The 250,699-nt window shown below is 40.6% G+C and overlaps 1 protein-coding gene and 1 pseudogene across 2 annotated transcripts; one reads left to right on the forward strand and one right to left on the reverse strand.

Annotated features, from left to right (window-relative positions):
- Positions 1–23,740: 23,740 nt before the first annotated feature.
- Positions 23,741–189,366, reverse strand: TNRC6A (trinucleotide repeat containing adaptor 6A). Of its 2 annotated transcripts, XM_065891795.1 has the most exons (23): positions 189,287–189,366; positions 98,370–98,457; positions 90,622–90,643; positions 73,274–73,657; positions 60,721–63,294; positions 59,202–59,378; positions 58,139–58,314; positions 56,978–57,010; positions 55,088–55,168; positions 54,663–54,714; positions 49,667–49,809; positions 48,826–48,963; positions 48,224–48,352; positions 47,697–47,774; positions 47,225–47,435; positions 43,605–43,736; positions 32,497–32,655; positions 31,713–31,853; positions 30,190–30,297; positions 28,743–28,964; positions 26,534–26,604; positions 25,619–25,758; positions 23,741–25,102 (listed from the first exon to the last, which is right to left on the reverse strand). In XM_065891795.1, the coding sequence occupies exons 1-23, from the start codon at positions 189,364–189,366 to the stop codon at positions 24,727–24,729; spliced, it is 5,715 nt and encodes a 1,904-aa protein (XP_065747867.1). In that variant the 3' UTR covers positions 23,741–24,726. The 2 variants fall into 2 exon arrangements, with proteins under 2 accessions (XP_065747867.1, XP_065747866.1); XM_065891794.1 differs by lacking the exons at positions 90,622–90,643; positions 98,370–98,457; positions 189,287–189,366 and adding an exon at positions 49,127–49,273 and having other exon boundaries at positions 73,274–73,724.
- A 9,446-nt stretch (positions 189,367–198,812) lies between these two features.
- On the forward strand, positions 198,813–211,972 carry LOC136135292 (5'-AMP-activated protein kinase subunit gamma-1 pseudogene; annotated as a pseudogene).
- The last annotated feature ends 38,727 nt before the right edge of the window (positions 211,973–250,699 follow it).

Below are 250,699 nucleotides of genomic sequence, written 5' to 3' on the forward strand. Positions count from 1 at the left end.
TACTTGGTCTGACTCCATCCTTCTCGGAGGAAAAAAGAAAAAGAGCATGGACTTTGTGGTCACGCAGACCCTGGCCCCTACGTGTGTGAATCTCACTTTAAGCACACCGCACCCCTAAGAGGTCAGGTCTCTGGTTAACCCCACTGAACAGGTGGGGAAAACAAAGCCCAAGCTGGGGCCCCAAGGTCATGCCACTGGTAAATGACTGAACCGGGGCTTCCAACCGGGGCTTGACCTGCAAGTTCCTAACCACTGCTCGGCACGTTCGCCCTTGGCAGGGAAAATTCCAGAGGTAACAACAAGGGCCTGCACAGGGCCGGCAGACACTCACACCCTTTCCTTCCACTCCTTTGTGGAGGTAACTGCCTCCTTCCTCAGCCACAAGCCTGGCCTTTGGCTCAAGTCCAAGATGCCCAGAGAGGCTGGTGGTAGACGGAGCCCAATCAGAGGGAGGGGGTCAGTTCTGTCAGGCTGAGCGGAGCTGTCAGAGCCTAAAACTGCAGAAGCGAGGGCCACAGGAGGACCACCTCTGGTCTGCTCAACCGGCTGATGTTATGTGGTTCATTAGGAATGGGTCTCTAGAAAAAAGGGCCAGAGGACAGATTCCAGGGGTCTACTGTGCTGAAGCAGAGGCTGGGACTCTCCCAAGCCTGTTAGAAGGAGCCACCTCTCCGGTCACTAGGAAGGAAACAATGGGCACGGTAGGGTCTGGCTCAGGAGGTTAGCGGGTGTGAGTACCAGGGAGCCAGGTGAGGTTTCTCCTCCACCTGCCTCCCCCTTTCAGTGACGACCTTGTCTCTTGATTCCTAGAGAGAATAGATGTCACAAGAACACCTTCTGAGCCCCAGGCCTGTCCATCCAAATGCCGGCGTGGAATCTCTCACGGATGCCCAGTCGGCATCTCAAACGTAATACATCCAACTCGGAGACCACAATCTTCAAGAGCAGCCAGTCTTTCCCTTCTCACTAAATGGCTACCTCATCTACCCTGCTGCTCAGGCCAGAAACCCGAGAGTCATCCTTAGGTCTTGCATTCATGCATTCATTCATTCACTCATGCAGTGGTCTGTGAGCACCTCCTACGTGCTGGCCACCATGTCTAAGCACCAAGGATGCCGGGGCTCGCAAACATACCATCAAAGACATTATGGTGTCTCTTGCTCAACTCCCAGAATCTATTGACCTCTAATCCCGTTCTGTTCTACTTCTAAAGCAGAGCTGCAGTCTATGCATTTCCCCTCACCTTTACTTTTATTGCTTTCATTCAAGCCACCGTCACTGGAAGAATCTCCCATCTTGCCTTCCCAATGACACTCTTGCTTCCTTGGAATCCACTCCCCTTACGTGGAAGTCAGAGAGATCTTTGAACATAAATCAGATCAGTTCCTTTTCCTGCTCAAAGAATCAGGGCCTGCTGATGTGCTCTGCTGTGGCCCCAGCCCCATCTCACCCTGCTCTTATTTCTATCCCTGAGCACTAGTTCTGCCTCAGGGTCTTTGCCATTCCGCCCACCCCACCCGCCTTTGCCTGCAACGCTCTTCCCTGCACTCTTGGCTAGACGAACTCGTACTCACCCTTCAGATGGCACCCTACTGTCACAGCCCCAGAGGAGTCTTCCCTTGGCTTCAATCTAAATTGGATCCCTAAATGATTTGCCATCATAGCAAACATGACTTCCCATAACCGTTGAATCAAGCAGGACATTTGATTTGTACGATTCTCTCATTACCTCCCGTTCCCACTCTACCGTAAGCTCCGCGAAGGCAGGGACCCTGTCCGTCTCGCTCACGTTGTGTCCTCAAAGCAGGCACTCAATAAACCCTTGTATAGCAAACGAATGTGGAATTTTCTCAGCCTGCAATTGTGACACACACCCCCAAACCCCACCACAGCCAAAGTCATATCCTCAGGTTGCCCTTTTGGAGGAGGGCGTCTCTCTTGGTCGTTTCCCCGGAATCGGTTATCAAGACATCATTTGAAAAGCAGACCTTGTGTATAAGGTCACGGCCGGCCGTGGGAGTTGGGCCTCAGCTTTGCCTCCCCGCTACCTGTGCAAGCTTGGGCACGTTTCTTAACGGCTCTCAGCCTCCGTCTGTGAGTTACAGTGGCTGGGCCAGCCAGACCAGGCCCAGGATGTGAGGCTCTCAGCACGTGTCTGGCATATTTGCTTTGCTTGGCAGTCACACATCCCCCAGGCTTTTGTTGTTCTTTGTAGGTATTTTTCACCTGCTTATCGTGAGTCCACCACACCTGTGGGCTGGGCTGTGCTGAGGTTCACGTTCTCATTTGACAGATAAGGAACCGGAGGCTAAGTGAGGTGAAATGATAGCTCCACGTCTGTGAACTCAGTTAAGTGGAGGCGCTGCGAGCCTCGCATGCCTGGTGCGCTGGCTGTACCCACACCGCCAAACACACTCCGTTTGCCTCGACAAGCCCTCTCCCGAGGAGAGGAGCTGTGCACCCCTCACCCCGTCCTTCCTGCCAGCACTGCCTCCGGTCCCCAGACCGGCTTCCGCAGTTTGCAGAATGGATATCAGTTTGCGGGGCTGGGAGTAGGGAGTCTTACCTTCCACTGGATGCAGGGCCCACCTGCCCTGGTTCCTGTCGGTGGCGTCTGAGGCAGAAGGAGAGAGAGGTGGCTGTGAGGAGGGAGAAACTAGGCTCCTTTTCCCTCGCGGCCAGAGTTTGGAAGAATGGCAGTGGCCCTCCCTCCGGCACCGCCTGCTAAGAGAGGCTCCTTGCAGGTCAAAATCCAAATTCCAGCCTGGGCTACAGCAGGGCTTAGAGAAAGCGTAATGATCTCCTTGGGGCAGAGGAGAGGTCCCGGGCCAGCCCTGAACCCTGAACTTGAACTTGAACTCTGAGCAGGCCCCTGCAGGGAAGATGGGCTGACCTGAGCCCCGCCCACATGGCCTCCCTCCTCACCTGGTGGGGGGCCCATGGCTGGGAAGGGGAGGGGAGCTGTTGCAGCCCAGGGCACCGTCCTGCTCCACTCACCCACTGTGCCACTGGCCCGCCTCCGCGCTGGGGACGGGCGGGCTTGGGACGAGCTGGAGGGCGGGGGAGGGGAGACGCTGGCAGGGGAGGACGGGGACAGAGGAAAGTCCCAGGAGGGCACTTGCTGCGGCCCTACCGCTGCTGCAGCAGCAACAGTGACCACCTTTGTTCGGCTCCTTTTCCGTGCGCTCTCCAGACCAAGGCAGGACAAAGACAGGCGCCTGGAGCCCAGAGGAGTTGTCAGGAGTGACCGAGCCGTGGCCGGGGGCCCACGTCCAGCCCACAACACCAGGACAGGCAGTGGGGGACAGCAGAAGACTTGCACTGGATGCTCAGAGCATTCAAAATTTTAAAAAAGGAAAAAAAAAAAAAAACAGCTACTAGCCTTTGCAAAACAAGAGACTGAATAACGCTCTGAATTTCCCACTTTACTAGAACAATCTGAAGATCTGGCCAGACCAGGCCCACATGGACACAGGACGGCCACTGGCTAGAGCAGAGGCGTGGCCATCCCTCCCCCGTCCACCACAGACCCCACCTCCAGCCCACCTCTCTCCTTCCCTTGACCTGTCCTGGCCCTGGGCGGGGGCAGCCCCTGGCACCGAGTAGATCAGAAAGCATGGTGAGAATCAATATACTCCTGGTTCTATTCTAAATGTTTCCATGTCTCCGCTCACTTGGTCTTTCCAACAAGCCTCCGGGACAGATCTTATTATTATGTCCACTTTACTGATGAAAAGACAGAGGTAGAGAAGGGTGAGTAACTTGCCCAAGTCACCAGCTGTGAGTGGCAGAACCAGGATTTGAACTCTGGGAGTTTCATTCTAGAACGCTACAGGGCCAGTGGGTGTGGCTTAGAGACACGTCCCACTGGACAGAGGGCACCCTGGATACACAGATACTCAGCAGTTGGACTGATGTCAGCATGAACTGGGGCCTGCAAGGTGGTGGCCTGCCTGGGGGGACAGATGGACAGAAGGAACAGCTAGAATTTGGAGAAAGGGGATGGGTGGACAGAGAGCCAGGGAATGCACGGCCTGAGCCTGTGATCTGGTGCGGAGGACTCAACACCAGGAAGGCAGAAGATGCATTGCTCTACCAACCTGGGGTCCAGTCCTGATTTCTTGGGGGCATGTCTGGGGGACCACGGGCACGTTCCACGGTCACGGTGCTACAGACAACGCACACAGATGAGAGAGGTGGGCCAGATACGGCTGTGGCAGACAGGAGAGCTACATCCCAGCCATGACTCAGCTCCAGCGGGGGGAACACAGGCCCAGTGGGCCAGACCTTCCAGTTGTCCTAGAAAAACGGGAAGTCCAGAATTCTTGAGCCTCATGGTTATTCATCTGTGAGGGCTGACTGTGGCCCACTGGTCACTGGCATGTCACCTCCCACACTTTCTCTGATTGTCAGGCCTTCTTGGCCCTCTCCTAGTGCTGTAAAGAATAGGAGAGAAGATGGTGCAACCACTCTGGAGAATGTTTTGGAAGTTTCTTATAAAGTTAACATACCCCTACCTTATGGGCCAGCAATTCCACTCTTAGGTATTTATCAAAAGAAATGAAAACATAGGTTCCACAAAGACTTTACACACATGTTCCTAGCAGCTTTGCTCACAATAGCCCCAAGGGGGAAACAACCCAATGTCCATGAACAGATAAATGGACAAACCGTGATGCCTTCATACTGTAAGCAGATGGGTTAGGGGGTCCCTGGAGAAAGAGAACCAGGCATGGCTTTCTTGACGTAAGAGAACCCATTTTGGCCGAGGACGTTTTTGTGATCTACACCTGGCCACAATGCTTACCCTTGAACACAGTATTTAATGATCTTAAGGGAACAAAGGAATGCAGGAAGAGAAAAAAGGCAGTCAAACAATGGCGCTGTGATAAGGCAGGGTCCTGGTTCCTCAAGGAATATACATAATAATATACCTTTGAGTTCTGCAGGAACTGAGGCCCCCAGACTGTTGGAGGATGGAAGGATGATGCGACCCTCTTAACTTCAATCAACTAAAGCTTGGACTCTGTTGACCTTTGTCCCAATTCTATGCTGAATTCTCCTCTGTTCAAGTCCCCTCATGAAGATGCATGTACCCTTCCCTTAAAACTTCCCCAATTTTGCTGTTCTGGGAAACACCGCTTTGGGAAGGATCCCCGGTGTTCTCCCTACTTGCTTCAAGAAATAATAAATCCTTCCTTCTTCCGATCTTAGGCTTGGTTGTGTCTACTGACACCATTAAGCTGCAAACCCGTTAGGGGAATGAGTGACTGAAACAGCCCGCCCTGGCCAGGCCTGATAGTAGCCACTTGCATGTGTTATCTTACAACAGGAGGTCCCGGTAAGGAACGCAGAACTAACAAGCTACCACCAACTGGAAGAATTTGGGAAAGGTCAAAAGGAGAGAGGAGACACCAGTCCATATGTCCTACCAACCTCCCAGAATCCTTCTCGCTGGAATCCAGCTTGGCTGAGCGATGCTCGTGTCACCAGGAAGGACCCTGAGTCAGAATGATTGGCCAGAGACCACCCAGCAACTAACCCCATCACCATAAAACCCGAGACTGTGAGCCACATGGCAGAGCAGTTCTCCCGGGTTCCCTTAGCCTCCTGCTCTCCACCCGGGGGCCCCTTCCCAATAAAAAGTCTCTTGCTCTGTCAGCACATGTGTCTCCTTGGACAATTCATTTCTGAGTCTTAGACTAGAGCCCACTCTCAGGCCCTGGAAGGGGTCCCCCTTCCTGCAACAAGCCCAGTTTTGGGGTAGCCAAACTCCATGGAAAACCACATTTGTTTTCAGTAGGACAAACTAGTGACACATAACGCCATGCATGAATCTCAGAATTATGCCAGATGCAAGGAAGTACACACCTTATGATCCATTTATGTGAAGTTCAAGAATAGGAAAGATGAATCTGTGGTGATAGAAGTCAAGAGAGTTGAAAGCATTTTCTGGAGAGAGGAAAATTTCCATATCTTAACTTAGGTGGTAACTATATGGGTATATACCACTGTTCAGATCCATTGGACTGAATAAGATTTGTGTGTTTGATTACATGCAAATTACACCTGAAAAAATAAACAGGGCAGAAAGTGTGAATGACGAGTTTGGCAAATGCGGCTCTTGCTTCTCTGATGGTAGAGACTGTGGTCTTTACTCAAATCTTACCTCCCAGGATTTAGTTCCAGCCCATTGTCTCCACGTAAGAACGTGGGTCCCATGTTGTCGAAGTGCCTGAGTTTTCAAGAGAAATCCCAAAGTCTGAGTTTTTATATGAATGCTCCTGTTTATAAGGTTTGGCAAGTAATTTGGAATGAACAAAAACCGTTGAAATGCTGTACAGTCAACCCTCTGTATCTGCAGTTCTGCATCCTGGAATTCAACCACCCACAGATCAAAAATATTCAGGGAAAAAAAATCTGGAAAGTTCCAAAGAGCAAAACTTGAATTTGCCACGTGCCGGCAACTAGTTATATAGCATTTACATTGTATTAGGCAGTATAAACAATTTAATGATGATTTAAAGTATACAGGAGGATGCGATACATGTAGGTTATATACAAATACTACACCATTTTAAATAAGGGACATGAGCATCTTCAAATTTGGGTATCCATGGGGGTCCTGGAACAAACCACCTGTGGATTCCAAGGGACCACTGTGTGTATCAAGTGATGCATGTGTGATTCATAGGAAGAAATATACATTGGTCTTCAATCCCATTTCTGGCACAGAGCTCCTAAAACTTTTGGAATTTTCTAATTGACCAGAGTGAGTAAGGTGTCTTTCGTTTTGTTAATGAGGCTACATTGGGACCTCACCTATGGTTGGGGCCTGGTTACCAGAACAACTAACCAGATGTTTAGAGGGTTGGAACTTTCAGTCCCACCCTCTGGCCACTGGGGGAGGGAGAGGGGCTAGAGGTTGAATCAGTGACCAATGGCCCATGACTTAATCAATTGTGATTCTGTAGTAAAGCCTCCATAAAAAATCCCAAAGGACAGGGTTCTGAGAGCTTCTGGGTTGATGAGCACATGGAGCTTTGGGGAGAGTGGTGCTTTGGGAGAGGACATGGAAGCTCCTGGCCCCTTCCCCATGCCTTGCCCTGGGCATCTCTTCCATCTGTCTGATCCTGAGTTATATTTTTTATAACAAACTGGTTATCTAATAAGTAACATGTTCCTCTGAGTTCTGTGAGCCACTCTAGCCAATTAATCAAACCTGAGAGGGGCTTCCCTAGTGGTGCAGTGGTTAAGAATCTGCCTGCCAATGCATGAGACACAGGTTCAATCCCTGGCCCAGGAAGGTCCCACATGCCACGGAGCAACTAAGCCCGTGCGCCACATCTACTGAGCCTGCGCTCTAAAGCCCGCGAGCCACAACTACTGAGCCTGCGCTCTAGAGTCCATGAGCCACAACTACTGAGTCTGCGTGCTGCAACTACTGAAGCTCGCGTGCCTAGAGCCCGTGCTCCACAACAAGAGAAGCCACTGCAATGAGAAGCCTGCGCACCACAACGAAGAGTAGCCCCCGCTCGCCGCAACCAGAGAAAGCCCCGCACACAGCAACGGAGATCCAACACAGCCAAAAATAAAAACAAATAAATTTATATGTAAAACAACCAAACCTGAGGAGGGGGTCTTCGAAACCACTGATCTAGAGCCGGTGAGTCAGAAGCACATGAAGACCTGGATTTGCAATTGGCGTCTGAAATGGGGTAGGAGGTGGAGGGGGGCAGTCTTGTAGGACTCAGCCCTTAACCTTTGGTATCTGATGCTACCTCCAGCTAGGTAGAGTCAGAATTGAGTTGAATTGGACACCGTGCTGGTATCAGAGCATTGCTTGGTGGCCTGGGGAGGGGGTGCTGGGGAGAGGGACCCACACGCTGATATTGGTCCCAGAATCTTACCCAGTATCCCCAGGGCACACCCTCTGCTAGACTGGAATCCAGGCTGAGCTCCGCAGGAGGTCATGATTCCTTCCTGTATTTTCTACAGCCTTTTAGAAACACACTTTCATCCACCCACACACTATATAGTCCGGTGTTGCTATTTATAGCAACAACTGAAAAGAGCAAACCCTAAAAACACTGAAATAGGTGAGTTTTCCTGACCAGCAGGCAAGGGTGGTGCAGTGAGCCCAGTTGGGGATAAAACGGGATACATTTTTTTAACTTAGTAGCTGTGAGACCTGGGTGCAAACTGACGTTCACATGCCTGCTTGGCAGGAGATGAAACGAGGATGAAACAAACGAGATGCTACAGAGAAACACCTCTAGTAGAAGGTGCTTGGTCAATGCTGGCTCCTTCCCTCTGCCTGAACATAAGCCCCAGTTACCTGTGTGCTGCCTGCCTTACGTTTAGTTGCCACTGGAAATCTCAAGCCTTATTCTTTCTCTTTATGATGGCTTCAACCAGGAAACACTGAGCATTCTCCCTCCGTTTCAGGTTATGTTTGTTCTCTGCTCCCAGAGTCACGTTTCCCACAAATCTGTGACTTGGGTGGCCTTCCATCCGCAGCGGCTGCAGAACAGTGAGCAGCTTAGGAGCCCAGAGACGGGGGCAGGCAGACCCCAGCCTCCTTCTGGTTCCTCTGCTGCCAGCTGTGTGTCCTTGTGTAAATGACTTAAGTGCTCTGAACCCAGGTTTTCTCATCTGAAAAAGGGGATGTCATAAGAATAGTCCCAAGCCGTTTTACCAGGAAGACTCAATGATTTAATCCATATAACATTCTCCATAGTACTAAGATGCTATTTATTTCTTTTTTCCTCTCATTATTTCATGAATGCCCAGCTGAGTTTCTGGAAAACTACAAGACCTGAGGCGTCACGACAGACTGAATGCAGAAGCAGATGTCGGCATCCAGCTGTCTTCTATTCAACCAGTCATTAAAGAGATTTTCAAATGTGTAGAACAATGCCACTCTTCTCACTAAATCTTTTGGAAAAATATGGTTGTTTTTCATAAAGATGTTATTTACTTAACATGCAAAGGGTTTGTTATTGTTCTTCTAAAATTAATTAATATTTTAAATTGTTTCTTCATTTAAACACCTAATTTGGTAAATATCTCTACCTATAACCCACATCAATGAAATGAAGGTGTTCTTCCTTATAATGGGATCCTGAGACAAAAAGTTTGAGAATCCCTGCGCTGTGACAAACTTGATAGGAGCCTGTGGATCTGGGAAAACTCTTGGGAATGGTCTGTCTAAACCCAAATCCGTATAATTCATTAAAAGGTGTGTTCTGATCAAGTGGACCCTACATGGGAAGCCTATTCGTGGCCATAGGGTCTGTGGGAGAAAGTTGTTTGTAACTCAGGAGACCTTGCCGGTCAGTGTATAGTGTGGATCGTTAATGAATCAACAAGGATTCTCCTTAATCACTAAACACTTTAACAGCAGGTCATCTGTGACAGCGAGGTTGAAGTTTGGTGTGTGACATGGACACACTTGGAGATTATTGGAGTGGAACAGGATCCCAGGAAAGCCAGCCTGACCAACACTGCCCCCACTGCCCCACCAGACACTGCACGAGTCTGGGTTACAAGAGGTGGTTGTAGTGACAGCCCATGGTCATTGCCATCATGTGAGTTCCAGCCTGGGGCCAGCCATATGGCTTGTACTTGAGTCCCTGGGCTCTGCCTCCAGTGTTTGTTTAAATCCTCGTTCTAACTTGGTGGCTTACAGCCGCCTCTCTGCTTTCCGGTGCTGCGCCTCAGTCTCCCTCATTTGTCAAATAGTTCGGGTTGTTGTAGGGATTAAATAAAAGAATTATTTGAAGTAGTGACTGGCCAGCAAAATCTGCCCTTCTCCCTCCCTGCATGACATGTGAGAGGGGGTGGAACGAGAGGGGGTGTGATCTAGGTGATTTCTGTCTCCCTTGCTTAAGAGAGAGCCATTCTTTCCTGCCTTCCTGCTGGTCAGGGTGGGGATGAACCGGAGTGACGCTGGAGGCACATGTGGAAGCCAGAACTGCTGCCAGCAGCCTGGATTCCTGGTGAAGCAGAGAAGCCGCCAACGTGGAGCCTCCCGTGGATGGAGAAATGAAACAGACAGTGTTGCAGGAAGGGGGACCCCTTCCAGGGCCTGAGAGTGGACTCTTTTCTAACACTCGGAAATGAATAGTGCTGAATAAGCACAGACTTTATTGGGAAGGGGTGCCTGGGTGGAGGGCAGGAGGGTAAGGGAACCCAGGAGAACTGTTCTGCCACGTGGCTCACAGTCTCGGGTTTTATGGTGATGGGGTTAGTTTCCAGGTGGTCTCTGGCCAGTCATTCTGACTCAGGGTCCTCCCTGGTGCCATGTGCATGCAACCGCTCATCAACCAAGATGGATTCCAGCAAGAAGGATTCTGGGAGGTTGGTAGGACATATGGACTGGCATCTCCTCTCTCCTTTTGACCTTTCCCGTATTCTTCCTGTTGGTGGTGGCTTGTTACTTCTGTGTTCCTTACCAGGATCTCCTGTCGTAAAATAACTCATGTAAATTGTTACTGTCTTTGCCTGGCCATGGCGGGCTGTTTCAGTGTTTCCGCTAACAAGAGTTTAGAGCAGAGAAAGGTTTATTGCAGGGCCAAGCAAGGAAAATGGGTGGCTCGAGCTCAAGAAACCCGAACTGCCCAATTTTTTTTTTTGGCCTGGCAGTGCAGCATGTGAGATCTTAATTCCCCAACCAGGGATCGAACCCATGCCCCTTGCAATGGAAGCACAGAGTCTTAACTTCTGGACTGCCAGATAAGTCCTCCCCAGTGGTTTTGGGGTAAAGTTTTTATAGGCAAAATTTGGGGTGAGGGCTGCAGGGTGTGTGACTTTCTTCTGATTGGTTGGTGGTGAGGTAACAGGGAGGTGCTCCAGAGATCTTGCTCTCAGCCTAAAATTGCCATCCTCCACCAGGGTGGGGGCCTTAGTTCTGCAGAAGAACTCGAAGATATTGTTATGTATGTTCCTTGCTGAGGAACCAGGACCCTGCCCCACGGCTGCACTATTGTTTCTTGACTGCTCCCTCCTTTGTTTCTGCATTATTTCCCTTCCCTGATTAGCAAGTTTTGCCCTTGCTCTCTGCCCTTTGGAACTCAGGGAAGGTCATGGAGGCAAAATGAAGCCTATTCCTACAAACAAGAAACGGAACACACAGAAAGGATTTGTACCCGGGAGCCCCACAGGGTCCTGCTCAGTTCCACCCACCAAATATGGCCCCCTGCTTGCTTTTGTAAATAAAGTTTTATGGGAACACAGTCATGCCCATTTATTTGCATATTGTTTCTGACGGCTTTTGTGCTACAGTGGTAGAGTTGAGTATTTGTGACAGAGACCATATGGGCTGTAAAGCCTAAAATATTTACCATCTGGCTCTTTACAGAAAACTTTTGCTGCCCCCTGACCTACAGCACCACTCAGTGAGTTAGTGTCCCCAGAGTTTAGGGCACTAACAGGAAAGATTTTCATCCCCAACTTTCCCTCTCAGAAGATAGTACAACCCTCCGGTTGGGGAAATGTGAGTGGAAAGAAATGTAATCCAAAGCAACTCTCTGGTAAGAAAGATAAGCCATTCTCAGAAACCCTTCAGGGGACTTCCCTGGTGGTCCAGTGGTTTGAACTCTGCCCTTCCACTGCAAGTTCTATCCCTGCTTGGGGAACAAAGATCCCACAAGCTGCTTGGTGTAGCCAAAAAAAAAAAGGCCCTCCAGTCTGGCTAACAAGCCATGAACATCAGTATGGTTATTTTGAGGCTTTTAATGTAAATATAATCCTTCTATATCTTTATCAGATCCATTGAGAAAGGCAACAAACAGGACAGGATTGTGACCAAAGCAATCTCTAGAGACTTCTCTGTTACATGCTTTCATACTTAAAATCTCAAAATAGTATGCTGAGGGGAAGAAGCCAGACAAAAAAAGAGTACATACTGAATGATTCGGTTTACACAAGGTTCTAGAAAATGTAAATGAATCTGTTGTGACAATAGATTAACATTTGCCTGGGGGTGGGGATGGCAGGACAGAGGGATACTACAAAGGGGAACAAGCAAATTTTGGAGGTGATGGGTCTGTTTATTAGCTGGATTGTTGTAATTGTTTTATCAGTTACACCTTTGTCAAAACTCTTCCCATTGTACATTTAAATATGTGTCCTTTATCTTAAGCCATTTATACTTCAACAAAGTTGTTTTTAAAAAGTATGAGTCTTAAATATCATATCACTTATATGTGGAATCTAAAATATGGTACAGATGAATCTATATATAAAACAGAAACAGACTCACAGATATAAAAAAAACCTTACGGTTACCCAAGGGGAAAGTGGGGGAGGGATAAATTAGGAGTTTGGGATTAACAGATATACACTACTATATATAAAATAGATAAACAACAAGGTCCTAGTGTATAGCACAGGAAACCATATTCAATATCCTGTGATAAACCATAATGGAAAAGAATACGAAAAAGTATGTGTATATATATATAACTGAATCACTTTGCTGTATACTTGAAACTAACACAGCATTTTAAATCAACTATACTTTAATTTAAAAAAACAAAGAGAACTCAGATTGAAAAAAAAGTGTGTCTTAAAAGTAGAATAAAACAAAATAAAAAGTATAAGTCTTCTGTAAATGGGTTCTTATGGAGAAACACAGACCAATGCAACATAAAAGGGAAGCAGTGAGGATCTCTTTCCAGTTCTTCCTCTACAAACTTCCAGAAGGAGATGGTTAATCTCCACTGTTCAACCACATCGTCCAGCCAGGATTCCTTTTCTATGCTTCCCACTGTGCTCTGTGTCCCAGAAGGCTGACTTCAACGAGCTGTATCTCCTGGCCTCCTTTGCTTTCTGGCCTCCAGTTAGATTTGACCAATGGGAGGCACCAGCAGGAGATCAGAGGGTAGAGAAGAGTGGCCGGGGTAATTTGTCCCTTCCCCTGGGCCACACTACCCCTGATCCCTTGCTGCATCCCTGCGGTCCTGGCAGTGGCTTCGTTCTTCCATGGCCACTGCTCCGCAGAAGCTGTGTAACATTATTCCCTCCTTCTTTCCAGTCTAGGAATAACTGTTCCCCACAGTGACTATACCACTATACCAACCCTTGTTGGTACCCCTAACCCCGCCTAAATCTCAATAAACAGTCCCTTTAATACGATATCTTTGGTTAAATTCTTTAGACTCTGATATCTCTTTCATGCCGGAACCCTGACTCACAAGGCTTCCCGCTGTCTGTAGGATAAATTCCTATGACACACCCTGTTGGGATTATTCTCCTCTCCTCAGTTCCTGGGACCTTGGGTGTGAAATTCTACCTTTTACTTACTTGTTTATTTATTTATTTATTTTGGCATAAGTTTAGTAGATTTTCCAGGAGAAAGGCTTTCCTGGGTCTAACTGTCTGCTCTTCTAAACAAAGGTTAAAAAAAAATTTTTTTTTCCTGAAGGCCATGGGAAGTGGTATCTTTAAACACCCTCTTGAGTGTGAGCTACAGAAACCCAACTCAAACTAGCTTATGCAAAAATGTTGGTTCATACAACTGGAATATCCCAAGCTTCAGGTCTGGTAGGATCCAGTGTCTCACATCATGTCATCGGGCCCTGATTTCAGCGGCTGTGATTTCTGGTCTTGTCTTTGCTCTCAAGCAGCCTTCTTCTCCACCATGGTCTTGAGAGGCTCCAGCTAACATCCACTCAGGTTCAAGTCCAGTAGGAAATGAAGATTCCCCAACAGATTTGACAACAGTCCTAATGGTCCTTGGCCTGACTCTTATTGGTCCACACTGGATCACATGCCTATTCTTGAACCAATCACCTGAGCCACAGAACACAAGATATTTTTCCCTGCCGTCCTTGAGCTGTTGCCAAAGAAAATCAAGGTTGGTATTTCTAGAAGAAGGGGAAAGGTGTGCTGAACAGACAAAACCAACGCACATCCACCCCCTTTGCTCATTGGTTCATTATGAGGATTGAGTGAAAAGTGCTTGGCTGGGGCATTGTTTATGACGGGCTCTCCCACAGACATGTGGCTATATCCTTTCCCTCACAGAAACTGAATGCCCCAAATCCCTTCCGTGAGAGGGTAGATGTGCCCAAGAATGCAGACAGTCCTATGTCACCTTTCTGTAACTCCTTTCTATCACATAATCCCCTGAGGAGCCATATTCTCCTGTGAACCATTCCAGACTCTTTCTAAAACTAAGCGATGTAGACATAGAATGCATGTGTGACCCATCAACTTTATTTTCGCCCCAATAAAAATGAGATAATCCTAATAGGGTTTTCTGTAACTGTACTTTTTTTCACTTAACTATGTCAGAGATGCCTTCCCATAGTGGCTTATCCATATCTATCTCATTGTCTTAGTGGCTGAATATTCCAGCTTCTGGATAAACTATAGTTTATTTAACCAGTCCTTTCTTGGAGCAAATACTGCTGATGTCACCCAATATCGAGTTTCCACTTTTTCACTAATAACAGAACACTCACATTGTCTATGGGGACATGACATTCCAAATAAAGACTACAAGTCACAGTCCCCCAGCTCGGCGTGATTAAGTTCTGCCTCGTGGGAGGTGAGCATAATTGAGGCATCGACATGGGGGTCCTGCCCTTAAAGAGAAGGGGCATGTACTCTCCATGCCACTGTATCTCTTCTTGCTGGCTGGGATGTGGCCAAGGGAAGGAGATATCTTAGGCCATGCAGATGAGAGAAACACTGCAAGCATGGAGGGAACCTGGAGTACCAGCCCTGACTCCTGGCAGCCAGACTGCTCAGTGACAGAGAAGCCACAGCAACATGGTCCTGTTAGTGAAGCCACTGCTCTTTGGGGTCTCTGGTCCAGCGGGTGAGCCAATACCTGAATATGTGGTCCTCCGACCAGCATCAGCATCACCTGGCTACACCTCAGACCTCGGGACTCTGACTCTGCCTTTTTTTTTTTTTTTTTTTTTTTTTGCGGTACGCGGGCCTCTCACTGTCGTGGCCTCTCCCGTTGCGGAGCACAGGCTCGGGACGCGCAGGCTCAGCGGCCATGGCTCACGGGCCCAGTCGCTCCGCGGCATGTGGGATCCTCCCGGACCGGAGCACGAACCCGTGTCCCCTGCATCGGCAGGCGGACTCTCAACCACTGCGCCACCAGGGAAGCCCTCTGACTCTGCCTTCGAACAAAATCTCCAGGCGAGTCCAAGCACTTTAAAGTTTTAGAACAGATCTGATATCCTTAATGAAGGGCGCTTCCACTGTCCGCAGTTTCCTATTACAAGCAAGGTTGCTGGGACAATTGTTGTCAACGTCCTTTCCTAGACTGGAATCTCTCTAGGTCAGATCCTAGGCGTGGGATTGCTGGTCCATGGAAGACGGACCTTTACAAAAGGTTTTCAGAGTATTTGTTTGGCTGTTTTTGATTTGGTTTTGTTTTGTTGTTTTTTTTAAGATTTAAGAAGTTTCTAGTGGGAAAGCCTGCTAATCTCAGAAAACCTTACTTCTCATACCTTCTTCTAGAAAAAGGGAAATCACAGTATGCCCCCTGGTGGCTGTCTTCTTCATTTACAGGCAAGTGGGTCCAGGGCTAAAAGACCTTGCAACCCCAAACCCACCAAGGGTTAGTAAACCCAGAGCAAATGAGGATTATGCTCTCACCAGGGCTGACTGGGTGCCTTCAAGGCTACTCCCCACAAGAACCGCTGCAGTGGTCATGCAAGCAAAGGGCTGTATGCAAGAGGACTGACACGCCAGTACAAGACTGACAAAAGGAGTCCGAAAAGAATGGCTAGATGGGGCTTGGGGTCGATCCCTGGTCGGGAACCAGATCTCGCATGCCGCAACTAAGAGACCTGGCGCAGCCAAAATAAATAAATAAATACTTTTTTTTTTTTAAGTCCAATGGATGAGTATTTTTAAACTTAAGTATAGTTGATGTAAATATTATATGTTTCAGGTGTACAACACAGTGATTCACAATTTTAAAGGTTACACTCCATTTACAATTATTATAAAATATTGACTATATTCCCTGAGACGTACAATATATCCTTGTAGCTTATATATTTTATACATAGCAGTTTGCACCTCTTAATCTCTTACCTCTACCTTGCCCCTTCTTTCTCCCCACTGGTAACCACTAGTTTGTCCTCTGTATCTGTGAGTCTGTTTCTTTTTTGTTATATTCACTAGTTTTATTTTTTTATACTCCACAGGTAAGTGATACCATGTGGTATCTGTCTTTCCCTGTCTGACTTATTTCACTAAGCACAATACCCCTCAAGTTCATCCACCCATTTTTTACAAATGGCAGCATTTTATTCTTCCTTATGGCTGAGTAGTATTCTACTGTATCAATATATATATCCCACATCTTCTTTATCCATTCATCTGTTGGCGGACACTTAGGTTGCTTCCATATCTTGGCTAGCGTAAGGGACGAAATAAAATTTATATTTTAAGCAAGACAAGAAAAATTAAACAAAGCATTCTCTGTGTTTGCTTGGGCCTCTTCCCTCCCTCCCTCCCTAAGATGCAGTGTGCATCTGTGTTACACATTAACCAGAGCTCCTCAAAGATGGGAGTGCCTGCTCAACCATAAAAATCAATTTTTTTCTTTCTTCTGACACTAGCAATGTAAATTCTTAAAACAATAGTGTTCTGTCCCAACTCTGCAGGGGGTCATGATGACCTGCTTCTCGCCTTGTACATGCTTACTTGGACTATGTATCCTTGGTGAACTTTATGTAAAATGATCAGTATGTCATTTTGATGTATGGTCCTTAGTCTCGAAAATGTGTACGACTGCGTTTGGCTTCTAACAGGCAAGTTAGCTCTTAGAGCTTTCTAAGAGTCTGTTTCCTGGGTTATAATCCTCAATTTGGCTCAAATAAAATTTTTTTCTCCTTAACTTGATTGTTAATTGAATTTTCGTCGAAATAAGTAATGCTGCTATGAACATTGAGGTGCACGTATCTTTTCAAATTAGTGTTTCTGTTTTCTTTGGGTATATACCCAGGAGTGGAATTGCTAGGTCACGTGGTAGCTCTGTTCTTAGTTTTTTGAGAAACCTCCATACTGTCTTCCACAGTGGCTGCACTAAGTTACGTTCCCTCCAACAGTGTACAAGGGTTCCCTTTTCTCCACAACCTCGCCAACATTTGTTATTTACAAATAACTTTTCTTTTTTTTGCGGTACACGGGCCTCTCACTGTTGTGGCCTCTCCCATTGCAGAGCACAGGCTCTGGACGCGCAGGCTCAGTGGCCATGGCTCACGGGCCCAGCCGCTCCACGGCATGTGGGATCCTCCCGGACTGGGCACGAACCCGTGTCCCCTGCATCTGCAGGTGGACTCTCAACCACTGCGCCACCAGGGAAACCCACAAATAACTTTTTGATGATAGCCATTCTGAGAGATGTGAGGTGATATCTCACTGTGATTTTGATTTGCATTTCTCTCATGATTGGCGATGTTGATCATTTTTCATGTGCCTGTTGGCCATCTGTATGGCTTCTTTGGAAAAATGTCTATTCAGGACTTATGCCCATTTTTAAATTAGGTTGTTTGTTTTTCTGATGTTAAGTTGTATGAGCTGCTTATATATTTTGGATATTTACCCTTTGTCAGTCATATCATTTGCAAATATGGTTGTCTTTTCATTTTGTCGATGCTTTCCTTTGCAATGCAAAAGCTTTTAAGTTTAATTAGGTCCCATTTGTTTGTTTTTGCTTTTATTTCCTTTGCCTTAGGAGACAGATCCAAAAAAATATTGCTACGGTTTACGTCAAAGACAACCAATAGGTTTTGACATATGCATGCACCTATGAAACCATTGACACAAGAAAATATCCAACATCCCCTGAAGTTTCCTAGCACCCACCCCATCCCCAGACAGTCAATGATCTGTTTTTTGTCTCTATAGATTAACTTGCATGTTCTAGAATTTTATATAAATGGCATTATGTAGCATGCACTCTTTTTTGTTTGGAGTTTCTCACTAGCATCATTATTTTGAGATTCATCCATGTTGTTGGGTTTATCTATAGTTATAGTTCCATTGTATTGATTGATCGATTGATTTTTTAATTTTTTTAATTAAAACATTTTAATTGAAGTATAGTTGATTTACAATGTTAATTTCTGCTGTACAGCTAAGTGATTCAGTCATACATATATATACATTATATATACATTCTTTTCCATGACAGTTCTCTTGTATGGATATACCACAATTTGGTTTTTTATAAATTTATTTATTTATATTTTATTTTTGGCTGCGTTGGGTCTTCATTGCTGCACATGGGCTTTCTCTAGTTGTGGTGAGAGGGGGCTACTCTTCGTTGTGGTGTGTGGGCTTCTCATTGCAGTAGCTTCTCTTGTTGCGGACCACGGGCTCTAGGCGCACAGGCTTCAGCAGTTGTAGCACGCAGGCTCAGTAGCTGTGGCTGGTGGGCTCTAGAGCGCAGGCTCAGTAGTTGTGGTGCACGGGCTTAGTTGCTCCACAGCATGTGGGATCTTCCCGGACCAGGGATCGAACCTGTGTCCCCTGCATTGGCAAATGGATTCTTAACCACTGCACCACCAAGAGAAGTCCAAAATTTATGTTGGTTTTTAAAAGGGTAAAAAGCAAAGCTCGCCCTAGCTGTTGTGAGGAGGGTGGACTGTGGGGCAGGAGCAGAAGCTGGGAGACGAGAGAAGTGGCTCCAGCAGATGTCCGGGCTGAGGTCGTGGGGCTGAGGATGGAGAGATGGTCAGATTAAGGCTCTCTTTTGGAGGAAAAGCAGATGGATTTTGGATGTTGGGGGTCAGGGACTGAGCTAGTAGGTGGTCTGATGAGAATTTCAACCCAGAGTGGTCTAATTCCAAAAGCCATGCCCTTAACCGATAAAGGTTATTTTACATACTCTCCCCCTCTCTTTTTTTTTTTTTTGGCCACACGGCATGCTGGATCTTAATTCTCCAGCGAGGGATGGAACCCATGCCCCCTGCAGTGGAAGCACGGATGGAGTCTTAATCACTGGACCACCAGGGAAGTCCAAATGGTACCTACTCTCAAGGGCATGGGTGGGCCCATGGGAAGAGCTTTCCCTCTGCCATGTTCCCTGGGCCTTAGGCACTCAGGAAATCCCACTTCTGCCCATCACCTGAACAGCTACTTATGTAACTAAGATGGTCTTTATTTTTTATTATTTTTTTAAAAATAAATTTATTTATTTATTTTTGTGTTGGGTCTTTGTCGCAGTGTGCGGGCTTCTCATTACAGTGGCTTCTCTTACTGTGGAGCACGGGCTCTAGGCGCGCGGGCTTCAGTCGATGCAGCACACGAGCTCAGTAGTTGTGGCTCGTGGGCTCTAGAGCACAGGCCCAGTAGTTGTGGCGCACGGGGTGTGTTGTTCGGTGGCATGTGGGATCTTCCTGGATCAGGGATCGAACCCGTGTCCCCTGCATTGGCAGGCGGATTCTTAACCACTGCACCACCAGGGAAGCCCCAGGGGGTTGATTTCTAAAACTATGAAATCAGCGAAAACCCAGGTGGTTCAGTGATATGGTGAAACTGAGCAGGACCCTGTGGGACTCCTGGGCACAAAAGCCTTTCTGGGTCCCCCATTTCTTGTTTGCAGGAAAAAGGCTTCATTCAGCCTCCAGGCCCTTCCCTGAGTTCCAAAGGGCAGGTTCAAGGAGTTGCTAATCAGGGAAGGGAGGGGATGCAGAGACAAGGGAGGAGCAGCCTAGAAACAATAGTGCAGCCTTGGGGCAGCGTCCTGGTTCCCCCTCAAAGGATACACGTAACAATGTTTTTGAGCTGTGTTGCAGATACTGAAACACCCACCAGGTGGGAGAAGTTAACTGTGTGCTGTCCACAAGCACAGACCCCAGACTGGATGGATCAGAAGGTTGATGATGCTGACTCCCAATTGCCTCACCATCAACCAATCAGAAGAATGTCCACAAGCTGACCACACCCTCTTGGAACCATTACTATAAATCTCCTCACTGACCCCTCCAGGTCAGGACACACAGTTTTGAGGGCACTAGCCCGCTGTGGCCCCTTTTGCCTGGCAAAGCAATAAAGCTATTCTTTTCTACTTCACCCAAAACTCTGTCTCTGAGACTCAATTCGGTACCGGGTACAGAGGCCAGATTTTGGCTACAACGGTAACATGGTAATGGGGTCCATGAATTGGATTCAGGCTTGCAGACTGTTTAGATCCTGGGATCCAAGTCTGTCCTCTTCTGGAAGTTGCTGGACTGTGGATACAGCTTCCCTCACTATTCAAAGCCCAGCCCTGCTGTACCAGCAGGTTGGGGTGCTTCCCCACCTAGTGAGTCAATGGCTGGCCAGGACAGGGGCACACTGGTCCCTGAGGGCTGAGACAGGGCCTAGAGACTCAGTGTAACCTAGCAGGACCCTATGGGGACCTTCCCCCAGATACTCTGCTTTAGCTCCTCCATGAAGTACCTAGATAATGGTATTTGATGCAAATTTCCTGGGTTGTTCTGCAGACGTGAAACTGCCCCCCACCAAATGGAAGATGTTAACTACTTGATGACCATGAGCACATAGCCCCAGGCCTCCTGGGGCCTAAGAACTGATAAAGTTAACCCCTGTGACACCGCCCTGTTCCCTCACCATCAGCCAATCAGAGAATTGTACACGAGCTGATCGGTACCCTTGGACCCCCGCTCCCTCACCTGGCTTTTAAAAATGCTCTGCTGAAACCCCTGGAGCTTGAGGCTTTTTAAGGCATGAGCCACCTTGTCTCCTTGCATGGCCTTGCAATAAACCTTTCTCTGCTCCAAACTGACGTTTCAATTTGTTTGGCCTCACTGTGTGTCGGGCACGTGAACTCGTGTTAACATCAGGACTGGGAAGTCACTCTGATGCCCCTTTACCAGAGCAATCTCTGCCACTCGTCATCCGGAGCTGGAGCTCTCCAGCCCTGCGTCTTCAATTCAAGTAGGGTTCGTGGGCCTTATCATGGCCCATCTTTCTGAAGCAGCAGAGACTTTTTGAAGAACAGCAATTTAACTGGCTATCTGAAACATTATTTCTAGGTGAAAATGGGTATCACGGAGCCAAATGCAACATTCATATGCAGCTTTAACCTGAAGTGAAGAGTTCAAAACTCTGCCCCCAGATCCCAGAGAGATCCACATCTTCTATCCTCTCCTTAACTTTGGGAGTGTGTTGGGGGACAATTTGAGCCACACTGTACTAGGACTTTGTGTTTCCTGTTCTAGGGCCAGGCTGGGGTGCTCTGAAAATGAGAAAACACGTACAAACACTAGGTATGTAGAGAAGCCTTTAACGTACTGTTACTGTTATCCCCTCCCAGCCCCAGGACCCTGCAAACACCTACTCAGAGGCAGGGCCAAAGCCCTGGTCTCTGTAAGGGGCTCTCAAGTTTCACCTGGGTGGTTTCTGGCTCTCGTCTGGGGACCCCGCCGCTCGCATGTGAAATCAAAGGATCGACTGGAAAAGATCTCCTAAGTTTTGAAGAGGGAAATTCAGTCCAGTCCCAATGCATGCAAATTCTCTCTCAGCCAAACACTAAGCCAGCTTGCTCAGTGCAACCTCCTTGTGGCTCCCGTTTTCGATTGAGCGATCTCCTCCTTCGGCTCAGTCGTTACCTTAACACTACTTAGACCCTGCCTGTCAAGAACTTCACCTCCACCTTCCCTGGTTCATCCACACTCACAGTTCGACAGCACGGCACTACCACAATTTTTGGTCCTCAAATGTCAACCGGCAACAGCTGTTATCCCTTCAATATCTACTCAGCAACTACTGTGCGTGTGACCACGTGGATTACAAAGACTAGCGAGAGATTATACATTGGCTGCAGGTCATTCATCGACAGCAATGATCGGAAAGGGGGCCATGGTTTTGAAGCACCAACGGGAGGACGCACCTAAATTTGACCCGGGTAAGCTGAACCCAGTGATTACTGTCTTTGAGGGGAAGGCAGGGTTGGGCAGGCCTACAGGGGAAGGAGAGTGGAGTCACAGCAGCTCAGGATGTCTAGAGCTAAGACACATCCAGGGGCACGGAAGCTGTGCGGCCCTTGCGAGCTATATTTGGAGATGCATGACTGGACGTGTTACAATGTTTAGATCAACTCTTAACAGGCTGTTAGTGACTTGAGGTCACAGAGCCAGGGGAATGTCACGGTCAAACTAATGGCCTGGACTAAGGACCAAGGGACGGGCAGTTGGGAGAGATTAAGAAAGATTTAGGAGTAACACAGTCACTTAGGGACCAGAGCTGTTGTCTTTAAGGACTAGGCAAACACCAAACCACCTTTTAATTTTTTAAATCAAACACTTTATTTTCACATAACAAGCGCAAAAAACTCCCAAACACTTTAACGATACAATTAACGCAGTTATGAAGTCAATTATATACTACTCAAAGCCCCAAAAGGTCCATCAGCTTAACGTTCCAAACATTTCCAGACGTGGTTTTTCAAAGCTACCTTTGGTTTTTGGAAAAACCAGTATGGAAGTCAATATACATTGAATGCATTGAACAACATTTGCTTATATTAAGGTGTCCACCAACATTAGCTTACACCTGGCAAGTTGGAGCATGATCTGAAGTCATACACTGAAATACGTACACAGGTTCTGCCCCGGAGCTCCTGCAGTGAGGAGGGAGGAGGGCCGTGAAGGGGGAAGAAAAAGGCCAGTCCAGGCTGTGGCATTTCTCGTTGTGTAACAGAGGTATGAGAGTTTAACACTAGAACACTGTCAAGTCATTAAGCTTCATGTTCCAAATGGTCTCTTGCTGAGGCTTGAGATGGGCACAAATGGTGGGGAAGATGAGTCACAGAAGAGTTGTGAGCGACAAGATCCCAAAGATGCTCAGAGGGCTGGAAGGAGCAAGCGACAGTTTCCCACTGTTCTCACATTATTTCAGGGTGAAATTGTGTACGAGTTCGGATAAAATATTCAAATATTTGCTTAGATTTTTACCAGTTGCTCTATGAGAACCCTCATACATAGCAACTTTGAAACTTTCATTATAAAAAAGAGCGTACAAATAAATTCACAAAAAAGAGACAATTAATGTTGAGCAGCCAAAAAGTCATGGTTTATTATATCTGAAGAAATTTCATAATTCAAACACAACCAAACTGTACATTTTACAATCACATTCTATTTGTAAACAGTTAAAAGCCACTGACTTCTTTTGCATCTTAGGACACAAACAGTTAGAATCAAGGCAATGAAATGATGGCAAATTCTGTACTGTTAAAATTTTTACCCTTGTTTAGTCTCTCTTCTTTGACTAAGCAAGCATTATAATACCATTTGTGGGCAAAAGAGGGGAAAGGAGAGAAAGAAATTTTAAAAATGGTGTAACTCGTTAGTTTGCAACAACATTTAAAATTTTCTTTATACAACGAACAATTCTGTAAGCCCAATACCTTGGTTACAGTATGCATAGTTACTGATTTCGGCTTTAAGGTACAACAGTTAAACATTAACACAGTCACAAGAGAGCAGAAACATATAGAGCCACTTGATGGGATTACAAAAAAATTATTACCTACTGATTATTAGCAAACCATCATCACTCACTAATAAAAAGACAGCATCTGAAAGCAGAATCTCAAACTCCAGCTTTAAGCGTTTTTTTGTTTTTTTTTCTTTTTGGCAGAGAAGATTCTTTAACAGAGCAATATGTAGTATCAGTGCTAAAAGTTGGGGTTTTTCTTTTTTTCCTATAAGAAACTACAAGGAGGTTTTTTTTTGTTGTTTTTTTTTTGTTTTTTTTTTTTTTTAAACTGGGGAACTGGTTTTCCTGAGAACCATGCTCTTTGATTTAGGACAGGAATAGAAAAACAAAAGAACATGGCCAAATGCTGCTCCTTTTTCCCAGAGATAGAAAGCATCTTTTAAATCATCCTCCATTTTTTTTTTTGTCTTTTAATTTTTTTTTTAAATGATGGAAGAGTAAACATTTTTTTCTCAAAAAACAAACAAAAAAATCTGTAAACAAGAAGGTTCAACGTGGGAACCTTCAAAACAAAATGGAAAGCCTATTCAAAGTGCAGGGCCCGTCCTGGGTGGCAGGTGGGCTGCAAGTCACAGCTGTGGCCACAGTTTTTCAAACTGCAGAGCGAAATTCTTTAGTTTTATAACATGAAAAAACTGGTGCAATACTTTCATTTATAGTCCTAAGTCAGTATCATAACTTGATCTTTTAAACTCCACGATACCACAATAAGGTAGGCAAACATCAAGGCATAGTAGAGAGCGCACACCTTTTAAGAACATCCTTGAGTAAACATTTACACTGGAACAGCTGCCCCCCCCATATTGCCGATTAGACGGAGAGAACATCATTCAGTGCAAAGTTAAAAGCTCATACATTATCAGCCCAAAAAAATGGTTTTGCAAAAAGAAAGAAAGAAGAGAAAAAGAATGAATGGGGGGGGAGGGGTAGAAAGGGGAAAATTAAAAAAAAGAACCCAAAGGCTAAACATGATGAATATACACAAGTGAGCTCATTCTATACGGTGTAGCATGTATGGCGCTATTTGGGAGTGTAAATAGATAGATACCTTTTCACATTATAATATTGGCCTGCATGATTCAAGTATTCAAACTGATATGTTTCAGGGAAAACAAAGTGGAAAATGTGCAGAGAATAGCTGTTCCCACAGGTGGCCCTGGCTGCAGGCGGCGAGCCCAACTTAGTGCTCCTTTCTTTCGCGTCTTGAGGTCGCAGTTCTGAGTCGAGTCTACACTGTTACATGGACTCTCCACCCCCACCCAGGTGGTCAACAGAAAGAAAAGCGTTAATGGGGGACGGGCTGCTAATTCCCCGGGGGTCGCTGCTGCTTGGAGGACCCCACAAGCTTGTGGAATAATGTGGGGTCCCCCAGAGGGAAGTGCCATGAAGGTCTCCACAGTTAGTTCCCGACAGCCCAGCACCATTCCAGTGATTGAGATCGGTCCGGCTGGAGAATGAGTGGGAACAGTCGAGGGAGCCCAGCCGGCTCTGGCTGGACCCGAGAGACTGCCAGCTGGGAGAAGGGGTCAGAGACTGACTTTGTGCAAAGAAACGACTGATCTCCTCTTCACTGGCAAGCTCAGCAAGAATAGTAGTGTTCCCCAGTACACACCTGGAGGAGAGAGACACAAGCGGGCTAGCTGAGGGGTCTGGGTCAAAGTCATGGTGACACTGTCTCTGCTACAAAAGCAGTGGAGGGCGAGAGGGAGAGGGCGGGGCACACAAGGACCCAGCGTGCCCTCCCTTAGAGCCAGCGTGTGCCCCGGAGGCTGCACACGGCGGGGGCACAGCGCCCAGGGCTCTCCGGGCCCAGCCGTGCCACCCAGTGCTGTTGTGGCACCAAGATCATGTCTTCTTGTCTCCTAACAAGCAATTTAAGGGATTTTCTAGGGCCATTTGGATCTGGTGTGATGCATCCCTTCCTGAGTACTGCCCCTGGAGCCCAAGACACAGTGAGGCTGCAGCTTTTATGAAGCGCTCACTGCGGGACCCCAAGTGCTGGCCCAGAGATGGCACACAGAGTCACCAGCTGCACTTTCATACACACAAGGGAGCCCTAACGAGAGAATTCCAAACTTGCAATCCCAAGGGCATTTTCCAGGCGCCATGCGCAGAATGGCCAACTTACATGTGCAGAGACTTTTGTGCCTTCACTACCTCTTCTTTTGAACTGTAGCGGACCAAAGCATTTCCATGCGGGAGGTTCAGGTGGAATGTGATCAGTGGGCCATGCTGCATGCACAGAGTGCGCAGAGTTGAGCCGTCAATCTAGGAAACAGAGCGCGGGGACTGCCAGTCAGACGCACCGCCACCAAGACTGTCCACGAGGGTTGTCCCAGGCTGGGACTCTGGTCCTTTCTCTCTTGCCCAAGGTTCTTCACTCCTGGTGCCGCTCTTCGCTGGGACTCACTGCTGTGGCAGGGTACAGTGCCCCCCTCCCCACCTCCACTGGTCCCAGAGCCATACCTCTGTGGCCTCTAGACTCCTGGACATTCCCCAGATCCCCAATTCCTTAGTTAGTCACTGCCCCTGCTGTGGCTTCATGTCTTCTCTCTTCCCTGCCCTGAGGACAGGATGCATCAAGGCACTGCTCCCTGGGGAGGAGGGGGGTGGGCTCTTAACACCCAGCCTCCAGAGGAGGGGGCAGTCCAGGGACTAAGAAAATGTTCTAATCTAAGAGGGCAGACAAGTTTTCTCAAAGTGCAGTACAAGGACCACCTGCATCAAATCCATCTGAATGCCCTTATAGAAATGCAGATCCCTGACCCTAGCCCAGATGTATACTAAATGAGAGTCTGTGGGGTGAGGCCTAGGACTCTATTTTCGGTCAGCCCCCGTGCATTTTACAGTGTGAAAACCACTGGGTCAGACCACCAGCCTGCCTGAGGCATCTAAAGACCATTCTCTGCCCGGCCTTGACATCTACTCAGCACCACTTTGGAAGGCCTGGGTGGTCCCCATCTCAGACTTAAACCAGAATGCAAACCTTTGCTTCCATGCTACCTGGCGTATCCACATAAGCCAGGACACCTGATGTTCTTACCTGAGGTGTAAGGTTTTTCAGAACAAGCCAATTTGTTATTCTCCCTGAGCTGCTCTCACCCCAGCTGGAACCTAAACAAGGAAGAAAAAGGACAAGTCAGTTTTCCAAGACTGTGGCCTGAATGACTGTTCAGGACAAACATACTCCAGTCAAACCGCAGACATTCAGGAGGATCATCTGGGCTCGTGGCGTCCTTCTCTTCCTTCTTACTTACCTGTGCGTCTACATGAGGTATTTTCTCTGTGGGCCCAAGATGCCAGCTCACTCCAGCTCGGACCAGGTGTTAATTTCTGGGGCACGTGGCTCTGCCTCTGGGTGGAGGGGGCTCAGAGGGCTGCCAGCTCATCACATGGTGGGCTAGTGAACCAAAGGCCAGATGCCTTTGGGGTCTTCCCATTTATAAAGCTAGAACTATCGCAAATGGTAGCCTTTGGGGAATCGCCTCAGCTCACAATGATCTCAGGTTATCAACTGATGACTGCATGCACGTCCCACAGGGTGTGAAGTTCGAGGGGATTTAAGAGCTTGCAGTCGTCCAGACACTCCTCGTTTCAGTCGGGGCTACCACAGGGGCTCCACACCTGGCTCTCCTGCCTGGCCCTACAGCATCGTCTCTCCCTCCCAGCAGCAGAGCTTTAAGACGTGATCAAGTCACTTCTGTCTACAACTACTTAAAAGTGCCTCAGATCTGATGAGGATGATTCTAATTTTTGTGACTTTCTGTTTGAATATTAAAAAAAAATCCCACAAGGACTCAGAGGCAAAAAATATACAAATCAATTTTCACTGCAAAGTAAAGGAGCTGTTGCAGTGGAGGATTCCTGGACTGAACGTCAACATTATGACATAGTGTGCGTGTGTGGTAATTGCAGTCATTGTAGCTTTTGTTGTGGTCATCCGTTTACAATGCTTGCTGTCAGTTTACTTATCTCTTGTAAAAATAAAATGCAGTGTGTGTGTGTTAAAAAAAAAAGAACTTAAAAACAAAAAAAAACAGTGCCTCAGAAACACTCCGGGTGGCTTAGGAAGATGGCTGCATGACACAGCTCGTGCCCACTCAGCTCGCCCTGAACACCACCCCTTGCCAAGCTCCAACTCCAGCAGGAAACCCTTGTGCTTTCCCAGGTCTCTGCGCCTGGCACATGCTGCGCCCTCTGCTGGCCTGGCTGACTCTTACAGGCTTCCTGAGCCCATTCAACTCCACCAACCGCCTGAGGGTGAGGGCGCCACCAGGCACTTAGCTGGCATCCAAAACACATCTGTGGCCTGAAAGAACCACTTACACACAACACCAATTACACTAACTTGCATTCAGTAGCTTAGAACAGACTCATGTGCTTTTTTCACATAATTAAAACTTTCCCCCAAAGGAAACACTGCAAGTTTTATTTCAGCCACTCACCTGTCCAAAGATAAGAAATTATTAATGAGGGTTTACTACAATTTTCAGCCTGGAGATGAGAAAGTTTGGTGCATTTGAGGGGCGGGGTAGAATGGATGAACTGGTAGACGAGCTCTGAGTTGTATTTGTGGCTGTGTGTGTTGTGTATGTTGGGGCGAGGCGGGTGGGGACGTGATGCCAGTACAAATCCGGTGCTAGTCATTTACGGAAGGAGTAGAGAGGTAAGGGAACCATCTGTCCCAGTTTTCCTGGGACAGTCTGGCTTAGGCCTGTACAGTTAATTAACAGCACCCCTTTTCACTCTCAAACGTCCCTGTTTAATCAATAAATCTCATGATCATCCGAAGTACAGGCCAAGCTTTCACCCAAACAGACCCCATTCTTCAAGGCCCAGATGGGCTGCTCCCACCTCCCAAGGCTTGTCAGATGACACTTCTGCTCCATGTGACATGGTATTATGACAAGCCTGCCATGAGCAGGAAGTTACTATACCTAATAAGATGAGCCCTTGAGGAACTTCTGAAAGAAAGGAGATCCCCATTCCATTAACTTTATCACCGACAGGTGTGTGTCTTTGGGGACATGTAAGTAAACTGGGCAAAATTTAAAATAAAATTTAAGACTCTCCAAAGCATGGCAATTGCAGAAGACAGCAATGAACCAGGAATCTTACGTTAAGTTCTAATCTTACTTTACAGAGGATAACGCAACGGGCTGCTGTTTAGGTCTCTGTCAAACTAGGCTGTTGGTACTGACTAGCGTTCAGCAAATAAGCCACATGAAACCACCTTATGCATGTCGTCTTACCTGGGGTATACCTGGCGTCAGAATTTCCCCATCCTCCACCTACACGAAGGGGAGAATTATCCCACGTAGACAAGGGTGGCTTCTGACCAGTCAGTCCCGGAGGTGGGCGGGACGGAGCAGTGATGTTTTTAGGTGGCAAAGGGACCTTCCACAGCTCATGAGCCAGAGAGGTGTTTGTAACTGAACCAGGAGACCATGTCAATTTGGAATCACTATTTCTGGCTACTCAAAGGAAAAAAACAAAAGTGGGAAAGAGGGGAGATAAATGCTTTCAGAAAAGAGAAAATTTAAATAATGACAACACTCATTCCCCCACTAAAAGCAAATCAAACAAATAAAAAAACTTAAAAAAAACCCAAATCAAACTAAACTGCAGAAGAAACAAAAAGCCAAAAGGAAACTGCTCCCTTGCCTCAAAACAGACTGCCCGTCTCATTAATAGTTTTAAGACCTGTGAGACCCTTAGTCCAGCGTATACAACTACACTGAACACTGCTTTGAGCTGCTCTAAAGTAGCAAGTGGGAACTCCATACCTTAACAACCATAATGAGCTGCTCAGGACCAACAATTAGGCCATTCGATTTTAGCACTGTGCTATTCATTCATGAAAAAAGGACTACAAAAGCAGCCCTAACTCAGGGAGTCTTCACAGCAGACATTCGCTGGGGGCTACTCTACGCCGAGCGCTGGGCTGCTGGGCGCTTGGTGTACGCTACCTCTAATCCTCACACACATTTTACTGAGGTTCAGAGAGGTTAAGCAACTTGCCTATGGGTCCAGTGCACAGCCAGGAACACAGAAAACTAAACCGAAATAATACCAAAAAAAATGAGAGAGCAGAAGGGGATAGAAAATTTTATAACTTCTGTCACCATCAATTATTTTTTCTACCTGCTCATAAGGAGCATGTCTTTAAGTCAGCACGTCTAAAAGTGTGATGGGAAGACTGGTCACAACACAGTTTATTACTGGTCTGTGACAGTACAAATACAGAAATTCAGAGTGAGCGTTTGTAAACTCTTAACAGCAATCTGATGCTGCTGTAACTCCCAAGTGTGTACTCCAGCAACTCGAAGTTCAGGTTTACTGTATTTTACAAAAGTTACCAGTCTGCAAAGGATTGGGCATTAAAAGAATAAAAGGTCCTTCACTACAGATTGTTGAGGACTACTGCTTCGAACTAAATTACATTTAATCTGAGACAGCTCTCAGATGAGAGTGGCTAGTCAGTGAAACCTGATAATTTTAGTAAATGACTACTGGATACAGTAAATTTTAAAAGGGAGCAAGTGGTATTAAAAATATCTTCCCAGGCTCAGAAATATACTCTCCCAGCTCCCTGAAAAGAAGACTCTGAATCAAAAGGAGAGGTAAACACAACGGCCCTGGCCCCAGGTTCTGCCCCTTCCTCTGCCAGAGCCTTGGCAAACTCAGGACAAGGCCCACCTGAAGTGCTTTGTGCTGTACTGCTGAGGGGAACGTTGTAGTTGGAGGCACGAATGGATGACCAGGCACTAGTTGAAGGCAGCGTGGTGTTCAAGGATGAGGATGACCCTACACAGGAAAAGAGCACAACTAGTCATCCCCTGAGCAGGGGACATGGCATTAGAGAAGAAGCAAAAGCACTCTGTGGACCTGCACCTTAACAGTATGCCAGAGAAAGGAAACAGCCATGTTCAGGGCCATGGGAACGGCGCCCATGACTGTAGCTTCCTTCCTGCCTTCAAAACAGCATGTGGACAGCTTGCTCACTGTTTCCACTGTGGCTCAAGAGGTATCCCTCCCATTCCGGTCTTCTAATAACTGTCTGTGAGAACGCACCCCAACAATGGGATCCAGCAAGAGACAACAGCAGCCCTGCTTCTCAGCAGTGGGCTCCACCAGGGCTCCCAGTCTGTCTCTGAGCTCTAATGACTTCTTATTGGGCAGCTCACCAAGGTGCCCTGGCACTGGCACTACCAGTGAGCCAGGCCTTTGTCCTCTCCCATCGTGCCCCACATTCAGTCTCGAAAACCTAGCCTTTCTTCCTATTTTTAAAAAAATCCCCTTGACCACTACCCTACTTTAGCTCCAGACCCGACCATTATGTGGATCACTGCAACAGCTCCTGCTGCCAGATTCTTTCATTAACCACCAGGCTGTGAGGTTTTATTGCTGGCTCTGTCCCCACGCTCTCCTGTGAAGGCAGTGGCTTTAACTATTTCTATACATAGTCGGCTGCTAAACTCAGTCATTTTAGAATGATGAGGATTCTTATCTTACCACTGTGATCTGGCAAACACCTGTTAACATTCTGTATTTAACAGAAAGTGCTGTTTTACATTTTCTTTATTACAAACTGTTTAAGGGGACAGCTGTGAGGCTGTACGTTACAGAAAGAGAAGAGACCGTCACTCATTTCATTCACCTTTCTTCTACTGCATGCATGGAGTACTTACATATGCCTGGGGTGAAAGACAACCACGGGGTAGGTGGGAGGAGGATTTCATTGGATAACCTACTAAAAGTGCATCTGGACTGCAGCGACCCTTAAATTTTTCTTATTTTCACTCTCTGGGAGACAAAGAAAGCCAATTCCTTCTCCAGATGAAAGTTCTTTAACATCCAGAGTGTATAAACAAATAATAACATAACATCTTCCATAAGAAACACCCATTTCTTAATAACCACAATACGGAAACCTGGTATAAAATGGGTAACAACCTTCAGTTGTTAACACAGTTACTGGAAAGCAAGTGCCTGCTGGTCCTTTGCGTTTACCACATCAAGTGATAATAAATCCTCATCATTTTAAAAGTGGCTAAAAGTCACCTACGGGAAATCGAGAATTCTGTTATCACTGTCACGAGCCCCTTGGAGGTCAGGTGCTGTACTGTGCTGGAGTGACTCTCGCTGCTCAAACTTTCACATCTACTTTGAGCCACTGTCCTGCATCATTCAGAAATCCTGAGTCGTACCCGCCTACATACCACTGTTCCTGTCCCTGAGGTGGTCGACTTCCCGCACAGTATTAATTGAAAGATTGTTTATGACACTGCCAGGAGTGACATAAGGGTCAGTTTCAGGGTCAATGTTTGGATAACCTTTCCATGGTTCACCAGGGCGAAATTCTGGAAATAAAAATTTAAAATCAGTTCAGGCTTAATCATCAGCTGAAAATCCGTCAGTAACTACCCAAAAGTTTTATTCCTAAAGTCTATGCAATTATCAAATACCTCCCAATACTCTCAAATTATTTTCCAATATCCTAACAGGCTGACTCAATATCACAATTAATATACTGTTTTTTATGAATAACTTGCAACTTTTTTCTGGGTTTATATATCCTTAAAAGTAACACTTTAAAGTGCTTTATTACAAATCACAAAGCCACAGCAAGTTGGAGAGGACGAAACAGGTCATAGGTGCATTTCTGGTGATTCCGCAGTAAATGCAAATGCTGTCACCTCTGTCCCCAGACACAGCTAGAGAAGAACAATGAATGAAGGTTTATATCATTCTTCGCGCTGGCCTAATCCCTTTGTGGGACTAACCCCACCTTCACAGACTGGAGCATAAAGGCGCTGGCAATGGGCCAGGTCACTCATCAGCCCGAGACCTGGGCTCAACTTCCCTTTCGCATTTCTGTGTTCTTCCTCATCCTTCGCGTAGTTCAGTCCAATCACAGATACAGGGCCAAATCATTAGTATATCTAGAGGTATCGAAACCTTAATGGACACAAACTCTCATAAAAGAAGATGTTGGCATTTTACCTGGTGGCCAATTAACACTGCTAGAGCCGTTAGGCGATTTGGCACGTGGCCAGCCATCTCCTACTGAACCCGGAGGACTGGCTGGTGAAGTACTGCTGTTCATAAAGTCATAGGGAACAAATGGAGACTCTTCCAGCCTGAAACCACTTGAAATAGCACCTAAAGAGAGAAAATGGAAGGGAAATGTGAGCAAAATATAGTATCACATGTATTTCTTGTAGTTTATCAAATATAGTAAGAAAACTTTGTATTAGATCTGTGGGTTCCAAACTGTTCTGTAGATTATGTGAAGATGTGAGGAGAAAAGAAAGCCCTGTGCTTTCTTCCAGATTTCAATCACTTCTAGCCTCTGATATGAATGAGGTCCTTGCCCACGACGACAGTATATTTTCACAAAAAGCCATGTAAATGGACAGAGGGCAGAAGGAGAGAATGTGTGTCAAGGAGCGGGCAGGGACAGCATGGCGAGTCTGGGGAAAAAGGTTCTAGCCAGTGGGTGCGGCCTGCACAAAGACTTGAGGAGAAAAACTGTTCGGCACATTTGAGGAACTGAAAGATCATTCTGCCTGAAAAACAGTAAACGGGAGAGAGAACAACATGAAGGAGTGGGGCCCTGATCTTGAAGGGCACGGATGACCAAGTACATTTTGTTTTAAATGCTTGGAATTCAAAGATCCTGAGGTGGGGTGTGCACACTCTAGCTGTCCCAGGCCCTACCACTCCAGACTGGCCTATGCCCTGCCTGTTCCCTGAAAGCATCAGAATTTACAACACCCTCAGACAGGGTTTAGTAGGACTTGGCAAGGAGTTCTTTATGCCGAGGGGTTTTAGGAAGGGAAGTAATACAATCCCATTTGTTTTGAGGTCACATTTGCTGCAGTGTGGAAAATGGAAGGAAGGCTAGCATAGAAGCAGGGAGACCATTAGGAGACACAACAGATGCATAAACTATGTATTTTGGAAGCAGAATGGGTACTATTCACAGATGGACTCAATGTGCAGATTGGAGAAAGGAAGAAATCAAGAATATCTCTTAGGCCCAAATATCCATCAACAGATGAATGCACAAACATAATGTGGTATATATTATCCAATCCAACTATAAAAAGGAGTGAAATACATGTGCATGCTACAACACGGACGAACCTCGAAAACATTACGCTAAGTCAAAAATACGAGTCATAAAAGACCAGATATTATATGCTTCCATTTATATGAAATGTCCAATACAGACAAATCTATAGAAAACAAAAATATTAGTTTTTACTTATGGCTAGAGAGATGGGAAAATGGAGGTGGGAGAAATGACACCTAAGGGGTTCTTCTAGGGTAAGGAAAATGTTCAAAAGTTGATTGTGTGGGGCTTCCCTGGTGGCGCAGTGGTTAAGAATCCACCTGCCAATGCAGGGGACAGATTCGAGCCCTGGTCTGGGAAGATCCCACATGCCGCGGAGCAACGAAGCCTGTGCACCACAACTACTGAGCCTGCGCTCTAGAGCATGCGAGCCACAACTACTGAGCCTGCGTGCCGCAACTACTGAAGCCCGCGCCTAGAGCCTGTGCTCCGCAACAAGAAGCCACTGCAATAAGAAGTCCACGCACCGCAATGAAGAGTAGCCCCTGCTCACCGCAACTAGAGAAAGCCCACGTGCAGCAACGAAGACCCAACGCAGCCAAAAACAAGAAAAAAAAGGTAAAAAAAAAAAGTTGATTGTTCGATGGATACCCAACTGAGAATGTTACTGAAAGCCACAAAATTTTATACTTTAAAAGGAGAAATTGTATTATATGTAAATTATCTCAAGCTTTTTGAAAAAGAGAATGCCTCTTAAACTTCTAGCTTCAATAACTTGATTGAAGGAGGTACAATTTCTGGAATGGGGAGGAACAAGGGTGAAGAAAGTGAAACTGAGCAGGTCCCTGTGTGGCCCTCCCGTGTACAAAAGCCATTCCATGTCCCCCATTTCTTGTTTGTAGAAAAAAGGTTTCAGCCTCCTAGATCTTCCCTGAGCCCCAAAGGGCAGATTCAAACAGTTACTAATCTGGGGAGTGAGGGAACGCAGAAACAAAGGAAAGGCAGTCAAGAAACAATAGTGTAGCCACCGGCCGGATCCTGGTTCCTCCTGAAAATCAAAAGATATACATCACAACCTGATAGAAATCTGATTTCTTCTACAGGAACTGAGGCCCCCAACCCAGGTGGAGGATGGTAACTTCAGGCTGATCACAAACACTGGACCACAGACTGGATGGGACCAGAGGGCTAACGACTGAGACTCCTGGAACACCACCGTGTTATTTTCCCACCAATCAACCAGAGGAAGGTTACACCTCCTGTAGTCCCCCCAACCCCATTTCGCCTATAAAAATTCTTCCCCCCCTGAAAAGCATTGGGGAGTTTGCACTTTTTGAGCACAAGCTGTCCATTCTCCTTGTTTGGCCTTGCAATACTCCTTTCTCTATTCCAAACTCTGACATTTCAGTTTGTTTGGCCTCACTGCGCATCAGATGAACTTGGATTTGACAACAGAAGGAAAACCAAGCGTCTTGTCCATTCATGTAGAGTTTGAAACAGATGTAAGGAAAGTCCTGGTTCATGGACTCAAGGCTGCTCCAGCTATGAGCTTCTGGTAAAATACAGGACCTCATGCCACTCACTGGTGGGCACTAACGTATCCGTGACTCGATTCAGTTATTCCACCAATTCCATTTCCCTCTCTTCTCTGGCTTCCTCATCTAGTTATTACTTTTATCGTAGTGAACTATGTATCTTAACCTAATTAAAACCACTTGGAAATAAAGTGGGATATATAAAGTAGTAGTTGCAAGTAATACAGTAAGTAAGCATAACTGCCAAATTTGAAGTGATTAATTCTTACACAAGAGCCAGCAATGATGAAAGCATCCACCTCCCTTTTTATATAAAAAAGAAATAATATCTACTTATTCAAACTTCATTTTATTTAAAAGGACAATAGACATAACTTAAGCGGCAGCCATGATCCAATTACATTCTATTAGACACTGCATGGGAGAGCATCAGAAAAATGAAATGTAAAATTTATGTGGTAGGTTTAGTTTAAGCGAATAGAGCTGGATTTACACTGGAGAAATGGTGCTGTCTTAGAGGTAGGGCACTCATGAGATGACAATGATGGCAGTAACAATAATGATGAAAGCTGAGACCCACTGGCCACCTACGTGTCTAACCCCGTTCTAGTGCTTAGGTGCTTCAGAGTTATTGCCTTATCAATCCTCAAAACATCATAAGGGGTACTATTATTACTCCCATTTAGCAGATGAGGGACCAAAGTTCAGAAAGGTTAAGCTACTTGCCAGCAGCTAATAAACAGCAGAGCTAATTAGTAGCAGAGGTAGGTGTCAATTCTAGGGTCCATATTTATTTTGACATTTTGCCATTGTCTCAGCTCCCACTCCCTCTCTGAAGGAAAATTCCAAATGTGATATACCACTGTGTGGCAAATTAGCTTAGAATTCAGGGCTGCTTGATTTCATGTTTCAGTGTTCCTTCAGTTACATGACAATTTCACATTTAATTTCTGATAATCATCAGTCCAATGTGTACAAACCAGCAAACTGACCTTTAAGCCAAGTTTAGTCCAAGTTTCAAGATAAAATCCAATGAAAAGGGAAGGAATGAATGTAACAAAATATCCTTTTAATACTAATCAGAGGAACAATGATTTGGTGTTACTTAAGTCAGAAAACAAGAGTCTCTCCTGGCTCTTCCCTATTATTTTAAAATCACTAAGTCCTGTCAATCCTGCTGCCTACCTAGCTCTTTTTTCTCCTCCTGTGGTTGCAAAGATTTCTGAATTACTTTGTTCTGGGTCCCCCTGTATACAGCATAGAGCCAGATTTTGCTTTATGATCCAGTATGAATTTCTTTTAATTTCTTTACAGATTCTTTAAAAACTCTTTGAAAATGTTGATTTATCTTTTCTGAAACTGTGGAAGGTTTATAGTTTTTGTTTAGTGGGTATCTTTATAACTTACACATTTAATCTTCATTTCTTTTTAAAATATTTTGATTGAGATATAATTGACATACAACATACTAGTTTCAAGTGTACAACATAATGATTTGCTATTTGTGTATATTGTTAAATGATCATATAGCTTTTGAATAATGACACATGAGATCAGACTACTGTCATCTCTTGTTTGACCACGCTCTGGATTAGGCAGAAGTTTCCTAACTAATCTCTCTGTCCACTTCTACTCCCCAGTTCTTCACACTGCCTCTTCAAAAATGCCAATCTGATCATGTCACTTTCCAGCTTAAAACTCTTCAACAGTTCTCCATTACAGAGAAGTAAAATTCAAACTCTTCAGTAGTTTGTAAGGCTCTTAAAACTCTAGCCTCTACTAACGCTTTATGGATTTCCCTCCTTCCACCTCTGCCTGGCTAATGCCTTTTATCCTTCATATCTCAGCTTAAGGGATCACAGGCCTCCTGGAAACCATTCCCAATTGCCCTCAACTAACTCTAAGACTAAAATAAATGTATTCCAGCTCCTGAACATTGTACTTTTCTCTGGCAATGAGGAGGGGAAAGGGATTTTCTAAACTCTGGTAAGTCACAGAATCTTAGGACCATAAAGTGTCACAAATACCCCAGTCCAAACCTCACTTGACCCACAATTCCCCTGTTACGCAGCCTTGCCTCCACTCTACTCTACTTCCCTTAATGAATCTCGTTTTTTGACTCTGGAAGGTGTGTAGTAAAGGGTTAGCACAGGGCTACACTGCACATGGCAAAGAGCTTCAGGGACTAGTCCTTGATGGCTCCTGGGTTCCTGTAACTCACAGAATAGCATGCCAGATTAAGAGTTCCTCTGCATACATTGGGCCATGGCCATGCCAGAGAGTTTATGATAACAATGTGATTTATGGTGAACATCTGTTTTTGTTTGCATGGGGCCTGGGTCATGCTGTTTTGGTCTGAACTCTGAAGGGTCTGCAGGGGATTGGAGATTGACAAGCAGGTGTGCTCCATGTCTACACAACTGACCCCTGACAAAAAACTGAGGACACTAAGGCTTGGCTGAGCTTCTCTGGCTGGCAATACTTTGTACATGTTGTCACACATTGTTGCTGGGAGAATTAAGTCCGAGAAACTGTACTGAGAGAGGACAACAAAAGGCTTCTTCTGGTTTCTCCTGGACTCTTTTCTATGTGCCTTTTTCCTTTGTGGATTTTAATCTGTATTCTTTTGCTGTAATAAACCATAACGGTGAGTATTACCGTTTTTCTGAGTTCTTCTAGGAAACCAGCGTACTTGGGGATCTCTGACACGGAAGATTCTCTTGAATTTGCCCTTTCTTCTCTGCTCCACAACTATCTTACTAGCCCTCTAAGCTTCACTAGATGGGGATAAAAATAGAACCCACGTAAGACTGTGATGCAAAAGATCAGAGCCAGCCAGGCGTCCCCACAGGCCTCTCCTGTTTCCAGGCTCAGCCCATCTCAGCCCAGCCTGACTACTGCTATCGGATCATTCCTGCTTAAAAAATGATCTCTACACTACTCTGGTACTATGAAAAAACAACCCCCGTTTTCTACAACATGGAAATACAAATGCCAATAAGGCCAATCAGGTTTTATATACAAGTGAAGCAACTTGCCTACAGAAAAAAAATCCCATGGTCCCTCCCCTCCTCAGACAGAAACATGACTACAGGGAAATATTTCTCTGGTTAGGGAGTACAGAAAAATATTTCTCCACCAATGGGGGGGAAGGTACAGGTGTGAGGCGAATGGGAAGAATGAGCCATGGGCAGTAGCCACTCAACTCTGGGTGGTGACTGCTCTGGAGCTTGGTGCTGGCAGACCTTCACATTTCTCCAGAGATGCCAGAAATCTGAATCTGTACATGAAATTTCCTGAGTGTTTAACCAGATGTTGGTTCAAAAAAAATATTTTCAAAATAGTGTGTAACAAAGCATAACACTCAGACCAGTTTTGGGATCTCTTCTAGAATACAAAGTTAGATGCCAATTTTATTTTTATAAGGACAAAAGAACAAACTGCACCAATATAATAATGGAAATAAGATGATGAACATTTCTCTATTTTTTTAATATAAGGAAAACTGAAAACAAAGCAAACAAATAAAAAGAGTGTGCCTGAGAAGAAGATTCTAAGTCTCTACCAGGAGAAAGAGAGATAGTAAGAGAAGGAAAAGAACCACAGAGCCAAGAGGAGCACTTCCGGGAGAAAATGATAGTATAAACAATTAGAGAATTATTATGGTAAGAAAAAGCACTTTCTTTAAACAGACTGAAAAGCTTAAAAAAAAAAAAAACCCAAAAAACAAAACCCCAACCTTTTAAGACTTGAAATTTAGAGGGTTCTTATATACAGATATAAAACCAACCTGGTCTTTCTTTCTAGACATGAAGACCAAAACCACACCAGGTCAAGGTATATTTCTGAAGTCATTTTTACAAGGAAGGAAAAAATACAACAATGAAGAAAGAATAAAAGCAACCACAGAGAAGAAATTCTATCAAACACTCTTGATTTTTAAGGGGATAAAGTAAAAGCCTGGAGATCTCAAAATAATATCCATGAAGGGAAGACTACTAGTCGTGGGCTGCTTCAGATTAGTTACAGGGCCTGCTAAAGTAAAGAAAATGAGAACATTTTGGGGGTGGGGAAGCATATAAAAATTTTGTAATTTGTATTAACAATACAAAAATAATTTTAAAAAAGAAAAAATGACAATTTCAAGATGTCAAGTTAAGTAAATAAAGAATAGTAGAATAAACTCACACTTATGGTCAATTAATCTACGACAAAGGAGGCAAGAACATACAATGGAGAAAAAGACAGTCTCTTCAATAAGTGGTGCTGGGAAGACTGGACAGCTGCATGTAAAAAAATGAAACTAGAACATTCTCTAACACCATATACAAAAATAAATTAAAAATTGACTAAAGACCTAAATGTAAGACCAGAAACCATAAAACTCCTAGAGGAAAACATAGTCAAACACTCTTTGAGATAAATCGTAACAGTATTTTTTTGGATCTGTCTCCTAAAGCAAAGGAAATAAAAGCAAAAATTAAAAAATGGGGCTTCCTTGGTGGTGCAGTGGTTAAGAATCCTCCTGCCAATGCAGGGGAGATGGGTTCGAGCCCTGGTCCAGGAGATCCCACATGCCGCAGAGCAACTAAGCCTGTGCGCCACAACTGAGCCTGCGCTCTAGAGCCCACGAGCCACAACTACTGAGCCCGTGTGCCACAACTACTGAAGCCCACGCACCTAGAGCTTGTGCTCCGCAACAAGAGAAGCCACTGCAATGAGAAACCTGCGCACCGCAACGAAGAGTAGACCCTGCTTGCTGCAACTAGAGAAAAGCCCGTGTGCAGCAACAAAGGCCGGATGCAGCCACAAATAAATAAAATAAATTTATTTTTAAAAAATAAACAAATGGGACCGAATTAAACTTAAAAGCTTTTGCCCAGCAAAGGAAACCATTGACAATGAAAAGACAACCTAATGAATGTGAAAAAATACTTGCAAATGGTATGACTGATAAGGGGTTAATATCCAGAATATATAACAGTTCATACAACTCAACATATAAAAAAAAAACAACACCCAATTTAAAAATGAGCAGAAGACCTGAACAGTTTTGCAAAGAGGACATGCAGATGGCCAAAAGGCACATGAAAAGATGCTCAACATCGCTAATCATCAGGGAAATGCAAATCAAAACCACAATGAGATATCAGCTCTCACTGTCAGAATGGCTATCATCAAAAAGACCACAAACAATAAATATTGATGAGGATGTGGAGAAACGGGAACACTGTGCACTGTTGGTGGGAATGTAAATTGGCACAGCCGCTGTGGAAAACAGTATGTAGGTTTCTCAAAAAATTAAAAATACAACTACTAATGACCCAGCAATCCCACTTCTGGGTATATATCCAAGAGAAATGAAAATAGGATATCAAAAAGACATCTGCACGTTTATTGCATCATTATTCACAATAACCAAGATATGGAAACAACCTGAGTGTCCATCAATGAATGAAGAAGGTGTTGTATACACATACAAAGGAATAATATTCAGCCTGGAGAAAGAAGAAAATTCTGCCATTTACAACAACACGGATGAACCTTAAGGGTATTATGCTGAGTAAAATAAGTCAGACAGAGAAGGACAAATACTGTATATCACCTATACGTGGATTCTAAAAAAATACAACAAACTAGTGAATATAACAAAAAGGAAACAGATTCAGATATAGAGAATTAGTAGTTACCAGTGGGGAGAGGGGCAAGATAAGGACAGGGGATTAAGAGGCACAAACTATTAGGTATAAAATAAGCTACAAGGATATACTGTACAACACAAGGAACTTAGCCAATATTTTGCAATAACTACAAATGGAGTATAACCTTTAAAAATTGTGAATCACTATATTGTACACCTGTAACTTATATAACATTGTACATCAACTATATTTTAATTTAAAAAAAGAATAACAGGAACCTACACTGAAGGAGAAAGAGCATCAACCTCCTTATTCTGAAGAAGAGAACGTTACTAGAATATGTTCATTAGATTGCTATGTATACAGGAATAAAACTATTTATTGTTTAAGCTAATTACTAAAAAACAAAAACTCACTGCTCACATTCCAGGTTTATGCAAAATCAAACAATAAAATGCATAATGAAAAAATATAGAACAGATACTAAGTTTAAATAAAGAGAGAAGATAAAATACAAAATTAAAATATAAAATCACTAATTGAATTGATTGAAAAACAAACTTATGATAGTAGGCTGCTTATAAGAAGACACCACCACCCACTACCTGCATGTCACATGCCGGCAATGAGGCAGGAGCTTAATAGTTATTATCTCATTCAATCCTCAACAGTTCTATGATGCATCATTTCCACTTTACAGATGCAAACACTGTGGCTTAGAGGTTAAGAACTGGGATCAAATCCCAGGTCTATCTGCCTTCAAAACCTATGCTGCGGGCTTCCCTGGTGGCGCAGTGGTTGAGAGTCTGCCTGCCGATGCGGGGGACATGGGTTCGTGCCCTGGTCCGGGAGGATCCCACAAGCCGTGGAGCGGCTGGGCCCGTGAGCCATGGCCGCTGGGCCTGCGCGTCCGGAGCCTGTGCTCCGCAACCGGAGAGGCCACAACAGTGAGAGGCCCGCGTACCGCAAAAAAAAAACACACAAAAAAACCTATGCTGCGTGATGACACGCCATTTATATAACGCATACTATATACATACCAGCATGCCCTAGGTAAGTATGCCGAGCACTTGAGAATATATGATATACGTTACACCTAAAACAGCAGTGAGAGGAAGGAAACATTTTTACAAAGAAACTGAGGGTCAGACTTGCAAAACAGACATGGAAAAATTCATTTTAATCAGAGTAGACAGAAAACCATATGGCAGAGACATTTTTCTGGGTCTCCACGTCCTACCTCTCTACCCATTCTTCTCCAGGTTTCTTGTACTACCACTGGCTCTAGGATTGTGTGTCCTTATTCCCTTCTATGCACCGTCTCTCTGGGCAACCTCATCCATGTCGACGACATCAACATTCTGATGAACACAAAATCTTACTCTCACCCAGATTTTTCTTCTGAGTACCAGGCCTCTAATTCTAATTTCTTACTGGGCTTTTCCACGTTGAGCTATCCCTAAAATACCACACTCAACAAGTCTAAAATCCATCCATTATCTGTCCCAGCAGGCCTGCTTCAATTCCTACATTTACTCTACCATTAACTGCATTACTGTCCACTCATCCTTTCACCTAGCAAATGTCCCCCGAGTGCTGCAATGTGCTCAGTGGGGCTACAGGTAAGCAAAGCATGGACTCTCTCCTCCAGGAATTTATGTCCTGTTACGGAAAAAGGCCTAAATGGATACTTACACAAGACAGATACACATAAGAGGTGCTATTCGAACACAAAGCCTGGAGGAGGCTTCTTGGAAATGACTCTTGAGCCCAGGGTAAGGTACAGGGTTGGACTGAGGAAGGCAAGCAGCACAGGAGGCACATCACAGATAATCATATATTTGCAGAATGAATTAACTTAGTTACGAAGCCCTTTTGTCCTTAATTCTAACACTCTCTTCAATGCATTCCGTCTTCTCATGTCCGTTGCCCTCTGTCTCACTTAGACTTCTTTAAGCCTTAGGTGCCTTTAGATATCCACCATTTTCATGTTTAAAGTGATTTTTTTGGCACAAAAGTTTTCCATGATTGCTCAATACCTACTATTGCAGCTACACCTTCCTCCTTTCTCTCACTTGCACCTTCACCCCCAGACATGCCCACCTAGCAGAACTCCCCAGGAGGTCCTGCCTTTGAACATTTCACATGCTATCCTCTCCATGGTGTTCTCTCTCCACTCCTCTGGTAAACGTGAAGACTCAGTTCAGACCCATGGTTTGTTATTCCTGACTCACTTCTCCATTAGATTTCACTTTCTTATACTATTTATCCTATTGTATGTATTAACTTTTATAGCACCTATCACAGTGTAGTAAAGCTGTTTACATGTTTATTTTTGCTACCAAACAATGAGCTTCTTCAGGGCAAGTTATTTTTACTTGTTTACATAGTCAATTGTGCGCATGTATGTACATATGTATCTATGTATTCCAGGTGGCCTAGCACAGTTCTTGGAAGGCAGAAAATACTCCATTAACAATTACTAGATGAATGGAAAGGCACTGTTAGAAGTCAAATTATGGTGGAAGTTTTTAATCCCTTGTATCAGATTAAATTGAGTAAATGTTAAGTAGAACACTAAAACAATAAAATAGCAAAAAACTAAATGATCATCTAGAGAGGGAATAATTAAAAAATAAATGTGGAATCTGATCTGTTTTTCACAATAGCACAATAAAGGTCATTTTTTTTAGTTTTAACTAAGACTTAATAACTAATAAAGCACTTTTTAATAATGAGAAAAGGTCCTTAAGAGAATTTAGCTATGAAAATATATATATAAAATAAAATAAAGCCTAAATTTAATATTCTACAGTTATCTTTTTAAAAGTCAAAATATAAGAATGTATTTTATACCATGTTTGCTGGAGTTTTGATCCAAAGATGTGTTCACAGAAATGCTGTCCACTGTAGTCCACTTCCTTAGTCTTGACTGTGGCTCTTTAATACTGTTCATATCCATATTTACATTCAAGTTTGAGTTCAAGCCTAAAAATAAGATAATAATTTAAAAAAACCACTTTATAAAATATAGCATATTTTCCGTCTGGTACCACTTTCATTTTCTAGAAAAACGTATGTAGCTAATCTAATGTTTTCAATGCTAATGTTCCTTAATAAATATCATCCTGCAAATGTGGCACAGCCAAAAGATTATACAAAGGCAAGGCAGGCAGGACAGACACTCTGGACTCCTGGCCGATGCCACGCAGATACAACGTCAGAAGAGCGAGCCATGGCTAGATTATCAAAGAAAGCAACACACAGAAATCCTAAATAGCTTGTCTAACACTCATTAATATAACATTTTCAAAACTGTTAGTACCATAAAACTTAGTACTATAATTGCATTAACTGTGGGAAACTACTCCATATATTATTATTTTTAAATTCCTTGGCAAAATTACAGAAAATTCTACGACAGCCAAATATTAAAGTTTATCTCTCTATTAAAATATACCTCTTTAGGTACTTCCCAAGAGAAGAATTACACATGATCACTTTCAGTTGCTAACTTTTGCTTATAAACAACTTTCAACTGCCTGACCCGCCAAAGGATATTATCATTTAAAAGTAAAAAGGTCCTGCTCTAACAATTGTACCTTAGGGCGAGACTCCCATACCCCAAGGTGCAACTTACTTAAACTTTGCTGATGACACACATCAGACTTAGATATTCTCTTGGAACAAAGATGGAAATTTCTATCTGAGATACTATAGTCAGAAAACTGACCATTAAGCCAGTGTTTCTTAAAGTGTGATCCTGGGGACCATCATCAACAGCATAATCTGAGATGCTTGTTAAAAATGGAAACTTTTCGGAACTCCCTGCTTCCACTGGGCACGGAATCGATACCTGGTCGGGGAACTAAGATCCCAAAGGCCGTGCATTGTGTCCCCGCCCACCCCCACTCCCACAAAAAGAATTGATGATAGATGTTTTCTTAAGCTTAAGTATGCACAGGGTAAGAAATTACAAATATAGGGACTTCCCTGGTGGTGCAATGGTTAAGAATCCACCTGCCAATGCAGGGGACACAGGTTCAATCCCTGGTCCAGGAAGATCCCACGTGCCACAACTACTGAGCCTGCGCTCTAGAGCCCATGAGCCACAATTACTGAGCCCTTGTGCCACAACTACTGAAGCATGCGCGCCTAGAGCCCGTGCTCCATAACAAGAGAAGCCACCGCAACGAGAAGCCTGCACACCACAACTAGAGAGAGCCTGCACACCACAACTAGAGAGAGCCCGGGAGCAGCAATGAAGACCCAACGTAGCCAAAAATAAATAAGTAAATTTAAAAAATACAGTTTAAAAAGTAATAATTTAAAAAAGTATATAAATGGGCACACAACGAAAAGTAAGTCAGGGTGAGTTCTTAAAAAGTCAGTCAGGTTCTATTACTTTCTTGCTTCAATATTCCCAGTGCTGAAACTCACACTAAGATCCTGCATGCCATGTGGCACGACCAAAAAAAAAGAAAAACACTTTTCAGTGGGAGCCAGAATCTTTATTTAACACACATCGAGGTGGTTCTTAATCTAAAGTTTTCAAAACAAATGGTTTTTAGATACTTGGGTCTGATGAGTCCCTGTGATACCAGGTCAAGCTTAAAACTTTAATAATATAAATTCTCTAATACCACCCCTATTTGGAGAGAGTAATTAAATTTGCTGCTCTCTGGACTCATTAATTAGACCCAATACTTGGCAAGTTTTTTCTGTGAAGGTTTAGACGGAAATATCTTGGGCTCTATGGGTCACATGGTCTCAGTGTCTCTATGCAACTCTTTTGTTACAGCACAAAAGCAGCCACAGGAAATACATTAACAAAAGAGCATGGCTGTGTTCCAATAAAACTTTATTTATAAAGTCAGGCAGCTGGCCAAATTTGACCAATGGGCTGTAGTTTGCCAATGCCTGATTCAGACAACCATACTGGTGCTTGCCTGGGTTAAGCAGACTTCCTTTTTTTTTTTTTAAATAAATGTAGGTATATATGTACGTATTTATTTATTTATGGCTGTGCTGGGTCTTCGATGCTGTGCGCGGGCTTTCTCTAGTTGAGGCGAGCGGGGGCTACTCTTCGTTGCGGTGCGCAGGCTTCTCACTGCGGTGGCTTCTCTTGTTGTGGAGCACGGGCTCTAGGCGCGCAGGCTTCAGTAGTTGTGGCACATGGGCTCAGTAGTTGTGGCTCGCGGGCTCTAGAGTGCAGGCTCAGTAGTTGTGGCACAGAGGCTTAGTTGCTCCGTGGCATGTGGGATCTTCCCGGACCAGGGCTCGAACCCATGTCCCCATGTCCCCTGCACTGGCAGGTGGATTCTTAACCACTGCACCACCAGGGAAGCCGCTAAGCAGACTTTCTTAATCAAGAAGAAGTCTCTTGCTGTAAGGGTAGTGAGGCTAGGAAATCCCTTATTTAGAAACTTATCTCCTCATTGGCCCAATTTATATGTCCAGTATGTAATCAGTGAGGGTCACTTCCTTTCACTAGTGAGACCAAAACCTCTTAGTGTACACTTGGGTATTCTTTTACCACTATACTGTTGTCTCTGGGATGACCCGGCTTCTCTGGTATTCACCTACAGTGGTAACTGACAAGGGAATGTAAAGAGATTGCTAACAACTCCTAAAACTCAAAGGTCCACCTGTGTCCTAGCTGAGAGTCCATGGCAATACCAGGGAGAGCCAAATCATGTATCAGGTTCAGCCAAAGTGAAACGGCACCAGGGCAACAGCAGGCCCAACTCCTGCCCACAGCCCAGAACGTGCTAGTTAACTGACTTGTCTTCAACAAAACTGGGCCTGCTAACCAACAAAGCTGGTTTACAAGAGAGAAAGAAAAAGTTAAATGAATAGGGTGTGAACAACCAAAGGTCAAAATATATTCAAAGGCACAAGAAGAAAAGGGGCCTAAGGAAGGAGAAGACATATAAGCCTGAAATTCCCAGAGGGAATAAAAAGCCTGGAGACGTCATAAAAAAAGAGAAGGGGGGGGGTGCTACGGCAAAAGGAATAAAGGCAATCCCTTCTCTCACCCCTATTTTCTACATTTATGCCAGTAATCATTTATAAATATTTAAATAGTAATTAAAATTTCAGATGTGACTGTTCCCAGTTGTTTCCTCAAAGCAGCACTGCTCAAAATTTCCCTGGCGTGCTCTAATAATTTCAGTCCTCCCCTCTAACTCATATCCTACAATTAAGATATCTGAGTGTTAAAAAGAAATAATATCTTTACACTAAGTCATTTCAAAAGAGCATGGGATTTTTAAATAGTGTGATTTTCTTGAATGGAGAGGCGCTGCTGAAGCATGAAGAGGCTAGCGCTAGAAGAGGCGTGGCCACCCTCTGAGAGGGAACAGCTAAAGATCAGCGTGGCACTCACAAGAGAACATCTGGACAGGTAAGACAGCAGGATGTTAACTTGTGATCATGAAGCACCAGCCGAAAGCTTTGGCCAAGGAGAAACCCACCTATGGGGAAGTTGCTGAAAGCATTTATTGGTGATGGCCCTTTCTGCAGCTCAGGTGTAGTGTGGGGCATGACATTTTCAAGGAAAGACTTCATGGCTGGCTGATGGAGTGACTGCTGCTGAGATGGCGGAGTCTGTTGCTTCACCAGCAGGTTTGGGTCAAGTTGACGCGACGGCTGCATCATCTGCTGCTGCACACTCAGAGGTCGACCCTTAAAACGACAAGACGCCTGTGAAAAACCGGAGGAAAGTCTCTACAGACACCTTCACGCCCCTTCACTTCTGAACTCACTTCCTTCTCGGTAGGAAGGTGAAGAATCACTAGGCACCAGTTAATAAGACTTCTGGGCAGACAGAAGACTCAATGACCAACCTTTTCCATTATAGTTTAATGAAGGCATTTCGACTGTCTTCTTACAATGGAGTTGATATAAGTTGAGTACAAGCAAAGCAAGGGGAAGGATCAGATCTACCTGCTGGTCTTGCTGCTGCCGGTTCCCAGAAGGCACGCTTCTCTGACTCTGCGCCCTTTGCTGCTGCGCTAACAATCGCTGGAGGGAAGATTGCAAAAAGGTCATCAGTATCACGTCATCACAGACTAGCGTGCCCTAGAGTGACGGTGGCAGAGGGACCTACAAAGGCATGGTTTCATCTAGTCAATGCCCACATGCCCTGCCTCATCTAATATCTCGTTTGGACTCTCTGGCCTCCAGCCATTCTATTGAATTCAGTCTTTTGCTCCATCTAAACTTCCACTTCATCAGGGAAATTTTTCCTCCTCATCATACCCCGACCACCAGCTCAGACCTGGCTGGCCTTGCTCACAGAGCACCCTGCCCTTCGAGTTCACCATCTGTCTTCACACATGGACTGTTAGCTCCCTGAAGGCCATGACTATGCCCGTTTTGTTTACTGCAACACTTCCTGTGCACATTCTAGCGTTTAGCACACAGTAGACACTCAATAAATGTATACTGAATAAGGCTATTATTCTACTTACCTGTAACTGGGAGATCTGAGAAAGCTGGTTTAGTTGGGATAGCTGGTTCAGCATGGCTACCTGCTGAGGGCCAAAGAGCGGATTCAGGCCACCGTTGTTTGGTGCATACTTCAGCAATGAAACTGGAACCTTAGGAGCACAATGGTAGGTTAATAACAAAAGTAACCCAAGCTAACAAAATGTACTGTGTATTTTAAATGATCAGTAGAGCAATTAAAATTTGTGGACTATTACTGGCGGGGGGGGATTGTGTTCTAACTGTCTTTCTTGACTTCACTAATTTACTGTTCACATATGTTTTCACATGTTAAGTATAAAGTGACAGAGATGAATCTTAAGCCAGTCAAATTTACTTTGCTATTGTCCTCCTCCCCTCAAGGTATTTTATGAAAGAGAATGATAAATTTTAGATTTAAATTATCTTTGACTCATTTTCTTCACCCTACCACATCCCTCTGTAATAATAACTAATTCAGAATTAGTTTCATCTCAAAGTTGCCAATAAATACTATGATGATCAACTAGTCATCTCATTCAAATATAAATTTATTCAAGGTTCTTTTCCAGGTAAAGAGTAGAGAATATAGTGGAAATTTATTCACCTGAGGGGAGAGTAATGGAGGAGGCACTTGAGCACGGAGATTAGGCTGAGATGAACTGAGAGGTTGTGCTGGAGGCTGCTGCATGCCCCGGGGTTGTGCTGCTGTGTTTCCAACACCAAACATACTGGGATTGCCATTCTACAAAAACAAACAACCACCACCAAATAACACTGGGATTCTTTAGGGACAAACACCTCATTACCACACTGAAACATTGATTTAAACACAGCAACTACATGTAAGAGAGATCTTATTACTTATACAAATCAACAGAGAGCCTAAAATACACATGTGGACTTACCTGTCTAACAGAATTCAAGTTTTGCATACCCAGCCCTGCTATGGAGCCAAGGGCCTGGTTAGGTAGTGCACTATTTGAAGGGGGAAGCTTCATGCTTTGACTGGACATAAACTGCATGTTTTGGGATTCATCTGCTACAATGCCATCCTGATTGGACAGACAGAAAGATGTGCAACACCAGCCAAGCAAACAAGTGGAAGGGAGAAATCATTGCAGGAACAGAAGAGAAGTCATATGACATTCCAGCATCAACAGGAAACAGGTAGAAAACAGAAGAGAGCGGATTAGTGTTAATTCTAGAGTACATAAAAAGAACCAAACATACTTTATGGGATTAAGAGGAAAATATAAATGCAACCCCTATGATAAATCGAGACATAAAAGGACAATGAACTACAAGTCCAGTAATATTTGGCACTGGGTTATAACACTTTATATTATATTAAATGTTCTAAGCTGTTAATGAGAAAATTATGCTATTAAGTGTATTGCTTTCTTAGCCACAGGGTAAAACAAACAAAAAACAAACAAACAACTTACCTTATCAAAATAAGGACTGCGCTCCATGGAAGACTCTTTGGAAATCTGAGGCCGAGACCCAGGGCCTTTCCCGACCGTTCGATTGTAATCACCAATATTTAGGCTATGTTTATCTATCTCCATTCGTTTGTCTTGTAACATTCCTGATAAATGCAGGAGACTACGTTATCAAGTAGGAAGATAACTAACCTAGATGGTTTCAGATAAATGTACAGCAGAAAGAAAAGTACTCACTTCCAAACCAAAATGAATTCTGCCTTGACCAGGACCATGTGAAGAATGCACTTAATAAATCTTGCATTCCTCACAAGTTGGGTTTAGCGAATACTGTTATTTTATTGAACCAAATTAACTTGAAAATAGACTAGGAAATAGATGGTTAAGACATCTATTGGTCATCTATAATCTGCTTAACTTTAAAATAACAACACAGTTTCCAACGACAAACAACAGAAATAGCACTAAGACAAACCACCATCTAGCATATGCTTACAAAGTGCCAGGCACCGTTCTGAACGTGCATTCTCATTTAATGCTAATAATTCTACTACCATCACCCCCATTTAGCAGACAGGGAAAGGTCTTCCTCTTTTCTCAGGGCTTGCTCCGCTCTCCTCATTCTGACTAAGCTGCAATAAATACGACCTCCTCTCATGGAAAGCCCGTCTGGCAAAAAATCTTCACTCAAAATAGCCAGCTCCCAGGCTACAATCCTACTTAAACAAATCTCTAACTCCACGCCCTTATCATATTATACCCGTTCTGGGTTCTCTTTCTCCTCCTCTTTCCATAGCTGAGCCCACTTCTTTGTGCTTCTTCAATGCTGGGATGTACTCAGTATGTTTAAGGTCTCACTCTTTCAACTCTCTCTCTCAAACTGGCCTCCCCCAGGCTTATTCACTACCAAGGTGACCCTCAAATACTAATGCCTACTCTGAATTCACTCCTGTTCTCAGTCGCACATCTTTAACTGCCTGCTGAGCATAGCCACTTGAGTGCCCCTTTGTCACTTTTAACAGGTGAAACCAAGCACATGATATCGCCTCTAGATCTTCATGGGGCTCAAAAGTGGCATCTTCATTCTCCTAGTCACACAGCCTTGAAACCCTGGTTTTTACCTTGCGAGAATACCTTTTCCTCCCATTTCCCTGTTCCTCAGGCTCCACATTTTCTCAGTCCTCAGATCTCACCCATAATTTCTTTGCAACTGCTGTCCTTCTTTGAGATGCCTGCTGCTGCAGCCACCACAACACTCACCCCTACTACCCTCATCCTAGGCAAGTGGAAAAGAAAAATTTTAACAAAAGGATTCTTAAAATAGGTACAATTTTCAAATGCTGCTGCTTTCCAGAAGTACTGGTCCAGATATGTGAATAACCCACCCTTCAGCACTTGTAATTAAGAGCTCTCCCTTAAATGGCAACGAACTTTTTTTTTTTTGGCAACGAACTTGTGCAACAACCTCTCCTCTGTTCTCTTTCCACCGTTAATGGTGTCACCATTCACTGACGCACCCAAGCTAGCCATCTTGAACTCTTTTCCTCACTCTCCACATCTAACCTTGTAACCAAACCCAACCAACTCTTTTTCCAAGTCTCTCTCCAAGCTGTTCTTTCCTAACAATCCACATTATTTTTGCCTACCTAAATAAACTCTTTTCAAAAAGTGGCATGATACATCCTTTCTCCAAACCATTCCGCATCACTTTATTCATTCCTTCATTTTTGGCTGCGTTGGGTCTTTGTTGCTGCGCGCAGGCTCTTCTCTAGTTGCGGAGAGCAGGGGCTACTCTTCGTTGCAGTGCGTGGGCTTCTCATCGCAGTGGCTTCCCTTGTTGCGGAGCACGGGCTCTAGGCACACGGGCTTCAGCAGTTGTGGCACACAGGCTCAGAAGCTGTGGCTCGCGGGCTCTAGAGCGCAGGCTCAGTAATTGTGGCACACAAGCTTAGTCGCTCCACGGCATGTGGGATCTTCCCGGACCAGGGCTTGAACTCGTGTCCCGTGAACTGGCAGGCAGATTCTTAACCACTGCGCCACCAGGGAAGTCCCCGCATCACTTTAAAAACCATCTGAGTGCCAAATGTGGCAGCCACCCCTTGACCAATCCTTTAAGAAGGCCCTTGGCTAAAGTTACCAATGACTCGTCCTAACCTCCAGGATCAAATCTGTTCCATGACAATCACTTTCCTCTTCTCAAATGTCTATTCTCATCTGACGACTGAAAAATTACTCTATTCTACTCTAACTTGTTCCATTTCTCCTCAGATCTCCCTTAAATGTCATTATTCCCCCTGGAGTTTGTCTTTGGTCCATTACTCTATAAGCCTCTAGCCAACCTTCTTTTTTTGTTCAACTTTTTAACCTTTTTCTTCCTTCCTGGCCGTGCTGGAGCAGCCTGTAGGATCTTAGCTCCCTGGCCGTGAACGCTTGGAGTCCTAACCACTGGGCGACCGGGGAGTTCCCTAGCCAGCCTGCTTTGAGGCTGTACTACCATCAGTGTCTACTTACACTCACTATCTCCAGCCCTAGCTCTTCTAGCCTGCACTCCCAGATTTCCTACTGCTTACTGGACATCACCACATGCAACATCACCACATGCAACATCACCACAGCAACTTTAAACTCAGTAACCTTGTCTATCAAACCTGTTTCCCCTACTGTATTTCCTATCTCAAATAATGGCCAGTTATTGATTTATTGTCTCTCAGCTCCAAATTCACACTTTTTGACTGCTCTGTGAAAATATCTGGGCTCTACATTTTTTTCCTTCACCAGTTGGCACCGAGGCTTTGTCAATAGAGGGCGCTGGAGAGACACTGCAGGCGGAAGTTTTGCCTACGTGCCCTTGGCGACTTTGGCAGTGCTTCCAGCTTCTCCTGTGCCCTACACTTGCAGTACAGGGTGATCAGCCTCACTCGGAGGCCAGCTTCTCCCAGCATTCCCACATACCTCCAGGCAGCTTTGTAGCAGAGTGTCTAAGGTGAGACATCTCTCCGTGAACAGCTTTTCCCAGCACCCTAGAAGGGTAGATTTCCAGCAAGTTCCAACAGCACAGCAGCACAGCAACTTCTCTGCCATTCAGTGAGCCATGGAGGAGGCAGAGCCTTGTCATCAGAGGAATAGATGCATATTCTGGATACGGACTTCCCCCCCTGCCATCCATGGTCTCACAGAAGGCCTTATCCATCACTCCTCACAGCACTGTGTCTGACCAAGGAACTCATTTCATAGTAAAGGAAGTAGAGTAACGGGCTTAACTAACTGGTCTTACCACATATATCATCACCCAAAAGTAGCTAGCCAAATTGATAGGTACAAGTGGTTCCTGAAGACCCAGTTACAAAGCAAGCTGAAAGACAACATTCTAAAAGGATGGGCTTCTGTCCTACAGGATACAGTTAAGAACCGATGCCACTGAACCAGCTGGCAAGGGGGCGGGGGGCTCACCTGCTGGCTGGAGTGACTGACTCTGATTACCAAGGGGGACCTGGCTTCTTGCTACAAAACGAAGGCAGCAAAGACTCTGGAATCCGGGCAGGTGGGCAGGGGGTGGGTGTGTGCGTCTGGGGGTGCTTCTTAGTAATTCCATGCCCAGTAGTAAAGGTTAATGAAAAAACTATAACAACCGAAAAAGCAAAGATGACTGAGGGCTCAGACCCTGCAGGAATGAAGGTTTGGGTCGCTCCACCAGCAAAAGAACCCAGAGCAGCTGAGGTGCTGGCTGACAGTGGGGAAGTATGGAATGGGTAGTAAAAGAAGTAAGCCAAAGATACCAACGAGAGCTTGTGACCAATTACAGAAGTAAGGATGGCAGTAGTTTTGCATGTTATCGGTTGCTTATCTGTATAGGCCATCTTCTTTTCTCTTCCCTTTTTTCACTTTTTAAGCTGCTGAAGGGCTGTTGAAGCTGTTGAGTTTATAATTTAGTCTTCAGGTTACTCCTAATATCTGCTATTCATATATTCACATATTCTTCAGGAGTCTCGTTATTATCTCGTCCTAGCCAATCCCTCATTAGTCTAATAGTGATTCTTTACATTTGTATTAAACTTTCCCTGTTCAAACTACTATGCAGTTTCTCTCTTCTGCCTGGACTCAGACTAATACAACAACAACAGTACCACATATTAAACTGCCCAGGCAAGAAAGCTGAGAATTATCTTTTACCACACCCTCACCCTCATCCTCCGGAGCAAATCGATTCAAGCCAGTTATCAACTTTTATTGATTCTAATTCCTATATCTACACTGAATTAAGATTCTTCCCACCAACTGTCTTAGTTTAGAGCTCTGAAAATTCTCACTGGCTATAGCAACAAATCTCTAACTGGTTTTGCTATGTTTAGTATCTTTTAGTCTTCCTCTGCTGCCAATGTTTTCTGTCCCAAGATATTTTCGATCTACAGCCATGATTATTTTTGTAAAACATAAGACCAAATCATTTCATTCTCCTGGCTTAAAGTTCTTTAATCCCATACTTTCAGAATAAAGCTCAGACACCCAAGCTCCTCATGATTTAGCACCTACCTAGTTTTCTGGCAACCTCACCTAAGTAAAGCTTTTACCGTCACCACACTCCCACCACCACAACCAATTTATATTTCTTCTTCCATTACATAGAACGACTTGCCATTTCCCCAGTATGGTTTAAGATATCTCTATCATGTAGCTGGGTCTTTGTACACATTGCTCCCTAAATTGAGAAGACTGTATCACTCAACCTGGATAACTTATTCTTGACAGGACTAAATTTGAGGTAATCAAAGGCTAACAGTATCACGACCTTAGATCTGCACAGTGATTTACACTTTAAAAGGCATACTAACTCATAAAACCCCCACATTCTAATGTATGCTAGACAGAATAGGAACACTGAAACAGAAACCCAGGTCTCCCTCTCCTGGTCAAGGTCAGTGCTCTTTCAGTAGGATCATGTCAGGTAAGTTTCTCCATCAATGATGAATATAAAACTCAAACTGATTTAACTTTTTCTTACCTCCAGAAAGGTCCATCTTATTGCTCTGTACATTTTCTTCTGGTGAGTCTCTCTGAAGAAGGAAAAAGTAGCATGTTAGTAGACCTTAATTTATCAATGAAAATAAATTAAAAGTAAAGAATTTTACTTTATTTCCTTATTTGTGAAATTTAAGTGGATCATAAAACTTCATTTTTCACTGCCTAATATGATAAAAAATATTGTTAAAAATAAGATGTAAAAAAAAAAGATACGTGATCAATGTTTTTAGCTAAAACTGTAAAAATAAAGAAGACGTCATGGAAAATTTTATTCTAACCTCAGCATATTCATAAGGACTCAAAATAATTATTTGTTAAGAAAACAAAAAAATGAAATTAGGGTATTAGGGTAAGTTTATGGATCACCATTAAAAGGGAAGGAGGTTGCCAAGAAAACATACTTACCGAAAAACTGATATTTGAAAACTGTTTAACAAATGGATTTATCCATGCTTCTTCTTGTTTGTTTCCACCTTTCATCATTCCCTTTGTAAAATAAAAGAGTAGAAAGATGCCATGGCCATCTCTATTTATCTGGGTATAGTGATGGATTAATAAAACTTCAAGACAATTCCCAACTCTCATTTTTAGCCAATAAATTTCTCCTCCAACCAACTCTTCTCACAGAGTTGTTCATAATTAAAAATAAACTTATTTGATTTTCAACTTCCTTTGCTCCAGTCCTCTGGTATAGCTGTAATGCACAGAGAAATCTCTAAAGGCAAGCAGTCAGAAGGAAAAGACAGAAGCAAAGGGCCTTGATGACCCACAAAAAGTTAAAAAGTCCTCTGGATAATAGAGAACTGTTCATCAGACAGTTTCCAATTTATAAATGAACTGTGTCCTAAAAGATTAATTATAATTTGGATTTGTAGAATTCTCACACAAAACCAAAGTAAGAAGAGTCACCAGGTTTCAGGTTAGTCCAAAGAAACCAATTAAACCCATAATTTAATTATGCTATGGGCACTGTACTGAAAAAACACCATATGTTTCCGTATGAAAGAGTATTTTAAAATTCCAATTTATGCTGCCAAGAACACAATATCCCCAGCAGCAACTAAAGCTGGGATTCCTCCTACTTGGTGTTGGCTTTCTGTGGCTGCTTAGGGTATGGGAGGTACGGAAACTACTTGGAGACATGACTTCAGAGAAAAAATGGTCCGTGATTAGCAGTTTGGTAGACAGGGAGGCTGGAAGCCATAGAGACCAAGGCCTCCCATTAACATGAGGATCACAGAACAATTCTCAGTTTGTTGCCTTCATTTCCCTTTCCCATTGCTACTACCTATTCCTTCTGACTGTGGAACAGAACACAGCTTCGTAATTTCCCCCTAACTGCAGGTCTCTGAAGCAAGCATCTAACCCTTTCCAAGGTTTCTGAAGTGGGCTTTGATTCCTTTTCCTTTTTCACCCCCACCCCATGCCTAACTGGTTGCCAATACCTGTCTCTTTTATTCCAAATGTCTCTCACAACAATGCCTTCTACTAAACATTTATTCTTTTTTTTTTTTTTTTTTTGCGGTACGTGGGCCTCTCACTGTTGTGGCCTCTCCCGCTGTGGAGCACAGGTTCCGGATGCACAGGCTCATTGGCCATGGCTCACGGGCCCAGCCGCTCCGCGGCATGTGGGATCTTCCCGGACCGGGGCACGAACCCGTGTCCCCTGCATCGGCAGGCAGACCCTCAACGAACTGCGCCACCAGGGAAGCCCTAAACATTTATTCTTGCTTCCCAATTCAGGCTGTCCTTTCTAACCAGAATGAATGCAGAAGCTTCCGAACTAAGATCACTAACTCTGGTCTCTCCTCTGTTCCAATTTATCTTTCATACTATCACTGGTTAGCTTTCTTTAAAGAAATTAATTTTAAAAACCAAACTGATGTTGCCTTCTATTCAATTTGATTGGCTCCATATTTTATACAAAATAAAGCTCAAATTCTCTGGCATGTTACTGAAAACACTTTGGTATCTGCCCCTAATCTAACTACAGATTAGATTGTCACCTCTTCTCTAAAATTCTGTTATTTTAGTAACATCAGGCTAACACTTTCCCTAACACACCCCACCCCGAGGCATCTTCCAAATTCAAGCTAACACTCCTTAGAGCAACTCTTAATGCCCCATACCAGACCCTGAGCTCCTTGAAGGTATGCTCTTATCCTAGTGTTTCTGAACCCCCAGCACCAAGCACAGTACCTGGCACACAGCAGAGGCTAAATAAATATTTGCAGTTGCTTTCTAAAAGATTTTTACTAGTAGAAACAAAGGAGAAAGAGTAAAAAGGCTACACACCCTTTCCCTTCTCCTTTTTTTGCCACTCAGACCCTGTAAGGAAAGACAAAGTCACAAAACAGCATGGTCCAGTGGGAAGAACACAGGGTTTGGAATTGGAAGACCTAAACTTAAGTCCTTGCTCTGTCACTTACTAGTTATGCAACTTTGGGCAAGTCACCACTTTTTCCAGTCTCAAATTCCTCATTAGTATTCTATCTCAGAAGGTTATGAGGATCAAATGATTTATGTAAAATATGGGAAAGCACTTCATAAGCTATATGGTGAGGCAATAGGCAAATTCAGCCAAATGAAAGATTTTTTTAATGAAAATGGCAGGTCCTAGACTTAGAATCCCAGGATCAAAAGGGAGGGACCCTGGCAGTGAGCTACTAGGTATCTGACTTCTAAGGTCCCTCAAAAACAAACTGTTCTCAAATAGGACGGAGAGGATATATTAGAATCACCTGGGGGACTAGGCACATATTTTCAAAATGGTCCCCAAGAAAATCTGACACCAGTGTTCTCAAACCTGGCTCTGCATCAGAAACATTCAGAGAGCTTGTTTAGGACAAGAAACTTGGTCCAATTTCCAAAACAACAGTAGCCTAGGGTATAGGAAATTATACTTTTTAAACAAATGTCATACAATTCTGATGAAGAGCCAGGTTTGGGATAAGATTTGTCCACATTTAAAAGCAAAACAAAACTCTACTCATTCCTAGGGATTTTTGTCACAGGACCTTTCAGGGTGGAGAAGGGACAAAGATGGGGGATGAGTAAGGAGGATGGTAACTCTGGGTAATGCAGAGGTCGGGGACTCCAGGTGAGGAGGTGGAATGGGAGACGAACTGGCAGTGGGATGGAAAGAGTCGACATGGAGATTTGCCCTTCTCTTCATCCTCAGCACTGCAGGTACCACCCTGGGGTGAGGGGTTGTCCCAGGCAGCACTGGTGGAGGGGGAGGAGGAGAGAAATCCCAAGCTGTAGCAGTGGGGAGAAAGGAAGTTCCTGTAGTCTTATGTTTTTCTAGGTGGCTGCCCATACAAGAGGTTCTACCTAAGTTGGGGACTGCATGGACTATACTGGATGCATTAAACGGGTAGGCAGAACATTAATTTTCTGTGGGTAAACTACCTTTGGAATTTAAAGTTTCAAGGGCTTTGCCCTTGAAATGTTTACCTTCGATGACATTTTCTTTGTATATGGTGGCCAATTTAAAGATGAATTAAGCTCTTGAGATGAATTACTATTCCACATTCCAATCTCTACATCCTCTTCCTCTTCCCAGCCAGTGGGGCGATTTCCAGGCAATGGCATATCATCACCACACCAGCCATCTTGCATAGATTTTGGCCCTGATTGTGGATTTGTGATAAAGAGAAACATACTTTAATCAAACAATTCTTTTTGGAGGCTGAGCATTCATTAAGCAGGCAGAGCAGGGGGAGAACCTAAAAAACCCTCTTTTATCTCCCTAACCAGATCTGCATGGCAAAAATGTATGTTATATGCTGAGCTAAAAGCTACATTAAACAAGAATTTATTTTTATTAAAATTTTCAATAAAACACCTGCCATGCTTTTACAAATCAGAGGGTTCCTAAACATGGGACATCAGTGGCATTCTTGTTCGTACTTGCTTAGCAAGCTGCATGGTGACGCACAGGGCCAAGAGGACGAACAGAATTTTAAAAAATTAATTTTAATACATATTTTTAAGGAGAATGGCCCAAAAGCATAGCAAGTCAAAAGCAGAAAGTATTTCTTTCATCTCTATACTCGGCCTTTGGAATTCCTATGGGAATATGACAATGTTCATCTGAATACTGAGGGTCCTTCCTGAACTCTGTTCATTTTCTGTGTAATATTCAGGGAATTATCTGGAACCTGAGCCAGACAGTTTGGACATGTGTCCCCATAACTATTATACTCAGTCTCTCGTGCTGGATAGCATGAAAGTTGCTTGACTATTTCTAAATAATCCAATTTGATAAAATATAATTTAGATTTGGTGAAGTACATGCAAATCATTAATAGTTATACACTTCTAAGAAAAAGAAAAGATAGGAAAATTCAGAAAGGTAAAAAAGCAAACCACATTAACAAGTTCAAAGAGCCAAACAGTGATATCATCCAGTATGATAATATATGGATACATTATCAATGACATAAGCATTATCCAATTACTTAATTATAGTCAATGAGATCACCACTGCTACAACCAGGAATTATCAATAACTTACCAGATTTGCTTAATGCTTGTGGACCAACAGAGCTGGAGCCCCACGTGGATGTGCTGGATGCCGCAGCAATGGGTTCGCCCCAGCTGGGACCACTGTCTATGGGTTTACCCCATGCTGAAGTACCATTATCCACAGTTGTGGCTGGAGTAGAAGTCTCACCCCAGGGCTCACCCCAGCCTTTAGAAAGTGTGGGAAAAGAAGTCATCAGCACACGGTAAAGGCAATAAGGAATACTTAGGGAACAAAAGAAGACGACCTTCACATTTATGTATTAAATAATAAAGTTGTGATAGGCAGAAAGGATGGCATCTGTTTTATGTAAAGAAGACAAATAATTTCCCATTATTATAATTTAACTATATGGTATGAATTTTTTTTTCACCTCTTCTTTCAGAATTGCCCTCTGGGTGTACAGCAGATTCTTTTGAATAACCTTAATTATGGCAAGTCATCCTCCTTTGAAGATGAATTTAACTCCTGGAAAAGTCAAGTCATTCTGAGTCAAACCTAGTGAATTAAAGCAGGTGATCAAGCTGGGTACAGTATGTGTATAAAATTTTTACTATACGTACAACCTTTCAACATCACTGTTCTGGAAAAAGCAATTTACTGTAAGACTAATAATAGGTAGGCATCCTACTTTTATACATGCTGAACAATGCTTCTTAAAAAATTTATTAGGTTGTCCGAAGCAAGGCAAAGCCAAGCCATAAGCATGTTGTTTAAAAGAACCGAAACAGCCTTCCCCTTAGATACATACCTGTTTTTTCTAAGAATTATATCTAAATTAATAATACTCAGAAAAAAAGTTAGGTGCTGAAGGGTTAGTTCATGAAAACACTTCTGTCTCTACATCCAATGGATTATTCAATAAAACCTCCATTAACAAAGGCAACACATCTCAATGACAACTAATGAAAAATGTCATTGTCAAGATAATTTGCAGAGGATAGGAATTAGTTCCTTGCTATAAGACGAAAGTGGAATATACTAGAAAGATATTATTAAATGTTTTAAGCAAACATACATACATGCTATATCCAATAGACTTAGATTTCATGCCTACTTAAGTAAATTCCTTCTAAGGCCAAATATAGTACCTAGTTTCTTAAGAGAGCACTGTGCTTATGAGATACTTGTTTTATTTCTGGGGATCTTTTAGTCAAATAATAAAACCAAAACGTGATGGCTTGACTCAGAAGAACTGAAAAAAAGTGTACAGCATTCCAGCTTGACATCACTTTTCCAATTCTGCCTTCTACAGCATTCCTAACGGAGAATGGAGTATGTGGGATTCACAGCCAACACTGCCAAAGGCAGAGAGCTCTGTTCCCTGATGGTAAACACCTTCCCCATAATTTTCTTCCCTATAAACTTCTCCTGGATTAGAGTTAAAAAAAGCTTTGTGTGCACATCCAAATACTTGGTTAAACGAGTTTTATAATGACAGTAACTTGAAACAAGGTTCACAATACCGTGAAGTACTTTATAACACAGGCTCCATAAAATAAAAACTTACCAGAGCCACTGCTTGCCTCCTTGTTTGAGATGGCACTTGCAGATGGTAGCAATTGATGTACCTGTGCTTGCTGGTCTGAACGGCTGCTGCCATTTGGGACATTTTTGTTCCACATGTTCACATTTTTGTAGTTGTATTTGCTTGGATCTCCCCAAGCTGAAGTTCCATCATCGATCTCCATTTTGCGACGTATGGATTCTGGGGATGGTTCCTCCCAGCCTGTAGGCTCTTCTTCTTTTGTTGGGGCTGGTATAGGTCCTCCCAGCCAGCCTGTACCAGGAGGTTTGCCTGTAGCTGATGGGATTCCCCAAGATCCGACATCTTGTTGCTTGTTCCAGTCTGGAGAACTGACTGGCTTTGACGAATCTCCCCAACCTAGAGACTGATTAGACTTTGGAGGATCTCCCCATCCCTGGGAAGGATTCGGTTTAGAAGATTCATCCCATCCTGATGAATTATTTGGATTTATGTTATTTCCCCAAGTAAAAGAACTAGTTTTACCAAGTTCGTTCCAACCAGAAACGGACCTATCACTGTCACTACCTCCTGAGCTAGATTTCTTATTAGCCTCACCCCAATGGTTACTCCTTGAAGTTTCTCCCCAGTTATCACTGGCAGAAACGGACCAACCTTGGTTTGATTTTTGTCCATCACCCCATCCCTGTTTGTTCTTTTGCGAATCATTCCATGCAGACTTCTCTTCTTTGCAATTCCCCCACTGATTGCTCTTGGCCATTCCTGTAGCAGCAGAATCATCTTCCCATCCCCCCTGGCAGTTTGAGCCTTTGGAATCTCCCCACCTCAGAGTAGGTTTGGGATCTCCCCACCCCGATACAGATGAGGTATCATTACTACTAGGGCTAGTCTTATCTGTACATGCCCCTGAGTTAAAAGTCTGTGTTGCAGAGCTTCCCCAGGCCTCTGTCCCATTGTCAGTCTTTCTTTCCCCTCTAGGTGATGTTTCGGTATCCCAGGCAGTATTCTGCTTAATAGGAGTCTGTCCCCAACCAGAGTTGGATAGGACACGTGGATCTAAGTCAGTTCTGTTTACAATGCTTTGGAGTAATGTGTGCTGATCAATTTTTCTTCTATCTCTACTCTGATTTTCCCCAGTTACTTTTTCCTCAAGGCGTCCAGTGCTTTCTGTACTACCTTCACTCTCCACTGTACCTCCCGTTTTGGCCCACACACTGTTTTGCTCATTTGTCTGAGATGTGGCAGAACCCTGATCCTCTTCCTCAGTAGATTTCCATCCGTTTGTAAACTTCTTACCATTGCCATTTGCACTGTCACTGGAATGCTGATTGCTAGGCAGTTTGCTCCATTCCACGCTGGGTATATTAGTGCCAGTGTTTTGTGCAGGAGTTCCCCATCCTCTTCGACTTCCTCCAGAATTTGCACCATTTCCCCATGATGCACTCTGGGAATTCACTGCCCCAGACTCCCACACACCTCCTCCTTTATTTGTGTTAACTTGAAAGTTAGTGCCCATAGGCCCATTTACGCCAGGCTGCATTAGAGTTGCATTCACAGTGTCACCATTAGCTTGGCCATTAGGGCTTGAACATTTGTCTCCAGAGTAATTAGAACCATAGGCACCCCATGTAGTACCATAAGAGCCTCCACTTTTTGACTCTCCATTGCTAAGGTGAGAAAGGGAAGTGCCATTTACAACCGACGGAGCCTGTATCTGAGGATGGTTCATTGTGCTCACACGCCAGGCCCCTGTATTACTAGGCAGTTCATTATTCTGTACTGAACCGGAGTTTGGTAAACTAGAGGTCACAAAGTTAGTAGTGTTATTTGGTCCAGTCATTTCAGTGGTAATATTTTGAGGTTGACCACTGAATGAAACCTTCTGTGTACCACTTACTTCAGATTCACAAGTTTCCTGAAGGCTTCCCCAGGTACCATGGGTAGAAGAACCACCCACTTTAGAGTTAATACTCTGATTGTTAGGCATCTGGCCTAAGGTACTGCACTGAATATTGATGCCAGAACTACCACTCCCTACAGGCCCTTTTAGGGCAAGTCCGTTGTTCTCTAACACTGGCCAGGCACCATGGTTGCTAGCTGAATTCAAAGTGCTTGGATTTAACCCTCCATTTGATGAAGAACTTACAGTGCCCCAAGCATTCATTCTACTGTTGCTGCTTTCTGATTTGCCTTCAGGAGCATCCACAGAGACCTGACATGTGCTTATTATGGCTCCATGGGAAAAACCCCATGGCCCAGTACTACTTCCATGGCCCACATTATTGCTGCTGCTACCAACCACAAACTTGTTTTGGGATCCAAGTCCAGTGCTATTCCGAAGGCCATCATTTTCACCACCTGTGCTCCCTGAAGCCATGATAGTGATGTTTCTCTCTGATTCAGAACTGGAGGCAGAATCAGCACCCACACATTCTGAAGCCAACTCTAGATCACTGCCAGGGACTGAGGGCCATGCTTCTTTTTCAGGCGAGTCGTTTACAACAGCATTCTTACAGTTTGTGCTAGAGTCACTTGTAGAAGACACAGGTCCCCGCTGCGAATTTTCATAATGGGATCCTGAAGTATTGTGGTTTATATCTAGAATAAAGAAGCACAAAAATGTATGAAATGTTTGGAAAACTGATGAATATATTATAAACGTACATGGCCCCTCAACATCAACAAGCTATAATACTTGGCAGTATAATTACAAAGGCATTCGTTATATCTCAGCCACCAATTTTCCATATCCAATAATTAATTCCACATAGGCAGGGAATTTTGCTGCTTTCTTCACTGATGTTATTCCAAGAGCCTAGAGCAGTAGCTGGAACATAAGAGTTCCTCAATAAATATTTGAATGAGTGAACTGTTAACATATCAGCAAGTAAAGAATTTGGAGTCAGGAAGGACAAGGTAGTAATGAAGTATCAGGATAATGGAGCAACCCAGGCTTGGAGGCCCAACATGGGAAAGAAGGGGCTGGGATATAAACGGTTAAAGACAAGTGAACAGGCCAAACTTGATAAAATGTATTAGAAATATATTAGGAATCCTTTTCTATCCACACTTTTTTAGAATAGCTTTTTCACAAGTGTTTTGGGTATTACAACAAGTTTATAAGAATTATAAAGCCTTTTCCATTATATTTCCATTTCATCAGTGTTCATATTCAATCTGAAAAATACCACATGCAAGTAAAAATAATTTTAGTTCTACTCTCCTTCATAAAAATGTCTTAATAGCCATGTTTATTAGAAGACAACAGAAAAATGGTTGATATGCTGAAGATCAAAGTTATGATTAAAAAATCAACTGCTGACATTTGAAGACATTAATGACTGGTCACGTAATCCTGTCGCAGACTTACTGCTACGTACTGATGTTATCATCTAGTTATTGTACTGCATGTAGGGCAGGCAGTTTTAGTGCTTCTAATGCTTTCCCAAATTCATTACTTTCATTCAGTTTCAGGATCTGGTAGATGGAAATCCTCAGAAATATTAACCTGCATAAGATGTTTGCATTTAGACTGTCCCTAGCGGGTTGCTCGTATTGTAGTTCTCTACTACAGTAGTAATCAGAATCATATGTAGTGTTTCTCAGTAATACATATGCTCGAGTCACGTCCCAGATGCAATGAACCAACCGCCAGGCATTGTAAGCCCAGAAAGTTGAGTGTCACTCACTGTAAGGGCATTGCTAATATGGAAAATCGGGTTCATCTTGCATCGTTTTCTCTCAAAGCACAATTGCTAAGCAGCAAAAGGTGCTGAGCTAGACAGAGGAGCACAAAAAAGGACTAGACAGAGGCCAGGAATATATACATAATTCACCAAATACAGATCTACAGATATAGCTAGATACAAAGTTCTGTGACTGTGACTTCTGCTCTCTGATTCAGAATCATTTGGCGGTTTTAAGCTGCCAGGTAAAGCTTTTCATCTTTCAGTGCCCATGAGGAGGATTTTTCTCATGAAATAAAGGATACTAACATGTCGCTCAGTCTCACCGGGTAAAGGCAAATCTACAGACCAGCACTGCACTGTCAGCAACGCCATTTGGCACTCTGGAGCACATGCTTTATGTGCAATGTTGTCACTGAATCCCTGAAACAACTGTAGAGCACAGGCATTACCTTCACTTTACAGATGAGGAAATCGAGGCTCAAAGGTTGTAGAAAATAAGGAAAGAAAGGCAAGATTCATCATTAGGTAAGAAAGCAAGGTGGCTCAGAACATGGCTGGAACTCTAGAGATACCCAGGTTCAAGTCTGGACTCTATGTAGTAGCTGTATGACCAAACCTGCAAAATGGGGATACAAATAGTACGTACGTACTTCTTTACCTGGTTGTTTAGTTAACCTACTGTCATATGCCAAGTATGTAGCTCAGTGCCGGTTTCAAATAAGTGCTCCATGAAGGGCAGTTTGGTGTAGTAATTAAGAGCAAAACTCTGAAGCCAGTCTGCTTGGGTTTAAAAGCCGCTCTGCCATTTACCAGCTATGTGACCACAGGTAAGATCCTCAATCTTTCTGTGCCTTAGTTTCTTCATCTGTAAAGTGGGAATAGTAACAGTACCTATCTCATACAGTTGTGAGGATTAAATGATTAATAATTAAAAGTGCTTTGAACCATATCTGATCCAGATTAGGTACTTAATAAATGAGGACCATTATTTTCATTAATTAATGTGTATCAGTGATTTTCAGTCCTATCTCTAAAGCACGTCATTCCACCATGCCTCCCTCAAGAAGAACAAAATTAGAAATCATATACGAAATTGCTTACTTTAAATCTCCATTTAGATATCTCAAAAAGGATGCCAGCTCCTAGATTATACCCCTACAGGTGCCTCCTCCCAAAGGTAAAAACAATCCTGCTTCTTTACTAGTTTTCCTCATCTCAGTAAGTTTCCTAAAACCTAACATTTATCCTTGATTCCCTCCTGTGCATAGCAAAACCAAAACATCACGAAGTCCCAAATCCATCCACTTTTCTCCAAATCTAAAACAATCACGCCATCATCATCATCATCTCATGGACTATAGCAAAATGGGATGAAAAAAGATCCTAATTGTAATGGCCACAAAAACTATAAAGGAAGTTGGGGGGCTTCCCTGGTGGCGCAGTGGTTAAAAATCCACCTGCCAATGCAGGGGACACAGGTTCAAGCCCTGGTCCCGGAAGATCCCACATGCCACGGAGCAACTAAGCCCGTGCGCCACAACTAGAGCTCACGTGGAGCAACTACTGAAGCCCGCGTGCTCTAGGGCTCGCGTGCCACAACTACTGAGCCTGCGTGCTGCAACTACTGAAGCCCGTGCGCCTAGAGCCCACGATCCTCAACAAGAGAAGTCACCACAATGAGAAATCCGCACACCACAACGAAGAGTAGCCCCGCTTGCCGCAACTAGAGAAAGCCCGCACGCAGTAATGAAGATCCAACACAGCCAAAAAATAGAAAACTATAAAGGAAGTTGGAATAAAGCTAACATAAATACTTTAAAAAGTCATATATGATTAAACTTTACTGCAGACCATAGCAGACAACTTAAGTATAGAAACTTGTTCCTCAATAGGAATATATAACAATGTTCCTTTTAAGTTTAATTCAATTATAAAAGAATACTAACAAGAGTCTGTAATTTGATTAAAGAGATTTAAAAGTTCACGTAAAACAAATAAGGGGATTAAACAAACTCTTGTTATCATGTAACAGTTAAACAGCACTGTACTACCGGAGTACATACGAACTTCAACTGAACGGAGAAAGTAATCCAGAAACAGCCCCAAGTATATTATCTAAGGTTATGTGCCAACAGCTAGCATTTTAAATCAGTAAAAGGAATATTCAATACTTTATGAAGATTTTTTTAAATGGACAACCTATCAAAAACAATACCAAATAATTCAGTGTTAAGACGAAACCAAGAAGTTACTTGTGAATGAGAATTTTTTATACATAAAAGCAAAGAAAGAAACCATTAAAAAAACAGAGATTGGACTACTTAAAGTTTTTCTTTCTTTTTTTTTTTTAATGCCCAAATACATCAAAAGCAAAAAGCCCCAGAAAACAGCAGAATACACTTGGCAAACCAATTCTATCGCCTTTAATGTTAGTGAAACTTTCTCTCACAATCTGGTCATGACCTAGTTTGGAGGTGGTAATGTTCTAAATTTGCCTTTTGCTGTGTACTCCCATGCATTTTAGGAAAATAAGAGATGCCATCAGTAATTATTAGCTAAAATTCCATTTTTAATCTGGAACCTACTTGACAATTTCCCCAAAACCGAAATTAAAAGGCTATCTCAAAAGCTGCATTTACCAAGGCTGGATCACAAAGCCATTTTTGTTATGAAAAACACTGCAGCTTAGATAGAAAAATAAAAATCTAAGAGTAGGGGAGTGGGATAGGGAGTCAGGGTGGGGGTGGGGAGATTACTAGCCTGTCTAAAATTATAAAAAGTGCAGGACTCCTCAGCAATCATGACTAAAACATTTCAGAGTCAGAGACTACTTAAGAATTGGAAGAAGTCAAATAATATATTTCCCTTACACATAAGGAAGCCAAAAGCCATCATTACAAATGATCTGGAAGACAAACATATAGAAACATCATTGAGTAGAAGATGATAATTACACTTTTCCAGGAAAGGGGACAGTTCAGTATTACTGAGTGTAATGCAAAATACAAATTTTAAACTAAGATTTGGAAGACTGAACTTAACTGAGAAACATCTGAAGTCCAAAATATCATCAGCATACGAGTACTCTCATACAAAATTGCCTTAGGAAGACTGAGGGCAGCTCTAGTACCATACCTCAAAAAGAATATATAAAAAAAAAAAAGGAATTCCCTGGCGGTCCAGTGGTTAGGACTCTGCGCTTTCACTGCTGAAGGCCCTGGTTCAATTCCTGGTTGGGGAACTAAGATCCCGCAAGCCATGAGGCATGGCCAAAGGGGGAAAAAAAAAAAGGACATAGCAGTGCATTATGTAGCACCTATTCAGAAAGAAGATATGTGGGGTAGAGCAAAGACTGGTGATAATTCAAGGGAATTGCATAATTCATTCAGGAAGAATTTAGATCCAGGAAAATTCATACAATTTCCTAATTAAATATGTATCATGTAACAAAATGGCTAAATATGTGCTTTCTGCCTTAAAGACTTCCAATCTCACCAAAAATAAGGAACTTCAGAAGTTAACAGTATTTAGGTTTTATAGTATTTCCAGGAAGTATGAACTGTTATCATTGGGAATATGAGAGAACCTTAGATGCACAATTTCAAACAGTACTTGAGTGAGAAAGTTAAAAATGTTTCCTTAGGGACTTCCCTGGTGGCGCAGTGGTTAAGAATCCGCCTGCCTGGGCTTCCCTGGCGGCGCAGTGGTTGAGAGCCCACCTGCCGATGCAGGGGACATGGGTTCGTGCCCCGGTCCGGGAAGATCCCACATGCCGTGGAGCGGCTGGGCCCGTGAGCCATGGCCGCTGAGCCTGTGCATCCGGAGCCTGTGTTCCGCAACGGGAGGGGCCGCAACAGTGAGAGGCCTGTGTACCGCAAAAAAAAAAAAAAAAAAAAAAAAAAGAATCCGCCTGCCAATGCAGGGTACATGGGTTTGAGCCCTGGTCCGGGAAGATCTCACATGCCGCAGAGCAAGTAAACCTGTGCGCCACAACTACTGAGCCTGTGCTCTAGAGCCCGCGAGCCACAACTACTGAAGCTCACGTGCCTAGAGTCCGCACTCCACAACAAAAGAGAAGCCACCACAATGAGAAGCCCGCACACCACAGTGAAGAGTAGCCCCTGCTCACCGCAAGTAGAGAAAGCCTGTGTGCAGCAACGAAGACCCAATGCAGCCAAAAAAACTTAAAAAGAAGTATCCTTAGTTATTCTAGCCTCTAGTCCAAGGGCTGGCAAACGTTTTCTGTAAAGGTCCAATTAGCAAAGATTTTAGGTTTTGCCAGCCAGATGGCCTCTGTGGCAACTACTTACCATAGTAGCTGGAAAGCAGCCATAGATAACATGTAAATGAACGGGCATGGCAGGTTAAAGACGACAAATGCAATACCACAACCAAATGCAGTGTAGGGATCATGACTGGTTTCGGGGGTAGGGACTGTGGGGAGACGACTATAGAAGACATTCATAGGGTTGTTGCTCTAGACCAGGTGGTGAGTGCCTGAACCAGGTCAATGGTGGCAGCAGTGCAGAGGAGAGAGGAAAGCTGAGAGATGTTCTGGAGTTAAGATCAGCAGGGCATGATAAACCAGTGGCCTGTAGACATGAAGAAGAAGGAGAGTTAAGCATGATTTTAAGAGTTCTAGATGGGTGACTGGATGAATGGGGTTGCCGACCTTTTGAGCAATGGGATCCAGAAGGAGAAACTGGTATGTGGCAAGATAATGAATTCGATTCTGGACATGTTGAGTTTGAAGGGCCCAACATCAGCTGAAGAAATCCAGAAGACATGGAACCTAAAACTGGGGAGAGAGATGAAACAAAGACTTGGGAGGGAGTAACATCTGAAAACTGGTCAAAGAAAAATGAAAGAATGAAAGAGCTTTAAAAAGGAGGAAGTGGTCAATGATAAAAAATGTAGATATATGTTAAGAATGGAAAAGTCTATTTTGTAACCACAATTAAAAATAAAAAAAGTCTGGATTTGGCACACAGAAGATCAGTGCCCTTAGTAAGAGCTACTTTAGTCAAGTGAGCAGGAGCCAGACTCCAGAGGAATGAAGTGATGTATCAGAGATTCCAAGTCTAAGAGTATTTCTGTAAGAACTCTAAAAGTAGAGAGAAATTCTACAATAGCCCCAAGAGAATGGGAGTTTAAAGGAATTTATTTTAAAGATTATAAAGACTTGAATATGTTTACAGACCAAGGGACAAGTTGAGAGCAAGAAGTGGAAGTTACAGGACAGCGAGGATGTGTACTACACCGAAAAGACAGTGACGAGCACAGCTGGATGGACAGTATTTTAATCTTTAAACATCTCTGGAAACTTTAAGTTTCTTAAAAAAATTGAAACGTAGGAAAATCTATAGTGTAATATAAAAAACACTCACACACCCCTCACCTTAAGGTATATATTACTAATATAATAGAAAACTCCTGTGTACCCCTCTCGATTACATCTCCTTTCTTCTACAGTAGGTAACTGAGTGGTAACCACACAAAATGCTATATTTGAGTTTACTCATAAGCAAAATATGTTGCTTTGCAAGCTTTATATTTTATATAAATGATATCACACTATAAACAAAGACTTTTTGGTACCATCTGCAAAAATGTGAACATGAACTACATATCACAGGATATTGCTGAAAATATCCCTCTTCTGCTTAATGGTGACTGTGGTATCATGGTTGTATAGAAGACTATCCTTATTCTTTAAGAAATTACCTGTGGAAGTATTAAGGGTGAAGTGCAATGAACATTCGTGCACACGTGTGCATATGTATGTATATATAATGTACTAATAACGGATGGATCTGAATCTATTTGTTTAACTTTTCTGCATGTGTCATGTCAGTTGGATGATAAATATGTGGGTTGGAACACTCTGCCCCATAAGAACAATACTGCTGCCAGCCCTGTTAAGCATAAGTCCCCCCAAATCCTTTATCACACAGCCTTTGGGCCCCCCCAATTCAAGGGTTTTTTGGGGGGAGGAGCAAGGCCTGATACCTTAAGGCTCTAAGAAATCAACTGCAAAAGAGAGGTCCTTCAGTGATGACTGAAACCATCACTAAGTGTCTGAGGCACAGCCACCAACTGGCAGCTCAGCCTGCAGCGTCGTGCGGTTTGACCAGCACAGGTTCTAAAAACTTAAAATGAGAATGTAAAGGTAGTCAGGCAGGGTACAAAATTAGTACATTTACCACAGTTCCCATTACTTCTTTTCATCCTTTACTCCACTTACCTGCTAGCCTATGAAGGCATTTAGTTTGTGTGACCTCTAATTCAGAAAATACCTAATGTCATCTAGGTACTATCCCTCTTCCTTGACTGCAGTGAACAAACGAGAAATGCATTCTGTGAGGACCAGGGAAGTGTATCCAGAACTCATCTTTACCATGCAAACTTGTAAGTAAATTTCTATGTATGTATTGCATGTATTAATTTAAATGTCAAACCTATTCCATTACCTATCTCTGTTCAGGAAACAAAAAAACCAAACACAAGTACAAAGAGACAAAACAGTTAAGATTATGTTCCCACATTTCTGAACTACATGTAATTCACAACATGCAATTTTGGGGTTTCTGGGCTATTGTTCGTGCCGTTTGTACTGTCCAGTACGCTGCTCTTGATTGACTGCTAAGCTATTCTCTAATCTGCAAAATGAAAATTAAACATGTTAATACAGTGTGTGGGTCATAAGCACCCCATAAGGGTTAGTCACTATATTATTATTATTGTTGTTGTTATATTATTATTAGCCCTTCAGGAGCCAGGAGAGACCTAAGAAGTCCTCCCTAATTCACAGACACCCAATGCCCTATTATGTGACTAGTGTTTCTATTATCATTTCTAGTAGCACCTACAAAAATACTTTAAGGTAAATACGTGGCTATGCTGTTAAAGGGGGAGTCATAAATGTTTAAAACAAGACAAAAGCACAAGTCTAGTTCTTCTGCAGAATGCTTTGCCTTCATCCTCTGCGTTCTCTAGCTGCGTGGGGATTTAATTTTAAACCTCAGGCAGATTGCTGCACCCTCCTTATTTCCATCGTAACCTCCACATTAACGCAGTCCACCTTTGTAAAGTTGTTTTAGAAACAGGTGGGATATTTTCCCTTCTTAGCCTTTTTTTGAAGACTTCTTCCTATGCCCACATCGTAGGCTTTCTTTTCATCTGAATGTATACCCATAACACTTTTGGGTTTCTTGACCCATACCAATTTTTGAGAAATAAGATTCTTATACTCCCATTGTTTCCATTTCAAAAACGGCTTTGCTCTTTCATTTCCCAAATTGAAAAAGCATATTCAACATGTATTTTCTAAATGTACTATCCCACTTTCCTGTTTGTTAATTATCATACCACTATTACTTAGCTTGCAGTAGGTACTCAAGCATTTGTTGTATAAATAACCTCTCCTAGGTTTTAACCACAATGATGCTGATGACTCAGTACATCTGCTTTGCTTCCAACCTGACTTCCCAGAGGAACTTCAAACCAAATTATTAATTGCTTGGCATTAGATCTAACATATCTAAACCAGACTCTTCCTCCTGAAAAGTGCAGGTCCTTCGGTAAAAGTTTCAGGGAAGATAAGTCATTCAGTGCCTAAATATTAGGCACTCAACTAGCTGCTTTAACATGTCACATAATATCATCCTCAAAGCAACCTTACAGATTGGGTACTACACTTTACAGATTAGCAAAGACAGTCAGATAAGTTAAGTGATTTGGCCAAGCTTATGCAAGCAAGTGTGTAGGGGAGTAGAAGTAAGTATTAACTTGGGCTGATAATTTAAGTTTGCATCCTTTCCAATAATGCGCTTCTCTAATTACCTATGCTCGAAAAATCCCATCTGTGTCCTCTTCCTCCTTACCTATCACTACCAATATGCTGCCAAAGCAAAGCACGGTTGTTATGAACATAGCTTTGGAGTCAGACAGATCTCGATGTGAGTGCAGGCTCTGCTACTTATTAGCTGTGAAATACCATATTACAATGTAGAGTAGCTCCTGGTATATATAAGAGAGCATAGAGGTAGAAAGTGAATATTCTACCTGAGATAGGAAAGGCTGCTCAAACGAGACTCGAACACACGTAACAATTAAGTAACCTGCCAAGGTCACACATGCTGGTATATGGTGGAACTAGGACTTCAAAACCAGGTCCATCTGGCTCTAGAGACTCTGTTCATTACCAGTCTGCTACTGTTTTCATGTGTGGGAACCTTGATTATCCTCAATTCTCTATATGACTTGTGGTAAAAGTGCCAAAATAGTTCAATAAGTGAATGGACAAACCAGTCGTCAGAACATATCAAAACAAACTGGGCTTTGAGAAAACTGTAATCACATACTGGATTTATCTTCTGCCTCACAATCATTACTGAGCTGAGAAAAGCCATTCTGAGGCAATAACTGAAATGCATGTGCTCTGAACAGAATTTTCATGGGTGGTAGTCTCTTTACGGCACGTGGTAACTGATCTCAAGCCATTTTTGTCTTGGTGCCTCAGTTTCTTCTACTGAAAAGTGGAGATAAGAACAGCTTACACCTCTCAGGGTTGTTGAGGATTAAATGCAGTAACGCGCACAGCTGCTCAGCATGTGACTTGGTGGGGGGTGCTCAATTTTAGCGATAGTCTTATAATCAATTTTAGCTATAAGCTGTATATTAAAATGGGTAAGATCCGGAGGGAGAGCTCTAGTTAACCTACAGGAAACATTTTCAGATTCCCCATTCATAACTTCTGTATAGAATTCTTATTTTTACAACACAGATACTGATGAATACAAATACATCACCGAACAGGCATGAGTTTATAAACTTGCTACACTGCTAATGACGACAGTTGGAGTCTCGTAAGAAGTGCCTTCTCTCACCTGACTGGGTTTTGCTGATCTGCACCTCTCCGTTATTTTGTGGCTGTTGATTTGTTAAAGCACTGCTCTCTGACTGGGTGCTTAACACTTTAACAGCAGATCCCAGGTTTGCTGCTATGACAGGAAAATGCTGGCCCCTCTTTAGAAGCTGCTTATGTTCCTGGTGGCGAAATCGAGGTGGAACTTCGCGCGGATACCGAGGCAAGGCCTGTGGTGGCTGCGGCTGCGGCGGCTGCTGGGGCTGTGGCGGCGGCTGCGGCGGCGGCTGCTGATTGTTGGCTGTGGCTCGCTTGGCATTATTATTAGTGCTGGTTGCTGTGGAAGTGCCGTTATTAGAGTTGGCAGGCTGAGGCTGGCTTACACTGGGCTTTATCTGTTCTGGCACTAATCCCAACAAAAGAAAAGGGGTGGAAAAGATTAGCCAGTAAAGTGCACCTCCATTGCAAGCCATCTAAGTAAAAAGGCACTAAGAAAAACAATCCTAAAGGAACAGAAGCTTTACGTGTGCAGGGATATCCTTCCTCATTCACGGGCTCCAGTTTTCTTGAGAAGGATCACTGCCAAGCGTCAAATTTTACTTCTGCTAACTACCTATCTGATAAGGGAATGGACACCAGTCAGCATTCCCTGTCCTGGATGACAGTTCATGCTCACCATCTCCTTCCCATATTATCTCCAATTAGAGAACAAGCACTGTTTATACAACTCTGGAACTCACAATAACTAAAATAACAAAGGTGACAAGTCAAGTTTCCGTAATCCCGAAAGAATCCTCAATTCCCCAGTAACTGTTCTTAATCTGCCTCATGTTTAATGTGCTTGGTCCCTATTTTTCATCTTTGAAAGACAACACAGAGTAAGGGTAGAAAATAATCCTGCTAGTTCCCTTACAAAACAGCAAAGTTAACACTGTTTTTTGTTATTAAAATGTAAAGCCTGAATCAAATAAGACAAATTCAGAATTGGGATGTATATACAAAGATCACAGACTGAAATCTATGAGACTAACCAAAATTGGAGAAATAACTTGGATACCCTGTCTTAAACAAGTCTGAAAAACAGCTATCTGTCTACTGTATGAACAATCAGAGACTACAGTGAATTTCTGGACTCCTAAAGGAGATTAAATAAGTAAATAAACTGAGGGAAATGCTCTAAACCAGTGAAAATATACCCCATCTCTAAAACTACAGGGAGGCAGAGTGGTATATGAACTTTTGGTGCCAGATGGACCCAGGTTTCAATCCCAGCTCTGCCTTTAGTAAGCTTTGTGTCTTTGGACAAGTTGTAAAAACCCAAGCCTGTGGTCTCCTCTGTAAAAGAGGGATAACACCTATTGCTTGCAGAGCTATCCTAAGGTTAAATCTATTAATGTTTACAGAGCACCAAACACAAGGCTATACACGCATACTCTGGTTTATCGTGCTTCGCTTTATTGCACTTAGAAGATATGGTGGTGGGTTGTTTTTGTTTGTTTGTTTGTTTGTTTTTTACAAATGGAAGGTCGGTGGCAACCCTGCATCGAGCAAGTCTATCGGCGCCGTTTTTTCCAACACCACCTGCTCACTCTCTGTCTCTGTTTCACATTTTGGAAATTCTCGCCGTGTTTCAAACTTTTTCATTATTATTAGTTATGGTGGTCTATGATTGGTGACCTTTGATGTTATCGCTGCAAAAAGATTATGACCCACAGAAGGCTCAGATAATGGTTAGCATTTTTTAGCAATAAAGTATTTTTAAACTAAGGTATGTACATTTTTTAAGACATAATTCTATTAAACAATAGACTACAGGATAGTGCAAACATAACTTTTACATGAACTGGGAAACAAAAAAATTTGTGACTTGCTTTATTGTGACGTTCACTTTATCATTTTGTGTGTGGCAGTTTTAAGTTATTAGTTTTTAAAATAAAAATATATATTCACTTTACTCCGGTGGCCTGGAACTGAACCCACAATATCTCTGAGGTATGCCTGTAGAGTGCCTATTTTTTAATGATTGGCATAATACCACTTTATACTTTTGTAGCAGTTTAATGTTTCTCTGAGATTTTGATTCATCTTCACAGATGCCACTGTCAGATAAATAAAGTGATGCGTCTCCATGTGATCAGTGAGGACACTCAGAGAAAACTGTTCAAGAGTTAAGAGCTCCAACCCCACCACTCACTAGCTACGCTATTTCTCTGTCTTTTTCCTTGTCTATATGGTATAGACAGTCTTGATCTAGTACCCAGAATAATGTAAACACTCAGTGAACAAAAGGTATTACTGTGGCCCAAATAAAAGAAATATTTATCAAATGCCTAAAATGTATACGATTCTGTGATAAAGTGCTGGTCACATGGGTTGTTTCCAATAGCCACCCAACTTCTTCTTACAAACCCTCAGATCTAGAGCCACCTTTCATTTAACAGTTTAGCCTCACTATTGTCTTCTTTCTCTGAAATGGTGGACTTAGTCTATATCACTAATCCTGATACTTTTAATTCCCGTATATAATCTTGACCTCTTATTTTTTAAAATCTGATTTTGATTTTTCTAAAGTAATACAAAAAAATTGTATTCCAGGAGGAATTACATTGAAAAATCACAAACATTCCATCTATTGCTTGGAATTCCTTCCATTCTTGAAGGCAAACCGAAAAGCCTCTTATTAGCATTTGGGCCAAGTACATTCTAGGTCTAATTACTTTATGTAGAAAATTCTGTCTCCTAGACAATTTCATGTTCCCAGAATGTAACAATAATGTATATTCCTCTGTCATGAGGAAAATAAGGAACTAGAATATTCTAAAGTACCTCTGAAACCAAAAGAAGATCAAGTATATGTAACTGAAATTATAAGGCACATAAAAACTCTGACTCAGCTTTTACATGCCTAGTATTGGGCTCAGTATGGTATTTGGCAATTGAATGTAACCTTAAAGTGGTGCAGTTACCCACTGCTAAAATACAAGTTTGTCCGCCACTTTATTACTAAAGAGAAAAGATTGTGACAACAATTTAATACCCAAACAAGATGTTATTTATGTGAGACAGCAACAGGAAAGTGTTGTTTAATACATTCAAGGAATTAGAAGATATCCTACATGCAAACACTGTGAATAACCTACATGAAGACATGTATAAGAACCCTAACACTACTTCAGAAGTGACTAGGAACTCAGAAGCAGTATTTACATAGGTCACCCAGCAATCCCACACCTACCTCAAAAATTCAAAGAACTCCTGTATTTCTTATCAATAAAGCGCCATGGGGAAAATAATGCTGAAAGAGATACTAGTTTCTAGGGCCAGAAAACTTCACTGACACCAGTAAAGACATTAAGACACGTAACTACTGACTATAATACTAAATAATCTAAGGTAAAATCTCAGATGCAAACATGGGATGTAGTAGTAAAGAGTAAAGGAGAAGCTAACAGTGCACGTAGGTGTGCCAGGGTAAGGGTGGAGTTGCTGGGTAACAGATATAAATACTGAATAATTTTCGCTGCTGTATATGTGTAGTTAAAATTTAGGTTTATTATGTCAGTAAATATCTAAACCATTGGAAGGGGGAAAAATGACAAAACGATCCATTCAACAGACACAGAATATGCCATAAAGAGAATTACTTTTAAATTGTGGTTAACATGAAATACAAAACGAAATGTCAAGCATAAAACTCAAAATATCTGTAATCAATAAAAATGTGAGTGGGTTAAATTAACTAGTTAATAAAAGATCTTAAACAGGGTTAAGAAAAGAAAAAACAAACTTAAGGAATATACTTATCAAAAATCACTCCTGAAACAAAATACAGGAAAATTGGTGGAAAAAAGTACAGAGACAGATATACTAACAAGAAATGCTAACAAAACTTAGATGAAATATCAGACTTTTAAAATCCAAAGAGAAAGCATTATAAAGATTTTGCATACTGATAAAAGAAACAAACTAAAAAGAAATAAACAGCTAAGAACCTTTATATACCAAATCTTAGTATCAAAACATGTAAACCAAGTGGGGACAGAAAAGAAAAACTGAGAAAAAGCAAAACCATATATCTTGAAATGAGGTAACACCTTTTTTGACAAGTACCCGAGAAACAGTCATGAAGTGCACACACAAACCATCCAGCACGAAAGAAAACATCAATAAATTACAAAAAGTAGGAATAATACAGATGGTATTTCTGGATTACAATGGCATCACACTAGAAACACAGGCAAATACAACTGCCTTATTTAAATAAATTTTGAGTTGAAGAGGAAATAAATACCAAAACTGTAGAATTATATTAAAAAAATAGTGAAAACAATACACATAATAAATTTTAAGGTATCATAGACTTAATTATCTTCAACAAATGAGAATGAATGTGAAGCAACCAACTCAAGTTAAAAATCAAACTAAAGGAAGCAGTAAGAAGGAATCAGTAAAAATAAAAGTAGAAATCAATGACTTTAAAAGTGAACCAATAGCAAATAAAGATTTGAATAAATATATGACACAGATATAAAAAAGGAGTATAAACAAAATATGCTATAATTTTACATTTTAATCTCCGGAATATTTTACATTGTTGATTCAATAAAAGTTTTTTGGAATGCAAATAAGTGAACCAATAAATCCAAGGCATGGTTCTATGAAAAAAGCAAACTACCAATTAACCTAATTTTTAAAAAAGAAAACGGAAAAAAATAAGAGATGATTTTCTAAAATTAAGATATTCCTTAACGCTTAACTCATTAAATAATTGGAAAAACTGGAGGAGGGAATTATTTAACACTGATCCCAGAAGAAGCAGAAAAAAACAGATTAATTAGCATAGAAGTGGAGAAATTTATGAAATCATCAATCAGGATCACATAGTTTGATCAACATTACCATGCATACTTCTTCATTTTTTTTTTAACTAGCATACTTTTAAGAGATATTTATCTCTAAATTAAATGCTATTTAAATTGTTGTAGGGCACAGCATAAGATGGAATACCAACATTAACACTGTTACAAATAAATCAGACAAAATTTTCGTAATCCCAAACAATGGGGGAAATAAAAGAAGCAATATAAATAGTACTGGGGAAGAAAGGACATAACTTCAAATATAGAGATTCTGTAAAGACAAGAAAATACTATAATCTATACCAATAAAACAGAAAACCCAGCTAAACTGAGTGTTCTACAACATGGCTTGGCAAATCTTTCCTGTAAAGGGCCAGATAGTAAACATTTTAGGTTTTGCAGGCCATACAGTCTCTGTTGCAACTACTCAACTTGCTGCTGTGGCACAAAAAAACAGCCACAGACAGCACGCAAATGAATGGATATGATTGTGTTCCAACAAAACTTCACATAAAAAAAAACAGGCAGTGGGCCAGATCTGGCCTGCAGGCTGTAGTTTTCCAGCCTCTGCTCTGTAAAATATAATTTACCAAAATGAGCTCACAGAGGAGTAGACGATCCTATGGAATAATAACAGCAGAGGACACTGAAAGATCCTGCAAGATTTACCTCCCTAAAAAGCACCTGGCTCAGATGACTTTACAGGGAGTATGTAAAGAAAATCCTCAAGAAGCATATATAATATCGATCTTACATAAACTGTTCCAGAACAAAGAAGTAAAGGTTCAAAAGACTGGCTGGATTCAAATTTTGGCTCTCCAACTTACTAGCTACATGACCATGGGCAAAGTACTTATCCCCTCTGTACCTGTTTCCTCATCTGTAAAACAGAGTCAAGTATTAATACCTACACCCATTGGGTTTTTGTGAGGTTTTAACAAGATAATAGATGTAAAGAACTAAAAACAGTACCTGGCACATGGTTAGACTCAATGAATGTTAGTGATTACTATTACCATCTGGGTAAAAAAAGGTAGGAGGAATTAGGATGAACCCCAGGTTTCTGGCCTGGAATCCAAGTAGACAGTAGTACCATTTACCAAGATATGAAATAGAAGACAAAAATTAAATTCGGGAAGTATGTGAAAATGAGTTTAGTTTTTTTTAATTGTTAGGTTTGTTATTACTATAGGACAGCCTCTCAAACATTTTGGTCTCAAGACCCCTTTACACTTAAAAAAATTACTGAGAACACCAAAAATTTTTTGTTTATGTGGGTTACATCTATAGATATTTACCATACTAGGAATTTAAACAAAGAAAATTTTAAAATATTTATTGACTCATTAAGACTCATTTTATATATTAAAAATAAATGTTTTTTGAAAAAAATTTCCAAAACAAAAAAAGAAAAGTATGCATTGTTTTACATTTTTGCAAATCCCTTTAACATCTGGCTTAACAGAAGGCAGGTGGATTCTCACATCTACTTCTGCATCCAATTTGTTGTGACTTGCACATTATGTACCCTCTAGAAAACTCCACTATATACTCATGAGAGAATAAGTGGCTAGACAAAGCCTTTCTACTGTTATTATGAAAATAGTTTTAACCTTGTGGATCTCATGAAAGCTTCAGGAAGCCTCTCAGGTGCCCTTGGGTAAACTATGAAAACCACTGCTATAAGAATGCTACTGAGGGCTTCCCTGGTGGCGCAGTGGTTGAGAGTCCGCCTATCAATGCAGGGGACTCGGGTTCGTGCCCCGGTCTGGGAGGATCCCACGTGCCGCGGAGCGGCTGGGCCCGTGAGCCATGGCCACTGAGCCTGCGCGTCCGGAGCCTGTGCTCCGCAAGCGGGAGAGGCCACAACAGTGAGAGGCCTGTGTACCGCAAAAAAAAAAAAAAAAAAAAAAAAAGAATGCTACTGAATATATGGTTCTAGAATTTAGTAAAAGTTTGAACTAAAAATATGGATTTAGGATTCAGCATACAGGTAGAAAAAGAAGTTATGAAGTTGTAAAATAAGAAATGGCAAGACCTAAAGAATAGGTTTAAATAGCAGACAGAAGAAGAGAAGTTATGGCAAGAATAAGTTACCACTGCCAGAGAAGTAGGAGCGCTGTTGTTATTTTAGTAAACGGCCTCACTATCTATCTAATTACTAAAGCAGGGACATCTTTCTCAAATTCTCCCTATCCCTTTAGGTCCAGTCAGTCTAAAGGTCCAATAGATTAATTATCTCCTTGATACAATCCAAATGCATCCTTGTATCTCCAATGTCACTGCTGTGATTTAGGCCCTTATCAATTTCATCTTGCAAAAACCTAATTGGTCTCCTTGGCTTAAGTGTTGATCTCATCCCACGCCCTTTTCATTCTCCCCAAATCTATCATCTCTCTGCCCCACATTATCTATATTATTAAAGTGCTCTCAGAATTAATGCAAAGTCCTTAGCACAGCCCCTATCTACCACTTTTCCAGATTCATATCCTGCTACATCCACACACATCTCCTCTTCTGCATCAAATACCTCCAATTCTCTGAAAGGCATCATGCTCTTTCATGACATTCCTTTCTTGAAAATCTTTGTCTACCACCTTTCCTAGGAAACAACTCATCACCCCCCACTACCCCTCTATTCAGCTAATCTTAGAAGTATTTTATGACAACATCCCCTCCCCACTCCCATAAAACCCTTAGGCATTCCTTACACCAGAAGTCCCCAACCTTTTTGGCACCAGGGACCAGTTTTGTGGAAGACAATTTTCCACAGACGAGGGTGGGGCGGTGTGGTTCAGGCAGTAACGCGAGCGATGGGGAGCCGCACATGAAGCTCCCCTCTCTGGCCTGCCACTCACCTCCTGCTGTGCGGCCTGGTTCCTAACAGGCCCGGGGGTTGGGGACCCCTGCCTTACACTACATGTGCTCTCTAAGTGCAGGTTTCTTACTTCTTCTTCCTTTTTCCACGTGGTGGTCCCAGCACCAAGAACAGCAAATGGCATGTTCAAAAATCCTAGAGAAATCAGAAATATACCTTTTCCTGGGTCTTAGCTCTGCTTCTTCAAGGAACTCTTACCTTCCTACCCAAAATTTCCCATCTTAAATTACCAACACAAAGAGGAACATAGCTGGTTTGTCCTTCTACAATCCTCTAGGTTTAGCTGAGTAAATTCTTCCACCGAGCTTCACTAATAAATTTCTGGATGAAACCACCCTATTAACCAATTCTGCTCTTCAGCAAAACACATTAGGCAAGGTACATCTGTTCTAACGTACAGATCTTCTTTAAGAGCTAGAGGATACCCATACAATACTCACAATATGGTATTCCCAAGATCTTGGTTCATCTGCCCATCAAATTTTGTCCAAATATGTGAGATGCAGAAAAGGGGGATGATGAAAGATTTTTCAGGCAGAGGCACGTGCTTTAAAAAAAAAAAGTCATCTACTGTATAGCACAGGGAACTCTACTCAATATTCTGTAATAACCTATATGGGAAAAGAATCTGAAAAAGAATGGATACATGTATATGTATAACTGTATCACTTTGCTGTACACCTGAAACTAACACAACACTGTAAATCAACTATACTCCAATATAAAATAAAAATCAAATTAAAAAAGGAAAAAAAAGTCAGATTGCCCTCACGTCTCTCTTTCATAACTAACAATTCTAGAAGTGATCCCCAAATTTATTTAATTAAAAGTGCTATGGGGCATGTGTTTAAAACAAAAACAGGTTCTTCAAGCCTCACAGATTTACTAAATCAGAATCTGTATTTTTAAAAGCACATATCACGTGATTCTCATTTCTGAGTAAATTCTGAAAACTAGATACTGTAGCAGCATCTACAGAGCTTCTGACTTCCATTTTTGAGTCCAAAACAAAAGATAATACCTAACAATTACCTAACAGCAACAACAAAAAACGTCCCAAACACACTGGGGGGAAAAAAAAGTTTGCAAAAGTTATATAATAAAGGAATTTTTAAATTTAATTTTTGATTAATTTGATTTTTTAATTAGAAAAAATGGTCCCAAATATATATAAAAATGAAGTTCAGATAAATTAAACAGTTAGACTATACAATGCTAAAATTTTTTAAAGCTTTCAGAAAGCACAGGCAAAACTTTTTCTAAAATCTGAATAAACGGTAGGTTTTCTCAGCATAAAAATGAGTCAAGAAATCAAAGAGTAAAAATTGTTAAGTTTGAGCAAATAAAATTATGCAGTATATTTTATTTTTTCAAAGGTGTCTGTGTGTATATATTTATTCCAATTTAAAAGGCAAACTGGAAAATATTTGTCCTTTGGAACAAGTTCAAGGGATCCATTCCCTACCCCCCTCCCACTGCCCACCCCAATTTTCCCTAACCAAAGGGGGAAAGGTACTGTTTTGGTTTAAGGCTGCTAAACCTAACATAGGAAAGCATTCAACAGAGTCACTAGAGTTTAGGACCGGAGTCTTAAACTAAGAATATAAATGTTATTTAATTTTGCTTTCCTTCTTCTAAACATATATTTGCGTCTTCTGCATATGTACCCCCTATGGGGTCTGATATTTAGATATTTCTACCTGGTATCTCATCCTCAGAACAACCTCAAACATATAATACAGTTCATAATCTTAGAAATTTTTTCATCGAACACATTAAATGGAATATTAATGAGCTTCTTATACAGAGAGCTCATGTAAATAGATAACAAAAACTCTAGGCCCAAGAGGAAAATGGGTAGAGAATAATGGGCAATTCATAAGAGCAAAAAAGTACAATTAAACATATGATACTCCATTTTATCAATAAACAAATTGATTTATATTTAAAGCAATAAAATACCAATTTTGGCCTGACAGATTTTATAAAGATAATATATCCCATTCTTATGTTGTAAGACATATTCCTTGCACTGTGGCAGAGACACTGCACTGTGATTCACCCATGCTGGGTTGGGTTCTACTTTAATGAGAGGAAAAAGCCAGTCATCGTCTGGGTGAGGAGGAACTCTGAAATGACTGCGGAAACTGCTAATATGATGTTTCAATGGACTAAAAGGTTGCTAGGATACTGCAAAACCACAGTTGTGGGAGTTACAATTTACCAAGTTATCAGTTGGATGCCACACAATTTATCTAATATCTCTTTATCCTCACCATGATTCTATGCATCTGAATTATTACTTCCATTTTACCAATAAGGCAACTAAGGGCAGAAGAAGGCTGCCCATGACTAAACATCTAGTAAATGGCAAAGCTAAAATTTAAAACCAAATCTGACCCCCAAACTAATGTTCCTCCTAGTATACACTTTCATCTTACTTATAAGAGCAAAATCAAACTCTCCAAAAATAAAGGAATGACAAATTCTGGCTTAATGTCTTTGAAAGCTACAAATCAAAATTTTCTAACCAGCGTTTATAAGTTATCTATCACATACTCAGCATTAACTACCCTCCAGTGACTTATGTTCTATATTATATATCATTTCATTCCCACATTAAGTAACCTGGATTATCTCCTTTTAACAGAGTCAAACCGAAGTTTAGAGGTTACAGTACTTGCTCAAGGTCACAGAGATAAGAACTACAAAGGCAGTATCCAAATCCAAGTTTATCTGACTCAGAAGACTGGACTTTTAACCACTATGCCTGGTTTACACAAAAATTCCAGGATTATCTTATTAGATGAATCAATGCTTTTCGCTTCTGGCAAAATGCTGCCTTTAAGTAACATTTTATCAGGCGAACTTTCACTAAGGCTACTGGCACTGAGAAAGAGAGCTCTTAGTAAGCATTCTGAAGCACAGCTACTATTCTAATTAGAACTACAAGTATATAAAAGTGAAAAAGATGATATATCATGTGTTTTTTCCTAGTCTGGAGCTTTCTTTTACCTGGTTATAACTGATAAAGCTATTCTTGCGAATCCATCCTGACTTCTACTCCAAAATTTAAACCAGAAGACTCCTGATTTGTTTTCTTTGAAATTGAAGACCTAATTGTTGCCCAAGTAGAGTATCTCAGGGCTCAGGACACAACCATACGATGCCTCCAACAACTATAGGCTCATTAGTCTCTGAATCTAGTTTCTGACAATAGTTTACTTTGTTAACTGCAGTAATCTCTGCTTTTCTCATATCTATTTCCTGTCTCCTTTGTCCTGCTCCAGTCTCATCAGACATCTGAATTCACCAAAATCTTTAATTTCTACTTATTTTAATAATTTATTAGTATTTATAAGCAAAACACATCTACATTTGGTAGAAACAAAATGGTTCTTACCTAAACAAAAAGAGGTCCGTAGCATTCTTCATAACCTCCTGAGTACATAAATCTAGATTTACATGTATAAATCTATATAAATCATTTTTCTTTCTCAGTAGGAGAAAAGGAAAAATGGTGACTCTGATATACCTAAAAACAGTACTTTTTATTGACTCCCATGGAAGTAGAAGCCCATTTCCCCCTTCCCGTTAGTGCATAGTTAGAAATCTTTTTGTTACACAGCTCAAAGACATCTTCATAGAAACACATTCACCATTAGTAAATTCTTAATCAGTAACAACCTCCTCTTCTTCAAAGAGGTCAGTACCCATTTGCCTTCAAAATCTCTCATAAAGCCGAAGTTCTATCATGGCACATTTGGAATCAGAACCTGGTCTTCCAAATATTACCTAATACCTGCCTGTGGTACAAAAGTCATGTTTCTACCATGCATACTGTGGAGAAAAACACTGAACTGAACCCCGGTTCTAACAGCAGACCTTTTCCAACCTGTGTGCCAGGAATCGGTTAGAGGGATGCTGAGGGGAGCAGCACTTCAGAGTCCAGGTGGCCAGACTCTCTAGATCGTCATCCTCAGCTGAGAGCAGCCTCTTCTGTTTACAATAGCCCCACAAACGTCATTTTCTACATGTGCCATTATGTGAATAAGGTCAGGCAATGTGCTTCAAGTCACAATCTATTTGCGCCTCAATTTTCTCCTGTATGCAGTACAGTGATCCTTTGTCAGGCCACCAAAGTTCCTGAATTTCATTATTGTAGGAGGCTTTGTGATTGAGAAACTTATGATCTCATGGAGAAAACAGAGTGCTAAGCTGAGATCACAGGTAAAAACATTTAAAACAAAGATGAGAATGGAAACACATTGGGGACAAGGACTTGGAGTTTGTTTTGTTCATGTACAGCAGTGACCACAACAGTGCATGAAACAGGGTGGGCACACAATAAATATTTCATGAATGTTAAATGGTTCCTGAAAAGTCAACCACTTCACACATCACAAAATTGTCGAAACCTCTCTGATTCAAAAAATGTTGCTGGTAATACAATTTTTAATTTATTTCTTTGTGCTCAGTCAACAGGGAAATACTATAAAATCTGTTAGAAGATCTTTCTGTAATATTTTTAAAAGATGCATTGTTTTAGTTCATTCATTGCATGTTATTAAACCATGGGCAATAGTGTAGCTCTCCTGCTCTGTCTTCCATGTAACTAACTACAGGGATATTTTCAAAGAAAAAGAAGCAGTAGAGCCCAGTAGGGTTAGTAGTCCAACCCTTACTCAGACACCAATCAGCTGCATAACCAATAGGAAAGTTACTTAACCTTTCTTAATCTTGATTTTACCTGTAAATGGTGATAATACTATCCACTCTCATAGGGCTGTTGAAACGATTAAATGCAGGCTTATATTGTGCTAGTACACACTGATGAAGCCCTACTCCTGTATTAGTTTTTAAATATCCACTGTGTTAAGTCTCACAGTTCCCAGGCTGCTGCCCTGGTGCCTTCGCTGGGTCCCACACATTTCCCAAAATTCAATAGCTAAGAGTTACTCTTAGCACATTAAGATCTTAGGTCTGCTCCAGTACAGTGTTATGAATCACTGGTGCCCATTCACTATTAGTAATTAAATATTTAGAATCTCACCTGGACTAATGAAATATAATCAAGCACAATATAAATATAAAGCACAGTCCATGCTACAGAGTAGGTGCTCAGAGTTAGCTATCTTGACGCCTCCAATATGATGTGACATGCAGCTGATTTAACAGCTCTTGAATATTTTGATCACTCCCTAGATCAATGGACTTAAGTAATGAAATTGTGTTTGATAGAAAAACAGAAAGGCTAGAATTGAATACAAATAATGGTTTCCAACTATGGCAGGAACAAAAATGTGTTTTAAATGTTGATTCAATTCTCATGAGTTTTTAATTAATCCAGAAAGAGAATAGCCACAATTAACTATGCTTCCCTATGTGATCACCAGAAAACAAAAAATCTGTATCAAATTTTCTCTATTCCTGCTTCCATCCCAGGCTCCCCTCATCTCCTTTAGGAGCTCTAGGGTTTGCTATTCTCTGTAATTAGCTTGCTTATGAAACCACTTGAAGAAAGCACTGGCATGATATAGACAGACGGAAAAATAAATATTAGCTGTCAAAAATTAACAGTGCTTATTCTTTTGCAAGGAACGTACAATCAGTATGCTTCCAAAACAAGCCAGTGTCAGAGCTGGAAAGCTGTTTTTAAAAAATGACGTTTATTCTTGATAGAGTTCCCAGTCCTTCCCTGTCTTTACAATGTATAGGTCCACAGGATACCCATCCGTTCCTATACCTCACCGTAATTTTTTTAGCGCTTCGTTCCCCTGCTGTTTCAAAGAGATACTCATCATATACATATTTTAGAAAGGAATTTCAAATATTCAAACATTCAAATAGCTATGCTCCTTACAGTTTTTCCAAGTTCAAGTCACAGGTAAGAATAAAATTTTCAGAAATTTCATTATGTCACTCATTATAATGGTCCACATTTTTATGAGATGACGCATGAGTCCACTGCACCGAGAAATAAACATCGTATTGTTTTCATACAAGAAAGCTGGTCAAGAATTTAATTTATGATACCTTACAAAAATCCAGCTTTTATACAGTTTCACCACTGAATGAGAGCAACATCAGCAGGTATTATTTAATCGGGAATGGCAGTAGCCTTAGAAAAAGAAATAGCTCATTAAGGCAGAATTCTACAGGGAGTGCCAGGCCTCACCAGTTATGCAGTCTGAGCACTACAATCTTGACTCTTAACGACCAAGAAGGCTCTAGAACTATACGGTCCAATAAAACTTAGAATTCAGTTCCTCAGTCACATTAGCCACATTTCAAGTACTTAAGAGCCACATGTGACTAAACCTGGGCTTTATACAGACCCTATAATACAGAAAGACAAAAATGATGCTGACAGTATAAACTATAATCCTGAATGAATTAGGTGAATTCTCCTAATTTTTAAATGTTGGCAATCAATTAAAAATGTAAAGGATAACAATAAAAACACTGTGGAGACCACAGGAGATGAGGGAGAAATGACAACTAAACAAATTACCTTGCATTGGATCCTAGAACAGAAAAGTTAATGGAAGAATTGGTGAAATCTAAATACAGTCTGGAGTTCAGTAATACCAACGTATGTCAGTTTCTCAGTTTTGACAAATGTACCACAGAAACGTAAGATGTTAATAATGGGGAACTGGGTGAGGTCTATATGGAAACTCTCTGTTCTATCTTTTCAACTTTTCAGTAAGTCATAAATTATTCCAAAATGACGTTTAGTAAAAAAAAAAACGGTGTGAGCCAAACCCATACCACAAGCCTCCTAAATTTATAATCTAATCACTGCCATAAACACCATATATTGTACACACCACGAAAATAAATACATTTTCATGAATCAGAATAAGCATGACCAAGTATGAAGGGAGCTGCCATCAAAAGAAGGATGAAGTGAGTAAAATAGTTGGCAAAACAACATAAAGCATTTTGAAGTGACTTTCATATACTCAGCCTAATTCTCAGAATTGTGGAAAATCTAAAAAAAAGATTCAAATATGTTCATGTTTTATGTATGGATGTAAAAAGAATGACTTACATTTGGAAAGGATATAAACAGTAGGTACTCAAAGGTCATGTCTGAAGAAACAAATATCCATGGACCAGTCAAAAATCTAAGATAGAATATAAGTGAGTGCCCCAAGCTTAATACACATCACAACATCCTAAGAAAATGGAAAGGGAAGGATCAAGGGCAGTTAGAGAGATCCACTAGAAGATGAGTTCTGAGAGCGTTAGAAAAGCTGAAAGGCATCCTTGGCTAAGAAATGGGATCAAAAAGAAACAAACAGGAATGAACATGAAAAAGATAAGAATGATGTGAAAAGTATAAAGGAGTGATGGGAAACAAGTTGGTTAGATCATGGGAGGTCAGATTAAAGCGGGACTTGAAAGTCAACCAGGAGTTTGGTTTTGAAGCAAAGCAACAAGGAACAACTTAACATTCCTATCCAGGCGAGTGGTGTGAGAAAAGTGGAATTTTAAGAAAATTAATTTGGTCATGTTCTTACTAAAATTTTTGGCGGGGGGGGGGCATGCCACAAGGCTTGCAGGACCTTAGTTCCCCAACCAGTAATGGAACCTGTGGCCCCTGCACTGGAAGCTCAGAGTCCTAACCACTGGACTGCCAGGGAATTCCCCACGTTCCTACTGAATTAATTTGGCAGTGCTACTCCCTACATCATTCCACATCCCTGTAACTTTCTTAGACATCCAAATTCAAAGCCACAATATCACTTTCTGATCTCACCAGTTGCCAATCCTGTCAATTACATCTCAAACATCTGTCATCCATCTCCTACCTCTACTGTCAAGACCTCAGTTCAAATCCTCATTACCCTAGTCCTTCTCTTCTCTCTCTGGTACTGCTCCTTTCTGGTGACACTAGACACAACTGACAAAGAATGTTCTTAAAGCATAGCTTATGACCATGACCTCTAAACGCAAGAACCTTTGCTAGCTCTCCACTCTTTAAGCAGCATGAAGTCCGTCCTCCGGTTCCCCCTACCTCTATGCCTATATTCGGCCCCTTCCCTTTAACACCCCTATACTCATTCTCTGAATATTCCCTCTTCTTGTCCACCTGCCTCTTCTGCCCAGTGTCTTTTTTCTGTTAGCTCCACCTTTCAAATCCCTGCCCATCTTTCAACCAAAACTTTCCATGTAAGTAATTGCTAGATTTAAAAGAATGAAAAAACAAATGATGTCACCATCTTCTTAAGCTCTTCAGTGGCTCCTTGAGTACATTTAGCATATAAGGCCCTCTCTGACCTGGCCCCTGCCTACCTCCTTCAAAAAACCCTTCAACCCTGACCACTTATCACTAGGTATTTAATGCTCTTGGAATACCACCAATGCACATAACATCACATTATGTCTTGTCTCTGTGCCTTCAATCATGCTGATCCCTCTGCCATTTCATTCTTTCTTTGACCGGCTGTCTCATCTTTAAGACTCACAACCTCAAAAAGGTCTTCCTTATCTGTTCTTGTTCACTCTCATACAACTGCACCTAAAAATGTTACCTTAAGCAATGCCTCGGACTTCCCTGGTGGCGCAGTGGTTAAGAATCCACCTGCCAATGCAGGGGACACAGGTTCAAGCCCTGGTCCGGGAAGATCCCACATGCTGCTGAGCAATTAAGCCCATGCGCCACAACTGCTGAGCCTGTGCTCTAGAGCCCGCGAGCCACAACTACCGAGCCTGCACATCACAACTACCAAAGCCCACGCACCTAGAGCCCGTGCTCCGCAACAAGAGAAGCCGCCGCAACGAAGAGTAGCCCACGCACCACAATGAAGAGTAGCCCCTGCTCGCCGCAACTAGAGAAAGCTCGCACGCAGCAACGAAAACCCAACGCATATAATAAATTTATTTTTTTAAAAAAAAGCAATGCCTTACCTTAACCTCTAATAAAAACAAGCAGTTTTGAGTGCAGTATCAGCCAAATGCAGAGATTATACTTTTGGTATAGCTTACGTAAAAATTCAGAATCTTTAGGCCTAACAAGTTCAGTATCAGAGAGCCCTACCCCTTTCATTACAGGTAGTCAACTCCTGGGAAGGTGAAGAACTCCTGATTCAGGATCTGAGAGGAATTAGGTTCCTGTTTCTTTACCACCCTGAAGTCTTTTGCTTGGCATGTACTGGGGGCTGTTCAACCTAATCATAATGATAGCAATCTACTATTCTCAGTGATAATATAGAATGGATGTCAGTCTGCCTATAGGAAGAAGTGGGGGACAATATTATACAGAGAACAAGAAGTCCTAGAGGTAGCTCCAGACAAGAAGACTTTTAGATGGAAGACTGAAGGAAAGGCACATGTGCTCAAAGACTCCAATCAAGGAAGTATGTTAGGAAGTGGTGTTTATTCTAGGAGATAAATGTAAGGTAGGTCTCGAAACAGTATATTTTTAAGGTGGTAATTAATATATACTACAATAAATCATAACCCCCAAAAGATGACTCCACGGTGATGTCACTGAAGAAGTCTGTCCCCACCCCCTGTTCCTTTCATGCTCTTCTCTCTCCCATCCTGGAGGTGAATAAAAATGCATATCAACAACCTTCCTTTAATGAAAAAAAGAATAAAAAATAGCTTTAAACAACGTACCTTTGATTTTTTGTTCAGTGGCCTAAAATAAAAACAAACAAACAAAAAACAATGTAAATATGAAACTGAAAGAAATGGACTGTTATGATAAAATGCTCATATATTACTATTACATAAGACATACACATTTTTATTAAATAAGGAATTTGTCATTTAGATGAACTGCATAGGAAAAGATATGCAAAAAAAGCATGCTTTTCCCACAGATGTGCCCCATTGTCCCTGACACAATGTTTATTAGTAAAAAAAAAAAAATTCTGGAAATGCTTTAGTCACAAAGCAGAAAAGACACCATTGTATGACAGTATAATAATAATAATGATAAATGGAACTTCTCTTCATTTAGTTTTAAAATTATATAACTGTCACCTTTACCTTTAATGGATCTAATGAGTTTTTCAAATGTTTAAAGGGCTTCAAATTTTCTTGTATCACATGATAAAACATGAATTAAGTTTTCTGGAAGAAAAGCTGCATAAAGCTTCTTTGGCCAAATTAGTAATACATTTAACTCCTGGAAGTTAGGCTGCTACAGTTAAGTATGGTGAACTTTTAAGTATTTTTGGGTGGGAAAAATTTTGAAACATTTGTCACTTCTGACACATCTGACAATTCAATTAAAATGACTGTGTTCTGAAGTTAAACTGACATGGGCCCTGCTTCCCATGCCTGCCCCTACTTCCACTGTCTCTGACACAACAGGGAGAGGGGTTTGAAGACAGTAGGACTGCCTCAAGGTGGCTGGCTCAAACTTCAAGGGCCTCAAAAAGAACTGATTACAGACAAAGGCCACAAGTGAAAATCAACTTTTTGATTATGCCCAACTGTGTGGGAATCCTAAAAGAAAAAGATACAAGGATAGGCAGGGAGGTGAGGGAAGACTGAATAATTAGTAACTGAATAACCAGGAATTGCTTCTAAATGAAGATAAAGCTTTTCTTAACTGTCAGAGGGCAGGATAATTCATTTTGCTTAGTCATATTAAATTGTTACCAAAAACACCATTTTTAAAATTATATCATTATAGAACTATGTGGTAAAGAACTATATGGCAATTACCATAATATTGAAGCCACACCAAACATTAATCTTTCCCCGGAGAGCCAGAGAGTCGATCTAGGCACTGAAGTACTTTACCAAGTTTTAGAGCACTAGTGACACATAAAATAATGGAGGCCCATCTTTTACTTTATATGGATCGAAAATTAAAAAAAAAAAAATTGATGGAAGGACAATGGCAAAAGACCAGTCAACTAGCTTGAACACTTCATTTATTTCTGGAAGAAATTGTTTTTAAAATCTGGTAATAGAAAAATAGTCTTATTAGAGAGAACTCAGTATCTGAATACTTCCAAGTATTACAAGCATCATGTCAAACTATAAGATAACATAATTTTCTGAAACCCAAAAAATAAACACGGAAATTATTCTGCATGTTGAAAACAGATTGAGTGTTGTTTTGTGCGTTGTTTTGGGTTTTTTTGTTTAACTCACCTGGTCTCTTCCACAGTTTACTTCCAAAGGAAACTAGGCTACAGTACATAGAAACCATGACCACATTACTAAACCCCAAGATATACAGTGTTGCTCTTCTAGGCCTTACAGCATAAAGGATATCTACTATGCCAACTCCTTTGGGAAAGAAACCTTCATGTTGCTTGAGAACAATGATCCACCTCATTCAGTATTGTGTCATCTACAGAGAACAGCACCACGGGACACTCAAAGGAGTGTCTGAAGGACACCTATCAGAACACCAACTAATATAGTGAAAGAATATAAGTAATAGAACCCAAGAGCTCCCGATTAGGAGGAAATGGAACTGAAAGAGTTCCATTTCGTTCAAATAGGTTTTTTGTTGGTTGGTCCAGGGAACTTGTATATTACTCAAACTATTAAAAAGAGAATTTTCCAAGTGGGGTCAGTGATTTTAAGAATATTTGTCTGCACTGTTCAAAATGGTGGCCACTATCCCATGTGTTTACTGACCACTGAAACAGAGCTAGTGTGAAGTGATATGCACAAAATACATACCAGATTTCTATTATTCAGTATTTTTTAAAAAGGTAAATAATTTCATTGATAATATTTTATACTGACTACATGTTGAAATAGTAATATTTTGGATATACTGGGTTATATAAAATATATTAAAATTAACTTCAACTGTTTTTCTTTGTTTGTTTTGTCTTACTTTTTTTTTTTTTTTTTTTTTTTGTTTTGTCTTACTTTTAAATGACCTTGTCATTTAAACCCTCTGGGTCTCAGTTTCCTAATCCCTCAAATGGAGAAGGAGAAAAAAAAAACTGTTCTGCTTACCTTTTCAGGGCTATTATAGGGCTCAAGTAAAATATAAAAAGATCTTTTCTGGATAAATAATACTATTCAAACGTGAGGTATCATTGTGGATCTTGTACAACAGAATTAAAGGATTCTGGCAAACTGAGAAGCAAAAGTATTTCTATTTTGAATATTTTTTTCTTAAAAACAAAAAACCTGAGCTGTGATTCCACAAGCAATTATCACAGTTGCCTCAGTTTATTAGTGAAGGCATCAGACAAGTGGCAGACACACCTATGCCAGGTCCATGCCAGGTGCTTTGTTTCTGTCAGGCTCTGCACCACTTGTCCCAGCTCCTCGACCCCTAAGTACACCTCAGTGGTTAAGAGCTCAGAGTCTGAAGCCAGACTGCCTGGCTTTGACTCCTGGCCCCACCATTTACAGTGTGACCTTGGTCAGAATTAGTTAACTTCTCTAAAGCTTGGTTTCCTCATCTGTAAGACAGGAACAAAAACACCTACCTCAGAGTTGTTGTGAGGCTAAAAGGACTGAACTCATATAAAGAGCTTAGGGGAAAAAAAAAAAGAGAGCACGCTTAGGACAGTGCCTAGCATACAGAAAGCATTCAACAGATATTCCCTAGTGCCCTACTCACCCATGCTTTGGCTCCTTCCTCTCACAAACTTGACTCAAACTCACTCCCAGCTCCCAGGTCCTACTTTTTTCCTCTTTTTCTAATCATCTAAAATGTCTTAACAGTGCCAGGCATTAGAAACTAAAACAAGGACTAAAGAATTAATAGTCTGATTCACTTATTTTAAATGAGATAATTACTGGTTAGAGATCTTTTCTGTGATTTCTCAGCAAGCAGCACACTGTCTAGAACCCAGGTCTAATGAATTATATTTTTAAAAAAAGAAAAGAGAAGAGTAAGCTTAAATAAGGGCCAGGACTGTAAAGACAATACCTAACTGCCCTTGATGAGTACAATGCTCCAGGCCTGGTTATATTACCACTTAGGTTACTGAGAAAATTTGCTACTTAGACTGATGAATATGGTCTCTAGTCTCAGAACAAAACAGCCTTTGGGAGACATAACTAGTAAATACTAAAATTTCCAAAAAGGAGGAATGAAATTGGAAGTTTTCTACAATGTAAGTCTAATTTAAGCTCGAAATGAGTACATTTAAATCCACAAAGCCTTTTATAAAAATCCCTTCAAGCTTTTAACACAATAACAAAAATATCCATGAACACTGACTTTTAAACATTCTCAACCGAAAGATCCCAATTTGTGTTGGTGCCTCCTTCCAACCCTCAACCATTATATGCTTTCTAGGAACTACAATTACATGTTTAAAGTAAAGTTTATACTAAGTGATCCCTCTATAATTAACCTATTTCTCATCCTTCTTTTTCCTCCTCACTACATTTCCCTCAAGATTCCATCTAGAAATTTCTTCTAAAAACAGAACCTAGAGATAAATCCATGATAACAATCTACTACTACTATTGTTACCCTTTTCTTAAGTACAGAAACTACATTCCTGTGCTATATCAAATTATTTTCTGAGCCTAGAATCAGAAGGTAAGCAAATAGCCATAATTCTTAGATGTGAAATAGAAGGCTTTTCAAAAAATAAAAAATCATCCATTGACTTCTATTATTAACTAGAGATGTATGGAACAGAAATAAAATAAAAACCATGTAATTTTGTGTCAAAACTTTTTTAAGGAATTTAAATATTTAAATTGATATTTAACAGACAAAATCAGAAAAACTATCATAGTACAAATAGTGCAGTGAGCTTTGTTTGGTGTCTAATTGTTTATATAAGGAGTTGTATATCTAGTTTTTTATTTAAAATAGAAATTAACTCTGGTCTGAATTTAAATTTCTTTAAAAGACCACAGTTAGGGACTGTTAAATCTGTTCTCTGTATTCATGGCATAAAGACTTATTAAATGCCTTATAAAAACCACCATACTACCTCCAGCTTTAAAGTTCGCCTTTAGATGGTGAAAAATAAAGTAAAAGTATAAGATAATGTTCTGTACCAAAAGGATAAAGCCATAGCACCGAGTTTTGGAAAACCTAGGGGAATAAGAAGATTTCAATTCTATTCCTGTTCTGTCACCCTGATGGTGACACTTAGCTCATTTTAATGCTTGTGTTCCTTATATATAAAATGAATGGATTAAAACAGCATCTGAAGTCTTTTCAGAAACAAAAATATATAGTTTTTTTCAAAGTGTGCATAGATTACATAAAACAGACAGATTGTTTTTACCATAGTGAATTCATGTTTCAACATTTATATAAATGGGCCTGTCTCCCTAGCTTATGGAGATCTCTGTCACCTACCTGGATACACCTGCTGGCTCCTACTACAGACAAAAGACAAGCTCCAGGAAACTTATCTTAAAACTCCTGTGACTCACAATATATCATATGGGCTATAAGTGTGCCAACTTGGGACATTTTTCCTTTTATTTTGTTTTTAAAGAGCTATTTGGTAACAGCCTACAGAAATACCAGCTGTCCTCATTTCACCAATGGGTTGTATTCAAATTCAGTTGTAAGCTGGTTATCTAGAATTCACAGAACAGTCTCATTTACAGTGGCATTAGTCTACTAAGCTTAACATTTATTAGAGATATTAAATATTCCTTTATATTGTGTTCAATCACTAGATACTACTTTTTCTATAGGATACATAGGAATCCCTATTAATGCTGAAGATCTGACAAAAGAAAGGGGGAAAAAAAAAACCCTCCCCATCTCTCTAATGGTTATGGAACCATATCTCTGATGATGGTTCCAGTGGGACATAGTTGGGGTGAAAGCCTGGAACCCTACAGTGAGTGAGGCAGGGATGGAGTGGTAAACAGTATGAAGAACTCACTTCAGATTTTGTGAGGGGCCAAACGCCACGAAAATCATCATTCATGTGTTAAAGACACTGCCTTGGTGATTTAGATTTGGTTATAAAGAATATAAAGGTAAACTTTAACAATTAGAGTCATTTATTTGTATATGTTACAACTTAAAAATTATACTCACATTACATATTTAAAAATACAATATTTAAAAATTTTAAATTTCTCATTACAAGAAAAAAATTCTCCAATTAGGTATGGATATGATTAACCAGATTTACTGGGGTGATCGTTTCACAATACATACACAAATATTGAATCATTATGTTGTACAAATGAAACTACTAAAATGTTGTATATGCCAATTATACCTCAATAAAAAAAACACTATTTAAAGAAATCATTCGAGGGACTCCTCTTTCTTCGAATTTCCTCAGTATATAGAGTAAATTCCAAATAAACATGCTTCATTATATAATAACTTAAGGCCTCTTCTCTAGTCATTTCACATACATCCTGACTTACCAGCTAAATCTTGAACTCCTTAGAAGCAGGGATCAACATGGACTAATGCATCACTCAGATGCTTGCCAAACTAATGATTCTACACAAAGTATACTCAAGCATCTTCCTCAATATATCTCAAGTTTCTGTGAGGCTCTTTTCATTAAGTAACTGGCCTTCACACACGGAACAAGAGTCTGATAAGCCTTCCCCCAACCTTAGACTTACAGAGGACACAACTTTTTCATAACAAATCCTAAGCAAAGATTGATCAAATTGCAAAGACGATCCTATACCAACAGGCCTGTGACAGAGGCCTAAGGCATTATCAATGCCAAAACTCTATACTAGGAGTCTATTCCAAACCCTACGACAATTACCAATGCATCTCTTCCCATCACTCTTGAGTTAACAAATGGCCGCCAACAAGGGTCACCTATTAAATCAACTCATCCTCATCACTCTTAATCCTCCACAGTGCTCTGTACTCTGCTCTTCCCCAGTTTACTCGCTTCATCACACCCTAAACCCTGCAAGTTCAGAACTGAATTATATTTCTTTTCCCCTTTCTGTGTATCCCCTAACCTGGTTAACTGCTCCCAAAATGTACTCAGCCACTCACTCTGGAACCTAAAAGTCAATCTAGGTTACTCTCCCTTCATATCCTTTCAACAAATTCTATGGATTCTTTTAATAGTCCCTTCACCAATATCTCAGTCTCTAGTTTCTACCCCTTCCAATCCAATTCCACAACTGGCCATGGTTCTAAATACAATTTTAAAATACAAACTTTTATGTCACTCTACTAAAATGTCTTTGGTGTTTTCCCCAACACCCGATGGCCAAAATGGAAGAAGTGCCAACAGCTATGACCAACCCCTCCAGTCTCACTCCGACACTTCTACACTTGGCTCCTTCCCACCACCACCCCCTGCAATCAAAACCCATACTTTAACACATACAGGCTATAGACACTTAATTCTCAGTTTATACTGCTGGAATCATTTTCCATTCTGCTCCTTATTCACTTGGCTAATTTCTATGCTAAGAAAACTTCCCTGTCCCTCTACCCCATTTCAGGCTGAGTTAAGCACTTCTCTCTGGGCTTCAACAGATCCCTACCTGCCATAGTTCTGTATCCTGTTTTTCCCTACTAAATAGTGTGGAGATAACTATGTTGCTCTAGTCTATATCCAGTTCCTAGCACAAAAAAGGTATATATTAAAAATTAAAATCATACCTTTTCATTAGAATACAGAAATGGAACAGTAATGTCACCGGGTCTTTCAGAACATTTTTAAGGTCCCTGAAACGTTGATGTAGCAGGAGATGAGTGCCTAGCTCAGTTAACTGTCATCAGCCTCTAGTATTAATTTGGAAAAATCTTTACAGGCATCTTTTATTTTTCTGCAATTTGTGTTGCTTTGATTACAGTTTTTGATGAATGTACTGGTTAAAGACCTTTTGCAGCAATTATGTCTTAGGCTTATTTTTAAATATCTTAACATAATCTTCAAATTTAAAAAAATCAGCCCAGGTACTAAATAAAAAGAGAAAAGGAAATTGACACTTTGTTTCCTATTATGTTTATTATTTCCTTTATTACTTTATTTTCTATTATGTGTATGTATTACATTATCTTATTTTATTCAACTCTCATTTTACAAAACATAAGGAAACTAAGGCCCAGAGAGGCTAAATAAAGTTGACGGCCACACTGTTCTGTATGCTATGTGGGAGAGCCTGATTTCAAAGCCTCTCTATGCAGCTACAAATTCCACGCTCTTCTCACTATAAAATGATGTATTATGAAAACCTAGGAGCACCTAATCGAAAAATAAAGACCTATGCAAAGCACTTACCTTCGAGAAAAATTATTGGCAAAATCAAATAACTATGCATTAAATTGTACACACTTAACAAGTTACTATTAATGCATATTCAAAGACATTAAATATTAAAATGAATCTCCACTGAAGTTAAAACATTAAATCAAATGCTTTAAATAATCCGGTAAGAGTAATTTTCTTTTTAATCTATGTTTAAACTGCTTAATATAAATAATTAGTTTATACATATACTACCTTCTTTTGAGCAGCTTCCTTCTTTTTCTTGTCGTCTTTTTTCTTTTTCTTTTCTTCCATCAACTGTTCTTCTTCTTGCACTAAATCCCTGAACCACACAGTTGCAATTAACTTTCCCAAAATGAATTAATAACAGTAATGTTGCATACAGATTCATTTTCACTCTTATTAGAAGGCATGGCAAATTATTCTTTTATCATTCATTGAAATAAAACACAACTTGCAACCTCAGTCTAACTATACAGCCACTGCACAGTACTTTTCTTTAGTAAGCCACAAGTAGTAGAGCTTTTATCTTAATGTTATATCAAGGAAGACAACCTAAAGTTAGCAAATTTTACACTGGGAAACAAGCAACTTCCTCTAATTCTAGCATGTAAACAACATCTCATGAGCAGAGTTACCTTGCTTCTGGCCCCAATTATCAATTAGTAGCTAATGGCAATGCCTGGAACCTTCCCCACAATCCTCTCCTGACCAGGTATCTGGGGTATCTTCAGCTCTCCTTGCTCTAAAAAGCTTTATACCTATTTTTAGAACACAACTTATTCATAAATAGATGATTTGTATTTTAGCATTATACTAATTTCATATCCTATAAACATTCTAAACTATTCTCTCAATACTTGGGAAACAATCCATAATGCACTAACGTAAGTAAGTTTGTTTCAATTCTTAAAATCAGAAATGTTCAAATTTGTCAACAGAACCTCTGGCTCGGGATTTCAAAATGAATGGGCAAGTGTATTTGTCTCCTCCTTTCTACTCTCCCTCACTGAAATGATAGGGAAAAGGGTACTAAATCTATTCAGAGCTGATGAATATACAAGAGCAAAGGAAGCTGCAACCTAAGAATAAACACAAGAGAAGTCTTAAACGGCTGTATGTGCCATCCTGTGGTAGAGCTCCAGAGAGGCTCCAAGATTAGAGCTGGTTGAGCAAATAGGCACAGAGCAAAGACTGCATAAGGAATAGAAAGTCCACAACTACTCAGCTCTTTCCATCCCTATATGGCTACATGGCCACAGGTAGCAAATGCATTTAAATCCAAAAAAACAATCAACACCCTTCACATACACAGGGCTCCCCATCAGCATCCCCCCAACCCTTTCAAGGTAGGGGACTACTGGGTAATGAAATCTACACAAAGATGGAGGAAACATACTCAAGTTACCTACATTAATTACCCTAGAGTCTAGAACATAAACCTTCATTCATAATATCAACAGACAATCAAAAATCACGAGATACTTAAAGAAAATCAATACACAAAGAAAAAGTACCTAACTCTGCCCCGAGGAAGCTTTCCAGGGGGGACATTATGAATACCAGGCAGAGAAGGTTCAAGGGACATAAACTAGACACTTGGGAAATTGTAAATAATTCATTAAGGCTGGAATGCATATGGCAGTGGGGATGCAGTGGAAGATAAAATGAGAAACACAGACAAATACATACAAAACTAGAAGGGGTGCTATAGGTGCACTCCATTGAGATTACACAAAACTTAAGTTGGCTTTGCTGATGGAAGAAACTGAGAGAAGACGCAGGGAGACCATGAAAAACAAAATGAGTGACATTATGTAAATTGATGATAATTCAGTAAAGTTAACTATACCACTGCTAAAATCAGAAGTTGGAAAAAGAGGATGATAACTGTTGCTGTATTTCATTCCATTTTGTTCAAAGCAGCACTGTCGTGTGGCTAACAGAGTAGCAAAACAGACTCAAGCCAACTGTAATCATGACTCATTCTCTAGCGTTCCGTGTGAGGGAGGTAATGAGACTGAGCAAGCTCACTCACTGTACTCCTGGAAGCCAAGGCTGAGGTAGCCATAGCATGTGCGAGAAAGAACAAATCGCAAACAAAAGCAAATAAGTTCCATCATCGTCATGTTACTCAACCAAAGCTGTTTACTAGCTCCAAATACTTAAACTCCTTCAGCCTCAGTTTCTTCATTAAAACTGGGGATAAATTACCGTATGCACCTACTTCCTAGCATTTCTGTAAGGTTTAAATGAAGAATGCTTACTTAACACATTTGAGTAAGCAACTCAAATGCCTAGTCAGGAACCCCTCTCACCAATTCTCAGTGGCATCTCTAAGACTGTATTCACTCTACTTTTGTCAAGATATTTAGGGTCACTTATTATGCAGAAACTCAGGAATCTTTAGCATTTGTTCTTTGTGTTTGCCTGTGAATTACAGACGAGTCCTTTTCTAACCTTGTTCTACATCACTATAATTTTACTCTATGGGATGTTCCTTTACTATTTAACCGGAATTTTTTTCTCCCTTCTCAAACTTCATTTTGAAGACTTTTTGATGACATTAGCAAATGTTTTCCTGACCAAAAATGGTCTCTTTAGTACTTAAAAGATGAACCGTATTTCCTCAAGGAAATAATATAGTATCAGTTGATACCAGAAGCATAAGAGAAAAAAGTTCTCTTCTTCAATACTGTCATCACCACCAACTAACCACACTTTTCCCACATCTCCTTCAGAAAGCCAACTGGAAAAATATATATAAATATACCTAAACACTTCGACTTTCAGAATTTAAATGCTAGTAGAGAGTCATATAAGATATTTGATTCTATCTTTCACCACATCTATCAAAAGGAATAAGGGTCGATGGATCTCATAGGTCTAAGTTGTCCGTGTTGTACATGCTAAGTTGCACATGCTCCACAAAGACGACATTCCAGTCAGCAATCATTCGTCCCTTGAAAGTTAGTAGCAAAATATCTCAAATATGCAAGTTCTGGATCTAGGAATGAGAACAAACCTCTGAGTGATTAAAATGTTACAGTGACTATGCTGGGCAGTTTAAATATATTTTCCCATTTGTCACTTTTTTAAAACGATAGGGACAGGTTTCCCTTCTATAGATGAAGAAACTGAAGCTCAGAAAGGTTAAGCGACTTGTCCAAGGTCATACGGCTAGTATACAGTGGAGTAAGGATTCAAATCTTGGTTCTCAAAGTCATGGTCCTTCCTTTCCCCTACACCATAATACCTCCCAAAGTACTAGCTCTCTTTTCAGAAGCCATAGAGAATAATCCTTTTCCTTTAGATAAGTTAAGTGATAGATCTTCTCACTTTTATCTTTTCACCAGACTGTGTGCCTCCACAATCCTTTTCTTATTTCCTTCCACCTTTTATAAGAACACTTAACAATGTACTACAGGAAATACAAAGTATTGGAGTTCCAAAAACCATGGGGTGTATAATCAGGAGCAAGAACTGCAAAAGACTCAAAGACAAAGACTAAACAACCACTGGTTTTAACAAGAGGGGACCAGGCATTGGTGATATTTAAGACAGCAATTTCAGTATTTTTTATTTTGTGAATGTTTGTGGGAGGACAATGTGGGAGAAACAACTAGACCACAACCAGTGAATAGTTGTAAAGTCCATACTTGAGGAGTTCAATCATTTTGTGGGGTTTTTTTGTTTGTTTGTTTTAAGAAGAAAGAGAAGTAGGAGAGTAGCTAAAAAGCTATCAGAAGTGAGCAAAAATGCCTGTCTTTTTAAAAAAAACACTCATGAAAAATGCAAGGTGCATGACAGAGTACATAGTATTCTACCATTTGTGTATAAAGTGAGAGAGCCTATGTATTCATATTCATCTGTATGTGTCTAAAATGACTCTAAAAGAACACCTAAGAAACTAATAGTAATTGTGGGGGAGGAAGCAGAAGGAACTAAGCATTTGGGGCCCGAGAGGAAGGGAGATCTCACTGTATAAACCTTTTCATACAGTATTTTAGTTTCTGAGCTATGTAAGTATTCAAAAACTTAAATATTAAAAATTTTCCAGTATTAATATTAAATTTTACTATTTAAAAAGTAAAAGGCTGTTCTGTTTCTGGTTTGCTCCGAGATCCAGTCATGAATGCATGCTATATTCTCTTAGATTTCTTTTTTGTATCTGTTGAAAAGGTTACAGAATTTCTGTCTTTTGATCACTGATATGATTAACTCTATCGATGGATTTTCTAGTATTGAACCAAGCTTTGCATTTCCTAGTATAAAGCCAATTCAATATATTATTTTTTTAAATAAATTGCTGAGTTTTCTTTCTAATAAAGGCAAAAAACTATAATGCTACACTATTTTTTTATACTAATTTCACTGGCAAAAATGTTCAAGAATAATAATATCCAGTGCTGGCAAAAATGAAAGTTAAGAGGTTCTTGCTTATATTACTGGTAGAAAACTACTATAACCTTTTGGAAAGTATTGTGGTAACAGTTTTAAAAATTAAAGTTACACATAATCTGAGAATTCCCTGGCGGTCCAGTGGGTAAGAATCCGCACTTCCATGACAGGGGCCACTGGTTCAATCCTTGGCTGGGGAACTAAGATACTGCGTGGCGGGGGGGCGGGGGGGAGGCAGGAATGAAGGAAGGAAGGAAGGAAGACATAATCTCTCCAGCCACCCCATGCTTCAGAATGTGTCTTACAGAAATAAAGCACTAGTACACAAGGCCATATGCGTATGAAGGTTCACTGCAAGGTTCACAAGGGCTGAAAAGCTGAATGTCCATCAATAAAGAAATGGCTTTATAATAGCATAGCATATTGGATTGAAAAAAAGTTGATCTGGTTATTGATTTGAAGGAATGTCCCTGACATTGTTAAATGAAAAAAAAGCAATTTGCAGAACTGTGAACAGTGTTAGCCTATATTTTTTTAAAGTTGTCTGTTTGTATATTTGTATAACTTTATACAAATTTAAGGAAAGACATGAGGAAATACCCTCCTGAACTAGGACACTAGAGTAACCTCACAACTGAACCAACTGTTTGGGGAAATTGTTATGTTTTTTAAAAAGCATATCCCCATGGAAAATGTTATGGTGAACATGCATTATTTTTGTAAATTAGTACCAAAAAAATGTTTTTTAAAAACATCATGTCTAGGATTTGCTTTTACTACTCCAGTCCCCACCCCATCTTCCCAAAAAAGGAAAACAGAAAAATGAAACAAGATTGACAAAATGTTGACAATTGCTGAAACTGGGTAATAGGTACGTGAAAGTTCTTTATTCTGTTCTATTTTTGTGTATGTTTGAAATTTTCCATAATAAAAGACAAAAATGATCACAAGCCTCCAACCAAATGATTAAAGGCAACAAGGTGGGAGATCAGAGACAGATGAAGCAGATAACTGTGTGAACCAAGTGTCTTAGGAACAGGAAGAGGATGGGTAAGGCAAGTGTCCATAATGGCAGCAAGATAGATCTGGGATCTAGAAAGCCCATCCTGGAACTGCTCTTCCTGATGCTTGGTCAGTTTTCCCTACATTCCCAACACGAGTATCATTAAAAACAATCACTTCCAAAGGATACTCCTGTAAACTGCTGTTGGATATGGACTAGCAAGGACCTCTGGTGAGCAACTTAGAAATATCTATCAATATTAAACTTTTAAATGTCACTATGTTTATGACCCATCAATTTCAATCTAAGCCTCTACAAAGGGAAATGTACAAAAATAGATACTGCAAAATAATAGCCTAAAAGCCAATCAATAGGGAAAAATTAAACAAATCATAATGTACTCATGCCATGAAATACTACGCATTAGTTTAAAAAAAAAAAGGAGGGGAGTTATAGATTTCCATGGTGTGCAGAAAGGAGTTATTAACACAGCAGGTATAAGACTGTGATCCTAAGAAAGGACTGCAAGGTTGGCCACTGGCTGGTGTCAAGGAACTTGGATTTCAGGGAGGTTCCCACCAATCCCTAACTGATATGGGTAAGCTTAGTACAAACAGTATACTTCTGCTGAAAGCCTACGTTTCTTATGGCAGTTGGGAATTTTGGTACACGTTAGGCAGAGGGTACCTACATAACCGGCCCCTAAAAAAACCCCTAGGCACTGAATTTCTAACCAGCTTTCCTGGTAGACAGGTTTACATATGTTATAATTTGATGCTAGAGAAATTAAGCACATCCTGTGTGACATCACAGGGACAGAAATCTTGGGAGCTTATACCTACCTAGTTTCCTCTGGATTTTGTCCAATGTGCCTTTTCCCTTTACGGATTTTGCTTTGTATACTTTCACTGTAATGATTCACAGCCATGAGTATGACTATATGCAGAATCCTCTGAGCCTTCCTAGTGAATCATCAAACCCGAGGGTGGTCTTGGGGAACCCCCTCAACAAATGTGGCCTTACAGAAAAGATCTCTAAGACACACTGCTGAGCTGAAAAAATGTCATGGTCCAGATTATATCATTTGTTAAAAAAACAAAAACAAAATCCCATTAAAAAAAGTACACATCCACAGGATAGCAAGGAAGCGGACCCTCAAGGTACCTGGATGATCTGACTCTCTGTATCCAAAATCATTTAATAATAACCTACAAAATGTTTAATCAATAAGAATGTGCCTGGGGATTCCTAACGTCAAGCAGTCTGCTGTGTACTGGGAGAACCCAAGTAGAATACATGGTTTTAAACTACAATTTTGTAGGAACAACAACTGAACACACCCGCAATATGGAAACAAGAAATCATTTGGTAGAGGCCATAAGCAAGTTCAGGAAAATAAGACATGCATATGAGCTGTTACAGCTAAGCAAAGCTTCATGGAGCAGTAAGAAGTTGATCTGGGTCTTAAAGAAGAGGCAGGATTTCTAAAGAGAGGTGGGCTTTTTCAAGCAAGGGAGCACACAAAAGGGCATGGACACCAGCAAAGCACAGAGAACTGTTAGCATGGCAATTTCAGGGTCCAGTGTTGACTGGGATAGAAAAGGGAGGAAAAGCACTGGGTAAAAGTAGGAAATAAATTTGCTCAATAGGGTGAGAAGACTGTTGCAGTAATCCAAGTAAAAGTGTTATGTCCTGAACCATGATGGTGGCAAGCGGAAATGAATAGCAAAGAATAAATCCAAGATAATCACAAGAAATTGGAACAGTTGACAGTATTAATAAGAATGGGGCTTCCCTTGTGACGCAGTGGTTGAGAGTCCGCCTGCCAATGCAGGGGGCGCGGGTTCGTGCCCTGGTCTGGGAGGATCCCACGTGCCGCGGAGCGGCTGGGCCCGTGGGCCATGGCTGCTGGGCCTGCGCATCCGGAGCCTGTGCTCCGCAACGGGAGAGGCCACAGCAGTGAGAGGCCCACGTACCACACACACACACACAAAATATATATATATATATATATATATATATATATATATATATATATATATACATATAAATCAGTAAGAATGACAAAAGAGAGACAAGATAATGACAACTCCAGATTATAGAAAGCAAAAATTTTTAAATGGAGGCTCTGTTAGAAATGATTATAGAAAATAGGGGGCTACTTTCCATAGGGCCCAACTAGCCTATCAGTCTCAACCTACCATAAGCCAGCTCACCTTCACACAGAAACCAACTGTATGTTACAAGCTAGTTTTGAAAATAATTTCACATCTTCTGCCAAAAAATGTTGTTCACCTACTTTTTTCTTACAATTTATTGTTTTCTCCCAGCCTTCCTGCTTCTCCTTTTCCTATCTGCTTGTCAGCCTCTTCTGTTTTCCTCCTCCTTGTCCTCCTATGCCTAAATTAATCACCAAAGCCAGTCTAGCACCACAACAGGAAGTCACTGGTAACCTTCAAAGGTATAATTTCACCAGACAGTAAAGATGGAAACCAAACTGCTGCAAAAGAGGTTAAGCATGATCAGATTTTCAAAAATTTAGCCATGATATGAAAAAAAAACCAGGATAAAACTGAAGTTTTTTTTTTTTAAATAAGGAAGACTAGTACTTATTTGGAAGTAGAAAAGGGGTTAAGGAATAAAGGTATCAGAGAGGGTGATAATAGATGGGGTAACACAAGAGAAGCTTGTTTACAGTCACAGGTAGTTTATACCTGCAAATGCTAAAGTAGTTAAATAAAACTGATACATCCATAAAATGGAATAACTATACTGCTGTAAAACAGATAAGGAAGGCCTCCATATTCTGATATGAAAGGATCTGAAAGGTATATAGTTAACTGGGGAAAAAACTAAGGTTCAGTATACTATCTTTTGTGTTAAAAGTGGGGAAGAGATAGGAATATATATCCCCCATGTGCTCGTATTTGCGTAAAGGAATTCTAGAAGCACACACATACAGAAACTAATAAAAATACCTATTTGTGATAGAAATATGTGGAGAAAAGAGGACAAAAGACAGGATGGCGGCAACACTGTGTATTTCTAGACAGCATTTGATTTTGAACCATAAAGCACAGGCAGGTAGTGAAGTCAGCGTATCTTCCTCTTAAGAATGAAGAGAAAATAAGAAAATAGGACATGATGAGGTATCAGTGAAGATACAGATGATACATAGTCTGGATCTCTTCAAAAAGTAGCAGGTTGAGCTTGAAGGGGGCTTCTACTGGCCTCATAAACTACGCAATAAAATAATGCTAGTAAAGGATTACAACCCACTGAATAAATGAAGAATCCATGAGTCCCTACTAATATGAATAAATGAATAAATGGATGAATTAACAGGGTAAAGGGACGGATGGTACAGTAGAATGTCAACTAATGTAGCAAAAATAATGGACTTAGAAAATCACCATTTAGCAATCTACTGACTCAGGCAAGAATCTTGATGAGAAATAATATATTTACATAGTTTCAAAGTACTCCCAACAATATAATTATTAATTACAAAGAGAAAGTACTAACTTTACGGTGGTGAAACCTGACATATACCAGGTAGTTGGTATTCAACTTACCCAAGTAGTTTAAGTTACCATCGCCAATAATGAGATAAATGGACATGATGCACCTCCTTATATGAGGCAATAAGCAAAACAACATCAGTCCTGTGCTGTTCCTGCCAAAAACACATAATGTAAATCTAATCAAGAGGAAACATCAGACAAATATAGATTGAGGGACATTCTACCAAATAACTAACCTGTACTCTTTTAAAAATATCAACGTCTTCAAAAACAAAGACAGACTGAGAAACTGTTCCAGAACACTGGTGACTAAACAAACTTGAAAACTAAATGCAGCCTGTATCCTAGATTGAATCTCTGACCAGAAAGAAGTTTTTTTTTTAATTTGCTCTAAAAGTTATTACTGAGACAATTGGCAAAATCTGAGTAAGATCTGCAGATTTGCTATTAAGATTGTACTGAATAATACTTTTCCAATTTTGATAATGGCACTGTAGTTACTAAGAAAATGTCTTTGAATTTAGGAAATATTTATTTTGTTTTTAAATTGAAATATAGTTGATTTACAATGTTTCAGGTGTCCAGCAGTGATTCAGTTTATACACAAACACACACACACATTCTTTTTCAGATTCTTTTCCATTATAGGTTACTATAAGATATTGAATATAGTTCCCTGTGCTATACAGCAGGTCCTTGTTATTTTATATATAGTAGTGTGTATCTGCTAATCCCAAATCCCTAATTTATCCCTCCCTCCCCTCCCCTTCAGTAACCATAGGTTTGTTTTCTATGTCTGAGTCTGTTTGTTTTGTAAATGACTTGATGTGTATTATTTTTTTAGATTACATATATAAGCGATATCATATAATGTTTGTCTTTCTCTGACTTAACTTCACTTAGTATGATAACCTATGTTTGCAGCAACACAGGTCCACCCATGTTGCTGCAAATGGCATTATTTCATTCTTTTTTTATGGCTGAGTATGTTAGGAAATAAATATTTACGTTTTTAGGGGTAAAGGGACATCACGTCTCTAAGTTACTCTCAAATGGTTCAGGAAAAAACCATTATGCATGTAAAAAGAGAATGAGAAAGCAAAGGTGGTTAAATATCACCGTTTGAGGAACACAGATGGAGGCTATTCAGGAATTTTTTGTCTAGTAAAATTTCTCTCAGACTGAAATTATTTTCAAATAAAAAGCGCAGGTTGGGGATAGTGATATTAGAATTTTAAAAGAACTGAAACCTCCCACCGTAGCAACAGGAGCACTGTACAGTTTACAAGGTGCTCTGAAGAGATCATCCATTTTGAACCACAATGCCAAAACACAGAATTTATGTTATTGCCATTTGACACTAAAAGAAACCAAGGATTGGAAGCTCTAAATGACCTGTACAGTGTAAGACAATGGTAAAGGCTGACCCCAAATCCGGTTTGCTAAACTACGCTCCTAAATCTACTCCTCTTTTGAGGCTTAACAATTACTAGTTCCTTCATAATTCTTTCCAACTCAAATAAAACTCACCCTTGACCTCTAATTAAACAATGCTCATTTTCTAATTATTTCAGATGTTAATCTCACTCTTCCAAATAGAACTAATTACTGTTCTGGGGACAAAAAGCAGTTCTACTTATATTAGTACTCCAATTTAATACCAATTCCTTCTTCCCTGCTGTTACTAACACTCTAACCCCATCCACCACCAAACATGCACTCTTTTCACTCTCTTCTACCCACATTCTACTTCTTTAAGGACCAGTTTAAATCCAATCTATTCAAACAAGCATTTCCTGGGCAGCACAGCATGAGGTTAAGAGCTCTGGCTCTGATCCCAAAGAGATGTGGGCTTAAATCTCAACTCCACTACCGCCTTGTGTAAGCAACTTGTTTAATTTCTCTAAAGCCTCCGTCTCCTTGTTTATAAGAGGTCTTAAACTGTACCTCCCTCAGAGGGTTGTTGTGAAGATTAAATTAGGTAATGCAGACGAAGTGCTTAAGAGATGCACATAAGTGTACACTAAACATTAGCTACAAGAAACTAGGTACAAAATACGGCACTAAACTAAAGTTAGGACACAAAGAAGACTGCGACCAAAGAAAGGAGAGCATACAGTAGAAAACGGAATTGACACACCTCTTAGAATGGCTGTCATCAAGAAGACAGGAGGTAACAAGTGTAGCAAGTGTTGGTGAGGACATGGAGAAAAGGGAACCTTTGTGCACTGCTGGTGGGAATGTAAATTGGTGCAGCCACTATGGAAAACAGTATGGAGGTTCCTTAAAAAACTAAAAATACAACTACTAATGGCCCAGCAATCCCACTTCTGGGTATATATCCAAGAGAAATGAAAACAGGATATCAAAAAGATATCTGCACTCCCAAGTTTATTGCAGCATTATTCACAAGATACAGAAACAACCTAAGTGTCCATCAATGAATGAAGAAGGTGTTGCATACACATACAAAGGAATAATATTCAGCCTGGAGAAAGAAGAAAATTCTGCCATTTGCAACAACACGGACGAACCTTAAGGGCATTATGCTGAGTAAAATAAGTCAGACAGAGAAGGACAAATACTATATGATTATCACTTATATGTGGACTCTAAAAAACCTGAACTTGCAGGGGCTGGGGGATAGGAGAATTGAGGAGATGTTGTTAAATAGTACAAACCTGCAACTCCTGAAACTAAGGAGAATAAGTTCTGGAAATCTAATGTACAGAATAGTGATTACAGTCAACAATACTATGTTGTATGCTTCAAAGTTGCTCAGAGACTGGATTTTAAATGTTCTCACCACGAAAAAGAAATGATAATTATGTGACATGATAGAGATGTTAGCTAATGCTTCAGTGGTAATCATATTGTAATACTGTAGACCCTTGAACAAGGCAGGGGTTAGAGGCACTGACCACATGCAGTCAAAAATCTGCATATAACTTTACAGTTGGCCCTCCAAACCCACAGTTCCACATCTACTGATTCAACCAACCACAGATCATGTAGTACTGTAATATGTATTTAGTGGGGGGGGGGGAATCTACATATAAAAATCCACACAGTTCAAACCCATGTTATTCAAGGGTAAACATGCATATAAATATCTCAAAGCAGCAAGCTGTACACCTTAAACTTGCACAAAGTTAGATGTCAATTATATCTCAATAAAACACACACAAATACACAGGCAATGCACTAACTGCTGGGGGGAAAAGAAAATGGAATTAATTTTGTTAATCATACCTAATAAAGTGGGAAAAAATTAAAAAGAAAAAATGGAACTGGATATATAAAAACAATTATTAATGCACAATGCAGAATGAGGTAGATGCCAAACCAAACAGCTCAAGACCCCAGATTGTAGATTCCAAACCAGACCATACCTGGTACCAAAAGACAAAGATATCACAAGAAAGGAAAACTACAGATCAATAACCCTTGTGACCACAGACTCAAAAATCCTTAACAGAAGACTAATAAATCGAATCTAGCAACATATAATAAGGACTATATGCCTTGCCCAAGAGGGATTTATCCCAGGAATGCAAAGTTGGTTTAACATATGAAAATCAATGTAATACAACATTAACAGAACAAAGCATAAACCAACGTGACCTCAACAGAAACAGAAAAAGCATTTGACAAAATCCAACACCCTTTCATGACAAGATAAAAACATTCAAACTAGGAATAGAAGGAAACTTCCTTAATTTGATAAAGGCCATCTACAGAAAGCCCACAGTTCACATTACATTTAATGGTTAAGACTGAATGCTCTTCCTCTAAGATTAGAAACAAGACAAGAATGTTCACTCTTGCCATTCCTATTCAACATTTTACTATAGGTTCTGGTCAGAAAAATTAGGCAAGAAAAAGAAACAAAAGGCACCAAGATTGGAAAGGAAATTATAAAACTTATCTTTATTCACAGTTAATATGGTCCTATGTATAGAAGTCCTAAGGAATACACACACACACACACACACACACACACACACACACACACACACGGGTTCAGCACAGATGCAGGATACAGGATCAACATACAAAAATCAATTGGCTAATGTTCTAAAACATGTATGAACCTTGAGAATATTATGCTAAGTGAAATAAGCCAATCACAAAAGGACAAATATTACGAGTGGTTCTAGGAACCACTCAAGAGGTTCATATAACAGTCAAATTCATAGACAGAAAGTAGAATGGTGCTTCCCAAAGGTAGAGGGGAGTAGAGAATGGGGAGTCATTGTTTAATAGGTAGAGTCTCAGTTTTGCAAGACGAAAAGAGTCACTGGTAGTGCCAGTTGCACAACACTGTAAAAGTGCTTAATGTCACTGAAACGTACACTCAAAAAATGGTTAAGACAGCAAATCGGCCGTACCAGAATTTAAAATTTTTGTGCTTCAAAGGACATCAAGAAAGTGAAAAGGCAACCCACAGACTAGGAGAAAATATTTGTAAATCATGTATCTAAAAAAGGACTTGTATCTAGAACATATAAAGAACTCTTACAACTCAACAATAAAAATATAACCAACTGTAAAATGGGCAGAGGATGTGAATAGACATTTCTCCACATCAAACACACAAAGGGCCAGTAAGCATGTGACAGGATGCTCAGTATTATCAGTCATTAGGGAAATGCAAATCAAAACCACAATAAGATATCACTTCACATCCACTAAAATGACTATAATCAAAAAGAACAATAACCACATGTATATGTATAGCTGATTCACTTTGTTATAAATCAGAAACTAACACACCATTGTAAAGCAATTATACCCCAATAAAGATGTTAAAAAAAAAAAAAAAAAAAAAAAAAAAAAAAAAAAAAAAGAACAATAACAAGTGTGGGTGAGGATGTGGAGAAAATGGAATACTCATACACCACTGGTGGAAGTGTGAAATGGATGCAGCTGCTTTGGAAATAGTTTGGCAGTTCCTCAAAAAGTTAAACATAGAATTACCATATGCCCAGCAATTCCACCCCAAAGTACATACCCAGGAGACCCGAAAATGTACGTCCACACAAACACGTGCACATGAATGTTCACAGTATCACTATTCATAATAGCCCAAAAGTGAAAGCAACCTTAATGCCCACCAACTGATGAATGGATAAACAAAATGTGGTTCAGCTATACAATGGAATATTTTTTGCCCATAAAAAGAATTAAGTACGTGCTACAACATGTATAAACTGTGAAAACATGCTAAGTGAAACAAGCAAGACAAAAGGCCACATATTATATGATTCTATTTATATGAAATGTCCAGAATAGGCAAATCCATACAGAGTATAGATTAGTGGTTGCCAGGGGATAGAGTGAATGGGGAGTAATTGCTAACGGGTATGGGGTTTTTTTTTTTGGGGGCGGGGGGGATAAAAAATGTTCTGTAATTAGGTAGTTGTGATGATTGCACAATTCTGTAAATATACTAAACCACTGAATCATGTACTTTAAAAGAGTGAACTTTAGGGCTTCCCTGGTGGCGCAGTGGTTGAGAGTCCACCTGCCAATGCAGGGGACACAGGTTTGTGCCCGGGTCCGGGAGGATCCCACATGCTGCAGAGCGGCTGGGCCCGTGAGCCATGGCCGCTGAGCCTGGGCGTCCAGAGCCCATGCTCCGCAACGGGAGAGGCCACAACCGTGAGAGGCCCACGTACCGCAAAAAAAAAAAAAAGACTGAACTTTATGGTATGTGAATTTAATCTCAATAAAGCTGTTAGAAAAAAAAATTGAGGTAGAAATTGAAGGAGACATTCAGAGAAGGAGGAACTGAGGACAGGGCAAAAGGTAGAAGGGATAAAGCTAAACAGATAAGCTTAGCACAGACAAGAGTTTGGGCTTCAATTCCAGAGTCACTAGGGAGGCAGCAGAGGTTTCTAAGAAATAGTGAGCGACAGGCTCAGAACTGTGGCTTGAGCATGATTAACCTGCAGCAGTGTAGAGAATGCACATTTTATGTCCCTTTCTATTTTTACATGGTAAGATTCTCACTTATATGCCTCACATCACCTAGGGATTCACAAGAAGAATATTAAGTAAAACATATTTCTCTGACAGCCTTTGTATGGTCAATTATCAAAGTAATGCTTAAAAATACATTTTAAATTAGTGCATATTTCACACCACACAGCACTATTTCCTTGTGTTTCAGGGGGATCCTCCAAAAGAATAAGAGAAAGAAGGGACCCAAGTCAACAAAACACAGATGTCAAAATTATAAAAATATTCAATATCACTGCAGCAAGCTGTTCAATAAATGCTGGCTGACTCAAAACCACTAGTAAGAATAGCAAAACAAGTGACTTGGTTTAATCTTGTTTGTTATTATACAAAATCCAATCAATTGCTGTTTGCAGAAAATATCTTGTAAGGTTCAAAGTATAAAATTCCTTAACCAAGTTTCAATCTGTTTTGAACATTCCATCTGAAATGGGAAGTCAGCTGAGTCATGGTCACACAACATACTACTGCCTAAAATTCAAAATGCTTTTCCCTAGTTACAAGAGTAGAAATGCTAGGATTTCTGCTTCATAACCAGCTCACACAGAGTATGCAATTCATTTTAAAAGTAAGACCACCTTAATATGACATTTAAACTATACAGTTGGCCCTCCATATCCCGGGTTCCAAATCCACAGATTCAATCAACCAAGGATCAAAAAAAATTCCAGAAAGTTCCAAAAAGCATAACCTGAATTTGCCATACATGGGTAACTGTTCACATAACATTTACATTGTATTTACAACTATTACATAGTATTTACATTGTATCAGGTATTATAAGTAAACTAAAGATGATTTAAAGTACACAGGCGAATGTGTACAGGTTATATGCAAATACTATACCACTTTATATAAGGGATTCGAGCATCCTTGGATTTCGCTATGCGCTGGGGTGCGGGTTCTGGAACCAATCCCCCTCAGATACTGAGGGACAACTGCATTTTCATGTTGGTCTTTTGGGTTTGTTTTTTTTTTTTTGAGAGAAACTATGCCTTAGTTGAATGTTACTTTCTCTCTTTTAAATCTTAAAATCTCCCTTTTACTGACATTATTCAGCTCCTCTAACATCCCCCCTATAACACAATGTTTCTTAATATTTGCAGAGCCATGAGCCTTTGAAATCTGATAAATGCTGAGGATCATCTTTTTCTTTTTTTTTTAAAAGCACACATTCAGTTTTTCAAACTACCTCATACCACCTGTGGTCCCTCTGTGGAATTCAGGATGAGAAACCCTGTTCTGGTGGCACAATGCCACTCTAACTTCATTGGGGTATTCTTTTGAAGAATGCATATCACAAGCCCAGTCCTATGTTTCATTTTCTTACCAGGGTTCAGTTTACTACTGGTGAAAGCCAAAAACACGCAACTTTTATGTCTAACAATGGAAGAGCTACCTTCAGAATAACCCTTCAAAAAAGCTGCAATCATTATAGTTGGCCAATTTAAAAAAGACTTGTAATTATTGTAACTTCAACTATTTAAAATTATACCTCAGTTTCAACTAATTGCTTGTCATATCTTAAAATGAAAGAAGCACTGAGCTAGTGTAAAGGTAAAAGTACTGGTTAAACTTTTAGCTAACTTCCTTCAAAGGGGTCAGGGAGAGAGCCTGATGTGATGCACTAAGAACAAACACATCACCTATGTGATATTCCTGCCAACAAGGTTTAACCTGAATCTAATCATACAGAAACAACCAGACAAATCCAAACTGAAGCCTGCAAAAACAACTAGTCTGGACTATTCCAAAACGCCCATGTCATGAAAGGGGAAGAAATGCATAAGGAACTGCTCCTGATGGAAGGAAATTACAGATGACTAAATGCAACCCTGGATTAAAGAGCTGAGAGAAAAGAACAAACTATATTTTAAAAGATACTATTAGGGGTTTTCCTGGTGGCACAGTGGTTAAGAATCCGCCTGCCAACGCAGGGCACACGGGTTCGAGCCCTGGTCCGGGAAGATCCCACATGCTGCAGAGCAACTAAGCCCGTGTGCCACAACTACTGAGTCCGTGTACCACAACTACTGAAGCCCGCGCGCCTAGAGCCCGTGCTCCACAACAAGAGAAGCCACCGTGATGAGAAGCCCGCGCACCGCAACGAAGAGTAGCCCCGGCTCGCCACAACTAAAGAAAGCCTGCGCGCAACAACCAAGACCCAACGCAGCCAAAAATAAAATAAATTAAAAAAAATTAAATAGCTACCCGACCCCCCCCCCAAAAAAAGTCCAAAAATAAATAAATAAATAAAAGACATTATTAGGACAACTAGAAAAATTTGAATATGGACCAAATAGTACTGTAACAAAGTTAAACTTCCCCGACTGTGATAATTTGATTGCTGTTATGTAGAATGCCCTTGTTCTTGGGAGATACATATTGTCTTATTTAGGGGTGAGAGGGCATGATAAAACAAATTCGGCAAAATATTAGTAACTGGTAAACCTAGGTGGAGATACAGGTGTTCGTTGCACTATTCTTGCTACTTTGCTGAAGATCAGAATGATTTTTTAAATTTTTTAAATGAGGGGACATTTTCTCGATTTTGAGTGAGAGACGTCATAAGTCAGTCTGACAAGAATATATACAGCCATATCTATTTTAGTCTTTCCAATTATGGGCAATACTTCTGAGGTTGTCATAAAACAGAACTGTAAAGGACTGTATTTTATACTTGCACACTTACTTCAGATGCCAAAACTCACAAGAGTTACAGAACGGTACTCTGATTTTTTAATGATGTTTATATTTAAAACTTCCAGAGGGTTGTTACACATTTTAAAATTAAGCTTACAGTTTGTGATTCATTTATTCTACCAATTGATATACCACGTAGCTGCCAAATAAAGCTAGAAAGAAACCTACTAATATGAAATTGCTGGCCTACAAACTACATCACAGGAAAGCAACAGAAAAGCTTAACAAAATCAGAAAATGATTTTTTTTTTTTTTTCCAGATAAAGTTCGGTGAATTCCAAGAGCAGGGTCCACCTTATCTAGGAAGACCTAATGCTCTGGTTTACTCCTGCTGTCCCTAGTCTTTTCTTATTTAGCACGTCCCAAGTAAAGGTGTCTCAGATAAAAACGTTCCAGCTTAGATGCTACATTATATGGTACACAGCATCTTTAATGACTTCTCTTGATGACATTTAATGGTTGGTTTAGGGAGAAAAAAAAAATCAGCATAACATGAAGCATGTAGTTCTACTTTAGACAACACACCCTATATTACAGTCAATTAGTAAAATAGTCACAAAATATATTGAGGGAATTGTTCTCATGTTTTCAGAAAGAAAGGAGAAATCAAAGTTATCTCTTTTCTATTGTGCAATATAAAATAAAATGCTGCCTAGCTGTAAGAACCCTATAGTGAGAGTCAAAAGGCCTGTTTGAATCCCAGCTCTGTCACTTGTTAGAGACTATAACCTTGACCATAGCTTTCTCATCTGTAAAATGAAGGGATCAGAATATTGGCTGGGATCATGGTCCAGATCTAAATATTCAATGATTCTATCACTTTGGATATATATATATATTTTTTAAGTTAGATAAGTTGAGTTACAAGAGACTTTTTACAACTATAAACTGTAACTTACCATCTTATCTCTCCAAACTCCTATTTCTGTTCTCACATCTATTCTGTTCAGAAGCTGGGTCAATCTCCCATTCAGCCAAGATAGAGACCCCGTGTATTTATTCCTCTCACAACTAATCACAGACTAAGTAGCTGCCAAACCCCATATTCCACATCTTTAGTATCTCACACTCTCCCCTCTTTTCTACTACCATTTTAATTCATGTCTTCATCACACCTCTTGCCCAGATCACTAGTTATCATTTTTCTATCCTATCACCACCCTACCTAAAAGCACGTAGTAGCTTCCCACAATGTAAGATTTATGCAAAAAGTCCTCAACCTGATATTCAAGAAACTCTACACCTGCCCCCACCCTTATATGCCAATCCAACTGAACTACTTATTGCTATTTCAAAATTCCCTATACTTTCTGGATTTTGTGCCTTCATTTCTGCTGTTGTTCCTACAGTGCCTTTTTCTCTGCCTTTCAAAACTGATTCCATTCTTAAAAATTTAGTTCCAATGGCGATCTCACACATCTAGACATTACAGTTCTCTTTTGAATGCCCAGGATACCGACAAAAAGTGACAATTTTAATGGCCAACAGTAAATTAGATAGTTTACCTTGTGTGGGCAACTAAACTTATCTATTGTGCCAATTTTGTTTAACTGGCACGGGCTACCTGGCATGCTGTCTTGAGGGTTTGCAGTTTAAGCAGAGGGAAGGGAGAATGGCAATGTAACTCTGTCATTCATTCAGAGACTAGAGTTTCCAAACAGGGGGTCTATACAATGGGAATTTGGAGTTCCATGGTATTAAAAGATATTTAACATTTAAAGATTTAACGTTAAAAATCCAAATGTTTGGTTATCTCCGTGAAACATGAAGATCTACAACAGTGTGCGTGATTTTTCCCTCCAGGGGACCTCTGGCAGTATCTGAAGACATTTTTGATTGTCACATCTGAGTATTTCTGGTAGATGCCGCTGAACATCCCACAATGCACAGGGCAGAATTCACACTAATCAATAATCTGGTCAAAATGTCAACAGTGCCCAGGTTGAGAAATTCTGATCTAGAAGTGTTGCTTGTATGTGTGGGTTGTGCCTCCCCAAAGATTTTTTCAAATTTTTCAAGGTGAAAAACCATGCCTCTTGTGAAGCAACACAATACAGTCCAAAGTATACCAGTGGTGTGGCCTCCTGAAAGCTACTTAACCTCTTTGTGCATCAAAGTCTTCACCTATAAAACAGGAACAGTAGAAGTACCTACCTCACAGTGTTCCAGGATCAGATGAGTCAATATAAGACCTTCAGAAAAGTGTGCCAGGCAGACAGAAAAAACACTCAATAAATTCAGCTACTTCCATTCTTCCCCTCCCTAGTGCCTAGTCTTCCATTTGGAACATATAAGACGCTCAAGAAATGTTTACTGAATGAATATAGGATAATGCCTTCCTGGGGAGAGCACAAATGGGTAAAGACATACTCTCCTTATTTGTGCAAAAGGAAGCACAGAGCTAAGGATGGAGTTGAAAGGAAGCATTTACCCACCTAATCATCTCTCTCCCTCCTCAGGAAACTTTTAACCTTTAGGAAACGTTCCCCTCTCACAAGGTCCTTAGTACACAGTGCCCTGTTGTTTTTCCTTTTCATTCCTTCTGACCAACTGAACAGCCTCAAGTATATGAATGGAATGGTATCTTCTTTCGACTCTTACATCATCTACCTTGTATTAGTTATTTATGTACCCGTGACAGCCCTCCTCTTAGACTGCACATGCTCTCTGTGGCCAGGGCCAACACTTGACTCCTTTTTATAAAACCCTAGGGACCGAACAGACCTTAGCAACTAGCTGGCCCAAACCTCTTGTTTTATAGATTAGGAACAGAGAGGCTAAGTGATTTGCCAAGAGTCAAGGTCATACTGTAAGTGCCAAAGCTGGGATTCAGACTCTCATACATAGATGATACAGAGACTCCAAGTTCTATCCAACTGTAATAGCATATAAAAATTATACCTGTGGTAGAGACAATTTTTAATTTATAGTCCCAGAAAACCTCCATAGGAATTACACTGATATAGTTACCTGACAAAGCAAAAAAAGAGAAACAGACTGATACCTCCAAGCTCCTTTCTGACATTACACCTTAAAAATTCAACCTGTTTTATTTAATGGTTTCATATCTTAACATTTCTTTAATAGCTTTTGACAAAACTTAAATATCCAACAGTTATTTAGTCAATGACATCGGGTTTAATTTCCTTTAAATGATCCTGTAACTATTTTGAATAACAGAAAATCTCGTTTGGTAAGACGATGACGTCCATCCTTCACCGACTGAACAGATTCTTTAATGATCACTTTAACAAATTAATATCTATAAAACTCAAAAGACTAGCAGTTTGAAATGATTCCATATGCTGAAAAATATTCAGATGATTTGAACTGTGAATGTTAATTAAGAACCTCAACACAAACATAAAACTTATAATCACGAAGCACAAACTACATTAAGACCTGAGATAGAGAAATTTTATTTTATTCTGTTCAAGTAAAAGAAAGCTGCTCACTGATCAGGTTAATCTAGAAGTTTCTGAGTGTCCCAATACGATGCAAAAGAAAACGGCGAAGAAGAAAGGAAAAGACTGTAAGACAGAAAATGAATGTGAAAAAGAGTTAAATACGGTGCAATGCCCTGATGCTTAAGCAATTACAGCTCAATAAAGCTCAACATTTCCATAAAGGCATCGTTTAAAAAAACCAAAAAACCCCTTTGTGGTGAAGATTTAAATTACCAGTGCAAAAGCACTCAGGTCCAAGAGGAATGAGAACCACTTACTGGAACAGATTTTTAATTATTTTACCAGCTGATAAAAAGAGCACACATCGAACGTAGATATAAATGTATTTTCAAAAGAAAACAAAACGCAGTTTATGCTTGGTAAAGTTCAAGGGCAACACTGTTTCCAGTGCAACAGAATCCGCCTGACTACAATGTGTTGAAAAAAAAAAAAATGCGAACACATAGTATCTTTTTATAAAGGCAACAATTTGAGTTTCAAATAACGGGGAAGCCAAAACAGTTTGACAGCCCGCCATAAGGGCCGCCTCAATCATGAGTCACACAATGCCTGCAACCATTTACAATAATAATTAATGCACAAGTCCCCTAATTAAATTCTAAAAGGGTGAGAATGCTTTAACTAAGTTTACAAGAATTGCTTTTCGCTGTGTTCCCCCCACCCCCAAAGAGGAACACACGCGTAATTACGCATCTCCCCGCAATCCCTCCATGCAGTATTCCCTCCGGCCTCTTCTCCGTGTCTGCTCCCTGCGTGCGAAAGAAAATGACACCGGGTAACTTCTAAACCCAGCAAAGGCGAGCCAGAGTGGAAATACAAGATTAATAGGTCGAGACGCGGTAAGCTCGCCCATCTTACCTGCTAAGATTTCTTTCTGCGTCTTTGGTAGCTTTAGCTTCCAATTCTCTGGAACAGAAAAGAAAAAGGGAGAGAGAGAGAAATGCGCATGAAAACGGAGCTGCTGCGGCAGAGGCTCGCGCCGGGGCCGGATGGGGAGGGGGAGGGGAGCCCGGGGGGGCTCACAAAGCTGCGGGGCTGCAACCCCGACTGCGGTCAGGCGGCGCGAGCAAGCCGCAGCCCCCGGCCTGGCCCCAGCCGTGCAGCGCCGCCCCTCCGGGCCTCCCGTCCGGCCTCCGCAGCAGCGCAGCCGGTTTCCCTCGCGCCGAGGCCCGAGGTCTCGGGGACGCCCGGCGCCGCCGCTGCAGCCCGCAGTCGTGGGCCCTGCGGCAGCGCCCGAGGCTCCTCCCGCCCTGAGGGAGGCCCCCGCCCCACTCACCTCATGTGTGTAAAGTGCACGAGCAAGTGGGGCGCGGCGAGTGAGGCTCGCGAGCCTCAAGCCCTCCGTAGCGCCGCGGGGAGAAGCCCGAGCCGCTGCACCAGCGCCATTTTCTACACCGACCCGCTGCCGCCGCCGCCGCCGCCGCCACCGCCGCCGCTGCAGGCCCCAAACCGGAAGTGAATGCCCCACTCGGCAACCCCTTCCGGGGGTGCCGCGGCCACCGGCCTCAAGATGGAGGCCCTAGCAACTAGAGCCGCAGACTGGGTAGGCCCTTGGCAACCACCCCGGCGCGGCGCGGCCCCCGGCTGGACCTCCCTGCGAGGGTGGGGGGATCACAGCCTCCGAGGCGCCCCGCGCAGCTGCAGGGGGCCCGCCGAACTCCGAGCCCAGCCTTTTTTGGCACGGCCGCCTCGGATTCTGACTTGAGTCCCTCTCCTCCTTTGCTGCGACACAAGTTTCCTTTCCTGCTGCCCGGCCCCTCCCCCACCAAAACACAGCAGAAAAAAAAAAAAATCGCATAAACCGCAAATTCTACCCCAGCCGCAGCATGATGATTCCTCGCTGCTTTTGAAATCCGCCACTTCTAATTATTTTTGACCTTGGGCCAATTATTTAACCTCTCTGCTTCTCTGTCTCCTCCTCAGATAAGAATGCATACCTGAGGATGACAGGTTTAAAAGCGATTTTTATCCTTCGAATTTTGCAGACCATTTGACTCAGCAATTCCACTTGCATGAACTTCTGTTCAAAAAAATACTCCTAGATAGCTACAGATAACGTCACCATCGTGATATTAAGTCCTGCGTTGATGGTGGTGAAAAATTGTGAACGGCCAAAATGTCCAACATTACGACATGGCTTTAAAAACTGAGCTCCCCTGTAAATAGTGCTGCAATGAACTTTGTGGTAAATGTCTCTTTTTGAATTATGGTTTTTCTCAGGGTATATGTCCAGTAGTGGGATTGCTGGGTCATATGATAGTTCTATTTTTAGTTTTTTAGGGACCCTCCATAGTGTTCTCCAGAGTGGTGGTTCATAGCAGCACTGTTTACAATAGCCAGGACATGGAACCAACCTAAATGTTCATCAACAGATGAATGGATAAAGAAGATGTGGCACATATATACAGTGGAATATTACTCAGCCTTAAAAAGAAACAAAATTGAGTTATTTGTAGTGAGGTGGTTGGACCTAGAGTCTATCATACAGAGTAAGTCAGAAAGAGAAAAACAAATACCGTACGCTAATGCATATATATGGAATCTTAAAAAAAAAATGGTACTGATGAACCTAGTTCAGGATTAAAGAGGTAGACATAGAAAATGGACTTGAGGACATGGGGTGGGAGGGCGAAGCTGGGGTGAAGTGAGAGTAGCATCGACACATTTACACTACCGAATGTAAAATAGTTGGCTGCTGGGAAGCAGCAACATAGCACAGGGAGATCGGCTCTTCGCTTTGCCATGACCTAGAGGGGTGGGATAAAGAGGATGGGAGGGAGGCTCAAGCGGGAGAGGATATGGGGACATGTGTGTGCATATGACTGATTTGCTTTGTTGGGCAACAGAAACTAACACAATATTGTGAAGCAATTACACTCCAGTAAAGATCTATTTAAAAAAAAAAACTGAACTACTGCATGCGTTAGGATACTATAAAAATGCTGGAGAGGAAGGGTAATGGCACAGCGGAAAATGGTTACAATAGAATAACTAAAAAAGCAAGTTCCTAAGTAGCTCACACTGTGAAAGCATGTAGATACAGTAAGATACTTATATATGAAGACAGTAAGGTACATATGTGTACATAAAGTAAAAATATATACCTTCATGTAGATACAAGATACCTACTGGTAGATACAGCAATATACATACCTGTATATACAATAAGATACATATATTCGTGTGCATACGTGTGTATTCTTTCCATCCTCTCAAAACGCTTTTTCTTTTTTTTCTTTTTCTTTTTGGCTGCACTGGATCCTCGTAGCAGCACGGGCTTTCTCTAGTTCTGAGAGCGGGGGCTACTGTTCGTTACCGTGCGCAGGCTTCTCATTGTGGTGGCTTCTCTTGTTGCAGAGCACGGGCTCTAGTCACATGAGCTTCAGTAGTTGTGGCACGCAGGCTCAGTAGTTGTGGTGCATGGGCTTAGTTGCTCCGCGGCATGTGGGATCTTCCCAGACCAGTGCTCAAACCCGTGTCCCCTGCATTGGCAGGAGGATTCTTAACCACTGCGCCACCAGGGAAGTCCCTCACAATGCTTTCTCCCCCCTAATCTAAAGATGATTCCAACTCTGTGCTTGCAATCCATTCCTTCTCAGGAACCTCACTTTACGGATCATCCCATTTTCCTCTTTCTACTGCTTTGATCCTTTCATTGCCTTTAAAACATGCCCAAATCTCTCCCATTAAAAAGAAACAAAACCTCCCTTGACTGCCCAGTTCCTGTCCTCTGTCAGGGAGATGTGTAATAAGTTAATGTATAAGGGAATGAATGGATGCACAGAAAGTCCTAAAGCATATGTACCAAAATGTTAACTGATGATATAGTTAAGTTTTTAATTTCCTTCTTTTAATGTATCTGGCTTTTTTTTTTCATTTTTATACAATGAGCATGTAAAAAAATCTTTTTTAAAATCTGGTTTACAAAGTGTAAAATGTAGGGGGCACAAAATAAATGCTAGTGACTTTCCTTTTCTTGCCATATCCCTAAGTTCGATTCATCCATGCATATATTTGGGTTTGTTTTCTTTTATTGTTCTTTCTACTTAAAGTATTAAAAATTATATTACAGCATTTCTTTAGGAGTTAAAAAAATGAACATGTGTATATAGAACAGTATGCTTTCATACCAGGTTTATGAATAGTTTTCCACAAAAGCATAAAGCAATGTAATATTTATCAACATTTACACATCTGTTAAGATTAACTGATTTTTAAAAAAAAAATTAGACTTTCTTAGGTTTGAATAAATCATTGATTCTCATTTGGGGCAATTTGGCTCCCTAACCCTCACACAAAGATTTAGCAATTTCTGGTTTCTGATGGTCACAACTGGATGCTACTGGTACCTAGTGGGTAGAGGCCAGGGATTCTGCTAAACATCCTACAGTGCACAGCACAGCCCCACTCCCCCCAGCGTGAGAGTATCTGAACCAAAATACCAATAGCACCCAAGGTTGAGAAAAAGAAGGGCTTCCCTGGTGGCGCAGTGGTTGAGAGTCTGCCTGCTGATGCAGGAGACACGGGCTCGTGCCCCAGTCCCGGAAGATCCCACGTGCCGCGGAGTGGCTGGGCCCGTGAGCCATGGCCGCTGAGCCTGCGCGTCCGGAGCCTGTGCTCCGCAACGGGAGAGGCCACAACAGTGAGAGGCCCGCATACCGCAAAAAAAAAAAAAAAAAAAAAAAAGCCTACTAAGGGGTCTTCTCTTATTATTCTTTCTCTTTATTAATAATTAGTCTCTGTATTGAATATTTCCCATCATCATACAAACATATTCTAGTAACTTCCACAATAAGAAAAAAATGCAAACAAAACAAAAAACAACTCCATGGATGCCTCATTCCTCTCCAGCTTCATTTCTTTTCTTTTTTTTCTCTCTTTCCCAGAAAAACTTCTTGGAAAGGTGTTCTATACCAGCTGCTTCCAGTTGCTCACCTCCTTTCCCAGCCCACTCTAACCTGACATCCCCACTCCTCCCCACAAATAGCTCTTATCAAAGTCAGAAATGACCTTGAAGCTCTCAAGCTCAGTAGTAACATTTCTATCCTGCTCTTGATTTACTTCATTTTTTTTTTTTTTTTGGCTGCCTTGGGTCTTCATTGCTGCACACAGGCTTTCTCTAGTTATGGCGAGCGGGGGCTACTCTTCGTTGCAGTGCACAGGCTTCTCATTGTGGTGGCTTCTCTTGCTGCAGAGTACGGGATCTAGGCATGTGGGCTTCAGTAGTTGCAGCATGCAGGCTCAGTAGTTGCAGCACATGGGCTTAGTTGCTCTGTGGCATGTGGGATCTTCCCGGACCAGGGCTGGAACCCGTGTCCCCTGCATTGGCAGGTGGATTCTTAACCACTGCGCCACCAGGGAAGCCCCTGATTTACTTTTTAGCTGTATTTGTCACAGCTGACCAGTCCTGCCTTCTTAAGAGAGCTTCTTTTCCGGAATGTCTTGGCAGCACACTCTCCTGGGCTTCTTTTTACCTCTCTAGCCATTTCTTGTTTTTGTATCCTTTGCCATCATCTCTTGCTTTGTACCAAATAAATGTTGGAGAACCCCAAGGCTTTGTTCCAGACTCTTCCCCTTCTCTGTCTCTCAACTTTCTCCTTCGGATGGGTAATTCCATCCTTTCTCTTGTATTTAAATACCATTTAAATGTAGATGACTCTCAAATTCATATTTTTAGCCCATATCTCACCTGTGTACCCCAGAATGCTAAAATGCCAGTCTCTCTGGGCAACAAATATATGTGCTAGGTACTGTGCTAGGGCCCAGTTCTCAGCAATACAGGAGCAACGACTCCTGTGCATTAAGTCTTAAGAGGCAGACAGATTTTTTCTTTTTAAAGCAAACTATAAAGTGTATAATTATAAACTATGACAAGTGCACAGAAGGAAAGAAATGTTGTGCTAAGCATGAAACAAAGGAACATTACATAGATTGTGTGGTCAAAGAAGGTTTCTTTGAAAATGTAAAGCTTCATCTGAGAGCTGAAAGATAAGGGGCAGCCAACCCAGCACCTAGGGAACAGCAGAGGAAGGGTCTCAGGCTGGAGGCTTTAACTGTGGGTCCTTATTGTGGATGAAAACAGGCTTCGTATTGTATTTAGCTTTAAATCCACTGGTGCCACCATTTTTACTTACTTGTATAAACAATTAGGAACAAAACCAGAAACAAGGTTCTGTACAGAGTAATGGGTTTCACTAACGTAGCTGGTTTAAGTAAGCAAATGCCATTTCCTACAACAAGCATATTCTCTAGATTAAGTGAATGTTATAATATGTTGCATGCCTTATGGTTGAAGTTTCCAGTTTGAGAATTTGTATATAACATTAAATGACTTTCCTACCATAGCTTTTTATGGAATAGCTCTGGAAGAATCTGTAACTATCTCAGGAAGCTTCTTGCTTCTTCTTAGTGAGCATAGTAAGAAACAGAGGCTATACAAAATTAAACGTAAATAAGATCTTTCCTCCATTTGTCTTTCTTCCTTAGGTTTTTTGTTCCTTTGGTTTCTGAGGTTACCAGAGCTTAAGTATTCTTCAACCCTCTCTTGCTTATCTAAGAAGGGTAAATGACTAGCCTAATACTTGAAAAATTGTGTACTTGAAAGGATTATTTTTTCTCCCAAGTCTCTACCAAATAGATCATGAAATCTGTATATATATATTTAGACAAAGCTCACTCAAAATATTTTTAAATTTAGAAAAATTTTCACAATAATGTATAAATGGATATTGAAAACATGAACACAAATGAGATTTCCTGGAAAGAGTATAATTATTTTATTTAACTGAAATCTATTTGGTACTTAATACATGCCAATTATGCATTGTTCTAAGTGCTTTAAAAATATTAACTGATCATTATCATTGTCCTAACACAGCCCAATGATGTTATCCCCATTTTACAGATGAGGATAATTGACTTGCCCAGAGTCACCTAAAATGTGGTAAAAATCAAGCAATTTGGCTTCTGAGCCTAGATCACTAACCACTACATTGTAGATCTTTTTTTCTCAACTCAATTAGACCCCACAGCTCCCTTTGATAAGAAATATTTTGTAACACCACCCTTTCTATCCCTAAATGATCATCATAGATAGTATAAGCTACCTAACATATAATTTTAAAATCACATAAAATGACATGTCTGAAATAAAGAAGTCAAAGAAAAGTAAATAAAATAAAATGTCTTTCACTATGTAAACACTTGGTAATGGTCTACACTGGAAGACTCAGTAAAGTCGGCAGATCCTGGCATCTATGTGTTGAATCACTCCTACAAATGTGCAGCAGTGTTGAAATAACTACTCATACACCAAGAACTGTAGTGATGCTGGAGATGTAACTTATCTGGAAGAGAGGACAACTCTCAATCAAGTTCTGAACAACTAGAGAACAATTCTCTTTCAATTTAGGGGAACATAGAATTACTGAAAATTTAAGTGTATAGTAATGCTGAATAAAGTAAAGAGTTAGGTCCTTGGATAATTACAAACATGCTTTCACTCATGAGAATGTCGGGGGGGGGCTGTCCTACATTTTGTGAGACTGTCCCTGTCCAGCCCCTCTCCACTGAATCCCACCTCTTTGTGACAGCCCAAACCCCTTCAGCAGTTTTCCCCACCTCTCTGAGGAGTGGAGGTGAAATATTACCCTATGGAGAACCACTGCTGTGGACTGAGGAAAGAGCAGAGGAGTGCTACTCCAGTGACAACCTAGCAAGGCACGATTAACAGGATTAAGGGTAGTATAATGGGGACAATTGCTGCTCCTCAGATTGTGTCAGAATTTAGCCTTATTCCAGACTTCCCTGCTGGCGCAGTGGTTAAGAATCCACCTGCCAATGCAGGGGGCAGGGGTTTTGAGCCCTGGTCCGGGAAGATCCCACATACCGTGGAGTAACTAACACTGTGTGCCACAACTACTGAGCCTGCGCTCTACAACCCGTGAGCCACAACTACCGAGCCTGCGTGCTGCAACTACTGAAACCCGCGTGCTTACAGCCCGTGCTCTGCAACACGAGAAGCCACCGCAATGAGAAGCCTGCGCACCACAACGAAGAGTAGCCCCGCTCGCAGCAACGAAAACCCAATGCAGCCAAAAATAAATAAATAAATAAATAAAAGAATTTAGCCTTATTCCTTCTCTGTCCCATTCCCGCCACCACACACAAACCTGTCTCCAAAGACACAGTTTCCCCCAGGTAGCAGTAATACCCGGCACTAAGCTGCCCAAGCCAGAAACCTGAGTCAATTTTGACTCTTCCCTCCCTCTCATCCAATATATCACTGTTACTTTGTTTCCAGACTTCTCTTATTTTTCCCTTCCTGTGTTTCTCCACTGCCAGTCCCCATGGTATACCCTGAAAACGCCACCGATTCACTTTTATTTCCCTTTCTTTTTTGTTGTGGTATAGTTTACATACAATAAAATGCACACCTTTGAAGTCAAAAAAAATTGACGAGTTTTGACACATAAATACACCCGTGTAGTTATTTGTCAAAATAAATACCAAAATTAGTGTAACCAAAATCACTATATAGAACACTTGGTCAGCCCTGTAAATTCCCTTGTGCCCCTTTTCATCACTCACCTGATCCCCCCCGCCCCTGGCCCCCCACACACACCTGACACCAAGAAACCACTTTTCTGATTTATATCACTATGGGTTAGTACTGTCTGTTCTGGAACTTCATATAGATGGAGTCATATAGTATGCATATATATATACTTTTGTGCCTAACTTCTCTTGCTGAACATATCCTAGTCATTCATATTGTTGCATGTGTCACCAGTTCATTCCTTTTTGTTACTGAGAATTATCCCATTAAATGAATGTACCACGGTTTGTTTACCATCCTCTTGTTAACTGACACTTGTTTCCAGTTTGAGGTTATTATGAATAAAGCTGCTATGAATAAAGCTGTATTCTTGTACAAGTCTTTTTTTTCTTTCTTTTTTCTTTTCCTGTGGACAGTAGACATATGTTTCTATCTCTCTTGGATAAATAGCTAGGAATAGAAATACTGAATCACAGAATAAGTTCATCCTTGACTACATGAGAAGCTATACAGTGTTTCTGAAGTGGTTACACCAGGTTACATTTCCAATCGCAGGCGGGGCTCTAATGCACCACATCCTCACCAGCTTTATACATGTTCACATGAAATCATTCACCATTCAGCAGCCTCAGTGATTTTTCTTAGATTGAAAACTTGATCATCGTACTCCTGAACTTAAAAACATTCAAAGGCTTTCCAGGGCTTTCGATTCAAAGCCCAGTAACTTTAACATGGTCTGCAAGGTCGCCCAGTGTTATCTCCAGCCGCCACCACCCCTCTCTCCTTGCTCCAGACAATTCAATCCAAGGGCTTTTGTTTTTTTTCTTGGCCATGTCACATGGCTTGCAGGATCTTAGTTCCCCAGCCAGGGGCTGAACCGGGTACACAGCCATGAAAGTGCCAAGTCCTAACCCCTGGACCACCAGAGAACTCTCCAAAGGGCTTTTCTTTCGTTTTCTAAAACGTGTCCGGTTCTTCACCCAGCCTTACCATCCTTCAGCTCTCAACCACATGTCACTTCCTCAGGATAGACTTTTTGACCACCACCCGCCTTGACTTTATTAGGTCTCCCAATTACATATTCTAAAGGCATCCTCTACTTCTGCATTCTGGCATGATCACATCTGTAATGTAGTACTTCTATCACTATTTGTTTAATTTTTGATTCTCCAGATTCTTTGTAAGCTCCAAGAGAGCAAGGACAATAACTGCCTTGTTCTCACTATATCTTTCGCTTCTAGCATGTTGCCTAGTACATATTAGGCCCTTAATAAAATTTATTGGATGAAGGAATGATTCTTCCATGCTTGCTAACCTCCCTCTATCCAAATATCCACACTGCTGCCAAACTGGTTTCCTAACAAGTAAGTCCCATCAGGTGCCGCTGCTGCTGCTAAAATTTCTTTTTTTTAACACCCTTATTGGAGTATAATTTCTTTACAATGGTGTGTTAGTTGCTCCTTTATAACAAAGTGAATCAGCTATGTGTATATATATATCCCCATATCCCCTCCCTCTTGCTCCCCCCTCCCACCCCTCTAGGTGGACACAAAGCACTGAGCTGATCTCCCCGTGCGATGCAGCTGCGTCCCACTAGCTATTTATTTTACATTTGGTAGTGTATATATGTCCATGTCACTCTCTCACTTCGTCCCAGCTTACCCTTCCCCCTCCCCATGTCCTCAAGTCCATTCTCTACATCTGCATCTTTATTCCTGTCCTGCCTCTAGGTTCTGCATAACCTTTTTTTTTTTTTTTAGATTCCATATATATGTGTTAGCATACTGTATTTGTTTCTCTTTCTGACTTACTTCACTCTGTATGACAGTCTCTAGGTCCAACCACCTCATTACAAATAACCCAAGTTCGTTTCTTTTTATGGCTGAGTAATATTCCATTGTATATATGTGCCACATCTTCTTTATCCATTCATCTGTCGATGGACACTTAGGTTGCTTCCATGTCCTGGCTATTGTAAATAGAACTGCAGTGAACATTGTGGTACATGGCTCTTTTTGAATTACGGTTTTCTCAGGGTATATGCCCAGTAGTGGGATTGCTGGGTTGTATGGTAGTTCTATTTTTAGTTTTATTAAAGAACCTCCATACTGTTCTCCACAGTGGCTGTATCAATTTACATTCCCACCAACAGTGCAAGAGGGTTCCCTTTTCTCCACACCCTCTCCAGCATTTATTGTTTGTAGATTTTTTCATGATGGCCATTCTGAATGGTGTGAGGTAATACCTAATTGTAGTTTTGATTTGCAATTTTCTAATGATTAGCTACATCGAGCACCCTTTCATGTTTCTTTTGGCAATCTGTATATCTTCTTTGGAGAAGTGTCTATTTAGGTCTTCTGCCCATTTTTGGATTGGGTTGTTTGTTGTTTTTGATATTGAGCTGCATGAGCTGCTTATATATTTTGGAAACGAATCCTTTGTCAGTTGCTTCGTTTGAAAGTATTCTCTCCCATTCCGAGGGCTGTCTTTTCGTCTTGTCTATGGTTTTCTTTGCTGTGCAAAAGCTTTTAAGTTTCATTAGGTCTCATTTGTTTATTTTTGTTTTTATTTCCATTTCTGTAGGAGGTGGGTCAAAAAGGATCTTGCTGTGATTTATGTCATAGAGTGTTCTGCCTATGTTTTCCTCTAAGAGTTTTATAGTGTCTGGCCTTACATTTAGATCTTTAATCCAGTTTGAGTTTATTTTTGTGTATGGTGTTAGGGAGTGTTCTAATTTCATTCTTTTACATGTAGCTGTCCAGTTTTCCCAGCACCACTTATTGAAGAGGCTGCCTTTTCTCCACTGTATATTCTTGCCTCCTTTATCAAAGATACGGCGACCATATGTGCATGGGTTTACCTTTGGGCTTTCTATCCTGTTCCATTGATCTATATTTCTGTTTCTTTGCCAGTACCATACTGTCTTGATGACTGTAGCTTTGTAGTATAGTCTGAAGTCCAGGATCCTGATTCCTCCAGCTCCATTTTTCTTTCTCAAGATTGCCTTGGCTATTTGGGGTCTTTTGTGTTTCCATACAAATTGTGAAATTTTTTGTTCTAGTTCTGTGAAAAATGCCATTGGTAGTTTGATAGGGATTGCATTGAATCTGTACATGGCTTTGGGTAGTACAGTCATTTTCACAATGTTGATTCTTCCAATCCAAGAACATGGTATATCTCTCCATCTGCTTGTATCATCTTTAATTTCTTTCATCAGTGTCTTATAGTTTTCTGCATACAGGTCTTTTGACTCCTTAGGTAGGTTTATTCCTAAGTATTTTAATCTTTTTGTTGCAATGGTAAATGGGAGTGTTTCCTTAACTTCTCTTTCAGATTTTTCATTGTTGGTGTATAGGAATGCAAGAGATTTCTGTGCATTAATTTTTTATCCTGCTACTTTACCAAATTCATTGATTAGCTCTAGCAGTTTTCTGGTAGCATCTTTAGGATTCTCTATATATAGTGTCATGTCATCTGCAAACAGTGACAGTTTTACTTCTTCTTTTCCGATTTGGATTCCTTGTATTTTCTTTTTCTTGCTGTGGCTAAAACTTCCAAAACTATGTTGAATAATAGTGGTGAGAATGGGCAACCTTGTCTTGTTCCTGATCTTAGTGGAAACGCTTTCAGCTTTTCACCATTGAGAATGATGTTGGCTGTGGGTTTGTCATACATGGCCTTTATTATGCTGAGGTAAGTTCTCTCTATGCCTACTTTCTGGAGGGATTTTATCATAAATGGGTGTTGAATTTTGTCAAAAGTTTTTTCTGCATCTATTGAGATGATCATATGGTTTTTATTCTTCAATTTGTTAATGTGGTGTATCACATTGATTGATTTGCTTATATTGAAGAATCGTTGAATTCCCGGAATAAACCCCACTTGATCATGGTGTATGATCCTTTTAATGTGCTGTTGGATTCTGTTTGCTAGTATTTTGTTGAGGATTTTTGTAACTATGTTCATCAGTGATATTTGTCTGTAGTTTTCTTTTTTTGTGACATCTTTGGTTTTGGTATCAGGGTGATGGTGGCCTTGTAGAATGAGTTTGGGAGTGTTCCTCCCTCTGCTATATTTTGGAAGAGTTTGAGAAGGATAGGCGTTAGCTCTTCTCTAAATGTTTGATAGAATTCACCTGTGAAGCCATCTAGTCCTGGACTTTTGTTTGTTGGAAGATTTTTAATCACAGTTTCAACTTCAGTGCTTGTGATTGGTCTGTTTATATTTTCTATTTCTTCTCAGTTCAGTCTCGGAAGGTTGTGCTTTTCTAAGAATTTGTCCATTTCTTCCAGGTTGTCCATTTTATTGTCATGGAGTTGCTTGTAGTAATCTCTCATGATCCTTTGTATTTCTGCAGTGTCAGTTGTTACTTCTCCTTTTTCATTTCTAATTCTATTGATTTGATGAGTCTGGCTAATGGTTTATCAATTTTATCTTCTCAAATAACCAGCTTTTAGTTTTACTGATCTTTACTATCATTTCCTGCAATTCATTTTCATTTATTTCTGATATAATCTTTATGATTTCTTTCCTTCTGCTTACTTTGGGGGTCTTCTGTTCTTCTTTTTCTAATTGTAGTAGGTGTAAGGTTAGGTTGTTTATTTGAGATGCTTCTTGTTTCTTGAGGTAGGATTGTATTGTTATAAACTTAGAACTGCTTTTGCTGCATCCCGTAGGTTTTGGGTCGTCATGTTTTCATTATCATTTGTTTCTAGGTACTTTTTGATTTCCTCTTTTAGTTCTTCAGTGATCTCTTGGTTATTTAGTAGTGTATTGTTTATCCTCCATGCGTTTGTATTTTTTACATATTTTTTTTCCTGTAATTGATAACTAGTCTCATAGTGTTGTGGTCCGAAAAGATGCTTGATATGATTTCAATTTTCTTAAATTTACCAAGGCTCGATTTATGACCCAAGATATGATCTATCCTAGAGAATGTTCCATGAGCACTTGAGAAGAAAGTGTATTCTGTTGTTTTTGGATGGAATGTCCTATAAGTATCAATTAGTCCATCTTGTTTAATGTATCATTTAAAGCTTGTGTTTCCTTCTTTATTTTCATTTTGGATGATCTGTCCATTGGTGAAAGTGGGGTGTTAAGAGTCCCCTACTGTGATTGTGTTACTGTCGATTTCCCCTTTTATGGCTGTTAGCATTTGCCTTATATATTGAGGTGCTCCTATGTTGGGTGCATAAATATTTACAATTGTTATATCTTCTTCTTGGATTGATCCCTTGATCATTATGTAGTGTCCTTCTTTGTCTCTTGTAATAGTCTTTATTTTAAAGTCTATTTTGTCTGATATGAGACTTGCTACTCCAGCTTTCTTTTGATTTCCATTTGCATGGAATATCTTTTTCCATCCTCTCACTTTCAGTCTGTATGTGTCCCTAGGTCTGAAGTGGGTCTCTTGTAGACAGCATATATACAGATCTTGTTTTTGTATCCATTCAGCCAGTCTCTGTCTTTTGGTTGGAGCACTTAATCCAGTTACATTTAAGGTAATTATCTATATGTATGTTCCTATTACCATTTTCTTAATTGTTTTAGGTTTGTTATTGTAGGTCTTTTCCTTCTCTTGTGTTTCCTGCCAAGAGAAATTCCTTTAGCATTTGTTGTAAGCTGGTTTGGTGGTGCTGAATTCTATTAGCTTTTGCTTGTCTGTAAAGGTTTTAATTTCTCCATCAAATCTGAATGAGATCCTTGCTGGGTAGAGTAATCTTGGTTGTAGGTTTTTCCCTTTCATCACTTTAAATATGTCCTGTCACTCCCTTCTGGCTTGCAGAGTTTCTGCTGAAAGAGCAGCTGTTAACCTTATGGGGATTCCCTTGTATGTTATTTGTTGTTCTTCCCTTGCTGCTTTTAATATTTTTTCTTTGTATTTAATTTTTGATAGTTTGATTAATACGTGTCTTGGTGTGTTTCTCCTTGGGTTTATCCTGTATGGGACTCTCTGCACTTTCTGGACTTGACTGACTATTTCCTTTCCCATATTAGGGAAGTTTTCAACTATAATCGCTTCAAATATTTTCTCAGTCCCTTTTTCTCTTCTTCTTCTGGGATCCCTATAATTCGAATGTTGGTGCGTTTAATGTTGTCCCAGAGTTCTCTGAGACTGTCCTCAATTCTTTTCATTCTTTTTTTCTTTATTCTGCTCTGCAGTAGTTATTTCCACTATTTTATCTTCCAGGTCCCTTATGCATTCTTCTGCCTCAGTTATTCTGCTATTGATTCCTTCTAGAGAATTTTTAATTTCATTTATTGTGTTGTTCATCAGTTTGTTTGCTCTTTATTTTCTTTTCTCTTTATTAATTTTATTTATTCATTTATTTTGGCTGTGTTGGGTCTTCACTGCTGCATGTGGGCTTTCTCTATTTGCGGCGAGCGGGGACTACCCTTTCTTGTGGTGCATGGGCTTCTCATTGAGGTGGCTTCCCTTGTTGTGGAGCACGGGCTCTAGGAGCATGGGCTTCAATAGTTGCAGCACATGGGCTCAGGAGTTGTGGCTCGTGGGCTCTAGAGCACAGGCTCAGTAGCTGTGGTGCATGGGCTTAGTTGCTCCGCGGCATGTGGGATCTTCCTGGACCAGGGCTCGAACTCATGTCCCCTGCATTGGCAGGCAGATTCTTAACCACTGTGCCACCAGGGAAGCCCTGTTTGCTCTTTAGCTCTTCTAGGTCCTCATTAAATGTTTCTTGTATTTTCTCTATTTCCAAGATTTTGGGTCAACTTTACTATCATTACTCTGTATTCTTTTTCAGGTAGACTGCCTATTTCCTCTTCATTTGTTTGGTCTGGTGGGTTTTTACCTTGCTCCTTCATCTGCTGTGTATTTCTCTGTCTTCTCATTTTGCTTAACTTACTGTGTTTGGGGTCTGCTTTTTGCAGGCTGCAGGTTTGTAGTTCCTGTTGTTTATGGTGTCTGCTCCCAGTGGGTAAGGTTGGTTCAGTGGATTGTGTAGGCTTCCTGGTGGAGGGGACTGGTACCTGTGTTCTGGTGGATGAGGCTGGATCTTGTCTTTCTGGTGGGCAGGACCACATCCAGTGGTGTGTTTTGGGGTGTCTGTGGACTTATTATGATTTTAGGCAGCCTCTCTGCTAATGCATGGGGTTGTGTTCCTGTCTTGCTCGTTGTTTGGCATAGGGTGTCCAGCACTGTAGTTTCCTGTTCATTGAGTGGAGCTGGGTCTTAGCATTGAGATGGAGATCTCTGGGAGAGCTTTTGCTGTTTGATATTATGTGGGACTGGGAGATCTCTGGTGGACCAATGTCCTGAACTTGGCTCTCCCACCTCAGAGGCTCAGGCCTGACACCTGGCTAATTCACCAAGACCCTGTCAGCCACACGGCTGAACCACCCTTCTAATGTATCTGAAACTCACTTTGACTTTACTTGTCTAGTTTTCCACAATTTCTCCCAGAGCCCAGTGGCTGTAATTAAGGATCTTGAGCACAGGTTCCAACAGAGCAGAGGGGTAGTGTACTGGAGCTGAAGGACCTAAAAATTCTTAAAGAGATCTCTTTACTCTATAGAATATTAACTGAAACCCCTTGCTTAGCATAAAAGAACCCTTCTTCAAGAGCTCTTACTACATAACCTACCCTATTTCTTAGAATTCCTATTTTGTGTTCCAGTGACACTGAGTTATTGCTACTTTCTCATGTTTTCCAAAGCCTCTCTGACTTAAACATGTTATTTCTTCTGGGTGGAACATCTCTCCTATTATGTCTACTTAACATAAACTACTTCAAAGCCCAGCTCAAATGCTTCCTACTTTAATAAACCTTCGCTGAGGCTCTCTGGACCTCATACTAATATAGATGGGATTCATGTAACAAAACTAACCTAGACTTTCACTGATTGTTTTCCCCTCCTATTCAGGTGGAAACTCAGCCCCCCTAGAAAGGACCCCTTGAGCATTTAGGGCTGGAATCTTACATGTTCTCATGAGATAATTCATTTTATCCAGTCACTGCTGCCATGTAAGGTCCATAAGAGTGGGGACTTGTCTGTGATGTTCAGAGTTGTATTTCTAGTACCTAGAGTGGTGCCCAGGAGTATCAAACATTGAATTAATATTTGTTGAATGATGAAGAATGAATGTTGTCTTTCTTCCAAGCAGTCCCACCAGGTGTGTCAAGGAGCATCATTGTTCTCCCAGGTACCTGCTTGTGACCATCTTGACTACCAGCAAGAAATTGATTCTCTTAGACATCTGCTTACTTTCTTGGATCTGCTGGGTTTTGCTTTATCTTACAGATGCAAGCAACATTCTTTCATAATGCTTTTGTTTTCCCACCAGATCCACCAGGCACCTTCATTGTTTTGTTGAGGATAAAGTAGGTACATCTACCTCTTACTATGTCCCTCAACATTTACTGCTAAAGTAATCAGTTATTGTTTCCCTTTTTCTCTGAATTGAACAAGGATAATGGCACCTGCTTTGCCTTGAGGGCAAATCTCCTTTACTCTCAGTCCGTTAATTTTGATGAAGAAAGGCTGTATTGAGCATTTTTATATTTAAATTTTTTTATACCCACTGACCAAATTTAGGGTAATTTTAACACTAAAATAAATATAGTAAGGGATTATAACCCTCTGAATAAAATAGGAAACTATACATCTGCATAGACACAAATGTATATCATTCATTCATTCATTAAACATTAGGTGAGGAATAGGCGCTTCCTCATCCACTTCCAACCAAGGTGGAGCAACCAAAACTCTATTTACCCTCCCTTCTGAAAAAGCTAAAAATACAAACAAAATTTATGAAACAACGGTTTTTAAGATATTGAACATCAAGGAGTGAAAGAGAATGATCCCTGAGAGAGGGGAAACAAATGAGGCGAGCCCTATGATTGCCCTAGATTACTGTTTGAGGATAGTTTCCAGGCAATGGTACAGTGGTACAGGGAGGGGGAACCTAAGCAGAGGTTAGGTTGAATTGAGACAATGTAGCTGAGAGTCTGGAGCAGTCAAGGTGGCTAGATTAACAGGTCAGAGGCCCAGAAAGCAGAGAACCACACACATGGAGGGCTCTGGAGATCTGCAGAGGGTCATGTTTGGGTCTTTAGCTGAGAACTGAATAGTGCCTTCATGTCATGAAATAATTCAAGATTAGGAAATATTGGAAGGATTAGAGGAATAGAGTCAGATAACAACAGGCTTCTTGTTAGAAACAATGCAAGCAAGAAGACATGGAACAACATATTTCAATCATTAAAAGAAAAAAATATTGGTCAATCTAGAATCCTATTACCTTCAAAAATACTTTTAAAATTAAAGATGAAATAAAGACAGACTTTTCAAGCTTAGAAAATGTGAAATAACTGTCACCAGCAGATCTGTACTACAAAAAAAAAAAAAAAAGTGGTAAAATGAAGTCCTCAGACAGAAGGAAAATGAGCGAGATAGAAATCCAGATTATATAAATGAATAAAGCGCACTGCAAATGGTACCTACATAGGTAAATCATAGATAACTATGAAAAATATTTTTCTTATTATTTAAATATCATTAAAAGATAATTGTTTAAAACAAAAATGAGAAAAACATATTGTGGGGTTGACAACATATGCTGAAATAAAATGTAAGACAAAGTAACACAAAATCTGGGAGGGGAGAAATGGATGTATTGTTGTAATGTCTGTTTACTAAGGTGTATACTATTGCTTAAAGGTAGACTATGATAAGTTAAGACTGTAAATGTAAACCCTGCAGCAACTGCTAAAATAATACAATAAATAGTTATGGCTAATAAGCCAACAGAGGAGTAAAAAGGTGTAAAGTAAGGGTTCAACTTTATTCTTTTGCAGGTGGATATCCAGTTTTCCCATCAGGTGTGTCATTTGTTAAAAGACTGTCCTCCAACTGCCATTTGTTAAAAGACTGTCCTCCAACCATTAAAAGTTCTTGGCATCCTACAAAGTAGTAAAATGAAGTCATAAAAATTACAGAACTAAAAGTATACAGGAAAAAAAAAAAAAAAGGAAAATGGAAAGAAAGAACGAACAGGACAAACAGAAAACAAATAGCCAAAATGTAAAATTTAAATCTACCAGGTCACATCAGATATAAGTTGTCTAAGCATCTCAATTAAAGGCAGAAATAGAACGGATAAAAATGAAGGATCCAACTGTATGCTGCATACAAGAAACCCCTTTAAATACTAAGACACAAACAAGTTAAATGCAAAAGGATGGAAAAAATAAACTAGGCTAACACCAATCCAAAGAAAGCTGAAGTGGTTATATTAATACCAGACAAAGTAGATTTTAAAGCAATGACTATTACCAGGGAAAAAGATGATTCTTTTGTAATGATAATGGGTCACTTCATCAGGAGGGCACGACAATCCTAAGTGTATGCAGCTGCTAGGAGGGCTTCAAAACAGCAAAAATTGACATAACTGAAAGGAGAAAAAGACAAATCCACAATTGTAGCCAAAGATTTCAACACCTCTCGCTCAATAATTGATAGAACAAGTAGACAGAAAATCAGTTAGAACATAGAACACATGAACGATATTATCAACCACTTGACTTAATTCACATATACAGATTACTCCACACAATAACAGCAGAATACACATCCTTTTCAATTGCATGCAGAATGCTTATGAAGATAAACAATATCCCTAGCCATAAAAAGTCTCAATAAATTAAAGAGAATTCCAATCATACACGGCATATTATCATACTCAACAGAATAAAATTAGAAATTGATAACAGAAAAAGATCTGAGAAATCCCCAAATATTTTGAAACAAAATAACACACTTCTAAATAACCCAAGGGTCAAAGGAGAGATCAAAAAGGAAGTTATAAAGTATGAAAAATGAAAATATACCAAAATTGGTAGAATGTACCTAATGCAGTACTTAGAGGGACATTTATAGCACACTAAATATCTATATTAGAAACTAAGGTCTCAAATCAATGACCTCAGTTTCTACCTTAAGACATTAGAAAAAGAAAAGCAAATGAAACCCAAAATAATAAGAAAGGAAATAATAAAGATCAGGATGGTAATAAGTGAAAGAGAAAAAAAAAGAGAGACAGAGAGACAGAGAGAGAGAGAGAGAGAAATATCAATGAAGCTAAAAACTAGTTCTTTGATAAACTAGTTTTATCAATAAAATTCATAAATGTTTAGCCATGAAAAAAGATAGAAAACACAAAGCAGTAATACCAGAAATGAGTGAGGTGATAACACTACAAATTCAATAGACATTAAAATGATAATAAGGGAATATTGTGAACCAGCTTATGCCAAAAATTCAGCAACTTACATAAAATGGTCAAATTCCTTGAAAGACAAACTAAAAAACTCACTCAAGAAGAAAGAGATGACCTGCATGGTCCTTTATCTATTTAAAAATTTAACTTTATATTTAAAAACTGTCCCATGAAGAAAACTCCAGGTTAAGGTTCTTCATTTATTCTAGCAAATATTTAAGAAATAAATAATGTAAAAATCTACCAAACTCTTTCATAAAATAAAAGAGGAGGAACTATTTCCCAGTTCCTTCTAGGAAGTCAAAATTACTCCAGTAACAAAGGCTAAGATATTACAAGAAAAGAAAACTACAGACCAACATCTCTAATGAACACAAATGCATGAATTTAAAATTTTTTTGCAAAACAAACCCAACCATATATAAAAAGACATATAAGTATTCCACAACCAAGTGGTGTTTATCCCAGAAATGAAATCAATGTAATTCATCATATTATAAAACTATAAAAGAAAAACCACATAGTCATCTCAATAGATGCAGAGAAAACTTTGGACAAAATACAATATTTATTCCTTATTTAAACAAAAAAAACCTCATAGCAAACTAGGAATAGAAGGGAATTTCCTCAACATGATAAAGGGTATCTATAAAAATTCTACAACTAACATTGTACTTAATGATGGAATACTGAATATTTTTCCTCTAATATCAGGAATAAGACAAAGATGCCTGCTCGAACGTCTTGTATTCAACATTGTTCTGGAAGTTCCAGTCAACGCAAAAAAGCGGAAATGAAGAAGTACAACTGTCTTTATTCACTTTCTACGCAGAGTGTTCAATGGAATCTACAAAAATGCTACTAGAATTAATAAGTAGGTTTAGTAAGGCTGTAGGATACAAAAGCAACATACAAAAATCACTTATATTTCTATACAATAGCAATGATCAGTAGGAATTTGGAATTAAAGATCACAACCATTTTCAATGGCATCAAAAATATGAAATGCTTAGGGATAAATCTGACAGAACATGTGCAAAACCTATACCCTGGTAACTACAAAATATCACTGAGAGAAATTAAAGTGTACCTAAATAAACAGAGGTATATGGTGTTTATGAATCGGAAGACTCAGTATTATTAGGATGTCAGTTCTTCCAATTTGATGTATAGATTTAATGTAATGATAATCAAAATCCCATCAGGTTTTTTTTGGGGGGGGGGTGGTTTGGTAAAAATTGACAAGTTGATTCTAAATCTCATCTAGAACTGTAGAGGACATATAATAGCAAAAATAACCTTGAAAAAGACCAAACAACTGGTGGAGGTAGACAACCCAACTTCAAGACTTACTAGAAAGCAGCAGTTATCAAGACAGACAAATGGATCAATGTAACAGAACAGAGAGTCCAGAAATAAACCTATACACATATGGTCAATCTATTTTCAGCAAAGGGTGCAAAGACAATTCAGTGGAGTGAAGATAATCTTTTCAATAAATTTTGCTGGATATTTATGTGCAAAAATAGTACTTCAACCCTTACCTCACATCATGTACAAAAATTAACTCAAAATAGATAATATACCTAAATATGAAAACAAAAACTAAAAAACTTTGAAAAAAAAACTCAACTACTTTTGGAAGTAAATATAGGAGAAATCTTTGTGACCTTGGGTTAGGCAATGATTTCATAGTCACCAAAAACACAGTCCATAAGGTATCAGAATTAAACATTTCCACCCTTTAAAAGATGCTGTTCAGAGAATGAAAAGCCACAGACTGGGAGAAAATATTTGCAAATCACATAAAGAATTTATATCCAGAATACAAAAAGGAGTCACAAAACTCAATAATAAGAAAGCAACCTATTTTTTTTAAATGGGCCAAAGATTTGAACAGACCTTCAGTAAATAAGATACATACATGCTCGAAAGCTTTAGTAATTAGAGAAATGCAAATTAAAACCACAATAAGATACCACTACTCACCTATAAAAAATGTCCAAAATTAAAAAGACTCATTATACTATTGTTGGTAAGGATGTGAAGCAACTGTAGTTCTCATACACTGCTGGTGGGAATGTAAAATTACTCGATTATTTTGGAAAACCATTTTGATAGTTTTTTTGAAAAAGATAAGCACACACCTACCTTTTAACCTTGTGATTACATTCCCAGATTCTTACCCAAGTGATATGAGTGCATTTGTCCATACAAAGACTTGTGCATGAATGTTCGTAGAAGCTTCATTTGTAACACTTCAAAACTAGAAACAACCCAATTGTCCATCAACAGAAGAATGGATAAACAAACTGGTATAAATCTATATGGTGGAATATTCTTCAGCACTTACAAGGAATGAGCTATTGATATATACAACATGGATGAACTCAGACCAAAATTAGTGCAAATCGTATGGTTCAGTTTATATAAAATTCTAGAAAGTGCAACTTATTTTATAGTCATAGAAAGTAGATCAGTGCTTGCCAGGGGATGGGGAAGATTCAGGGAAAGACGAGAGGGAAAGATTACAAAAAGGCAAGAGAAAACTTTTGGAGGTGATGGATATGTTTACTATTTTGATTGTGGTGATGGTTTCACAGCTGTATACATATGTCAAAACTTATCAAATTATACACTTTAAATATGTGAGTCAATAAAGCTGTTCCCCCCCCCAAAAAAAGTTTGGCAAGGGACAGGATATTTACATAATCTCAAAACACCTCCCACAAAATACTCAAAAATGTAAAAGGAAAACGAGTAACTTTACATTGGAGAAGCCTGACAGACACCCCCTTAGTCGAATGATCAAAGTGAACATCATCAAGAGACGGACACTTCTAAATCTAGCACCACCTGGTAGGATGCAATGAGAAGAACACAGCATCATTTTGTGCCGTTCCTGTCAAAGATTCACTACTTGAACCTGATCATGAGGAAACCTCAGACCAACTAAATTGTGGGGCATTCTTCAAAATAACTGGCTTGTAATTTTTTTAAGTGTTAAGGTTATGAAATCAGGGAAAGACTGGCTGAAGGAGTTTAAAGAGATATGGCAAACAAAAACAATGCTTGATTCTGAACTGGATCCCTTCCCTACAAAGACATCATTCCGATAATTATGGACCTGAAAAGGGTTTGAGGATTAGATGATATCAATGTTAATTTCTGGATTTCAATCATTGTATTAAGGTTATGCAAGAGAGTTTCTTAGCTCGTAGGAAATATACACTAATTTATCCCAGGGTGATGTGGCATGGATTTGGGTCTATTTTCAGGTTGTGTCAGCAATTTACTCTCAAATGGTTCAGGGAGAAAAAAGTTCTTTTTCTGTACTTCCAACTTTTCTGTTAATTTGTGATTGTTAAAAAAAAAATTCTTCTATTTACAACTTTGTTAATGTGCGTGAGATATCTGTGGAACAGATTCATAGAAGTGGACTAAGTGGGTCAAAGGTTATGAACATCTTCAAATGCGATAAGTATCACCAAATTGCCTTTCAAAGAGATTGTGCCGATTTATAACCTGGCCAACAGTTTATGAAAGCATTTATTTCCTCTCACTCCTTTTGGACACTATTAAACACTTTTATCTTTGCCAATCTGTTATCTCATTTTAATTTATATTTCTTTAGTCACTAGCAAGGTTGAGAAATTTTTATGTGTTTAAAAGCAATTTGGACTTCTTTTTTGTGAACTACATCTTCATATCCTTTGTCCAATTTTAAAGCTATTCATATTTTCCTTTTTATTTATGAGCTCTTTGTATATTAAAGAAATTGTTTTTTTGTAGTCTGAATTGTAAACACTTTTTTTCTAGCATGTTATCTATCTTTTAACTTAGTCTATGCTGTTTTTATACGATGCAGCTATTTTAATTTTTATGTTGCCGTTTATTCCTGTTCAGCTTCTGAGTTTTGTGGCTTGCTTAGAAAGATTTTCTTCAGTTCAAAATTATATGTGTGTGTACACATGTTCATGTTTTCTTATTTTTTGTGTCACTTATTTACATTTAAATTGTTTATTCGTCTGGAATTTATTTGGTGTAAGAAATCAGATAAGCACCCAGCTTTAAGTTATATTTTCTCAAATGGCTAGCCAATTACCCCAGTACTGATTACTCCATTGTATGATTTTATTTCTTTTCTCCCTGATTTGAAATACAGCTTTACCGTATACTAGCTTCTCAAATGTACTTAGGTCTATTTCTGAATTCTAACCTGTTTCGTTAATCTGCCTTTATTTTCATGTACCAGTACCAAACTTTTTTCATAAAAGCAGCTTTATAATATGCTTCAATGCATACTAGGGTTAATCCTTCTTTATTAGTTTTCTTCTTCAGAATTTTCCTGGCTAGCCTCACTTGTTTATTTTTCCATTTGAACTTTAGACTCAGTGAGTCTACTTCCAAAAAATCCTCATAATGTATTTTTATTGATATAAAGTTAAAAACAAAGGTTAATTTAGGGAGAATATGCATCTTTACACCATTAAATCTTCTTATAGATGAACAGGGTATGTATTTTCATTTGCTTCTTCTTTCATTTTCCTTCATTTTTGTTTTGCCAACATTGTAAAAGTGGGTGTTGGTGCTCTTTTAAGTACAATATTTTTCTTCCTTTTTTTAAATAGCTTTTTTACTGAAACATAAAAATGCTGTTGATTTTGGATATTTGTTTTGCAGCCAACTACTTTTCAGAATTAATTCATTGTGTGTAAGAGACTTTCTTAACTTTTTTAAAGAGATTTTTCAATAGTACTCTTGGATTGTTTAGATATGTAATTATATTAGCTGCGAATAATCATTATATTGTCTCCACTTTGGAATTCTTAAACTTCTTACCTTTAAATCGTGGTACATCTAGAACAATGTTTAAAAATAGCTGTTTTTAAAAAAAAAAGCTGAATGATACTCAATACTCTGTAATGAACTATATGGGAAAAGAATCTAAAAAAGAGTGGATATATGTATATGTATAACTGATTCACTTTACTGTATGCCGGAAACTAACACAACAACGTAAATCAACTATACTCCAGTAAAAAATTTATTAAAAAGTTTACTGAGATGCTTTTATGATTGATAAAACAAAAATTTCAATTAGTGAAAAAAAAAAAGCTGAATGAACTACAAAAGTGAACACACACATGTAACTCCACACATCCCCCTCCCAGTTTCCACCCTGACACCCCTCCCTCCAGGAAACACCACCCTTGTTACAGCAAACAGGTTGCGGTGCATTATGGTTTTGAGATGCTCCTGGATTCTGGTTTGCTTATCAACGATATGCTGGCTTTGCGGAAAAAGTTGACTTTCTTTATATAGTAGGTTGAAAATTACTAAATTGCCAATATTCAACTGTTTTGGAACTACAGAAACAACAATTGCATTGGAGAAGATTTAAACAAATTAAAGGACATCCAGAATGCTTAATATCGTTAAGATGGCAGCACTCCTCAAATTGATTGAGAGATTTAACACAATCTGCATTGGAATACTAGCTGGATTCTTTATAGAAATTGCCAAGCCAGTCCTAAAATTTATATGGAAGTATAAGGGACCCAGAATAGCCAGAGCCATCTAAAAAAAAAGAACAAATTTGGAGGACTCATATTTCTTTTTTTTTTTTTTTTTTTTTTGCGGTACGCGGGCCTCTCACTGTTGTGGCCTCTCCCGTTGCGGAGCACAGGCTCTGGACGCGCAGGCTCAGCGGCCATGGCTCACTGGCCCAGCCGCTCCGCGGCATGTGGGATCTTCCCGGACTGAGGCACGAACCCGTGTCCCCTGCATCGGCAGGCGGACTCCCAACCACTGCGCCACCAGGGAAGCCCGAGGACTCATATTTCTTGACTTCAATATTTACTACAAAACATAGTAAATAAACAGTTTGATACTGACATAAAGATAGACATATAGATAAATGGAATAGAATTGAGAATCTGGAAATAAACCCTCACGTTTATGATCAATTGATTTTCAACAAGGCTATTAAAACAATTCAATGAGAGAAAGAGTAGTTTTTCAACAAATGGTGCTGGGACAACAGGATAGTCAAATGCAAAAGAATGAAGTTTGACTCCTAATTTATGCACATAAAAACATTAACTCAAGATGGATCAAAGCCCTAAATGTAAGAACTAAAACTGTAAAACTCTTAGAAGTGGCTTCCCTGGTGGCGCAGTGGTTGAGAGTCCGCCTGCCGATGCAGGGGACACGGGTTCGTGCCCCGGTCTGGGAAGATCCCACATGCCGTGGAGCGGCTGGGCCCGTGAGCTATGGCCGCTGGGCCTGCGCATCCGGAGCCTGTGCTCTGCAACGGGAGAGGCCACAACAGTGAGAGGCCCGCGTACCGCAAAAAACAAAACAAAACAAAACAAAGAAACCAACCCAGTCAAAAAATGGGCAGAAGACCTAAATAGACATTTCTCCAAGGATGACCAACAGTTAAATGAAAAGATGCTCAACATTGCTAATTACTAGAGAACTGCAAATCAAAACTACCATGAGGTATCACCTCATACCAGTCAGAATGGCCATAAACAAAAAGTCTACAAATAATAAATGCTGGAGAGGGTGTGGAGAAAAGGGAACCCTCCTACACTGTTGGTCGGAATGTAAATTGGTGCAGCCGCTATGGAGAACAGTGTGGAGGTTCCCTGAAAAACTAAAAATAGAATTACCAGATGACCCAGCAATCCCACTACTGGGCATATAGCTAGAAAAGACAGAAACTCTAATTAGAGCGGATACATGCACCCCAATGCTCATGGCAGCCCTATTTACAATAGCCAAGACATGAAAGTAACCTAAGTATCCATTGACAGATGAATGGATAAAGAAGATGTTTCATATATATATATGAATATATATATATGTATATATATAAAAACACACACAATGGAATATTAGCCTACAAAAGAATGAAATAATGCCATTTGTAGCAAAGGGATGGACCTAGAGATTATCATACTAAGTGAAGTAAGTCAGAGAAAGACAAATATCATATGATATCACTTATATGTGGAATCTAAAAATAATGATACAAATGAAGTCATTTACAAAACAGAAACAGAGTCGCAGACATAGAAAATAATCTTATGGTTACCAAAGGGGAAGGGGAGGAGGGATAAATCAGAAGTTTGGGATTAACAGATACAAACTACTATATATAAAATAGAGAAACAACAAGGACCTACTGTAGAGCACAGGGAATTATATTTAATATCTTGTAATAACCGATAATGGAAAAGGATCTGAAAAAGAATATATAAGTACATGTGTGTGTATATGTATATGTATATATATATATAACTGATTCACTTTGCTGTACACCTTTAACACATTGTAAATCATCTATACTTCAATTTTTAAAAAAGGTACATAACAGAAATAAGAAATGTGCAAAGGATCTATATGACATTTCTCCAAGACAAATGGCCAATAAGCACATGAAAATATGTTCAACATCATTAGTTATGTCGGAAATGCAAAAAAAACAAAATGAGAAAAAACCTCAGTGAGATATCACTTCACACACACTAGGATGGCTATAATCAAAAAGATAATAACAGGTGTTTGCAAGGATGTGGAGAAACTGGCACCCTCATGCACTGCTGGTGAGAATGTACAATGGTGCAGCCACTTTGGAAAGCAGTCTATCAGTTCCTCAAAAAATTAAACATATAGTTACCATATATATTGACCCATCAACTCCACTTCTAAGTATACACCTAAGAGAAATAAAAACATGTGTCCGCCCAAAAACTTGCACACAGAAGTTTTTAACAGTTCTATTCATAATAGTGAAAACGTAGAAATAAATGTCTATCGACTGATGAATACGTAAAGAAATGTCGTATATCCATTCAATGGAATATGATTGGGCCATAGAAAGGAATGAAGTACTGATACCAGCTATGACATGAATGAATCCTGAACACATTACCCTAAGTGAAAGAAGTCATTTGGGAAAGATCACATATTATATGATTCCATTTACATGAAATGTCCAAAATAGGTAAATCCATAGAGTCACAAAGTAGATTAGTGGTTGCCTAGGGCTGGGATGGAGAGTTGGGGGAATGGGGTGGGAGATAAAGGGTATTGAGGTTTCTCCTCGGGATGACTGAAATGTTCTAAAATTGGTTATGGCGATGGTTGCATAACTCTGTGAATATACTAAAACCCGTTGAATTGTACACTTTAAATGTGTGAATGTAGAGTATGTGAATTATATCTCAAGAAAGCTGTTGCCAGAAACATGTCAATTTCACATGGTTCAACCCAATATCGTCCAGTATCTTAAATAGCACTGGCTTATATGGTATGGCTTGAAGATGTGATAGAGTTTATGTGTGAATCTGGGAAGAGAAGAGGGAGTAAAAAGACTACCTGCATGAGAAGATAGGAAAGGAGGCAACCAGTGGGGGCAGGGGGAGGTTTGTTTGCTTGTTGAGGATGGGAGAGACTTAGACTTCCCATATAGGAGGAGGAGAAAGAACCAGCAGAGTGGGAGATGTTGAAGAAATAGGAACAAGGTTGATGGATGACCTCCAGAGTCGGGGCGGAAGCAGTCACCTGGGAAGGAGTCCAGTCTCTCTCCCATAAGACCAGAAGGAAGGGGGAGAGGATGAGTTCAGATACTAATTAGTTGATGGTGCAGAGAATTTTTTTTCTTACTGGCCTCAATTTTCTCTGGAAAGAAGGCAAAATCGTTTGTAAAAATAAGAGAAAAGAGATCAAGGTCGTGGGTTTGAGGAGAGGGGAAAGTTAGAACTTAGTAAAGGGAGTGAGCGAGCAACCCAGGGGGGCTTGGGAGCCTGAAGACCCGGCTGCCAGCAGAGGAGTAGATTCTGAAGTGATGCTGAGACAAGACCCCTGCAGTTCTTTCCTGCAGCCTCGTTCAGGAGCCATCGCCTCCTGAGTCATTCCTGCTTCGGGCCAGACAACCCCAATTCTTTCAATATTACTCATACATTTTGGCTTTGAACCTCTTACTCTCTGGATAGTCTCCTCTGAACTGGCTGCCTTTGGCAACCTTCCTCCCAGAACTGAGTGTTCTTTGCTGGTGAGCGCTGATCCAAGTCGACCTCCCTGGTTCTGAGCCCTATGCTTTCATTAATTCAACCTAAGATGACTAGATTCCCCTTGGCAGCCTCATGGCATTGGGTTAGTGACAAACAAATCCAAAGAGCAGACAGAAATCTGTCTGATAATACATCAGCCCCCCTTGTTAGGCACGGGAAAATGTGGGGTGGAAGGAGACCAGTGGTTTGTCAAAGAAGCTAGAAAGATATTTAACATGTTGGCGAATGTCTAAATGTGTGGGATCAGGGAACAGGGTGGAGACACATAGATGGGACATTCCCCAGGGGTGGGTAAGGCCAGCCAGACTGGCACATCACCATCACCTTGAACCTAATTACTGAGCATAGCCAATCAAGCACCTTTACCCTGGAGATCCTCAGCCCATTAGGGTTCAGGAGTATCACAAGAGAAAGGGGAGGGTGCCAGGGAACCCTAAGAAATATCTTTTGACCCCAGCTATTGGAGTTATACTGGAGTTACTGCTGGTCTAAGTCTCTGGGCAAAGAAGATGTGGCACATATATACAATGGAATATTACTCAGCCATAAAAAGAAATGAAATTGAGCTATTTGTAATGAGGTGGATAGACCTAGAGTCTGTCATACAGAGTGAAGTAAGTCAGAAAGAGAAAGACAAATACCGTATGCTAACACATATATATGGAATTTAAGAAAAAAAAATGTCATGAAGAACCTAGGGGTAAGACAGGAATAAAGACGCAGACCTACTAGAGAATGGACTTGAGGATATGGGGAGGGGGAAGGGTAAGATGTGACAAATCGAGAGAGAGGCATGGACATATATACACTACCAACCGTAAGGTAGATAGCTAGTGGGAAGCAGCTGCGTAGCACAGGGAGATCAGCTCGGTGCTTTGTGACCGCCTGGAGGGGTGGGATAGGGAGGGTGGGAGGAGGGAGACGCAAGTAGGAATATATGTATATGTATAACTGATTCACTTTGTTATAAAGCAGAAACTAACACACCATTGTAAAGAAATTATACTCTAATAAAGATGTTAAAAAAAAAAAAGTGTCTCTGGGCACCAGGAGGCATAGGGTTCCTGATTCTAGAAGGGACAGTATAAAGTGTGGTTGAAGGAACGTAGCCTTTGGTGTCAGACGTAGACTTCAAGCCTGTCTCTGCTACTTATTTGCCGTGTAACACTAGAATTTGACACACTGCTTAGCCTCTTGGAGCCTAAGCTTCCACATCTGTAAAATGGAAATTAATTAATATCTCTTCTCTTCAGGGCTGGCTGTTGAGGAGATGATGTCAGTGGCCGTCCAGTGCTACTTTCCTGTTCATTTTTGGGCCTTTGTTTTGGTTGTTCCCTCAGAAGCACATTTTACACAAGCCAGATTTGCCTGAATATCTCCTGGTCATCCTTTGCATCTCATCTGGCTCTCTTCTGTCTCCTGCAAGCCCTTCTTGATTAGGTGTCCCTCTCCTGCCCGCTTTGCTTACCCCCTTCCCAGGACTAACTGCACCACATCAGAACTCTTTACCTGTCCGTCTCCCTGCCAGGTCTGTGAAGGCAGAAGCAGGATCTTGCCACCATCGTACCCCCAGTTCAAGGCACACACTGGGCACTCAACAGATAAATGTTGATGAAATGAAGTTTTGAAGATGAAGTGAGATTATGCAGGTTTAGCTCACGCCTCCCAAAACACACTAGGAACACGAAAGAATACTTACCCACTTTGTACCCTCTCTGTAGGTGCTTTGGCTCCCTTAAAATTCTCCCCAAATCCTGTGGGGAGACTCCAGGGAAGAAAGCACAGACTCTGGAAACAGAATGCATGGGTTCCTATCCTGCCTCTGCCACTCACCAGCTCTATGATTGACCCTATCTGTGCCTCAGTTTCCTCACCCATGAAATGAGTCATAAGGTTGCCATGGAGATTAAATAAGCTACTATTGGCATAACGCTTGTAACAGTGCCTGGAATGTAATAAATACCATGAAAGTATTTAATAAACATCTGGAAAATGCCCCACACCAGTTCCCCTGGCTGTCCCTCCATGCTCCTTCTCTCCCACTTCAGCTGCCTGTGATGATCTCCCACTGTTGTTGCTAACAAAGATGGCGGGACATCTAATCCAATCTTGTGGAGTCTAGGCAACCTCTGTCTCAGTTAGGTTGCAATCAGCCACACTCCTGTGATTACTGAAACCGTGGCTTCTCCCACTTTAATGTGCCTCTGAATCAACTGAGGATCTTGTAGATTCTGATCTGGAAGCTGGGGCAGGCCTAAGATGATGCAGTTCTAACAAGCTCCCAGCTGATGCTGATGTTGTAGGTCCACAGACCACATTCGACTTAACAAGGACCTAAACAATAAGGATTGGTTTTTCTCACAAATAAGTGAGAAACAGGCCTATAAGTTAATATTAGAAAGAGGATTAGAAAGAAAGACCCCAACATAGGTAGTTGCTACCACTGTTTTAAGCATTTTAATGTTGTCAGGGTCTGTGATTCTCTTGGCCACAAAATGGCTGCTTCAGCTCCAGCCATCAGGTCCAAGACCCAGGCAGAAAGAAGGGGGATGGGTCAACAGGAAGGCCAGTTCTGAGCATGCCTTTTTAATACAAAAGCAAAAGCTATCCCCCACACCTCTAACAAAGCTCTGCTTACATCTCATTGGCAAGAATGCTTTCCCATGGCTACCACTAGCTTCAAGGAAGGATGGGAAGGTGTTTGGGCACAGTCCTGCCTAAAACAAAATAGGAAAGAATGAGAGGAATGGATAAGAGATAAGCAACTGGCAATACCAGCCAGTCTGTGCATATGCCCAGACTCATGTACACACCACTTCTTGTCACTCTCAGAAAATTATGGGATTAGTAAAATAATTTTTCTCTGCCTCTATGGTTCAGGGATGGTGCATAATCTCGGAGCTGAACAAGCCTTTCAACCTTTAGCACGAAGCCTTTCCCAGGAAGCTTCTCAAACTGTCATACACATAAGGAGGGCAGTGAAATATTGAAATTCTGCCCACTCCTGCTATCAATTGTTTCCCTTCTTCTATTATTTTTATTTTTTAAATAACAACTTTATTGAGATATAATTCACATACTATAAAGTTCATCCTTTTAAAGTGTATAATTCGACGGTTTTCAGTATAGTGACAGACTTGTACAACCATCACCACTATCAACTTTAGAACATTTTCATCACCCCCAAAAGAAACTTCATATCCACTAGCAGTCCCTCCTCACTTCCCTCCCCCCAGCCTCTGGCAACCACTAATCTATTTTTTGTTTCTATGGATTTACCTATTGTGGATATTTCACACAAATGGGATATTTACCCCTAATTTATCCCTCTCCCCCTCCTCTTTGGTAACCATAACATTGTTTTTTTATTTTTAAAGTTTATTTTATTTATTTTTTAATTAAAAAATTTTTATTGGTGTATAATTGCTTTACAACGTTGTGTTAGTTTCTGCTGTACAATGAAATGAGTCAGCTATACATAACATTGTTTTCTATGTCTGTGAGTCTATTTCTGTTTTGTAAATAAGTTCATTTGTATCATTTTTTTAGATTCCACATATAAGTGATATTACATGGTGTTTGTCTTTCTCTTTCTGACTTACTTCCCTTAATATGATAATCTCTAGGTCCATCCATGTTGCTTCAAATGGCATTATTTCATTCTTTTATATGGCTGAGTAATACTCCATTGTATATATGTACCACATCTTCTTTATCCATTCATCTGTCAATGGACACTTAGATTGTTTCCATGTCTTGGCTATTGTAAACAGTGCTGCTATGAACATTGGGGTCCACATATCTTTAGGGCTGACTATCTTTTAAATAAAGAGTGAAAATTACAGAATTACATGTACAGTATGACACTTTAGTTTTTTAAAAAAGCACATAGACAGCAACAGTATGTGGATTCTATAGAAAAGAAGAAACGTTTAGAAAAACATCCAAGCACACTGGACCGAGGCAGGGGAGGGGAGCCCAGGATTGACAATGACAACTGAAGGGGACTTATCCTTACCTGTTACATTGTAATTGTTTTAAGAAGATATTCATATGTTTTGTGTACAATTAAAATCATTTTCTAACGAGTTAACTTATGATTGAAAAACATGTGGGCCGGAGGGGAGCCAAGTAGCCCCGAGGAAGGGAATGCACAGAGCACCCTTGGCTTTGCTTTTTGGCCCTTGGGTCTCTAACATGGGGTCTCCATAACTACATGGAGTTTTATTTGTTTGTTTGAGAAAGGGACAAGGAACCCATTATCTGAAATCTGGTTGACTCATTGCTCCAAATATCAAAGATCTTCAACTTTCTGGGTCTGTTCCAGACCTCCAAAAACCCTAGGCAGCCCCTGGAGATTATGAATTTGGAAGCAAAAAGGAGGAGATATGTAGGCAGTGGAGCAAGCGGGAATCAGAATATTGGTGAAAAGACTAGCCAGGTCTGGAGGTCAGGCTGACCTATCTTTACTCTCCAGAGACTTTTATATTTCCTCTCACGGAACACATTTGAAAGACCGCATTTATCTAATCAAACATAGCTTTCGTAACAAATTTATTTTCTCTTTGGTTGTCTTATCTAATACTACTAATTGTAGCTGCTGAGAAACATGAATTTGGGATTAAGCGGAGTTACTCCCTAAGTTACCATCATACAGTCAAAAAGCAAAACAAGGGACTCAGTGTTGAACGAACCCAGGTTCAGAGCTCTTGCCACCGTGCCATCTTGGGTGGCATACTTTACATAACTCACTTTTTGTTCCCTTATCTATAAAATGGAGCTTAAGTAAAGTAATATTTGTGAACCGATTGGAACAAAGCTTTTGGTTTTCTTATAGTAGGCACCCAATCAATGTTAGGGTTACTTTATCTAGGAAAGATGTTTCTGTACCTTATCAGCCACAAAATAATACAGAAAGGTACCATTCCTTGAGAGTTTTTGTTGAGAAAAACCTCACTTTTGAAGACCATGGAATGAGAACTTCTGGCTGAATGATTTCCCTTTCTGACACTCCCTATTTCTCTTCCCTTAAAAATTATTTTTCTTCATAGCACGTATCACCACCTAACCAACTTTATCCGTGTATTTATTCTTTTTGTTTATTGCCTGTCCCTCCACTGAGACGTCAGCTCTATAGGGGCGATGATTTATGTCCGTCTTGTTCTCTGCTGAATCTCTGGCAGCTAGCCTAGTGCTGGCACATAAGAGCTCCATGGATGCATGAATGAATATTCCTAAATTTTCTCCAGGTCTGCATAGGGTGCCACCATCTCAGAACGTTTGGAGTCTGAGGAAGGATTCTTGTCAAGGTGTATATTTTAGCCTCCAGTCTTAGGAGTCTCCTTCAGTTGGTCCTTGACCCATGTCCACACCAGGGATCTAACGTGGTCCTGCTTCAGTCTCAAATCCAGCTCACTTTCCTCACTGCCACCAGAGGGCTCTTTTTAAAGCACTGGATCTGGTCATGTAGCTCTTCTCTGGAAGAATCTATGTTGCCTCTTGATGGCTAGATCCCCATGTTACATGTTTATACCAGTTAGGAAGCTCCTGGTTTTTTTTTTAAACCAGAAAACATACCTTCAACTGAAACAATGTGGACATGAATTGAATCCAATAAAGAGTCTGATTTGACCCCATGGGTCCTGCTCCATTGGCCTTGGCTCAGTCCTACGGAGGTTTCATTCACGGGCTCGTAGAGAGAAAACAGCTTCAGTGCTTGGCCTCGCTTCCTAACTCAGCAACGTCCAGAAGAGGAGAGATCAATATACCTTTTAAAAAAATTTTTATTGAAGTATAGTCGATTTACAATGCTGTGTTAATTTCTGCTATACAGCAAAGTGATTCAGTTGTACATATTCTTTTCCATTATGGCTTATCGCAGGATATAGAATATAGTCCCTGGGCTTGTCCATCCATTCTATGTATAACACTTTGCATCTGCTAATCCCAAACTCCCAATCCTTCCCTCCCTTACTCTTTATCCCCTTTGGCAACCACAAGTCTGTTCTCTGTATGTGTGAGTCTGTTTCTGTTTTGTAGGTATGTTCACTTGTGTTGTATTTTGGACTCCACATATAAGTGACAGCACATGGTATTTGTCTGTCTCTGTCTGACTTACTTCGCTTAGTATGATAATCTCTAGGTCCATCCATATTGCTACAAATGGTGTTATTTCATTCTTTTATATGGCTGAGTAATGTTTCATTGTGTGTATATATATATATATATATATATATATATATGTCACAACTTCTTTTTCCATTCATCTGTTGATAGACATTTAGGTTGTTTCCATGGAGAGACCAATGCACCTTATGGCTCTCTCTCAAATGTCATGAGCCCTTGCCTCACTTCCCTCTGGACTAGGTTGGGTCATTTCCCCTTCTTAAATCAGTCCCTGCCTCTAGGAGAAAGCCATGCTCTGGTTGACCTAGGTCTGGATTTCTGAATCAATCACTGACTTGGAGGATGTAATATCATAATTGGTTTTTATCAATCAGGCTCCTCCCTTTTCCTGCTTCCATGGTGCTGAGTGTCAATGCCTCTAGTGGCTTCTGAATGGTGGAGAGGAGGTGGGAAGGGTGTTGAAGGAATAACACAGTTTGCTTCACAATATATCTCACAGCACCCCGTATACTATTCCTTCAATTATCACAATTATTATTTTGAATAAATGCGAGTAAATGAATAAATGAATGAGTAGGGTTTCATCTGCTAGAGATGAAAGATGTTCAAGAACATTGGAACAGCCCATAAAGCCAAGACTTCTTAAGGTTTGTTACGACTAGAGCCTAGGATGATAGGGCTGGGGAGAATTTCCAGGAATTAGGCCAAGTGAGTGTTTCAGAGTTCTCCAGAAAAGCAGAACTAATAGGTTGTATGTAGAAAGAGATTTATTATAAGGAATTGGTTCACAGGATTATGGAGACTGAGAAGTCCAGACCTAGGAGAGCCAATGGTATTGTTTCAGTCTGAGTCCAAAGCCTGAAAACCAGGAGAGCTGATGGTGTAAGTTCTGGCCTAAGTCTGAGTCTGAAGGCAGAAGACTGATGTCCCAGCTCAAAAACAGTCAGAGAGGGCTTCCCTGGTGGCGCAGTGGTTGGGAGTCTGCCTGCCAATGCAGGGGATACGGGTTTGAGCCCTGGTCCGGGAGGATCCCACATGCTGCGGAGCAACTGAGCCTGTGTGCTACAACTGCTGAGCCTGAGCTCTGGAGCCTGCGAGCCACAGCTACTGAGCCCACGTGCCACAACTACTGAAGCCCGTGCGCCTGGAGCCCATGCTCTGCAGCGGGAGAGGCCACCGCGATGAGAAGCCCGCGCACCGCGGTGAGAGGCCCGTGCACCGCAATGAAGGGTAGCCCCCGCTTGCCGCAACTGGAGAAAGCCTGCGCGCAGCGGCGGGGACCCAACGCAGCCAAAAATAAATAAACAAATTAAAAAAAAAAAACAGTCAGAGAGAAAGAATTCTTTCTTTCTCAGCCTTTTATTCCAGTCAGGCCTTCAACAGATTAGATGAGGCCCACCCACACTGGGGAGGGCTGTGCTTTACTCAATCTACTGATTCAAATGTGAATCTTTACATCCAGAAACACCCTCACAGACACACCTCACCCATAAATAATGTTTAATCAAATATCTGGGCACCCTTTGGCCCAGTCAAGTTGACACATAAAATTAACCATCACAGTGGGTCTTAGTCAAATTGTAGAAGGTCTTGAATGCCATGATAAACAGGTTGGATTTATCCTTTAGTCATTCGATCATTCACACATTCTTTTTTTTTTTTTTTTGTGATACGCGGGCCTCTCACTGTTGTGGCCTCTCCCGTTGCAGAGCACAGGCTCCGGACGCGCAGGCTCAGCGGCCATGTCTCACGGGCCCAGCCGCTCCGCGGCATGTGGGATCTTCCCGGATCGGGGCACGAATCCGTGTCCCCTGCATCGGCAGGCAGACTCTCAAACACTGTGCCACCAGGGAAGCCCCCCATACATTCTTTGATTCCCTGCTCCATGAACTGTGCAAGGAGGTAGGGATAAGATGATGAAATAATGCAGATATAATCCCTGACCTCAAGGAAGTATTGGGAGATACATTCGATCCCCAGGTATCTGCAGAGGTTTGGTTCCAGGATCCCCCGCAGATACCAAAACTCATGGATGCTCAAGTCCCTTATATAAAATGCCATTGTATTTGCATATCGCCTATGCATATCCTCCTGTATACTTTAAATCATCTCTAGATGCTTGGCGCGCTTATGCATGTCGGTACCATTGGGCATCTTCTTCCAGAGCAAGTAGAAAACTTGCTCTGGAAGATAGCCTTTCTCATCTATGAGTTTCTTGAACTCTCCTGGGAACACTGATGCTGCTTCAGCATCGGCCAATTGCTGATTCCCCGCTGATTTTTAAGTTTTTGAGGCTGCAGCTTTACAAAGCCAGCCAGCCAACCCCTACCAGCCTGCATCTCCTTCCTCTCTCAAGCCCCTCACGGTAGCGCTCACAGAGACTGGGTGCTTTTCCGCACATAATTTTGCCACCATCGGGGACATCCTTCTGTGCCATGTCTTCTGGCCACGCACTTAATGCTTTCTCAGGCTTTGCAGGTACTCTATCACGAACCAGAGAGACCATTTTTGCTATTGTAGGGCCAGCGCTGACCCTTCCACGAATTTCAGCTTCTTTCTGCTTCCCTGTGTACATGCAACCTTATTCCCACTTCCGCAGGCCACATGCCGCTTTTCAAAAGACTAAGGTTTTTATTTTCTTGTTGAGATGGCACTTTAGGCTCCCTCGTAGCATTTGATGGATCGCTTTGACCACTTAATTGCTCTTTAGAAGTTTTTTTTTTTTCCACAGAAACAAAGGGTGCACACAACACGAGGAGCAGGGGAACGAGAGGTGAGGCAAACCATGCTCAAGTGAGGAGCGCTGGAGAGATACCGAGGACCTGTGCGGGGCCCGAGGCCACAGAAGGGCGTGCCTACACATCACTGCATTCACGTGGATTCAGTACAGTGCTCAGTAGGTGGCAAATTCAAGTGTTGCTTTTTGGAAGTTTCTGGATTTTTTTTTTTTTTCAAATACTTTCGATCTGAAGTTGGTTGAATCCACATAGGTGCAACCCAGATATGGAGGGCCAACTGTATAGGTAATTGGATAGCTAATTATCTACATGCTACCTCCTCTGGGAAGGTCCCTCTCACTGCTCAGCACCCAGTTCTCCAGGGGGACCCGTCTCTCCTTCCTCTGGGCTCCCAGGGTCCCCTGAGGTACTGGTAGTAACACCACAGGTCTAAGAGCCCTGTCCTATGTACATGCACTCACTTACGTAGACCTCACACAGCTCTATGTGATGGGCACCAGGACCGTCCCCATTTAACAGTGAGTGTAAGTAACTTGCCCCGAGACACAGAGCTAGTGAGTGGTAGAGCTGAGACCTGAACCCACCCGTCAGTCCCACTCCAGGAGGCAGACTCCTAAACACCACGCTAAGTAATGTCCTCAAGTGGGTACCAGCATCATCCCCCTTTTACAGATGAGAAGACTGAGGTTCGGGCTAGGATTTGCCTAAGGCCATGGAGTTTAGGAGCTGACCCTGAAAGCAGGCAGGTGGCAGAGACTGAGTTTCTTCCCCGTCACAACTCCACACCACCCCTGAAGAGGGCTCTGTGGAGACACCATACTGTATACGTTTATTTCCACGCCTTTCTCCATTCTCCAGTAGAGAGGCTCCTCAAGACCGAAGACCTGATCTCTTTCCCTCTGTTTCTTCAGCTCTAGCACAGTTTTGGCATTTGACCCAGTACGCAAATGTTTTCTGAATGAATGAAACGGTGAATGAATGAATGACTGTTAGTGAAGTTCCCATACCCAGGGTATGGCCTGTGATCGAGAGGGTTTTGAAATATTCTCTGCAAACTGGCCTGTTTCCTCGGCCTCAGGAGGGAAAAAAAAAAAAAACGGTGAAAAGAAAGAAAATGGGGCGTAACAAGGATTCCGGGCTGGATTCCATGACATCACCCTGAAGTTGGATGTCTGGACTGGTAAACAAAGGCTCTTGTGACAGGGGCCCTGGCTGGCCACTCGGCCGTGTGGGAGAGGCAGGGAAAGCAGCCTGCCTCAGCGCTGGCCTCCACCCCAAGCTTTAGCCCAGGCGCCTCTGCATTCAGCAGGTATCTCATCCAAGGGAAAACCAGGACAGGAAATCACGTTGCCATGGAGACCAGAGAGGCCCTTCCAGACACAGGGGAAAATAAACACACTCTGGTTGGACTTAACCCCCACGAAGCCAGGGTAGCCTCACCTCCTAGTCTAAGAGGTCCTGGTTTTCTTTAGAAATGTCCAGTGGCCTCTCCTCCAAGGGCCCTTAGCACCAAGGGCTGAATGACAACTCCAGCCTGCTCTGGTCCCCAAGGGCAGTGTCACCCCAGGGCTGAAGGAGGAAGCCATTTTTCTGCCTGGACCTGAGACCTCAGTCTCCTTCACGGCTGGAGGCTCCCTGCTGACAAGGACTGACATTTATATGGTGCTTGCTGGGTGCCAGGCAAGATCTATTATCTCCCCCTGTCCTCGCGACAACTCAGTGAGGAAGGCATTGTGTTATTGTCATACCTATTTTACTGACGAGGAAGCTGAAGCACAGAGTCCTTGTGACTCACCCAAGGTCATCAGACTGTTGATGGTGGCATCAGAATTTGAGGTGCTTGGACACTTCTTGGTCAACAGAGTACAGCACTTAAGACAGGACTTTGGGAATTCCCTGGTGGTCCAGTGGTTAGGACTCCGTTGCTTTCACTGCCAAGGGCCCAGGGTTCAATCCCTGGTCGGGGAACTAAAATCCCACAAGCCTCCGCAGCATGGCCAAACAGACAAAGACAGGACTCTGGAGCCTCCAAGACTAGCTGTGTGACCTTGAGCAAGTTAATTAGTATCTCTGAGCCTCAGTTTCCCCAGTGGTATAGAGCACCTGCCTTGAAGTATTGTTTTAGGGTTAAATGCAATGCACGTTTATTGAGCACTTACTGCACGCTGGGCGCTATGTTGGGCCTTGAAAGTACAGCAGGATGGAAGACAAATACAGTCCCAAGATCAAGCAGCTTATAGATGGACAGAGGCACATTCAGGACAGAGGGAAGTGCCCCCCTGGGAGCCCCGAGGCAGGAAGGAGTTGGCCCCTTGGAAGAACTGGAAGCCAGAGGGGCTGCAGTTCCGAGCAGCACGGAGAGTGCCGGAAGCTGGATCACATAGTACGCACGGTAGATTTCTCTCTAATGGGAAGAGGTGGGGTTCCTTCCCAGTCCTGATGCTGTGAGATTACAGAAGAAAGTCAGGTTTCACGGTCACTGTCAGGGGTCAGTCCTACCTGAAGGGGCCTACGCTAGGGGTTCGCTAGCCAATGCCAGACTGAGAGCTAAGTCTGGCCAGCTGCGTGTTTTTGTACGCGCCTGCCAACTAAAAATGGCGTTTATGTTTTTAAGTCATTGAAAAAGAATTTGAAAAAATATTTTGTGACATGTGAAAATTATATGAAATTCAGATTTCCGTGTCCATAAGTAAAGATTTATTGGAACACAGCCACACCCACGTTGGCCAGTGGGCTCTGGCCGCTTTGGCGCCGTGCCAGCGGGTTGAGTCCTTGAGACAGAGATGCACCGCCTACAGAGCCGATAATACTGAATGTTTGACCCCTGACGGAAGGAAGTGGCCAAGCCCTGGACAAGACGCCTCTGGCTTTGCAGAGCAGAGTGTAATTAGGGAGAAATCGTGCATCTGGACCTTTGAAGGGCAGCGACGCCGGGAAGCGGCAGTTCCCTGCGAGTTAGCGGTGACGCGCGTAACAAGGTGCTGGGTACCACGCGTGTTGACTTCTGAGGTCCTCACCACAGTAGGTACAAAGATGATCCTCACTTAACACACGGAGAAACAGGACAGATGTCCTTGGGACCTGCCCAAGGTTACACAGCTGGCAGGTGACAGGCTCAGGATTTGAACACGGGCAGTTTGCGCCCTGCCACCTCTCCAAGGTGGCGTCAGTGATGAGGCCGGCGTCCCCGGGGACGCCGCGCTGGACGTACAGCTGAGAGCGTGACTCCTCACCACACCTCACCTGAGCTACCACCTCACCTGTCCCAGAAGCTGCAGGAGAGTCTTTCGAGACCACCACAACTCCTTGGATCCCGCCCCATGTTGGGGGACTTCATTACTTGACAAAGTGTTTGTGGTGACAACCTCCTACTTGCCCTCAGATCCAAGTTCCACAGCACTTCAGAGCACAGGGCTTGGGAGCCCTCCAAAACTAGCTGTGCAACCTTGGGCAATTAATTAATCTCTCTGAGCCTCGGTTTTCCCATTGGAATGTAAATGCCTACCTTGAAGGATTGTTGTGAGGGTTGAATTCAGGGACACACTTATTGGGCAATTACTGTATACTGTACGCCCTGTGCCTTTGGGAGGCCAAAAACATGGACGATTCACAGGGCTCCCTTGCCCTGTGGCTTCCCATTGGTTTTGACCAATAGGGAGCTAGAGAAGGTGAGTGGGGGAGGAGAAAGCTGGAAGGATTTAACCTCCAGCTTCCTCCCTGCTGGGTGGGTGTGACCTCCTTAGGGTCACAGCTCCTGCCTGGTGGCCCTTTTCACACGGGCTTCTCAGTCTCCAGGCTACGGTAGTCACTCTTCCCCTTGGCCCCTTCAGGTCTAGGGGTGATAACAGAGCCCAATGTAATTAGTCCCTGGGGATACTTATGGTTTTCTGACACCCTGCCCTCCATTGGAAAGAGTTTCTTTATTAAACACCCTTTCCTGCTGGGACCCCGACTGGCACATTCTTCATTTAAATTAATTTCCCAAGCATGGTAGGCTCAGTATATTCTGCCCGGTCTCACAAAGGATCTGCTCTTCAATTCCCCAACACAATATTTGTAGTTGCGAATCCCATCACAACTTTATGTCAGAGATGAATTATATCCCATACTTGTGAGGGTGTAGGGGCTGTAGGTATTTTTATATACTGATGGGTAGGAATGCAATACAGTAAAGACTAAACACACGTGAATTTGACAACATGTTTCAAAATGTTAAGAAATCCCTTTGGGGCTTCCCTGGTGGCGCAGTGGTTGGGAGTCCGCCTGCAGATGTGGGGGACATGGGTTCGTGCCCCGGTCTGGGAGGATCCCGCATGCCGCGGAGCGGCTGGGTCCTTGAGCTATGGCCGCTGGGCTTGCGCGTCCCGAGCCTGTGCTCCGCAGTGGGAGAGGCCACAGCGGTGGGAGGCCCGCGTACCGCAAAAAAAAAAAAAAAGAAAGAAAGAAGAAAAGAAATCCCTTTGACCCAGTAATTTCATCTTCAGGAATTTATCTCAAGAAAATAATCGTACAAGTGTGAAAAGATGTTCTATTATAGTCAAACAAATTGTCTATCAGTAGTTGACTAGATAAATTAATTCACCCAGTGGATTTTTTTGAGTACCTACGGAGAGCTTCAAGCACTGTTCTAGCCCCTAAGGATCTAGCAGTAAACAAGTTTGATGAAGTCTTATTTTCGTGGAGCTTACATTTTAGCAGTTGAATTAATTACAGCACATGTATATAATGAATGACATGCAAAAAGACAAAAAAAATTAGTAGTTCCAGATGCATGAGTATATAAAGATGTCCGTGATAGATCATTAACAGAAAAAAAATCTGGCTACAGAACAGTAAGTAAAATAGGATTCCATTTTTATTTGTTGGATTTAGAAGAAACTATGGATGACTATAAAACAAACGTAATGATTATTAATTGGGGCAATGAGGTAATTATGGACTTTCATTTTGTATTTTATACAGCCTATATTATTTGAGTTTTATTGGAATAAGCTTTGCCAATTGAAAAAGATATTTTCACTTTGAACAATAAAATCTCTAAGCCTGCGTTTTTCCATTTAAAGTAGTATTTACCTTTTTAATTTAAAAAATTATACATAAATACATTCTTTGTGTTAAAGTTTCAAAAAATATAGACAAAGTTTAAGCTCTTCTTGACTACTCCATGGTAACCACGGCTATGAGTTATGTTTACCTCCAGATTTATTTCCATACATACATTTACTTGTAGCTACAGAAAATATATTGTGTATTGAGGGTTTTTTCTTTTACATGAATGATATCCTACAATACGTATTGTTCTTCCCTTGCTTTCTAAAGTCCAGTGTTGTGAACGCCTTACATTAGTACCAAAAGATTGGCTTCGTTTCTCTTAACCACTCCATTGTATTCACAGTATGGGTACACCAAGTTAATTCAGGCCCTTAGAAGGTTTAGCGCTTGTAATTTAAAATTAAGCCTTAGGTTATTTTTACACAATAAATTACCCCACAATTTAGCATCTTAAAACAACAAATATTTACTATCTCACAGATTCTGTGAATCAGGGTCTTTCACAAGCCTGCACTCAATGTGTTGACAAGGACTGTGGTCTCATCTCATGGCTCAGGTGAGAGAGAATCCACTTCCAAGCTCACTCACGTGGTTGTTGTCAGGCCTCCTTGCTGTCTGTTGGCTAGAAGTTCTTCCTCAGTTCCTTGCCACATGGGTCTTTCCAGAGGCTAGCTCACAACATAGTAGCTGTCTTCCCTCAGAGACGGCAAGAGAAGGCATGAAAAATGAAAGCCAGGGTTTCTTTGTCACTGAACCTTGGAAGTGACGTCCTATCACTTTTGCCACGTTCTATTCATTAGAAATGATTCACTAGGTCCAGCCCACATGCAAGGGCGAGAAGATTATACAAAGGCAGGAATATCAGAAGGCAAGAATCATTGGGGACCATCTTGGCCGTTACCTATCCCAGGAAAGACAAGCAACCACACGAACAATGGATATGATGAACGATAACAGAGGAAGCACAGGTAATTCAAGGCGGGAGCTGTGTAAGGAGTTATCCATTCATTCAACAAGTACTGAGCCCAACAATTATGTATTGTGACCAGGCACTAATCTAGGTTCTGAGCAAAAAATGATAAACAAGGCAGACCAAGCTCAGGCTCTCATGGAGTTTACAACATAGCAGAGGCAAGACAAGGCAACCAGAGAGGTAATGAGCCTAAGAAACGAGACAGCGGTCGTGCAATTCGTAAGGGATTTAACAGGTAGACTCACCACAGTCTGTTGGTGACAGGATGTGGTGAGTGAGGGGGAGGGAGGAGTTCAAGATGGTTCCCATGTTTCAAGGCTGGGCAACTGGTGGACTCTGGTACCTTGCCCAAGAGGAAGAAAACTGGAGGGGGAATAGACTTAGAGAAGGATAATAAGCTCAGTGTTGGATGTGTTGAGTCTAAAGAATCTCTGGAACAACGAGGTGATACTCAGGAGGCAATGGACACCAGTCTAGGAGCTCAGCAGCGATGCCTGGACTCAAGACAGAAAACAAGACATCAATGGCGTGGTGGTGATATTTAAGCCACACCAGTGAATGGAGAGAGGAAATAAGGCTAGTGGAACCCTGAGGAATTGGAACATCTATGCCGTAGGGAAAAGGAAAGAGGAGGCAAAAGGAGAGAGAAGATAAAGGAGCAATCAGAGAGTGGGGAGGGAGTGTCATGGATTCCGCAGGAGAGAACTGGAAGCAAAAGGAGTGAGCAGCTCTGTCAAACCCAGTTAAGATGTCTCCCTTGGGGCAGAGAAGTCACCGGTGACCATGATGAGAAGAGCTTCAGAAGTGGGGAGTGGGGAAGGGAGAAGGTTGAGGAGTGATTGAGGGGTGAGGAATTAGAGATAGTGAGAGTAAATCATCCTTGACTTTTCTTAATCCTATTGGCACATATATGAATACCGAGGCATTATCTGAATTAAATGTCCATCCTTGACGTTATTTTAGTGTCTGCGAGGCTGTCAGCTCTTCCTTTCTCATTCAGTCCTAATACTTCGGTTGGGAATGGTTCTATTAGGCACGAAGGATAGGATTGCTTTTGACAAGTGGGGAAAGAGTAGGAAGAAAAGCCGGGGTGGGGGGACACAAATTTCTGGACTGTGATTGTGAAGTTGTGTTGCCTCCAGTCAACAGAGAGGCAGAGGTCTCCAGGAGTGCAAAGGCTGAGGTGCTGTGAAGTCCTAGATCCCTTATGGGTACGCAATATCTCGTATCTAAACTGAATCCTCTTCCAAAGCCGAAATGTGTCCATATTCTTTATTAGCAAGATGGAATCTTTCTTAGAAAATTCAAGCATTTTCTATCTAAGTAGGAAGAATCTCAGCTTTTCTCACGCAAACTATCTTTTTGGACTGCTGCAGTACCAACTTGTTCTTTCTGTCCACCAGAGGCCTTGCTTCTTGAATTTTTTTTCTTCCCCTTGGGATCAGAAAACTGTATGAAATTGGTGGTGTTGATTGGAGAAATTGAGTGGATTGACTGACATGGTTCCTTTGGCAGAGTCTTTTCATAATCTTTCTTGTGATCCTTTTGAAAACATCTACTTCACATAATTGTTCAGATGTAGACCAGCCTGTATATGTGTGTGTAGGGTGAGGGGGGGGCGCGTTTTAAGAGAAATAATGCTTTAAAAGTTTCCTTTACAGGTGTCACCTTCTGTCACAATACACTGAACAATTCATCTGCTTTTGTGTGTCAGTCTGTTGCAATAGAGAGAAAAGGATGTCCCCACCTCCACCTGAAATCCAGGCTCTATTACTTGCAAAGTCCGTTTCTAACTAGTCCCAAATTATCAATCCCACCCAGGAAAACTGGCGCCTTGCTCTTTGTGGACCCACTGATTCATTTAATACTATTGTACTTTTGAATCACTTACAAGTTGGAAATAAAAAGCAGACCATTTCTAAACATTAGCATTCGACCTGAATCGACCTTCTATTGGGAGGTAGCACTTTAGAAAGAGGTGGCCAGGGCTGGGAAATTCTAGAACTAATTTGCCATTGGCATTTTCTTGTTCACTTGCTTCCCAAATAATCATATCCAAACAGCTGGTTTGTTTTTATTTTGTGCCATCCCCCCAGTTTCATTTTATTAATATATGTTCAGATACTGACTTGCATTTAGGACCTGAACACAGGTAAGTTTTGCAAAATGCTGTGGACAATAAAAATGATTTGTAATCTGTAGACAATAAAAATGATTTGTAATCTGTAGACTTTACTCCTTGGGAGAGACTCATCCAGATGTTCCTCAAACAGACTTTTATCATGTGTAACGGTGCACCATGGAGGAGGATTTATGTAGCTCCTTCCATCTTCTCCTCCTTCCCATGATAATGTTTCTGGGGACTGAACCATTGCTGTGTTATATCATTAATTTTAGTGTTAAGTTTCCCAGCCAGTTCTTTCCCACTGCACTGAGTTCAGAAGCTCCATGATCACTTTTTTCTGTTATTTTTTTTTCACTTCTTGACCTATTTCCTCTGCATTCCACAAGTTCTTTTGTTGCATCGATACAACCTCCTCCTGTATCATTTCTGCTTTTCTTGCTTCCAATAAGATTTTTGTTCAGTTGATGTTCTGTGCAGTCTTCCTTTGTATCTGCTTCTTTTTTTTTTCACTCTTGGCCTATTATCTCACTGAGTGTAGATTGTTTTTCAAACATGCTGCCTTCTTTGCAGTAAATCTTTTATCAGGAGAAACATTTTCTTCTGAGCTCTTTCATCTTTGTAATTCATCTCATGCTATTAAATATTTTCATAAGTTCCAACATTTTATTCTTTATTCACTGATAATCTATTATTAGTTTAATTTGTTGATCTGTATATGTGTCCCTGGAATGCATAAGACTGAGTAGATGCTTCAACCAACATTTGGAGCAGGAGGGCAGAAGGAGGTCACTAACTCTATTTCTATAGTGTATTTAAGACTGGAACCCACCATACCTTATTCAGAATCCCCAAAGCTTAGTGCTTGGCTATCAGTTGTCAAAACTTGCCAGGTGATTCCATCGTACAACCAGGATGAGAACCACTGCCTACCTCCTGGCTTCTCAGTGGAAGCTAAAAACACCCAGCAAAGCTAGCCCATAGCGCTAAATTTTGAGCTAAGCACAGATAAAACAATAAAGACATTTATTAAGAAGTTCAAGTCTATTATCACTTCATTTTCTTAAATGAGAAAGTGACAAATCTCAGCAGGAGCCTTTAAGGCTTATTGTTAAGGCTAGTGTTGAAAGTAAATTCTGGACATAGTGCTTTTAAGAAACACTCTTGATATTGTTGCTAATGTCGATGTTGTTATTGATATCACAGATACTTTTTAAATGCTACAAAATTATGGTCTATATTCCTGACTCCCTTTCCGAGGCTGTTTTATGTTTTGATGGTATCTGATGCCAGGCTCTGCTGCTAAGGAGAATGTAGTCTAAAGTGGATGCAGTGTAATTACGACAGACGGAACTTTGGTCCGTTTTCATTCACAGCTGCATTTTGTTAGCTGGTTAAAGTCACATAGTTGTCTCGCAAAAATATTTCTTGAGTGAGTTGCTGGAGGGCTGTTTCACTGCTTGGGCCAGTGCGATTCTCATATGCTGCCACAACCTTCTTCCTTACCTTTGCCTGAGACGTGGCCCTGCAAAGGGAACTCTCTGGCATCCCTAGGTGAGCAAAGCCCTGTCCTCTCTCTCTGGGAAGGCAGTGGAGCCATGCCCCCAGGACATGAGCTTTGAAGCCTGGCGGTTCAGATCTGAGTTCACTTCTGACACCTAACAGCGGTGTGACCTTAGGTCTTGTGAAATTTACTTAAGCTTTCTTTTCTACCCTCTCTCATAATCTTATTAGGAAAATTTTCACAGATACAGAAAAGTTGAAAGAATAGTACTATTATGATATCTATGATAAATACGCAGTAATATATGATGTACTATATTGATAATCCAATGACGAACCGCCTAGATTCAACATTTGTTAACATTTTACTATATTTGCTATGTTTGCCATATATGCTTACGTATAAGGGTGATATAATTAAAAAAACAATCTTTGTCCCAGGTTCCTGGCACACAGCCCCTAAGACCCTTGGGACTCTGGAGTGATGAGTGTCTTTTGTACGCTAATGAGATGATTGGTGTCTGGGGGCCACTATATAGTTTCAGGATGGGGCTGGTCCCCAGAGAGACCAAGGTTTGATGACAGGGTTGGAACGTTCAGTCTCACCCTTCTCCTGGGAAAAGAGAGGTGCTGGAGATATGAGCTAATCATCAATGGCCAATAATCTAATCAATCCTGCCTATGTGATGAAGCTTCCATAGAAACCTCTGAATAACGGTGTTCAGAGAGCTTCTGAGTTGGTGAACACGTAGAGATATTGGTACATGTGGAGAGGGCATGGAAACTCGGCACCCCTTCTCCCACACCCTGCCCTACGCATCTCTTCCATCTGGCTGTTCCTGAGTCGTATCCTTTATAATAAGCCCCCAAATGTAAGTGCTTTCCTCAGTTCTGTGAGTCATTCTAGCAAATTATTGAACCTGGGGAGGGGGTTGTGGGAATCCCCTGAATTTATAGCCTATCAGTGAGAAGTGCAGGTGACAACTGGGGCTCATGACTGGCATTTGAAGTGGGGCAGTCTAGTGGGACTGAGCCCTTGGATTGTAGGACACCCCACTGGTGTCCAGAGAACCAGAGAATTGGTTGCTGGCATTGGACAACATCACAGAGTAAGTATATATACAAGTAAATTACAGGCATCATAACACTTCTCCCCTAAATATTTTGGCCTGTATCACCTAAAAATAAGGCCATTCTCCAACATAAGCACCCTACGTAGCGTTTTCACACTTAGCAAAAATTAACAGTGATTTCCTAATGTCATCTAATATACAGTCCATATTCAAATTTTACCAAATGTCCCTCAAATGTCTTTTTTAAAAAATATTCATTTAGGGCTTCCCTGATGGTGCAGTGGTTGAGAGTCCGCCTGCCGATACAGGGGACACAGGTTTGTGCCCCGGTCCGGGAAGATCCCACATGCCGCGGAGCGGCTGGGCCCGTGAGCCATGGCCGCTGAGCCTGTGCATCCGGAGCCTGTGCTCTGCGATGGGAGAGGCCACAACAGTGAGAGGCCCGCGTACAGCAAAAAAAAAAAAAATTCATTTATTTATTTGGCTGCATCGGGTCTTAGTTGTGGCATTCGGGCCCTCTAGTTGGGGTGTGAGGGCTCAGTTGCCCTGTGGCATGTGGGATCTTATTTCTCTGACCAGGGATCAAACCCGCATCCCCTGCATTGGAAGGTAGATTCTTAACCACTGGACCACCAGGGAAGTCCCTCCCTCAAATATCTTTAATGACTGTTTTTATTTTCCATATCAAGTGCAAGTAGGATCACAAATTGCATTTGGTTTTTATGTCTCTTCACTCTCCTTTTCTTTTCTAGAAAATATCCCTACCCTTTTGTTAATGATATTGTGAAGAATCCAGGCCAATTGTCTTGTAGAATGTCCCACATTCTGGATTTCTGTGATTGTTTCCTTAGGCAGGGTGTGATATTTAACTCTTCTAGGCTTATACACCCATGGGTGCAGTCAGAGTACCTGACAGTTCTTACTAAATACTGCTATATAGTCGATGTGAGGATTGAGTGCAATAATGCTTGGAAAGTACGGTATCTGGCACACAATCAATGGTACTATTGTCACATCACGATCAGCAGCTTCCCCATCACCACCGCCATCCCCAGCACCGCAGGCTCCCAGCTGCAGCCGTACACAAACTTTCCTGATCCTTTCCTCACCCTTCTGGGATACCTTATGCTTGCCTTGCTCTGTTCCTTCTGTCCTGGAGAACTTAATTGACTAATCCTAAACCAAGTGAATCTCTTAGCCCCTCCACGAACTGGTGGTTAGCATTTACCCATCCCCCTAGGGACACCCTCTTTGTTCGGAATCACAGATTTATTAGTACCAAATGGCTCAGATGATAGTGAGGCATTAGCTGGTGTAATGCCCACCTGGGGAGGAAGTAGGTGCTTTGTCATTGTTGGCTCTGGTGGTGACCTTGGTGCTGAGTTTGTTGGTGCCACAGCTGCTGCAGTGCTGATGGAGGGATGCTGGAGAAAGGAGATTGGCTGGTGAGGGAGGTGAAGAATGTGCTGCCAGAAGACTGGGCTCAGAGCCAGATGCTAATTACGATGGCCTGGGGGTGCTGGTACCCTCTGTCCGCGTCATCTAAGGAAGCAGGGGGGAAGCTGGTGGGAGTTGGGGAGGTGAGAGAAACGGGAAAGGTGAGAGGGACTGACAGGTTGGAGAAATCCACTTGTTCCCCTAGGGTCCACCCTCCCTTCAGATCCAAGCTGTCTGGGAGAAAGTGTGGCTGTCACCATAGCAACAGCAGCAGCTGATGCGTGATGCACAGTGTCTTTATTAGAGAACCTCGGTCAAGCTTGTGCCAGTATTTTTCCATCTGAATCTCATTTCTTCAGGAAATGAGAGACCAGAGGCTGGGAATGGCACGGGTGGGGCTGGGGGGTGTTTGGAGATGGAAACAGGAGAGTTCTCAGATATTCTACTGAATTTCTGGGAATTGTAGATTGAAGAGAAGCAGATTTTTTACATTACCTTGATAAGACATAATTTAAATATTCAAACTGCTTCAGAATTCCCTTAAATTATACATGGATCGCTGAAGCAGCATTCCCATTGCCTTCGGAAAGGTGCAGAGCATTGCACACTGGAAACCTTAGTGGAAGGAGATGTCTCTGGTCGTGAGCAGGGCCAACCTGGGAATCAGACTGACCTTAGTCTCCCAGCCCTGCTACTTCCCAGCTGAGCGGCTTTGGGCTAATTACTCTACCTCATTAAGATCAATGTTCTCAGCTGTGAAATGGAGGTAAGAAGAGTAGCTGCCTCACAGGGTTGTGATGAGAAATAAGGGAGCAGATGCATACAGAGTTAAGCCCAATTCTTGACCCTCATTAGATGCTCAATAAGTGGTCTCTACTCTTCCTACTGTGACTATTTCTATTACCACTACAATTATTTCTATTATTCCACCTATCACTCTTACTACTACTGGTACTATTACTGTTACTATTCTTACTATAACAATGACTAATGTTACTCATCTTCTCTTCCTCCTCCTATCACCATGGGGATAACACAAATCAGCTGAGTAAGGATTATGACCCACCGGCAACTGCCTCTTCTCCCTTAAACGGTACCAGCGCCTCTGTGAGGGGCTGGGGTCAGAGACTGGGAAGACCTTGTTGTTGCCCTCACTGGCTGTGAATCTAGGGTCAGACGAAAGCGTGACTCCACAGACAACTAGGGAATCCTGGAACAGCAACAGGATCTTTCTTAGAGATTGTACAGCTGATGTATTTCAGGACTTTTTCCAAACTTGTCACTCAAGTACCCCCTCTCTATTTTTGTGCTGAATACCACCCACGTTGTTCTTTATTTCAGGTTCTTCCCTTGAACTTGACTGCCTTTTTATTGGCCAAATAAATGTGGTTTTGAAGGAAATTTTACAGCGCTATGAAAAATGTAAAACTAGTATCACTTGCCATGAAAGGAAGTAACTAAAAATAAAAGTGATGGAAACAATTCAGTGCTGTTGAATTCTAGTTAATACTTTTTTCTTGTTGAAACTTTTGAGACTTGGGCTCACCCTCTCTGTTCACAAAGGAGGTTGGCAAGAGGTTGTTGAAGATACACTAGCACCAAAATGAAACTTTCCTGTGTGAAGTATTGAGAACCACTGGAGGGGAATGAATTTCTCACTATATGGTCCAGTGATATCTTATGCTCCATGTGTGTCCCCCTGAAATCACCGCTGACCTTAATTAAAGAACAAATAATTACCTCTTCTTCGAGGGGAAGGGGGTGGGCAAGAGGTAGGCCCTAGAGCAGACTGCATTTCAACTGCTTCTCATTGTTCAGGCCGCCAAGGACACAGGTGGACATCCCGGTGGAAGGAACGACACTGGTGAAACATGGGGGCACACGTCATGACGATGCTCCATCAGGCAGCTTTTTTTTTTTTTTTTTTGTGGTACGCGGGCCTCTCACTGTTGTGGCCTCTCCCGTTGTGGAGCACAGGCTCCAGACGCACAGGCTCAGCGGCCATGGCTCATGGGCCCAGCCGCTCTGCGGCATGTGGGATCTTCCCAGACCGGGGCACGAACCCGTGTCTCCTGCATCGGCAGGCAGACTCTCAACCACTGCGCCACCAGGGAAGCCCCATCAGGCAGCTTTAAGTAGTTCAGAGTCACTGAAGCAGTCACAGAACAAAACTAACGCTTTGTTAGTTGCACTAAGGAATTCCAATTTCATTCACTGAGTAAAGTGCAAACATTGAGATATATTAAAGCGTAGAGTAATAAGAGAGTAAAAATAGCTATTGTTTACAAGCACCAATATACACTTGGCATCAAATCTTCACAACAACTCTGAACGGGGCAATATTATCCCTGTTTTACAGATGAGAAGACTAAGCTTTAATGAGGTTAAGTGGCTGCCCAATGTGGTAGATTGCAAAAATGACCGCAATTCTCCATCCCTCCCCGTGTTTGTCACATTGTAGTCACTTTGCAAAGGGACTCTGCGGTTCCTTCCATCAAGAGTGGAATCTGTTTTCCCACCCACTGCCCTTTGGGGTCAGCTTGAACCAGAAGAATGTGGGGAAGGGACAATGGGCCAGTTCCAAGCGTAGGCCTCAAGAGGCCAGGCGTGGCTCTGCTCACTCTTCCGGAACCCTGACATCACCACGTGCACAAGGCCCGGTTGGCCTAACGAAGAAAGAGAGGTCGGGTAGGGCGGAGTCCAGCTGCTCCAGCTGCAGCCCAGGCATGTGACAGAGCCTGGCCAAGATCAGCAGAGACACTTCTCCAACCTGCAGCCGACCCCAGACACAAGAGTGAGGCCTGGCGAGACTAGAACCACAAGCTGATCATAGACTCATGAGCAGTAGAGAATAGGGTTGTTTAGTTTTGGAGCCACTTTGGTTAGTGAAAGCTAACTGAGAAACCCGGCTAACGCGGTGTATAAATGTTGGAGTCAGGATTTGTTCCCAGGCTATGCTTTTTTTTTTCCTCCAGGCTGTGCTTTTAAACACTATTTCTCAGGAACACTGAGATTTCCCAGTTACATTGGTAGGTATCATTTTTTCAGCACAGCTCACAACTTGCCACTGAATGTGGACCACAGCTGCCCTGGACACCACCTCAAAAAGATTTGGTCAATAGATAAAGGAGGAGCAGGAAAAGACTTGTGTCCCAAGGAATTTTCTACAAATGGCACCTTCAATAATTCTTTTAAGGCAGTGGGTCTCAACCAGAAGTGATTTTGACCCTCTAGGGGACATCAGTGGTGTCTGGAGACATCTTTTATTGTCACAGCCGGGCAGTGCGGGTGCTCCTGGCATATCGTGGAGAGAGGCTAGGGGTGCTGCTAAGTGTACAGCCTAAATGCGTAAGACAACGCCCACAAACAAAGACTTATCTGGCCAAAATGTCAGTCGTGGCGAGGTTGACAGACCCCGTTTTAAGATAACATGTAAACAAGACCATCGTTATGACTATGATGCAAACACTTTTGAGCAGTGGATCTCAACCCTGGCTAGGCATTAGATTCATCCAGGAAAGTTTCTTGAAGTACCAACACCCAGCCCCCATGCCCAGAGACTCTGACTCAGTTGGGGTGGGGCCATTTAAAAAATTCTTTCCAGGTGATTGTAACGTACAGCTAGGGCAGAAAACCACTACTTTAGGAAAAGTAGTGGACAGTGAGTCATACAAAGAAGATAGTGAAATGATGTTTTTAAAAATATGTCTGCCCCTTCTCTTTGTCAGAGTAGCCTCTGTACCCGGATTCTTGCTCCCCTGGTGTTAGAATCTGACTGCAGCCCTGTGCATGATTCCTTTGAGTCCTGTGGCTTACTTCCCCTGGCTTCTGTCTGTTGCCACCACACTTGCCCCAAACAAACACTTTTTCTCCAATGCAAGACTCTTCCTGCTCACAGATTTTCCTAAGACCTTCATATACAGGAAGATTTCACGATTTAATATAGGCTTTGATTGGATATTTGGGGATTACTGGCAGGACACTCTTTCCAGGAGAGTCTTCTGATATCTCCCTACGTTTATTCACCCTTCTCTTCTGTGCACTCCGGGGTTAACTCAGCAGGCTTGGGATGGTCAAACCGTGCACATATCAAAGAAAAGGACTGGCCTCTGATCTGCTTCTGGGAGATGACCTCTAAGCCCTTGGAATATCCTGCCTGATAAGAGTGTCTTCGTATACCTGGGATCTTGGGCCATGCCAGATGGTTTATGCTAATGTGGGATTTATGGTGAGGGCTTTGGGCCATGCTGTATTAGCTCTACTTCCGGAGAGGATGGAGACTGAGTAACTAAGGTCAGTGACACACTCACTCTATGTCTACATGACTGACCCCCAACAAGAACCATGGATATCAAAGCTTAGGTAAGCTTCCTTGGTTGTACTGGGACAATTAAGCAGTATCTCTATGATTCCACTGAGAGGGTACAACTGAAACCCAGTGCCTGGACCCTGCCCTGTGTACCTTTCTCCTTTGCTGATTTTAATCTGTATCCTTTCACTGTAATACACTTTAACTGTGAACATAACAGCTTTTCTGAGTTCTGTGAGCCTTCCCAGCAAATCTTCAAACCTGAGGGTGGTCTTGGGGACCCCTGACACATCTCCCCACTCCCTATTCTCTCTTTTCACGTCTTCTGGAATAAACTAAAGGGTCCTCTATTTTCTCTTGTAAGGCAGTTCTGCCCATATGGAGATCATTTGGGGTCTCATGCTTTCTTCTAAGTAGTTTATCAATAAATTTCTTTCAAATAAATTCAGTGCTCTCCATGGAAATGAGGCTGGTAAAAACAATTTTCTCTAGCTTATTACATACTTTTGCAGACATTACTATGTAAGCATGTATGTAAGCATTTCCACTCACTATAAGGCCAGTGAAAGTAGAATGAGAAACACAATTGGCAGTGTACCTCTCTGCAAATAAGGTGAAGGTCTCTTCATCACTTCCTCCCAAGAGCTTATGACTGTGTAGATTCCACCCTATGGATGTACCATGAGTTTTTCAACCAGTTCTCTATTGTTAGATACTTGGGTTGTTTCCAACATTTTTGCTGTTCCATATAAGGCACCAATAAAGATTATTCCATAGTAACCATCAGGGTCTTCTATAATTATTACCTTAAGCTAAATTTCTATACATGGTATTTCTGAATTAAAGAGTACAGATGTTTTTAAGATCTTTTTTTTTTTGCGGTATGCGGGCCTCTCACTGTTGTGGCCTCTCCCGTTACGGAGCACAGGCTCCGGACGCACAGGCTCAGCAGCCATGGCTCACGGGCCCAGCCGCTCTGCAGCACGTGGGAAGCTCCCGGAATGGGGCACGAACCTGCGTCCCCTGCAGTGGCAGGCAGACTCTCAACCACTGCGACACCAGGGAAGCCCTAAGATCTTTGATAGAGTACTTTCTTTGAGGACTATATCAATTAAAAATTCACCAGTTCTATGCAAACATGATTGTTTCCCTGCTTCCTTATCACACTGTGCATTAATTACTTGCTCCAGTAATAAACAAATTGCTCTAACAATAAGAGGATAGTTAGCTAAATTATGGGGCACTTATACTACAGAATATTATGCTGCAAAGAATAAGGGAAGCTTCTGGAATATAAAGGTGAAGAGAAGCAAAGAGATAGACTTTTCCTATCCCAACATAATGAAATGGACAAAAATTAACAAAATCTAGATTTAAAAAGCCACCAGGATCATTTAGAGGAAGAGAGGAAGATGTATGACCTCAGGTTTTGGCTCTAAAATGTCAATGGAAAAAAAATACAGAAGCTTTATGCAATTAACAGGCAGCTTCTGCCCTGTACCTCAGGAAGTGTGAAGAGGGGTGAGGAATGGGTAGGAGGTAAAGGTGAAAATCCTGAAAAATATTAGTAATATCCCCCCATTTGGAGAGAAGACAACTGAGGGGATAAGCCAGCAGCTGGGGGGAAAGTCTCCCACACCCACGGGAGGAGAAGCTCCTTGCTTCCATCTCAGTGTGTCCTTCCAGAGAGCTGAAAAACAAGGTAGAGTCTGGCATGGTATATCCCAGGTGGCAGGAAAGTGGGAAAGGAGATATAGACTGGTCTCAACTACCTCGCTCTAACTACTTACTGCCATAAAAGGACTGGACGGAAGAGGAAACAGTAAAGAAAATATCAGTACATCAGATGAGTCTCCTAATGGTGTGTGTGGCAGGCGGAAGTACCTGGTGCCTGTCCCCCCTCTCCCCCACCTTCTGGCTCAGAGGGGAGTGGGAGGAACCTCTGGGAAAGTTGGGTGAGAGAGGTGGAGTGAGCCCTGCGATGGGGCATTTAACACAATTGCAGAAAACAGGAACCAGCCTTCAGCAGCCACTATGGCTCACTGGCTCAGCCTAGCTCTGTTTCCCTTTGCTGCCTGCCCCACCCTATCCCAATGCAAAAACAGAACCCAGCAAGCTCACCCATTTTCCTTTATTTGGGGAACTCAATAGATATTTACTAAAGTTGACAAATCAGGAAATGGAGGTTTAAAATATTACCTAAAAGTATAAAGCCAACCTAAAATTATAAAGCTAAAAGTTACCAGAAACAAAGTAAGGGGAAGCAAAACAAATGTAATCTTCATATCAAAATAGTAGAAAACAAAGAAAATATTAAAAACAGAAAAGATAAGAGAATGAAAACAAATCATATCTGTTATTTCCATAAATGTATGTGGAGTTTTAAAAAAGCAATTTAAAGAGAAAGACTTCTTGGATTAAAAAAGCAAAACACAACTTTTGGCTGAAAACAAAAGAATATGTCAAACAAAATATCTCAGGAAGGTTGAAAGGTATGAACAAAGACATACCAGGTAAAGATGACAAAAAGGAAGCTGGGTTCATGATATTAATATCAGACAAAGTTGAATCTAGAATTATACGAGGTAGTTGAGACCAACAGGGGCATTTGATAATGACAAAGGGTGTGTACACACCACAATTAGGCTAAAACTTCAATGATATGAGGACACAATTGAAGACAGTATCAAAATGATCAGAGCATCAACTACAAACAGACACCAAGGACTAAAAAACTTATGTAGCTCACCTCTCCCAGTCCACAACAGAGAAGGAAATTAAAAATAAAGATTTAGAGGACCTCAATGTAGATTTAATTAGGTTGACTTTGTAGTTTTGTATCAAATGCTGTACACTGACAAGAGAGGATACATCTTTTCATAGTCCTGTGGAATTTTTACAGTAATGGACTGCATATCAAGCCACAAAGAAAATCTTAATAAAATTCAAAAAGTAGAAACATTACAGACCATTTTCAATAACACAAGAAAACTAGAAATTAACCATAAAATCAGGAGGGATAAAAACCTACCACCCACCTGGGTTGGGGAGAAGTGTGGGAAGAGAGAAAGAGATTAAAGAATATTTTTAAACCAAAATTTCTTAATATCTCAAATAATGGGGCTTCCCTGGTGGTGCAGTGGTTAAGAATTCACCTGCCATTGCAGGGGACACGGGTTCAAGCCCTGGTCTGGGAAGATCCCCCATGCCCTGGAGCAACTAAGCCTGTGAGCCACAACTACTGAGCCTGTGCTCTAGAGCCCGTGAGCCACAACTACTGAAGCTTGTGTGCCTAGAGCCCGTGCTCCTCAACAAGAAAAACCACCGCAATGAGAAGCCTGTGCACCGCAAGGAAGAGTAGCCCCCGCTCGCCTCAACTAGAGAAAGCCTGCGCACAGCAACAAAGACCCAACGCAACCAAAAATAAATAAATAAATTTATTTTAAAAAATATCTCAAATAATGAAATAAAGTCAATACATATCAAAACCTGTGTCACATGGCAAATATGGGTTGTTAAGAGGAAAATACAGAGCCTTAAACAAATATATTAGTAAAGAAGGCAAAAAAACCAAATGAATTTAGTATTCAAAGAAGAAGAAAAAGAACAACAAACTATTCTAGGAAATTAGAAGAAAGAAAATCATAAAGAAATGAATCAACTAGAAAATGAAACAAATTTTAAAAGTACAATTGGTTAATCCAAGAACTGACTCTTTGGGATGGGGTGGGTTAAAGTGAAATAGATAAACTACAGGGTGAACTAATTAGAAAAAACAAAACAGAAAAAGCACTGAAAAGACATTAAAAGTAAGGAGAAGGAAACAACATAATACAGAGGAAATGAAAAGATTTAGTACCTAGCAAAACTTTGTGCAATTACATTTGAAAATCTGAAATAGATGATTTTCCAGGAAAATATAAATAACTGTACCAAAATAAATACAACGCTAGAAATCTTAAAACAGTAAGCAGGAACAAAACTGAGAATGTTATCAACCAGCTCCCTACCAAAAACCCACCAGACTCAGAGAGTTTCTTAGAGGAATTCTAAATAGCCAAGAAATAGACAATTTTGCTTGTATGTAAGTTGTATCAGAGCACACAGAAGTAAAAGACCTTCATATTTTCTGTGAAAGCCACATCAAAACATGAAAATCATGTCACAGAAACCATATACCAAGCTCATTTATAAATATTACATCTTAAATAAGATATTACTAAAGAAAACCTAACATATTTCAGGAATGTGGGTAATGCTAAGTGTTACGAAATCTTTTTTTTTTTTTGGCTGCATGGCTTGCGGGATCTCGGTTCCCAGACCAGGGATTGAACCAGGCCATGACAGTGAAAGCCCAGAAATCTAACCATTAGGCAACCAGGGAATTCCCAAAAAATCTATTAATAATCATTGCTCCCCATACATTTTGTGTTTTAAAAAAATCGCCATAATATAAAGATTTTAATGTTATTAGCATAGATGACAAAATATTCTCTTACGTCTTTCAAAATCTCTACTGTATATCTGGCTAAACCATTTTATTTCCAATTTTTGAAATATGCTCTCTATTTTTCTTTGTAAATCTCTCTAGAGTTCTATTTTATTGATCTTATCAAAGATCTGGTATATGGATTTATTTAACATTTGTTTTTCTCTATTGTTTAATATAGTAGTGGCTGACTTTGTCATGACTGATTCTATCTACCTCCTATTTTAGTTCATTTAGTTCTTTCCCATAACATCTTTCTATCAGAAACTTATTTCATTTCTTTTTATGCTTTCTTAATAAAAAGCATTTAAAATTATGATTTTGCCCCTGATTACTGGGTTGCCTCTCTCTTAAGTTTTGAAAGGTAGTGATCTTTTTGTGTTATTTTGTACACAAACAGAAACTACAGTTTTAATTTCCTCTTTTCCCCAAAGTAATTTTTTAGGGGATTTTAAAAATTTCTAAGTATTTTGATTTTTTCGGTAATCTGACATTATTCATTTATAGTTTGTTTTTATCAAATATGTAATTTGACTTGTACAATTTCTGCCTTTGGAATTTACTTAAGTTTTCATTTGGCCTAACGTGTTATCATTTTTTATTTAAATCCTGATTTTCTTGTATTTTGTTCTTTCTGAATGAGAAGAGCCTGTTAATCTCTTGCTTAATTTTATTTTTGTTAATATTTCTTATAATTCCATAGAAATAATTATTTTTAATCCCCACATTCTTTGCCTCAGCCTTGCTTTAAATTTGAGGTAATAAATTCAAAGGCACTTAACAAAAAGCTCTAAGATAAAAAAACCTGTTGACTCCAGTTCTTTTGAGAATGCAAAACACTGGCTTTTACTTAAATAGATTTAAAAAAAACATGTTTCAAACATATTTACAATCTAGTGATAAAATTAAGTTAAATACGTACTTTTATGAATTTCTGTCATCATAAAATTAAGTTTTTGTCTAAGTCTGATAACTATAAAAGGCAAGGAACTTTCTTAAAGTCAGAAATTATTTTAATGCTCCTAGGGCCGTTAATTTAAAATCTTAAAAAATTAAATATTTATACAGGAAATGGCATTTGCTAGAGTGTTTGTTGTAGAGAATTTTGCTTGTTTCCTCAATGTTCTAAGCTACATTTATCACGGGAGGTTAATTTTTCTTACTGATGCAATTATAATGAAGCCAGCCAGCATATAAACTCTGTATATTCTCTTGGAGTTAAGGAAAAGCTCTTGTTAAGACTTTTCTCCTTACCGAAGTCATATTATAGAAATAAATGGCGATCATAGTGGAAACTATTTAAAACCACAAAATAGAATCTCACTGTCTTTGACAGTTCCTATCATTTTTTTTCTGCAGTGCTTTGGTTTTTATCTCATAGATGTTCACAAATATTATTATCCTTTAGGAGGATTGTACCTTCTGCCATAAAATAATACTCTGTCCAAAATGCTTTTTTGTCCTCTTTCCTCTAAAATTAATATTACTGTTCTGTCTCATTTACTTTTATATTTCTGATGTATTTTAGATCACCCTCCTCCCCCTTTTTTTTTTGCTTAACACTTTTGATTCATCTTCCATCGGTTTGTCTCTTGGAAACATGATATAGCTAGATTTTTTTTTAAACAACTTTATTGGAGTATAATTGCTTTACAATGGTATGTTAGTTTCAGCTTTATAACAAAGTGAATCAGTTATACATATACATATGTTCCCATATCTCTTCCCTCTCGTGTCTCCCTCCCTCCCACCCTCCCTATCCCACCCCTCTAGGTGGTCACAAACCACCTAGCTGATCTCCCTGTGCTATGCGTCTGCTTCCCACTAGCTATCTATTTTACGTTTGGTAGTGTATATATGTCCATGCCACTCTCTCACTTTGTCACAGCTTACCCTTCCCCCTCCCCATATCCAGCAATCTTGAGAACAAAAAATGGAGCTGGAGGAATCAGGCTCCCTGACTTCAGACTATACTACAAAGCTACAGTAATCAAGACAGTATGGTACTGGCACAAAAACAGAAATATAGATCAATGGAACAGGATACAGAGCCCAGAGATAAACCCACTCACATATGGTCACCTTATCTTTGATAAAGGAGGCAAGAATATACAGTGGAGAAAAGACAGCCTCTTCAATAAGTGGTGCTGGGAAAACTGGACGGGTACATGTAAAAGTATGAAATTAGAACACTCCCTAACACCATACACAAAAATAAACTCAAAATGGATTAAAGACTTAAATGTAAGACCAGACACTATCAAACTCTTAGCTAGATATTTTAAATCTCATCTAAAAGGGCTTGGTTTTTTAATGGGATTGGTTAAGTCTTTTCATTACTGTTCTGTTAGGTCTTATCATTGTCATCATACTTTATACTTTTTGAAGTTAATGCTCCCTTGTTTATTTTTTCCTCTTGTCATTTGCAGTATGAATCATTCTGCCTTTGTTGGTGTTATTGTTCTACTTTTTATAGATTTGTTCATTTGTTTTATTCCCAGACACACATCCTCTGCTTGGGTAGTTCAGAGTTTCCATAATCCTGTCTTAGTGAAAGGCTGTGATCTTAGGGAAGTGGAATGCAATTTCAATTTAGGAAATGGTTTGAAGTGAATGCTCCCAAGAAGCTCCAATTTCAGGACACTTTTACACAAAGTTCAAGAAGATTCCCAAGCTGCTCTGCTGATTTAATTGTCTTGACTAATCTGTTTACTCAATCAATGTCAGGTAGGCTGAGGGGAATTTGGGATCAGGACGAAATTAATCAATCCATGTCCTGTAGGCCCTGGGGTAAACTCGATCTGTGGGAAGGCAAAAAACTAGCACTGGGGCGTTTATTAATTTGAAATTGGGTTTCTCTAGGTACAGAAGGGCAAATTGAGGATCCCAAACACTTAGTTATTTCCCCCCCCTCTTTCCTGAGAAAGGTTATGTCGTTTGATCTCATCACCACTTGTTTGGATCCTAACTGCCACTGAATCAACATCTATATTTAAGAAACAAATGAAGCAGAAGAAAAAGAACAGTAGATATGAAAGTAGGAACTACAAAAGCAATTGATGTGTTGGAAAACGTTGAGGTCAGGGGGTTGGATGCCAGTTGGGACCTTAGACTGGAGGCTTTTAATGCAATAGCAGCTGGTGATGGGTAACCTGGATGTTCTTCAAAACGCTGGTAGAGGCGAGCCTCATAAATTAGTTTTGATCACTGTTTGGCATTTTCCATTTTCAGTTTACAGAAGGGCCACTATATAATTTGTATATCTTCTTTTTTTGGGGGGGGGGTAGAGTTGTTTTACAATGTTGTGTTAGTTTCTACTGTACAGCAAAGTGAAGTAGAATTCCCTGTGCTATATGTATATCTTCTTTTTGAAGAATTACTTTTGACATATTCATTAAATATTATAATCATGTGATTATACTTATTTAGACATCATATAATCTCTATCGTAGTTAATTCTATTTAATTGGTGTCTTTGTTCATCTTTCCACTTCTCTCAAGACTTCCCTTTTCTTAAGATCTTTCTTTCCAAATTAGTTTTAGTTACATGAGTAAGACACGAATGCATTCTTCTTATTAAATCCAAGTTAGTCTAAGTTTCCTCTCTCCCTCCACAGAGGCACAGAAGTAACCACTCCAGTGTGAATCTATTTTTATCTCTCTCTTTCTCTCATCTATCCATCTATCTATCTAATCAATTTTAAAATGTGGTATTTTTTTAATGATATCACAGTGTACAGCTTGCTTTTTCCCCTTCCCCACATAGTGATATGTTTTAGAGATCTAACCATAGATCTATTTTAAATTGCTACATAAAATTCCTTACAATGGATACACCACAATTTTTTTGGCCATAACCCAGTTGATGGATATGAGATTGTTCTGTTTGGGGGCCACTGTAAACGATGTTTACAATGTTGCAAGGAACTTCCTTCTATATGCCTTTCTGTGTCCATATACAGAGCTTTAGGGAAGAAACTAAGCAGTGAAATTGCTGAATTTACTGTTGTCGTTTTGTATTTCTAGAGTTGTGCTATCCAATACAGTAGCCACTCGCCACATATAGCCACTGAGTACTTGAAATAGAACTAAATTTTTAGCTTTACTTAATTTTTAAAATTTTGAAACTGAATCAAAATAACAGTTTTTTTTGGTTATATTGAATTTTGGTAGGACAAACAAATAATTGCATTGCATAAAATATTATTGTTATAATGTAGGGCACATATGCGTTGTTATAGGTAGGCCACTTGTGCACGTTCCTAGGATGATATATAAACACATCACCTATTTAATTGGTGTATATGGACTGATTCAGTTTGAATGATTTTTTTCTGTGCACTGATGTAAATCACTGTAATGTGTTTACTGGAATATTTTATGCAGAGAGTATGAGTTGCATGATACCTTTTAAATTGCAATTAGTAATTAAATCAAAATATGTATTATTTTAATTATAATTCAATTACTTTTTTACGTAGGAATCAATTTTAAAGGTATAAAATGAAGGTGTACAAATGATGAAGAATCAAATGGAGCTGTAGAAGGTAGTGACCAAAATAGTAAAAAAAAAAAAAAAAAAAAAAGGGACTGGAAGAAGATAATGCCACAAATTTCACGATGAATGTCAATTGTAATTTGCTGTGGCAGAGCAAAATGAACATGCTGTGTTATTGTGAAACAAATATTTAAAAAAATAATAAACTGGAAAATATTGAGGCATTTCCAGTAAATATACAGTTGAATTTGATAAGAAATTTTCTCTCTACATTCAAAAAAGAATTGGTGAAGCACATGAAAAAATGCCCAATATCAGTAGTCATTAAGAAAATGCAAATCAAAACCAAAATGAGATCTTTTCGCATCTATTAGGATGGCTATTACTGAAAAAACAAACAAACAATCAAAAAAACAAACCCAGAAAATAACAAGCTTTGGTGAGAATGTGGACAAACTGGAACCCTGTGTGTTGCCATGGAAAACGGCATGGTAATTCCTCAAAAAACTAACATAAGAAATACCGTATGATCTAACAATTCCACTTCTTGGTATATATCCAAAAGAAGCAGAAGCAGGGACAGATATTGGTACACTCATGTTCGTAGCAGTATTATCCACAATAGCCAAAAGCTGGAAGTAACTCATTTGTCCACCAATGAATGAATGGATATACAAAGTGTGGTATGTACTTAAGCGGAATATTATTCAGCCTTAAAAATGAAGGAAATTCTAACACCTGCTACTACATGGATGAACCTTAAAGACATTACATATACTAAGTGAAATAAGTCCGTCACAAAAGGACAAATATTGCATGATTGCCCTTATATGAGATACCTAGAATAGTCACATTCATAGAGACAGGAAGTAGAATGGTGCTTGCTCAGGGCTGCAGGGAGAGGGAAATGGAGAGTTAGTCTAATGGGTACAGAGTTTCAGTTGTGGAAGGTTTTAAAAGTTCTGGAGATGGATGGTGGTGATGGTTGCTCAATGTGAATGCACTCAGTACCACAGAACTTTACACTTAAAAATGGTAAATTTTATGTTCGGTATGTTTTAACACACACACACACACACACACGCACACACACACACAACATTGAAATTAGTTGCCTGAAATCAGAATAAAATGTTGAACAAAAAATTTTAAATAGGCGTTAACAGAATCAGAGATTGCAAATTTGGCCAGTTATAAAATGATTCTTGCACACACGTGTGCACACACAAATTTCAACGGAAAGATGGTAAAAGAAATTATTTTTTCAGTTGTGAAAATTTTGTTAGAAAATTATGAAGAAGAGACTAAAAAGATATTTCATAACAAGTGAACAAGCTTCAATTAAGCCACCAAACAAATGCCCATAGAATAAAAGAATTTATCAAAGACAAATTAATTCAAATTTTGAAAAATCCAAATTTTAGCTGAATCATGCCATGAGACACTGCCAAATGAATACTTTGGGTATATAAAGGTCTTCCAAATTTATACAGAAACATTGTAAATCCATGGCTCTAAAAAAAACTGTAGATTAGAATTTTTGAATCTTTCACATCTGGTAAAGATGAATTTCAGTTAGATATGAAAAAAAAATAGTTTCTATCATGCCAGATGGTGCTCCAGCTATGTTCAGTCAAAAATGTGGATTTATTGGAATTTCAAAACAAGAGACTGATGTTTCCCTCATTGCTTCATCCCACCGTATGATATATATTGAAAATATTTGTGTTCACTTTCAGAAGTAAACTCTATGGAAAGTGTTATGGATACAGTTGTTAAAATTACTCAGTGTATGCATTCAAATGCTGTGAATCATCACCAGTTTATGGAAAGGAACAGAAAGCAATGAATATGATGATCTTGTTTCTTAATCTATGTTCATGGGTTGAGTCATGGAAGAGTTTTACAAAGATTTACTGTACTGTCAATTCCAATTCAGGATTTATTTGAAAGAGAAGAAATTCTTACCAAATATTTAACAATCAAAGATTTAAAAAATAGCAGCATGATTTATGTTTTCTTACTGATATCATAGTGTGTATGAATGAGATACATTTGAAGCTCTAAGGAAAGAGAAAAAGCTTACTTGTGACCAAGCTAGAAAAGTACAAGGATTTACACTGAAACTAAAACTTTTTTATAATGCAAATCAATAATTTTTACACATTTTAATATGAATCAATGTACATAATGCTTTAAGTGGTAATAATCAGCATTATGTAAATTATCTGCAAAACCTACCCAAAAACTGGAAGAAATTTGAAGAAAAATTTTTGTGGGTATTGATAAAGTTACTTTTCAATTTGTGCGATACTCCTTTACATTCCATGTGAATACACTGAGTTGATGCAAGAAACAATGTATTAACATAACTTGGACAAACATAGCTTTGAAACTGATATGCTTCAAACAATTCTTCTAATAAAGATGAATTTGTTTTGTCAATGTGGAGGTGAATATTAAAGGCAAGTGATTTTTGGTACTTGATTCAGTAGTTGGAAAACTTTTAAGCAGGTCTGGAACAACTTGGGAACGTGATTCTACTTTTTCAGCTGTAAATATAAATACAGATCAAATATTTCCAATGAAAATGTAGCATCTGGATGAGCTGTGCCATGAGAGTTAAATACACCCTGAATTCCAAAGACTTAAAAGAACAACAAAAAGGAACATATCTGGATAAATAGTAGGATAAAGGTCCTACTGTGTAGCACTGGGAACTATAGTCAATATCCTATAATAAACCATAATGGAAAAGAGTATGAAAAAGAATATATATACGCATAACTGAACACTTTGCTGTATACCAGCAAACACTAAATCAACTGTACTTCAATAAAATTTTTTAAATGGAACATATCTCACGAATAATTTTTTATATTGATTACATGTTGACACAATAATATTTGGGAAATATTGGTCAAATAAAATCTAAAAATTAATTACACCTGTTTCTGCCTTTTTTTTTTTTTTTTGTGCAGGACTCTCACTGTCGTGGCCTCTCTCGTTGCGGAGCACAGGCTCCAGACGCGCAGGCTCAGTGGCCATGGCTCATGGGCCCAGCCACTCCACAGTATGTGGGATCTTCCCGGACCGGGGCACGAACCCGTGTCCCCTGCATCGGCAGGCGGACTCTCAACCACTGCGCCACCAGGAGAGCCCTCTGCCTTTTTTAATGTAGCACTAGAAGATTTTATGTGGACTTAATTAAACTTAAAAGCTTTTGCACAGCAAAGGAAACCATAAACAAGACAAAAAGACAACCCTCAGAATGGGAGAAAATATTTGCAAACAAAGCAACTGAAAAAGGATTAATCTCCAAAATATACAAGCAGCTCATACAGCTCAATATCAAAAAAATAAACAACCCAACCCCAAAATGGGCAGAAGACCTAAATAGACATTTTTCCAAAGAAGACATACAGATGGCCAACAAACACGTGAAAAGATGCTCAACATCACTAATTATTAGAGAACTGCAAATCAAAACTGCAATGAGGTATGACCTCACACCGGTCAGAATGGTCATTATCAAAAAATCTACAAACAACAAATGCTGGAGGGGGTGTGGAGAAACGGGGACCCTCTTGCACTGTTGGTGGGAATGTAAATTGATACAGCCGCTATGGAGAACAGTATGAAGGTTCCTCAGAAAACTAAAAACAGAACTACCATATGACCCAGCAATCCCACTACTGGGCATATACCCTGAGAAAGCCATAATTCAAAAAGAGTCATGTATCACAATGTTCATTGCAGCACTATTTACCATAGCCAGGACATGGAAGCAACCTAAGTGTCCATCGACAGAGGAATGGATAAAGATGTGGTACACATATGCAATGGAATATTACTCAGCCATAAAAAGAAATGAAATTGGGTCATTTGTAGAGACGTGGATGGACTTAGAGAGTGTCATGCAGAGTGAAGTAAGTCAGAAAGAGAAAAGCAAATATCGTATACTAACGCATATATGTGGAATCTAGAAAAATGGTATAGATGATCTTATTTGCAAAGCAGAAATAGAGACATAGACATAGAGAACAAATGTATGGATACCAAGGGGGAAAGGGGCGGGGTGGGAGGAATTGGGAGACTGGGGTCGACACATATACATTATTGATACTACATATAAAATAGACAACTGATGGGAACGTACTGTATAGCACAGGGAACTCTACCTAATGCACTGTGGTAACCTAAATGGGAGGGAAGTCCAAAAAGGAAGAGATGTCTGTATGTGTATGGCTGATTCATTTCGTTGTGCAGTGGAGGCTAACACAACAGTGTAAAGCAACCATACTCCAATAAAAATTAATTTTAAAAAATCAGCGAAAAAAAAAGTTACATATGTGGCTTGCATTATTATTCTATTGGATAGCACAGATTAGAATCCGTCCCTTCTGATTAGCACCAGATCTCCCTCTGGGAGAGTTACCCATTATGATTAGGTCTGACAAGAGGGCAATTTACGGCACCTGCCACCTCTCTCAGCTCCCACACTGTGGAATCCTAAGGAGCTGGATCCAAGGATCCACGAACTTGGGCAGTCAGATGCTTACTCCTGGGACTTTGAGTCTGGGCTAAGTGGTACAGAGGCAGAAGGACTGTTTGGAAGTCAACCTTGACGTGGTATTGGTGGTAGTGTGTGGGCCAAATTGTATTGCTGTTACTAACGGGGGGTGGGTTGAAGAGTCAAACAGAATGTCCACTACAGAAGTGTAGCCAGAGGAAGATGTCAAATCAGGCAAAGTTGGCGTCAAGCTATGTGAAGGTTGAGCTAAGCCTCCAAATAGGGAATAAGTGAGAAATGGGGAAGCCAGGGAGATGGAAACGGGATGGAGTGTGGAGTGCAGCGTGCACTGAGACTAAGTGGTAGCTGAAAGAACCACATAAAGATTAAGTAAGATGCAGATAAGGACTCCATGCCTGCCCTAATCAGCAGTCCTTCTAAGAAAACCATCCTCTGAGTTTTGGAGTGAAGACCTGGATTAATTCGGGAAAAAGGACTCTCTGGAATCATCCAATGCTATGGCAACCAAGGAAGCAATAGTGGGGATTCCTGCTGACAACAGGAGCCACAGACATGATCTCCCCCCTCCTTCCTTCTGCATGGGGCGGGGGGAGGAGGGAGGTGGTGCCCATTTCCTGTCCCCTCATCCTACTTTCTCTAAAGACCAGGTCCTGTGCTTCCCATCAATGGGAAGGAGTCTTAATCCACAGTGAGATTTAAAGGTTCAGGAGCTCAGTCCCTCTGGCTATCATCTCAGGTTTGATGAAGGGTCCAGCTTATAACTGGGCTCCTATGAGCAAGTCCCTACTTTATGCCCTGGTTCTGATGGCATCTCCCTTCTTCACTCCTGGGACTGAGTCCCTGTCTCAATGCCTTGCTTGGAATGTGGTTTATTCCTCCCAGAGGCTGGAAATGTTCTTTGAATCTCAGCTCAGCGACCACAGCCCTGCTTTCTGCCCACTGATTGATGCTCACCTACCTGACTTACCTGGATCTCAGGTGCTCCTAGACTTCCCATGGCTTGCTCCCCACACCCCTATGTTGAAACCACCTGTGACAAAATTGCGTGGTCTCTTAAAGTCCAACTACACATGTAAACTGACCATTCCTTTGGGCACTCTGTTCTGTCTGCAGATCTGAACCTCCTCACCCGGCCTGGGTTCAGAGTCCTTCCCCAAGTGCCTCCTGTGTTGCAGTTTATCCCTGGGTGTCCAGTCCTGTTCGGAGCCTCAAGATCACAGCCACTAATCTGGGCAGAGCCTTTGGGATGATTCTGCTATCTCAGTTCTCTCTGCCTAGAAAAGAAGCTTCATCTGAGGAACCCAGTGAAACTCAACCTATTCTTTCTGGCTTTTACTTTGATTAATACCATTTCAATTAGCAATTTCCCTCCTAGCTTTCTTCTCCATTGTTTTTCCCAAGAGACTAGCTTCTTTAGCTACTTTTCCCTGATTGAGCTCCATGAGGGCAAGGGTATTTGTTTGTCTAGCTCACTTGATGTGTTCCAAGTACCTAGAATAGAACCTGGCACATAGTAGGTGCTCAATAAATAACCATTGAATAAAGGAAAAAGAAACTATGACTCAGACTCCTCAGAGGGATTAATATGCGTTAGCAGTGACTAGTACCCATATTAACATATAACACACAGGATAAATCTTACTTATAGCATCTTAGGTAGTTTTTCTTTTATCAATACTGGTCTTAAGAACATTCCTTAATACATGAACGCAGGAACTCTTTTCCTCCCCATTTTGATGTGGATTTCATTTTTTGTCCACCTTTCCACTATCACTGCAGGCCAGCTTTACCAGCCACTACCCAGGTGATGTCACACTGATCCAGCAAACCCGCCAGCCAGACTTTCCTTATTATTTCCCTCCTGGATGTCTACAAAAGCCTCCTAACTGGTCTTCCTGACCCCCTTTTTCCCCGACTCCCCAATTGTCCTCTTTAAGTGGCCACTGACTTTCCTAACACTGAATTGCATTGGAGAGAGCATAGGTGTCAGAATGGCCAGAAGGCGACTCACCACCTTGCTATTTGAAGATGGACATGATACGGAGAGCTAGATCTACCTTGAGAAGATAACCACTGCCGTGGGAGCATGGTCCATTGGCCTCTGTCTTGGACTCATCAGGGTTACGTTTCAAACCTCCCTTTTTTTTTTCTCTTACCCAGTTTTGATTTCAGCCCTGAGTCATTCAGTGGTCAGAATTTTGAGCTGACACTTCCTCTGGTTTCCTCAGTTGGAACCCCAGGCAGCTCTGGGCTGAACGGACTGACCCATGGGCCCCAGTGTGAGTGATACTACCTGTTCCATTCCTCGGGCAGCGGAATGTCTTGGGAGCCAGGACACCTGGCTTCTAGGCCTGGCTCTGCCACTAGTTGCATGACTTTGGGCAAATCACATCACCTCTCTGGGCCTCAGTGTTCACACCTGAGAAATGAAGGGGTTGCATTATATTAGTGATTCTCTGCTTTTAATTTTTTTCTCCCTCCCGAATTTAGCCAGTGATATAGATTTACTTATGAGACACACACACATATGCAACTTTTTGGTGCTAATTACATCCCTTTCTTCCCCACTCAAGAAAGCCTATTAGAATGCAAGGGAATGACAGCGGAAATTTGTTTTTATGAGTATTTTTTAAAAATAAGTAATCTGCAAGCTTGATATTTTGACTGTAATAGAGTTACACTTATTGAGGATTTAATTACCCACTTTCAGAATAAAAAGAGAGAGAGGGAGGGAGAGAGAAAGCATAAGGAAGAAAAACTCATCACCTTAATAGTGAGGAATAGTGTGAGATGGGAAACAGGGACCTGGTGGCTTCTGGGTTGGTCTCGGTCTCTACAAACCTCTCATCCTGTGAGGTTCATTAAGCTGAGAGTTAAACAATCATTTCTTAATTCAAAGCCCCCACAGGCAAACCAATGACATCACCTCATGTTCAGCTAAAGAAACAAAAATCTCTACCTATGCTTTTCTGGAAGAAAACTTGCCAAGAAAGTTTCTCATCTCCAGTATGGCCTCTTCCTTCGAGATTTTTCACTGGGAACTTCTTGCAGTGTTCATCTTCTCTGCTGGCTTACTCATCCTCATGTCAGATGTGACACTGCAGAATTTTACGCAGTCTTCACCCTTGACAACTGCTTGATTTATGAACCGAGGTGGGTAGCTGCTGAATTAGGGTTATCTCTAAGGCCTCATCTAGCATCCAAGTTCTGGGAACAGCCCGGCTTAAGCCTACCATCCCCTACCTGGTTTCACCTGATCTAGTGTACGTTTCCACACTCCTGCCTAAGAGGAGGGCTCCACGCTGCTGTTTTAATAATTTTTCTTAGCAACATTTGTATCCGTCTTTCAGTTTTATCCCCTTGTAAGAAAGGGATATCACTGCTGTCTCATTGTAAGAAAAGATCCCTCTTGCCCATGCTAATTCTTCCCCTTGTACTTTGATTCAGCAACCACCCCCGCCCCCGCTCATGCCAGCATCATTCTTTCTGTCACCGACGTCTTCAACGTTTCTTCCCTAATAGAGTATAAGCTGCAGGAGGGCAGAGGTTGTGTCTAGTTTATTCACTGCTCTTTACCACTATCAAGAACTGATACAACAGGTACTTAGTAAGTAGTTGTGGACCACATGAATGACTGACGGATTGAATGAAGAAGTAAATGAATGAAACTACTCTTGTCTGCTGAATTCCCACTTTAGCATGTAAACATGCTCTAGTTTTTCTCATTTTTCATGATAAACACTCACACAAACACTAAAAAAAAAAAAAAACTATCAACCCCAAATAATTCTCTCCTAACTTCTAGAGTTAAAGTACTCGAAATATGTGTCAGCATTCACTGTTTCCAGTTCCTCACATCCCATTTCCCCTCAAACCTCTGCAGTCTGGTATCTGTTGCAGCCACACGAGCGAAACTGCTTCCACCAACACCTTCAAGAACCGACATGTTGCCAAATCCAGTGGACAAATTTTTGTCCTCATTTTACTTGATCTCCTGACTCTAAATCATAAAAGTGTTGGAATGTCTGCTGAATGACTTTATAATTCTCATATAAGCAGAGACGAGACAGAAATGGTTTTTAAAAAATATATGTCCGCTCCGGGGCACGTATCCAGAGAAAACCACAATTCGAAAAGATATATGCACCCCAGTGTTTATTGCAGCACTATTTACAATAGCCAAGACATGGAAGCAACCTAAATGCCCATCAACAGAGGAATGGATAAAGAAGATGTGGTACATATATACAAGGGAATATTACTCAGCCATAAAAAACAACGAAATAATGCCATTTGCAGCAACATGGACGGACCCAGAGATTATCACACTAAGTGAAGTAAGTCAAAGACAAACATCATATGATATCACTTATGCGTGGAATCTAAAATATGATACAAATGACCTTATTCACAAAACAGAAATAGACCCACAGACATAAAACACAAACTTAGGGTTACCAAGGGGAAAGGTGCGAGGAGGGATAAATTAGGAGTTTGGGATTAACGTATACACACTACTAGATATAAAATAGATAACCGACAAGGACCTACTGTATAGCACAGGGAACTATACTTAATATTTTGTAATGACCTATAAGGGAAAAGAATCTAAAAAAAAATACATATATATGTATGTATAACTGAATCACTTTGCTGTACGCCCAAAACTAACGCAACACTGTAAATCAACTATACTCCAATAAATAAATAAATAATAACTAAATAAATAAAACCTAAAAAATAATAATAAAATGCAAAAATGACAATAAAAATAGCTATCGCTTCAGTTTTCTCCAGGGTGATTAGTTTAAGGGAAGCCAGGTACAAAACCAGTTAGAGATTATAGAGATGCATTTGTTTACCGACTCACTTATTCATTCAAACACACGCATGTAATGAATCCCTTTAATGTGCCAGGTATTGGGGAGAAAAGACAAGGCAGCAGATTTCAGGGAGGGTCCCTCTGGTGGTTGTGCCATCTACCAACCAGACAGCTAATTTTGAATTAAAAAATAATAATAATGCAACTATTAACATGTAACACTTATATTGAAAATACACACAGTTTCAAATGCCCAGTCTAATGAATTTTCAGAGACTGAACACACAAGTGTTAAGAGCACCTGGATTAAGAAACAGAACATTACCAGAATTCCCACTGGGTCTCCTTCTAGACACTCCTTCACCTCCATGATAACTGCTGGCTTGACTTGGACATTATAGATCAGGGTTCCTGTTTTTTGTGCTCTGCATAAGCAGAATTGTACAGAATGCACTCTCATTGCCTCACTTGTCTCGCTCAACATGGTATTTTGGGGATTCATGGATATTGTGGTAAGTAGCTGTAGACATTCATTCTCATTGCTGTCTCAATTCTCTTTCAGCAAGACCCTCAACCTCCCCACATAATTCTGGTTCCCTCTCTCCCCATAACATTTCCCGTCCCCCTTCCCTGCTTTCTCTCCATACTTCTTATCACCGTCTAACATACTGTACCTTTTATTTATTTTATCTTTTGCTGCCTGCCTAGAATGTTAAGTTCCGTGGAGTCGGATAAATACCACAAATACCCTGTGAACAAATGAACCTCAGCTACTTCCACATGGCTCCCAGCACACCCAGAGTCGGGGGTTGGGGGTGGAATGCCATGTTGCCCAGAAAGAACAGATGGGTCAGGACTGCAACAAAGTGTCATTTAGCAGGAGACGCCAACCTGATGTGGAGCCAGGGGTGGCTCTCCTACTGTGACATCTGTACCACGACCACGAATACCGATGCGAAAATCCTACATAAAATCCTTGCAAATGATTTTTAAAAGTTTATTAAAACCGAAAAAGAAAAAGGTCCAGAAATATCTATTAGTAGGGAATATCCCTTGGGATACTGGAAAATTGGATGTGAACTTTCTGTCTTTATATGCTCTTCATCTTTTGAATTATTAATAATAAGGTCTATTGCTTTAGTAATAAAATTTAAAGAATAACACACCACGGTTAAGTAGAAGTTATCCTAGTATTGTAAAAAACCATTGAATGTTTACAAACTGATATTAAAGATATCACAAAGGCCGACAACGTTTTATAAAAATCACAAATTTAATGTCACAATAATAGAAGAATGCCTGGCTTAGAGCAAGCACTCAAATATTTCTTGAATGAATGAATGTAAAATATATTAATATGTTAAATCATCCTTATAGGTCAAATAAGAAAAAAATAATTGAACTAATAAATGCTGAAAGAGCATTAAAAAAGAATTTAGCATAAAAGAGGGAAGCATATATGTGTATAAAGGAATCACTTTGCTGTACAGCAAAAATTAATACAACATTGTAAATCAACCACACTTCAATAAAAATAAATAAATAATCAATAAAATAAAAAAGAATTCAGCATCCATTCTTGATGAAAACCCTTGGCACGTGTTAAAGAAGAGGTTTCCATCATATGCCTCTCTGCAAACCACTGCAATCTGGCTTCTGCTGGCACCACGCCATGGAAACTGCATTCCCCAAGGCTCTCAGTGCCCTACATATTGCCAAATCCAATGCACTTGGCTGGGGACCAATAAATATGTAATGAATTAAGGAATGGATGATCAAAGAATCTCAGATCAACAGTCAGCATCATACTTAACAATAAAACACTGGAGTTGTCTCTTTAAAGTCAGAAGCTAAACCAGGATATGAGCTACCACTGTCATTTGATGTTTTTCTGGAAGCTCAAGCAAAACCAAACAAAACACCATGGAGACAAAACAAGGTATAGCTCTTGGCAAGGAGACAAAAGTGATCTTTCCTTGCATGAAACCTAGCAGAATCATCCAAAAACTATCAGCAATAAGAAGAGAGTTCTGGAAATTTACAAAATAAACACTCAAAGAGCAATCGTTTTCCCCCAAAATCAGCCAATGGAATGTCCATGGAATGATGAGTTATGAGACAGCTGAGAAAGTACAATATAAAGGCACAGGGAATTCCCTGGCAGTCCAGTGGTTAAGACTTGGCACTTTCACTGTGGTGGCCCAGGTTCAACCCCTGGTTGGGGAACTAAGATCCTGCAAGCTGTGTGGCACGGCCAGAAAAAAGAAGGCACAGAATCCCACGAATAAAAAGTAAAACAGTCTAGGTGAAAGATACAGAATCCTAGCTTTACAACAAAAAAAAAAAAGTTGTAAGAAGAATAAGATTTTTTTTAAAAAATTGATTAGGGGCTTCCCTGGTGGTGCAGTGCTTAAGAATCTGCCTGCCAACGCAGGGGACACGGGTTCAAGCCCTGGTCCGGGAAGATCCCACATACCGCAGAGCAACTAAGCCTGTACACCACAACTACTGAGCCCGTGTGCTACAAACTACTGAAGCTCGTGTGCCTAGAGCCTGTGCTCTGCAACAAGAGAAGCCACTGCAATGAGAAGCCCACGCACCGCAGTTAAGAGTAGCCCCAGCTCACCGCAACTAGAGAAAGCCCGCGCGCAGCAATGAAGACCCAATGCAGCCAAAAATAAATAAATAAAATAAATAAATTTATGATAAATAAATAAATAATTGGCTAAATGTGAAGAATAAATGATGCTTATGTTATGAATTTAACATTTAATTCTAGGTGAAAGAGACGGGCTAGATATCTATCATAAACAGATCACACACAGCTTAACTATGAGAGAGGGTCAAGGTTGTTAAAATGGAGCTGATATTGCCCCAACCTGGAAAGCATATCCCACTTCTCCCGTTACTGCTTGTAATCACTGTCTGAAGTTCCCATACTTGTAACCTCACTTTCCCTGAGATGATAATCTGCTCTCCTAGAGAAGTGACTTGACAAACGTGGGAAAGTCTAAAAACAAGAACCGGGACGATGAACCTATTTAGGTCCAACTTGAACCTCTTGGTTCAGCAGAAAGTTTTCACGGCCCTTGTGATAATTTGTGGGTTTTGCATATTATTTAAGATGCGTGAAATACTTAGAAGAATTTTATTACCTAATGTACATTTACTTTGAAATGTTATTGCTTGAATTTTCACACTATTCTAAGTACTGGGCATCTCGTCCCTGCCTTAAGTGAGCTTAAGTTCTACTCAGAGATGGACACAGAGAACAAACAAATACACAGCTAGTATTATTTCAAAAGTGACTGATGCACCTATGGCCAATTAAACTATGACAAAGGAGGCAAGAATACACAATGGAGGAAAAACCATCTCTTCAACAAGTGGTGCTGGGAAAACTGGACAGCCACGTGTAAAACAATGAGATTATAACATTCCCTCACACAAAAATAAACTCAAAATGGTCTAGAGACCTAAATGTAAGACCTGAAACCATAAACCTCTTAGAAGAGAACATAGGCAGAACACTCTTTGACGTAAATCATAGCGATATTTTTTTGGATCTGTCTCCTAGGGCAAAAGAAATAAAAGCAAACATTAAAAAAATGGCACCTAATTAAACTTAAAATCTTTTGCACAGCAAAGAAAACCATCAACAAAATGAAAAAAAAAAAAACCTACAGAATGGGAGAAAATATCTGAAAATGATGTGACCGACAAGTGGTTAATATCCAAAATATATAAACAGCTCATACAACTCAACATTTAAAAAAACCAAACAACCAATCAAGAAATGGGCAGAAGGCCTGAATAGATATTTTTCCAAGGAAGACATACAGATGGCTAACAAGCACATGAAAAGATGCTCAGCATCACTAATCATTAGAGAAATGCCAATCAAAACTACAATGAGATATCACCTCACACCGGTCAGAATGGCTGTCACAAAAAAAGTCTACAAATAATAAATGTTGGAGAGGGTACAGAGAAGAGGGAGCCCTGGTGCACTGCTGGTGGCAACGTAAATTGACACAACCACTACAGAAAACAGTATGGAGGGGCCTCTAAAAACAAAACTTGGAGCTACCGTGTGATCCAGCAATTTCACTCCAGGGTATAGATCCAGAAAAAACAAAAACACTAATTCAAAAAGATACATGCGCTCCAATGTAGTAGCAGCACTATTTATAAGAACAGCCAAGACAGGGAAGCAATCCAAGTGCCCACAACGGATAAATGAATAAAGAAGATGTCATACACACACACACACACACACACACACACACACACACACACACACACAGGAATATTGCTCAGCCATAAAAAAGAATGCGATTCTGCCATTTGCAGCAACATGGATGGACCTAGAGAATATTATGCTTAGTGAGATAAGTCAGAGAAAGACAAATGCTGTATGATGCCACATATATGTGAAATCTATAAAATAATACAAATGAATGTACAGGCAAAACAGAAACAGACTCACAAATATAGAAAATGAGTTAGTGGTTACCAAAGGGAAGAGGGAAGTGGGGGAGGGACAAATTAGGGTTATGGGATTAACAGATACTAACTACTACATATAAAGTAGATAAGCAACAAGGTTATTTTGGATAACAAGGAATTATAGCCATTATCTTGTAATAGCTTTTAATGGAGTATAATCTACAAAAATACTGAATCGCTATGCCATGTACCTGAAACTAGTATAATACTGTAAATCAACTACACTTCAATTTTTAAAAAGTAATTGACACTATGAAGAAAATAAACCTGGTTAAGGTGATAGACATGAAAGAGAGTGTACTTTGGATCGAAGACTTCTCTGGGGAGGTATTTGAACTGAGATCTAAAATGTATGAAGGAGCAAACCATGCAGAAGCAAAGCATCCATGCACAGCAAAGAGAGAGTATAAAGTTTCAGAGGCAGAGACGAGCTTGGTGTGTTCCAGACTGTGCAAGGCAGCACTATGGCTGCAACAGAGTGAGCAATGGGGAGAGGAGGTTGAAAGCAAAGCAGATGCCAGGTCACGTAGGGCCTTGTAGACCACGTGGAAGAGTCTGGATTTTATTTTTAATGTGAAGGGAAGTCTTTGGGACATCTTGAACAAGGGTGTCATGTGGTCTGATTTATGGTTTTTAAAAGCCCATGGGGGCCGCTGTAAGAATTAGTAGTCTGTTGGGAATTGCCTGGCGGTCCACCAGTTAGGACTCAGCGCTTTCACTGCCAGAGGCCCGGGTTGGATCCCTGGTCGGGAAACTAAGATCCTGCAAGCTTTGAGGCGCGGCCAAAAAGAAAAAAGAATTCGTAGTCTGTAGTAAAGAGGGGTATGAGTGGGAGCAGGCCAGCCAGTTGCGAGGCCCCTTAAAGAGTCCAGGTGGAAGATGATATTGGCTTGGAAGAGGACGGTAGCAGTGTAATTGGAGAGAAGTGACTAGTCTGAAGACAGGTTATGGAGACAGAACCAAAGAACTTACCTATGCCTTGACTGGGTGTGGGATGTGAGGCAGTGAGAAATCAGGAAAAACATGTAGCATTTTGGACTAAACGTCTGGGGGGATGATGGAAACATACTGGGGTGGGGGGGGACAGGTTTGTTAAAGGGAAATCGAGAATTCTAGTTTGAACATGTAAAGTTTGGAGTGCCTGTTAGATACCCAAGTGGTGGTGATAAGCAGGGAAACTAGGAGTGCGTTATCAGCCCGTAGGTCAGCGGTCCCCAACCTTTTTGGCACCAGGGACCGGTTTCGTGGAAGACATTTTTTCCACGGATGTGGATTGAGGGGTGTGGTTCAGGAGGTAATGTGAGCCATGGGGAGCGGCACATGAAGCTTCGCTCACTGGCCCACAGCTCACCTCCTGCTGTGCGGCCCGGTTCCTACCAGGACGTGGACCGCTGCCGGTCCGAGGCCCAGGGGTTGGGGACCCCAGCCGCAGGTGGTATTTACGGACATGAGACCTCAGATAACAGAGGAAAGGATTTAAGTGGAGTGATGTTGAAGTCTGAGGCCTGAACCCTGGGGCATATTTAGGGCAAGTGGGAAGAGGCGGAGGAACAAACAAATGGGCCAAACAGAGAGGGAACAGGAGGCAGGCTAAGATTTCAGTGCTGTGGAACACAGGAGAAGAAAGTGATTCATTGTGTCAAATGATGCTGAGAGGTTGAGGAAGATGACGACAGAGATGTGGGCATTGGATTGGCAAACCGCAGGTCATCGGCGACCTCCACTAGAGAGGATTCATGGGACTTGTAAAAATCTGATTGGAGAGGGCAATCATGGGGCCAAAAGTACAAGTGGAGGTCTACACATCACACATCTAAATATTTAAATTTTATCAGTCAAGCAAACTGCTAAATAAAATATTATTGTATTTATTACATATTGGAAGGCGAGATTCAAATTTAGAATTCTCCAACTCCTTGAGTTCCTTACCAGAAGGAACTGGCATAGAGAGAACTGGTACTCTGACCTGCTCCCCCAGCTTTTTCTTCTCTCCCTCTGGATTGAATATCCAAGTTCCACCTACACATGCTTCCCCAACCCTCCACCCTAGTCAACAGCCATCTCTGAGGCATAGAGATATATACACCACATCCCTTGGATCTGGGGAACAGCCCCTAATAGGCCCTGGGAGCTGGTTTGGGACCATTTAGACAGGGTCCTAGGCATCCTGAGTGAGGTCTGGGGAGGCGGCAAATCCAAAGGTTTGTGTTCCCCTCATGGGGAGGGGCATAGCCTGAGGGGGGCCCGAGTGGGGTCCTCTAAAGCATGGGGCTTAGGGGCAGTACTGGAATGGGTTAAAGAGAGAATGGGGATTATGAGGTGAAGCGGTGAGAAAGCAGTGTAGACAGCTCTTTGGAGGGACTTTTCCTATAATGGGGACGTAGCCGGAAGGAAAGGAAAAGCCAAAGAAAACTTAGTCTTTTTGCTTTTTAAAGACAGCACTTTTGCATGGTGATGGAAAGGATGAGTGGAGGAGAGGATGGGGATAATGTTGGGCCCACAGTCCTTCAGCAGGTGAGAGGAACAGGATCTAAGCCTCAGGGGGAGAGATTGGTACAGACAGTTCTTCCACTATTAGATGAGGGAGAGCAGATTCAAAGGGCACAGATGTAGGTAGCCTGGTAAATCTGGCAGTGGGAGGAAGAAAAATCATTCTTTTCTAATTGCTTCTCATGTTTACAATTACTTAGCAAATGAGATCATCCACTGAGAGTAGGGAGAGACAAGTTGTGAAAAGTTATCTGAGACACTTAATGGTTAAGATGGTAAATTTTATATTATTATGTATTTTACCATAATTAAAAATAATAATAATCTTAGGGAGTTCGCTGGTGGCTTAGTGGTTAGGATTCTGGGCTTTCACTGCCATATCCCAGTTCAATCCCTGGTCGGGAACTGAGATCCTGCAAGCCGTGTGACACGGCCAAAAGGAAAAAAAAATTTCAAGAGATGAAAAAAGGCTAATAAATAACCATCCTCCCCTTTTTCAAAAAAAAAAAGCTACCTGGGAAAACAGGAGAGTAAATATATTAGGGAAATGTAATATTAGAGGCAGTACTAGGAGCTTACTGGAGACTTATGGACATAAATTTAAAGCAAAACCAATAAGTTTTTCCTCTGCTACCTTCAGTTACCAGGGTACAAATAGGTGAAGCAGGCAGAAAGTTGGGTTAAGAGAATTTGATTGATGTAAGAAGATTTGTGACTTTAATTAAAAAATATTTAAGAAAAAAAAAAAATATTTAAGAGAATCTGATTGACTCAGACTAAAACTGAATGCTTCAAAACGTCTGGATTAGTAAACAACTTCAGATTTATGAGGTTTGTAAATAGTGTTTCAGTGCTTAGCAATTTTGTTTGTTTCATTTATGTCTGCCTTGTAAGACGTCTGAAGCACTGAAGAGAATCAAATCTGTAATTGTGGTTAAAAATGCCAAAGCTGGGCTTCCCCGGTGGCGCAGTGGTTGAGAGTCCGCCTGCCGATGCAGGGGACGCGGGTTCGTGCCCCGGTCCGGGAAGATCCCACATGCCGCGGAGTGGCTGGGCCCATGAGCCATGGCCGCTGAGCCTGCGCGTCCGGAGCCTGTGCTCCGCAACGGGAGAGGCCACAACAGTGAGAGGCCCGCGTACCGCAAAAAAAAAAAAAAAAAAGCCAAAGCTATGGGAATGTTATTAATCAAGTTTGTAAGTGATGCTAAATATTTAGGAGAATTTACTATGTCAAATCTACAAGTTAAGTTAGCACAGATATAAGAACAAATGAAAATGAGTCTAACTTTAGATAAGACTTATAAATACAACAATATCAGCTTTGAGCTATATGTTAAAGGCTTAGCGAAAATTGGGTTTTTACATTTAAAAATTTAGCAAATTGAGCATTAATTAAAATACAAGTAACTGTAAGTATACTCTTGTACTCACTAAGGCCCAAATTTAGATGCTGAAAATATGGCTATTCCCTATGAGATGCCATCTTATGCCAGTCTCACCATTTTATTTTCTCAGCACAGGTACCTACCTTCCATGTTCCAAAATTCCACTAAAATGACAGAAAAATATGCATTATTTACATATACAAAATCATTTATATTTAATATATATTATTTATATATAAAATATCTATATGGTCTGGCAAATTTTGCATATAGATCTATAACTGCCAAAACTAAGAAAGAGTCCTATTAGTAAATCAGAAATGATGAAGAATTCCTGTAAGATAGAATATATAAGGGTTCCAATCAACGACAAAACTAGGGTAGAGAAACTTGACACTAAACACTCCTGAGGGAAGGTAGCTCTTCCCAAGGAATCCAGGGGGAAATCCAAGATTAGAGTAAACACATAGAAGAGAGAGAGAGAGGTCTGCCTGGACAGTTGTTAAAGTAATTAAATACAGGGCTGCATTTGGCCTGGCTGGATCAGATATCGCCCTCTAGCTGGCAGCTCAAGGCAGATAAAGTTCCCAGGCTAAAGACCCCAGGACTACTTTTTGAATAGGGGAATAAATACCTTTCTTGGAGAAGGCTCTGAACTTGAAGGCTGGCCTGGATGGGGAAGCAGAGCCTTTCTTAACGGGGCCTCCAAAACAACAGGGACTGAGGTTGGGGAGGAAGAGAAAAGGTTGTCCCCAGTGCCTGGTCCTGTCACTGCTACCTGGGTAGCTCTCCAAGGTAGGATGCTTCAGAATAACTGCAGGGGCAGCCGAAGGAGGCAAGCAGTGCCCCAGAGAATACTCAGCTACCTACCAAGAAGGATAGACTATCTCGACCCCTAGAATATAAACCACCTGGTCTGGCAGTACATTTACCCCATCCCTTAAAATCCCAGGAATTGGCTCCGGAAATAAGAACAGGGATCCTCATTTGGATTAACAATGCTCCAGCTTCCAACACTGCAAGTTCTAGAGAAAGGAGTGGTGGATACAAGAAACATAGTGTTTATAAACACTAGTAAAACTTATGACTATATCTAAATAAATGTGGATATATTTATTGTGAGAAAAATTAAAAACTAGAACTAGAATTTCATAAGATTTCAACATTGGAGGGGGCAGGAAAGGGTCTGAAAGTAGGTTATGGCTTGAATTATTCCAAGGGGGCTGTAGAGGCAAAGTCAGTCTAGATACTGATGGGAAGATATCTGACAGGAGATTTAAGATGAATTGGAATGGGTCATGCAGGAGGCTTCTGGGGTGCGGGAAATATTTCATTTCTCAACGTAAAAATGTTAAGTTTTGTTTGCTTTATGTTTTTTTTTCCTGAGTGTCTTATATTTCTCTACATATGGTATTTTATAATAAAACATTTAAAAAATCAAGAGTGACTGCTAGATTTGGGATTTTCAAACCTGGCTGCATATACAACATGGGGAAGGTTTAAAAATACTGATGGCCAGAGCACACCCCAGACCAAATGAATTAGAATCTCTGGGATGGGGACACATGTATCTGAGAACCACTGTACTGAAAGAATAAAAATAAACAAATTCAATGGGAGGAAACAGTAATCACGATCAATGTTAATGGGTTAAATTCGCAAAGTAAAAGAACTCAACAAGATCACCGAGATCCAAGTTTCCTTCATTTCTCAGGTTTCCTATCTTAGTATTGGCTCTGTTCTCAAATTCCTTGTGGCTACAGGACTGCTGTAGGAATGTTATCCCTATGTGCTTTTAGGTTTATATTAAGAGGGAAAGAACTCTTGAGTGTATGCCAGATATCTCAGCAAAACCTTCATGGCATCTCTTTTCTTCTACTGTGATCATGTGCTTAACCCTGAGCTAATCACTGTGACCAGGAGACTTTGGTTGGCCAGGCCTACATCACAGGCATGCCCACCCCCTGCCCCAAACTCGGGGTGCAGTCAATATTGCCAGAACTACATGGGATGAAAGTGTGGGGGAGAGCTGGAGCCTCAGGCAAAACCCAGAAGCTGTTAGCAGAAGTAGAGTGAATGGAAGCTGGGCAACCAAAGAGAAAAAAAAATTCCATAATGGAAATATAGATTCAAGGCATTAGAAAACACTAAAAACTAAACCAAAGTGGGTAGGTTCAAAGTGGAGGTTAAGGAGATGGAAACTGGTTAAAAAAAAATATCCTGCCCTACAGAAACAGTTGTCTGTGGGCTTGACTGAGGCCAGAGAAGAAGCTATTAAGGACAGTGGACAAGCTGAGTCAATCTCCATGGCTACCAGTCCATCCTATATCCCCAAATATGTATCTGCAGCTCAGATTTCTCTCTCCACGTTTATATACACACTTGCCTTCTGGACAACTATACTACATGCCTAAGAGGCAGTTCAAATTCATCATGTCCAAAACTTAATTACCAAAAGACGCCAACTCTCCTCTTCTTAAATTCCTTTTCTTCGTTAATTACCTCAGGCTCTAAACCAGGAACGCAGAATCATCTTTTAATTCCTTCCTCTCTCACCTCCATGTCTCATCTTTCTCTAAGAATGGTTTCTATCTCCATTCTTCATCAAGATTTAGCACAATTGTAATTTAATCTTTGGGTAATTTGTTTGAATAGTGATCACTCCCACCAGGCTGGATCCAGGACAATAGGCCCATTGCAGTCTTTCCATTTTTGTATCCCCAAATCTGAGCTCTGTTACTGGCATTCAGTACTGGCGAGTATTTGTAGAAAGGTTAAAATCAAGTCTGCCAGCATCCAGTTTTATGCGCCATCTTCCAAACTCAAAACTATATTACTACCTGAGTAATCTTCTGAAAATACAGATCTGACCCTATTTTCCCCTCTGTTTAAAATCTTTGCAGCTTTCAATGACCCCCTCATTCCCTAAAGGAAAGCAGTGTTTCTTAAACTTTCAGTGTCTAATAACTACTTATTAGCTCTCTGGAGCATATTGAAAACCTCCAATTTTAGGTAAACATTCATAAAATTTTTAAATAATAAAATTAGTATAAACTAACTTAAAAATTAATAATATTCAAGTATCCCTTGTTATCCAAGCCTATTTATCTCCTGAGTTTGAGTTTGGAAATCAAGTTCATAGAGCAAGAGATACATATACTTGGTACCTGAATTCTGGATAACAAGTAGCAAGAGTTTGGATAGTGCAGTATACCAGGCCTACTAAAAAGAAATATTCAAATATACTCAGATCCTGAGTTTGGGTAGGGAGAGTTGAAATAGCAAAAGTAGGATGATGAGAAATATCAAGTCAGCGAAAGGGATACTGTTATTTGCAATCAATCATTAAAGTATATAACATACACACATATATATGTGCATCTGGATTAATGACAGATTCCATTTATTTTGTTCTGCTAAACTAGAGAGCATAACTAAGAATTATGGGCAGCAAATGCTTGGTGGCCCTACAGACGGTTGTGTATATTTGGATGGGACCTATACCTAGAAAAAGTGGTGAAGTCTTTCACTAAAGGCCACTTTTACAAGCAAGTAAGTCAAAGAATATACCTTATTCAAAGGCTGGATTGTTGGATGTTTTAACTTGGATGGTAGTTGCAAATGAATTTCTAATGTTTTTTGTTTGGGTTCAGCTCTGGAAAGAATTTCTCCATGTTTTCTGCCATAGTGAATGGTTTTTAAATATGCCCAACAATATGTTGTTGATGTCTTTCTCCAGAAAATGAAAAAAATCAAGTATTAGGAAAGAGTCAATGCCTGCTAACAAAGCCTCTTCACCACAGTTCAATTTCCTGGTATCTTATCCTTGGCACTGAATGTCCTAAGAGGTTAGGCCTGAAGTGAGAGGTTTGAGCTTTTCAAGCTACTGCCCAGGGCATGTTGACACCCACTTGAAATCACTGAGATAACATTTCCTTACAACACTGGTAATGACCCAGATTTGTGGTTTCTGGCTTTCCCTGGCATTATTGGTGTTATAAAGAAGTCTTATCTCCTCCCTCCTTTCAATTATTCACATGAGTACCTTCCCCTTGGATAGCCAGCATGCTTTAGGGTGGAGAAACAGTTTTAGTACACACCGCCCATTTCTTCACAAAACACACGGGAAAGACATGTGCTCCCTGATGGAGATTTGATTGTGCTAACAATTTGTGTTAGTTCTTCAACACTTAGAGAAGATCAGCACGCGTAACTGTTCTTGGTAAATAAAACAGCGTGCAATTTTAGCACCTGGATACAACTATTTTTGAGTAGTCAAGTGAGGTACGTGGCAAAAATGGCCCTAATCCTTCATCCCTCCTTATGTCCATGCCCTCTGTCACAGTGTGGTAGCACCCTCCCACTCTACCTCTGAGCTGGCCATGGGACTTGCTGTGGCCCAATGGGACTTGCTGTGGCCCAATGGGACTTGCTGTGGCCCAATGGGACTTGCTGTGGCCCAATGGGATTTGCTGTGGCCCGATGGGATTTGCTGTGGCCCGATGGGATGGTAGCAAATGTGACAAAGCAGAGACCTGAAGAGTGCTTGCGTGTTTGGACTTGCTTGTTCTTGTTCCTCTGCCTTTGCCATAAGCACATGCTTGGGCCAGCCTGCTAGAAGATGAGATGCATAGAGTAGAGTTACCCGACTTGTCCCAGCCAAGTCTATCCCAGACAAGCCGTGCTGATACCCAGACACATGAAAGAACCCAGCTGAGAGGAGCAGAGCTGCCTACACCACCCACAGCCAGGACTGGCTTCATGGCTATGGGGCCTTTGTAGTCACACAGGGTCCTGTGCTAAGAAAAGTCCCATGCTTGGTTTCATATTCTGCTGTCATGACCCTGAAATTCTTAATCACTTTCGAATAAGGGGCCATGCATTTTTATTTTGCACTGAGCTCCACAAATCATGTAGCTGGTCTTGCCCACGTTCTAGCATGACACCTGGAGGAGCCTAGCTGAGATGGGGAGGAGCCTCACGGGCCTACAGACTCATGAGATTAATCAATTCCTACTGTTGAAGTGACTAGGGTTTGTAGTTGTTTTACATTTTGTAGCAATAGACACTGACACACCAAGCCTTTTCTTGCTGGACGCATGGCTGGTCCTCCATCAGCATTACCTCAAATACACTTCTAACCTGCATCATATCTCACAAAAATATTAGATTAATTGATAATGAGAATTCAAAATTATAAATTATGTCTTTCTCATTCATATAGCCACCACGGAGATCTTTTCCCACAAGTGGTTTCACTCAACTGTAAAACAAAATATTGGCTCTCATCAGTACAACAGTAGTAGTTCCACCATCTTTGTGTGCCATTTGTGCTATGCAGACTATCCTGACATTAGGTTTGCTTATGGCTACTTTGGCTTTCTTCCTCAGCATTTTATTTGTCCTGAATTTGAGGCTGGTTTTATAAGCATGTTGGCCATAGCATGACTTGTATCTGTTGATGCTGTTGCCTTGGCGTCTTTGCATTTAGAAATAAAATTAATCAATTTCATACCAGAAAATATTATTTTGTGCTTGGTCCCAGAAAAACAACTGGTTGACCTATAAGGTTATGCTATTTTGGAAATGATGTAAAATCTCTGAGAGCATCACGAGCTCTCTGACAGAGTTTTCTAATACAGAGTGCACAAGGGGGGATAAATCCCTTGTTCAACAAAATCCAGCTTTTAGATATTCATAGCCACACTTCCCGTTCACACTTTCCCTTTCAGCCGCTTGGGTGAGATAATCACGTTCACAGATGCTCTTGTCCCAATAGATCCTGAAGTCCTGTTCACTAATTATGCTTCAGAATTGTAGAGTTTATACTACTATTTTGATCATTGCTTTTCCACTTCAATGAACCACTTTTTAGTCATTAATCTATTTTTGTTAATCAGAGCCATAACACAATAATAACAACAAAAAATGCCAATTTTACACACATAAACCATAATATTCCAATGATATAGTTAAAATAAACTATATCCTAGTAACTGATTTTAACTACATCTTGTTAAGTGTCTGACCGATTTGATCCGTCCATATGTGTGAACCATTATTAAGAACATAATGGTATCTGATACTTTTTCTTCCATTTCAAATTCATAACATTTTAAAGAACATATCTTTTTATTACTTGTGCCACAGAAGCTGCTTGAGGACCATTAGTTGTACAGATTCATGGATCATATTTTAGAAACACTGACCTAAAAGGCCTGAACTCTTTGACACGATACATAAGCCATTTCGTAATCTAGTCCCTTGATTCATATCAAACAATAGTTGTTATTAGTGTGTATACACACACACGTTGTTATTAGTATAACAATAACAATAGCAACAACAACACTTTCTATTTACTGAGACCTTAAATGATGCCATGTGATCAGGTGCCTTTCTAAGCATTTAAAAGGGATTCTCTTATTTCAAACTCACAGTAACCCTAGGAGGTAGGTACTAGTTTGTTATTATGAATTTACAGATAGGGAATTATGAATATTACAGAGGTACTTGCTCAAAATCACAGAGCTAGTAAGACGCCAAGCAGGAATCTGATTCCAGGCTTGTCTAATTCTCAAGGACTATATTACCCGGCCCCCACCCTGCCTCTTCAACCTCCCCTTCCTGTACTCTCTCACAAACGCTCGCAGCCTCTGTATGCCTCAGCGAGGCCACACTACCTTCCAGTCCCCAGAGAAGATGTCTTCCACCTGTGTCTGTGCCCATCTTATTCCTTCTGTCTGGAATGCCCTCCGCTTTTCCCCCCCGTCACCCTTGTGAACTTTCATTCACCCTTCAGCACCCAATTTAAGAGTCTCCTCTATGAAGACTTTCCTTCCACCCACACCCCAGATTTTTACCTTGTCTGTAATATCAGCCTAACTTTTATTTCTTTCTATTCTCCAGACAAAGATGCAAAAATGTCTAGAGTGACAGCTGAGTTATTAAGAATTATAAGATGACAGAACATAATTTACTACATTGTACCTGATTGTTCCCTGGTCTATCATTAGTTGACTCCAGTTATTGATTTACGCCTCAATGAATAGGCAATTCCTTACCTTAAAATGTTATTCTCAGCTGGTCAGAGAACAGAATTAATTTTTATTGCATCTATAATAGCAACTAGTTAACTTCACGAGGCACAGGGAATACATTCTCTATTTTACCCTCTCCAATTTACTATCTGAGAGTGAGATCCATGATAATAAGTAAAATTTCTAAATTAACTGTCTCTAAGAACTGGTAGGGATATTGTTTTATGGATACTTAGAAAACACAGCTCTATCAAGGTGGCAAGAGTATATCTTTAGGTCTGCTGGTAATTAAGGAAGCTGTAAGTTAATCAGTTATATTCTCTCTGAAGAGAAAGTAGGGGCTTCCCTGGTGGCACAGTGGTTAAGAATCCGCCTGCCAATGCAGGGGACATGGGTTCGAGCCTTGGTCCAGGAAGATCCCACATGCTGCAGCAAGTAAGCTCATGTGCCACAACTACTGAGCCTGCTCTCTAGAGACCACGAGCCACAACTACTGAGCCTGCGTGCCACAACTACTGAGCCTGCACTCTAAAGCCCACGAGCCACAACCACTGAAGCCCGTGCATCTAGAGCCTGTGCTCCGCAACAAGAGAAGCCACTGCAAAGAGAAGCCCACGCAACGCAACGAACAGTAGCCCCTGCTCGCCACAACTAGAGAAAGCTCACATGCAGCAACGAAGACCCAACGCAGCCAAAAATAAATAAATTAATTAATTAATTTTAAAAAAGAGAAAGTAGAAGGTGGTGGTTTAGAGCAATGGTCTCTAAACTCTTTTGAACACTCACTTCAGCAGTAGACATGTGAACCTTCACCCCCTCAAATGTGTATTTATTTATAGTTTATGTATGTGTACTACTGAATTAACATTCAGTATGGAAAAACATTCAAAAAACATACAAAACATTCATGAAATGGAAACGAAAAGGAATGAGGTAAGGAATAAATAAAAATAGAAGTTCCACTATTTTCCTTCCTTACCCAGTGGATCATCTTGTGTACCTGCTGGGATACATTCACACGACCAGCAGAAGACTCATTGGACAAATACCAACTGGCCCCGGTGGATCCAGATGCTGGGCTCACCCTAGTGGTCCTCAGCACCTGGTTGGCCCCTGTGGACCCAGGATCCAGGTCCAACCATGCAGACTCTGGTCCCAGATCCATCACTGCAGACCCAAGCACCAGGCCTGCCTGGTGAACCCGGGCTCCAGGTCCACCCCCAAGGACCCAGGCACAAGGTCTTCCCACCTGCTGACCCAGGCACCAGGCCTGCCCACTTATGGATATCACCTAGAATCTCTGGATGGGCTGACTGGTGAAGGGCTTTGCCTACTGAAGCCAGTCTATAAAGGCATTCTTCAAGGTGTAGACACCAACACAAGGCCACAAGGATCATGAATAATGGAGAAAACATGACACCACCAAAAGAAACTAATAAAACTCCAATGACTGACCCTAAAGAAATGGAGATCTATGAACTGTCTGACAAAGAATTCAGAATAATCCTCTTAAAGAAATTCAATGAACTACAAGAAAATGCAGATAAATAAATGAAATTAGGAAAACAATGCATGAACAAAATGAGAGGTTCAACAAAGAAACAGAAACTATGTATTTAAAAAAAGTAGAAATTCTAGAGTTGAAGAACACAATAATTGAACTGAAGAATTCAATAGAGAGCTTTGGCAGATTTGACCAAGCAGAAAAAAGAATTAGTGAGCTAGAAGGCAGATCATTTGAAATCATCCAGTCAGAGAAGTCAAAGAAAAAAGAATGAAAGAGTCAAGAAAGCCTATGTGAATCATGATATACCATTAAAAGAAACAGTTACGTATTATTGGAGTCCCAGAAGAAGAGGGGGAAAGGGGGAAAAGAAAGCTTAGTTAAAGAAACAGTGGCTGAGAACTTCCCAAACCTGGGGAGAGATTTGGACATCCAAGTTCATGAAGCTAATAGGTGACTGTAAAATTTCAACACCCAAATCATGTTTTCCAAGACAACTTAGAATAAAATTGTCTAAAATCAAAGAAAATGAGATAATTTTTAAAGAGAAAAAAAAATCTCACCTATATGGGAACCCCCATAAGGCTATTAATGAATTTCTCAGCAGAAACCCTGTAGGGCAGAAGAGACTGGGATAATATATTCAAATTACTGAAAGAAAAAAAAAAACTGTCAAGAACACTTTACCTAGCAAAATTGTCTTCGAGAAATGGAGAGAGAAAGATTTTCCCAAACAAACAGAAGCTGAGGGAGTTCATCATGACTAAACCTGTCTTACAAGAATCGCTGAAACGAGTTCTTCAAGCAGAAATGAAATAACATGAAAATATAAAAGATACTGGTAAACGTAAGTATATAGTCAAATTCAGAATACTCTAATACTGTTATATGGTGGTGTGTTAATCAATTAACTCTAGTATAAAGGTTTAAAGGACAAAAGTATTAAAAATAACAATAGCTACAATAATTTGTTAGTGAATATACAATATAAAAGAGGTACATTGTGACATCAAAAACATAAAATATAGGGTAGGAATAAAAGAATAGAGCTTTTGTATGCAGTCAAAGTTAAGTTATCAACTTCAAATACACTGTTACGTCTACAAGATGTTTTATTTAATACTCATGATAACTACAGAGCAAAAACCTACAGTAGATACACAAAAGATAAAGAGAAGGGAGTCAAAGCATTCAATTATGGAAAATCACCAGTACAGAAAGAAAGACAGCAAAAAAGAAAGGAAAAAGGGAACTACATAACAGCTGGAAAACAATTAATGAGATGGCATTAGTAAGTCCTTACCTATCAATAGTTACTTTCAATGTAAATGGATTAAATTCTCCAATCAAAAGGCACAAAGTGGCTGAATGGATTAAAAAACAGAAACCAACTTTATGCTGCCTCCAAGAGACTTACTTCAGACTTAAGGACATGAACAGGCTCAAACTGAAGGGGTGGAAAAATATATTCCATGCAAATGGAAACCAAAAGAGAGCAGGAGTGGCTATACCTATATCAGACAAAATAGACTTTAAGTCAAAAGTGTTAACAAGAGACAAAGAAGGTCACTATATAATGATAAAGGGGTTAATTAATAAAGGAAATACAGCAACTGTAAATATATATACAACCCAAATCAGAGCACCTAAATATATTAAGCAAATACCAGTAGATGTGAAGGGAGAGATAGACAACACTGCAATAATAGTAGGAGACCTCAATACCCGACTTTCAATGATGGATAGATTATCCAGACAGAAAATAAATATGAAACGTTGGACTTGAACTACACCTTAGACCAAATAGACCTGACAAACACGTATAGAATATTCTACCCAACAGAAGCAGAATACACATTCTTCTAAAGCACACATGGAACATTCTCCAGGATAGATCATATGTTAGATTACAACACAAACCTAGCAAATCGCAACTGTAAGATGATTGAAATCATACCAAGTATATTTTTTGACTGATATGAAACTAGAAATCAGTTACAAGAGGAAAACTGGAAAATTCACAAATGTGTGGAAATTAAACAACACACTCTTGAGCAACCAATAGGTCAAAGAAGAAATCAAAAGAGAAACCAAACAATATCTTGACACAAACACAAATGAAAACACAACATACCAAAACTTATGGGATGCAGCAAGACTAGTTCTAAGAGGGAAGTTTAATGCAATAAACATCTCTATTTAAAAAAAAAAAAAAAAGCAAGGTTCCTAAAGTGAATGAACCCAGCCAGTGCCTCTTGCAATGGAGATGGCCACGTCTTGAGAGTTACCAACTCTGGAAAAATGAGCGTCCTCAAGAGACCCCAGAATCTAACAAAGCATATACACTTCCTTTATAGTCTCTTGCTGCTATGACTTGATTCTCACAAGCTCCAATTTGGTTGTATTTGCTACTTCCCTGCAGGTGAAGAAAGCTTTCTTTGCTTTGGTGACTAATGGTATACAAGCTGCCCCTTTCTGGGACAGCAAAAAGCAAGGACTTGTGGGCATGTGGACTACCACTGATTTCATCAATATCCTGCACCGTTACTATAAATCAGCCTTGGTACAGATCTATGAGTTGGAAGAACACAAGACAGAAACTTGGAAGGAGGTGTACATACAGGACTTCTTTAAACCACTTGCCTGCATTTCTCCTAATGCCAGCATGTTTGATGCTGTCTCTTCATTAATTCAAAACAAGATCCACAGGCTGCCAGTTGTTAACCCAGAATCAGGCAATATCTTGTACATCCTCATCCACAAATGCAGTCTCAAGTTCCTCAAATTGTTTATCACTAAGTTCCCAAGCCAGAGTTCATGTCTAAGTCTCTGGAAGAGCTACAAATCAGCTTCTATGCCAACACTGTTATGATCTGCTGTATGTGGCTCTGGGCATCTCTGTACAGCACCAGTTCTCAGCCCTGCCAGTGGTGAATGCGAAAGGTCATGTGGTAAACATCTTTTACAAGTTTGATGCTATCTATCAGGCAAGACCTACAACAACCTAGGTGTGTCTGTAGCCAAAGCCCTGCGACATCAATCACATCACTATAAATGTGTCCTCGAGTGCTACCTGCATGAGACTCTGGAGACCATCATCAATAGGCTGGTGGAAGCAGAGGTTCACCAGCTTGCAGTGGTGCATGAGAGTGATGTGGTCAAGGGAATTGTATCATTATCTGACAACCTGTAGGACCTAGTGCTTACAGGCAGAGAGAAGCAGCTCTGAGCTGAGGGAAGAGGGCAAGCAGCACCAGCGGATGTGCCTCACTCACTGCCTGCCTAAAGCTCTGGGAATCACAGATAAAACCTTGTGACTGTTCCGTGCTCAGGAGCCCCCCTACCCTTCTACCTGGAAGCTGGAGAATGCATGGGGAAAGGAAGGAGAATAAATTTTTAGGTGTCCTTAACCTCACAGTACTCAGAAAAACTTTCAGTCTAGCCCATCCTAGTTCCTACCCTCTTATTCATATCCCCCTTTCTGGGCAAACTCTGGGCTCTGTGCCCCCCCCAGAAAATTCTGATCTCTAAGAGATCCCTGGGCTTCACTTAGCCTTAGCCTCTATATCTGCCTCTGACTCCACTATAAGATAACAGCACCATAGAACTCTTCATAAAGATACTTTCATTCATCCTGCTTCATGTTGGGTGAAAGAGGCTAAATTCATTTTGTGACATTTCTTCCCACAATGGGAGTGGGGTGGATCATTGGGAGGAGGGTTTTGGGGTGTCTATGCTGTATGCATGTGAAGGGAGATGGGAGTTGGTGAAAGAAGAAGGCAGAGCGGTTAGCTGAGGCTATTGCTTTTCATGGTGAACCTAATTAAAATGATAAGAACCCATCCTGAGGGTTGTCTTTTCGTCTTGTTTATGGTTTCCTTTGCTGTGCAAAAGCTTTTAAGTTTCATTAGGTCCCATTTGTTTATTTTTGTTTTTATTTCCATTTCCATAGGAGGTGGGTCAAAAAGGATCTTGCTGTGATTTATGTCATAGAGTGTTCTGCCTATGTTTTCCTCTAAGAGTTTTACAGTGTCTGGCCTTACGTTTAGGTCTTTAATCCATTTTGAGTTTATTTTTGTGTATGGTGTTAGGGAGTGTTCTAATTTCATTCTTTTACATGTAGCTGTCCAGTTTTCCCAGCACCACTTATTGAAGAGGCTGTCCTCCGTTGTATATTCTTGCTTCCTTTATCAAAGATAAGGTGACTATATGTGCATGGGTTTATCTCTGGGTTTTCTATCCTGTTCCATTGATCTATATTTCTCTTTTTGTGCCAGTACCATACTGTCTTGATTACTGTCATACAGAGTGAAGTAAGTCAGAAAGAGAAAAACAAATACTGTATGCTAACACATATATATGGACTCTAAAAAAAAAAAAAGGTTCTGAAGAACCTAGAGGCAGGACAGGAATAAAGATGCAGACGTGGAGAATGGACTTGAGGACATGGTGAGGGGGAAGGGTAAGCTGGGACGATGTTAGAGAGTGCCATGGACATATATACACTACCAAGTGTAAAATAGATAACTAGTGGGAAGCAGCCACATAGCACAGGTAGATCAGCTCGGTGCTTTGTGACCACCTAGAGGGGTGGGATAGGGAGGGTGGGAGGGAGACGCAAGAGGGAGGAGATATGGGGATATATGTATATGTATAGCTGATTCACTTTGTTATAAAGCAGAAACTAACACACCATTGTAAAGCAATTATATACTCCAATAAAGATGTTAAAAAATAAAATTAATTAAATTAAATTTTAATAAATGACAAGAACCACCCCCCAAAAAAAAGAAAGAAAGATTACAAAACTTTATACCTTAAGGAAAGAGAAAAAGAAGAACAAACTAAGCCCAAAATTAGCAGAAGGAAGGAAATAACAAAGATTGGAGCAGAAATAAATGAAATGAAGACCAGAAAAACAATAGAAAAGATAACACAATTAAGAGCTGGGTTTCTTTTAAAGATAAACAAAATTGACCAACCTTTAGCTAGACTAATTAAGAAAAAAAGAGAGGACCCAAATAACTGACATTAGAAATGAAAGAAGAGACATTACAGCTGATATCACAGTAATACAAAGGATCATAAGAGACTACTATGAGCAATTATATGCCAACAAATTGGATAATCTAGAAAAAATGGATAAATTCCTAGAAACATTCAAACTAACAAGACTGGATCATGAAGAAATAGAAAATATGAACAGACCAATAACAAGTAAGGAGATTGCATCAGTAATCAAAAACCTCCCAACACAGAAAATCCAGGACCAGATGGTTTCCCTGATGAATTCTAACAAACATTTAAAGAATTAACACCAACCTTTCTCAAACTCTTCCAAAAAATTGAAGAGGACAGAACACTCTTAAGTTCATTTCACAAGCTAGCATGACCATGATGCCAAAGCCAGATAAGGATGCTACAAGAAAAGAAAACCAAAGGTCAGTTTCACAGATTAATATAGATACAAATATTCTCAACAAAATACTCACAAACTGAATTCAGCAGCACATTAAAAGGATCATACAACATGATCAAGTGGGATTTATGTCTGGGATGCAAGGATGGTTCAACATATGCAAATCAATAAATGTGATACACCACATTAATAGAATGAAAGATAAAAATCATATGATCATCTCAATAGATGCAAACAAATACTTGACAAAATTCAACATGCTTTCATGATAAAAAATCTCAACAAATAGGGTATAGAAGGAATGTATCTCAACATAATAAAGGCCATACATGACAAACCCACAGCTAACATCATCCTCAACAGTAAAAGGTTGAAAGCTTTCCCAATAAAATTAAGAACAAAACAAGGGTGTCCCCTCTCAACATTTTTATTCAACAGAGTCCTAGAAGTCCTAGACAGAACAGTTAGGCAAGAAAAAGAAATAAAAAGCATACAAATCAGAAAGGAAGAAATAAAAGTGTCTTTGTTTGCAGATGATATAATCTTTTATATAGAAAATCCTAAAGACTCCACCAAAAAAAAAAATTTAGAACTAATAAATGAATTCAGTAAAGTTGAAGATACAAAATCAACCTACAAAAATCGGTTGCACTTCTTTACAACAACAATTAACTATCCGAAGAAGAAGTAAAGAAAACAATCCCATTTACAGTAGCATTACAAATAATAAAATACTTAGGGATAAATTTAACCAAGGAGGTGAAAGGTCTGTACACTGCAAATTATAAAGCATTGATGAAAGAAACTGAGGACGACACAAATAATGGAAAGATATCCTGTGTTTGTGGATCAAAAGAATTAATATTGTTAAAAGTTCATTCTACCCAAAGGCATTTCTAGATTTAATGCAATCTCTATCAAAATCCCAATGCATTTTCCACAAAAATAGAAAAAGCAATCTTAAAATGTATATGGAATCACAAAGACCCTGAAGAGGCAAAGCAATTCTGAGAAGGAAGAACAAAGCTGGAGGCATTACACTTACTGATTTATTACAAAGCTATAGTAATAAAACAGTTTGGTACTGGCATAATGACAGACACATAGATCAATGAAAAAGAACCAAGAGCCTAGAAATAAACCCATGCATATACAGTCAACTAATATATTTTACGAGAGAGCCAAGAATACTCAATAGGGAAAGGACAGTCTCTTCGATAAACGGTGCTGGGAAAACTGGATATTCACATGCAAAATAATAAAATTAGATTCCTATTTTATACAACCCACAAAAATTATCTGGAAATGGATTAAAGATTTAAATAGAAGATCCAAAACTTTAAAACTACAAGAAGAAAGCACAGGAAAAAGTTCCTTGATGTTGGTCTTAGCAACAATTTTTAGTATATGACAACAAAAGCATAGGCAACAAAAGCAAAAATCAACAGGGGGACTAGATCAAACTGAACATTTCTGCGCAGCAAAAGCAACAATCAGCAAAATGAAAAGGCAACCTCCAGAATGGGGGGAAATATTTGCTAACTATCTTTTAAAACTTTTTTATTTTACGTTAGCATACAGTTAACAATGTTTTGTTAATTTCAGGTGCATAGCAGATTGATTCAGTTATACATATACATGTACCTGTTCTTTTTCAAATTCTTTTCCCGATTATGCTAACCATCTATCTGATCAGGGGTTAATATCTAAAATATATAAGGAAATTGTATAACTCAATATCAAAATAACAAATAACCTGATTTAAAAATGGGCTAAGGACTTAAGTAGACATTTTTCCAAAGAAGGCACACAAATGACCAACAGGTACATAAAAAGATGCTCAACATCACTAACCGTCAGGGGAATGCAAATATAAACTACAATGAGATATCACCTCACACCTATTAGAATGGCTATTAACAAAAAGACAAGAGACAACAAGTGTTGGTATGGCTGTGGAGAAAAGGAAACCCTGGGGCACTGTTGGTGGGAATGTAAACTGGTGGAGCCACTATGGAAAACAGTATGGAGATTCCTCAAAAAATTAAAAATAGAACTACCATATCATCCAGCAATCCCACGTCTGAATATATGTCTAATAGAAATGAAATCACTGTCTCAAAGAGTTATCTGCACCCTCATGTTCATTGCAGCATTATTCACAATAGCCAAGGCATGGAAACAACCTAAGTGTCCATCAGTGTATGAAAGGAAAAAGAAAATGTGATACACACACACACATACACACTGGAATATTATTCAGCCATAAAAAGGAAGGAAATCCTGCCTTTTGTAACACATGGATGGACCCTAAGGGCATTATACTAAGTGAAATAAGTCAGACAGAGAAAGACAAATACTACATGTTCTCACTTATATGTGGAATCTAAAAAATTCAAACTCATAAAAATAGTAGAATGATGGGGACTTCCCTGGTGGCACAGTGGTTAAGAATCTGCCTGCCAATGCAGGGGACATGGGTTCGATCCCTGGTCCGCGAAGATCCCACATGCCACAGAGCAACTAAGCCCGCGCACCACAACTACTGAAGCCTGTGCGCCTAGAGCCCATACTTCACAACAAGAGAAGCCACTGCAATGAGGAGCCCGCGCACCCCAACGAAGAGTAGCCCCCACTCGCCGCAACTAGAAAAAGCCTGCGTGCAGCAACAAAGACCAACGCGGCCAAAAATAAATAAATAAATAAATAAATAGTAGAATGATGGTTGACAGGGGCTGGGGCATGTGGGGAATGTTGGTTAAAGGGTGCAAACTTCCAGCTCTAAGATGCATAAGTTTTGGTAACTAGACTTAACAATACTATATTATATTCTTGAAAGTTGTTAAGAGAGTAGATCTTAAATGTTATCACTACACACAAAAAAAGGTAATTACATGGAAGAATGAAGGTGTTAACTAAGCATATTGTAGTAATCATTTCACAGTATATATATGTGTGTGTATCAAATCATCACATTGTATACCTTAAACAAATGTATATATATGTCAATAAAGCTGGAAAAAAGGGAGAATTCATCAATATAATTCACTACACTAAAAGGATAAAGTAGGAAAATCATTTTATCATCTCAGAAGACACAGAAAAAGTATTCGATAAAATTCAAAAACAATTCATATTTAAAAACTCCAAGCAAAGAAAAATAGGAATTTTCTTAATGTGATAAGAGATAAAATTCTAAAAAACCCCATTCAACCAAAAAAAAAAAATCTGTTACTTAATTGTGTAATGTTGAATGCTTTCCCTTTGAGATCAGAATGAGACAAGGATAATTACTTTCACTATTTCTATTATATTGTATTAGAAGGCTTGGCTGGTACAATGAGGCAATGACAACAAAAATTAAAAGGTGTAAGGATAGGAAAGGAAAAAAATTAACTTGCAGAAAATAGTTTGGCATTTTCTTGTAAAACTGAACTTATGCATACTCTATGATCCAGCACTTTCACTCCTAGGTATATAGCTTAGAGAAATTCTTGTACAAGTCCATAAGACATGTACAAGACCAAATGCCCATCAAGAGTAGAATGGATGAATAAATTGTAGCACATTCACTTGGTGGATTACTATACATCCGTGAAAATGAATGAACATACACAAACACAGATGAATCTCAAAAATAAAATACTGAGTAAAATAAATGTCATAGAAGAATATCTATGATCTGATTACATTTATCTACAACTCAAAAAGTTGGAAAAACTAATATATTGGTTAGGGATGCACACATATGTAATAAAACTAGCAGAAAAATTACTATTATAAAAGTCAAGATAGAGGTTACCTCTAGGGAAGATGAAGAGAGATGTTATTGGAGGGCTTCTAAGGCACTAGGTAGGTGTTACAAGGACATTTTTATTCTTCAGGCTGTATGTATATATGTATGTATTTATACATACATGTTTCATGTGTGATACATTTCACCATAAAAGTTTTTTTGAAAGCAATTCTTTTTAGGTCTAATTACCTAGAGGTATTTAGAGGAACATATTCAACGATACCTTGAGAAAACAACCAGTAAAGTCTAGACTTTGGGAAAATCTAGAGGACAAATCATCATATTTCTTCAATACAAAATTTCAAGGAAAAAAAAAAAAGAGATGAACAGGAACCTATAAATTACAAAAGAGGTAAGAGACATTAACCAATTGCCAGGTACAGACCTTGTTCAGACGCTAATTCAAACAAACAAATTACTACAAATATGACAACTGCAGATATGGGAACACTATCTGGATATCTGATGATAATAAGAATTTATTCTTGATTTTATTGGGAAGCGGTGATGATACAGTGGTTATGTTTTAAAAAGGGGCCCTTGTCTTTTAAGGGACAATCATTCCCTCGAAATCCCCCTCAACATCCTCGCCCTTTTCTCTCCTGTGGAATTTGTTCAGCAAAACTTCAACCAGACTTGCACTCCAATATTTACAGATGAAATTTTATCATGTCTAAGATTTGATTCAAAATAATCCTGTTTGGTGGCGGCAGTGGGTGGGGTGGAGGGATGGTATAGAGAAAACAAGATTGGCCATGAGTTGAAAATTATTGAAACTAATGTTGGTATACTGGTTTTCACTATATTTATATATACATTTGAGATATTGCATAATAAAAATTAAAATAAAATAAAAACCAGGACAAAATTTTAAAGAACTTCTGCTAGATCAAGATCTGTTTTGAAAGGGAAAATAAATATAGAAGTGAGTGTGACATTTTGGGGTTCATTACCTTCTCACTCTGCCCAGAATAGCACCATTTATTTTGTTTATCTTATTTTGGCTGTAACGCACAGCTTGTGGGATTTTAGTTCCCCGACCAGGGATTGAACCCGGGCCCTCAGCAGTGAGAGTATGCAGTCCTAACCACTGGACCACCAGGTCATTCTCAGCACCATTTGTTTTTCACAAGACAATCTAGATCATTGCTTCTAAATCTTCAGTGTACATACAAGTCACCTGAGCATTGTTAACATGCAGATTTGGATTCAGAATATCTAGGTTGGGGCCTGATATTCCACATTTCTAACAAGCTCCCATGTGATGCTGATGCTGGACTACCTCCAAGAATGCAGTCTTTCACCTCATCATAACCTCTATTCCGTTGAGCTTACCACTCATTCATCCTCCATCATTCCTTCCTGGTTCCATTCCCATTCTGATCCAGCTTGGATTCTGTGGCTCACCTGGACGATCATTCCCTTAAAACCCCCTTCAACATCCTCGCCCTTTTCTCCCCTGTGGAACTTGTTCAGCAAAACTTCCACCCGACTTGCACTCCACCATCTCCAGGTTCTTGAATCCAAGCACTTAAATGTTACTGGAGAAAATGAGACAATTTAAATACATGCTCTCTGTTCTCAGTAGGCACTCTGCTTTGTCCAGCAACCCTACTTCTCTCTTCAAGATGCTTATTTCCAAAATGACCATTTTATATCTTTACCTCCTCCCTCTTCTCATCTCCTTTCTCTCTACTAATCCCCTTTCACTGGGAAAATAAAAGTTGGCAGATAGGAAACTCTTCATCCTCTCGATACCAAAATCTAGAAGGCTTCATGTATCTGCTCCATCTTCTTTCTCGTTATTCCCTCCTTTAAAAAAATAAAAAGCTATCATCACCTATTCATTCACATACACTTTGGATCCCTTTCCCCTCTCTCCCTTTCAACTGGACCACTCCAACAGTTTACATAATCTACAGGTTCCTGTTTTTGTTTTTTTAAAGCAAACATAAAATCAAGATAGATTCCCAACCCTGACCCATATCTAAATGGTGCTTGATTTCTGTGCTCCCTTTCACAGTTTATTTACTTTTATTCACTCCTTAACACACTCCAATCTGGTTTCCATTATCACCAATCCACCAAAATTGCTCTTGTCAAAGTCTTCAGCTATCTCCATGTTACCAACTTGAATAGACAATTTTCTGTCCTCAATTTACACAATGTCTCAGCAACTTTTGACCCAGTTAATAGAATGCTAGATTTTTTCCTGCCTGCTCCCTTTCCCCCACCAAAATATTCTGATCCTCTCCTAATCTTTCCACCTTAGGAAATGATATTACCAAGTTTAAGTCCCTTTTCTTAAACTCCTATCAAATCCATCAGCAAGGCTTGTTCTTTCTACCTCCTGAATATTTTTCTAATCTGTCTACTTCCATGCCATTTTCACTGCAATTACATTAAACTAATGCCTCCTATTTCCCAAAACAAGCCACCTGCTTCCTTGCCTCAGGGCCTTTGCACACACTGTTGTCTTGCAGAGAACACTGAAACACACTCCAAGTTCCATATGGCCCAAATTTCATTCTAGGGTAACAATCACAAAGTCTTCTTTGACTCCAAGTCATTCCCAGATAACCCCATGAGGAGACATTTCGACATTTCTTCACCGCTTTCTATACCCTCTCCTGATTCACGTCCAAAAGAGATGCTCAGACCCCTGCTTGTTCTAAGCAGATAATAAAGTCTGATATATGACCAGGTCTGAGCTCATCTCTAATCAGAGCAAAACTGGCTCCAAATTTCCTCTTGGCTTTCAGTTCTTCCCATAGTAGAGGAAGACAGTATCCAGCTTACCATTCTGAATTCATGTAGTAGGCTGGAAGCAAATAGACACAGTATTTTATAACTCCTCTTGTCAAGAGGTATATTTCTTCATCCCTTGAATCTGGGCTTGACCATGTAACCTGTCTAGGCCAATGGAGCATTAGCAAACACAATGCAAGCAGATGTTTGAAAAGTGCTTGTGCATTGGGGCTTACCCTCTCTTGCTGAATTTGGAACTCAGCCATCATACGAAGACAACTGAGCTAGCTAGCTTGTTAGATATAGAGACACATGGCCTGGTCAGTTTCAGTGGCCTCTGCCGATTAGCAGACATGTGAGTGAGAACATCTAATATCAACCACCACCAGCCAGCCTGCCAGCTAACTAGCTATATGAGTGAAGCCACGCAAGAACAGAATTCCTGGGCTTCCCTGGTGGTGCAGTGGTTGAGAGTCCGCCTGCCGATGCAGGGGACACGGGTTCGTGCCCCGGTCCGGGAAGATCCCACATGCCGCTGAGCCTGCGCGTCCAGAGGCTATGCTCCGCAACAGGAGAGGCCACAACAGTGAGAGGCCTGCGTACCGCAAAAAAAAAAAAAAAAGAACAGAATTCCTGTCCAGATGATTCCAGCTGCAGCTGTCAACTTGCTGCATAATGACCTATAAATGATTGTTGTTTTAAGCTGTTAAGTTTTGGGGTGCTTTGTAACATAGCAAAAACTAACCGATACACCTCTGGAAGGAGTCTTTTCATATTGCAAATCCAATTATGCTACTTCCCTACTTAAAATGCATTAATGGTTGTTCATTGATCCTGGGATGAAACCCAAGTCTTTTTAGCAAGGCCTACTGTGACCCACATTATGTGGACGGCTTCACCTCCTATTGTCCCACTCCTTCTTGCTGCTCTTGAAGTGGACCCAGTTCTCTCCCACACCGAGGCCCTTACACATGCCATTCCCTCTACCTGGGATGCTCTTTCTGGCTCTTCACCTGGTTGACTCCTGCTCCTCTTTCAAGTCATAGCTTAAATATTATTGTACATCAGCAGAGAGGACTTCTTGGACCAACTCTTCCCCTTCGCCCCCCAACTGAAGTATGTCTCCAGTTATATATTCTCATGCTACCCTATTATTTTTCTTCTTAGCAAATACCCTAATTTGAAACGATATATTGTCTTGTGTGATGGTATGTTTATTAGCTGCCTTTTCCACTGGATTGCAAACTTCACGAGAACAGGATGTCTCTGTTTGTTCACATATGTAGCCCCAAACCTTGCATACCACCTGTCACATAGGGATGTGGATAGATATTTTTTGAGGCAGTTTATCATAGTGGTTAACAGTGCAGGCTCTGGAGAAAAGCTGCCTGCGCTCATATCCTAGCTCCATCACTTACGAACTGAGTGACATAACTAACTCCTTTGTGCCTCAGTTTTCCCATCTCTAGAATGGGGATACAAATAGCACCTCCTCATTGAATTGTTAGATGGATTATGCTCAGTAATTTTTAATTATTCCTTGCTGAACAGGTGTCAGCATACCTGGAGAACAGTGAACCAGGAGCTTCTGACACTGCCAACATCTCCTTCCTATGAGGCTACAGACACTGCCATGATTAAATTTACTTTTGCCTTCCCTGTGGCTAGTTTCTCAGCTAATGCTCTGCTCGTTCTACCAAGATGCAGCCTCAAACTGTAAGCCATCTCTGTGGGGTGCCTTGTGACAACTGAGTGAGCCCCTATGCATTGAGCACTGGATTTTGACTCCTGCTTTAAGACCCGACTTCTTGCACAGAGAGTCAGACATCTGGGGTCAGAGGACGTGGTCTCCTAACCGCTGTAACTGCCCCTCCTGTCTCTTGATGATCCCCTGGCTGAGCAGGGATCTGGAGCCGCAAACATCCATTCAAGAAACAGTTCTGATGGGAAATACATCAATCACCCTTAACACACACGCACACGCACACACATACATGACAGGAACTGGGCCCTCTGCATTGTCTTAGTAAGAAAATCATCTCCAGAGGGGCCGTTAGTAGATTTCCAACCACCAAGTCCTCAGAAGCTGGGCCTTCAGGTTCTGGACAGAAAGAACACAAAATCTAGGTACCCCCCCCCCAAAAAAAAGTGTTTCAATGCGAGGGGAGAGGAACTCCTAAGACAAGGCGTGGGAGAGAGAAAAACAGAAGGTGGGGGTGAATGAAAAGAGAAAATAAGAGGGGGTGGAGAGGGAGGAGGTGAGAAGTAAGAGAGGCTGAGAAGAGAGAGGCTCAGAGGAGCAAGCTGAGAGAGGAGAGGGATGTCGGAAGAGGAGGCCGGGAAGGCAGGGAGAAGAGAGATGGAGTGCACATGCCGCCCCGGCACAGCCGCGCAGCACTGGTCCCAGGAAGCCTGCGTCTGGCGGGGCCAGAGCCGGCAGGCACGTTCCTACCAACGCGCCCAACCAGGGTGCCTGTGCATGCTAATGAGGCAGTCTAGGACGGCTTCACACACAATTGCTCCAAGTGCTCAGGAACTTACCAGGCTTCAGAATGATGGGGCACAGCTCCCGGGGTGGGGTGGGGGGGACCCCCTGCAGAGGGGCCTGGCCTCCAGGTACCCGGCGCTCACGGGTTAGTGGCTGCAAGACGACGGGTTTTCCATTCAGTCAGGCATCAACCCAAAGGGAGGGAGAGCCAGACCAAAAGGCAAAGGAGAGGAGGGGAACCTGCTTGTGTTTTTGGATTTAAATTGTTTTTGAGCCCACGTAGCCCTGGGAGTCACATGCTGCCTGCAACATCACCGGAGTCATCACGTGATACAGGTCCCCCATCATGTGACGAGACAAATCTGCCTAACTTCAGACCCCCGCCCCCACCTCCAGCTCTCAGACTGGCAGATAAAGTGCTTCTGGAGGAGCCTCCCCTTCCCCCAGAAGTCAGTGATAGAGGGAGGGATGCAGGTGGAGAACCTCAGAGCCCACGCGACGCTCGGGTCTTGATGAATAGTAATATGCCTTTCGCCCTCCTCCTAAGCTACTGCGACTTGGAGCAGTGCCAACCTCATTTGAATTCCAGCCTTTGTGAATAACTCAAGTGTCGCCACCGTTGCTCCAGCAATTGCAGAGCGTTTGAGCTCACACCATCCTGCCTCGTCCTGGAAAGCCCAGCTCGCCGGCCTCCCCTCCCCACAGCTTCCATGCCTCCTCACAGAGCAGTGGGAGTGGGGCGGAGCTGGGAGACGGTGGGGCTGCAGGAGAAGGGGAGCCGCTCCAGCTGAACCTTCTAGTCCTTTTTTTTTTTTCTAGCTGCAGTAGGAGTCAGGTGGGGCCCGTCTGGCTCTGATTAGGCTGTCTCCTCTTAGTGATTGTAGCTCAGCTCTCTCTCAGCTCTCTCTCTCTCTCTCTCTGTGCCCACAAGCATTCCTTCATTTCCCTCCTTAATCGGGATTCAGTTAAGTAGATCTGGTTTAAAAATCCGTTAGGCTTGTTTCCTCCCATTGCAGTAACCTCCTTGTCTCACTTGTTCCTTCACTCAAACAATCTTTTATTAAAGAAACTCATTTTTGTCGAGTACCTACTGCGTTGTGGATCTTGTGCTAGGCATTGAGAAAGGAGAAAGGAAGGGAAGAGATGTTAAATGCGTAAAACAAGATCTCCATCCTGGAGGCTCACGTTGTTTGTTAGGGGCAACAGAAACATCAACAGACGTAGTAGATGTAAATTTCAGAGTCACACAAACTCAGGCATGCAAAAATGTGAATCCTCTATTTGTCTACACCCCAACCTCACCTCTCGCTCCAGCCCCACACGCCCCCCCCCACCGGCCTCCATTCTGCCCAATATAGGAGATTTAATCTAATCACTTCCGAATAAACTTGTCTGGGTGATTTTTCTCTGCTTCGGATTTAAAGTCAAATTAAATTTCTGTTCTCTTGTCACTCTGCATACTAGGGTTGATATTAAACTCTGACACTCGCTCAAATAAAGAAACAGGTAAACAAACTATATGGACCACTTTCCTTGGAAGGAGATAGTATGACCGTTACTTTACAATCTGGAGGCCTGTTTGAGCAAAGGAAGATTACATTTTAAGAACAGATGGGCAGCAGTGTAAAATGCCTATGAGAGAAAAGATCCTGTTCTGAGTCAGAAGTTTTGTTCTATTCCATCCTATATAATAAGAGCAGAAAGGGTGTCTGTGGTAGGCACAAGTGGCTGAGTTTGCATGATGTGAAAAATTAAGTTTCCTGTGTGGAGCAGAGTGAGGGCTGAGTGTAGAAATTAGGCTTAGGAGTAGACAATTAGAGCACTAATGTTTTTGCACTCCTGAGTTTGTGTGACCATGAAATTTGGGTTTGCTGTGTCTGAGTTTCTTCTGCCTTCCACTGACAACATGCACCTCAAGGACAGAGATCTTGCCTTACGTGTTTCTACAACTCTTATTCTTTGTCAACAAAACCCCATTATGGTGCCAACAGCAATGTTTCCAGCCCCGGGGATGACTCCATTCTCCTTTGCCAGTGATTGCTCCAAGGATGGACATGTGACAGTTCTTGCCATAAGGGCAAAAGGGTCAACTTCTTGGAGCTTCTGGAAAGATTTTCCTACTTGATAAGAGACAGAGTCATGAGAAAAAAGTTCTCTTCTTGCTTGCCACCTTTTGTTACTTGGATGTGGTCATGGGAGGCAGCCATCATGTGACAATGAGGTTAAAAAAAAAATCATTGTCATAATACTAAGGATGGCGAAGAGGAAGGACAGAAAAAACACAGGTTTTTAATGAAACTGAGTTGCCAAACTGACCCTGGGTCCACCTATCTTAGAAAAATTAAGCATCTTTATGGTTTAAGACACTTTTATCCAGGTATCTTGTCACTTGTGTTTGGAACATATCCTAACTAACATAGCATCCACCGAACTTGGCAGCTGCCTCCTGGTTACCAATGGCCTTGGAAGAATAGCACTGGTGAAGTCGTGGAGGTGGAAGTCTGATGATAGTGAGTCAAGAAGTAAATTGGAAAATTCTGTTCCTGACGATACAGAGGACCAAATACGCATAGAAAAAAAACTGGATAAAATATAACACATTTCTTTTACGTGCATAGTTGAGTACTCTGAGAGGGAAGAAGAAAAAGAAAAGCAGAGAGCTAAGCTCATGAGGTAACACTGTGTCAACCTTGGGGAGTTGGTGCTTAATGGGGACATGGCAGCCTTAGAGGATTGGGTTGTAACCTCGAGCAGTGTAGAAGACAAAGTCTGGGGAATTGGAACTGAAATTTCGACAACAACTTAGGACCCTTAAAGAGCTGTATTCTCACTGAAAACGTGCAACAGAAAAAGGTCTGCATTTAAGTCCAAGAAAACATGGAAGCTTGTGTGATTTGACCTGAATTCTGGGTCAAGGGAAAAATGACTCCTCTGATAATTAATAACTAAGGCCTGGCTCATGTACTTTGATGTTTGAATATACACTACTTTTTATGACCCAGGAATACCCAAAATAAAAAATAACACATAAAGAGAGGAGCCTTGGAGAGGCAAACATAAAACTGACCCAGAGGCAAGTTCCCTAAACCCAGGCTCCACAGAATTCCCACGGATTAAGTTCCCAAAGCAGATGAGTTCATAATCCAAAATGATAAAACACCAGTTATAACATATAAAGCACTAGTGACAGAACAGTATTAGATCCCTCTAAATTTCATACAATAAAACAGTTAGATGTAGACTATTTAAAAAAACTTTATGCTTAACTTTTTTTTTTTTTTTTTTTGGCGGTACGCAGGCCTCTCACTGTTGTGGCCTCTCCCGTTGCAGAGCACAGGCTCCGGACGCGCAGGCTCAGTGGCCATGGCTCATGGGCCCAGCCGCTCCGCGACATGTGGGATCTTCCCGGACCGGGGCACGAACCCGTGTCCCCTGCATCGGCAGGCAGACTCTCAACCACTGCGCAACCAGGGAAGCCCTATGCTTAACTTTTTAAGAAGAGATATTGCCTCTTGATTTCAAATAAGATGGAATAACAGGATTTGGATGTACCCTTCTGTGTGAAACAACTTAAAAGATAAAATATATAAAACAACAGTTTTCAAGACATGGAACATTAGATAATAAAGGACAAAGGAAACAAATGAGATGAGCCTTATTAATGCCCCATATTACTTGTCTAGAAAGAGTCTTCAGGCTGCAGTGAGAGAGGTGGGACTCAGACTGAGGCTGGCAGTCTCCCTGAGTTGAGGAGACAGAGCTGAGAGGCCAGGGAGGCCAAGGCAGTTAAAGTTTGCAAGGCAGGGTACTGGAGAGGAGATAGCCTCATGGAGAATGAACCTCCAGAGATCTGCAGGGGTGCCCTTCAGGTCTCTAGCTGAGTACAGATCATCACACACATGTGATAAAACTACCCAAGACAACTGAAAGAACCACCCAAAAGGATTAGAGGGACCAATTCCTGGGGCACACACAGGGCCAGAAATAATTCCTGTTCACCACCCTAGTATGGAAAAATTTGTAATTTACAGGGTATTGGGTAGAGTACTAAGAAGTGTCTTGCCTCAGTGGTGGGACCAAATTATCTCCAGACTAAACACAACTCTAGTTCAGCCAAACAAACTTTAAAGCAAGCCTTGAAAGAATCAGTATATTTCTGAGTAACTTAACTCTATCCCATATCAAAGTTAACAATATTTAAAGAAATACAAAAACATCCAGCACATGTCAAAATAAAGTTCACAATTCTACCATCCAATCTTGAATAGTATCAAACACGCAAAGAAACAGAAATATATAACAGAGTGGGAAAAAAATCAATCAAAACTGACCTAGAAATGACACAAAATGGAATTAGTATGTAAGAAAATTCAAGCAGTTATAATAATTATGTTCCATATGTATAAAAGGCTAGAGGAAAGATGAAATATGTTGGGTAGAAGCATGAAGATATCAAAGTCAAGCTTCTAGATGTGAAAACTATAATGACTGAGAGGAAAATTATAATATATAAGATTAAAAGCAGATTATACTTGTAAAATAGAATATTAGTGAACCTAAAGACGTAACAATAGAAATAATCCAAAGTGAAGCACATAGAGAAAAAAAAGATTGAAAGAAATGAGCAGACTATTGTGAGTTTCAGAAAAACTTCAAGTGGCCTAGTATACATGTACTTGGAGACCCTGAAAGGAGGGGGATAGAAAACATATTTTAAGAAATCATGGCTGAAATATTTCTAAATGGATGAAAACTATAAACACACAGATCCAAAAAGCTAAACAAACACCAAACACAAGAAACATAAAGAAAACAACACCAAAGAATATCATAATCAAATTTTTAAAAACCAGTGATAGGGAGAAAATATTAATAGCTGTCAGGGGTCACTTCACATCTGCTAGGATTGCTATAATAAAAGATGATGCTTTGTGGATGATATGATACTATACATAGAAAATCCTAAAGATGCCACCAGAAAATTACTAGAGCTCATCAGTGAATTCAGTAAAGTTGCAGGATACAAAATTAATATACAGAAATCTGTTGCATTCCTATACACTAACAACAAAATATCAGAAAAAGAAATTAAGGAAATAATCCCATTTACCATCGCATCAAAAGGAATAAAATACCTAGGAATAAACCTACCTAAGGAGGCAAAAGACCTGTACTCTGAAAACTATAAGACACTGATGAAAGAAACTGAAGACAACACAAAGAGTTGGAAAGATATACCATGCTCTTGGATTGGAAGAATCAATATTGTTAAAATGACTATACTACCCAAGGCAATCTACAGATTCAATGCAATCCCTATCAAATTACCAATGACATTTTTCACAAAAGTAGAACAAATAATTTAAAAATTTGTACGGAAATACAAAACACCCCAAATAGCCAAAACAATCTTGACAAAGGAGAATGGAGCTGGAGGAATCATACTCTGTGACTTCAGATTACACTACAAAGTTACAGTAATAAAAACAGTATGGTACTGGCACAAAATCAGATATATAGATCAATGGAACAGGATAGAGAGCCTAGAAATAAACACATGCACTTATGGTCAATTAATCTACGACAAAGGAGGAAAGAATATAAAATGGAGAAAAGACAGTTTGGGGTTTTTTTTCTTATAATAATGGTACTTTGTTTTTGTTTCGTTTATATTTATTTTTTTATCTGGCTGCACCAGGTCTTACTTGTGGCATGTGGGATCTTTAGTTACAACATGTGAACTCTTAGTTTCAGCATGTGGGATCTAGTTCCTGGGCCCCCTGCATTGGGAGCATGGAGTCTTAACCACTGGACCACCAGGGAAGTCCCGACAGTCTCTTCAATAAGTGGTGCTGGGAAAACTGGACAGCTACATGTAAAAGAATGAAATTAGAACATTCTCTACCACCATATACAAAAATAAAACTCAAAATGGATTACAGACCTAAATGTTAGATCAGATAGTATAGAACTCCTAGAGGAAAACATAAGCAGAACACTCTTTGACATAAATTGCAGCAATACCTTTTTGCATCCATCTCCTAGAGTAATGGAAATAAAGGCAAAAATAAACAAATGGGACTTAATTAAACTTAAAAGCTTTTGCACGGCAAAGGAAACCATAAACAAAATGAAAAGACAACCTACGGAATGGAAGAAAATATTTGCAAACAATGCAACTGACAAGGGATTAATTTCCAAACATACAAACAGCTGATTTAGCTCAGTATCAAAAAGAACAAACAACCCAATCAAAAAATGGGCAGATGGGACTTACCTGGAGGTCCAGTGGTTAAGACTCCACGCTTCCACTGCAGTGGGCAAGGGTTCAATCCCTAAGATCCTGCACGCTGCATCGCATGGCAAAAAAAAAAAAAAAAAAAAATTGGGCAAAATACCTAAATAGACATTTCTCCAGAGAAGACATACAGATGGCCAACAGGCACATGAAGAGATGCTCAACATCACTAATTATTAGAAAAAGGCAAATCAAAACTACAATGAGGTAACACCTCACAGTGGTCAGAATGGCCATCATCAAAAAGTCTACAAATAAAAAATGCTGGAGAGGGTGTGGAGAAAAGGGAACCCTGGTACATTGTTGGTGGGAATGTAAATTGCTGCAGCCACTATGGAGAATAGTGTAGAGGTTCCTCAAAAAATTAAAAATAGAGCTAACATATGTTCCGACAATCCCATTCTTGGGCATATATCCAGAGAAAACTCTAATTCAAAATGATACATCAACCCCAATTTTCATAGCAGCACTGTTTACAATAGCCAAGACATGGATGCAACCTAAATGTCCATCAACAGAGGAATGGATAAAGGAGATGTAGTATATATATACAATGAAACATTACTCAGCCATAAAAAGAATAAAATAATTCCATTTGCAGCAACATGGATGGACCTAGAGATTATTATACTAAGTGAAGTAAGCCAAAGACAAATATCACATGATATCACACATATGAGGCAAATGAACTTATTTACAAAACAGAAATAGACTCAGACATAGAAAACAAACTTATGGTTACCCAAGGGGAAAGGCATGGGAAGGATAAATTAGGAGTTTGGGATTAATAGATACACACTACTATATATAAAATAGATAAACAACAAGGACCTACTGTATAGCACAGGGAACTATATTCAGTATCTTGTAATAACCTATAATGGAAAAGAATCGGAAAAAGAATAAATATCTATCTATCTATCTCTCCATTTATGTATAGCTGAATCACTTTGCTATACACCTGAAACTAATACAACACTGTAGATCAACTACACTTCAATAATTAAAGAAAAAAGATAATATCATCTGTGTAGGCCAAGACGTGGAGAAATTGGAACCCGCATACACTGAGCTTTTGAGAATGTAAAATGTAAAAAACAACCACTTTGGAAAATAGTCTTGTATTTCCTCAAAAATTTAAGAATACCATTTGAACGAATAATTCTAATCCTAAGTATATAACCAAGAGAAATTAAAACATATGTTCACATAAAAACTGGTACGTGCGTGTTCATAGTAGCATTAATCACAATAGCCAAAAGGTGGAAACAACCCAAATATCTATCAATGATGAATGGATAAGCACAATGGAATATCGTTTGGCCATAAAAATAAATTAAATACTGATACATGCTACAACATGGATGAACCTTGAAGACATTTTGTTAAGTGAAAGAAGCCAGTCACCAAAAGAACCACATATTATGATTCTCTTTATATGAAATATCCAGTATAGACATATCTGTAGAGACAAAAAAGAGGTTAGGGCTGAAGGAGATGAGGATATTGGAAAGTAATAGCTAAAGGGTACAGGGTTTCTTTTTGAGGTGATGAAAATGTTCTAAAATTGATTGTGGTAATTGCTGCCAACTCTGTGAATATACTAAAAAAACCACTGAACTGTATACTTTAAATGTGTGAATCATACAGGATGTGAATTATATTTTGATAAAATTGTTACAAATAATTAAAAAGCAATGAAATGGAGGAAAAGACATTTTACATATAAAGGAAACAGATAAGAATGAGAACAAAATTTTGGTTGGAAAAATGCAAGTGAGAAGACAGTAACAACATCTTTAAAGTACTGAAAGGAAAAAAATCAACTTAGAATTTTATACACCCCAAAAAACCTGTGAAAAATGAAATCATATTAAAAACATTTTAATTCATATAAAAGCTGAAAGAATTCATCACCAGCAGACCCACACTATAGGAATTGTTCAAGGAAATCCTTCAGACAGAGAGAAATAATTCTAGATGGATATCTGGATCTACATAAAGGAATGACGAGCACAAGATATAGTAACTATGCAGGTAAATATAAAGACTCTGTGCCTTATTATTTAAATCTCTTTGAAAATAATGTTTAAAGCAAAAGTAATAACAACGTACCATGGGTATACAAAATAAATAGAAGTAAAATGGATGGTGAAAATAGCATAAAGATCAGGAGGGGGAGATGGAAATATACTGTTGTAAGATTCTTATACTAACTACATGTGAAGTGAAATATCACTTGAAAGTAGAATGTGATAAGTTAAAGACGCATACTGTAAACCCAAGGCAACCCCTAAAATAACATAATTAAGAGTCATAGCTAATAAGCTAAGAGGAGCACAACTGCATATAGATATGGATAAATCACTAAGGAGAAACAGATAAATCCACAATTATAGGCAGATATTTCAACATCTCTCTTTTAATAATTCATAGAAAAACTAGACAGGAAATAAGTAAGGGTATAAAAGACCCAATATTTTAACCAACTTGACCTAATTGACATTTATAGAACATTCCACATAACAGCAGCAGAGTACACATTCTTTTCCAGTGTACATAAAACATTTACCAGGATAAACCATGGTCTCTGTCATAAAACAGATCTCAAGAAAATGGATTAAAATTATATGAAGTACCTTCTCTGACCAAAATGGAATTAAATTTGAAATCAATAATAGAAATAAATCTGAAAAAGCCCCCAATAGTTGGAAACTAAAAAACACACTTCTAGGGGCAGAGTCAAGCTGGTGGACTAGGAGGACAAGGAATTCGTGTCTCTGCACAACTAGGGCACCTACCAGGCACCGGTGGGGGACCATGGACACCTAAGGGGATGGGAGAAACCCCCAGAAACTGGGTAGGATGTGGGGAGTAGTGAGGGGAGAGGAGAAGTGGAGGCTGGACTGGATCAGCAACCCTGAGGGGTGGCTGGGCGGGGGAGAGGGATCCGAGGCCTGGAGGGGAAAAGGGGGGAACCTTTGGGAGGGCAGAGGACCAAAAGGAGCATGGCCAGCGTTTAGCCTGTCCACTTGGTTCCCTGGAAGCCTGCTGAGATCCCAGGCCTGATCCTCTGCACACAAAGGCCCCATCCAGCCACGCGGGTCCTGAGGGAGTGGGAGGGAGGGAAGGGGGAGCAAAAGTAAAGGCCGGACCTCTGGGACCAGCACCCCTGAGGGGTGGCTGGGGGAGGGGAGGAGTTCCTACACCTGGTGGGACCCACCCACAGTTAGGGTTCCAGAGGCGACGGAGGAGACTCTGGAGGGGGATGGGGTGGAGGAATGAAAGGGACCGCAGCCAGCATTTTCCCTGTCCACTGGGCACCGGGGAGCCTGTTGGGCTCCTGGGCCTAATCCTCTGCCCTTAGAGTCTCCCCACTGCTGTGCAGAGCCCAAGCTCTGCCCCTATACCCCCACCCAGAGCCCTACCTCTACAGGTGGCACTCTGAGACCCCCTCCAACTGCCCTGGGCCTAAACCGCACCCACACACCCTCACCCAGGGACTTACCTCCAAACTCCGGAACTCCACACTTTGGAGGCCCCCCTCTGGACGTGCCTCCTCTCCACTTCTGCACAGGTGCTAACCTAGGCCTCACTCCATGCTTAAACTGCACTCCCCAGCCTAGGCCCCGCCCCACCCTAAACCCCACCCCTGCCTAAGTTCCACACCCCCATCTAGGCTCTGCCCCCCGCTAGTCAAGGCCTTTCTGGGCCTTTTTTTTTTCTTTTTTCTTCTTTTAGGTTGGGCCTCTGTATTACCTTGCTGTTGTTGATTCGCTTATATTTTTATTTTTTCTAATCTTTTATTTTCCTAATTTTATTTTATTCTTTATACTTTGTTATTGTTCTGCTCCTTTTGGCTTGTTCCTTTTTTTTTTCCTTTCTTCTGCTGTGGTTTTCTTTTACCTTGTTGCAGTTGTTTCAATTATATTTTTATTTTTCCTAATATATTTCTTATCTTTCTAGTTTTATTTTATTTTTTATTCTTTGTTATCGTACTGCTTCTTTTTTTCTTTTCTTTTGCCTCACCACGCGGCTTGCAGGATCTTGATTCCCAGGCTGGGGGTCAGGCTTGAGCTCCTGTGGTGGGAGCGCCGAGTCTAAACCACTGGACTACCAGAGAACCTCAAATCCCAGGGAATATTAATTGGAATGAGGCCTCCCAGAGGTCCTCATCTTGGCACCAAGACCTGGCTCTACCCAACTGCCTGCAAACGCGAGTGCTGGATGCCTCAGGCCAAACAACCAGTAAGATAGGAATTCAGTCTCACCCATCAAAAAAAAAGGAACGACAAAAAGTACATTACAGATGAAGGAGCAAGGTAAAAACCCACAAGAACAAATAAGTGAAGATGAAATAGGCAACCTACCTGAAAAAGAATTCAGAGTAACGATAGTAAAGGTAATCCAAAATCTCAGAAACAGAATGGAGAAAATACAAGAAATGTTTAACAAGGACCTAGAAGAACTAAAGAGCAAACAAACAGTGATGAACAACACAATAACAGAAATTAAAAATACTCTAGAAGGAATCAATAGCAGAATAACTGAGGCAGAAGAAGGAATAAGTGAGCTGGAAGATAAAATGGTGGAAATAACTGCCACAGAGCAGAATAAAGAAAAAAGAATGAAAAGAATTGAGGACAGTCTCAGAGACCTCGGGGACAACATTAAACACACCAACATTCATATAATAGGGGTCCCAGAAGAAGAAGAGAAAGAGAAAGGGTCTGAGAAAATATTTGAAGGGATTATAGATGAAAACTTCCCTAACATGGGAAAGGAAATAACCACTCAAGTTCAGGAAGTGCAGAGAGTCCCATACAGGATAAACCCTAGGAGAAACACACCAAAACACATATTAATCAAACTAACAAAAATTAAATTCAAAGAAAAAATATTAAAAGCAGCAAGGGAAAAGCAAAACATAACATCCTAAGGAATTCCCATAAGGTTATCAGCTGATTTCTCAGCAGAAACTCTACAGGTCAGATGGGAGTGGCAGGTTATATTTAAAGTGATGAAAGGGAAAAATCTACAACCAAGATTACTCTACCCAGCAAGGATCTCATTCAGATTCAACAGACAAATCAAAAGCTCTTTACAGACAAGCAAAAGCTAAGAGAATTCAGCACCACCAAACCAGCTTTACAACAAATGCTAAAGGAAATTCTCTAAGCAGCAAACACAAGAGAAAAAACAAACACCCATAAAAACAAACTCAAATCAATTAAGAAAATGGTAATAGGAATATACATATCGATAATCACCTTGAATATAAATGGATTAAATGCTCCAACCAAAAGACACAGGCTTGCTGAATGGATACATAAACAAGACCCTTATATATGCTGTCTACAAGAAACCCACTTCAGACCTAGGGACACATACAGACTGAAAGTGAGGGGATGGAAGAAGATATTCCATGCAAATGGAAATCAAAAGAAAGCTGGAGTAGCAATACTCATAACAGACAACATAAACTTTAAAATAAAGACTGTTACAAAAGACAAGGAAGGACACTACATAATGATCAAGGGATAAATCCAAGAAGAAAACATAACAATTATAAATATTTATGCACCCAACATAGGAGCACCTCAATATATAAAGCAAACGCTAACAGCCATAAAAGGAGAAATCCACAGTACCACAATAACAGTGGGGGACTTTAACACCCCACCTACACTAATAGATCATCCAGACAGAAAATAAATAAGGAAACACAACTTTAAATGACACAATAGACCAGATAGACTTAATTGATATTTATAGGACACTCCATCCGAAAGCAGAAGAATACACTTCCTTCTCAAGTGCACACAGAGCATTCTCCAGAATAGATCACATCTTGGGTCATGAATCAAGCCTTGGAAAATTTAAGAAAATTGAAATGGTATCAAGCATCTTTTCCAACCACAATGCTATGAGATTAGAAATCAATTACAGATGAAAAAAACTGTAAAAAAAAAAACACAAATACATGGAGGCTAAACAGTGTGCTGCTAAATAACCAAGAGATCATTGAAGAAATCAAAGAAGAAATTTAAAAAATACCTAGAAACAAATAAGAATGAAAACATGATGATCCAAAACCTATGGGATACAGCAAAAGCAGTTCTAAGAGGGAAGTTTATTACAACTCAAGCTCACAGCTTTTGACAAAATTCAACACCAATTTACGATAAAAACTCTCCAGAAACTGGGCATAGAGGGAACCTACCTCAACATAATAAAAACCAAGTACAGCAAACCCAGAGCAAGCACCATTCTCAATGGTGAAAAACTGAAAGCATTTCCTCTAAGATCAGGAATGAGACAAGGATGTCCACTCTTGCCACTATTATTCAACATAGTTTTGGAAGTCCTAGCCACAGCAATCAGAGAAGAAAAAGAGATAAAAGGAATACAAACTGGAAAAGAGGAAGTAAAAATGTCACTGTTTGCAGATGACATGATACTATATATAGAAAATCCTAAAGATGCCACCAGAAAACTACTAGACCTAATCAATGAATTTGGTAAGGTTGCAGGATATAAAATTAATGCACAGAAATCTCTTGCATTCCTATACACTAATAATGAAAAATCAGAAAGAGAAATTAAGAAAACAATCCCATTTACCATTGCAACAAAAAGAATAAAATACCTAGGAGTAAACCTACCTAAGGAAGCAAAAGACCTGTAGTCAGAAAACTATAAAACACTGATGAAAGAAATCAAAGATGACATAAACAGATGGAGAGATATACCATGCTCCTGGATTGGAAGAAACAACATCGTGAAAATGACTATACTACCCAAAGCAATCTACAGATTCAATGCAATCCCTATCAAATTACCAATGGCATTTTTCACAGAACTAGAACAAGAAATTGTACAATTTGTAGGGAAACACAAAAGACCCCGAATAGCCAAAGCAATCTTGAGAAAGAAAAATGGAGCTGGAGGAATCTGGATCCCTGACTTCAGACAATACTACAAAGCTACAGTCATCAAGACAGTATGGTACTTGCACAAAAGCAGAAATATAGATCAATGGAACAGGATAAGAAGCCCAAAGGTAAACCCATGCACATATGGTCACCTTATCTTTGATAAAGGAGGCAAGAATATACAACGGAGAAAAGACAGCCTTTTCAATAAGTGGTGCTGGGAAAACTGGACAGCTACATGTAAAAGAAGAATGAAATTAGAACCCTCCTAACACCATACACAAAAATAAACTCAAAGTGGATTAAAGACCTAAAGGAAGGCCAGACACTATAAAACTCTTAGAGGAAAACACAGGCAGAACACTCTATGACATAAATCACAGCAAGATCCTTTTTGACCCACCTCCTAGAGTAATGGAAATAAAAACAAAAATAAACAAATGGGACCTAATGAAAGGTAAAAGCTTTTGCACAGCAAAGGAAACCATAATCAAGACAAAAAGACAACTCTCAGAATGGGAGAAAATATTTGCAAACAAAGCAACTGACAAAGGATTAATTTCCAAAATATACAAGCAGCTCATGCAGCTCAATATCAAAAAAAAATAAACAACTCAATCCAAAAATGGGCAGAAGACCTAAAAGACATTTCTCCGAAGAAGACATACAGATGGCCAAGAAGCACATGAAAAGCTGCTCAACATCACTAATCATTAGAGATATGCAAATCAAAACCACAATGATGTATCACCTCACATTGGTCAGAATGGCCATCATCAAAAAATCCAGAAACATGGGGGTTTCCCTGGTGGTGCAGTGGTTGAGAGTCCACCTGCTGACGCAGGGGACACAGGTTTGTGTCCCGGTCTGGGAAGATCCCACATGCCGCAGAGCGGCTGGGCCATGAGCCATGGCCGTTGAGCCTGCGCGTCTGGAGCCTATGCTCCGCAACGCGAGAGGCCACAACAGTGAGAGGCCCGCGTACAGCAAAAAAAAAAAAATCTAGAAACAACAAATGCTGGCTCGACTTCCCTGTTGGTGCCGTGGTTAAGAATCCACTTGCCAATGCAGGGGACATGGGTGCGATCCCTGGTCCGCAAAGATCCCACATGCTGTGGAGCAACTAAGCCCATGAGCCACAACTAGTGAGTCTGCATGCCACAACTACTGAAGCCCGCACACCTAGAGCCTGTGCTCAGCAACAAGGGAAGCCACCGCAATGAAAAGCCAGCGCACCGCAACGAAAAGTAGCCCCCACTCGCAGCACCAGAAAAAGCCTGTGCACAGCAATGAAGACCCAATGCAGCCAAAAATAAATTAATTAATTAAATAAATTTAATTTAAAAAAATGCTGGAGAGGGTGTGGAGAAAAGGGAACCCTCCTGAATTGTTGGTGGGAATGTAAATTGATACAGCCACTATTGAGAACAGTATGGAGGTTCCTTAAAAAACTAAAATAGAATTACCATATGACCCAGCAATCCCACTACTGAGCATATACCCTGAGAAAACCATAATTCAAAAAGATACATGCACCACAATGTTCATTGCAGCTCTATTTACAATAGCCAGGACATAGAAGCAACCAAATGTCCATCAACAGATGAATGGATAAAGAAGATGTGGCACATATATACAATGGAATATTACTCAGCCATAAAAATGAATGAAATTGAGTTATTTGTAATGAGGTGGATGAACCTAGAGTCTGTCATACAGAGTGAAGTAAGTCAGAAAGAGAAAAACAAATACCGTATGCTAACGCATATACATGGAATCTAAAAAAGTGGTACTGATGAACCTAGTGGCAGGGCAGGAATAAAGATACAGACATAGAGAATGGACTTGAGTCACAGTGGGGGGAGGGGAAGCTGGGATGAAGTGAGAGAGTAGCACTGACATATATACACTACCAACTGTAAAATGGATGGCTGGTGGGAAGCTGCTGCATAGCACAAGGTGATCAACTTGATGCTTTGTGATGACTTAGAGGGATGGGATAAGGAGTGTGGAGGGAGGCTCAAGATGGAGGGGACATGGGGATATATGTATGCATATAGCTGATTCAATTTGTTGTACAGCAGAAACAAACACAACATTGTAAAGCAATTATACTCCAATAAAGATGTGGAAAAAATATTTAAAAACTCACTTCCAAATAACCCATGGGTGAAAGGAGAAATCAAAAAGGAAATTAGAAAGAATTTTGAACTGAATGAAAATGAAAACACAACATATAAAAATGTGTTGAATGCAACTAATGGAATATTTAAATGGAAACTTGTAATACTAAGTGAATATTTTAGAAAAGAAAGATCACAACTACATAACTTTAGCTATTACCTTAAGAAACTAGAGAAAAAGGAGCAAACGAAACACACAGTAAACAAAAGAAAGGAAATAATAAATATTAGAACAGAAATCAATGAAATAGAAAACTGAAAATATAGACAAATCAATGAAAAAAACCCGGATATTTTCAAGATCGATAAAATTAATAAATTTCTAGCCGTACTGATCAGGAAAAAAGAAAGAGAAGACACAAATTACCAATATCAGGGATGAGAGAGATAACACTCCAGATTTATGGATATTAAAAAGGATAATGGAGAATATTATGATAACTTTATGTTGATAAATTTTACAGCTTAGATAAATTAGACAAATTCCTGGAAAGACAAAAATGATCAAAGCTCACTCAAGAATACTGTACTATACAAGATCAATATATACAAATCTATTGTAGTTCTATACACTAATAATGAACAACCAAAATCTAATTAAGAAAGCAATTCCATTTACAATAGCATGAAAAAACATACTTAGGAATACATTTAACCAAGGATGCACAAAACTTGTACACTGAAAACCACAAAACGTTGCTGAAAGAAATTAAAGAAGATATAAATAAATGGAAAGATATCCACTGTTCATGGACTGGAAGACTTAATATTATCAAGATGGCAATACTATCAAGAGAAATCTACAGATTCAATGTAATCCCTATCAAAATTCCAACTCCCTTTTTTTTTTTTTTGCAGAAATGGACAAACTAATCCTAAAATTCATATGGAAATGTCAGGGACTCAGAATAGCCAAAAAGTTATATTTTAAAAGAACTAAGTGGGAGGACTCACACTTCCCAATTTAAAAACTTACTATAATGTGGTACTGGCTTAAGGATAAGCACATATTATCAATAGTATAGAGTTAAGAATCCAGATATAAACCTTCACATTTATGGGCAATTGATTTTGGAGAATGTGTCAAGATTCAACGGGGAAAGAGTAGTCTTCCAACAAATGGTGCTAGGACAAGTGAACATCCAGATGCAAGAGAATGAATTTGGACCCCTACCTCCTTCCATAGGCCAAAATTAACTCAAAATGCATCATAGACCTCAGCGTAAGAGGTAAAATAATAAAATTCTTGGAAGAAAATGTAGGAGTAGATCTTCATGACCTTAGATTAAGCAAGTTTTCTTTGACGTGACACAAAAATTAACAAAAGAAAACATAAGATAAATTGGACATCATCAAAATTAAAAACTGTTGTGCTTCAAAAGACACCATAGCAGAAATAAAAAGACAACCCAAAGACTGGGAGAAAATATTTGCAAACTGTATATCTGATAAGGGACTTGGATCCAGACTATACAAAGGACTCTTACAACTCAACAGAGGAAAGACAAATAGCCCAAGAAAAAGTTGGGCAGGGAATCTGAATAGATATTTCTCCCCAAAAGATATGCAAATTGCCAATAAGCACATGAAAAATGCTTAATATCATCAGGAGTGAGGGAAATGCAAATCCAAACCACAATGAAATATCAGTTTACATCCACCAGGATGGCTATAAACAAGAAGATGGACAATAACAAGTGCTGAGGAGAATGTAGAGAAATTGGAATTCTCACACTGTTGGTGGGAACATAAAATGGTACAGCTGTTTTGGAAAACAATTCGGCACGTAACCCAGCAAATACACAAGACTGAGAATTGAAAATATACATCCACCAAAAAACTTGCACATGAATGTTCAATAGCAGCATTATTCATACTAGCCAAAAAGGAGTGATAAGTCAAATGCCCATCAATTGATGGATCAACAAAAAGTGGTATAGCCAATGGGACCTAATCAAACTTAAAAGCTTTTGCACAGCAAATAAGACCATTAGCAAAATGAAAAGACAGCCTACAGACTGGGAGAAAATATTTGCCAACAATGTGAACCAACAAGGGGCTAATTCCAAAATGACAAACAGCTCATACAAATCAGTATTTAAAAAAAAACCTGATAAAAAATGGGCAAAGGACCTGAATAGACATTTTTCCAAAGAAGACATACAGATGGTCAAGAGGCAAATGAAAAGGTGCTCAACATCACTAATCACCAAGGAAATGTAAATCAAAACCACAATGAGATACTACCTCATATCTATCAGAATGGATATTATCAAAAAGACAAGAATAACAAGTATTGGTGAGGATGTGGAGAAAAGAGAACACTCATGCACTGTTGGTGGGAATGTAACTTGGTGCAGCCACTATAGAAAATATGGAAGTTCCTCAAAAAATTAAAAATAGAACTACCGTATGATCTGGAAATTCCACTTCTGGGTATTTATCCAAAGAAGGCAAAAACACGAGTTCAAGAAGATATATGTACCCCTACATGCACTGAAGCTTTATTTACAACAGCCAAGATATGGAAGCAACCTAGTGCCCATCAATAGATGAATGGATAAAGAAAATGTGGTATATATATATATATATATATATATATATATATATACACACACACACACACACACACACACACACACACACACACACACACACACAATGGAATAGTACTCAGTCATAAAAAAGAATGAAATCTTGCCAGCTGTGACAATATGGATAGACACATGGAGGGTTATTATGCTAAGTGTAATAAGTCAGACAAAGAAAAATAAATGCCTTATGATTTCACTTACACGTGGAATCTAAAAACCCAAACAGAAACAAACAAAAAAACCAAAAACAGACTCAGATACCGAGAAAAAAAATGATGGTTGCCAGACAGGGGATGGGGGGAATGGACAAAATAGGTGAAGGGGATTAAGAGGTACAAATTTCCAGCTATAAGATAAATAAGTCATGGGGATGTAATGTACACATAGGCAATATAGTTAATAATATTGTAACAACTTGCATGGTGACGGATGGTAACTGGTCTTACTGCAGTGATAATTTTATAATGTATAAAAATATTGAATCACTATGTCATACACCTGAAACTAATATATTTTATTTTATTATAACTCAATAAAATTTTTTAATTAAAAAACAAGCTCATGGAAAGGTATATGGAAGACAAATCCCTTAACTATACCCTACAAAGAATCAGAGTTACCAACAGAATAAAAGAGGTGGAGGAAGAGAAGAAGAAATAAGGAAAGAGTGGAAGAAAAAGTTCCTGATCTAAAGGAAAAACTTAGGTTGATATAGTTGACCAAGGATTCTAGGCACAAATCTAGAATGGCCTTGAAAACATGAGAAGTCCAGAAATTTATAGAATCTTGGGGGAAAACTTTGACATTTTACAGGCTCACGTTTTGCTAATCTGTAGGACTTGGCAAGCTCCCAGCTGACGTTGTTTAACAATATTATTGATGATAGAGAGTCGGATTGAGGGATTCCAGCTAAACATAGTGGACTGAATATAATTCCTTCTGATTCTTCCTGAAAATTCACTATAATGATAATAAAGGGAGAAAAGGGGCACAAATGAACAAGAACAAAGAGAAGAAATACTAGCAACATTTTGGGAAGGTGAAATTCATATGGAAAAGTAGAAACTGACCAGAAAATCAGAGGTCTAAATCAGTAGCCCAAAGTGAGGCTATTCACAAGATAGAAGCCCAGGAAGAATCAGAATACACAGGTGACAGATACTACTGAAAGCAGGGATGCAGGCAGGGCCAGAAGGGTGAATACACAGCAGCTCATCCTGCAGAAGAACGAAGACTAGCTCAATTGGAGCAGCGGTTCCAAACCTTGGCTGCACATTGGAATCCCCTGGGGAGATGCATTAAATCAGAAACTCTGGAGGGTAGCATTCACCCAGTTTTCAGCATTTTTAAAGCCCCCCAGGTAACTTCAATATGCAGCCCTGTGAGAACCACTGAACAGAAAGCCTCTGGATTTGAGGACATCGGGGTGCTATAATGAGAATAGGAAGATCGACTCTAAGTCTATATACTGAATGAAGCCTACCTGGCTCCCCAAAAGTTCCTGGTAGCAAGCTTCATAATTATATTTTACCTCCTCTATCCCATTCTGAAGAGTGGAAAATTCCTCTTTGGGGAAACTAGCCCAAGAAAAATGTCTGGGAGATACTAGCAGCTGGGGCTCCCCTAATGAAATGATCCGACAAGAACAACAGAACCCACTTGACAAACGTCACACACAGTTTCTAATGCAAGGGACACCAACCAAAAGAAAAAAAAAACTCAAAACCTATCGTCTCTCCACAAGTCCTATTATATCCATGAAAAAAGAACAAAATGTTACAAAAAGGGAATAAAACAAGAAATAATTCTGAGAAATTAAAAATATGCTAGCAGGAATAAAAATTGGGAAATGTTGAGGAGTCTTCACCATAAAAAACATAGATAGAAAATAAGAGAAAAGGGGTAAGAAAATTAGACAATCAGTCCAGGAAATCTAACATCTAAATAATAAGTCCCAGGAGAAAAATGGAATGGGGGGATATTGTCCCACAAGTAATAAAAGAATGTTTTCTAGAACTGAAAGACATTCATCTCCAGATTGAAAGGGCTCATAGAGCACTCAGCAAAATAAATTAAAAAATACATTGATGTACATCACTGGGCTTTTTAATGCACCCAGGATAGGAGAACGTTCCCAAAAGTTTCCTGGGAGAGAAAAGAAAAATAAACAAATGGATTAGAAGTCAGAATGGATTTGAATTCCTTATCAGCAATGCCAAGCTGTGTCATGAGAAAGGCTTCCAAGTACGAGTGAAAATAATTTCCAACCTAGAATTCTATGCCTTGTCAAGCCATAAATCAAATGTGGGGTGGAGTAAAAACACTTTTAATATTATAGGAGCTCAAAAAATTTACCTCTCAGGAATTTACTAGATCATGTGCCCTCCACCCCAAATGAGGAAACAAACCTAGAAAGAGGCACACAGGATGGAAAACACAAAGATAGAGTGCAGGTGAGAGGGTGAGGAAAATTCCCAGAATAGTAAAATAAGCTTGTGGGATCAGAGCTGTGCAGCAGGCCTAGAAGAGAACCCATTTTTTTAAAAATAGGAATAGATATAAAGAAGGTTCTAGAATTGTCACAAGAAAAAAGATAAAACCGAAGGAACAGGATTTATTTGAATATGCCAAGAGGTTGTTTACATTTTTGGTAATCCATAGGAAACAAAACACATTTTAAAATGAGGCAGTTATTAATTCCAGGAAAAACAAGATTTCATAAGAAATCCTAATATACCAAATGACTTGATTCTGAATATATCATAATGTACACACCATTCGATTTAGCCCAAACAGTGAAACTTTTATTTGGAGGCTGGGAGAGGATGTATATGTATGTGGTGGGGAAGGGGCAGGTAGGGACAAGGAAGAGCTAAAGTAATAGTTAATACGTGAAACTGGAAAATCAAGAAATAAGAGGCGAATGCTCTATTTTTGGGTTTTGGGTTTTGCTTTTGTTGTTAAAGAAAGAACTAGCAGACTTGAAATTGCCTCTGAAGAATTGGAGTCAGGGTGCAATGGGTTAGAACAGGAGACTGAATGTGAAGTCTCGAGGCAATTTGTGACTTTTAAAACTATGTACAACTTTGTTAAAAACAAAATTTAAAAGCCTTCCAATTGAGAATGTGTAAATCATGATCTGGGTGAACTTCATGAAAAAACTAACCATCATAGACAAATCCTGGTGGAAATGTCAAGGTGCGGGGAGAATGGAGAATCAGGTTGGCTTTGGACTTGTAATTCTAAACACCTGAGGGCAATGGAACTTTGTTTTATTGGAATTTTATTATCAGTGACATCTTTTTCAGATGTTAACCGGCCATTTGTATTACTGAGTAATAGCTGAGTTTGTAATTTTTAAAAGTTGTAGAGGGAAAAAAAGTTGCTATTTTAAAGAACAAACTGTAGCTTCTTCTGCCCCCTAATGGCATAATTCATCACAGGAGAATTGTTTCTTGGTTCAGAAAAATAACTTAATGATTAATTTCAGTTTAAAAGATGAAGAGCCTATGGTATAGGACTGAAAAGAAGGATGATGCTGTACATAGAAAAATGAGAGGAAAATTTGTTCTAGGAGAAATGTCATAAAGCTTATGAAGACTGAGACCCTAGTGAGATTAGAAGAGAAAAATCAGCACCAAGAATGGACATCAGGAAATCAAAAAGGGGTAAACCAAGATAAACAGATCTCAACAAGTACCATCAGAAATAATGAGGAAGGGGCTTCCCTGGTGGCGCAGTGGTTGAGAGTCCGCCTGCCGATGGAGGGGACACGGGTTCGTGCCCTGGTCCGGGAAGATCCCACATGCCGCAGAGTGGCTGGGCCTGTGAGCCATGGCCACTGAGCCTGCGTGTCCGGAGCCTGTGCCCCGCAACGGGAGAGGTCACAACAGTGAGAGGCCCGCGTACCACAAAAAAAAAAAAAGAAGAAATAATGAGGGAGGACCTGGGTTTCCAATTGTCTGATTTGAAAAATAAAGACCTAAACTAGTAAAGAAAAGGTGATTCTACAAGGCTGGAGGAAAACTGATCAACGAGTTATGCAATAAAACAAAACTTTGGATAAAAAATATTTAATCTGTCTAGAATTTTAAGATGTGAAAAAAAGCTACTTTAAATGGCTATCCAGTTCTCTCAAACTGCTTACTGAAAAATCTATCCTTCTCACATTTATTTATGCTGAAGCTGTTACTACTCTTATACTTGGATCCATTTCTGGAATTTTATTCAATTCCACTTAATTGTCTGCCCTTGCTAGTACCAATACCATAATGATTTGAAAATTATATATCTTTGTTTTTTCCCCTTACCTGTAACAGCAAGGGGAATGAGGCCTGTGTGGCCTAGCCTTCTTCCTGGCAATGAGACCAGGTATAGCAATCTATTTTTGGATAAAATTGTCCCCTTTACCAATCAACACTGTAGCCTAAGATCCAGGTTAAGGAAACCTGAAGTGCAATTTCCATCATATCAAAAGTGGACTCAAAGGGAATATTCCTCATGTGCTCCACAATCTACCCTGTCCCTCCAACTTACAAGGTGTTCATAATGCCTGTGATGATCTATTTGTACTTCTCAAGAGGCCATCTGCTTTCTCAAGGAAAAGAATTGTAGGTGTTTATTTTACTTTTTTTTTTATAGCCAACAATACTGTATTATAAACTTCAAAGTTGCTAACAGACTACATCCTAATTGTTCTCACCACAAAAATAAATAATAATTACATGACGTGATAGAGATGTTGGCTAACACAATGCTGGCAATCATACTGCAATATATAAATCTATCAAATCAACAGATTATACACCTTAAACAGGTTATGTCAGTTATATATAATAAGAGTTGTGCTAATTAGGTTTTTTGATATTAGAAACATTTAAAATGACAAGATAGGGACTTCCCTGGTGGTGCAGTGGTTAAGAATCCGCCTGCCAATTCAGGGGACACAGGCTCGAGCCCTGGTCCGGGAAGATCCCACATGCCGTGAAGCAGCTAAGCCCATGCACCATAACTACTAAGCCTGCGCTCTAGAGCCCGTGAGCCACAACTACTGAGCCCACGTGCTGCAACTACTGAAGGCTGCACGCCTAGAGCCCGTGCTCTACAACAAAGAGAAGCCACTGCAATGAGAAGCCCATGCACCGCAACTAAGAGTAGCCCCCACTCGCCACAACTAGAGAAAGCCCGTGCGCAGCAACGAAGATCCAATGCAGCCAAAAAATATATATATAAAAATAAATAAAATTAATCATCAATGTGATTTTGTAAATTGATATTTATTAAATTTATATTTCCAAAGCCAATTAATAATTGTTATTTAAATATATATTATTAAATTAAGAAATACACACTAGATATAGAAAAATAACATTTCCCAGAGTAATTACAAGAGGTAATGATTGATTGCATGACAGGAAGTCTGTTCTTTAGCCTGAGATTCTGACTCCAGTAAAGCCAAGATTCTTTGGATTCTTGGATTGGATTCTTTTTGAATCTGATTAATTTGATGAAGCCAAATTGAAATCCTTCCAAAATATCAGTTCAATTCAGGGGGTTCAAAATTTCATGAATTGTCAGTTTCAACCTTTTCTTAATAGAAAAATTGCTACTAACTGATGAACTGCTACTTTTATTCTTAGCATATTTCCAACAGTAATAATCACCAGATGGCCACCCACCACTGAGTGACCAAAAAACCCAAAAAAACAAAACCAAAAAACCTTAAAAATGTGGTATTGTGGCAGAAATTACACACTTCTATGTCTGCCCCTCCTATGCTTTACCTGGTATCTAGCACTGATATAGTTTGCCTCATGTTCATTTTTTTTTTTTTTTTTTTTTTTTCGGTACGTGGGCCTCACTGTTGTGGCCTCTCCTGTTGCGGAGCACAGGCTCCGGACGTGCAGGCTCAGCGGCCATGGCTCATGGGCCCAGCCGCTCTGCGGCATGTGGCATCTTCCCAGACCGGGGCACAAACCTGCGTCCCCTGATGCATTGGCAGGCGGACTCTCAACCACTGCGCCACCAGGGAAGCCCCCCTCATGTTCATTTTTCATTAAATTTGTTATTAATTTTTAGGACACGAAAAAGAATCAGTCTACCAGCTTTATTCATATATCATTAAGCCTAGGTAAAAACATTTATAAGCAATTATTATAATTTTAAGGTGCTAACGTCTCTACAAAAGAATACTTTCTTTTAAATCCTAAATGTATGTCCACTCTTGTATTAGTATCTTTTACTACTAAAGACATTAACAATTAAATTGAGAAAGATTCATACTGGCCAAGCCAATTTCATAGCAAATTACTAAACAGCCACATTGCAAAGTGGAAAAGATTCATGTTGGTGTTGGCTTTAATAAAAGATCACTGTTCACCCTCCAGCTTTAAGTGCATAATGAAATTATCAATAGCTATTTTTAAAAAGTCTTTAAAAAATTTTTTTAAAAATAAATTTATTTTTGGCTGCATTGGGTCTTCGTTGCTGCACACGGGCTTTCTCTAGTTGAGGTGAGCGGGGGCTACTCTTCCTTGCGGTGCACAGGCTTCTCATTGTGGTGGCTTCTCTTGCTGCGGAGCACGGGCTCTAGGCGCACGGGCTCAGTAGTTGTGGCACACGGGCTTAGTTGCTCCGCAGCATGTGGGATCTTCCCGGACCAGGGCTCGAACCCTTGTCCCCTGCACTGGGGATTCTTAACCACTATACCACCAGGGAAGCCCTAAAAAGGTCCTTTTAACATGATCTTAAAAATAATCTCAAAGGCCACAAAGACTTGATAAACTATTTATACTTGAGGTTACTGAAAAAATTCACGTGAAATCTTTGAATATTCCTGTTAACCCCATTTCTTTCACATTGTATGCCTGTTATTCACTTCTAGCAGCTCTACATTATTACCCTTTATCAAGGAGTTAAATGGTTTACTTTTATTCAGTTCTCTTTTCATGATCATTCTCAATTCTTAAAAAATGTGAAAAATGTTAATGTCAAAGGGATGTGATTATGATATATAAAAAGAAAAAGCAGGGTACACTATACACATGTATTAGAGAGGCCTTTGTTGTTAAGAGACCCACTGAAGCTAGCTTAAGTAAATGGCAGTGGTGTAAAAGCACTCAGAAGGAAGTTCCAAATCACAGGTTCTGTTCTATGTAGTTGTACAATAAGAACAGCGCTCATTAAAGGAATTAAAGGCAGGAGAAAGTGGACAAGACATAGATGAGGACACTTACACAAATCAGGATGCATAAACCATTAACTAGCTTTCTACCTCTCTGAATCCCTGTCCTAAACATTTTGGAGGGCATCTGCTTTCTTCATTTGGCATGCTGAGACTAGCAAAGGAGTTATTTTTAGATTCCTAATTGTAAGGCTTTGGAGTTTCCCCGGCACACTGAAGCAGCTAGTCATTGGAAGGATACTATCACCCAAGTCTATAGTAGCTCAAAAGTTTTTTCCTGTCTTTAAAAAGTTGACATATTCCTGGTTTCCATGATCCATTGAGGGAGACAACCAAACAGAGCCTGTTAGTAAGCACTTTGGTGTTACTATAGCATATTCAGTGATTCTACTGCATCTTGAACATGTATATTGAGGACGGCAGACAGCACTGAGAGAACTCAAAACAATCAAGGTAACTCTCAAACAATGGGTAGGAACTTGTGAAGACAGGCAGAGGAGGAAGGAAATTCCAGCCCGGTGAAACAGCCAATTGAGTTCAGATATAACCTTGTCTTTTTGGAGAGGTTTCCCATGTCCAACACCAAATGGCAGGGGTGAGGTGGACAAGTTAGGCACTAGTTGGAGTACCCAAGGCTGGACTGAACCTTCAGAGGCAGTGTGGAGTTGCCTGCTCAAACCAGCATTAAACAACATGAGCCATCAGGACTTTTAAGGATCAAGTACTGCACCTAGCACCGTACCCGGCACTTATTTCTTAAATTTTCTTTCAAGCCTTTTAATTTTGTTAAGCAGCATGCAGCACCTGTATCTAGATTTGGGGTTTAACCTGTTCAGATACAGCAAGATGGACAAGGGGGAGCAGGTTCGGGGAGTGTTAGCATGTGGCTGAAATGATGGGATATAGGCAACTATAGAAGGAAGGACAATAAAAGAATAACTACGGGATGAGTTGAAACCTCAGGCCAATAGAGAATGGAGCTGAAAAACCAGGTTGCAGATGACATAATGGAGTTTTAAGATGGGAATGGTGACAGATGATTAACAACTCTGGAAAATTGTCATAGGAGTGGACTGCAATTAAAGTGGAGTTGAGCTTGAAATAACAATGCACCTAGGTAATGAAACTGACCTCACATGACAGAATTTATGATAAAAAGTGAGTTCTAGATGCCAAAATCCTCGGTGAACGTGCAAGATATAGTTTAGATTTTCGGTCGAGATTAGTTAAGTATTAAGAGTGTCGTCTTGGGCTTCCCTGGTGGCGCAGTGGTTAAGAATCCACCTGCCAAGGCAGGGGACACGGGTTTGAGCCCTGGTCCAGGAAGATCCCACATGCTGCGGACCAACTAAGCCCACGCGCCTAGAGCCTGTGCTCAAGAGAAGCCACCGCAATGAAAAGCCTGTGCACAACGAAGAGTGGGCCCCACTTGCCGTTAACTAGAGAAAGCCCGCGTGCAGCAACAAAGACCCATCTCAGCCAAAAAATAAACAAGTAATTTTAAAAAAGTGTAGTCTTGCTGGAGTATCTGAAAATACAAGTGGTATGTGTTGTGGGTAGGGTGGGGTGAGGTTGGCAGTAGGTAGAACAGGCATCCCATCCCCAGTGATGGAGATGTCTAGGAATAAAAAAATGTGACTTCAGAAAGTCAAGTCGGTTTCATTTAAAGGCAGCATTTCCCAAACTTAACATTTCCCAAACTTTTCCCAGCACTTCCCAAACTTAACATTTCCCAAACTTAACTCAGTCCTGAACGGCTTTCATAAGGCTAATAGCATTCTTACTATCAGCCTTACAATTTCTCTTTAAATCACTTTTTCCTTAAATATTAAATGCTGCATTACACACATTTAAGTATGTTTGTATACCATCTAAAACCGAGTACCAACAATGGTATACAATACTGTAAATATTGTACTGTATGCTCTGGAAATAATGTATCAAGGCAAGACAGGAAGTTAAAAGTTGCTGCTAATGTAAACCCTTTCCTCTTCTACTACCATAGTCCAATGCCCCCTGCCAAAGTACTTTAGGACCACTACCTCACACTAGAACTGGTCTTTTCCTGCTTTTAGCCATTGTCTTCTTCATCTCCATTTATACAGCTATGTTTCTAAAGTACCATTCTTATCCTACTTCCCGACATCCTTTCAACAGCTTTTTATTGCTTACAATAAACTTCCTAAACCAGAGCCATTAAGGAAATCCACTGTAGCCTTACCTAGTGCTTCTTGCCTCCTATTGCTGCTTGCTTCTGTCAACTGGACAGATTGGGTAGGCCACAGACTGTTGTGTTATTTAGTACTTTATCA

This window comes from Phocoena phocoena, chromosome 15 (genome assembly GCF_963924675.1).
Source record: "Phocoena phocoena chromosome 15, mPhoPho1.1, whole genome shotgun sequence".
In the NCBI taxonomy this organism is placed as follows: domain Eukaryota; kingdom Metazoa; phylum Chordata; class Mammalia; order Artiodactyla; family Phocoenidae; genus Phocoena; species Phocoena phocoena.

Excerpts from the sequence above, each read along its gene's own strand:
- TNRC6A (XM_065891794.1), bottom strand. The coding sequence starts at position 73,724 with ATGGCTTGCAATGGAGGTGCACTTTACTGGCTAATCTTTTCCACCCCT. Across the intron at positions 58,315-59,201 it reads ACAAGCATTAAGCAAATCTG|GGCCAAAATCTATGCAAGAT; the intron begins GTAAGTTATTGA and ends ATCCACAATCAG. Across the intron at positions 54,715-55,087 it reads TTTCAAATATCAGTTTTTCG|AGAGACTCACCAGAAGAAAA; the intron begins GTAAGTATGTTT and ends TTCCTTCTTCAG.